At 39.7% G+C, this 283434-nt stretch overlaps 26 protein-coding genes across 49 annotated transcripts in view; 11 read left to right on the top strand and 15 right to left on the bottom strand.

Annotated features, from left to right (window-relative positions):
- LOC117575507 (acyl-CoA Delta-9 desaturase) overlaps window positions 1-8817 on the bottom strand; it is a 12955-nt gene extending 4138 nt beyond the window's left edge. The window contains exons 1-5 of one of the 4 annotated variants that reach the window (XM_034259753.2): window positions 8667-8817; window positions 2801-3126; window positions 1535-1871; window positions 1287-1472; window positions 1-1226 (exon numbers count right to left, since the gene is read on the bottom strand). The exon at window positions 1-1226 is cut by the window's left edge and continues 13 nt beyond it. In XM_034259753.2, coding sequence (XP_034115644.1) covers window positions 908-1226; window positions 1287-1472; window positions 1535-1871; window positions 2801-3113 — 1155 coding nt within the window. In that variant the 5' untranslated portion in view covers window positions 3114-3126; window positions 8667-8817 and the 3' untranslated portion in view covers window positions 1-907. Of the gene's footprint in view, window positions 1227-1286; window positions 1473-1534; window positions 1872-2800; window positions 3127-3931; window positions 4020-6196; window positions 6379-8666 lie in introns of those variants that run through there. The other 3 variants (XM_034259751.2, XM_034259752.2, XM_052007388.1) reach the window with 3 other exon arrangements.
- A 278-nt stretch (window positions 8818-9095) lies between these two features.
- Window positions 9096-10350, top strand: LOC117575519 (uncharacterized). Its single transcript, XM_034259766.2, has 2 exons — window positions 9096-9172; window positions 9376-10350. Exon 2 carries the CDS (start codon window positions 9469-9471, stop codon window positions 9727-9729), a length of 261 nt encoding a protein of 86 aa, XP_034115657.1. The 5' UTR covers window positions 9096-9172; window positions 9376-9468; the 3' UTR covers window positions 9730-10350.
- Window positions 9945-12836, bottom strand: LOC117575508 (acyl-CoA Delta-9 desaturase-like). The gene is made up of 5 exons (XM_034259754.2): window positions 12619-12836; window positions 11101-11403; window positions 10707-11043; window positions 10454-10639; window positions 9945-10391 (listed from the first exon to the last, which is right to left on the bottom strand). Exons 2-5 carry the CDS (start codon window positions 11399-11401, stop codon window positions 10076-10078), a joined length of 1140 nt encoding a protein of 379 aa, XP_034115645.1. The 5' UTR covers window positions 11402-11403; window positions 12619-12836; the 3' UTR covers window positions 9945-10075.
- Window positions 12837-13423: 587 nt separating this feature from the next.
- Window positions 13424-14972, bottom strand: LOC117575506 (probable enoyl-CoA hydratase echA8). 3 transcript variants are annotated; one of them, XM_034259749.2, is made up of 4 exons: window positions 14944-14972; window positions 14728-14855; window positions 13873-14661; window positions 13424-13813 (listed from the first exon to the last, which is right to left on the bottom strand). In XM_034259749.2, the coding sequence occupies exons 2-4, from the start codon at window positions 14825-14827 to the stop codon at window positions 13545-13547; spliced, it is 1158 nt and encodes a 385-aa protein (XP_034115640.1). In that variant the 5' UTR covers window positions 14828-14855; window positions 14944-14972; the 3' UTR covers window positions 13424-13544. The 3 variants fall into 3 exon arrangements, with proteins under 3 accessions (XP_034115640.1, XP_051863347.1, XP_051863346.1); XM_052007387.1 differs by lacking the exon at window positions 14944-14972 and having other exon boundaries at window positions 13873-14658; window positions 14728-14937; XM_052007386.1 differs by lacking the exon at window positions 14944-14972 and having other exon boundaries at window positions 14728-14934.
- Window positions 14973-15296: 324 nt separating this feature from the next.
- LOC117575502 (glutamate dehydrogenase, mitochondrial) lies at window positions 15297-23012 on the top strand. 2 transcript variants are annotated; one of them, XM_034259745.2, is made up of 6 exons: window positions 15297-15837; window positions 20202-20636; window positions 20696-21015; window positions 21078-21282; window positions 21759-21797; window positions 22267-23012. In XM_034259745.2, exons 1-6 carry the CDS (start codon window positions 15435-15437, stop codon window positions 22536-22538), a joined length of 1674 nt encoding a protein of 557 aa, XP_034115636.1. In that variant the 5' UTR covers window positions 15297-15434; the 3' UTR covers window positions 22539-23012. The 2 variants fall into 2 exon arrangements, with proteins under 2 accessions (XP_034115636.1, XP_034115637.1); XM_034259746.2 differs by lacking the exon at window positions 21759-21797 and having other exon boundaries at window positions 15298-15837.
- On the bottom strand, window positions 22533-24970 carry LOC117575509 (uncharacterized). Its single transcript, XM_034259756.2, has 5 exons — window positions 24803-24970; window positions 24562-24735; window positions 24081-24449; window positions 23745-24013; window positions 22533-23672 (listed from the first exon to the last, which is right to left on the bottom strand). The coding sequence occupies exons 1-5, from the start codon at window positions 24834-24836 to the stop codon at window positions 23403-23405; spliced, it is 1116 nt and encodes a 371-aa protein (XP_034115647.2). The 5' UTR covers window positions 24837-24970; the 3' UTR covers window positions 22533-23402.
- Window positions 24971-25137: 167 nt separating this feature from the next.
- Window positions 25138-26284, bottom strand: LOC117575835 (uncharacterized). Of its 2 annotated transcripts, XM_034260241.2 has the most exons (3): window positions 25830-26284; window positions 25394-25775; window positions 25139-25333 (listed from the first exon to the last, which is right to left on the bottom strand). In XM_034260241.2, exons 1-3 carry the CDS (start codon window positions 26097-26099, stop codon window positions 25200-25202), a joined length of 786 nt encoding a protein of 261 aa, XP_034116132.1. In that variant the 5' UTR covers window positions 26100-26284; the 3' UTR covers window positions 25139-25199. The 2 variants fall into 2 exon arrangements, with proteins under 2 accessions (XP_034116130.1, XP_034116132.1); XM_034260239.2 differs by having other exon boundaries at window positions 25138-25775.
- Window positions 26285-26448: 164 nt separating this feature from the next.
- On the bottom strand, window positions 26449-28516 carry LOC117575834 (cytochrome P450 307a1-like). The gene has a single exon (XM_052008254.1). The coding sequence runs from the start codon at window positions 28053-28055 to the stop codon at window positions 26472-26474; it is 1584 nt and encodes a 527-aa protein (XP_051864214.1). The 5' UTR covers window positions 28056-28516; the 3' UTR covers window positions 26449-26471.
- Window positions 28517-28565: 49 nt separating this feature from the next.
- LOC117574913 (26S proteasome regulatory subunit 4) lies at window positions 28566-30164 on the top strand. Its single transcript, XM_034258959.2, has 2 exons — window positions 28566-28686; window positions 28758-30164. The coding sequence occupies exons 1-2, from the start codon at window positions 28684-28686 to the stop codon at window positions 30072-30074; spliced, it is 1320 nt and encodes a 439-aa protein (XP_034114850.1). The 5' UTR covers window positions 28566-28683; the 3' UTR covers window positions 30075-30164.
- On the bottom strand, window positions 29868-30841 carry LOC117574915 (uncharacterized). The gene is made up of 2 exons (XM_034258962.2): window positions 30724-30841; window positions 29868-30519 (listed from the first exon to the last, which is right to left on the bottom strand). The coding sequence occupies exons 1-2, from the start codon at window positions 30811-30813 to the stop codon at window positions 30157-30159; spliced, it is 453 nt and encodes a 150-aa protein (XP_034114853.1). The 5' UTR covers window positions 30814-30841; the 3' UTR covers window positions 29868-30156.
- LOC117575513 (probable DNA-directed RNA polymerase III subunit RPC6) lies at window positions 30690-32003 on the top strand. The gene is made up of 3 exons (XM_034259761.2): window positions 30690-30830; window positions 31016-31414; window positions 31477-32003. The coding sequence occupies exons 2-3, from the start codon at window positions 31022-31024 to the stop codon at window positions 31963-31965; spliced, it is 882 nt and encodes a 293-aa protein (XP_034115652.1). The 5' UTR covers window positions 30690-30830; window positions 31016-31021; the 3' UTR covers window positions 31966-32003.
- A 287-nt stretch (window positions 32004-32290) lies between these two features.
- LOC117575085 (zinc finger protein-like 1 homolog) lies at window positions 32291-33787 on the top strand. Its single transcript, XM_034259182.2, has 5 exons — window positions 32291-32654; window positions 32720-32831; window positions 32885-33078; window positions 33138-33330; window positions 33393-33787. Exons 1-5 carry the CDS (start codon window positions 32553-32555, stop codon window positions 33686-33688), a joined length of 897 nt encoding a protein of 298 aa, XP_034115073.1. The 5' UTR covers window positions 32291-32552; the 3' UTR covers window positions 33689-33787.
- LOC117575086 (transmembrane protein 199) lies at window positions 33760-34725 on the bottom strand. Its single transcript, XM_034259183.2, has 2 exons — window positions 34137-34725; window positions 33760-34074 (listed from the first exon to the last, which is right to left on the bottom strand). Exons 1-2 carry the CDS (start codon window positions 34723-34725, stop codon window positions 33785-33787), a joined length of 879 nt encoding a protein of 292 aa, XP_034115074.1. The 3' UTR covers window positions 33760-33784.
- A 27-nt stretch (window positions 34726-34752) lies between these two features.
- On the bottom strand, window positions 34753-35684 carry LOC117574400 (biogenesis of lysosome-related organelles complex 1 subunit 5). Its single transcript, XM_034258239.2, has 4 exons — window positions 35640-35684; window positions 35317-35458; window positions 34984-35255; window positions 34753-34923 (listed from the first exon to the last, which is right to left on the bottom strand). Exons 1-4 carry the CDS (start codon window positions 35682-35684, stop codon window positions 34753-34755), a joined length of 630 nt encoding a protein of 209 aa, XP_034114130.1.
- On the top strand, window positions 35684-37481 carry LOC117575525 (bifunctional arginine demethylase and lysyl-hydroxylase PSR). The gene has a single exon (XM_034259771.2). The coding sequence runs from the start codon at window positions 35810-35812 to the stop codon at window positions 37061-37063; it is 1254 nt and encodes a 417-aa protein (XP_034115662.1). The 5' UTR covers window positions 35684-35809; the 3' UTR covers window positions 37064-37481.
- A 296-nt stretch (window positions 37482-37777) lies between these two features.
- On the bottom strand, window positions 37778-41637 carry LOC117574747 (GTP-binding protein SAR1b). 2 transcript variants are annotated; one of them, XM_034258684.2, is made up of 6 exons: window positions 41528-41637; window positions 40452-40601; window positions 39982-40101; window positions 39858-39923; window positions 38490-38725; window positions 37778-38424 (listed from the first exon to the last, which is right to left on the bottom strand). In XM_034258684.2, exons 2-6 carry the CDS (start codon window positions 40492-40494, stop codon window positions 38308-38310), a joined length of 582 nt encoding a protein of 193 aa, XP_034114575.1. In that variant the 5' UTR covers window positions 40495-40601; window positions 41528-41637; the 3' UTR covers window positions 37778-38307. The 2 variants fall into 2 exon arrangements, with proteins under 2 accessions (XP_034114575.1, XP_034114576.1); XM_034258685.2 differs by lacking the exon at window positions 41528-41637 and adding an exon at window positions 41369-41496.
- Window positions 41638-42217: 580 nt separating this feature from the next.
- On the bottom strand, window positions 42218-47129 carry LOC117574746 (farnesol dehydrogenase). The gene is made up of 5 exons (XM_034258683.2): window positions 46884-47129; window positions 46654-46819; window positions 46458-46584; window positions 42575-42710; window positions 42218-42448 (listed from the first exon to the last, which is right to left on the bottom strand). Exons 1-5 carry the CDS (start codon window positions 47019-47021, stop codon window positions 42275-42277), a joined length of 741 nt encoding a protein of 246 aa, XP_034114574.1. The 5' UTR covers window positions 47022-47129; the 3' UTR covers window positions 42218-42274.
- Window positions 47130-60834: 13705 nt separating this feature from the next.
- On the top strand, window positions 60835-61841 carry LOC117575418 (cytoplasmic polyadenylation element-binding protein). Its single transcript, XM_034259602.2, has 3 exons — window positions 60835-60937; window positions 61030-61560; window positions 61650-61841. The coding sequence occupies exons 1-3, from the start codon at window positions 60855-60857 to the stop codon at window positions 61795-61797; spliced, it is 762 nt and encodes a 253-aa protein (XP_034115493.1). The 5' UTR covers window positions 60835-60854; the 3' UTR covers window positions 61798-61841.
- An 8147-nt stretch (window positions 61842-69988) lies between these two features.
- On the top strand, window positions 69989-70836 carry LOC117574932 (uncharacterized). The gene is made up of 2 exons (XM_034258981.2): window positions 69989-70138; window positions 70200-70836. Exons 1-2 carry the CDS (start codon window positions 70112-70114, stop codon window positions 70716-70718), a joined length of 546 nt encoding a protein of 181 aa, XP_034114872.1. The 5' UTR covers window positions 69989-70111; the 3' UTR covers window positions 70719-70836.
- A 1250-nt stretch (window positions 70837-72086) lies between these two features.
- Window positions 72087-73472, bottom strand: LOC117574399 (protein enabled). The gene is made up of 2 exons (XM_052006701.1): window positions 73373-73472; window positions 72087-73306 (listed from the first exon to the last, which is right to left on the bottom strand). The coding sequence occupies exons 1-2, from the start codon at window positions 73391-73393 to the stop codon at window positions 72221-72223; spliced, it is 1107 nt and encodes a 368-aa protein (XP_051862661.1). The 5' UTR covers window positions 73394-73472; the 3' UTR covers window positions 72087-72220.
- A 6798-nt stretch (window positions 73473-80270) lies between these two features.
- LOC117576301 (uncharacterized) lies at window positions 80271-94877 on the top strand. Of its 2 annotated transcripts, none has more exons than XM_052007125.1 (7): window positions 80271-80556; window positions 86245-86809; window positions 89883-90164; window positions 90285-90462; window positions 90762-90868; window positions 93577-93654; window positions 93747-94877. In XM_052007125.1, exons 2-7 carry the CDS (start codon window positions 86438-86440, stop codon window positions 93879-93881), a joined length of 1152 nt encoding a protein of 383 aa, XP_051863085.1. In that variant the 5' UTR covers window positions 80271-80556; window positions 86245-86437; the 3' UTR covers window positions 93882-94877. The 2 variants fall into 2 exon arrangements, with proteins under 2 accessions (XP_051863085.1, XP_034116846.1); XM_034260955.2 differs by having other exon boundaries at window positions 80271-80588.
- A 16118-nt stretch (window positions 94878-110995) lies between these two features.
- LOC117575549 (carcinine transporter) lies at window positions 110996-114861 on the bottom strand. 4 transcript variants are annotated; one of them, XM_034259809.2, is made up of 10 exons: window positions 114510-114861; window positions 113393-113733; window positions 113212-113330; window positions 112942-113104; window positions 112697-112873; window positions 112472-112621; window positions 112157-112381; window positions 111873-112000; window positions 111353-111774; window positions 110996-111247 (listed from the first exon to the last, which is right to left on the bottom strand). In XM_034259809.2, the coding sequence occupies exons 2-10, from the start codon at window positions 113698-113700 to the stop codon at window positions 111149-111151; spliced, it is 1791 nt and encodes a 596-aa protein (XP_034115700.1). In that variant the 5' UTR covers window positions 113701-113733; window positions 114510-114861; the 3' UTR covers window positions 110996-111148. The 4 variants fall into 4 exon arrangements, with proteins under 4 accessions (XP_034115700.1, XP_034115701.1, XP_034115697.1 ...); XM_034259810.2 differs by having other exon boundaries at window positions 113393-113719; XM_034259806.2 differs by having other exon boundaries at window positions 110997-111247; window positions 114480-114861.
- Window positions 114862-117887: 3026 nt separating this feature from the next.
- LOC117574355 (sterile alpha motif domain-containing protein 5) lies at window positions 117888-277721 on the bottom strand. Of its 7 annotated transcripts, none has more exons than XM_034258184.2 (18): window positions 276748-277721; window positions 233961-234561; window positions 136620-136943; window positions 136006-136322; window positions 135881-135930; window positions 135693-135799; window positions 133807-133893; window positions 132927-132983; window positions 129714-129771; window positions 129021-129247; window positions 126774-126937; window positions 124975-125056; window positions 124252-124458; window positions 122459-122651; window positions 121309-121451; window positions 120971-121230; window positions 120774-120895; window positions 117888-120676 (listed from the first exon to the last, which is right to left on the bottom strand). In XM_034258184.2, the coding sequence occupies exons 2-18, from the start codon at window positions 234318-234320 to the stop codon at window positions 120219-120221; spliced, it is 3216 nt and encodes a 1071-aa protein (XP_034114075.1). In that variant the 5' UTR covers window positions 234321-234561; window positions 276748-277721; the 3' UTR covers window positions 117888-120218. The 7 variants fall into 7 exon arrangements, with proteins under 7 accessions (XP_034114075.1, XP_034114077.1, XP_034114076.1 ...); XM_034258186.2 differs by having other exon boundaries at window positions 117888-120655; XM_034258185.2 differs by having other exon boundaries at window positions 129021-129232.
- Window positions 123262-123800, top strand: LOC117576761 (acylphosphatase-1-like). Its single transcript, XM_034261807.2, has one exon. It carries the CDS (start codon window positions 123362-123364, stop codon window positions 123740-123742), a length of 381 nt encoding a protein of 126 aa, XP_034117698.2. The 5' UTR covers window positions 123262-123361; the 3' UTR covers window positions 123743-123800.
- Window positions 190442-194773, bottom strand: LOC117574354 (poly(A) RNA polymerase gld-2 homolog A). 6 transcript variants are annotated; one of them, XM_052007444.1, is made up of 3 exons: window positions 194279-194773; window positions 191843-194230; window positions 190442-191791 (listed from the first exon to the last, which is right to left on the bottom strand). In XM_052007444.1, the coding sequence occupies exons 1-3, from the start codon at window positions 194519-194521 to the stop codon at window positions 190658-190660; spliced, it is 3765 nt and encodes a 1254-aa protein (XP_051863404.1). In that variant the 5' UTR covers window positions 194522-194773; the 3' UTR covers window positions 190442-190657. The 6 variants fall into 6 exon arrangements, with proteins under 6 accessions (XP_051863404.1, XP_051863405.1, XP_051863406.1 ...); XM_052007445.1 differs by having other exon boundaries at window positions 191843-194221; XM_052007446.1 differs by having other exon boundaries at window positions 191843-194218.
- An 855-nt stretch (window positions 277722-278576) lies between the features above and the next one.
- LOC117574398 (uncharacterized) lies at window positions 278577-280214 on the top strand. The gene has a single exon (XM_034258237.1). It carries the CDS (start codon window positions 278577-278579, stop codon window positions 280212-280214), a length of 1638 nt encoding a protein of 545 aa, XP_034114128.1.
- Window positions 280215-283434: the final 3220 nt, after the last annotated feature.

Genomic DNA, 283434 nt, shown 5'->3' with positions numbered 1-283434 from the left:
CTAAAACGAAGAGTTTTTCGATTTTATTTGTAACAATTTTCTTTGTTTTTTTTTGGCGCGAAGCTTTTAGTAGGGTGTTAGTAGTTCGCTTATATTTTGTTTGTGTGTTTTTAATTATATCGTAAACGTATAATATATATTTGTATATATAATGATTTCTTTCGTATTCCTCTTTAGTTTTTGGCTTAATATAATTACTAAAATCTTTCGTAAAAGTGTTGCAGGTATATTATGTTTTCTGTGTGTGTATGTGTGTGTGTAAACTCATAAATTTTCTTTTTTTGTATTATTTCAGATTCATTGAATTCAACTAAATTTCGGATTTCTTTCTGATTGTGCGGAGCTATTAGTGTTCGTGGTGGAGGGCTGCAAAACATAATCGATTGATTGTATCGTGAATACAACTTATGATTAGAGTATAGAGTAATCTGGGGATAAATATAAAGATAAATTTTTAAGCCGTCGACAGTGTTTGTGTTGGTTGCCCCAAGTACTCTGTACTTGTGTGTTGGCTTCCATATCCATATGTTCAAATCGACGGCTTATATGTGTCTCCAAATAGCAATTACGGAGCGATAAAACATTCCAGAGCTGGTTTAACACAGACGGTATACAGTTATTGATAAACAACAGATATTTATCATCAACATTATTACTTAAAATTATTTAAAGGGGTTTTTTGTCTTAGCTTTTCCATTTCCTTTTGCGTTTAGGTTGCTATCTTAAACATCTTTCACATACGGACATAATTTTTTAATGAAAATCTTCTTTCCATCTGTTTTTACTCTCTTTTCTCACATTACTTCCTTTCTGTTTTGACTTCATATGCTTAATTTCTTCCCTTTATCGTTTTGATTCAATTTCAGTGAATGTTGGCTAAAAACGCGTATTACGCAATTCCATCCGTTTATTCGCTCTTCTTGTGGGTGATCAACGCATCCTCCATCTCCTCCTTGGGCTGATCCTTGTCACCCCAGCCCCAAGTGGCATGGGAGCCATCGCCAGTGCGCTTCACGCGCTTCTTGATGATGTCTACGGACACGCTCTTCAGATCGTAGGCCAAGCCAATGCGAGCAAAGAAATCGATGAACGCTGTGGTCAAGTTCAGAGAGTAATTGCCAAACTCAGCGGTCTTGTAATCCCAGGGGAACACATGATGATAGTTGTGCCATCCCTCACCGAAAGCGAGCACTGCAACCGAAACATTCTGAGCAGGGTTGATGTCTCTGTAATAAGAAAAATCAGTTAGCCAACTCGCTAAAGAAATCGCAAAGCTCATCACTCACTTGTCATAGGGACGGTTGCCGAATTTGTGGGCAGCACTGTTCACTAGCCAGGTGACATTCAGAATAAAGCACCAACGGAACATGGTGGCCACGAACCAAGCGTTCATCAACGATTCGTTCCAGAAATACATGGGAGCCAAAGTGGGCAGAATGAAGCAAGCCAGAGGCATCAGAATCATGTAGTGTCTGAAATTAAAGATAGAAACGTGAGTCAGTTGAACAATGCAATAGATGAAGAGATCACTTACTTCTTCTGGAACATCAGGATGGGATCAGCACGCAGATCAGATAGATCAACACCCTTGCCCTTGGCCTTAACCTCGGGGTGCTTCTTGCACAGCAGCCAGCCGATGTGCGAGAAGAAGAAACCACGTGTGGCATTATGGGGATCAGCATCGGTTTCCGAGTACTTGTGGTGCACACGATGATCGCGGGCCCAGTGGTAGGCGGCATCCTGGAAAGCAATCGTGTTGAAGATGACCAGCAGCAGACGCAGTGGCCACTTGGCCTTGTAGGAACGATGGGCCCACAGACGATGGGCTCCAGCCGTGATGCCAAGTCCAGAGGCGACATAAAGACCGAAAGCTTTAAGAGATACAAATTGAAACGCAATTAGTTGAATTACTTTTATACATTTATTTCTATACTACAATTATACAAATTTAATAAATTTTATAAAAAGGGCCTCGTTTATGACTCTAATTGATTCTTGTCTAGTACATAGCTAACATCCTGAATTCCATACGCAGTTCCGTCTTCGTTAACAGACAGAATGTCCAAGAAGTTCATGCTTATTAGCGAAGATCGAACCAATTCCTTCAAATTGGAAACAGGATTCGTATTACGTATGGTAAAGCGCACTTCATTTAGTACTTCATCAAATGGTGCATATTCAATATTTTCTGTATTGGTTATATAACTAACTGCCTTGAACACATGTCGATTTACTTTGCGCGGAACGTCGAAATTATCCATTTAAAAAACAAATAAACAATACAAAATATGTAAATACTTGGAAATAAAATAAACTATAGAATTTCTTATGACTGCTTAGCTCGTTTCTATTATAGCACAACGAATTTAAATAGAAATCTGAAGTTTAAACACATGTCGATTTACTTCACGCTAAACGTCTAAACTATTCATTAAAATAAACAAAATATGCGACCACTTGACTAAACTCTTTAATAGTTAAGCTAATGTGGAAATATTTACGATATCTGTTTTTGGGATCATAACGGAAATGAATGGAAAGTACTATAGAGTCTGAAGTTCTTTAGGGGCACCGAGGGCGCATGATTTCGTTGGCTATTTGCCATTTGTCTGTCTAGCCGACATTGTTCAATGTTATCAGCGCCAAATTTGGACAAAAAAACAACGCTGATAACCTCGGAAAATATTGATATGCACGTCGGCACACGCCAATCAAGGATGGCAACACTATGGACACACGTACACACAACAGTTAAGCTACGTAGGGTTGTCAAGCCATCTACAATCGAATAGTTTCTTACCGAGTAAGCCTGTCTGCCATTTGGCAGAGGTGATCATCAGCCAGGCACCGTAAACAGCAGCCACATGGAGATATCCAAAAAGTATAATATTACGCCAGACAAGTTTAAGTTTTCGTTTATCCGCCTTTTTCATAGAAATGATATCCTTGACCAGCCCGCCATCGATGGTCTCAGCATCCTGCTCGAAGAGCACACCAGTTGAATCAGCCTGCAACTTGGTCGGATTCTGTTCCGATTCAGCTGCAGCTGCGGCAGCGGCAGAGATAAGCGAATCGGTGATCGCTTGTCCACCAGCAGTTGCGTTGGGCGGCATAATTAAGCAGTTGCTGTAATCAAAAAAAAAAAAAAACACGCACATTAAAGTATTTTTGAATGCATTAAGGCAATGGTAATTAACTATGCTAAGCTAATGTGTTAATTTGAACTTGACACGCTTTGAACTGCAGTCGAGACGAGCACCTTTATTTTTTATTGCAGTTGTGTGGTCACACTTGCAACTCTACAAGTGTCTACACACAATTGCTTTAACTAGCTAATAAATAATTGCCAAACAATGTGTGCATTATTCAAACACTTTCACGCTAAAATTTTTGACAAGCGGCTTTGGCACAGGTCGGGAAAATCAATAAATTCGTGAATGTCCTTGTCGAAGGATATCTGCAAACGCTACTCACACAAACAAACACGTAGGTAGATTGGCACAATTAAAATGCCGGCATAAGGGAAAGAGAGACAGAGAGAGAGAGCAATAACACCTACTGACAAAAGCGAGGGGCGGCACTTTTAGTTTTTGGCACTCTTCGCTCACGCACACAGCCTCGCGCTTGTATTTGTAATGCTTGTTAGTGTGTAGACAATTGCACATTGTGGGTCACTGGGCGCACAACACAGTGTGAAGGCCAAGCATTAAGCATTAACCTCTCCGTGTATGTGTGTTCGCAGGGTCATGGAAAATTTTCAACTAAACTGTTATACACACACACACACATCCGCAAACAAACATAAACAGTGAAGTTTAGCTTGCGGTAGACTTTAATTTGAACTGACAGTCAAAAGAAACAACCATTAATTGCGATATGCATTGCAGCTGTCACAATTAATTTATGACCATACACGGCATCTTTAATTTACCTTCTTTAATGTCTCACTAACAAGTCAAATTTTGTATTTCTGACTACCGAGCGAACAACAACCGGCCAATCGAGCGTTAAGTTTTAAACTGTTGAGGGGAATGCGAAAAACAGTTGTCGACAAGAAGCTTTCGCTCTTTCGCAAGCTTCGCGCAAAGTCAAATGGTCTTTTTCGTGTGTCGAAAGCTTTTTAAAGTGTGCGATAGTGGCAAATATATATACAGACATATGTATGTTTTATAACATTGCGATGTCTGCAACTTTTCTATAATGCTAAATATGAATCCTAAATATTTATACATTATTCAGGGTCAGGGTTTTATAAACAGCAAACACGTTGCCATTTAATGTCCAATAGTCAATAGATTGGTAGCTTATCGCTTGGTCTACGTGATTTAAGGTAGCAAAATGCCGGTTCTTAAAAAGATGACGAAATCCAATGAGTCTATGTACCTTCAATAAAATGAAGACAACAACCAAATACAAATTTAATTACACGTTGGCTAAAAAACAAGTCAACACAATGCTAATTTGCACGACGTATGCAAGTCTTGCAAATGTATGTGTTTATAAGTCTTAAAGGTGTAAATTGCTGCAGCAGCGAGTACAGCACCCGCACACACACAAATATACATATTCATGTAGTATGTAGGTGCATACATACATAAATAATTCATATTATTGAAACTTGAACCACGTGAATACGTGTACAAAAAATCATACGATGTCCCTCCCTACTACGAAAGTCAAGTATAAACAACAATAATGGCGCGCCATTGGAAAGCACACGAAAAATAACATGAACAAGAAATCTAGTTAGATTTTTACTCATACAAACACACACACATGCAAGCACATTCCCTCATACATACATTTAAAACAAACAGCAGATCGCCAACGCCAAGCCAAGTTTCAACGAATATGGCGCACAAGTGAGAGCCAGCGCCCAGAGAAAGAGCGAGAGAGTGTAAACAGCTGATTGGTCTGGCTCTCAAAATGTGTCTAAGAACCGGTAAGGGATTGTCTGTCTGCCTGTCTGTCTCTTACAGCCTATGCCGGCTAAATAAACTTTTTTGGTCGCGTTTCCATGAAATTTCACGACCGGGGTACGCATCTGATAAAAGCCATATGCTTTGATGCTTTGATATTGAACTTGAAAAAAGACCATGACGTTGTGTGCCAACGACAAAATGCTTTCAGCGGCGTGTAACCAAGAGAGCAAAGCACACAAACGAAGAGAGATGGCAAACGGCAAAGAGAGAAAAGTCATTTACCCGGCATAATCACACTGCAGATGCGTGATACGAACGAGACGGGCGGATGAATATTGCGACTCTCACTCGACTCAACTCGGTCAAATTCTATTGATGTTTGTCTAATCTATTTGGCAAAATTGTTGAATGCATCAATTTGCAAAAAGCAAATTCAATTTGCTGAATTCTACTCAAAGACACACAACGAACGACATTTGTGTCAAAACACACGTGAACATTTGTACGATTCCTATGGAAATGTATGTGCATATGTTATACAACTAGTACACGATTAATTTTGTTTAAAAAAAAAAACAAACAAAGGTGGCTCCCAACTAATTTGATTACAACGCAGCGATGGGGTTCGACGAACCCGAATAAATAATGAAGTTGCGAATAATTTTTAATTTAATTGCGAAACCCAATTTTAAAGAATCGATATTATATAAAACACACATTTTTAGAATAGTTTGAATAAACAGCTTGAGTATATGAATGTGTTTTTTTTGTTGTATGTTTTTTATTAATGCGCAGCGCCCCAAGCTAACGTTAATGGAGGCTTTTATCTGAATATATTTAACCTTCGTCTACTCACAATGCGAGCCCTGACCGTTAAAGTACAGCCTTCAGAAAAGTTCGAGAGATCGAGAGTAGAGGAGCTTATAAAAAGCTACTTAAAACATCGTTTAAGAGGTTCAATGCTTTTCATGTGCAGATTTCAAAGCACCATCATCACTGACTTTTTGCTTGCGAAAGCATCTCGCAAACAGACCAAAGAGCCAGCATAACACAAGAACTACCTAAATGCGTAAATACACAACGCACACATATGCAGGCAGACAGACAGTTGCATGTGTATGTGTGGGTAGTAGAGGTGCTTTTTTTTCGACTACTTTATTTGATCACAAATTGACGTTAGTGGCTGCTTGCTCTTGCTGGCTGCTTTTACGTAAACTCTTGCAAATCCTGTCGTGTAACCAATCAACTGTCGCATGCACAAAATAAACACCAACCTGTTTTTCTTTTAAATTTTGCAACGATTCCAAACAAAAAACTTTGTTTTTTTCGCGGTTTTTCTTGTTTCAGAGGGACACGCGGTAGTAGATTTTCAAATATGAATTTCACACACAAGAAACGCGAGACAACACGTCAACACGTCCACACGCTTTACGCGCTCAAGTCAAACTGAGAGCACTTGTGGAACGGTTGCGAAAATTTAAACGTTTTTTCAGTCGCGCGATTGACGCGAGACGCGACGCCAGAAAACATTACGCAGCCCCTTTCTTTGCAATTTGTTGATATCGCCGACAATGTATGTCCATATGTATTGGTTGTATGTAAGACGTAGGTTTCAATTTGTGATTAAATGTCATTAGAATGCACTCATTATTTGTGCTTAGATAGTGCGCAAAATTCAAAACATGCATATGAATGGATTTTAAGGATGGCTCAAACTTTCGCTCAATTTTGTTCAATTAAAATGATCTTTATTGACATTATCTAATTTTTTTTCCATTAAGTCTCGACCACTTGACATTCAAGTACTTAGTATTCGAAAAGTACCATAAATGAGATTATACTAACTGCTTCTAATCACACAAATACTAGGGGTCAGAGTACAAGTCTGCTACCAATAATCTGGTTTTGTTTGCCTTTTAACCAATTTATTAACCTTTTCGATATTGTACTTTGGATTGATACAAGTTAGTCAGCGAGTTAGTAAATTGTCAATAACTCAGTCACTATTAACCGATCGAAGGCGTAGCACATGGATGAATGGATCTGCATACGTGTATCATTAACGGCAATACTGAACTTTGTGCACTTCGATTCACTTTAAATCTGCATATTTGATAATTTACATTAGCGCGTCGCTGTTTGTACAATGTAATTGTTTAAATAATTAACGATCTGAACAATTTGTTCTTTAATATTATTTTCCATATACAATTGAATTTATATCGAAAAAATATATTTGTTTATTAGAATAGATCCAATGATCTGAAATCTTATATTCATATTCTTAACTTACTCAAATATGTTAAATATTTAAATTTATTATAAATAAAGTCGTTCATATATGTTATTGAAGGGTATTGAGCGTGCGCATATTAAAAGTAAATTTGATAGTTTGTTGTCAATATTCAAACTCGACAAGCTTGGTTAAAAGTTTAACAAAAGAATAAGATTTGCATTGATAATAAGCGCGGAAACATGTTCTTTTAGCTAAATCAAAGACCTCTCTTTCATTTAAATTAGTATAGTATTTGTATTGGAAATGTGTGTCTGCGTATAAACAGGGTATCAAAAGATTGTAAGCAATTTACTTTGGTATTCTTGATAAATTATAGAACTTGTGCTCGAGCAGCTGCATTCGGCATAATATACAAATGTATTTCCATGTATCTATCGTATGTAGTTGCTGTACATTGCATATGTGCATATAGATTTCATTTAATCATCACAACTGCAAATTCAATTGCGCATTGATCATCAGCGTGGAAAAAATAGAAGGGAGATGAACTCTAAGATCTGATAACGACAACATGACCTCTAATAATTTGCCTGTCAATTGAATAAAAACCCTCTATAACTAGCTGCATATATGTTAGAAACCCATTACCTCAGAGAGGCAATTAAATAGACGACTTCTACAAAATCACATTAGCCAAAACAATAACTGAAACATTAATTTTAATTACTAGTGAAGATTAAAAAAATAAAAAGACTTATATTATACGATTATTATACTGACACTGTCCTATAGCCTTGAAATTAAATATACTTAAATACAAAAGAAATTTATTATAATTTATTTGATTGTTAGAGAAATCTGGACTATAAACAAAAATGTATTAACTTACACTTCTTGTAAGGATTCGAAGATTTCTATAAACCTATACACATACGTACATTTTAATGATTAAAGAAAATCAAATCTTTATATCACTTTATTTATTTATGATTGTGGGTGCTTTGAACATACACAATTATATTTTCAATTTCACCATAAAATACCACATGCGTCCATCTTAACAATGAATATTAACAACAACAAGAGCTTTGGCAGATTGTTATAGGGTATTCTGAAGTCAAGGTTATTCTAGTATGTAACCTGGAAATGCTGCGCGTCATTCAAACAATGTAAAAGGGAATGAAATAGAAATCCTAGCCTTGCGTCATTTGCAATTGAAATGATGTCACTGAAGGAGTGTGCTGCGCACACAGAATATATAGAAATATTATGGACGACAACATTCTAATCTTTTAAAATTTTATATATTCAAATAAAAACAAATCGGAAAAAAACAAAAAAAAGTAACTATCTGATTTGATAATATGGCATGTTCTTTTAATCAGAGCAAACAGAGCGCGTGCTGCTTTCGATGCGGTGATTCAAAAATTGCATGTTCTTCGAAGATGTTCCAGCTGATGGCATTGCACAATGTCACCAGAAAAGTAATTAACGAATTGTGCACTTACTTGTTTCACTTTTGTTCCAATGAGATTTTTTCCTTTTCTTTTTGCAATAAATTTCCAGGGAACTTTTAATGAAATAATTAATCAGCAATGTTTTTACATCGATAACAAAATTGATGCATTAATCAATGAATATTATAGCATCTAAATAATATTGTATATTATAATTATAATTCCAAAAAATGTTTCTCTGGCAATTTAGTTTTTGTTGTGTGTGTGTTTCGTTCCTTCCGTGTCAAAGCTGTTTTCTTTGCCGGCGTGTGACCAAAAGCAAGATATCTAAAAATATTCATTTTATCACAGATGGATATATACCAAAGTGCAGAAATCCCGAAAATTGTCACTTTAATCAGTTTATTGTTTACGTGTTTTTAAAAGCAATCTAGTCATTTTGTAGAACATTTTATCCGCATTTGAATAAATTCTTTCCCCCGCTATTTAGTTTACCTTAAAATTAAAATTTTCTGGTATTTTTATACTAAAAGGATGCTGTTTACGATCTCTTCACGGTAATACATCGAATAAATTATTCGATAACTATTTTAATAGCGTCACTCAGCTGGTTTTGTAGCAGTAAATGTTAGTTTTATAAACAAAGTAACTGCTTCCGTTTGAAAGTCTTTGCTTAACTCTATTAGAACTAATAAATTTTTACGGCTCATAAAAATAATCTTCAACGTTTGCCCGCTACATTTGACCTATTGGGAGGCAGCCACATCGATTGCAAAGATCTCTGGAAACTTTTGATGCTGGCGGCGTTCTTATCGCAATCATCATCAGCGGAACAGACGATAACAGCAACAACATGACACAACAGAGTGATCGGGACGGGAATAATTCCGCTGTGGAGGGAAATAACGATTTAAAACAATTCGTTAATAATTCGCCAGTGCTGCGCATTGCGGTTTATGGCATGTCGGAGCTAATCAACACGCGACTATCTGCTAAGGCCCTCGACATATGCTTGGAACTACTTGGAGCAGGTGTCCATCCAAAGGCGCTTGCCGACGTTATATTACACACCATGGATGCCAAAGAGAAACGTTCCGGCCGTCCATTCGTTTAACTTAACTGGATTTCACTAACTAATATGCGTGTTATCGAATGAAAAACACACTCACGTATAATGCGAAACTTGAGATTAGGTGAACAACAATCAGCGGATGGGCCACCTGCAAACGTCTAGACAATTATACCTTCCATAAAAACAAACAAACCTGATAGCAAGCACAAAACGTTGTTAATCTGTTGTTAAGTGTTATAAAAAAAGAAATGGTTATATTTAGTATTTATCAATTTTATTAATATAGTATCCTTTCCCCTAACTCGAACTTAGCGTGCATAAATAAAAAAAAGTATATATAATATAGAATAGTATAGTATAATATATAATTTAAGTACTATTTCTCTCTCTACTTCGTCTTGTCAACGAACAGCACATGCTTAACATCCTCTTCGGTGAGATCCTTGTCCCCCCAACCCCACAGTTCATGGCTGCCATCGCCAGTGCGTCGCACACGACGCTCAATTGTCTCGGGTGCCACCGATTTCAGATCGTAGGCCCAGCCGATCTTGGCAAAGAAATCAATGAACGCGGTGGTCATGTTGAGCGTATATCTGCCCCATTCGGCGGTCTTGTAATCCCAGGGGAAGACATGATGATAGTTGTGCCAGCCTTCGCCGAAGGTGAATGCGGACACGTAAGGACTCTGGGATGGATTGATGTGCCTGCAAAGATATACAAGATTAGTTAAGGTAAACTAGAGTAACAGCAGGATAAAGCCACATACTTGTCATAGGGACGTCCACCAAATTTGTGGGCAGCACTGTTCACCAGCCAGGTCATGTTGAGCTGGAAGCACCAACGGAACATGGTGGCCACAAACCACGAGTTCATCAGCGTCTCATTCCACAGGTACATGGGTGCCAAAGTGGGCAGAATAAAGCAAGCCAGTGGCATGAGAATCAAATAGTATCTGCAAGATATTTACAAACACATTAGCAAACAAGTAAATTTGGAACTCAAATGAAGTTGACACTCACTTCAGCTGGAACATGAGAATGCGATCGGCACGCAGATCGGACAGATCCAAGCCTTTGCCCTTGGCCACCACATCGGGATGCTTCTTGCACAGCAGCCAACCGACATGCGAGAAGAAAAAACCACGTGTGGCATTATGAGGATCAGCATCGGTTTCCGAGTACTTGTGATGCACGCGATGATCGCGTGCCCAGTGGAAGGCGGCATCTTGGAAGGCGATCGTATTGAATGTGATCAGTATCAGGCGGAGTGGCCACTTGGCCTTGTAGGAACGATGCGCCCACAGGCGATGGGCACCTCCAGTAATGCCGATCATGCCCATCGTATAAAGTACAATAGCTGCAATTTAAATCATCAAGTTAATTTGAAATGTAAAATGTAAATGTTTTAACATACAGAATGCAACCGTTGCCCATTTGGCTTTAAAGAGGAATAAGTATCCACCGTATAGAGCAGCCAAATGCAAATAACCGAATAGAATAATATTACGCCAGACCCATTTTAATTTGCGTTTATCGGCCTTCTTCAATTGCGTTATGTCACCAGCCAGGGCGCAGTCATTAGTTTCCGCATCGGCCTCGAAGAGCACTCCGGTTTGCTTGGATGCATTTGGGTTCTCTTTGGATTGCAGCAGCTCCTGCTCGTTGCCACAGGCTGGTAACGAGTCCGCTGGTCTAGAGACGGCGTTTGGCGGCATCGCTGCAAGTGCAAGAAATGTATTAGATCATTTATCTATATAAGAGAGATTTGTAGGTTATATTGAAGAGATTTCTTTATTATTCTACTTCTTAAATATGATCTTCACACACTTTCAGAAATTTGTGTTATATCTAATAACTCACGAGAATTTTATTATTTTATAGTGATTACTAAATTGTAATATCACAGTTTTAAAACAAATGTTATTTAATAATACATTTGTAGGTATCTTATATTGAAGGGATTTCTTTATTATTCTACATCTTGAATATGATCTTCACACACTTTCAGAAATTTATGTTATATCTAATAACTCTCTAGTATTTAATTATTTTAAAGTGATTGCTAAATTGTAATATCACAGTTTTAAAACAAATTTTATTTAATAATATGGTAGAGATTAATTGAAACCTATTTTTGTATCACTAAATATGTATGTATATAGTATAATGAATTTCTTGAGAATCATTAAAATTATTATTTTGCTACTTTATACTTTATAGTTTATTAGATGCATTTTAAAAGGATTTCCTTATTATTTTTTCTTTAGTAATGATTTAAAGAATTTCATTATTATTTTTCTATTTCATTTAGAATTTGTAGTTTATGGCTTTATTGAAAATGTAAACCATTTATTACTGTTTTATAGTCTAACTGAAAAATATGCATAATTATTATAGTGTAGTGTCACTTTCAAAATAATGAAATATTTTTAATAAAATTTAAATTTGGAGTATGCAACTTTACTTTAAATGCAATTTATATTCTTCATTGTTAAAATGCTGTTCAATACCTTTTACTACGAAAGTTCTTATATAATTTGCATAATTTCAGTTACAATGTTGTCTGCACTTAATAGATTCGTTTGAATACCAAACAAAGAAAAAGAAAATCCAATAGCAATGTTAATTCACCTTAAACTTGTAAAAATTCCGCCTTTAATTGATCATGAATTTCTAATCTCAATCTAATTAGTCGTACAAATTCCACGTTTAATTCCGTTGTTTACCAAACTTTGTTAATGGGGGGTCTAAATGCTTAATTAAGATATCTTCTTGGCAGATTCAAGGTCCAACAAGGTTAAAAATAATGGTTTAAAGTTTGCCTGACATCCGCCGTGTTTAACTAATCAACAGGATATTTGCACTTGGGATAATTTTGCACAAACACTTTTGTTATCTCTCATTGATGTATTTTTCTCACTAATCGACTTACCAAAATTCTTGTCGCGATTTTAAAATAGGTTTCTTGTGGTAGTAGAATATATTCCAAAAGTTTGAACCACAACCGTTCCCGATGGTGGCTGAGTGTCCACTGTGAAGCTTAGAGGCGATCGTGCCTTCTTTTGAATCAATTATAGTGCACTCAAGTCGATTGTTGATGAGAGTTTAGTTAAAGGTGCGTCTATAACACTTGACGATTTCGAATTCTAAGCTTCGGAATTGCGCGACACGTCGTATTTAAGTGAAATAATGATCTTCTAATCTAACTATGACCTGATGGTTTATTATTGATGTAGATTATTTTTATTTTTGGGTTAGATGATCTTCTGATGAATGACAGACATAGATCGCATGAGAATGGGTGCGGATATTATATCATTTATTGTTAATTTCCGTTACTACGATGCCGTTATCAAGCCACTATCAAGGCGTATATACCTTAATTTGCCGCCACTTCACATTATAAGAAGGTTATTAATCTGATTTTTATTTAATTACTAAGGCAATAAGACTTTGGACGTGCACCATCGAACACATGTTCAATAAAGAAGAGCACAGTTCAAGTATTGCATCGCTGTCTGGGGATGATCATTTAATCGAATGCATCTCATCGGCAGTTCGGTCTGAGTCACAGCCGGCAAAAAACCGCCTGTTCGTTCACGTATGCGATTGTTTTGCTTATCATTATCTGCGGTAAAACCGAAAGCTCTGTCCTTCAAATGTTTAGCTTGATAATGAAAGCGCCATCTACATGCGGTAGTCGCCGTTAGCGCGCGCCATCTAGTGTTCACAATACGTTTTGTGTTTATGGTTATTATGTATTTAAATAATTTAACAAATTCAAATCGGTCAGTTCTGAACTGCTTGTGAGGATGTTCTTATACATTATATATACACAGCGTTATCTATTATGTCATCTTATTTCTTTGGGTCCTCTTCTGACTTTGGTTTCTCGCTGGTTTGTTCGCCTTCCTTGACCGCCGCTTTTTCCTCAACCTTTTCGGTCTTTTTCGACTTCTTTTGCGCCTTCTCTGCTTGTTTTTGCTTTTCAGCCTCCACTGCAGCGGCTTCCTCCTGTTGTTTCTTCGTTTCTTTCTCTGCAGCTGCCTCTGCCACTTCCTCATCATCCCAATCGGCCATTGAGCGATCCCGCTTCAGCCAGGAGTGTGTTGTGTCGGCTTTGAAGGCTGCAAGGGGAGAATAAGTAAGGAGAGTTTTTTTTAATAAACATTAGTTGTCTACTTACTTTGATTGAACCACTTGATGCCGTTCTGCATGTCCTCAATTATTTCGCGAGATGTGTACATCACCTCATTCTGCACTGCCTGATGGAACGTCGACGTTTCGAAGGCAGCCGAATAAACGGAGTTGCGATCGTGATTCAAAGCACGCTGTGGAAACTTGGCTAGACAACTGGCCAACTCCAGCGCATTGCCCAGAGCAGTACCCGTGGGCACAATGCGATTGACTAGTCCAATATCATGTGCCTCCTGTGAGCCTACCGGCCGCCCAGTCAGTATCAAATCCAACGCACGCGACAATCCAATCATGGCGGGCAATCGAACGGTGCCACCATCCAGCATGGGCACTCCAAAGCGTCTGTTGAAGAATCCCAGCACGGCTGACTCCTCCATGACACGAAGATCACACATCAGGGCCAGCTCCAAGCCATTGGCTATGCAGTAACCGTTGATGCCACACACTACAGGTTTTTTTATTTGACGCCTTGTGGGACCCACAGATCCCTCAGGTCGCATTAGTATATCCACGCTTATTTCCTCTTTTTCGTCTGTGCTCATTTCTAGAATGTCGAAACCAGAGCAGAATGAGCCACCAACGCCATAGAGTACAGCCACTGGGGATGTGTCATCAGCCTCAAAGGCAGAGAACGCATCGCAAAGTTGAGCGGCGGTAATCGAGTCGATTGCATTGCGTTGTTGTGGCCTATTAATACCGATTACGGTAATATTTTTGTCCTTTTCAACTAGAATAGACTTGGGCGGCGTTGGCTCCGCTTTAGCATCGGCTGCAGCTTCTGCAAAAATTGCATTTTTATTGATATATTCCGTAGGTAAACATTATGTCACGTTATTTTAACTACCTTTGTGCAGTTGGTTAGTTGTGCTCAGCATGCGGCCGGCTGAAAAGCGCAACTGCCGGCCAACTTGCTGGCCTAGCTGCCGTCCAATTTTGCGCAACATATTTAACGTAGTCCTTTGATGGTAAAACCTTTAATTTTGTATACGTAAATTATCAAAAACTAAAAAAAAAAGTGCAAAGCTATCCTGATTTGCAAAACAATTTATAAATGTCGTACCGGAAAGCGTTGCCACTAATATTGAACTCCACAACGCTGTCAATGCATTCGATTGCTGAAAGGTTAGCTTTAATCGATAGTTAATAGCCGAAATATTCGTGAAGGTAATAACCGTGACATTTTAATTTTTAAATTAAATACCGACAATTGCTCTTTATATAATTTATTACTATTTTCATAAATTGCAGTCCTATCTAACAATATGCTTGGTGAAAAACAAAGTTTTCTTTGAATTGTGGAATATACCACTTTTGTAACGATATGTAGTATATATTGGCCATTGAGCTTACGGCCACACTGAAACTTAGCGCGGTTTCGCTGAGAAGGCTTTCTGCTGAAGAGCGTGCCCCCAATATACTCAGTTTGGAGCGGCGTCGAAAAGCGAGCGGTTGTGCATATTTAGCCCAACAGCCAGTTGAGGAGCAGCAGCACCAAATTTAGAATTTGAATACATTTGTGTGAGGCGATTGTGTGTGTGTTTGCGTCGAAGCATGTATCACCTGAAGAGTTTGGCCCGCCAGGGCGCCATGCGTCAGCAGGAGTTGACCGCATTGGCCAAAGCTTTGCCCACAGCTGTGCTCCAGACGCGCAACTACCAGATTCCCGATCGCCTAAAGGATGTGCCCACTGCCAAGGATCCCCGTTTCTTTGACATGGTTGAGTACTTCTTCCACCGTGGTTGCCAAATCTCCGAGGACCGCCTCATCGAAGACATGAAGGGCAAGATGTCTCTGGACGAGAAGAAGAAGAAGGTTAAGGGTATTCTCATGCTTATGCAACCCTGCGACCACATCATCGAGATTGCATTCCCATTGCGTCGCGATGCTGGCAACTACGAGATGATTACCGGCTACCGTGCCCAGCACAGCACACACAGGATTCCCACCAAAGGAGGTAAATAATACTATCTTTTATAATTTCAATATTACATACTGTTTTTTAACCGGCATCGAACGAAAACTTTGCCAACTGTTGGTGTAAAATCGATTTTTCTATACACAAACTATTTTGCTTGCCTTTCTCCCAATTATGTAACTGTGTGACCAACATCCTCCCCCAAGACCCGCCCCCAGTATTTTTATTTTTTCGCGCATACTCCACATTCATTATTTGGTTGTTTACATTGTATTTTTCTTTCTGCCCGGGACACAAACAAACGAAGCAAACATGAGATATTTATTCTGTCTATGCTTTCGGACTAGTATCTAAATTGCATAAGCAGAGAGCGAGAAGGCGTCCGTTACACGTGTTGCCATCTGATTTCCAAGCCCTTCAAGTGTTGCCACACTTCACCAAGCTAATCTGCCTAAAAGAATTCTCACAATTATTTTCAACGCTTATCGCGACGTTGCCGTTGGCGAATTTTTGAGCAATTTCTTTTTTCATCGTAGCCATTTCATTTGAGTTCTATTTTTAATAACACACCGAGTACACAGCTTTCGCTATGTATTGTTTTGTTTTGTTTCTTATTGGAACTAGAACAGTGTACCCACATCACATCTCACAGTGTGACAAAATGTACAAGTCAGCTGTTGTTCTCGCTTCTCACATCACATGGGGTACATCCCCATAAAAGATCCAAATATTGCTTAGTTCCGTTAACTTGTTAGATTGTCTAATTATAGTAACTGAAAATCTTAATGTTTTTATCAATCAGACAAACTGGTGCGCCACTGTACTTATCTGACCTTGGTTAGCGACGCGTTCCAAAAAAATATAAAATAAAACACGTCGTATCATTCGTACATGTGGTTGTTGCTGTTGCTTATTGTTATTGACTCTGGGTTCTGTTGTTGATAAAGCTGACGCTCACGAGCCTAGAGCATAAATAGACGATTCATATTGTTTTTGTTTTTTTTTTTATGAATTTATTATTGTTATTTCAAAATCGTGTGGAACCTCGTTCAAATTTTGATAGTAAACAAGTTCGACAATCTGTTGCTAACCGATAGTGCTTGTGCTTGTTAATTATACCTCTAAATATTATGATGATATTTTAGCAAAACAACGTTTGCTTACTCATTTCGGGGTGCTAAATTGATTTTAGTCATTTGCTAAATGGGATATGCCTTTTAGTGGCCATATTAAATAGCACATATTCTACACTGTGTACACAACATTAAACCGTGCCTGTCTTCAACATATTATACTACTGCTCTAATTAATGTTAATTGCTCTACAGAGCAGCAGTCTCTCTGTCTGTCTGTTTGCATTTGATCGCACATTTATTGACACAAATGACTTCATAGCTGGGCTTTTGAATTCGGTAAAATAATAAAATTTCGCAGCTTATTTTCAATTCAACTTCGACGCGTTGGTTGTGCAAAAAAAAAAAGGTGAAGAAGAGAACAAAATGCGCCAAAGGCAAATATTAAAACCGGTTTTTCAGCGTAGCACTTTGAATGTACATTCGTATAACTACCTAAATGTCAATCAACGAACTTTATTTTCTTGGTGCTCACGTGATGGTCACGTTGCGCCAAAAAAAAATGTGACGCGGCACACTGTGCAGCGCTTTGTGTTTTGTTGTTTCGTTTTCGGTACAGCTTTCTATGTCGTTGAACTGTTTCTCACTTAGGTTCGCAAATTGTTTGCACTTGTGTATGCGCGTGTCTTGAAGTTTAGTTGGCATCTTAAAAGCTTAAGTTGAAGTAAAAGCTCAATGCAGCTGATAATGCAAATGTTATCAGCTGGTGCAATACCGGTTCAGCTGATTCTAACGCACAGTATGTGAAGAAACTATTTGCTAAACACAAAAACATGAAATTTCAGTTTCAATCAAGTATCTACTCTTTTAGAATTCGATTTCAATATATTGTTTTGCAATATAATTATAAATACAACTATTAATATTTATAAGACATTATATACACATATGTACATATATGCATTGTTTATTTACTACTACAAACCGCCAAGTTGCAGTTTGTATGCAAATAAGTTGTGTCAACATTCAGCACCAAATGCTTTGTTTGCATTCTCGTGTCTTGCTCAAGTGGCAAACACTTCAGATAAGGAACAATTCGCTACGCCCCTGATACTCCCTGCAAATACAGAGATATGAGAATTACATATGTACATTTATTATTATATAATTATCACTTCATATAGTCTAAAAAAGTTACCCTGAATCTGTTAAAGTTGTTCACAAAAATCTAGTTTGTTTTCTTCCAAGTTCATGCGTCATTTCCTGCGGTAGGTGCGACGTGTATATCTTATCCATTCTGTAGTATATGTTAAATATATGTATACCTACATATGTTAGCACAATAGCAAAACATAAGATGCCGTCAGCCCACGCTAGAAATATTCTTTATCATATGGCCAAAATGCTAGTCAGCTGACGCTCACTAGGGGGGAGCAACCAACCGGTTTTTTTCGGTCTATCTCGAAAGATTGCGGTTTGCTGTTGCCAATGGCGTATAATGTGCTCTTAGACGTGGCAATATATACACACAAACATATACATATATGATATTCTATACTATATTCGCATACATACACGCCCCATACTCGATCGAGCCCCCAAAAAAGCGAAAAAACTTATCGCACTGATTGTATAAGGTACACTAATACATATATACGGTCATAGACAAAAACAAATACATTGACAAGTTATACACAAATAGATTTTCGCACGTAGAGCTAAGCGACTTGTTGAGGGGGATTGTATTTGCTATATGCCAAATACAAAAAGTCACGCGTTTTCTTGTTTTTTTTTACCGAGTAATTTACTACAAAACACAAAAACAAGTTAATTGGTACCCCGTTAGTTTTTTTGGTTGATAAAGCCGGTTGTTAGCAACATCTTTTCAAGAATTTTATAATCGGTTTTGATACGCAAGCTATTGAAGTACAGTACAATCGTATGAGTAATATTCTGCGATAAAATGAAATTTTATTTAAATGTTCTTTGATAAAATTGGGTTTACTTTGTGGGAAATTAATAATAAATATATATTTTCAATAAAAACTTTTAACAATGTGATTTATACATTAGATTTGTTAAATTATTTAATATTAATGACGTCGACTCTTTAAATCCACTTGATTAAATGCAACATTTGTTTTTTTTTTCGAATTTTTGTACAGTAAGCATTTAATATATAAAGTCGTCTAAACTCATTTCAGTTTTAACCGGAAATAAGCTTGAAATCTATCTGCATATTCATGAACAACAACTTTGTCTTATCTACCGCTCTCGTTCGCAAAGTTCACATTAGCTAGCTAACACTGTAGTCAAAAAACAGGGACAGAAAAACAAAATGCTTTGGCGCTGTTGTTATGCGCTCACACAGACACACGCATGTGTATTGCACAAGAAAGCAAACAAAACCAATAGCAGACGAAAGAAGGGAAAGAACAAAATTGATGGAACGCAAACAACAAAATAAATATATACTGAAGAAAAAAAAAACAATTGAGGCAACAGGCAGTTGGTTGGGAATGCGAATCGAATATGCAGCAAATTAATTCCAAGAAGATCATTAAGCTTAAAAGCTTTGACGTCTAAGCTTGCGATGCAGTTGACAATCGATAAGGGCAAGCTTTAGTGACTTGTTGCAGGAAAGGCAAAGTTCAGGCGACCTCATTAAAGATCAATGCTTGACAACCGCAATGAAATTTTTGTGGGGGCCTGTCGATAACTTGAAAATGATAATAAATTTGATATTTATCGCAGGCGCACTTTGTGCCTGTCAGATAATTGTAGCTGTTGGTTGATTGGTCGCATTTATTGTATTTCGATTACATCGTAAAGTTTAGAAATAAACTTCTCGGTGCAATTGAAAAAAACAAAAAAGTTAGCGATAAGCGAGCGAGGAAGTAGCTTTATCTAATCAGATTTCTCAAAAGATATCAAGATATCAAAGGTGTGTGTGCAAACAAACAACATAAAATATAAAACGTATCATAAAGATACGAGAATACGGGCTCTCCAAGTGTTACGACATTACAAGTACCCTCGCTGACCCACTTTGGCACCAGCCGAAACAAAAAATGCACGTGAAACCCAACAGAGAATCGACAAGCAACTTTTGCTTTCAAAATGTAAATTCTTTCGTCTGTTTCAATTGGATTGAGTCCAAAAAAAAACAAAAAAAAAATTAAACACAGACTGCATGGGAAACATAAATAGAAATGTACTTAGTTTTTAAGTCTTTCAAGGTTTCGCTGTTGTTCTGCGGACAGCACACCTGTCGTATACGTAATATGCCTTAACTTATTTGATTGATTATGCAATTCTCGTTGATTTGCAGGCATCCGTTTCTCGTTGGATGTATCACGCGATGAGGTGAAAGCCCTGTCCGCTTTGATGACCTTCAAGTGCGCCTGCGTCGATGTGCCATTCGGCGGTGCCAAGGCCGGTCTGAAGATCAACCCCAAGGAGTACTCCGAGCATGAGTTGGAGAAGATCACCCGTCGCTTCACCCTTGAATTGGCCAAGAAGGGCTTCATCGGCCCCGGCGTCGATGTGCCCGCCCCCGATATGGGTACTGGCGAGCGTGAAATGTCCTGGATCGCTGATACCTATGCCAAGACCATCGGCCATTTGGACATCAATGCCCATGCCTGTGTCACCGGCAAACCCATCAACCAGGGCGGTATTCACGGTCGTGTCTCGGCCACCGGTCGCGGTGTCTTCCACGGTCTGGAGAACTTCATCAACGAGGCCAACTACATGAGCATGATTGGTAAGCTTAACTTTTCCACTTGCTAGTTAGACATCTTTAACTTGTCCTTCTCTCGACAGGCACCACTCCCGGCTGGGGCGGCAAGACCTTCATTGTGCAGGGCTTCGGTAACGTTGGTCTGCACACCACCCGCTATCTGACTCGTGCTGGAGCCACCTGCATTGGTGTGATTGAGCACGATGGCACCCTCTTCAACCCCGAGGGTATTGACCCCAAGCAGCTGGAGGACTACAAGAACGAGCACGGCACCGTTGTCGGCTATCCCAATGCCAAGCCTTATGAGGGCGAGAACCTTATGTTCGAGCAGTGCGATATCTTCATTCCTGCCGCCATTGAGAAGGTCATCAACAGCGAGAATGCCCACAGAATTCAAGCTAAAGTGAGTGGCGATTGAGTTGTATTTGTATCATCAATATATTTATTCATTATGTATTTAATTAGATCATTGCCGAGGCCGCCAACGGTCCCACAACACCCGCTGCCGACAAGATTCTGATTGATCGCAACATTTTGGTCATTCCCGATCTGTACATCAATGCTGGTGGTGTCACCGTTTCGTTCTTCGAGTGGCTCAAGAACCTCAACCACGTTTCATACGGTCGTCTGACCTTCAAGTATGAGCGCGAGTCCAACTATCATCTGCTCGGTAAGTTGATCTTGACATCTCTCTACATTATCTTGCCTTACACTATCTCTATAAACATTTATTTTATCGCTGGCTTGTACTATCGAATCATGCCATACCATTATTTATCTAGTAATTCATTTAAATAAAATCAGGGTATATGGTTTCAAAATTCCTATAATTATTATTATTCTTATTAATTTCATTAATTAATTTGCGTTAAGTTAACGACAAATAAAAACCCTTACAGAAAAGCGGCTGCTCTTGTAGCATTTGCTCTTCCAGTAGGTTAAAAAAAGTAAATCTATCGAAATTCATAGAATTATTAGTGTTTCTTATTTCTCACAAGTTCGTAGTATGTGTATTACCCATATTCAATAACGTAATTTGAATACGTGTAATATGTATACAAATTGATAATATTGCCAACAATCATAGTAATTCGTTGTTTATTCTATTTCTTCTTTTTTTTCCGTTTCTCTCTATCACCAATGTAGACTCAGTCCAACAGTCAATTGAAAGAATTATTAACGACGGTACATTATTATTAATTCTTCTTTTCTATTACTTCTATTATCTCCTCCACCACCCACCACCTCTCTTGCTATTTTACCATCCTCCCAAAAAAAAGAAACACAAATCGCCTGCATTGGTTCTTGTTTTAACTTCCTGGTTCTTTTTTTTTAATGCTGTGTAAAAGTTGTTACAACATTATTTGTTACTTGTAGTCCGTAGAAATGATCCTTTTGTGTTAAGCAAATCCTAAACTATATATTCCATTTTGGTTGAGCTTATTGTGATCAGATCATGCCTGACTTATTGATTATCGCATACACACCACGTATACACATCCCAAATGTATCTTAACAGTGCTGCCATCGATCTTCTAACAAACAATTTCTATATGTAGTTTACGTTTCCAAATTTGCAATACTTGTTTCTCCAGCATGCGGCATATATTAACTATCTCTTTCCATCTCTCTCTCTGCCTGCCTCATCATTTAGAATCCGTGCAAGAATCCTTGGAGCGTCGCTTTGGCCGCGTTGGTGGACGCATTCCCGTTACACCCTCGGAATCGTTCCAGAAGCGCATCTCTGGCGCCTCCGAGAAGGACATCGTGCACTCCGGTCTGGACTACACCATGGAGCGTTCGGCTCGTGCCATCATGAAGACAGCCATGAAATACAACTTGGGTCTGGATCTGAGAACCGCTGCCTATGTGAACTCCATTGAGAAGATCTTCACCACATACCGTGACGCTGGTTTGGCCTTCTAAGCGCAGCTAATGCTGAAACAACTTAACTAGTTTATTAAACCACAAAATCGAACTCAAAAAGCAAACGCAAACGCAAATAAGCATTATTGCATCCCACACACGCGCACCTCCGGTTTTTTAGAGAGTCACAAACAAACATAACTAAAAATGAGATGAATTTTAATTTATATATGTCCACACAACAATTTGTTCAACTTTTTAACTTTACTTTCTTGTGTGTGTCTTTTTCATTGTATTAAGTGAAATGAGCGAGCTTGAATTGCTTTCGCAATGATTATTTTTTGTTGATTTTCTCTAAGTTTTAAGTTAAAAATGAAAAAAGAATAATTAATGAGCGTAAAAGTGAAGCAATTGCATTTTTTCAATTATGTATCGTAATTATACGAAACGCTCCGTTGCCGCAACTTTTAAATGAAACTAAATATCAAATATACACATTAAAAATAACAATAAAAAAAACAATTAAAACATAAACGTTTGATGTAAATGCATTTTTAATTGTCAATTATCGTTCGTTGGCCACTAAAATGATCACAATACAATCGTTGATACAATGTTTTTTAGTCTCAAAAATTTACGTATACATTTTGTTGTATATAAATTGGAATGGAATGTATGCATATAATAGTCAGTTGTATAAAATATATAGTTTACTCTATATATATATATATTGGGTCTACACATAATACTATAAGTACACTTTTTCGCAAAAAACAAAAAGAATGTTTGAGGGAGGACAAATACCAGGTATAAATTGGAAGATTTTTTTGTTGGAATATCAAAAAATGTTTCGCTTAAACTAATTAAAATCTTTGCTGAGTGCATATTAACGTAGTGCATTATTCCCTGTCGATTTATAGCGATTCAGAGTGCCAAGGATTTGGGAAATAACTGCTGTTTCACATAATCATCGATCATTTCGGTTAAAACGTCGCGTGTAATGCGCGGCACTTGCAGCACGTAGCCAAAGTCTTTCAGTTTCGTATTGTCCAAATTGAGATGCTTATGATGCAGTTGCTCCTCATCCAAATACGGAGTTAGCGGTGTATTCTCGATGCCATTGCGTTGACAAATCTCGGCCCAGGGCGCCATGTGCTTGTCGTTGATTTCACCCACTGTATCGCTTGGATAGAGCTGAAAAACAATGCATATGTAAGTTTTTTATGATTATGACTCATACAACGAATGACGAGATTAATGACAGACCTTAGTTAAATTGGACATAACAATGCCAAAATATTCAACATTGATTTCGAATATGTCCACAAGCAAATCACTAATACTGCCCTGCGTCGACGCTGAGTCATCCACAATGTTGTAGACCTGTCCAGCGGCTTTGGGATTTTGGGCTAATTGCCAAATCGCAGCACACACATCGATCACATGCACCGTATTGAGACGCATCGCATCGTTCCACAGCAGTTTCATTGTCTCACCGAGGTATTTGTATATGGCCGCAATAATAATGCGAGGCACTGCAAAAAGTTTTCATTTACATTATTTAAATAATTATAAAGATTACAGAGTGAGAGCGATACTCACTTAAGTAGCGCTTATCGCCAATGCCATAAACAACGGGCAATCGCACCACCGTATAGCTAAGACTGTTGATTTGCGCCAGCTCCTTCTCCACCTTGAGCTTTTGCTTGGCCACACCCGTCCATGGCTCCAGCTTGCAGTCCTCCTTCAGTGGGTTCTTCTCACTGCTGTTCACACAGCCCGAGCTCAGCTCCACATAGCGTTTGACCTGACGATTGGCTGCCTCGTTGGCGCAGTTGAGGCTCAGCTTTTGGATGCCCTCTTTGTAGACGGCATCGTCCTGATTGGCACGCGTTTCAGCTGCACAATTGATGACCACATCCCAGCCACGATGTGTTGTTGGGTGTGGTGCAAATGCCGCCTTGCATGAGGCTGTATGTGCATAGAAAAGGACAAAGTCAAAAACAAACAAAAACCTGTTCCGCTCGCACCAACAAAGGAAGTGTGTGTGAGTGGGTTGTATATGTGCGTGTGTGTGACATACCGGCATTAATTAAATTGGCGCTGCAAAACTCCACTTTATCGCTAGCAAAGTCATCGGTTTGTTGCTCATTCAACCAGGCCATTTGTGGTGGCGTCTTATCAACAATGCGTATTTCCTGTGTCAAGTCATTCTTCAGCAAGTAATTCAGCAAGTTGCGTCCAATGAATCCGCAGCCTGCAGTTGAATAATTTAAGAGATAAAAGTCTGAAGCGATATCGCTGCGGCTTACTCTTGAACTTACCACCCAAAATTAAAACAGTCGGTTTCTCGGACATGCTTGCAATGACAATTGACTAGAGACTGCAGGCCGTTGTATTTACTTAAACAAATCTTTGCGTTTTTCTTTGTGTATGTAAAAAATAAACGGAGCCGCTCCGTACGACGCTCCACACTCAAGAATGCACGATAAACACACAACAAGACTTTACATGACGCTGTTATTATATTAACAGAGTAATTGCATTTTCTTAACAGTGCCATATCGAGCAGAAAACCATGTTGTACCAAATCGAGCACAACAATGATAGCATTTATCGTTATCGATTTTTAATAAAACCCAAAGAAAATTTAAATTTAAATTGAAAGTAAATCTTTGCAGTTTATTAAATAAAATTGAATAAAAAGAATTTAAAATTGGATTAGCTAGACCATAAGTCGTATTTGGGCGCCCTAAAGCCACGAACTATTATATCAGATTGCCACCAGCCACTTACGTGCTCACGTTGCTTGCAACACACTTCCTCCTCATCTTTCGCTTCTTCCTGGATTGTATCTGTATTTAAATTATCTAAATCTTGAAAAATAACTAGCTGCTTACAACAAGTCAACTCACGGCCATTTTCATTGACATGTGACAGATGCAAATGCACATTCTTACAACTACGCGGTAATTGACTGACAACTTCCTTAGGATACAATTTCAATGTCTCGCACTGAGGCTCATCATCGTTGGTCAGCAGCTCTAGCTCCAGATAGACATTGGTAGCCTTGAGTTCCGTGGACCAGAGAGTATAGAGCTCCTCGCAAGTGAGCAAACGCAGCAGTGTTTGATTCATGGGACCCTCTGGCATGACATGAATATCCCCGTGGTTTTTTGAGATGGATGCATGCGGTATATGGATAGTATAGGATTCGCTGGGCATAAACGTGTTGTTGCCGAATAGAAATCGTAAACTTTTGACCCCTTTACTGCTTCTAAACGCTTGTCGTATCATCTGAAAATAATGTCTAATTTAGTTTTACTCCTAACATGTACAATTTAAATTTACCTCTCGCATATTGCTGATCGACTCCTTGGTTGCCTTGGCCAGGAAGCGTTGCTGTTTAACTTGATAGTTTTCAAAAGTTTCACTCTGCATTTCTTCGTTTTCATCCCATTTTTCTACATAGTATTTGTAGGTTTTATATACAAATGGAATTTGACTACGATGGAATAGAAGGAAATCTAGTATGCCGTTTACAAGCTCCGCCAGGATACCTGTGGTCAAAACGTCCACATCTTGCAGCTTTACGTCAACATTTTTAAGATTATGTGCCATTTAAAATAATTGAATGCAAACAATACGCGGGTTTACAATTTTCAACAAACAAACAAGCTACAGTTGTTTTCGATAACCAACGTGAGCGTCTGCGTGACGGCAGGTAAAAGAAGAAGCATCGATAAGACTATCGATGCATAGATAGATTTTAACATTTGTGAAAGCATCGATTCTTTTCAGCTTGCTTAAATCGTTAATCGGAATTCGATAACATAAATCCAAAATATTGATCAAGAGAAATATAAAATATAATAAATCGATATTGCTATATTCGATTTGTTCGCAGCAAATAAATTCAAAAAATGACTTAAAATTCGAATGAACACAATTATTTTATTTAACATACAATAATGAAAATACTTAATAAACGTTTTATTCCTTAGGTCTTGGAGTCAATTGGAGAGGAAAACAGTTAGCGGGCAAAGCCAAGCTAGCTGGATTAATCTTGATCATCGTTAAGTCGGGACACTTTATATCGTAGCGCAATAAAATGTTAGTTAACAAAATAAAACCAAAGGCACGAACCAAATTTTGTCCAATGCAAGTACGTTTTCCAATGCTAAATGGCAAAAAATGTGAAACGTTCTTCCTGAGTTGAAATTGCACTCGATCGTCAAGAGTTTCCTCTGAATTGTTTAATTTAATTTCCAGAAATCGTTCAGGTTCAAATTTTTCCGGATTCTTCCAATATTCGTTACTCATATTCAGTACATAGTTATTGATGAATACAATCGTTCCTTTAGTCACACCAAATCCCGCAATAACGGAATCTTCGGTAGCAACATGGGGAACAATTGGCGAAGATGAATACCGCAATACTTCGTATATGGTAGCCATAGTATAGGGCATATCGTCTATATCATGTAGGCCAATGTTCCGTACTCCATTATGCGTTGCTTGATCCGCTTCACGTTGAATTCTTGCTGCAATAGTCGGATCTTTAGCAATATAGGTTAGGGTGAGCATAACTAAATTGCCAACAGCTGAATGGCCGCCTAGAAAGTCTTCCAGCATAAAAATAATCGTATTGCGAGACATATTTTTATCTTCATTTAAACTTTTGAGCAGCACATCTGTAAAATCATTGTCTGGGGCATCAGGATCAATATTTAATTCCCTCTCATTGACAATACGTTCCAGAATAAACTGACGTATAGCTTGAGACCAATAACGAAGGCGTCTCATGTGATGTCCATAGAAGGGCAGGAGCCAGGGCAGAAAATCTAGTGGATGACCTTGGTTCACCTCCCAGAAGATCTCGTCGAAGAAATGCACAAACTGTTTGAACTCTTCATCATCATAATCGTGGCGCTTGGAACACATGTATTGGCTAAACATATTTGCACAGGCAGCGTGAAGTATCGGCTTGATATCGATGGATTTGCCAGGCACAATATCATGCCTTAACTTGGCCATCAGTTCATCGATCTCATGGCAGCCTACAGTTGACATTTTGGTGTAAAACGCGGACGACTCCCTGGGAGAGCAATGTCGCCGTGCCAAGTTCCTACGTTTCTTCTGTAACTGTGACCAATTGCAGAGAGCAAGCGAATTATTTCGATCACCACCAAATAGTTTGTCATAGCGCAGAAAGTCTGGACGACCGCCAAAGAATTTGCCATTCTTATTGAGCACCTCTCGTATGAGCTCCAAGTTGTTGACGATCAGGCAGCGAGTGTGACCAAGTGTCAGTGAATAAATGTCTCCATATTGTTGCGCCAATGCTCCGAATCCTTCGAAAGGGTTGTCAAATCGTCCAATTATATCCAGATTGCCAATAATTGGCCAGGGATGTGGTCCAGGTGCTTGCATAAATTTCTGCTTGATTTCTCCGCCATTTTTCAATGTGTTTTTAACAATTACCTTGCATTTGCAATTATAAATTATGTGAATGTACGATGCTAAAGTCAAGATTGATATAATTCCAGCGATCGCGAGAAAACATTCATATATCATTTTTAACACAATTTACAATAATAACCAATAACAAAGGAATTGAAGACGTCTGCTAAGTTTGGATATAGTTTCAGGACTGTGCTGTTGCTATGTTTGGCAGGATTATTTAAAGAAAAAATTGCATCTTAAAATTTAATTTCTGCCAAGTTTACAATCGGTAATTAACATGTCATTATTGTTTATTATTTTATTACACTGCACATGTTGTCGTCTTTCTGCCATGTTGCACGAATTTCGTACCTGTGCGTAGTTAAGAAAGGGCAATTTTAGGGTATCCTTACAATTGTCCATAGTTTATTTGCAGTGTACAAGGCACTGAGAAGTAACGACTTTTAGTATTTTTAATATTTTAAATCGGAACAAATAATAAAATAAATTATAATTTTGTACTCAACAAAATAATATAACATTTTTATCAAAGATCGATATGAAATTTATTTGATGTTAACTTTTTTATTAATTGTATTTTTGTGCGGCCGCTCATTTATCGAATAAATCAATATTTATGTGTGTACACACTGACAACACAGCCGCAGCCAACTTCACGTTGGTTATGACTAGTAGAAATCTGTTTGTGTTGCCGACAAAATAAAATTCGTTTAGTCTGAAAATATAAAAGAAACGCAAAATGGTAAAACGCACAGCCGTTAAATTTGCTTTATAGTTAGTTAAATGTAATTTATTTTGTTTCGCGAATTGCAGGGCCAAAACCAATCGGCACAGGGAGGAGCAGGTGACAAGAAAGATGACAAAGACAAAAAGAAGAAATACGAGCCACCAATTCCAACTCGCGTTGGCAAAAAGAAGCGTCGCGCCAAGGGTCCTGATGCGGCCATGAAGCTGCCCCAGGTGACGCCTCACACGCGCTGTCGTCTAAAACTGCTAAAACTGGAGCGCATTAAGGATTACCTGATGATGGAGGACGAGTTCATACGCAATCAGGAGCGCCTTAAGCCACAAGATGAGAAGAATGAGGAGGAGCGGTCCAAGGTTGATGATCTGCGCGGCACACCAATGTCGGTGGGTAATCTGGAGGAGATTATCGATGATAATCATGCCATCGTGTCCACTTCAGTGGGTTCGGAGCATTATGTTAGCATTTTGTCCTTTGTCGATAAGGACCAACTAGAGCCTGGTTGCTCTGTGCTGCTCAATCACAAGGTCCACGCTGTTGTCGGTGTGCTGAGCGACGACACAGATCCCATGGTCACAGTGATGAAACTAGAGAAGGCGCCACAAGAAACCTATGCCGATATTGGTGGTTTGGATACGCAAATTCAGGAAATCAAAGAATCTGTTGAGCTGCCTTTGACGCATCCCGAATACTATGAAGAAATGGGCATTAAACCACCCAAGGGTGTCATTCTCTATGGTCCACCAGGCACTGGAAAAACGCTGCTGGCAAAGGCGGTAGCTAATCAGACTTCGGCCACTTTCTTGCGTGTTGTGGGCTCCGAGCTGATACAAAAGTACTTGGGCGATGGCCCAAAGTTGGTGCGTGAGCTCTTCCGTGTGGCCGAGGAGCATGCGCCCTCCATTGTGTTCATCGATGAAATCGATGCTGTGGGCACGAAGCGTTACGACTCCAATTCTGGTGGCGAGCGTGAAATTCAACGTACTATGTTGGAGCTACTCAATCAATTGGACGGTTTCGATTCGCGGGGCGATGTGAAAGTCATCATGGCAACTAATCGTATTGAGACACTCGATCCGGCGCTTATACGTCCGGGACGTATTGATCGTAAGATAGAATTTCCACTGCCTGATGAGAAGACCAAACGTCGCATTTTCACCATACACACTTCCCGCATGACGCTGGCCGAGGATGTCAATTTGAGTGAACTGATTATGGCTAAGGATGATCTGTCTGGTGCGGACATTAAGGCGATTTGTACAGAAGCTGGATTGATGGCATTGCGCGAGCGTCGTATGAAGGTGACCAATGAGGACTTTAAGAAATCCAAGGAGAGCGTTTTGTACCGCAAGAAGGAAGGCACACCCGAGGGATTGTATTTATAAGCCAATTTTTACATAATTTTCAGTTAATCTACAATATAATTCCTAATCAACCACAACACGAAACATTAAACCAGGTTAATACTTAAATTACATTTTGGCTTTCGTTTTGCAATAAACTTGTTGTAACTGGCAGGTCTTTGGAACAGCGCTCCGAAAATTCGTCTACATAAGCCTTTTGTTTTTCGGACACAACGCTGAGTGACTCAGTTTGATGCTCCAAATACTTGAAGTGACTTTTATCCGTCGCCTTTGTCAGCTTCATTTCTTTGTATATCTCGCATTCCTTTGTTAATTTTTCATTTAATTCTTCTGGCTTCAGTGTCTCGTAGAACGATTGGAGCTTAGACAATTCAATGCCAGTTCTTAGACCATCTACATAACCCTGATCAAAGCTGATCTGGAAAACTTGCTCTCGTCCATCGGCAATTCCATCCGCATAGCTGATCTGTATAAAAATTGAAGTTTCAAATTATATTGAGTGGCGCCACAAAAAGACTACAATTGCTGTGACTGTCAAATGTTAATGCGTTAAATAGCAGCTGTTTAGAAACGAACTGTAGTCCTCTAACAGCTTGCTGTTAAATTAACACGCTGTCCGCGCTAGCATGCAGGTAACTCGGTACTGTTTTTAAAGCACGCTTTGTCTTACCTTTGCTACTTTTTGCTGGACTCGCTCGTAATTAGCTGTATTGACGGCTTTAAAGTCGCTTTCGTCGTCGGAACTGTTGGCTTGTGACATTGTTGTCGCTTAAGAACGTAAGTTTATACTATAATTGCACTAGCAAATTCAACTTCAACTACTGACAACAAAAACATTCACGTGTCTACGTTGTCTGCAGCTTAACATGCGCAAAACAGAATTGCTCCACACGTATCAATGTACTCCACACTATTCTTAAACAAATTTGGTAAATTAATTTCAATCGATTATTTTTGAACAGCTTACGATGGCTGCCGAAGTCGCTCAACTGCTGCTTTCTGTAATCCAGGGGATTCCCGGTGGCGCTACAAACGATGATCTGACTAAAGCTCTGTCTGACATGCCTGCTGCAACGCGAGTTGAGGGTCTCAATATATTGTTGCAGCAAGGCGGCATAGAAGTGCTGAAAAAGGGCGAAAAACTAATATATCGAGCCAAGGATCCACAAAAAAAGAGCGCATTGCCCAAAGATGCTGACAACGAGGAAAAGATCGTCTACAGCATTGTTGAAGAGGGCGGCAACAAAGGTATATGGATACGAGATATTCGAATCAAGTCAAATTTAAACATGACACAGTTGAACAAGATCCTTAAGAACTTGGAAACAAAGAAGCTCATTAAGGCCGTCAAATCTGTGAATGTAAGCAAATGAAATGTGCATATATATATTTAAAAGGCTTTAACCGTCATTATTCATTGTAGGCTAGCAAAAAGAAAGTTTATATGCTGTACAACTTGGAGGCTGATCGATCTGTAACGGGCGGCGCTTGGTATCAGGATCAGGACTTTGAGGTGGAGTTTGTTGATGTGCTGAATCAACAATGTTTGCGGTTTCTGCAGATGAAACGTGAAACAGCCGAGAAGAAACGGGATGGTCCATTGGCCTTTAAGCAAATGTCTTGTTGCTCAGTAAAAGATGTGCACAAATTCATTTCAGACTTGGGTATTAGCAAAGTTAATTTGGATGAAGACGATTTGGAGACCATACTGAAAACCGTCGTCTATGATGGTAATGCAGAGCGTATATTGCAATCCGATGGTGCTTATGTATATCGCGCTGTAAATATGCCGCTGCCAGCGCCGGGCTTGGTGCAGATGCCTTGTGGCATCTGTCCTGTGATCAAGAACTGTTCCGATTGCGGTGATGTTACTGCAATTAATTGTCAATATATGAAGGATTGGTTGGATTAAAATAAATTATTTATAGCTACACAAATTAGTTAACTTTAAATATCGTATATAGAGTAGTGCAACGGTTGTCAACTCCAGTTTGAAATTGGCGCTCTCCACAATTTACCCTATCGATATATTTTTATCGAGTAATTAATTATATAAAACTTATATATCAAATATTGCTAGAAAATAAATAAAAAGCTTACATTTTTCTATTTAATTTAATACATTATTTATTAATTCAAGTTATTTATGCAGTGATGTATGATATTTTAACGGCTTTTATTAACAGCAGCTAAAAATAGGCCGTATCGATTAATCGCCATTTCGATAACAAAACACTTGCTATGGAGACGAGACAGTGGAAATACGTGGCTGACAATTCTGTGATTGACCAGACGAAAATTCCAACAAAAGCCAACTAAAATCAATTTAAGTACATTTTAATTAACATTAAATATGCGATAACGCTATTTGGTCCGGAAGTGCGCTTCTAATACACTCTCAAGTGCAATAATACGAACCCAAACAATAAAGTAATCGAACGACAATAAGCTCACAGCACCCGCCACCGCCCCCGAGCAGCAACAGTAACAAAAACCGCAATGGGTCTCTGCAAATGTCCAAAACGTTTGGTGACCAATCAATTCTGCTTTGAGCATCGCGTCAATGTTTGCGAGCACTGCATGGTCCAGAGTCATCCCAAGGTAAGAGAGAAAGAGATAAAATGGTTGATAGATCCAGTAATCGATGTTGCTCCCTTCCTGCTTAGTGCATCGTGCAATCCTATTTGCAATGGCTGCGGGATAGCGACTATATATCCAATTGCACGTTGTGCGGCACCACGCTAGAGCAGGGCGAATGTGTGCGTCTCGTCTGCTATCGTAAGTAGCTATATAATCTATTTTGAATCCCAACTAACTGTTTCTCTTTTTAGATGTTTATCATTGGGACTGCTTGAATGCGCGACAAGCCGGTTTGCCTGCCAACACAACTCCTAGTGGCCACAAGTGTCCCAGCTGTCGTGTGGAGATCTTTCCCACATCGAACCTTGTTTCGCCGGTCGCAGATGCACTAAAAACGTATCTGTCCCAAGTCAACTGGGGTCGCAATGGACTAGGACTTGCTTTGGTAAAGCGACAGGAATTCCATTTGTTTGCTCAGCATCAGCTCAATAGCTTCTTTTGCAGCTTTCAGATGACCAGAGCAATGCTCTAAAGGCAAAAGCAATTCAGGCTGTTAGCAATATCACCAAAGTGCATCATCATCAACATTCCGCTGGAGAACGTGAGCGTGTGAAACCGAACGGCGCCGATGCCTCCAGTCCACATTCCGTGCTCTTAATGGATGCTTTCAATCCGCCCAGCTCTGGCGATATGCATGGTTTGTTTAAACAACTGGTCATTAGTTTTTATTTGTGCTTATTTGCATTTTGGTTTTTATAGCGACAAGTAGCCGACGTCCGTTGTTGCCACGTCAATCGCCAATTGGCGGCACCGATCGCGATGATAACAAATATCAGCGCCGCACACCAGCCGAGCTTTTCTCACGCTGGACACGTCGCTTCTATGCGCCATCTTCGCGACCACCTTGGCGACGCACCTGGTTCCTGGTGCTCAGTGGCATTTTGGCATTCATTATGTTTGTGTATTTGATGGCGCTGCTGGGACGCGGCAGTGGCAACGATGGCTTGGACGACAGCTGGAACAATCCAAATCCCAATCCGAATCATTATGAATAAGTTGTGCTCGTTCTCCCTCCCTCCCTACACACTTATTTATGTAATCCAGATATACGAAATCTATTGATAGCTTTTCAAAGAAAACAAAATAATAATTTATTCAATATGCGGTTTGACTTTCTGCACACCGCTCGACTTGACCGATTCTTCGGCTTGTTTGCGTTTGGGTGCATCAAACACCTCGTCGTATTCATGCAGCTTCTTGGCCAGGAAATACATCTCCGCCAGCGCAATAACGAGGGCCACAATCACGCCCAGTAGAATGCGAAAACCAAAGGGCAATGGTCCCACCATCAAGTTGACGCCAAAGAAACCAAATGTGAAGCCAGCGGCAACCGAAAAGATGAATTGGGCCACCGCAATGATCTGCTTATTAATGCTTTTAACTGTAAATATAAAGTAAACTTTGGTGATTTAGAAATTAAACGTCTATAAAACTTAAACATACGTTGATAGGCTATGGTGTCTTCGGGATAATGCTGCAGTGTTGCATCCACATTCTTGGTCATTTTCTGGTATTCGCGATTCTGTTGCTGTTCGCGGAGGCGCTGGCAACGTGCCTCCAGCTCCGGATTACGCGGCTTGAACTCATTCTCAGGCAAGATGAGCTCACAGCTTTCAATCAGTTCATGTAGAAATACATTTGTGATGTCCTTAGCGCGGAGCTTAATCATAACATCGTGCAGCCAATGCAGATCAGTCAGATACAAGTAAGAGCCATCTACAGGTTGTGGTTTCTCATCCTCCAACTCCTCCTGCTCTTCCTCCTGTTCAGATTCTTCTGTTGCAGTCAAATCAGACACATTGGAAGTTAATTTCGCCAACAGCTTTGTGTCTATAGCAGGCCGCTTTGTGCTTATCTCACTATCCTTTAAGATGGTTGTCTTTTCGAGCAGTTTGTAGCCATTCTTTTTAAGTATTTGGGCCAAATTAGCTGGCGCATCGTCAAAATGCTCTTTGTGTTTAGCCAGGAATTCTAATACTTTTTTCGAGGGACGCAAGCGGACGCGGGTATCGACAATGGTTGATTTCAGCATGTTGATTAGGTACTGTTTATAATTTTCTTATTTGGTAATGTTAAGCTTCAGCTGTAGATCCGAATAGAGTTCGGCGATTTCTTCCTCCTTTTCCTCAAATGAGTTATCGATGCGTTGATAGCCGTGCTGTAAATTATTCAGAAATTCCGCTTTGCGTTGCTCACGAGCACGTCGAGCTTCTTGTAGCCTTGTGCTAGGCTGCGAATTAATACTTCATTATTTTAGTTTACACTAATTGAAACTTTATTTTCTACTTACGACACGTTCAACTTTGGCCTTTTCTAGCAAAGTTTCGACACTGGCCAGCAGTGTGTTGACTTCTGTGGAGAGCTGGCTGAGATTTTGATTACCCAATGCAATGCAACGGTCGGATAAATCGTATTTAAGGGAGCCCACAGTTTCGGTGACCTGAAAAAGCGTCTCTACTTCGCTATCGTTGCGTTGCACTTCGAAATTGTCGAGAAATGCTTCGATTTCGCCGTTAACAAATACGCGATGGTCTAAAATGCGATGCGGCACTTTGTACAACTCTATTGAGAAATATATAAAGTCAATAAATCATGCAGGTGTGACTTTTCAAAACACACGTACCTCGTCCAACCTGGCTTATCATTATTTTTCCCCAAAACACCCTATTTTCTTTACCGTCATGTGAGTGGGTCAACGATATTAATACGTTGTGTGACCACAAATGGTACGCCAAATTATCGAAAATGTTCAGAATATACCGAATCTATCTACACTTTTGATTAAATTATCGATAATTTAAAAAAGTTAATAAAATAAAAAAAGGAACTAGAAATAGCTTTTAAGATATTTTTTATTAGTTATTATTTATAACTTTCAACTGAAATAATTTAACAATAATGTGTAAGTTAAAATAGAAACTTCTAGACACTCTGTCGTTGAATCACCATAATCGTATTTTGTGGAAAATATTTCAACCAAAAATAGTACATTTTGGAATGCATTCTGCGGTCACGTTGATGTGAAGCTCCCGAATGCGACGTGCGAAAGTCAGCGATTCTACATTAGTTTAATTGAAATTACCTATTGCAACCCAATTTACTTAATTTTGACTACAATGAGCGAAGAATTCAAGCTGCCTAAGCGCTCACGCAAGCGTACCCGCGATGTGAAGCGCAAGGCGCGCCCCGAACTCGATGGCGATAACGCATGGATCGCAATGCGGTATTATGAGAAGTTTGAGCCATTTTGGGACTTTGTGGATAACCTGGAACGCATCGAGAACGCAACCGTAACATGTGATGAATTCATTGAGCGCTTCGAGCGACCCTATCTGCCCGTCATTATCACTGGATGTGCCGACGGTTGGCTGGCGCAAGAGAAATGGACGCTCTCGCGCCTAGCCAAAAAGTATCGCAACCAGAAATTCAAGTGCGGTGAAGACAACGAAGGTTATAGCGTCAAGATGAAGATGAAATATTATGTGGAGTATATGCAGGGCACACGGGACGACAGTCCGCTCTACATATTCGACAGCAGTTTTGGCGAGCATCATCGCCGCCGCAAACTGCTGGAGGATTATGCCGTGCCCAAGTATTTTCGCGATGATCTCTTCAAGTACTGTGGCGAGGATCGTCGTCCCCCATATCGATGGTTTGTGATGGGTCCTGCTCGCTCCGGCACGGGGATACATATCGATCCGCTGGGCACGAGTGCGTGGAACACTTTGATACGTGGCCACAAGCGTTGGTGTCTGTTTCCTACGCATACGCCCAAGGATCTGCTAAAGGTGACGAGTGCTATGGGTGGCAAGCAACGTGACGAGGCCATAACCTGGTTCAGTACCGTCTATCCGCGCACTCAACTCCCCTCGTGGCCGCAGGAATACAAACCCATCGAGGTGCTACAACGTGCAGGTGAAACTGTTTTCGTGCCCGGCGGCTGGTGGCATGTGGTGCTCAATTTGGACGACACGATCGCCATCACTCAGAACTTCTGTAGTTTCACCAATTTCCCTTGTGTGTGGCACAAGACGGTGCGCGGTCGGCCCAAATTGTCGCGCAAGTGGCTGCGTGTGTTGCGGGATCAGCGACCGGAGTTAGGTCAAATTGCCGACAGTATTAATATTAATGAAAGCACTGGCTTTGCCTCAGATAGCTCCAGCAATTCCAGCTCCTCATCGTCCTCGAGCAGTTCATCGTCGTCGGAGAGCGAAGCGGATGCCGATTCCAATACGGATAGCGGCCAAGAAAGTTTGACTGCCAAAAAGAAGAAAAAACGACGCATGGCTGGCAATGCGACTGATGATGATGGTGGAAACGGTGGCGATGATAAGAATGCGACATCATCTTCATCTGCGACAAGACCTTGATGTCGGCACAAAAAGACGAAAAGAAATGGTCTGCTGCTGCGACTGTTTCATCGCCAGCTGTTGTTCTGTCGCCGTGTGCCGCGCTTTCAACGTCCATGTCGCAGTCGCAGAGCCTCCTGCCACAGTTAACAAAATGCAGATACAGATGCAGATCCTGATCCTAATCCATGTTGCATGTTTAGTAATATTTTTATACAATTAGTAAAGTAACTAAAAAACAAAACGAAAATAATAATGCTGCTGTAAAAAATAATGATATTTGAATTGAATTATCGTCGGCTGAGCCAAAAACACAGTCCGCTTAAACATTAGCCTAAAGAACGGAAACAGTTGATGATTATTTCTATTTAACTTGAACTATAATTAGCCAACGACTTAAATGCAACATAAATAAACTGAGTATATTTGTAAAAAACAAATCAACTGCATTTTTAATTAATTTACCCAACTAATCTTTATAAACAAAAATAAAACTTACATTCTTTATTCAATGTCCCAACTATTGCCTCCTTTTTGCATAATCAAATACTTGACGCTTTTGTTTTTATACAAATTAATTATATTTTCTTTTATTTTCAATCTTTATACAAATTGTTTTCGAATCAACTTAAAAGAAAATCATGTTCAAAATTATATAACTAGCCTTGAGAAGGATTGGAAACTAAAATTGGAAAGTGTAATATTTTTGACATAAACAATTGGACAAAAACGAAATATTTAAATAATAAAATTTATTTACGGAACATATAAGTAAGCACATGTTCGCTTTTTAAAAAAATCACCTTTAATTTGCTACAATTTGTTATTCATATATAATTATTTAAAAAGTTGTATTCCCACGCACTTTTCAATTTCAATTTGCCCGCATTGTGTTTTTTGTGTTCTGTTGTTGTTTTTTTTTTTTTTTTTTTTGCGAATTGGTTAGAGAAGAGAATTGTTTGCATTTTGTTTTGTTTGTTGGTAGTTTTCTTTTTTAAAAAATATTTTTGTTTTTATTTTTAATTTAGTTGCATCTGTTTTTTTTGTGTTTTTTCTTTTTCATTTATTAATTATTGTTTATAATTGTGTATAAATTAGAAATTGCGCTCCCAGCATCATTTTGCTTTCGATCGGGTTCTGTGTGGGGTTTTTCTCTTTTTTTGTCTGAACTGAATTTTTGTGTTTTTTTTGCTGTTGCTGCTGTTGATTTCTGTTTGTTATTTTCCTTTTTTTTTTTTGTTTGTTTTGTTATGGTTAATCTTGACTTAATCAATATACTGCGCTAACCAACGGAAACCCTCGCCATAACCCTGTCGCTTCAGTACTGAGCACATGAACAATTCTAACGGGCGACCGGGCAAATCGGAGCGTGCAACTTTGCCCTGCAAGCAAAGAAGTTATCGTCAATAAAATAGTTTTGAATAAATTAATGTGTTTTAGCATTTACCTTGCCGGTCGTTAACTGATACAGTCCAAACACATTCCTCAGCTCATCCTCGCTGGCCGCACCGGGCTTATCAATTTTGTTGCCCAATATGAGCACGGGGCAATTGGACAGCGCCTCATCCGTGAGCAGCGAATCCAGCTCGTTTTTGCTCTCCTGGAAGCGGCCACGATCCCAGGCGTCTATCAAGAACACGATGGCATCCACAGCGGGGAAGTAATCCTTCCACACACGACGTGCTGCAAAGATAATTCAAATTCAATTATTACTAACACAACTCTGATAATTAGCTTATCTAAATATTGTTCAACAACATGCAGGCTAATAGAGTAAGACAACAAAAACTTGTTCCTATCAGTCTTTCGACGTCATCGAATAGACACTGCAACACTATCCACAAAAAAATCAAGCGTAACGCTGACAACAACTATAGCATCTATATAGAGTCGTATATGTGTTTGTTATACGTGATCTACGTCTTGCTATCGTTTCGTTTGCTTCGTTTTTGCTTATCAATGCGATGGCAATGTGTTTGTAAATTCTACATATAACATATACATATATAGTATACATTCTCAGCAGTTGTTTGCGCCATGTCATGCTTAGAGGAGAACCTGAATAAGTATTAATTTGCTTATAAGCTATTACTTGAGGTTTTCCTTATACAGTTTAACAAAGTGCCATTGTTATTGTTATTATCTCTATACTACGTGTTTGATATAACGCCATTTATTACATATACACAATGGTTATCAGAAAAAAATATGCAGCAAATTGCTTAAGAGTCGCATTTTGCGTTTTGTTAATTCTCTGACAATGTTTTCTTACATGACCTCCCAAAATTGTACTGAATTCTGTGATTATTATATTCAATTTGCTGTTCTTATGTTTTATGTATGCATTGAGTTATATTTAGATGTGAGCACGTTTCATGGGCATTATTTATGATTTAATAAGAGCACTTAGTGACGAAATAAAAGATTACCAAACTATTTCGACGTAATCATTATAAGTTATATTCTAAAAAGTACATCGTAATGATTGTATTTTAATTTTCGGTTCTTTTGCAACGAATTAATGAAAATTACATTTTTAAATCTATGTATGCTCAGCAATAATGAATATTTTTGATAACTCAAGTGGCAATTTTCTATAATAATAATTTCTTATTGCTTTTTAATATTTTCATAGAAATATTAATTTTTATAAGAACTCATTATTATATTTGCTTTGCAATAAGCATTAATTCTGACTTAAGAGTGATTCATTTTCTTTCGAAGTCTATTCCAAAATTGATGTTTTTTATAAAGAAAACTTATCATTATTTCCGATAACTGCTACATATATAGCTTTGAAGAGTCTTTAACTTACCCTGAGTGTGGCCACCCAAATCGAATGTAGTGAAACGCATATTGCCAATGGACAGCTCCTCGGATGCTGGGGAAAGATCAGCACTATTAATGAATGCGCGTAATTAATGGCAATTGAAACTTACTTGGATGCAGTGTAGGCACATGCTGCGCAAGCTTGTCATCTTTGAGCATATGCAATAATGTGGTTTTACCAGCATTATCCAAGCCAAGGAACAACAGTTTGCCGGACTTTTTCCATAGACCTTATGAACGAAAGATTTTCAATGTTACTCATTGAATTTTGTATATGTTGAGCTTGAGCATTGAGCGCTTGCCTCACTAAGCGTGTGTTAAGGTCACACTGTTAACGTCGACGTCGTCATTAATTAATACAGTGACCACAGCAGTAGCAGCAGCAGCTTCACTAATACATGCACGTCAAGTAGTCGTCGATACGTTTTCATTTTCTTTTTGTACGCAATTTGTTTTTGTCGCGTCTGCTGCTGCTTTGTTGGCAAACGCTCAAGAAATTCGCCCATGTCGCAATGTCAAATTCCAAATTTGTATCTTATTTTATTTAGTTATTTTTTTTTGATGTTTCGTACACACTTACCTAAGTATCCCAGAACACCCGTGAACCAGTCCCAAATGAACATCTTGGCTAGCTGTTGTGTGCTTTTGGTTTGCTTGCGGGAGTGAGAGTCTCAGCAGTAGAGCGAGCGAGAGTGTTGTAGGTGTTATAGGGGGGAAGTGCGGTGCTATACTGAAAACCAAAGCAGACACAATGGAGAACAAAAACAAAACGAAACGTAGACAAGGAAATTAATTTTTTTTTTGTTATGGTTGAGTGACAAGTTCAATGTTCAGCATGCAGTTTGAGGCGGCTCACTACACAGGTTCCCCGCTTAGCCCCTTTGTGAGTAACTCTTGTTGATTATTGATAATCGAGTACTATTTTCATGTCCGTAACCTAATTTGTTGTCGCCTGATCGAGAGCGAGGCGCAGCCTTGACATAAATTATTCTAGACGACGACGACGACTATGCCGCCGTAGCAGTTGGTTATTTGCGTTCGTCAAACTAAAACATCTAAGCGATTATAATTAGGTTAAAAACCTGTTTCGGTTCTTTGTCAAGCGAGCTCTTCGCTGGGCAACACTTTCTTTCTACGGGCAAGTGTATGCCTATCTGTGAGTGTATGTGTGAGCGACTGCGACTATAACTTTGTATGTATGAGTGTGTCTGTGTGTTTTGTCTTTGTATGTGTGCACGCTGAACTATGTACGTGGTACACGCATATAAAAACTTTTTTGTAATTTCCTTAAAATTTTGTCAAGTTTCGTAATCTCGCACTTTGGAGCCAGGCATACTATGTACATATGTATGTACAATGGGATGCCACACTATCACATTAATGTCGCCGCACCCTTAGCGCTCGCGCCATACCACTTATTGGACTGCGTTTTTTTCATATAAAAAAGGCACCGAGCCAGTAGACATGACATTCGGATTTTGCACTACGTGGACACACATTTCTAGTTTGACCGTTTCAGTGTTTTGGCTGCGCGTTTGTTAACCCGCTATTGACACTTCGGTTCCCTGGAATGTCTAGTTTGAGCCGCCGTTATTTGTGTAACACTATGCGTATGCAATAAATGCATTTTTCGTTTATTTATTAGCGAGTTATTACTTTTTCTGCACACGTTGTATTGAATCCAGCGTGACCGCAAACTAGTTTCCAAATATACCACTTGTCTGCGTGGAAAATATACCAGTTCCTAAAGGTAGCGAATCATCGAAGACGCTATCGATGTTTTACGGAACTGTTTGATGTTGCTTATCGTTTTTTCCGTGATATAAATTAATTTTTATTTAATAAATTATAGCTTACCAGGAGTTCACAATCATTTTTAATAATGTTTTTTATTAACAACTGTGTCCGAGTCTGATGGCATGACAAAATTACGTTTTAAATTACACTTCGATAGTTATAATATTAAAAAGGTATATTTCCAAAAGCCAAAGAAGGCGCGCTTATTTAAACTGCTTTTGATTTAGGTTATTTGAAATCATTTAGATGTTTTGAACATTTTTCGTACTTTATAACATAATTTACGATCTATTTGCTATTTTTTTTATTGCTTTGCAATAAAAATGTAAATTTAATTATTTTTGATATATTATTCGATTACGATATATCGATGATCGAATAACTTTTTAGACGTTAAGTTGGCTGTGGTTCATATTCTGAACCAGCTGAACTAACAAAATGTTCCGAGTAGCGCGGGATTTCAAATGTGTCGAAAGCCTTCCATTTTCAAACAACTGAAAGAATATAATGTCTGCTTTGAACACCGCTCATTGAAGAATAGACTAAATAGTTGTGGATTAGTTAAGAAAAGTTTTATTAATATTCATGGTTAATTCGATAGCTTTATTAAACTTTTCGCATTTTCTGCAGAATAATGTCCTCCACCTGGACACCGTCGGGCGTGTCGAGGGCATAGAGGACTGCCTTGGCTACATCCAACGGCTGCAGTTTGGGCAATTCATCCACAGCCTGTGAGTAAACATTGAGAAAATCGGTGTCCACCATGCCAGGGCAGATGCTCTGCGTGTGTGTGTGTGCGGGCGGGAGAAAAGAAAGACGCGTCACGCTTGTTTGTCTGGCATATGCGGGGTTGCCACGCCCCCTACCAACTGCATGGGTGCAATGTATGCAGTGCATTTAACTTACCGTTAATTTAATATTTAATTTGAGAAAATGTATTTCCTGGCGGATCGTCTGGCAAAGTGCTGTAATTGCATGCTTCGTGGCCGGATAAACGCTGAATAAGGGCACCGGCACTTCCGGTATGCGATGTCCGAGCACGCTGTCCCCAAAAAACAAAAAGCAGACAGACAGGGGGGTGAGAGTGAAATGGGGGGTAAATAAATAAAGTCAACGTTGCTACGCAATGTAATCACTTGAAACAACAACAACAACAGTAAAAGAAATGATGGCCAACAGCTGTCGTTGCTTTTTGCGTGTGAAAAAAATTTGCGATAGGTTCACCAGGTGAGCCGAGGGTTGAGGGGTAAGGAAGTGAAGGACTCTTTTGGGCCCGGGATGTCGCTGTGCATTTTATGCAAACATTGCGTAAACTTCTTTTAATTTAACAGTGACTGAGGCATTAAGTGCAAACAGCGGTTGTTCGGCGACGTTCCATGAACTGCTTCGAGCTTCCGAGCATTCAGTCTGCAGTTGCTGCAGTTTCAATTAATTAAGTCTTAATATTATTGCATTGACATTAAGCGAAATGCATATTGACGGACATGACCAAAAAAAACAAAAACAAAAAACAAGGAAATAAATCGACGCCTTAATACATTTCTCCCACCTTTTGAACCCCCCGACAAACTCATTAGCAACGCATCATCTCCTTTGCTCTCCACTTCTGTGCGCTTCTCTTTGTTTTTTTTTTTTTTTACATCAATTTTCTCATTAATTAACGTGGAAACTCTTGTCTTTCTTTTGTCGCACGCCACATACGCATTTTGCTCAATTGTATTTGATTACAGTTGGCATTCAATATGCGCTCGCTCCTTTTGCTCATTAAACTGCAAATTATGCAACACGCCTGTGGACAACAATTTCAATTCACATGCAAACAAAGCGAACGGTCATCCAAAAAGCCCCATAAAAATATATGTATATTGATAATTGTGGTGCGTACGACAATTAAAAGCGCTTTACGTAGTATAGTAAATTGATGTAAAGGTTGTGTTTGCATCTTTTTTTTAAGTAATGCAGAATAGTGCAGAATTTAAGAAAAGAGTGAGTTGGGAATAAAGATTGTGAACTTCATAAGTAACAAAGCGAAATATGTTTAAGTAATTGTAAAGCTAAATACATTTAGTTACTAGGCGATTTTTAGATGAAAAACTTAGGAAAAGAATGGAAAGTTATGAAAAAATACTTAAAGCTCAATTAATTTTCATGATAATGAAGTTTCCTATTAAAAAACTGAGAAGAAAGGATTTCGTGAGCTATGATTAAAGTTATTCCTAAGTAAACTCTGATTTTAGCAAGTAAAAAATTACTTCGCAATTCTCAAATTTTAACTAAATTTAAGACTGTAAATTAAGACGTTGAATTCTGAAGGAAGATTGAACAATTTTTAAGAAGTCTTATATCTTAATACACTCAATGCCTACTTTATTTTACCTTTGTAAATTGAAGAAGAGATATTTGAGAGTGTCTTATGTTAGTTTTGATTTCTTTAAGTAAGAATCAAATAAATAAATAAAAACATTAAATAAATTATCAATACTTATTTCCTTTCCGTTGGCAGTAGCAACGCGTATTACTTAATTCCGATACTTATTGGTCTTCGATTGTTCGAAAATGAATATTTAGTTCACACATACACTGCGTATGCGCAATTTTTATTGAAATTTGCATTTAATCGCATGCTACACTAATTGGTGAATGCATGGACACGCCGCGGCGTGTGTGCGTGGCAGAGGCCAGAGATTCAAGTAAATTGCATTAAAATGAAATCAATGCAATTTTAAATTAAAGCCAAAACGCGTATCAAACGATGCGGCTTAATGCGCAACATTTTGATTTTAAATGCATTGCGCATTGAAATTCATGAAATAAAAATCAGAATACAAACACACACACACACACACTGCTGTTTAATGCAAAATACTTAATTATGTTGAATAATTGAGTTGTTGTTGATGTTGCCGATGCAGTTGATGCTGCTGTTGTTGGTTTGCTGTTGCTGTTGCTGCTGTTTGCGCAAACACTTTGGGCCATTTCGATGCAAATGCAAAGCTTTTAATGCACAGAGCAACCACAAAGCAGCAGTAACAACAACAACAACAATAACAAATGAATTTCAGCATTTAAATATCAATAAATGTTTTTGTATTGTGCTGTTTGTTTGTCGTCAGGCTTTTAATTTAATTTAAATAACGCAGCACACAACAATCTGCTGCGATTCTCATGAAAAATGCAGAATGCTGCAGCACAGCAACACTGACAGCTGACAACACTGCAGCACGGCAACACTGCACTACTCTGCACACACACACACACATACATATTTGCACTTTCATTAGGCACACACACACACAAACACATACACATGGTTAGGCTTGGGCAAATGTTTTGGCACTCAAGACAACTTTGGGCCAAAGAGCTAAGTATATAAAACAAATACATACACAGATTACACACACTTTGCAAGTTTGTGAGTGTTGTGTGTGTGTAAGTGCATTGTGATGGTGCTTAGCCTAAATTCGGCTATTTTAGCTACACAAACATCATTTACAAAATGTGATAACAAACTCAAACTCTCTTTCTCTCTCTCTCTCATATGTCGTCCGTCTCTGACGGGCGATAATTGTGCTAATGTTGTGGTGCAGTCAGCCAATTTGAAGGCAAATTTGTGCTCAACATTCGTATTTGGTAGTTACCCAGTTTATTGGTTTTAGCCGCTTATTGCAAATGCCACCCAATTCGTTTGTCCTCCCCAAATTATATTGCATTAAGCTAACAAACTGATCACGTTGGCAGTTTCAATTCAATTGCAGGCTAAATCAACATTAAATGTCAGCATGCGAAATGAGTGCGAAATGGTAAGTGGGAAAGGCGGCGATTTACGATATGAATGTGAACATAAAAACAAAAAACTGGGTTATAATAGATAGATAAATATATATAGGTAAAAACAGTTAATTATTGTGGAATTTATACGAGAGAAACGTCTTTAACGAAATTCAAATATGAACAGAACAATTAAGTAAATTATTAATGGCGAAATGGGAAATCAGAACATGCATTAGCAATAAACCAAATAAAATGAAAAGAAAATGTCGAAAAACGTAAGATATTCGTTAATAATAAAGCAGAAAGCTAAACGTTGTATTGTAGAATTTAATTCGAGAAACTTAAGCGAAAACAGTTAATACATTATTTAAGTGGTGAAATGGGAAATCAGAACATGCATTAACAAGAGAACAATTAAAATGAAATGCAATTAAGAGAAAATAAGATAATGATTAATAATAAAACATAAAAAATAAACTGTGTATTATAAAATTAAATTCTAGAAACTAAAGCAAAATCAGTTAATAAATTTTTTTAAGTGGTGAAATAGGTAAACAGAACATGAATTAAAATGGGAATTATTATAATCTATAGAAGAATTGATGGGAATATTTTTAGAGCTTGCTGCTTAAAAAAAGCTATAATATTAATTGGTAGTATTGGTTTGAAAAAAAAAATAATAAATAATGATAATAAAATTGATTTTGAAGTAAATAAAATCTTCAATGTAATAATAAAAGAAGAGTTGAATTAGTGCCCTAAGTTCTTAGTTCAGACTTTGTACTGAGGCCTTGAATTCTAATGAATAATAATAATTGATTTATTTAAGATTTTAACTGGAATGAGTTGAAACATTTGCCTAAAAGAATATTGCTAAGGCAATCATCAAATTTTATACTAGTTGATGAAACTCATCTTTATAACTAATTTTACCTCAATCAAATTGACTTGCATTCTCTCAACTCTCTTCTCAAAATATCCCAGCCTGATAAATGTTTGTGGTTAGAGATTTACCCACCTGTTGATGACCACAATGTGGCATGGCACTCTGATCTTAGCCATGTGTTTCAGCGTCTCCCGCAAGCAACTCGCAGTGGCGACCACATTCACATCGAACAGCTCCTTAATGTCCTTGGTGGGCGATTCTAATGGTTTTGTTGAAGAGAAGGCAATGCTTAAGCTGAGCCAACTGCAGTTAAATAATTTCAATTTACCACTCAGAAAATTGGCTTTCAATATGCCTGCATTGCAGACAACCACATGGATGCAATGGAACTTCTCCTGAATCCAATTGAAGCTGTTGATCAGCTGCTCATCATTGCTCAGATCACATTTCCGGCCAATAATTTTGCCCTCGCCCGTCACTTGTGAATTCAAGGCCTATAAATAACTGTCACTTACAGAACTATTTCTTCAGCTTGTGCCAAGCACAAAAGTCAATCACCTCGACGAGTTCCTGGCGTCTGGCCAGACCAACAACCACCATTCCGGCATTGGCCAAGGCAACTGCGGTGCTGGCTCCAATGCCCACGGAAGCGCCCGTGATGACGGCCACTTTATTGCGCCACTGGAAGTTCTCCATGTTGATAGTTAGCTAGTTTTATAGAGTAGACAGCGTTAAACATCCAAATCCAAACAGTTTCGCGTTCTGCGTGCAACTGATTCTGCAGCTTCTTTCTTCCAGTTGCAATTCTGAGTTCTGAGTTCTGAGCTCTGAGTTCGCAGTCACCGGCTTTTGCTTATTGAGTGCGGTTCATAGGCCGAGCTCTCTTCGATTGAGCTTTGCCGGTTTAGCTTCTTCTTTTTTTGTTGCATTTAATTATTTTCAATTTACTGCAGTCGCATTGTGATGCACTTTAAATGCCGCTTTTTGCATCGTCTGTCGCATTTTGCCTCATGCTACGCGTCTCGCTGGCAGCTGCTTAGCTCAATACCCTGTAGAGATGGTGAATAGGCATAGCTGTCTTAGTGACTAGGCTAGAAATGCTCTCTAAGTCTGTAAGAAACTTTAAGATTCAGTTGTCAAACAATAAACATAACTATAACAAAGTTATTAAAGAAAACTTGTTACTACAATATTTAGATTAAATATTACTGCAAATATTAAATGTAGAATTCATTATTTAAATTAAATGATTATTGCAATATTAAATGTATTATTCAAACCACTTAATTACAGGTTGTCAGAAAGAAAGAATTGAAATGAAATATATTAAAGACATAAAATAAATATTACTTTTAAAATACCCACGCCAATATTTAAAGTAAATTATATTTGGCTATATTCAAACTTCTGTATTTTAAAATTATGAACAAAGTCTTACTACTTTTTGCCCACAGTAGTACATATTCAATGCACTGAGATTTCTGATGACAAATTTTAATAACCTAATTATTATAAGTTACTATAATTTAAGAATGCATTTTCAATGATTTTACTAAAAAAATTGAAATTTTTACCAAGATATTGTCTTCATATTTACATTCACTTTATTCTTTTTTTTAACTACACCATATCTTCTAGTCGATCAATCTTCACATTTCCAACTGCACTCGTTGAGCACTTTCTGGTTGAAATTCGATACAAAATGCAATACTCAGTTCATTTTGCGGCTTTGGTTTAGCTCTATCATTTTTGTCACTAATCCCCTTGCGGTTGCTGACAGAGCACAGTAAACACTCGCTAAGCGCGCACCCAGAGAGAGAGAGTTCATTATGTCACAGGTCAGACTGTGACTTCTGACAATTGTTATTTGGCTATCGTCTTTTGTTCAGTCAAGCTTAAGCTCTCTATTAGCAATTGATAATGTCAACAGCCAGAAACGTCTCGAAACGTTCTCAATGAAGCGTTAAGACCTTATCATATTTTTGTTATTACTTAAGAGCAGCTGTAAAAGTGGCAGCAGCGGCAGGAGGCTGAAGGAGGGGGGAAGTAGAAAGCAGCTGAAACCGTAGCTGCTGCCTACCGCATTCTTATGGCTTCCTGGCAACAAAACAAAGCCAACAAAATAGAACCTGCCACGCCCGACTGACTGCAGAAGAGCACGACGCAACAGCAACAACAACAACTACAGCAGCAACAACAACAACAACAACAACAGCAACAACAGCAGCAGAACTTCTGTCAGGCAAATCAAAAATGAAATTTATCAGCATGCACAAAATGTTGCACTAACTTGTATACTTTTATTACGTGGATTACACTTTAAGTTATGCTGGAAAAGTGGATTTCTTATATAGAATTAAATAATTGCTTTATTAATTAATATATATATATATATATGAATATTTTTTATTTAAAAATTAAAATTCAATTAGAATTCCTATTCCTTTTACAAAATACAGAGAAATACATTTTAAGTAAAGCTTGTTGTAAAATTAAAATATTGAATTAACACATTTTTTTATATAAAGTTTTTATATTTAGGTTAATTGCTTCTAAGCATAATATTTGACAGACCAATTTAAATTTTTTTTTATAATCTTTGATATTATTCTCCAGCCTGAAGGCCTAAGTTGCTCTGGCTACATATTGTTCTGTAGAATGAATTCTAAGTTAAAATTAATATTAAAAATCATTATTCCCATCTGAAATTTCATGAGCTTCTGGTTTTAATTTAAAGTAATCTAAAAATAAAGTTTCTTAAGTTTTACTCAAAAGTTTCACTTTCTTTAATGCTGCACCACACTTTCAATAATATTCTTTTCAATTAATCACAAAATAAATAAAACTTTACGATTGCACTATTCAAATTTTGCATATTTAGCTAATTGACAATTTAATTATTATTAATTTGGAAAAATTATTTTGAGAAAATATGCCTATCTAATATTTTGTATATTCTGAAATTTGGTATATGAATTGTTTTAGCTTGAAGTCCTTAGTCAACAAAGAATTATATTCGTTATTTCAATAAAAAAATAAATAAATGAATATTTATTGCAAATGATATTTCTGACAATGTGTATAAAAAATATTCTTATATTCTTTTGTTGATTGTAAATTAAATTTCTAGAAATATTACTGATTTTACAATTCTACACTAAACTTATTTTAAACAGTCTAAAAGACTCAATCTTAAACCGTTTTACAGGGCATTTTTGTATGCTTGCCATATAAACTGCAACGGCAATTGTAAAATGCAAAATGCAAAATTCAAAAATGCATCTAAAAATGCACTCAACTTGGATTGTCACTGCAACTGGATTCAGGATTCAGGATTCCATATTCCGTATTCCGTACTCCGTTTTGCGTATTCAGTATTCAGATTCGGGGAGTGTGTGCAATGTTGCAGATGACAGCAATAAAATGCAGGTGCTGCAACTCAATGCAATGGCAGCTGAGACAAGTGGACTTCTATGGCATGTCTGTCTGTCATTTTTCCCTCACTTTAGTCCCACATGATATTGCATGATATCATCTGACAAAAGTGCAGTTCATATTGAAGTAGATTACAAATAAATGGTACAGTTGCGTCAAGCTGTTAATTGACCTAATGTTTAATGGCATTTAAAGTGAGGTGTTGTCAATATACAATATTTAATTCTTTTTTCAAATATCATAAATGGGTAATTAGCACATTATGAAAATTGAGTTAAATAATAAATAATTAAAAATGAAAGCCAGTTGGTTAATCTTTTTTGTATTGATTGTCTTTCTATTAACTTTCAGTGTTTCAATTTATTTTGGAATTATACAATTTATTCTTGATTAAATTTGTAGACTGCCACCAACTACCAATGAGCTATATATTGTAGTATACAAATTAGACAATATACTAATTGACTGATGATGTATAGATCGAAGCTCTTGTTGTTTAATTTATTACAGGTTATAATGCACATTTAAAATTCTCTCAAGAATTATGCAGTATCAGCCTGACTATCATATTAAATTTAGAATAAAAAAAAATGAAATAATAATATAAACAGTTCAGAAAGCTACACTGCAAAAGTGTAAGCAAAACAGTGCGATATTAATTTTAAAATATACCAAAACAATACTCCGCAAAAATATTGCAAATATACAAAAGGCAACATTTGATATAATGATTTAGTAGTAACATAGATTCAAAATATACTATAAAGTGAAAGAAGTGCAGTGGATCAACTTAGACCTAAACAAAATTATTTATTTAATAACTTTAATTCTTCAATTTCAATTTTTCAGAGGCCAAAATTAGGAATCTAACTAGTCTAAAAATACAAATAAAAATTTTAAAAATGTTTTATATAATCTAATACGAGGGTTTCTATTTATATTTCTGGCCTAATAATGATAATGCGAATATTTATAAAAAAAATGGATTTTTTTATTTTTTATAGTATTCGCCAGCAAGTTTTAAACACTTTTGAATGTGCTCAAACCAATTGTCGAAGCACTTTCCCCCCTCTGATTGAGGTACCTCCAAATGTATTCTATTCTTAAAAAACAAAATTAAATTATAAAAAATGTTATTTTGAATACCATATACAGGTTGTTAGTTAGTCTCTTAGCGTGCTCGTTACAAAAGCTTCGCTTACGCAATTAATCTAACCGAACGCAGGCTTGCACTAAGCCTATTTCGCATCAGCTTGTGGTTCGCACTAAGTGACATCACAGCACCACAGCACCACAGCACACCCGCAAAATGGCAGCCTTTTAAGCTACACAAAAGCGCAATTGCAAACATTTTGCGCAATGCCGCTGCCCCCGCCCCGCCCCCCTTTGATGGAAATTGATAGAAAATTGGCAGGCAAAGTGTTTTTAGTTTTGCAACAATTTATTTGCTTTTCTTTTAATACATTTTTTGCTATCGTGAGTGTGTGTGTGTGTTGGAGGGTGAAGCAAAACAAATAAATGGCAAAAGAGCGCATCGCCGCGAAATTTATTGTTGCATACTTTTCGGCTCAGCGCGTTGGCATGCAACGTAAAATGTGGAGGCAACCAACAGCAACAACAACATCAACAGCTACGAAAAAAACACACATATAAAAGAGAAATTGTGTTGCCACATGCCGGGGCAAGTTGTTGGCCTTGTTTATTTTTCGGTTAAACTCAAATATGTATTTTTCATGGGCTCGATGTGCCGTTTTTTTTATTTTTTAGTTTTTTCGGTAGTTTTTTTTTGTTATTTGCAGCTCAGCGTCGCGACGTCGCGCTGCCGTTGCTCTGCTTCTTTTAATTGTAATAACATTTGTTGGGCACAGGATTTAAATTGCATTTATGTTTGCCAATTGCTGTTGCGCCCTGTTGCTTGGCCGCTCAATAAATAGACAGCGCACAATGCTATATACGTGAATGTATTTATTACTCATACGTCACGTTGCCGTTTGTCGTTATTCAGTGGGATTCTCGCTTTCGAAATCTAATAAAAACGCGCGCCAGTTCGCAATGCTGTCGCAAATAAATTGAAACAATGGAAGTAGCAGCAACAAAAACACACAACGCAACACAACACAACAAAATACAAAACTAACTGCTCGTCGTCGTCGTGTGTCGAAACGAGGCCAAATTAAATTACAAACTTTTCTTTTAAGCAAGCAATTTAATTGAATTGCTCCATTCACACTGCACACAACACACACACATACACATAAAAATGTATACGAGCATTGTGTGTTAATTGCAATTGAACTGTAGACAAAATAAAGGATATCAACTACTAAAAATACTTTACGATATGGCAGATGTATCTAGCTAGCTTCAATTTGTTATTTTAAAACAGCTGCTGGCTAAATGGTTTCTATTCAACAATCAGATAAAAATAATGGCAAATATTGTGAAACATGTTGAGGCTCTAAATTAGACTTTTAATGTTGCTTCAATTTAATAAATATTTATATGCTCTTTAACAGTCTGCAAACTGGGTTAAATAAATTGCAATAAAAAAAGGCTTTTTCATTTGTGCTTAAGCCAAAGAACTTTGTAGTCAGTGCCTTACAAATAAGTTAATATTTATTTTAATTATATTTAAACTTTTTACATAAACAAATTTGGTCTTAAATTAACTTTACTACACATCTGTGTTAGAATAGCATTTTAGCAAAAACATTAAAACACATATCTAAGTAAGTTTATATTTATATTTTAGTCTAATAATATATTACAAAATAATAAAGAATGTCTAAAGAATTGTATAAAAAAGTGATACAATTTGTTGATCGTTAAAAAATGACAGATTTAAATGGTTTTGATTTCAAAAATAAAAATAATTTTAAAAAATATATGAAGCAATATAATAGAAGAGTATTATTAAAGAAATACTTTTGTATAAGCAAAACACCAAATTAATTAGTTTTTATTTTATTTTAAATATTCTTAACAACATAAAGTTTTATCACATAGATATACGATAAGAGTTTAAAGATTATAGTTTTATTTAATTTGAAAAGTTGTTGTCAATACATATATCAAACATCTCAAGTTAATACAATTTCCTTATCTAATCTAATGATTTATGTTTATTCTATGATAGCATTAAGTTGACGTTCATTATGTAATGAATACATTTGCTCTCCAAAAAGTACTTGGAAATAACAATTAATCAAATGTGCGCTACACAAGTTTAATAGAGTGCCACGCCCACTTTGACACCTGCATGCCACACACAACAGTGCGAACGAAGCGTGAGACAAAGAACAGCTATTAAACAATTAGGCAAGGCAAGGCACGCATGCCACAACAAACAGACACACACACATACATACATACATACATATATACTTATATATATAGAATATAGAAAAGGTTCTGTGGGAATGTGCAGCTCGCTTGGCAGTGGACAGTGGAGTCAAAACCGAAAACTATGCCAACAATTTTAATGTTAAATGCCAACCGGTGTTAGTGGTAATTGTTGTTGTTGTTGCTGTTGCTGCTGATGTTGCAGAGAGAACTTTTTGATTAAATTAAAATTTATTTTAATTAAACAAGCGTCGCAAATGTCTCATTTACGCTTCAATGAGGTGACAGTCGAGACGACAGGGACGCGTCAAGCAAACGGAGAGGAAAAGAGAGAGAGTGTGCGTGTGTGTGTGTGTGCAACAAAGTTACTTTATTGTTTGCATGTTTTGCGGTCTGTTGACAATTTGTGCCACGCCCACGCCCACGCCGCCCGTCGACTGTCTGACCGAAAAAATGTGTTGAGCATTTTTTTTGGTTGTTACTGTTGTTGTTGCTCTGCATGTGGAATGTGTGGCACAGCAACACGAAGCACAAACAATAATGGTAGCAACAAATGCAATTACATACGCAGAGATGCCCCAAAACTATGCTAACCATTTGTGGCAGCAACAAAAGAAGAGAATTACACACCCACACACACTCACACACATAACAACACGCCATTAAGTGGCGCATAAGCCGCGCTTAAGTGCAACTAATTAGCCTAGATTTTTGGCCATGTTCACATCCACCTGCTAAATCCTTGCAATAACAATGCGAGTGAGCTTCTTCTGTTGCAACACTTTATTAGCCACCGCGGCTGCTGCGGCTTGGCTATTATTTGATGTTATTTATGGCCAGCAGACGACTCACAATGTTTATGCCACCTACACACACACTTTGTGCTCATAAAGTGTCTGCCATATTATTTTCATTAGAGAAAATGCACGCAAAACTTTCGAGTTGCATTTGGCAATTAAAAGCTTGGGCGAAGAAACTATGCGAGTGTGTGTATGTGTGTGTGTCTGCTAGCCAACATTGTTTATTTTTGGGGTGTTACTGTGTTGCTGTTCTCTGGACTTGGCAACTTATTTTTATACTAGGTGCCCATAGGGTAGATGGGTATTACAATTATGTGCCTTAAGGAAATGTATGTAACGTATGTATGTATATAAATTCCTGATCAGTGTCAACAGCAAGCCGATATAGCCATGTCCGTCCGTCCGTCTGTCTGTCTGTCTTTCCGTGTGAAACACTAAATCTCAGAGACTATAAGAAATAGAGCTGTAATTTTTTTTTGACAGCTTTTGTTATGTTTGCACGCACATGAAGTGTGTTTTTAATTTTTGCCACGACCCCTTCCGCCTCCGCAAATCGATAAGGATCAAAGAACAAGCGTAATTTGGAAGCTAGACTCACGATTGTTGGAAAATTATAGTATAAAGAAACCTATAGTCTTTATGATTCCTGAAAATGTGGTTGTGATCAGATTAAAATTGTTGAAGGTATTTAAGAAATACATACTTTTATACGGAAAAACGACTATTTACTATGAGTCTTAGTTGTTTTGACTAACAATCTGGTATAAATTTCACTCTATGATAGATTTTCAGCATATTTTGGTACATATTTAGTATTTTTATGGTACATCAATTTGGTGTATTTTAAAATTCTATTGTGCACTCTATTGTTTGGTTTGAATGTTGTAGTATCAATATACCAAAGATAACCTTCGGTATATATTTAGTAGTTTCAGTACATTAATTTGGTATATTTCAAAATTACGTTTTCTATTCGGTATATTTCGAATGTTGTATACTTCGGTATATATTTAGTATTTTTCAGTACATCGATTTGGTATATTTTAATATTACGTTATGTATTCGGTATATTTCGAATGTGGTATACTTCGGTATATATTTAGTATTTTTCAGTACATTGATTTGGTATATTTTAATATTACGTTTTCTATTCGGTATATTTCGAATGTGGTATACTTTTACGATATACCAAATATGGTATTCGGTATATTTTAGTATATTTGTTGTATATTATTTAGTATATTTTTTTAGAATAATACCTCACTGTTTTGCTTTTATTCACAATGGGTAGCGGGTATCTCACAGTCGAGCACACTCGACTGTAGCTTTTTCACTTGTTTTTTTTTACTGCTGGCAGCACTCGTGCATGTCGTCGTTGCTTGGCGGCGTCTTGCGACTGCTTGAAGTCTGCAGGCATAAATCACGTGCGCTGCGCGCTCACAAGAAACTTTTGATTTGTGAAATCAAAAGCTATTTACTGCACTGTGCAATCAGCACAAACATTGTATACTATATGTATATGCAAGTATATGCTGCTGCGTCCAGTTGCAACATCAGCAGCAGCCCAAGGAAAAACTTTTGCTTTTTGGCATTCGTCAGATATGGATGCTCAAGCAGTGGAAGCAACATCAGCCAAATCCAAATCCGACTCCAAATCTGAGTCCAAGTCCATGTCCAAATGTTAGTCTGTTTGGCAAAGTTTTTCTCTTCTTGTAAAGTTTTTAATAGTTTGTTGGCGCTTTCGCTGATTTGCTGTAGCAAAGTTTGACTCTTTGTTATGGATGCCCTATAACAATGAAAGTGGTGAGAGAGGATGTTCGAAATGAAAAATTCAGAATACAGCAGAGATTAATATCAATATAATTATAACAAATATTTACTTATTTAAACGAAACCAAACTCAATTGTTGCTTAGCTTTATTCATATTTTAATTACAAACTAATTTTCTTCAATGTTTTTCTTTATTCTTAAATCTTACAGGGTATTTCCATAGTCTGTTCTTTTCACGTTCTCCCTTCTTACTTGCCTTTGTTATTTATTTGCTAGTTTTCGCCAGATTTGTTTGCCCAGGCAGCAGCTGACTTAAAGCAAAAGCACAGGCAGCCAAAAAGTATGCAATGCTAAATTTCTATGGCGTTCGCTAATGAAGCGACTTCAAGTGGACAACATTAAGCTAGTCACATTTAACTTATGCTAAGCAGCAACATTTATTCTGTCTCGCTTCTTTCTCTGTCACTCACAGCACTCGCACGTGTCCACAATTATTTGGCTTTAGCTGCACTGCGTTGTGCCCCAAAAGAGTATGGTAAAAAGTAGACAAAAACATCCAGATGGAAAGTGTGTCAGTCGCCAGAGCGTGGCCAACAGCATTTAGCATAAGAGAGAAGCCAGCACAACTAAAAATTTGTCACATTTCGTAGGCACACAAAAACAAAAAAAAAGAAATGGCGAAAATGAAACACACACACAGAGAGAGAGAAAATAGAGTAGAAAATAATCAACTAAACTAAGTGCAGCGACAACTGCGACAAAGTCTGCACACCAAATGAAGAAAGTTCGCCCTCTGTCTCCCTCTCTGTCGCTCATGTGTTTTTTACTTATGCTCTGTCGCATTACGAAAAACTCGTAGAAAAGTAGTTAAACTTAAACTTTTAGCTTCTTTGCCTGACATAATTTCAGTGTGCACCCCGTTGAATGATATATACAAGTTGCACTAATAAATTTGCACTGCAGGCTACCAAAAGTGTGCGAAAAGTTCACTATTTTTTTTTGCCATTTTACATTTCTCATACCTCGAATACATGTGCAGGAAACGCTGCGACAAAATGAGTTTTCTGCTGGCTAATGTGGCGTATACGTATTAAAGTTGCAATCATATTCAACTGAGATTGCGATTGCCGTTAACTTGTCTTGCAAAATGGCAAAAGCTTAATGTGTAATCCCTGAAGACAGTTGAAATTGAAAAGCCACAGAGACAGACAGCACACACCAGACTACATAATAATAATAATAATAATAATCAAAAGAAAATGTTCTTACATTTGCACATTTGTAGAGCATATAGTGCTTTCAGGCTCATTTGAAATTAATTGAAAGCGAGATAAAAGTAAATTCGAAAATAAAGCTAATGCCAGTTGAGCTGAATATTTAATTGTCCACTTAGAAGAGACTTGACTAACTGCAACTAAAGTGGTTGTAACATTAAAGTAATATTTTTGTTTGCTCCAAAAAGCATGCTATATAATTTTACTACTTATCCTTTAGCCTTGCTTTTTAAATTGAAATGCCACAGCTATAACTAATTATTAAGTATAGAATATAATTGTTAAAAATTAAATTGGTCAAAACTACGAAGTAATAAAAAGCAATTGTATGATTAGCTAGCTGTACCAATAAATTATTGTATTGCGCTTAAAAGCAGGCAACATAATTTTACACTTATTACTCTTTAGGCTTTGCTTAAACATTTTGTACTTTTTAATGCCTAAACTGTACCTAATTGTTAAATGTAGATATTATCTACTAGATAAATATTTGTTCACTTTAGATTTGCACCAACATAATTTAAATTTAACTAAAGAATAATTAAGTTGCATGGTTGCCAAGGTGTAACAATAAAATATTATTTTGTATTGCGCTAAAAAGCATGCTACATAATTTGTACCTCTACTATCCTTTAGCAACAACTTTAATTTCTAATTGCCTAAACAGCAACTAACTTTTAATCATAAATATTTAAAAATATTAAATTTGTGGCATAAACTTTAAACAGACATGAAATAATAAAAAATAATTGTATGATTACCGAGCTTACTCGCAAAACTTCAATAGCCATTTTGCCAGCTGTTGTTGCTTGGCCATGTTGGCATTCGTCCTGGCTGACCTTCAACGCAGCACATTAAGCAAGTGCACACACACATTCAAACACGCACATATTTTTCCATTTTATGCGTAGTTCCATGCTTATATTTACTTGCATTTAAGCCACAAATTGCACTGGCATTGTTTGATGCCTTCCTACAGCTACACTACTTGGACTTTTGTGCTTTGCCAGCCAACCAGCCAGGCAGCCAGTCAGTCAGTCAGACGACGTCATGTCGTACCCCTAGTTGGCCAAGTTCAAGCCATGGCTGGCTGACTGGCTCAGAGCAGAGCACGTGCTGCCCAGATTCATCTCAGTCAGCGGCAGCAGCAGCACAATTTCTCCATTTAAATGAGAAAAAATTGTGGAAAATTTGTAACCGAGGCGTTTTGTTAGCTCTCTTTTTCTCTCTCCCCCCGCTTTTGCCGGTCACAAGTTGTTGTTTTCTTTTTTTTCTTCTTTTATTTTTCCCATTTTGGTTGCTCTTCTGCGATTGTTGTTGTTATTGCTCAGAGGTTGGCCCGAGCTTTGCTAGTCAAGTCAAGTAAACATGACGTGCGATGTCTAATTTTTTTTTATTTTTTATATACGGGTTTTGTTGTTTTCTTTTGCGACTCTCTCGCCAGTCGTTGACTCCATGCATGTGCTGCTGCAGTCGTCACTCGCTCTCACTCTCAAGCAAAAATATTTTACATTTTCATGCATGACGCGTTTAATCACGTGATGCATATGATTTTCAGCCGTTGAGGGCAGACGAAAAGGAGACGCACTCAGCCTCATCCTCATCCTCATGATGCCATATGCATACAATTCCATCAGCATGAATTATGCCTTGCATACTTTTAGGCTGTCGCTGCCTCACTCACTCTCTGTCTCTGTCTCCGTTTGTGGTTGTTGTGCTTCTGAGCTTAGCTCTTTGGTCGCTGTCTGGGGAGCTTGTTGTGTGTTTAATGGCGAGGGGCCCTTGGCGCCTTTGCGATATGTCGCCTTTTATGTTTTCTACTTACAGGTTACAGCTTCAAGGGGGGACGAGGAAAAGGTATTTTGTTTTTTTTTTTTATTTCGCAAAAGTTGTGGATTAGAGCGTGTAATTTAACTAAAAAGAGCACTTCACATATGCACGACTGTTGCCAGCGGTTGCCATATTCCAAGTGTTTCGTATACGTATTTGCGTTTGGCTTTCGGTTTTTCGGCTTTTTGTCGCAATGTGCTTTTAATTTCCCACCCAGAAACGGGCACGAAATTTTTACCATGTTATTTATGTGCTTAACTTTCACAGTCCGCTGGACAGCAGCAACAGCTACAGCTACAGCAACAAGAGCTCGACGGAAAATGCGAAAAATAGTCATAAAAATGCTCGACATTTTCACACTTTTGCGCCTTTCGAACGCAAAAACTGAAAATGAAAGCGAAATGAAAGCAGCCAGCCAGCCAGCCAACAACAACAACTTGGTCGAAAATATATTCAAGTGAATATTTATGAGCGACAAAAGTAGCATTTGTGCTTTGCATTTTGGCGAGTTGTTGTTGCTGTTGTTGTTCTAGTTGTTGTTGTTGCTATGACTCGCCATAGCTGTAAGCAACAGTCGGCTTTGGCTTTTAGTTTTGTCGGCCAGCTTTGTTCTTGTGCTCGTTGTCAACATTTCCGACGCTGATGAGTTTATGCTTTTGGGCCATATTACTTTATTCGCATGCGTGTTGTTGCTGACTACAACTCTGTGGTTTTACGCCTCACACACATACACATAGAGAGAGAGAAACAGAGAGAGAGATAGACACACACAGACACAAGCACGCCCATTCATGACTGTCATGAGTTTTCCGCAATTGATGGTCTAATTATGCCGCCAACACTAAATTTCATGACTCTGGCGGTTGAGCCAGCAGCATATGGATGAGGTTGAGTGTTTTTACCCATAGTGCTGTTTGGACGTATGTAATCTAATGGAAAAACATTTGCCACACATACATACACATATAGTACACACTCTGTCTGTGTCTGTGTCAGTGGGAAGTGTGAAAGATGTCCGTCAGCGATTGCCCTTTGGCAGATTGACAGGCAAACGGCCGATGACCAGTTCCTGATATGACTAAGCTTTTGGCTTAAGCACAATTATTATCGCTGTAGTATAATTGACAGCTTGACAGCCATTGAATTGAAGCATTTTGTGTTTTGCGTGGGGAATACTTTGTAAATGGAATAAACTTCCTCATGTTGAATGAGCATTTTAGCAAGAGGATATAATTTCATTAAAATGTCGCTGGGTTATTAAAAATTTACCCTATCGGATTGTTATTTAAACGATTTACATGATTTCATTTAAAAATAAACATTCTTGTTTTATTTTTAATCGATTGGTGAATTATTAATATTAAAAGATGAACAAGTGAAAATAATAAAATGTATCAAAGGAATTATTAAGGAATCTTTTATTTGAATGACTGACGAATTTTTTAGGAAAACTTTGATTTATTACAACTAGAATAAAAAGTTTATGAATACTTACTCAAAACACAAAATATTCCCATTCAATATTTACCAAACAAAATATATATAAAAAATCATCATCATCATCACATCTAAACAGCATTCATTTCTATTCATCAAAGTGCTCTAAAAATTCTTTTAACATCCGCAAACTACAGAAAATGCCGTGTCAAATTGTCATTAACCTAGGCTAAATATTTACAAACATTTTTTGTTTAATTATATTAAAGATTATTAAGCAATTTGAGCTACGTAACTTTAATCAGGTTTCTTGCGGCACAAAAAATATGCAAATAAGTTTGTTCGCACTTAATAATTATTATTTGCATATTTATGAGCAAAAACAAAAAAATACATACTATATCAAATTAACTACAATGACTCTATAAGCTATTTATTTATACAAATTAATGCTGAAAGATAAACAAAAAAAAAGACAGAATACCCAATTAATTAATCGACATCAACAAGTTTGCCTGTTTTTTTATTTAGTGCCTAGAGAGAGAACGATTTGCTGTGAGGGCCGCAGCTGGTTTCAAATTTAATAAATACAATTTAGTTGATATTTTAGTTAGCAAGCAGAAGGTTCTATCCAACCCGAATGTCTTTCAATTGGCCAACATTTGTGCTGACTCTGCTCTTCGTAAGTGGCTGCGAGGCTCAGCTGTTTGCACAGCCGTCAAAGTAGGTCGTCGATAGGTTTAGACCCAAAAAAAAAGAAAAAGAAAAGCAGGTCAAACTATTGAGCTGCAATTTGCTTATGTATACGTTTTTAGCGTGGTTTACACAACCTATTTACAAAGAGTGGGAGGCGGAAGTGGCGCCACTCAGCTGCCAAATCATGTGACCGTTCAACGTGGCCAAACACAAATTATTAAGCCGGCTCAGTTACATGAAATCATGGATGGCGAGGCGCTGGAGCTGGCGCCATTGTTGCAGCAATTGTTAAGCCAAACTGTGCCAAATTGGCAGCAATCTCAGCAGCAGGAGTTACAGCAACAACAGCAGCAACAACAACAACAAACACAGCAGCAGCAGCCGCTACACTTTTTTGTTTATGAAAACTCGCAGCCTGTGCGGCTGACAAGTCAACAACCTCAAATATTGCCAGGGTTCAATGGCGTCAACGTACAGCAACAGCAGCAGCCACAATCGACATCGATGCCAATTCAGCTGCAACAACAACAACCACAGCAACAGCAATATATAGAAACAGCGCCAAAAAGTGTTGCGGCAATTCGGCCGATTGCAGGAGGCGTTTTTGTGGCGCCAACAGCAACTTTGGCTCACGGCATTCAACCTACGATGTAAGTGCAACAGCAACAACGAACACAACAACTAACTTTACTTATAATAATCGGCATTTTTTGTTGATTGAACAATGCATTTTAATTAGCTCAAGCCAAGCGCAAAATGCGCCGGAAGCAACCTCATGCAAACGCTGCTGTCCGGAGGATGTGGAGGCGGCTGCCACGCCCTGTCCCTGCTGCCAAGTAAGCATTCCCTTGCTGAGTGCAGCTGCGCTCAAGGCGACAGTTGGTTAATAGCATTTAATTAAATAAACAATAGCTGGAGAGAGTCTTAAGCTTATTAATAAACAACGCAAGCGGAAGTTGGCTGGCGAAAAAAGTGTTGCATATTTTGGGGCGCAAGTGGTAAAGCAAAGAATGAGGAAGAAGCAAAGTGTGTGTGTGTGTGTGTGAAAGCTGTTTGCAATAAGTGAGCGTGTGTGTGCTGTGTGTACGTTATCTGTCATCAACTTGCTGTTGCACTCGGCCACGCCTTCGACTGCAGACGCCTCTGTTGTCCAACTTGAACACGAAGCAATACACGATGAATATACACACAAACTCTCACACACAGAGACACATATGCACTTGCACACAAAAGGCGACAATGTGTTGCAACTAAAAACAATCTCTAAAAATATAAAACATGCCACAAAAACCGCAGCACTTCATGTTGAGTGCCACGCTGCAAATTGTGTCTGCTTTCCTCTCTTTCTCTCTCTGCTTCTTTTTCTATCTGTCTGTTGCTTGTGGAAAATAATAAATAAAAAATCTGTAAAAACTATATTGCAATGTCTCTTTCTGTTTTGAAAAATGAAAGTGCTGAAGTGTTTCTATTGTTTTGCGTCAACGCTAAGCGCAATTGCCAGACGACAACAACAACAACACCAGCAACAACAACAACAGCGACGACGACAACCAAAACTGAGAATGAGAAGCGAATGAGTTTGTGAGCATCAGAATCGGGCAGGGATAACGATAGCGACTCGACCATGATGATGACATCAGAAAGGTGGCAACATCTGTCCGTGTGCAACATTCTTGTATTTGGCGATGAAATGATTTTGGTCTTCAACTGATTTATCAAGCAAATGCTGCAAAATAGCTTTCGTTGCTTTTGGGGTTTGTCTTTTTAAACAATTTCACTCTCATGTGAAATATTTCACTGAATGTTAATTCGGTTAGAATTTAAAAATTACGTATTTGCTATTTCGGACTTTATTTATTAGTCTTATTAACTTGTCTGCTGCATTTGTTTTTGTTTACGCTGTCAATAATTAAAGCTGTTTAGCGCAGATTCTAGTATATAACTGAACTTATATCATTAGCACTTATTCGCTCTTCACACACATTTCTTTAGCTATTTGTAATATTGATTTATATTAATCATTAATCTGCGTTTCACATTAGGAACTTAATGTATTATTTCATGTGCCATTTTCAATAATCTCTTATTAATAAATTCAGCAGCATTTTTCTTCATCTTGTTAAATTATTTAATAGGATTTCTATTTTTAAATTTTGGGTTTATAAAATACACAAACCAATTACTTCAGTTGCGTTGACTTAAAATGTTAATGGTTACTAAATGTTAAAAGCTATATTTTAAATTGATAATAATTTTAAACCACATTTGCTGTTGATTCTAGGAGAACACTTGCTTTCTAAAAATTATTTTAATTATTATTATTTTTATTTTATTATTTGTATAACGAGAAAGTAGAAAAAGAAGACGTTTATTCTTATATATATAATCATATTCTTTCTCTACTAATTCTAATTAAAATTTAGAAATGATTTCTACTAATTAGCTACTATTGAAGGATATAGAGATTTTTGGAAATTGTTTTGTATGGAAAAAAACGCCTACTTTTTTCAGTATATTGGTATGGAATGGTATATTTTGCACTAAACAGTATATTTTAAATGTAGAACTATATCATTATAGCAAGTATATCCATTGGTATATTTTAGTATTTTGCGATATATTTTATTTTTATTTTATTCTATTAAATCTAGTATTTAATACTACATTTAATAGAGAAGAGAGTTCTGGCTGCTGGGGCCTTCGACTCGAATGCGGTATATATATTCGGTATATTTTAAGAGTAATACCGCACTGTTTTATTATTATTCAAAATGTGTAGCGGGTATCTCACAGTCGAACATACTCGACTGTAGCTTTCTTACTTATTTTTAATAGAATTACTAATTGTATATCAACAAAGTAAACAGCCTTTTTTATTTACAGTGACTGGCCAAACAAATAAAAACAGTAAGCTCTAGGTTTCATCTGGGTCATTAATTTAATTGCAACTAAGCGAAAGTGTTGTATAAAATGAAATACAAATTATGTAAACTAATAAAAATCAAACTTGAACTTTACAGTTCCACTTACACAGCCGAAGTATCAATGCGATGCGAGAAAGAGTGGAAGGAAGAGGTAAGCGTAAGAACTGCTTCTTGTCATTGCTGTTTAAACTGTTTTTTCCGCTGATGTTGGCCAAAATGGGAGAAACAGTAATTTCATGCTCGCTGCTTGAAATGGTCCATAATCCGACAGCGTTTGCTAATTAAATTCTAAGCAGTAGCGACAGTAGCAACGACAAGCAGCAGCTTAAAAAGTAGAAAACAAAACGACAACGAAACGAAACGAAACACTAAAAAATGTTTTATACGGCAAACAAAGTAGATGCCAAGCTAGAGAGTTAGAATAGAGTATAGACTTCATGGAAATCCTCGACAGCAATTTCAATTGCAGAGAAGGAGAAGAAGAAGGAGGAGAGAGAGATGGAAAGAGAGAGAGAGAGAGAGAGAGACCCACACACGCCCCTATGCAAATGCCTGGGCTCATTCTCAGTTTTAGCCCGAGCTTTGTGATGACAGCTTTTGAACTGTCTTCCACTGTATTGTTGTTGTTGCTGTTTGCTGTTGTCGTTGTCGTCGTTGTCATTGCCGTCTAAATTAACCGTTTCGTTACATCAGCGCAGAGCAGAGCAGCGCACTCCTTTGGCAGTCTTTGTGCGTTGCCAGTTGCTGCCCGGAGATGCTGCTGTTGCGGAGCTGCGGCCATGTCAACGACAAGCTCTTGTTTAGTTTCAAGTTTGTATGAGGCAGTCGTGCGTGCCACGGCTCTCTCTGGCAATTGGTGGCAATCAGGCTGCCAGTCGACTTTAGACAACGACGCCGCACACTCAACTCTCGACAGCGACTCTAACTCCGACTCCGACTCCGACTGCGACTCTGACTCTGAATTGCGAGTCGACAGTTGGCTTTGTCTATGCAAGTTTCGCTTTTCGGTTTGGATATAGGGGAGAGGAGGAGGAGGAGGAGGAGATCTGAACGCCCTGATTGGCATTTACAATTAGCGCGCGGGTAAACAGAGAAATCGCATGGCCTTAGCAGCGACCTAATGAACGCCTTTGCCTTGCCTTGCCTTGCCTTGTCTTCCCTTGTCCTGCCACGCCCATCTTCCCAGCCTCCTTTGCAATCTCCCTCCCACTCCTGAGCTTACTTGCTCTAAATGAAATTCGAATAATGTACTTGTAATTGGATATGTGATTAATGAGCCATGTTCGCGTTTGCTTTGACTCATCACACGTGCTGATTTATCGCTGTCAATGGCTACACACACACACACTTGTACACCCCCTCACACACACCCACGCACACCTATACAACTACAAACTTTCGCTTAATCATTTGACAATTAGTTGTTGCACTGGCCAAGCGCATTACATTAGCCCATTGATTTTGATTATGATTTATTCAGTTTGGTCATTCGTGTTAACAGCAGCTGTCAACAGCAGCAACTAATATCGCGCTCGCTGTTGCATGCTGCCAAATGTTGCAAGTCGTTGTGAAAATTTGCAGTTAATTATGCCTTAAATTGTTGCTTCTGCTTCTTCTTTAGCTGCTGCACCTTTTTGTATGTCACGTTGCACGTTGCAGGGCACGTTGCAGCCATGCTGAGATTAAGTAAGAGGCATCGATAAAATATACGTAATTAATGACAATTAAGTGGGCGTGGCTGCAACAGCTGCTTCAAGTAGCCCACTCAGCGCTAATGACCCATTTTATGGCTCCATCCATGTGTGTATCTGTGTGTGTGTGTGTGCACTTTTTTCTTGTATTGTTAAGTTATTGCGAAAGCTTTAAGTTGTCAATGGAAGCTGCCGTTCAATTGCTGAGCTGTTGCAGCAACACAGCAGCAGCAACACACAGCAGCAGCAACAACACCTCATAAATCTTGTGATTGGTTGAACGCTTTTCTTGCCATCGTCTTCTTCTCATGACTCAATCATTAATTATGTCAATGAGCTCAAGTAGCCAACAATAGTTGTGTGAAGCACTGAAAGCCTTTTGCTTCACCTGAGAGATGAAAATGTTTAAATGATAGCAGGAGAGTAAAAGCATTAACAGAAAAATTGGAGCAGATCTTGTGTCATTATTGAGTGTATATTTAAATGAAAAAGGTTTTCATTAGAATACAAATTTTTCATTACACTCGATATTGACACAAAATCTTTAGCTAAAATTATCTTAAGAACGTGAATATTCAAAAAAATATGATTAAAAAAACAGGTTTTAAATACATTTCATAATTATAAAAGAAATATAATTAAATAACTATATTTATATTTCAAATAATTATATTTTAATAAATTAAAAAACCAAAATATTCAGTATTAAAAACATAAATTAAATAGGAAACAAAAATTTTTTTATGGCTTGTCCTTTAATGAATCTCTCGATGTCTTTTCTTCAGAATGGTTTTCAATATAAATTGAACTGAAGAAAAAACATCGAAAGATTCATAGATGGTAAATGTAAATACATTAAAAAGTGAGATTAAAATAAATAAGTAAATTACAAAATAATATAAAAAAGGAAAATTTTTGTTATAAGAACAAATTATTTAAGTGAGTCTTTAGCTGATTTTATATAGACAACAATTGAAGCATACGATTTAAATTATTTTTAATCCGAAAAAAGTAGATGCAAATATTTTTTTATTAATATAAAATATAAGTACGAAGTAAACTTTTGCTACAGACTACTTTTTGTTAATACTTCGAGAAGTAACTTATCCTTGGTTAAATTTAAATTCATAAAAGAAAAATTAAACATAATATTGCAACTTTAAATACAAGAAATTAAACAAAATATATATTATTAAAAACAAAAAGTTTTTCTATAATTTTACTTCATTTTTAATGAATATTAAAATAATTAACTTTCAATCAAAATTGATTAGTTTAAGTGATGCCAAATAGTTTCTTTGTGATTAAAGCTTCACACTCACACTTAACCAAGGTCAAATTCAATTCATAATTCTGTAAATTGCGTAATCTGTGAAAACCTCAGCCATACTACTGATAAATACACATTTGAATTATATTAAAATTGTGTTTATTATTTAAGCGGTTTGTACATTAAATGTAGCATACAAATTTATTAAAGAGACAGCATTGATTGCAGCATCCGACGATTGGCGAATTCGATTTAGTGCAAATGATGAGGCTTTCTGGTCAAAGTCTGTGATTAAACCGAGACTCAAGGGAAGAGAAGGATTTGAGCAGTTTGTTGTGGTTGCAATGCATATTAAATCTAATTCGATTTGCATTTGCCGACAATGGATAACGATGATGATGATGATGGGGAGCAGCGTTCTCTCTTTGGATTGAGGTTGCAGTTAAGAGTTGAATATTGAGGGTTGCAATTGGGGAATCGAAGTTGGGAGTTGGGATATGGGAGTTGGGAGAACCGCAGAACGCCTTGCAGCTGGGCGTTGATGCGTCTGGCAAGTTGATGTAATTTTGTGGTTAAGTTTTGAGGCACGTTGCTTTGAGGCTTTTCGCTTGCTGAAGCTGAGCAAATACCTAGACATATATATCAGACAACTGCCAGTTATAGGGGCGCTTTAAAACTTCTACTACAGTGGACTCTGTGAGATAACAAAAAACTGGCATTGGAAAAACAATTGTGAAATTCTTGTTGTTTGTCTTGGTTTTTGCTGTTTTTTCCGTTTTTTGCTTTTCGTTTTTGGTTGTCCGGCGTATTTTGTTCAGACTCAAATTCCCAACAATTCTCAAATATTTGTGAATATTTTTTTGTTCGCTTCCAAAAACATGTCTTTGATCTCAAACATGTGCCAGGCACAGGCACAGAGGAGAACTGAGTTAAGCTGAGCTGAGCTGCCAGCGAGAACAACAAACAAGCGGCCAACCAATTTACATACACGCATGCAAAATATAATTTACAAAAATACAACAAAATAATAAACCAAAAAAAAAAAAGGAACGGAAAATAAAATTCAACAAATACGCGAATAATGTAAGTGCTTAAAACAATGCAAAATGAGCCTCAGAGTTTGCTGCTGCTGGAATTATATTTATTTACGTTATTTCTGCCAATGTAAATAAAGTTATCACCGAGCAAAAGTTTGTGCAACTGCGGAGGGGGAAGCGGGAGAGGGCAGGAGGCTGGCGAAGGGGTGGCTCAACTGTTGTGTGGGTTTTCCAAAACATAAAACTTATTGATGCCTGTTCTTACAGCGACAGTATAAACAACAAAAACACATTCTGTTATTTTCACATAAATTTGTGTAAAGCGGTTTTGATTGACAGTCAACTTGGGGGCATTTTTGGCCACTTATCCATACAAATGAGCTGACATTTATAACCACCTCGATTGGGTATATCCCAAAAGCATAATCGATTTGTTTGCGGCAGTGTAACTGCTAGTCGAGTTGATCTATTAACTGTCGATTGAGTTAATTTGTTTTTGGTCGAAATTCGTGGGCTTTCTTTTAGGTTCAGTTGAGGTTGAATGGATTGAACTATTTATAACTATTTTTAAGAGTATTCGCCATAAAGTGAGCTAAATGAAGTGTATTTATTTAGGCTTTTGTTTGGCTAAAAATAAATGATTAAATTACTCTTGCTTTCCCAGTTTCTTATACACTAGCTACTGTAAATAACATGTTAGTTTGATAATATGGAACAGCATTTAATATTTTCTTCTACTGTTCATGAAAATAATATTTATAAAGAATATAATAATTTCATAATATTGAATAGAATTTCAGCCTTTCTTCTACTGCTCTTAAAAAAAATACTTATAAAGCGCTTTAAACAGAATTTAAGCAATGCTAATTAAAAGTTGCTTTTCATTTACTTATAATGGAACTAATATTTATAGTACTTTTTACTTGAATATTATTTAATTTCTTATTTCTTACCTTTGTAATAATCATATTTAATTAATATTCGTATTTTAAATAAAATTATTATTTTAAAAATTATGGAATAGTAAAATCTTTGTATCATAACTTTATAGTATTTTAACTTTAATAGAAACTTGAATTCACATCTTACTATTACTATGATTATTTGATAGTATTTAACTACATCTATTATATGGGGTCATATATCGTATATATATAGAGTATCTTAATAACGATCATTCATTACTCGTAGAACCTTTCTCTTGTGTGTTTAAAAATAAACTCAAGAGTAAATCAGTTTCCTCTTTCATGGCCACTTCAATAGGTTAATTAATTGAAATCGCAGTGAATTTTATAGGCTTTTGTCTGGCAATTTAAGAACTAGGCTGAAAGCGTATGCGAATACGGCTTAATGACACCCTTTAATTGCCGTTTTGCTTGCGGATCAAAATGTGTGAGTGTGTGTGTGTGTGTGTGTTTCACTGTTTTTGTCCAGCAGGGAAATCAGCAAAAATCCCCAATTAACTGACAAATATGAAAATGTCAAGTAATAAAACCTTTTGATTGATGTGACAAATTTGTAATGAGCATGTGTGTGTGTGTGTGTGTTGTGGGTGGTGTATAAGTGTGTAATATATATGTATGTATGTACCATATTATATATGGTCATTCAAATCGATGCAAAAGTTCAGTGGTACAAGGCGCGTGTAATTAATATTTAATATATATTCAGGGATTAAAGTAATTGCAATAAACGAGCCAGTAGACAGGCGGGGATAAAAACAAAACAAAACAAAAGCGAATCAAAATGCATTCAAAATTGAAATGAATCATTCAGACAAAATGTGTGCCACATAGTCCACAGCGGCAATTAAACAAAATTTCGTCATTTGCATTTGCATTTCTTTTGATTTTGAACTTTAACGCAATTGAACTTGACATGCGACTTGCAAGGGATTCCTCTTCATTTGACTGACCTGCACTGACGTTTGCTGCGTGTGTCAGTCACTCCGCTTGTCAGGCACAGGCAACAACAGGCAGCAAGCTGAGCCAAGCAGAGAAGCAGCAGCGTCAACGCACAGTTGGAAATTGGAGATTGGAAACCGGATTTTGCAAACGTATTTTTTTCGTTTTGTCTTTCTTTCGCTTTTATTGTTTTTATTTGTATTTTGACTCGATGCTCGCCTTAAATATAAGAACACACAACGTTCAGAACATTAGAAGTGTTTAAGAGCTCGTATTAAACGTATTGCAGAGCAGCATCCCCAAAAGGAATATTCCCTCCACACACACACACACACAAACACACGCACACAGTATTAACTCAAGTGAAATATAAAAATGGCTGCTAAGAATTTTACACAAATGGTAAGAAATACAGTTTGTAAAAAGTTTCTTACTTTTACTAAAATTCAACTTTCTTCCATAGTTGCTGTTGAGCTGCTGCTTTGGTTTATTGCTGAGTCACAGTGAAGCTGCGCCGCGCTACAGTTCAAACTCGCTAAAGCGGCCATTCGACCTGAAGGCTTCAGGCAGTGAAACATATTTGGCCTACACAGGCAGTCCACAACAGCCAATGCAACTGACAGGCAACTACAATATGATCTTGCCCGATTACTACGACAATCATCCAGCTGAATCGATGCAACTGCAGAACTTTGCCAACTTCTACGATGCGGAGACGGGCAACAATGATCTGGGCATGGATGAATCGCAGTTCCTTTCGAGCACTCCAGTTCGTAATCCTCAACCCATCAATGCCGAGGAGCAGCGAGTGCGACAACATTTGCCAACCATCGATGTTGCTGTGGAGAAACGAGCGCTCAAGAATTTGAAGAAGGGCAGCACAAAACCGCGAGGTGCCGAGTATCCGGAATGGGATCAGTTTGATTATGATCTCTATGGTGTGAATCCCGGCGACAGCAAAAAGTACAATCACGATTTCTGAACAAAAACTGATAATTGATAGCAACTATGAGCTGGGAATTGTTGTTGTTGACTTTACTCGTCTGTGTTTATTATTTGTTGTGTTAAGTAATGAAATAAATTATTTATTTATTGTAAAATGCATTCTCGTTCCTTACTTTGTTTTTTTGGGTTTTTGCCTAAATGGCAATTTGACAAATTAAGCTGAAAGCTTTTTGCGACTCCCATTGCGACTTTTCTCCATCTCTCTTCGCATCTGTCTGGATCGAGTTTTTTTTTGTGTGCTGCTTGTATTATTTAGCTAATTTGTTTAATTGCGCATTTAGTGAGCCGGTCACAGAATTTAATTAACAACAAGATTCTATCCGAGCAGTCAACAAACGAAAGCAACGAAACAAAATTAGAGATTGGAATTTCTTAGTCGGGGTGAGAGATGTCTGCTAACCTGTCTGATGGATCATTACGGCGAAAAATTCCTTACACTGTTTGTCGATGAGTTCGATGAGTTGTTTGGCTGCTGTTGCTGTTGCTCACTTGACACTTCCGCAAACTCGAAGAGAGGAAGCCAGCCACCTGTCCAGTGCAGCAAACAGCAACGGAAGCTGCATCATAATCATGCCCCTTGTACGTTGACACCTTTGTAGCGTGAGTTTTGGCCCTGAACAACCTGAGTTATCAGACTGAAAACAACAACAACAACAGCTGTTGTCTTGGCATTTTACACATTTGACGTCATGGCTTAGAACGTGTTTCTTTGCAGTTTGGTAACAAAAATAATAGTATGAAGCTATTTCGCGGCATCACTTGACACTTGGATTCTAAACAAAAATGACTAAGCCAAAAAGATGGCAAGCTGGTTTTGTTGTGAACTGATTTTTGAAGTATTTCCCAATTAAGTGGGGAATTTTGTTATGCGAATAGAAAGTATAATCAAACGTGTTAGAATACCCGCGACGCACTGAACAACAACAAGCTGGTTTAAGAGCTTCTTAAGTCTTTTTCAAACGCTGGCTAATCAACTCCCACAGAAATATGCGTTGCTTTATTGCTCGTAGCTGTCGACACTTGAGCTATAACAAGTTGAGCAATATGTTAATTTATGCTGCCCCATCAAAAATGTGTTTAAAGAGCTAAGCAACAATGTTGCTAGGAAATGTTGCGAGCGAGCCAAAAAAAGTGTTGCATACTTTTGGGCATGCAAAAAATAAACCTGTCTTGAAGTGGGTGTAAATCAAGTGAACAGTTTGATAACTATTCAAAGGGCATCTGATAGTCTTGAACAACTTGCGCAACATTAAATGATTTATTCATCAAATGGTGAAATGACAAATTACAAACATAAATCAACCCGAAAGGCATTCGAGCCCAAGAGAATTTCAAATCAGGTTATTGCGTTGATGCCCAAAAGCGGGGGAAATCTTACAAATGTATTTCATACTATATCGGGGAGGGAACTACATATAAAAAACAGGTACTAATAAATTCGAAATGAGTGAACTATATATAGTAGCTTGAACTATTACGTTAATTGTAGGGATATTTGACCAGCTGCTCTTGCACATGAGTGTAGGTGCGTCTGCCACGTGGTCGCAGTTGTCCCTGGGCATTGTGCTCGGCACCTGGTGGCACATTGTGACTCTTCTTGCAACCAGTTGCTGCGGGCAGCGTTTGCGAACGGGCCGCCTGCAACAGCTGCTGATGGCCGCCATCAATCTGTCCGGGACTGAGAGTCAACTGCTGGCACTGTCCGTTCGCCTGACATTGGGTCACAAAGCGTTGATAGCTGCGTGCATCGCCTGCCACCGATTGCTTGTAGTCGTATGTGTCCAGTGTGGCACTCTGCGATTGGGCGCTGTAATCACCAATGCGTGGGGGCTGCTGTCCGCCACTGTGATGGTCGCCCCTTGGCGGCGGCCCAGAGCCGTGACCTGCATCCAGCACCCGTTGACCGTTTGGCAATGTGACAATGGCATACGGTTGTGGATTGCTGTTGTAATGCGGTTGCTGTCCGTGTTCCTGTTGCAACTGCACCTGAGCTGGCTGACCATACTGGGCCGCGGGCTGTGCCTGAGTTGCGGTGGCAACTGTCAAAGCCTGCGGCGCATTATAGTAGTTAGCTCCGACCGATTGTTGAGCCTGTCCCTGTGCCTGACTTTGGCTGTAGGCGTAGCCAAGGGATGGCGCAGGACCTGCGGGCGGCGGCGGTGGCGGTGGCAGTGCTGCGGTTATGCTAGCGGACGTCTGTTGGTAGTTGGTGTTGACCAGCAGCGGATTCTTAAAGGCTGACGTATGCAATTGTTGCAGCGGTTGCTGCACATGAAGCTGCTGTGGCAGCTGCTGTTGATACTGTTGATGTTGTTGCTGTGGATGATGATATTGCTGCTGTTGTTGCTGCTGTGGCACTTGCACCGTTTGATGTGCCACATAAATCGCTGGCGCTTTATGCGTCTGCAGCTCATAGGTGCGTCCATGTGGCCCCAATGTCTGCACAACGAAACGCGTCGGCGGCGGTTGCTCGCGCACAGGTCGCTGCGGTGTCAGGTGGAATGGGATCTGCGGGCGCGGATAATGATACTCGTGTTGGGCCAGCCCGCAGCTTAGCAGCGTTAACTAATTGTGTGGTAGTTAAATGATAAGACAAATTAACGAAATGCGGCTCAGCACACACAAACTTACCGTGCAGACCAGAAGCAACATGTTGGTCAGCGATGAAAAAACGAATTAATAAATTAACAAAGTGTATTGAGAGCAAAGTCGATGGCGATGTTCACGCTTCGCTGGCTGGCAAATGATTGAGGCTGAGGCCGTTGAGATCATTTGGTTGGACTTCTTCAAAAGCATAAAAAAGAAGAGTCACACGAGCAGCAGAAGCAGCGGCGGCGGCATCAACATCGTCGGCGTTGATCGCCGGAAACTTGTTTCTCGTTTAACTGTTGACTTGTAATCGTTGTTATTGTTATTTTGTTTTTGTTGTTTGCTGGCTTGATTTGTTGTAACACTGTGAAATTTCATAATTTCTTTTTGTTTATATTTATAATTTTTTTTTTGATTTTTTTGTTGTTTTTTTTTCACTTTTATAATATGTTCGCTTGCCACTTGAACGTTCGTTTGCTTGTGGCATAATTTGGCTATCATTCACGTACCATTTTGTCATAGTTAAGGAGTCGCAACTTTGCTTTGCTTCATTTGCTTTTTTACCTTTACCTTTTGCCTTCACACGCATCTTTCTCTCTCTCCATATATAATTTCATATCATCATTTTGAGGGCCGTGAAAATGTTTTCTGCTCGTTTTCGCTACACAGACTTCACCTTGTCGCTTGCTTTTGCTGCTTTTGGCCACTTCAATTTTGATGTTGAACATTTCTGCGGAATTGACTTATGTGTTTTTGTCCGTAAAAAGTAAAAGTGCGATTCCGTTGGATGTGTGTAAATAAATTTGCATTAATTGTAGCTTTTTCGATGAGGGGATTTCGTGTTTATTTTTTAATTTCGTACGCAATGATTGAAGTCTACTAAGTGGATTTGCATTGTAAATTCGTAAATTGGTAAGATATGTTAACAAACTGCGTTTTAACTGCAGGTGTGGCATAGCATTTGATTAATGTCTATGTTCGTTCAAATGATATACACATTCAAAAACGGCAACGAAATTAAATTGATATGCATATAGTTATATTACATTTGAATTTTTCGGTTTCCAAATCAAGCCATGCGTTGGTTTTGCATTTCTTTGTGGCCATTATACAGCCAATTTAGTAATAGATAATCACTTTTATGTGCAGTTTTATCGCGGAACCAAATAAAAGCACAATAACGACAAATCAGCATCGAAAATTTATAAACTATGGCTTTTTAATCAATCCAATGCCATGTTTTTTATTGTTATAATGGATTGTTACTCGTTTCTTTTGCATAAATAAATAGTTTGTGAACTATAAAAGCCATAAATGACATCCAAATGATTTATATAAATTTAGCTAAATTCTCATTTCGATAATTATTTAGTTCTCTGTTTTGTGGTTTATTACATAACAAATGATTAGCTAAATGTTTGTGTTTATTTTTAAATGCTCTTACGTTAATGATTAATTGGCTTACCAAAAGGCAATTAAATAAATATCTTTATAATGTTATTATGATTAATTATGGAAAGCGAAGTTTGTCGTAATTCTAAAGAGCTAATTTTGTAATAATTTCGCATGATATATACATTATTCATTTATTATTTTGTCGTTTACTTTTTGAGGTCTCGTGCAGTTAAAACTGAATTAACACTCTTCAAAAGCTATGTACTTTTGCATGACAAGCACTTTTTGTTGTGTGTTAACTGTTTGTAGTCATAACTCTGATTGTTTGAAGATCACAATGAGCTAGAGTTGAGCTTTCATTTGAGACTTTCTTTCTTTCTTTCACACACACACACACACTTCGAAAAGTGGCTGGCATTAGATTGGAGCTATACGCAATATGCAAGGCATCAATCACTGAGTGTGTGTGTGTGTGTGTGCATGTAAAATGCACTTGAATGCCACTTGACACAGACGCAAACGGCAATGTTAACGGATCCGGTATCCAAGCACGTGCATACGCAATGCCAACGTCGTTGTTGCTGTCGTGTGTTTGGGGCGTCTAACAAAGCGTCTTCTTGGCAAGCAACTGCCAACACTTGACATTCACAATGAATATGCAAGGCACACACACATGCACACACACACACGCATCTACACAGACAATTACCAGTGCAGACGCATTCGCGGCACAGCTTATCACAGCGCTCGAGTAGCGCTTAATAATGCAAGTGGCCAATGCTGCGTATACGCAATCTGACTGTCTTGACAGCCAAGAGGAGATGCTGTTCTCACCCTCCCCCCCTCCTTAGACTGGTGTGAGCTTGTCTATGCGTTGTCTGCCTGCCTGCCTGCCTGCTTGCCTGCTGCATTCATTCAAATGCATTCAGGGTTAAAAGCCGCGTTGTGCCACGCCACGCCACGTTGTATGCAACGTTACGATGAGATAGCGCACGTGATGCGCTTGCTATAGAAATGCAGTTGCATGCAGACAACCGACAGCCGACAGAGTTTGCTTTTGCCCTTTTTCCACATGAAGCGTCACTTTAGACACCTTTCAGTGTTCTCGATTCGCAGCTTTTCAGCGCCTTTCGCCTTTAGTTTTCTGTGCGGCGCCTAATTAGGCACACCTGCCTGTGCCTCGTCTAACTGGCCGAGGCTTCGTGGCAAGCTTGCAACCGGGTTGCAACGCTAAATTAGTCAGCCGCAAAGGTTGAATGACCCTTTTGCCCCCTTTGGCTGAACTCGTAATCCCACCAACAACAACAACACCAGCAAAAACGAAAAAAAAAACACAGAAAACAAAAATGAATATATAGAAATAGTAGTAGAAGAAGACGTAAAGCCTTTAACCAGCTTCAGCTGCAACAATGCAAAAAACGATGGCAAAAAAAAGTGTGCGAGAAGTATGGCGAAAAAAAAGCAAGAAAATCAATTGCATAATGGCGCATGTGTTGCGATCTGCAAATAACACAAAAACAGCAGTAAATTGCAACTCTTTTTTTTCTATACACTTTTGCAGCACGTTTGCCAGAAGTAGAGAAAAACAACAACAACAACAACAGCAATGAGAAGATGTTGCAGTAGAAGAAGCACAAAATTCAACCACCAGGCGACGCCACTCGACTTGCAGTCGAAAGCCAGAGATTTTTGTTGCTGCTGCCATATTTTTTTGTTGCTGTCGGAGACAAATACACCCACACACACACATGTACACACACTCTCGCACACACACACTTAGGCAGACACATGTGTGTGCCCGGCTGGCTGGCAGCTTTTGTTTGCACTCGCACAGGAAGCCATTTAAGTGCGGCTTCTTGAGAAAATTGCCGACGCGACGGGGGCGAGAACGAGCCAGATAAGCGTTGGCCAGAAAGAAAGAGAAACACAGATAACGAGACAGTTTGCAAGAGAAGGAGACAGAACATGAAAGGGATAGAAAAAGAGGTAAAAGGATGTTTCTAACGAGCGCGTCGCGTTGGCTTAATTATTAACAGCAGCAGCAAACTTAGAGTCAGCCAGAGTTGCAGTAAGAGTCAGAGCTGGAGTTGGACCAGGACCAGGAACCGGAGCCGGAGCCGGAGAGAGCTTAACTTTGTGTGAGTGTGTGTGTGTGTTGGGGGCCTATCATTTACGGGGACTTGGAAACCCGCTCAGTGCTAAGCCGCTCAATTGTTGAGCGACTCAAGCGCCTTAATAGGCTTAGCATCGAGTCAACTATCAAAACAAGTCCGATAAAAGCTGCTGCCCTGCATACAGACCGTTTATACTCTATGTGCATACACACACACACACACACACTCACACTCATACATATACTATATAATTTGCTTGTGCTCCAATTGCCACGCAAACAGCTTTGTCAACGCAGCCCAATTGCTCTCTATGTGTGTGTTCCCATTCTGTCTTCGTTTTGTCTGCCTACATATGAGTATGCATATATACATACCAAATGTATGTGCACACACATGTGTGTATGTGTGTGTATTCAACTGTCTGCAATGGCGCCTTCAAGTATGCAATGCTTTCGGTTTGCTGCGCTTCTTGTCAAGCCTCAAGTTGGACTCGTCGACGTCGTCGTCGCCCTCCATTGGCTTTTGTTGTGTCATTTTCTTTTGATTAATTTTTTGTATTTTTATTTTTGGTCACATGCACTAAACAATGTCCATAAGCAACGACTGGCTGCAACGTTACAGGGTGCGCAATTTTTTACACAAATTGGTTGATGTTTAAAAATATTCGTTTAACAGCAGTTTCAAGCTATATGAATTTACAATAAAAAGTAAAAATAGATTACAAAATAAAATAATTAAAAAAATAAGTGTTCGTTTTGACATATAAGTTAAAAATAAAAATAACTTTATTTATTGAGAAAATAGAGCACAGAACAATTATAAAAGGTAATACAAGGATTCGATCTAGTAAATGAAATATAAAAATAGAATTATTTCTATAGAATATAAAGTTATGAAAAAAGTATGGAAGTATGATTTAATAAGGAATATATTACGTTTTACAATATACAACTAAAATTCGGATTTCGCATTTAGTTTATTTAAAATTGCGATTTAAATTTATTTTAAAATATTTATAATTTCTACAGATTATGACTTTGAAAATGAGATTTAAAAAAGAATACCTTGTGTTTGGCGATAATATAATATTAAAATGATATTTTTTGGATTTTACATTTAGTTTATTTAAAATTACGATTTATAGGCAAATAAGAAATGAAAAATGCAACTCTATATGTAATTTATTATATTGCTCAATAAATTGGAAACAAATACAAACTAGTTTTCATTTACATTACATTTAAAATTGAAGTAATTGTATTAGTTATTAAATAAGGTAAATTATTTGCGTTGTTTTATGATAATTTTTGGCGTTAGTGCACAGTGCCAAATAACTAAATAAAAAATAATAAATATTTATTTTTGTAAAGTGAGCATACAACAAATGAACTTATAAATGTGTATACATTTGATTAATAATAAGTTTCCCTTAATAATTGACTATAAATATTTGTTTAAATGAAATATTTGTTTAACATTTAAAAGAGTTGAAGTAAGACCCTATAAAAGTGTGCGTTGTTTATTTATAATGAACGCTGTCTGTCTTAACTTGGCTGCAGCCGGAAGGTTCCACAGGCGGCGCAGTCACAACGAACTGCTGATTATTGCAACAATATCAAGAGCAGCAACAGTGGCAACAGTAGCAGTGGCAACAATAACAACAGCAACAACAACTGGCTGCGGACTCCTCTGACATTTATTTGCAGTCAGTCGCATGTGTCGCCATCAGCGTCAGTCGAGAGATGCTGACGATGAAGCTGACTCTGATGATGAAGATGATGATGAGGCACAAAATATGCCCAAGCGTAGTCCAAACTAAACTGCCAGCTTCTCTCGTCAGTCTGTCTGCCAGCAACCACTACAACAACAACAACAACAGCAGTAGCAGTAAACAAAAAAAAAAACAGAAAATTAAAATAAAACATAAAAAAAAGATGCAGAAGCAGCAGCAGAAGATCGAAACAAACAGACAAATGAGGACGGCGGTGACATGATAGCAGCCGCCTGGGAGCCTGAACGAAGCTTCAACGTCTGCTGCGCGTTGGTCGCAGTTGCTGTTGCTGCTGGCAGCGCAGTTGGCTGTGTCGTCATTGCTGCTGCATGCGTTGCATTTTTACGCCACGTTTTTATGTGTGTTTTTTTTTTCTATATTTAAATACGCTGCGGGTTGCGAAGAGAGCGAGCGAGACTCAGCTGAAGCACTTCATTTGCTTCACAGCTCATTCATGTTTTGTGTCGAGCCTACGACGAGTTGCTGCTGCTGTTGCTGTTGTTGCTGTTGTTGCTGCTGCAGTCAGACAGAGCGTCTGGTCTAAGCCGAGGTAAACACTCCTCGACAGAGTCTCGCTTGTCTCGCTTTGCCTCATGTTTTGCCTCACCTACTTTCTGCACTTAGACATGCGGCTGCCACTGCCGTTGCTGTTGCTGTTGCTGCTGCGGTGGTGGCTGCCTCGACATACAACAGCAGAAAAAAAAGCACAGGCTGAAATAAACCTCCCCAAACTGCGGCGTCGTTGTTTGCTGCTCCCTCGCGGCCTATGTCTGCGCCTCTGGTTTGCTGCCGGGTTCTGGGGTATCGCTTACAACAAACACTTGCAACGTTTGCAAAGCTTCTGCTCCGCCGCACGGTCGTTGCCGCCGCCGTTGCATTCGCTCTCTCTCTCTCCCTGGCTTGGTGCGGAGGCGACGTTAACGTTAACGCTAACGTTAACAGCTACGTCGACTACGTTAACGGCGGCCTTCCTTTTTTTTCTGTGCTTTTTTTTTTGCTGGTTTTTTGCTCGAGCAGGCTTCGCCGAGCTTGCTCTGCTCTCAGTGTCTGCTCTCTCTTTCTACACAAATCGCGTTGGCTGCATGTGCGGCATAAGTTGCATGCAACGCCGTTGCCAGTTGCCAGTACGTTCGCGTGCTTTGCATACTTTGGTTGCGTTTCATTTTTTTACGGCTGTTGCTGCTGCTGAGCGCGCGCGAAAAACAAAAAAAAAACAAAAAACTCTCAACGAAAACACTCACGTGCACATTTTCCAAGTTTTTGGTTGCTTTATTTTCGATTTACGATTTTCCATTTGCCAATTTCGATTTTCCATTTCGGGCATTTCGGGCATTTGTGCAATTTTCAATTGTCGCGACCTTTTGCTGCATTTTCGTTCGCTTCGTGTGGCAATCAACGCACACGACACAAGTTGCGACCGGCTTTTTGGCAAATTGCGTGATTTGTGCGCCATTTTGTGGCGCCACGTTGTTTTCCGCCGGTGTTTTTCGCCACTTTTTCGCGCCATTTTTGTTGCAGCTATCTAAGCTATCAGCCACGAAAATTACATGGCATAATTGTGTCAAGTGGAGCGGACTATCATTGTGTGGCATGTGTGGCATGTTTAGCCTGCAGCTTGACTTTTAGTACAACAACAATTACAATTACAACTACTACTACAACGACAACTACAACGACAACAAGTGGCACACCCGATTATGTCTTAATGGGCGCTCTAAGCTCCGCATGAACTCATACAAATTTAGTGGCGAAACATTTGGCTATTCTGTTTACGACTGAAGCAAAAGCTGCGTTTAACTGCCGCAAGGATTAAGTGGCACTTCAACAACGAACGCTACAAACGCTCTACAACACTCCAACACTCCAACACTATAGCACTACACAACACAACACAACACTCCACCATAGTGCGGCATTGCAGCTGTTGCAACTGGGATAAAGTTAAAGTTAGTTGGCCAATTATCTCCTAACTTAAATTGTAAGTAACAAAAATTGTTGGCAACTTGTTTATATTTTAACGGGTGAAGGTCGAAAGAATTAATATAGAAATTTTAAATGTTTGTTTCAAATTAATTTAGGAATTTTCGAATTTGATTGTGGCCTGGAATTAGATTAAACTGTTTATTTTTCTTTCGATTATTTGATGGTCGTAAAAAGAAATGCAGAAATTTAAAATTCATATTTTTATTTAGCTTAGGCATATTTGAATATTTTTGTTTATTTTCTATATTATAAATTGATGACATAAAATGTCTTACATTTAACATGCAATTTAATTATAATTAGATCTCTGGTTCTAGGAAAAAAGTTGTATTGGAAAATATTGTATGAAATATAAAATATTCAGATGAAAAAAATAAAAATTGTTAATCTTCAATAATATTACGCTAATTTTTATTTAAATTTAGAGTAATAATATACCAAATCGTTTATTTTTTTATTTTGTATTAGTATAAATTAGCACTTTAATTGTTTGATAATTTTTGGAGCTGTTGTCGATTTTTGGGTTATACAATAATAACTACAATCTTAATGAATTCTGAAAATTTGGGTTTGATCAGATAAAAATTGTGGAAGTTATTCAAGAAATTCGGATTTTAGTTGGCTTGGCTGCCAATCTGGTTTATTTTACACTCTATGGTATATTTTGAATGTTGTAAAATCGCAATATACCAAATATAGCCTTTGGTATATTTTTCTCGGGCAATAGTCTCGCGGGTGACAATAACCCATTTGAATTTTTAAAGCAATTTAAATTTAAATTTATTTTAGCTATATAGATTATTGAGTTTAGCAATAAAGTGCCGAAATAGTACAATCAAACTTATTAAAAAAACTATATAAGGAAACTAGTTAATAAATTGCTTCAGATATTTATTTTCACTTTCATAGTGCACCACTAAAAACCGAGTTGCATACAGCATTTAATTGAAGTGCTCTGCATTTTCAAATCTTTACTTACACCAAAAAATATGAATAGCTACAAATGAATGCCCAATTTTTTTTTTCCTGCGCAGACTTTTGTAGACATTGAACAAGACTCCTTTCAAGTTGCGAAGAAGAAAGAGATATTTGTATTCGTATATATAAATATGAAGAGTGAACGGAAACCGCAGAAATGTCGGTCCTTGACAACTCGTCTTAAATTTGCATAACAAGCGACAAACGAGTCCTGCTCTCAGTGTTCGCTTCTCGGTTAAAATCCTCAAGTTGTAATTATGTGCAAACAAACGCAGCAAATGCAATTTCAATTAAGCAACAGCAAAGTCGCTGATGGAAGGCAAGGGAGGGGAGCGGAATGCAAGGGAAGAAGAGAGAAAAAAAAAGTGAAATCGAATCCGTTAACATCACACGCTTTGTTAAGCAGACCCTCGCATAAGAAAGATGCCACTCCAGCTCTCTCCATGGGGGCTCTTGTGAGGCTTCTCCTCCTTTCCAGGGCCAACCGCAAGTGCGTAGACTGTCAGAGGCTGGAATGCAACGAATACGAATACGACTACGAATTTGAGTGTGAGTACGGGTACTCGTTGTGGCCTCCACCTTCCTTTACTTACGTGTCTGGCTGGAGTGCTGAGTGCCGTGTACCAAGTGCCAAGTGCAGCGTCAGGTGCACTGACATTGACGCACACAGCAATCCAGTAACAGCAACAGCAACAGCCACGGCAACAGCAACTGCGTTGGCAACTGTGACGATGACGATGACGGCGACGACGACGACGACGACAAATGCGACAGCAATGTTAGGGGAGCCGCCACAGCCAGCTGTTGCAAGTGCGCCCAGCAGCAGCAGCCAAAGCAGTGTCTGCTTCAAATTTTTGTTGCAAAAACCTTGAGCCCAAAAACAAACCCGCTCTTTGCTCGTGCTGGGCGCCTGTTAGCAAGCAGCCCCGTCTGCAAGCGCTTTCCAGTCGAGCATTGCATTTCGCCTGCAGTCGTCTACTTTTCATTATTCGCATACCCTGTAAAGACACGAAAGTATGAGTATGTGCTGTGTTAGTAAAAGTAAATTCAACTAAAAGCTTAAAACTTAGATACATTATTTAATAATTTTCACATTTTATCTATATAGTAGGAGAGTATTTAGTATTTACTTAAATTGAGTAAAGAAGATCAAAAGTTAATAAACCCATTCATATTTTCATTAATTTTCAAAATTTCAAAATGAAAATCAGTCAAATTTGGTGAAACACTATAAAGTGCAAATCAGTAATTAATAATTATTATTGTATTATTGAATATTGTTCAATGCATTTTTTTTAATTAATCAGGAAAGGAAATATTTTTTTTTATTAAGCACATGTTCTTTTCTGAAATTTCATTTCATATTATCTTCAAAAAGTGTTTATATTATAAAGCTAAGTTATTATTATGCCTTATTATTTTAGGATATAGCCTAAAAGCTTCCTAGCTTTACAATAGTTGTGTCTGCTAATTAATAAAATCTATCTATTATAAACCAAATTATACATTTTTACATGATTTTTGGTTTTGTATTCGTTGAACATTTTACTATTTTAGAGAGCATCTTATAGTCGATCATTCGAGGGCTTTTGTTTTTTCTGCATGCGCTGCACGCTGTGTGTTTTGTCAACATGGCTAGCCCGGCAAATTCAGTTTGAGTTCCAACTCCCAACTTGCAGCAACAGTTACAATACTCCAGCTCCAGCTCCAGCTCCAGCTCTAGCTCCAACTCTATCGCCAGCTTCATTTCTAGGCTCCCGCTCTTCAGCTTTTGAGCTTTCAGCTCCCAACTGCAGCATTGTGTGCCTTTTTGTGTGCATTGTTGTTAACTGAAGGTTGGAGGTTGGCAAGCAGAGAGCAGAGCAGTGAGCAGAGTAGAGAGCAGAGGAGTCGTCGTTGCAGTTAATTGAAAATACTAAATTTCCACTGTCTAGACGGCAAATTATATGACAATTGTTAGCGAGCATGTTTGACTTTCATATTAAAATTAATTACTTAGGCTGCTCTGCATAACAAAAAAAAAAAGAAAAAACTGGACACTGAATAAACATTAGAGCGCAATCTATTAAACTAGTAAATTACAATAATGCAAATGCATAATTCGGCTTATTAAATTGTCGAGTCTAGGGATAATTAGAAAACGCTTTTAACTTAAAAGATAATATTGCAAGCTGCAATTTGCAGTTAACATAATGCTAATGCAATTAATATCGAATATGAATATGTTTGTTGGGCATATTATTAGCCGAGTCGATGATGATAAACCATCGCAAAATGTGTGCATAAAATTTAATTAGTCAATAATTCAGTTTAGTGAGTTGATTATTCGAATATAATTCACAGATTTGTGCAATTTTCGCACATTGCAAACGAATTCACAAACGCAATCGCAATCGAAATGGAAATCGAATTCGTATATAATTAATGCCATAATTGCAAATGCATTAAAGTTAAAGGAAATCTCATAAACAGGAAATTGAACAAAATTTGCACAATATGCAATTACTAACGGAAATCGTGCGAAAGCAAAACACCTTTGACAATTGCAATTGCTCCACATATATCCACATATATACACAAACAGAAGAGATTGTAATTTGGCACTTAATAAACAATGAAATTGAAAATTTAAGACGCTTATCTTATCTGGGGAGTCGAAGGCGTATGAATTGTTCAAGTATGTAAATTTTGACATTACAGTCATGCAAGTAATTACACTGACCGCCTGAATGCACCAAAGATTTTATGCATTTCTCAGTTGCAGCTGATCACATGCATGAGAGTGCATAAATATATATAGTATATATATATATATATATATATATATATATTTGTTATCTGACAGTGCAGCAGCAGATTCATTAACTGTCTTGGAAAATCAACTTTGCCTTTTGCCTCAACAAAAACATCTTCTGCTGCCAAAATTGACTTTACTGATTTTGCCTTTTGCATTTTATTACGTGTTTATTATGCTAACAATGCGAGAAAAGTTCAAGTGAAAATGTGTGTCTGTCTATGTGTGTGTGTGTGTGCGTGTGTAGTTGCAACAGTGGCAAGTGTAAACAGTGGCGCAGCATGCGTAAGTGGACAAGTTGTTGGCTTTGCACAAACTACAAGAAATCAACTTTAAAACATGAGAAACTCTTAATGAAATTCTGGCATTAATGAAACTTTTCAAACTCTCAAACTCAACGGAACATCTTAACTATTTAGGCAGCACAACTTTCTAAATAAACCAAAGTGTATAATAGGCAATCCATTTGAGCTGAGTGAGAGGATTTCTTATATTTGTTGATTTTTGTAAATACTTTTTTATTAAATGTGGAATTCGGAATTGACAAATTTGTTAAAACAACACACAACAGCTTTAAAAACGCCAGCAATCTGTGTATTCTCTTTGCAATTTGCAAAAACACATATCGTAGTCATATTTTTCGAGAATGAAACAACTTTATTGGCAAACAGACTCTGTGTGTGTGTGTGTGTGGCAATAATCAATTCGTAGTGGCTTTTGGCAAATGCATACTTGATATTGTGTTTTCATGCTAGAAATGTTTAGCCATGGAATGTATTTCTCTTTCTCTGTCTCTCTTTGCACTCAAGGCTTAAAATCAATATAATTTATTAGTCTGCAGTTTCATCTGCTAACAGTTTGAGCTGAGCTGAGCTGCAGCAGCTTGGCTCCTTTCTCTCATTAACATTTTGGGGGCCCCTTTTGAAATATGTATGTCATATGAAATGCTGTTGATTTTGGTATTTGGCACCACAAACATGTATTTGATCAATTGCAAAAGGCAGCCAAGCAGGCTCGGGCTCGTTCTCTGGGCTCAACTTGAACTCAATTCACAAATGAAATATCTTATAAATATGTATGTATCCAAAGAGTGTGTGTTAATAAATCAACGCACAGACGATGTCGCCTTGGACTCCACTCCACTTAATGACAGCTGCAGCCTGGCCATAAACTGTAACCACATAACATATTTTCATTAGGGTGTTTCTTTAAATTCGTTGGCATGTGCCTTCGCACGAGTGGGCACCTGGTCTAAAGCCAGACGAATGTGTTAAGGAAATGGCAGCAGATATATGTATGTATGTATATACATATTCGTCTAGTGACAGCAGCCATTTGCATTTCATTTTTCGACAAGCAAAATATTTTTCAGGCACAAAACAGACACAGAGAATGGGACAACTTGTCTGTGAGTATAAATAGTTAGATGACTTCCTTTTGTCTTTTGTCCAAGACCAAAGAGGCTGTGTCTGTGATTCTCTCTGTCTCTGTGTGTGTGTGTGTGTGTGTGCTTATAGTCCATCTGTCATTTTAAGTGGCTTATTCATATGCAAGTGGCTTCCGGGGCTAAACATATTCAAGTGTTTTAGTGGCCCGTGTACATGACCGAGCATTCTCATTAAGTGCTTATAGGCTGCCAGCACGCAGTATGGAGTTGAACAATGACGAGCTATTAACACAAATTGATATACCTTGCCCTTGTCGCTCGCTCTTGACTTCTCTCACACTCTCTCACAACGGAGAAGTATTGCATACTTTTGTGGGCAAACGGAAGTGACAGTTCATATTAAGCATACGCACAGTTGTGTAACATAAGTTTGCTTTCACTTTTCGGACTACAATTATTCTTTCTCTCTTTCTCTCTCTCTCTCTCTTGCAGTCTCCGCGTTGCTATGAAGGCAACGGCCAACAGCAGCAGCAGCAGCAGCGCCGCCAGCAGCAGCAACCACTTGGAGCCACTGGCGGCTGGCAGCAGCAGCAGCGGCAGCTGTAGCACAAAACCACGACTGCCCAAGGTCTCGTTCGCACCGCTGGACGTTGGAGGCCCCTCGGCAGCCACGTGATACGCGAACATGCCGCAGCACAACATCGTTTGCGAGTGGCTGCGCACCATCGGCCTTACGCAATACGGCGAAAGTTTCCTCGAGAACGGTTACGATGAGCTGGAGATATGCAAGCAAATTGGTGAAATCGATCTCGATGCCATCGGCGTCGACAATCCCTCGCATCGCGGCAAACTGCTGAAGAGTGTGCGCACGTTGCGTGAAAAGGGCGCAGCGATTGTGTATGTGCTCATCAATGATCCGAAGGCGATTAGCAATAGCAACGAGATTCTAGCCTCCGACTGTGATACGCCCGTTACAATGAAGGAACTGGAGGCGGTCATGAAGCGGCATCTCGAGGCCGATGGCATTCGGTTGACAGCGCATCCCTATTCGACGCCGGTAAGTATGTTAATATATTCGTACGTAGTTGTAAGCTTATCTTATCTTTCGGCCATTTTGTTTACCGCTTGCAATTTGCATGCTCACTAAACTCCACAGGGGGCATATCATAGTTGTTATTGTCGCTGTGTCGGTGTGTTGTTGTTGTGGCTGCAGCGTGTCACAGTCGCCGCCACGTTTTGCTAGTTTCATTTTTTTTTTTTTTTTTTGGGGTAATGGTCAACAACGTTTGGGGACACCGCCCGGCGAGCTGTGTGCGCTCTAATGTGAAATTAACACGATTTTAATTTAGTTAAACCGAGTGGCCAACCGCACGCGTCTGACGCTCCGCTCCCCCCGCCCCTTCGCCACACAAAACATGGACCGCCCATTGTGCGGCTCTCGCTGTTGCATTGCTCCTCCGTTAACGCTGTAAAGTTTATTTTATAATATGTCGGTTGGGGTTTTTGCCTTTGCCCCAGCGTGTTGGGAAATGTTTTTGTGGGTGTTTTTCCGCTTCTCGTAATTGCCGGCTGGCGTAAACAAATTGGGACACAGTAACGGCAACGGCAACGGCAACGCCAACGACAGCAACCACACTCGGCAGCAACAATTTAATGATTTGCCGATGCAAACATTTTGTGCAACACTTGCAACATTGCCCAAAATGTTGGCACTAGACACGCACGATAAAGCGGCACAGCGGCGCAACAATGTAGTCATAATGCAAATGCTGCAACATGTCGATGATAAAAAAAAAAATAGAAAACAAACAGCAATTGTTCTTGACAGTGAAGAGAGTTGAACGACTAAAAGATATGCTGTACAGTAAATTATTTTCAGCAGGTATTGTTATCACAGGGAATAGTTTATGATATAATTTGAGACTTTTACATTTTGATAATAGTTAGAGGTTTATTTATGATGAATTTGAAAATTTAATTTACTTGCAGTTAAAAATTTAACAAGACTTTAGCTTACCATTCCTTAAATACTAAGCTTCAGACAATTGTAAATTCTAGTATTCATTTTTATATACTTTTTTTTAACCTTTTTGATTGTATTAGGAAATTTATTTGTTACTTCGATTTACCTACTAATGTTTGCAACACAATAGTGAAGGAACTATTCAGATTTTAGCCAAATTTTCCTAAAGTTCCAAACCTTAGAAGGAATTGCAATTTGATTTTATTTATATCATTTTAATATTTTTAGAATATGGAGAACTTTTTTCATTTAAGAGTTTAATCCACTATTTATGTGCAACATTGTAGCTTAATAATATATTTCGAATTTATTCAACTTTATTTCTCTAACTCTAAATTAAAATGATTAGAAATTTCGAGTTTTATTTTATATTTAATTTGTTTTTTTGGAACTTTTTATCATAAACAAATCATATCATAATGTATCAGCCCTTGTGCTATCTTCAATCACCACAGAGTATTGCAAATATAGAGCACATTGCAGCTGAGGATGCACTTCAGACTCTGTAATTCTGCAAACTGTGTCGCAACTGAAGCGATTTCAATGCGAAATAGTCTTATCGAACAAGACTTGACATCAAAATTTGTTGCAGCAATGCAATTTTAATCAGTTGACAAAATATGATTTGTTCAGCTTGCGTTGCTTACTTCGACTATCTTGGGATATGTGTTGATATATATTTCTTTTGGAAGCGTGTCAAGCGTTGTCCGTGATTTGCATGAATCCACAGTGTGTCCAAAAGTACGCTCTCAGTCAGCTTGTGGCAGCAATGGGAACACGGGCTCAAAACATGTCACTGGTTCAGGGCCGCTTTGCATTTGCTCGCAGTTGAGGAATGAAATAATAAATGCAAAGTGTGTGTGTGTCTGCTGCTTTTATTTAAAGTTGCATATTTGTGGCAAAGCGAGTGTGGCAAGTTTGTGTGGAAGTGGAAGTGTGGGAAGCGTATTCAGACAGGCGACAAGCGACTCTGTCGGCCTATTGAGCACGCATAGTGCTGACACTTTGCCAGCCACTCAGCTGATGTTTATTATGCAGGCGAGCGCGGTGGCATTTCCGCTCAACGTTCGCCATCACTTGCCAAAGTGCCAATGTGGCAATGTGGCAAAGTGGCAAAATGTTGCAGTTTGATGATGAGGCACGCAGCAAAGTGTCAGACTCGTTCTCGTTCTCCATCTCACTCGCCCGCTGGCTTTGTGTGTTTTTGTGGAAACTTTCGACATAGGCTGCAAACTGCAGCTGCCTTGCATTTTAATTAGCAATTGTTATTCTTTTTTATGGGGAGTGAGGGTGGAAAGCAAGGGGAGGAAGGTGGGGAATCGAGAGGAAGTGCTACTTAACATAGTTTGCCTTGGCAAATGTAGCCAAATATTTACAGTTGTTTTGGCAACATTTTCGTTTGCCACGTGTCGTATGCGCAATATCACGTTCCGGACACAAATTGAAATGCAACTTAAATGCGGTAATAAAATTATATGAAATGGAAATGCAGTCAAGTGAAAATGTATGTTTGTCTCTCTGTCTCTCCATCTGTCTGTCTTTCTGTCTGCCTCGACAGGTGTCTGCAGTCGTGCGGGACTACAAAGATATCACTAGAGGGTAGCTAAAATAAGAGAAGAGGGGAGAGAAGTCTGACGCTCTGTGCTCAGACTTGTTAGCTTCTGGGTGCTTGCCGCTGTCTGGGGCATGTTGATGCGCGCAACTTCAACTAATTGCACTTTGCGCTGATGAGGCAGACATGAGTGTGCAAGCGTTGAAAGTATGTGCATGTGTGTGTGTGAGTGTGTGTGTGTATTGTTGTCACTGTCTGACTGACAGTTGCAGACAAGTTGCATTTCAGCACAAATGTTTGCATGGTTGCGACTCTAAATGAATTTGCCCAGCGGCAGCAGCAGCAACAGCAGCCACAAGAGAAAGCAGACACAGAGAAAAGGAGACAAACTGAAGCAATAGAGAGGGGAGTCTAAAGTCTTTTGGTCGCTTTGAATGTCAAGCAGGACAACATTTAAGTGGCAGTCTTACGCTAATTACCGGAAGATATTAACACTTGTCTCACTGACCCTGAAGTTGTGCACGTCTTCAACTTTGATTTTGATCTGCTTCGCAGGAGGGAAAACGCGGTTATCTGGAAGGACTTGCAGCGCACTACAGCAAACAGATCAATATGCCGTATGAGGATGTGTTGGATGCCATCGAGCAGGTGCGTCTGTCCAAGTGGAAGGAGCGACATGTTCGCATCTCCACAGGACACACGCTCACCCGGCGTGGCGGCGTCTCATCGAGTGGAGCGAGCAGCAGCGGTTGCAGCAGCGGGGGAAGTCGACTCGTTGGCTCCTCGGTGCTGCCGACGAGCCACAGTCAGCCACTTTATGTGCCTGGCAAGTATTTGGTAAGCAGAAAGAGAAGTGCACATTGACTTTTTATGTGCGATTCACTTTACGACCTAAGGCAAAAAGGTAATCAGGCCGTGGTTCTAATTCATTTCGTTTATTATGCATGGTGCCATCAGCCATCGAGTTGCCTGTCAAATCGCGAGGAGAACGAGATCTATAGCTACACACAGAACGATTTGGCCAATCGGATGGCCCGCAATGCCATCGACTCGAAGTCGGCGCTCAATTTGAATGGCATGCAACACAGTTATCCCGGCGCGCGCACCAATTTCTTTTACGATTTTTCGGCAACAGGTAAGAATGAGCCGGAGACTGAGTGAGTGAGTGAGTTAAGGGACACACACGCGAGAGATGCTGCCACAAATGAGCATGTATTGCATGTGGTTACCCAGTTTGTCGGCTGTTTGGTTTTTATGGCTTTTAATTCAATTAAATTGGTTTTGCGCTTCTCTCACTTCTCCCACTCCCTCACTCACTCACTTTCTGACTTCTCAAATCAATCTATCTGTTTATCGGACTGACTGTTTGATTGTGGCTTTTATTATTGGCTTGATTTCTTTACTCGCTCTTTCTCACTCTTTCGAACATTGCAGAAGGCCGCAACAAACACAAGCAACGACGCACGGTCTTTGCACGCTTTCTGCAGGGTCTGAGGCAAAGTGGAGACGAGCTCAACGCCACCGAGGGAATGCAATTAAAGGTGAGCTCAAACCTCCCACTTGTCTTGGAGAAAAGAGATTTGTATGTTTCTGCCAAAGTTTAATGTGTCTTCTTTTTTTATAATATTACCGATTTGATTAGTCAAAGTTTATTGACTATATAAAGTGAGGAAGAATTTGCAGCTTAGTTAGGTGTAAAAGCTGTTCAATTTTATACGATATACATTTGAAATAATAAATGTATCAAAAGAATTATTTAGTTACCTAAAATCAAACTTAATAAATACCAGAAAAGTAATAGTAATAGTCTTTTTTTTAATTCAAGAAATTCATTAATATTCCATGATTTCCTTAGCAGCTTCGTATACTTGATTTATTTAATTTTTTGCATAATCTGACAAATTTTATTCAAAATAAAGTTAAAAAAATAAATGTATCAAAAGCATTATTATATTATATATGAAAACAACTTTCAAAATTTCTTAAAATAAAATATTAAAGGTTACTTTAAAATATATTAAATGCTTTTCTTATAAGTTACGTATACTTAATATAAATTATTTTTTTTTTATCAATAAAAATTGTTCATTTTATATCAAAGTCAGCTTAAGAAGTACTTAAAATGAAACATTGACATCCTTAACGACTTTCAAAAGCCGCGCTTTACTAAGAATTTAGGTATACTTGATTTTTGTAGAGCTTGCTAATATTGTCACCCCTGCGTATACTTAATATATTGTTGGAAATGTCATTAATGTGAATAATACGCATACTTAATTTATTTTAGAATTTTTGAATATTATTACTTATTTGTATTTAATATATTATTTTTAACTTCGATTAACTTTTGATTATTCGCCATTTCCCAAAAGTAAATTGCCAAAAAATGATTTTGAAATTACAAATAAAACGAAGTGAATGTTTGTGGTTATCTTTAGCATTTGATGTTCCCTCATTATGTTTTTCGCATTATTTTGTGTGTTGTCCATATTATCAACTTTAAAGCATTTTCGCCCACAATGTTCAAAAAGTTTTTCGAATGTTTTGTCGAATTTTTGCAATGGCAAACTTTTGACCTCAGGCGCCATTCCCTCAACTTGTAAAATTAAATTAAAATATAAAAACCGCGTAAACCTACAAATAACAACAAGAGACAAAGCGAGAGCGAGAGAGAGTGTGAGTGTGAGTGAGAGGGAGAGTGTTAGTGCGAGTGAGAGGACAGAAGTTGGCAGCTGGGCAGCAGGAATGAAGTAAAGAAAGAAAGAAAAAAGTTATCAAGACTAAGCCGATAAAAGGCAATTACCGTTAATTGCGTTGCCTCGTTGTGCGACGGGGGGCGTTGCACGAAATGACAAAACAGAATTGCAAGAGGCCAGCAGGAAGGATTGATAAGCGGGTGGGCAGGAAGAGTAAGAGGAGACTGCATGCAAATGGCGGAACAACAGAGATGGAGATGGAGATGGAGACGGAGACGCAGACCGACAATGACAGCGACAACGAGAGTGAGTCAGAGATGCAGCTGCAGTGGCAAGTGGCAGATAGGATGTAGCAAGTGGCAAGTTGGCAAGTGGCATTGCCAGGTGGATGGCATGTCCGCTAGGACTTTCACGGATTGCAGCACGTTCGAGAGATGCGAAAGACTGACTGGATGGGCTGGCCTAAGGGCTCCGCACTCATTTGCACCTTTGCGCGTTTGCTTTTTGCGGTTGCCATCACCGGATGCTGATTCCCTCTACACACGATTGTCCTTTTTTTCGGCAACAAAAACCCAAACAAGAACAACGATAGTGACAACAACAACAACAATAACAACAACAATAGCAGAAGCAACAACGACAACGACAACATCGCATTTGTTTTTATTATTTCAGGCGTGGCAAAAGTGTTTTGTTTTTTGTGTGTCTCTTCTTTTTTTTATTTTTGTTGTCGAGTCCTGTTCTCGCTCTCTCAGGAGTTTATAACTTTTCGTGTTTTACGGTTGTTGTCCGGCGCTTCCTTTTCGCCCAGCGACAACGGTCTTCTGTCTGTCTGTCTGTGTGTGTGTGTGTTCCCCATTTCTTTTGTTGTCGTCCTTTTTTGTTGCTGTTCATTTAATATTTAAGCGCAATTTGCTGTTGCCGGGCGCAACAGACTCCCCAAGTCTTTGTGTATATAGTATTTTGTGTACTGTGTTGGAGTTCTGTGGTCAATTTTCAAAATGACTTGGGCTAAGCACTGGCGACAATTGTGGTTCCGTTGCGTTCTTTTTTGGACTGCCATCGCACCACCTTCAGCTTCAGCTTCAAACTTCAGCTTCAGCAACAGCGGCTACGTTTGTCCTCTGGCACTCATTACGCTTTTTACCATGCTGTAGAAGATTCTGGAGCTGGGGGGTGAAACAGACCACACCAAACCATTTGCGTTCCACCCCGCCACCAAAAGGTCAGAGACGCGTATGTATAATTCTAAACTTGGCTCTCTCTCATTATGCGGTCTGTTGCGGAAATGTTGCTTTAGGGAAATTTCTCTGTTGCTCTTTCATTATATTTGCCTTGGCCAGCGAGCGCTTTTCATTTGACATTTTCATTTGACATTTTCATTTTCATTTCATTTTCATTTACTTTTGTTCTTTTATTGTGGTTTGTCCAGAGGTGTCGATTTGTTTTATGCCCTGGTCAAGCACTAGCTGCTTACGTTAATGAAGTAATCATGAGGCCAGAGCACAATGCTAACTTATTCCATGCATTTATCTTTATCACTATATTCTCAGACCAACGAACGCTTGAGAAGCTGCGGCACCATGAAGCGACCGGAACCACCACAGGACTTTGAGAAGACTATACAGCGAGTAAATATAACTGACCTCACCTGACCCTCTTCCACGTCTCTCTCTCTTTTTCGTTTGCTAAAACAGTTTCCATTTAATATCTACACTCGCAGCTAAAGACGCAGAAGGCGGCCCAAAAGAAGGCGGCAAGTGCGCCGCGGGACATTGCGTTGCACGAACGGAACAAGGAGGTGGCCCACAGTCTGGCCAACGAGATGCCATTGAACAATTATACAAAGCATCCCTAGGACACGGCCATCAGCATAGATGCTGCATAAGATTTACACATTTAACATTTAAGCATCAAGTGGGATTTAAATTAGTTGGGATCAGGTGATAGACACACACACACACACTTTAAGAGAACAAACAAAACAGAGAGAGCTATACGTGTTTAAGCAATAATCGAGCAGTGTAATATGGTGATATTGAACAGTGTAAGATTTAGTTTAACAACAGAGATTAACAAGTATAAAAGACAAGTACAGAAAACAGAAGTAAAGTAAAAAAAGTAAATTAAATTAAAGTAAAGTAAAGTGAAAAGAAGTAAATGAAAATTAAGTAAATTAATTTAAAGTAAAGAGAAGAAAAACATAATAAAGTATAGTAAAGTTAAGTATAATAAAGTAATGTAATGAATAATAAATTAACGTAAAGTAAACTGAAGTAAAGTAAAGTAAAGACAGGCTCAACAGCTACAGCAAGCATCTATATCTATACTCGTATAACATCGTTGATCAAAAACTTATATTTTTATTTCATTCATTCAATCCATTTTCAAATCAATCAAAACTTCTCCAAAATTCACACAAAGATACACACACACACATATACTGGAAACCAAACTCAATGCGATTCGCCAATTCGCCCAAAATTCAGCTTCAATTATTTAGACATCGCAATAACAAGCGGCAAGTGCATTAGAAACTCTCTGCAAGGAATGTTGACAGAACGCGAAATTCCAACAAGCTTAACGCTGAATCAACACGAGCACAAACACACCCGATTATACACACACACAAACACAGACACACACACACACATACATAGATAGATATACTGAGAGCAGAGCACTCAAAATGGCGCAAAGTTGCAGCAACCGCAGACGCTGCACAGACAATCTGGCAAAATGCAGCAGCAATGGGTGAGGTTTGGTTCGCCAGGGTTTTCGGCATTTCGAGTGCATCGATTTTGGTCTTTGGTTTTTCATGCAGGCTGCAAGGAAGCTGAGGGGGAGTGACGATGAGAGAGCAGGAGGAAGAGGAGAGTAGAAGGTTCAAATGCTGCCGTTGGCTTTTTTGCATTTTAATTGCATGTCGCGCAGAAAAGTATGCAACGAAGTTGACACTGGTCCAGCTGAAGCAAAATCCATCTCTCTGTCTCCTTCTCCTCCACATCCACCTCCTTCTCTATCTGTTTTTGTGCGCCAGCAAATGCGATTTGCATTTTGCAGCATTGGAAAATTCGCTTCTAATTTTGTTTGCTTTTTGGCCAAAAGGCACAAAAATACTCGATAAATGCACTCGCGGTTGTCTTTGGCGCGTCTCACCTCACTCACACTCCACTCCGTGAAAAACATTTTGGTCCGACTGCATTTATTATTAAATGTCTGCGGCACCTTATGGAGCTGCCAAAATTGAAACATTTAGCGGATACGTGAGTGCGAAACAGCAAACTCTCGCACTCTCGCTCTCTCTCAACTAAGGCTATTAAATGGCGGAATGCGTGTTGCTGCCATTGCCAAAGCTATTTCCGTTTCCGCATCAGGTTATTTTTTTTTTTGTAGTAGGGTTTGGCTGCTCTGGTCGTGATTAGCCAAAGTACTTTGTTGGCAGCGACAGAATGAAAGTGTGTTGTTGTGTTCTGCCAATCGAATTCGCCTGAATACCGTTCAACAATTCCCAATTTAGCCGATCTGCAGCAGCAGCAGCAGCAGCAGCTGAATGCATTTCATTTACAAATGAAATTTAGCGTAAAGTGATGTCTATAACGTGCTCAATTATCCCGGATTTAAGTTTGATTGCAAAAATTTTATGTTTTACGCCGCTTTTCATTTGTGTTAACATGCAATTAAGCTTTTGCTTTTGCCTCCTTCTTTTTTTTGTGCCATCGTTTTTCAACGTTTTTATCATCATCGTTTCATTTCAATTTAATTAAATGCAATGAAAACTCATTCGTAAAATCAACCAGCCATAGTGAAATAGTATAGAGACAAACAAAATGCAAACAGTGAAAAAAAGGTGAAATTAAATATAGGCAATATAGGCAGTCATGTGTAAAATTGTGCGCCGGCTTAATACAATACATACAAAAACATACTCGTAAACACACGCAGTACATACATACATACATACATAATTGTTTAACTACATATATAATTGAAAGAAAATACAATATATGCCAATTTACAGACAGTCAGACAGACAGAAAGCAGCATTATTACAATAATAGCAATAAAATTGAAGCACATTTTAACAAACTAGAAATCTAAATGTACTATAGCATTCTGAAGTTATGCGAGGCTTGTTTATAATTTCTAAATAGCACATAATCTAAGTGTGTTCGACCAGCAGATACCCTGTAAACTCTCACGGGCGTAATTCCAAATTCTAATTCAAGACAGTTTTCACAGTCTTTCTACAGGGTATTAAACAAAAATTTAAAAACTTGTACAAAACTACAAAAAACTTTGAATTTTAAATATCTAAAAGTTTCGAAGAATTTTACTTTTAAGAATGGAATAAAAGAGACAATTCTTAGCAATTCTACAATAAATTTTAATAATAATATTTTAATGTTACGTTTAGCATAGTAAAAAAATCTGTCATTTATTTAAATGAAAGGTGAAACAATGAAAATAAATTTAAGTGTCGTATGTTAAATGAATTGTTCATAGTTATAAGCGGAAGGAAAGAAGAAAGAGCATAAAGTTAAACATAAGTTAATTGATATGCATATTTATTGACATATTTACGATTAGTTCATAGTTACAGCAAATTGAAGCCACATCGAATACCAGTTGAATTATATTTGTAATTATGAAAATGGCAATCATAAATTGCTCAAGCAAATGACTGAATTCACATGGCCAACTGCACAACAATTGGCCAACACAAAAAAAAAGAAAAACAAATAAAATAGCTCTGAAAGAGCCCCCCACAAAAATATTACGAGTTCATAAACGAAAAATAGAATGCCGATGAGAGAAATGTGAATTTCCCAAAAAGGCTATCAAAGTGTGTTCAGCAATTTAACAAAAGATCGATACGGCAAACATAACGAGAATGCATGTGAATGTATTTATTGGTTAGACATAAATATTGATGAGATATGAAATATTTATATTTACAATTAAAAGTACGAGTTCTAGTGCAAAAATGTATACAAACCAAACAAAACGAAAAACATATTTCAATTTACATTTTTAAGTGTTTAAGCAAAATCCCCCGAAATGCATTTCAAATGCGTGGATCCAAAAAACAAAAAAAAAGGAAATCAAACTGGAAAAAAACGAATAACAAATCACAATTCATGAATGTAGGCGAATAAATCAGAATGCCTTTGTTTAAAGAGCGTGTTGAATATATATGAAATATGATTATATCTATTTATAGATTTGCCAATATATATATACACATACACACACTTATATATATACATTCGATTACCAATATGTATTTTGAATTTAACAATTAGGAAACATCTGACAAATACTTGTATTTAATATTGCCATTTGGCGGCTGCAGTTTATAAGCAAAAAAAAAAAAAAAAAACAAATCAAAAAGCAATAAAAACAATTGAAAATTTTTGCATTTGCATATGGCACTTTTGCAGCAACTCGAATCAAAATTATATTTAAATGCGTATAAAATTCAATAAAGTGTTTCAAACTGTGCAAACATTTCATTTATAATCTATCTAACATAGCTTAAATATATGCGTACAACTTTCTGATTTAATACTTTGCAGTTCATTTAGCTATTAGGTGGATTTTCCTTTTATACCCACTACCGTTAGAGTAGAAGGGTATTAAATGTTTGTGCCGGCAGGAAATGTATGTATGTAACAGGCAGAAGGATCCATCTCCGATCGTGGAAGGCATATTTATATATAATAGATCAGTGTCAACAGCCAAGACGACATAGCTATGTCCATCTGTCGGTCTGTCCATCTGTTCGTATGAACACCTAGATCTCAGAGAGTTTAACTGATAGAGCTATAATTTGTTTAACAGAATTTTTAAAGTTTTCACGCAGATGAAGTAAGCCTCAAATGGTTTATTTTGAATATAGTACTTTATTAATATACCAAATATAGCATTCGGTAAATTATTAGTATCTTTGCGGTATATTTTGCACTCTATATTATATTTTAAATACGTATATATATATATATTATTGGTATCTTTGCGGTATATTAATTTGGTATATATTTTAAAATTAATATCGTTTTCATTACAAATGGGTTGCGGGTATCTTACAGTCGAGCACAATCGACTGTAGCTTTGTCACTTGTTGAATATGAGCACGAAGTGTTTAAGTATTGTTAAGGGAAGCAGCAAATTTATTCTTATTTCTTAGAGCTGCTAAGAAGCAGATGATTTTTAGCTGTTAAAGAAATTTCTCAAACTAAGCAAATTATATTTAATTTATCTGACATTTTATGTGTATTTTCAATATACAGATAACATATCTTTTCTGCTTATTTAAATTTAAATTTTGCTGCTAGAAATGTGTGCAAATTTAAAAGTTGTCGTCGAAGCTGGCGATGAAGTTGATATTATGCATTCTGGTTTTGGGCATAAGATGATTTGTGTAAATATCGAAATGCTTATAAATGCAAAAATAACCAGACCATCGACAAATATCACCTAACAGGCAACTCCATTAAAACTAATGAAAGCAATTTGCAGAAAACTGCAGGCAAAATGGTAAAATAAATGGAATGCACACCTGAACACAACACATGTGTTGTACTACACATATGTATAGACTATATAGTATTGGCAAAAGCAAATATGCAGAGCGTGAGAGAGAGGGAAGAAGAGAGGAGAGCTCACAGTTCGAAGTTCGAACATGTCATTGTAAGTTCAAGTGTAGCCAGAACAGGAACAGGAACAAGAGCAGCTGGTAAGAGGAGTGTTTATGTTTGGGATTGCGATGGCTGGGCTTTCGATGATGATGATGATTGTGATGGGCACAAAAGCCAACACCTCATGAAAAATGCATGGACTCTCTCTCTCTCTCTCTTACTCGCTCGCCCGTCTCATATGTTTTATGGCTTGTTGAATTTCGTTGCTGTTGTAGTTCAAGTTGTAGTCAAAGGCGCAGTGGCAGCCTGTTAAATTAATAAAGGACATCAGCTCGGCCGATCTCCCATATCCCCCAAAAAAAAAACTTGCAATTCCATTGCCCAGGAACACGACAGAGGAGAAAATTTGTATGTGACCAAAAGTTAAGGTTTGTTTTTCAACAGCTGTGCAGGAGACAACCAGCAGTTTGAGTCCTCAGGCCTGTCGCAAAAATGTTTTGGGTCCATTGCTGCCGCTGCTGCTGGTCGGGGATAATATATTAAATTTTCTTCAATTTTTTTTGGGGCTGGGATTTGTTTTGTTTGATTTTATATGCAACCCAAACCAAACGCGTATTTGTCTAACGAACTGTGAACTTTGCCTTGGCTTAGCTGTTATTATTTGTATGTGTGTGTGGCAAAAGGATTTTGATTTTTTTTTGTGTGTAATAGATTTTAATTTCCGTTTGCATTTTGCACGTTTTTCATAATTCATGCTCTCAAGTAGCGAGATTGATGAGGGCTTTTACAGTAGGTTGTGCGATAGCTGGCTTAGCTCAGCAGCAAGAGCAGACTCACACACACATACATATATACACTGACTGACTTACACACATGCATAATCGTGCGGAAATGCCAGGCGGACTAAGCTGACCTGGGCCAGTCGCTGGGTCTGAGTATTACTTATATGTATGTTATGTATGTGTATATGTTGTGTATGTGTCTATAAGTAAATCACAATGAGTGCAACAGTGGCAACCACCCAGCCACCAGTCAACCCCCCCCTTCCATTCCCCCTCCCCAAAGCAGACAGCTCAACCCTTTGCCGACATTGTCGAACAGCTGCCGTGACTAGCGCGCGCTCTGCCTGCGTTGCATCCCCAAAGGGCCATTGACTAATAGGATTTGAAGAGCGTAAAATTGGTTCGTTGTGAACATGAAATATGCAGTAAATCCTTCTGCCAGCATCCAGAACAATCTCTCGCTCGCTATCTGTCTCACTCACTCCCGCACACTCGTGCACATTGCATTTTCGTCTTCTTATTTTCCACATGTTTTTCTTTAATATTTGCTGCAACGTCGCAGCTTAAATATTCTTTTGCAGTTTGCCATATTTTGCGCCTGCACAAAACCCTGCAACCCGGATTCGCTGTTCGCCTTCGCGTACTCGCTCACATCCGGCTTGGCATCCGGACTCTGGCGCGTCCGGGTCGGGTTTGAGTTTGGGAGAAGAGTTCGGGAGTTCTCTTGTTGTGCTCCCGGTACTTGGGTCTGGGTCCTGACTTTTGCTATTACCGCTGCCATGGAGGCCAATGTACGCGCAGTTTGTTACAATTTCGCGGTTCGATTTCGCCAAAGTCGCCATCGTTCCTCTCTCTCTCTCTCGTTTCACCCCTCTCGTGCTCATGCTGCTTGTCGCTGTCGTTCTGGGCGCGATGGTGTGTTTTATTATCGCAAATAAAGCGCAATCATTGTTGTTGCACCCGCAGCAAGGCAAACGTTGAACTTGCAACGTGCAACGTTCAACTCTGCCTTCGACTGGATTTCGTTGCTGTTTGCATGAAATATTGCAAATAGTTTTCATTCATTCCCAATTGAGTGAAATATGGAACAAGAACAACATGAATATGAAAAATTAAACTAATTATATTAATTCTAAATAATAAATAAATAATACTAAATAAAAACAAAAACCAAAATGAACAAAAAACGTATGTAAAATAATTGCATAAATAATTTCAAATATATTCGCCGATTGCCTTCAACTAGAGGAATTTTGATTACAAAATTAATGATGGATATTAAAAATGAGAATTATTAAATATTGCATTAACGAAAAAGTATTTATACAATGAATGGCAAACAACTTATAAAGATAACAGATAACAGAAACAGACAAGACGACAGCAAAAACAGGAAAACAGGACGAACAACTGGAAGAAGAAGCAGCCGAAATGACAAAACAGGAATAAAAGTCGACGCAAAGCAGAAACAAAATGAGAAGCAACAGCAACAACAACAACAAATCTACACAGACAAAAACAAAAACAAAAAAACCCAAAAACCAAAAAAAAAAACAAACAAAACAAAACAAAAAAAAAAACAAATACAAAAAAGAAATGTAATTCAAAAAGAACTGAAGTAAAAACAAAGATTTTAAAAGCAGTAACAAAAACAAAGAAAATAATTACAATACAAAAACGAAAACGAAAACGAAAACAAAGAAAAGAAATAACACCATAATACCACAATTATACACATTTAAATAGGTTATACATAACAACAACAACAACTATTATATAGTACACACACACACACACACACACACACACACACACACACATCCATACATTGCATTCTCGGTTATCAACTATTCCACAAAATAAAATTAAACGAATTCTATTCTATTGAGAATCCGAGCGAATATCTCGACTATTTCAAATCTCATTTCATTTCGATTCGAACCAGAGAAATCTTCAATAAAGTATATATTAAAAAAACAAAGCGAGTAAATACAAAAACAAAAAAACAAAAAAAAACACACACACATATCCAACAAATCTTTTCGTCAACAAATCCTTCGATCATAATAAGAAATCGAATTAAATCTAAACTTGACCATCTCTCAGAGAATTTCTCTGGTTGTGTATATTTCTCTCTCCCTCTCGTTCTAGTTCTCGTTCTAGTTCTCTTTCTCTTTTTCATTCGTATTCGCATTCTCTCCTTCACATTCTGATAAAGTGAACATCCCTTCACTATATCTATTTCGCTCTCTCACTCACTCTCTCCCTGTTTCTTTCATACACAACTCGTACTTAATGCCGCCATAACAAAAAAAAAACAACAGCAGCAAAAGCAACAACAACAACAACAACCACAACCAAAAACAACAAAACAAGAAAACAAGAAAACAGCAAAATAGAATGAGAAGAAGAAAACGAAAAAGAAAGAACATACATAAGTAAAAAATATGTAATAATAATACTAAAATAGTTCGTATTTACAATTTAGATACTAAGCGTATCTCTAATTTGTATTAAACTTCTTATAGGCATATACAAACAAAAATATTGAAATTAAAATATATTATACTTAAACAAATACCGTATACATAAAACTAGTTCAAATTGCGTGCTACACAAAAAAAAGTTGGCAGCTCGGATTAGTGAATATTGTAATGTATTTTTTTTTTTTTTTTTTGTCATCAACTTTAACTAGTTATAGCAAAACTAATTATAATAATACAATATAAAATAATAATACAACAAATACACAAACACACACACACAACTATGGATTCATAAAAATTTATGTAACTCTTGTGTACGATTATTATGAAAAACGTTTAATTTTGTTAATACGAAAACAAAACGCGAGCATGGTTAATAAAGCTTTAATTTGAAGCTATATATTTGTATGTATATACATATATATGTATTTATATGTATCTATGTATTTGCAATACAATATATGGTATGTATACATATATACGCATAAATATATACATATGTATGTATATAAATGGAGCAGCAAGAAACGTCCTCAGTTTATAAATTTTTAATGAGTGACACGAAAAAAGAAAACAAAAACCAAAAAACAAAAAATCGAGAACGTAAAGTACTTAAACTTAAGGCCCATACACGTATATATTACGATTAAAATTATTTAAACCAAACGAGAAAATCAATTTATTACTTATAAGCAAATGGAATGCAAAAGAAAGATGCAAGCAAGCAAGCAAAAAATGAGAATGATCCCATAAGCGAAAACAAAAATCGAAAACGAAAATCGAAAACAAGTTATTTAACACAAATACTTAGCAGAATAGTAAAAGGCATCCGTGGAGGGCATATCGGGAGCAGAGTAATAATACTATACATGGTATACATGTCGTATGCGTAACATCTTGTTATGATGTATGTATCTACAATATAACGACGAGATTTTTAGTCTATACTAATTATGAAGCAAGCCCCCAAAAACCAAAAAACCAAAAACGAATATGCAAAACAAAATCTATACAATATACATGGCAGTAAACACATATATGAAGCCCCTATATTGAGGATATAAACGTGAATTTTTAGCAGTGTAAGTAATAAATTATACACAAAAACAGCTACACACAAGTTAAAGAACATAAAACGAAACAAAAATATACCATAAAACAAGTCTATGAACTAGTGGAAAAGCAAAGCTAATGCAGAATGAAGATGAAGATGAGATGAGATGAGATGGGAAGAAAGAAGAAAGAAGAAAGAAGAAAACTGGAAAACTGATTGACAACCGTACAGCATACATCATTTTCAGGATCACAAAACATATTCTTATATATATAGGCGAGTGTGCAGCATACAACACATACATATATACATAGAGTATATGCATATAATACTACACAATAATACAAATAATAATATGATAATATGATAATATTATACAATAAATCGAGGAGAAATGCAGAGATCCAATAGTAAAATTTAACTCTAAGCATCCTTACACACACAAACACACACACACACACACATCGACACTGAACATTGACACACAGATACAAACACACTTTGACTTGTAAATAACATTCACAAACTCACACACATGGCATTCAGTTGCTCACACTACTTTACACTCACACAGACACAGACACACACTCACTCACTCACACACACACGCATACAGACATAAACAGATACATATATTTTACAATTAGTTAATTTTACTTGCTAAAAATATTGCAGAAAGCGTATGTCGCATTACACATAACAAGTAAATGGCAAAAGAAAAGAAAATCAATTGAAAATGAAAATGAAAATGCAAAATAAATGAACGAAAATCGTATGCATCAAAGTAAAGTACATAAAAAGCAATTAAGTGCTGAAATGCACGCATTGATATAGGCACGGTAAATGGTAAATGGTAAATGGTAAAAGTAAAAGTAAATGGTAAAAGATATATGGTAAAAAAACAAAAACAAAAACAAAAACAAAAGGTTAAAGGGGTCATTCGGGGTGAAATCAGCGTGTGAGGCCGATTTATGCCTGGTAATGCCAGTAAGAAAGAGAGAGAGAGGGTGGAGCATAATGAGAATTAATAAATTACCAAGTAATATTATACAAATATTATTATATAAATTATTATAATTATAAATTACTATTAAAGAAACAAAACAAAAAAGAAAACAAACAAGAAACCAAACAACAAAACAGATAAAGAAACACATTATTATAATGCGATAAAAACAAAAAAAACAAGTAAGAAAGCTACAGTCGAGTGCACTCGACTGTGAGATACCCGCTACCTATTTTGAATAAAAGCAATATATTTTGCGGCATTATTCTCAAAATATACTAAATATACTGCAAAAATACTAAAAATATACCAAATGGTATATGTGGTATATCGATATAGTACCGCATTCAAAATATACCATAGACGGCACAATATACCAGATTGTCAGCCAAAGCAACTAAGACGCCTAGTAAGTAGGCGTTTTTGCCCATATAAAAGTATTTCTTTAATAACTTCGACAATTTTTATCAACCAAATTTTCAGGAATCATAACTACTGTAGTTATTATTATATATACCAAAATTTGCAACTCTAGCTTTAAAATTACGCTTGTTATTCGATTTTTTTGATTTGCGGGGACGGAAGTGGGCGTGGCAAAAATTTGAAACAAACTTGATCTGCGTGCAAACATAACAAATGCTGTCGAAAAAAAATTATAGCTCTATCTCTTATAGTCTCTGAGATCTAGGTGTTCATACGGACGGACGGACAGACGGACAGACAGACAGACAGACACACAGACGGACAGACGGACATGGCTAGATCGTCTCGGCTGTTGACGCTGATCAAGAATATATATACTTTATAGGGTCGGAGATGTCTCCTTCTACCTGTTACATACATTTCCTGTCGGCACAAAGTTATAATACCCTTCTACCCTATGGGTAGCGGGTATAAAAAGAAGAAATATATCGAATTTGTTAACACGGGACTGGAAAAGGATGCGGCACAAACCACGATTCCGTTTCTGGATATGCAGGAAGTTGCGTCAAATCCGCCAGTTCCGCTGTCCAGCATTGGTCTCTACCTTAAAAGTAGTCCTAGTTATGGTGGCTTTATCGCTCCTAGAATTATCAGCTATGATATCGCAGATTACGTTCGGTTGCCGTCTCCCGAGCTATAATATTTTGACAGAAATTTAAACAACTAGAAATTTAAACTACGAATCTTAACATTACAATTGAACTAACAGATATACCATAGACAAACATTGCTATACCAATCGAACATATATACCAAATTAATATACCGCAAAAAATACAAAAATATACCAAATTCTACATATGGTATATTAATATAGTACTAAATGGCAAATAAAGCATTGAATAAAAAATATATCAAATTCATAGTCAAAGCTTCTAAGACCCGTAGTAAGTGTCTGTTCTTCCCATATTTTTTTATTTAAGCGCAAGCACGTTTATAGGAATCACAAACACGGTATTATTATATATATATAAATTCGAGACCCTATCTACAAAATTACGCCTATTATTTGATTTTTGCTGATTTGCGTAGGCAGATGTGGGCATGTAAAAAATTTGAAATGAACTTGATCTACGTGAAAACATAGTAGTTTCTGAGATGTGGGGATTCATCCAGACGAACGTTGATCATAGACTTTATAGGGTCGGAGATGCCTCCTTCTGCCTGTTACATACATTTCCTGGAGGCACAAAGTTATAATACCCTTATATTCCATGAATTTTGTACATACATTTTAAGAACTTAATGTAATAATCCGCCTTTCTTTTTCTCGATCTATACACATTTGTTAATATGAATCATTTGAGAATTTATTGACAGCGCTCTATAGGAAAAAAGTCAATTTTTTTGGCATAAAATAAAATTATTTTACAAATTATTTTTAAAAATAAAATATATTTTTTGAATTTACATACCCTAATTAGCCAAGAACCGTTATTTAAGATTTTTTACTAACAACACCATAGTGTTGATAAACGAACAAAGTCAGCTGTTCAATTGACTTTGTAGTGTGCTTAAATTAGTGAAAAATCTTTGCAAACTTTCACTGTTTATTTTGTGGTGCAACAAATTGATTTATTATTTCTGATCTGATCACAAGCAAGCGGATCGCAGGCGGATCACACGCGTATCGCAGGCGGATCGCACGCGGATCACACGCGGATCACACGCGGATCGCAAGCGGATCGCAGGCGGATCGAAGGCGGATCGCACGCGGATCGCAAGCGGATCGCACGCGGATCACACGCGGATCACATGCGGATCGCAGGCGGATCGCAGGCGGATCCGAGTGTGATCGCGAGTGAATCGCGCGCGAATCGCGGGTGAATCGCAGGCGAATAAATCGCGGGGCGAGAAAATGTGTGAAAACACATCTTATGTTATATTTTAAAAATATTTGAATATTATAATTGAAGTATTATTAAATAACTAATAATCGCGGGGCGAGAAAATTTAATAATCGCACGCGGATCGCAAGCGGATCGCAGGCGGATCACACGCGGATCGCACGCGGATCACACGCGGATCACACGCGGATCGCAAGCGGATCGCAGGCGGATCGCAGTCGGATCGCAAGCGGATCACACGCGGATCGCAAGCGGATCGCACGCGGATCGCAGGCGGATCGCAGGCGGATCGCAGGCGGATCGCACGCGGATCGCAAGCGGATCGCAGGCGGATCGCACGCGGATCGCAAGCGGATCGCACGCGGATCGCAAGCGGATCGCACGCGGATCGCAAGCGGATCGCAGGCGGAAGTGGGCGTTTATTTTACAAATTATTGTTACAATGTGTGAAAAAACAAATGTGTGAAAACACATCTTATGTTATATTTTAAAAATATTTGAATATTATAATTGAAGTATTATTAAATAACTAATAATCGCGGGGCGAGAAAATTTAATAATCGCACGCGGATCGCAAGCGGATCGCAGGCGGATCACACGCGGATCGCACGCGGATCACACGCGGATCACACGCGGATCGCAAGCGGATCGCAAGCGGATCGCAAGCGGATCGCAGGCGGATCGCAGGCGGATCGCAAGCGGATCACACGCAAGCGGATCGCAAGCGGATCGCAGGCGGATCGCACGCGGATCGCAAGCGGATCGCACGCGGATCACACGCGGATCACACGCGGATCGCAAGCGGATCGCAAGCGGATCGCAAGCGGATCGCAGGCGGATCGCAGGCGGATCGCAAGCGGATCACACGCAAGCGGATCGCAAGCGGATCGCAGGCGGAAGTGGGCGTTTATTTTACAAATTATTTTTAAAAATAAAATATATTTTTTGAATTTACATACCCTAATTAGCCAAGAACCGTTATTTAAAATTTTTTAATAACAACACCATAGTGTTGATAAACGAACAAAGTAAGCTGTTCAATTGACTTTGTAGTGTGCTTAAATTAGTGAAAAATCTTTGCAAACTTTCACTGTTTATTTTGTGGTGCAACAAATTGATTTATTATTTCTGATCTGATCACAAGCGGATCGCAGGCGGATCACACGCGGATCACACGCGGATCGCAAGCGGATCGCAGGCGGATCGCAGGCGGATCGAAGGCGGATCACACGCGGATCACACGCGGATCGCAGGCGGATCGAAGGCGGATCGCACGCGGATCGCAAGCGGATCGCACGCGGATCACACGCGGATCACATGCGGATCGCAGGCGGATCGCAGGCGGATCCGAGTGTGATCGCGAGTGAATCGCGCGCGAATCGCGGGTGAATCGCAGGCGAATAAATCGCGGGGCGAGAAAATGTGTGAAAACACAACTTATGTTATATTTTAAAAATATTTGAATATTATAATTGAAGTATTATTAAATAACTAATAATCGCGGGGCGAGAAAATTTAATCGCACGCGGATCGCAAGCGGATCGCACGCGGATCGCAGGCGGATCGCAGGCGGATCGCACGCGGATCGCAAGCGGATCGCAAGCGGATCGCAGGCGGATCGCAAGCGGATCGCAGGCGGATCACACGCGGATCGCAAGCGGATCGCAAGCGGATCGCAAGCGGATCGCAGGCGGATCGCAAGCGGATCACACGCGGATCGCGCGCGAATCGCGGGTGAATCGCAGGCGAATAAATCGCGGGGCGAGAAAATGTGTGAAAACACAACTTATGTTATATTTTAAAAATATTTGAATATTATAATTGAAGTATTATTAAATAACTAATAATCGCGGGGCGAGAAAATTTAATCGCACGCGGATCGCAAGCGGATCGCACGCGGATCGCAGGCGGATCGCAGGCGGATCGCACGCGGATCGCAAGCGGATCGCAAGCGGATCGCAGGCGGATCACACGCGGATCGCAAGCGGATCGCAAGCGGATCGCAAGCGGATCGCAAGCGGATCGCAGGCGGATCGCAGGCGGATCACACGCGGATCGCAAGCGGATCGCACGCGGATCGCGGGCGGATCACACGCGGATCGCACGCGGATCACACGCGGATCACACGCGGATCGCAAGCGGATCGCAAGCGGATCGCAGGCGGATCGCAGGCGGATCGAAGGCGGATCGCAAGCGGATCACACGCGGATCACACGCGGATCGCAAGCGGATCCGAGTGTGATCGCGAGTGAATCGCGCGCGAATCGCGGGTGAATCGCAGGCGAATAAATCGCGGGGCGAGAAAATGTGTGAAAACACAACTTATGTTATATTTTAAAAATATTTGAATATTATAATTGAAGTATTATTAAATAACTAATAATCGCGGGGCGAGAAAATTTAATCGCACGCGGATCGCAAGCGGATCGCGGGCGGATCACACGCGGATCGCACGCGGATCACACGCGGATCACACGCGGATCGCAGGCGGATCGAAGGCGGATCGCAAGCGGATCACACGCGGATCGCAAGCGGATCGCACGCGGATCGCAGGCGGATCGCAGGCGGATCGCAAGCGCATCGTATGCGGATCGCACGCGGATCGCAAGCGGATCGCACGCGGATCGCACGCGGATCGCACGCGGATCGCACGCGGATCGCACGCGGATCGCAGGCGGATCGCAGGTGGATCGTAGGCGGATCGCAAGCGGATCGCACGTGGATCGCAAGCGGATCGCAGGCGGATCGCAAGCGGATCGCAGGCGAAAGTGGGCGTGGCAAAAATTTGAAACAAACTTGATCTGCGTGCAAACATAACAAATGCTGTCGAAAAAAAATTATAGCTCTATCTCTTATAGTCTCTGAGATCTAGGTGTTCATACGGACGGACGGACAGACGGACAGACAGACAGACACACAGACGGACAGACGGACATGGCTAGATCGTCTCGGCTGTTGACGCTGATCAAGAATATATATACTTTATAGGGTCGGAGATGTCTCCTTCTACCTGTTACATACATTTCCTGTCGGCACAAAGTTATAATACCCTTCTACCCTATGGGTAGCGGGTATAAAAACCGCTTGGCAACTCCAAAGAAATTCACAAGTGCTGCTCGATGAAAAAAGGCGTTGCATACTTTCAGCCGCGCGCTAATATTAACTATAAATACAATTTAATTTACATTTCATTTGGCCTTAATTGTTGTTCAACCGTTCTCACTATCTCCTACTCTGTCTCTCTCGCTTTCTTTCCCTCTCTATCTCGCTGCTGCACTCATTTGTATTCATTATTGCTGCACTGCTTGCCTTGGCTTGGCTTGACTTGGCTTTGAGCTCATTTTTAAAAATGGCATTTGGCTGGCAGCCAGACACTGATAATTGTGCATAATATTTATGCAGTTGCTGTTCGACCCTTTTTAAAGTGGCCTCGAGTCAAACATCAAATGCCTGAAAATCCCATTGTAAATCTATGGAGTCTCAGTGCCAAGGACTTTGGCATCATCGTCGTGGACGTTTTCTTAAGGCCTTAAGCCGGCTCAAGACATTCTCGCCTGTCGTTCATTCAACTGCAACTTGGCTGACTTCCGGCGTTGCCTTTTATGATAAATTGAAACAAATAGCCACCAACACTAGCAAACACCCACACACACACACACACAACACACACACACACACACACACACATACGTATCCATAGAAGTGCAGTGAGGACTTGGCTTATCAGAAAATTGCGCTCAGCTGTTTATGAAAGCATAACAATGTTAGCTGCTGCCAGAGCCATTATGGAGCACAGAGCTCGAAGAACATCAACATGATCATCAAGCTGGATGCCTGCTACTAAAGCTATGGCTGGCTGGCCGTCGCAGCACATAATTCACAAGTAGGATAAACAATTTACTTATCGCTGCTGCAGGCCAACACTGAAAGCTGAAAGCCTTCGACTGAGTCTCAGTCTCAGTCTCAGTCTCAGCAGACGCTGCCACATCAGCGTGCCACATTGGCAAATAAATCATAATAAATAACTTGAAAAACGAAACACCTTGCCACATAAAAGTTGCACGTTGTTGCCTGCTTGCCTTGGCACAAACAAGTTTGCCACTAACTTGCAAGCTTAGAATGTGTTTTTTTGGGGTATTGCGACTAGCAGATGGCGTTTGTCAGCGTCAAAGAAGAGTACCTTAAAGAAAGGGTATCACAAAAGAAGAGTATGTAAATTATGCTGCTGGTGTTAGTGTCTGCTTACAGTTTAACACTTTGCCAACTCCTTGGAGGGAAGAGAGCTAGAGGGCGGCTCATTTTTGCAACTGGTGATAAAAATTGATACATAACTGGCATAAATCAGACGAGTGCTGCGCATTACGTATACGACGCGTGTGTATACGATGCCATTTATTAAATTAGCCACAGTAGCATCAGCATCAGCATAAGCAGCATCAGCAACAGCAACAGCAACACAAGCTGAAGCCGGAGTTGGAACTCTCCCCCTCCCACGCTCATCCCTTATGCATGCCAAGGGCAATGGTATCACAGGTAATTTGTAAATATCTGACAGATGCGCTGATAAACTCATTGCAGAGATTTCATTCATTCATTCTACACGACAACAACGACAACGACGACGCTGTGATTTATATAGGGCTTATTACAGCTACCTCACATGCTTATAAGTATAATAACAACAGTTTATTCGTAATACTTGGGGCGTACTTAATGTAACATCACAAAACGGGAAAAAACGAAATTTATATATATATTATAATAATAAAATAAGAACGGAGAACGGTGGCGGTGGCAAATCAATTGCCATTGCCATTGGTTTGGCTTCATGGTGCAAATGCCGGCTGATTCAGCTTGGTTAACTCCGGCTCCGATGGCAGCTTCTTGTCCTGTGCCAGCGGCGCTTTTGGCAGACTGAAGAATTTCTGTAAATTAAATTTGTGAAAAATGAAATTAGACTACGGCTGCTTTGCATAATTTAAATTATAAATTAGATGCCGTCGATGATGACGGTGATATACTTTGCTTACATCGTGCCTGCCAAAGTTGGTCGCCTCCTCGATGGTGTCTGGCAGCTTCTTGTGCAGCGTTTCGGGCAGGAAGAGCACACCGATTCCGCCCAGCAGAAACAGGGTGCCCAATATATAGTACGGTGCACAAATATCGACCGTTGTGCCCAGATAAACCAAATACGGCGCCAGCACTCCAATTGCATTGGCCAGAATTGTGCCCAAAGCCAAACCGGTTTGTCGCATGCAAGTCGGATAGATTTCGAGGCACTGCAGATTGACCGTAAAGAACGTTAACGCATTGAGGAACTTGATAAAGGTGGCCAGATAGATCATCAGCATCTCAAAACGTTCATCCGTGGCATACATAACGATGGGAATGCAGGTGACAAAGGCAATGAGAAAGGACACCGAATTGGTAAAGCGACGTCCCAATGTGTCGCCTAAAGCGTAAAGAGATGGACGGGAGAGAAGAGAAAAGAGTGAAGAAGTTAGTAGGCTGCCAATCAGTGGTACAATCGTCCAGTTTCTTTGCACTCACCAAGGTATCTGCCCATGATGTAGGCGGGAATTTCAACAACGCTCTGGTACAAAAAGTTCAAAAACGGATTTCCCGCCATGCGCGACGCAAACAGCACCAATGTGAAGTACGAAACGGCCACGACGCACCTGCAATTGAAGAAAAAAAAAATGTTGGAAAAGAACAAATGGCGAAACGAAGGGAAAAGGCCAGCAAAATAGCCAGCAGTTAGAAATGCAAATTGCTTTTCGGTATGCGAAAAAGAGAAGAGAAGCGAAGAGCGTGTGGAATGCGTGAATGCCTACCAGCTAAAGCCCATGATGATGGTGTTCCTCGCCAAGCGCCATCCGCTAAATAGCGAGGCAATGCCAAAGGTAACTTCATGATTGTCTTTACTGTAGATTTCGGTCAGTTCTTTCTCGGTCACATCGAAGGTACGTCCATTAATTTTGGCAATCTTATTGAACTGGACAATGGCTTCACGGAAGCGACGTTTGCTAATCAACCAACGCGGCGATTCGATGACATATCTGTCGAAAGAGAAGAGAATCGAGGAGAAATTGGAAATTCAATACGAAATCCCGATTGGTCTCAATTGAATTGACTTCTGCGTGACTTACTTGGAGAAAATTAAAACCATCGCTGTGGGCAGCGATGTCAGCCACATAAAGGAATCCCAATGGCGCAGCCACCAGAACATCATTGGCATCAATGTGGTGCCCACTGACCAGCCGACACTCTGAAAGAACGCAATGCGACTGCGATCCTCCCTTTTGAGTTCGCAGTAAAAGTTAGTTAGTTAACGAACGAGAAAAAGTTTTATTTTGCGTGTGCTCGAAACTTACTCCCGTGAGATTTCCATGCCAATAATTTGGGGCGATTGAAAGAGACTGTTGACCGTGAGGCCAACGAGGCCGGACATGATGAGAAACCACGTATACGACCCGGTGCACAAAATCGAAGCAAGGCGGCCCACCGAACAAAAGACAACGCTAATGTAGTAGACGAAACTGCGACCAAGCCTAAACAGAAAAAGAACAGAAATTCAATTACAAATTGCACTCTTGAAACATAATTTAGTTACGCTTACGAGTCGCCCATTTGTCCAAATATAAATGAACCAACAACCTCTGTCACACGACCCACAACGAACACATTTGTTACAAACAAATCCTTGGCGCATATCCAGTTCTCGTCCATGGGTATTGTGCTGTCGAACCAAGTCGTATCGTAGCTCCAGCCATTCTGGCAAACTATCGCCAAAAAAAAAGCCAATGACCATAAAAAAGTATTAAGGCAAAGTTATACAAACTTCAGCTGTGATGTATATAGATGACTTTCTTTCTCTACTCGTGCTCACCTGTGGTTTGATTCGTTCTCTGGCTAATGTTCCAGCTGGACCAATCGTTGATTTGTGTAAAGTTCATATCATACATTTCACAGTGACTATGCGTCGCCTTGCCACGATTATCCGGCTCCCTGCAATTGAAAATTCTCCTTAGCAAAGCTTCTTTCATTTCCTTTTCGCAATGGAAACTTACTTGGGCAGCGTTAAATCGCGCCATTGTTCGATTGTGAATTGTGTTTGTTCTCTTCCTGGCACTGTGCACCAATGATCGGGTATATTGAGTGCCAAGATAATGTTCATATAGGTCATGGCACCGGCAAAAGCCAAACCCGCTACAAACACATAATTGTACAAAGTCTGATAGCGTCCATGATTGCCGGCCTTTTCCATTAGTGCTTGGAACGGATCATTCAGTTCGGATTCATCTATATCCATTTGATGAACACTCGCTGACGCCGATGGCTTTCGGTCATTGTTTAGCTCCTCCAGTTTATCTTTCATTGTGCTTTGTTTATGTTAGCTGCAACGTAGATGCTAAATGAGTATATAAAACATCTCTTATAAATCTGTGCAAACAATTGTGGAATTTATCTTTATGAAAGACCTGAGGTCTGGCTGATCCACATAAAATCCCCTTAGAAATTGCATTTGAATCTTTGACGTGGTTTTCTTTTTTGTTAGTTACTTATCAAGCAAAGACCTTTGCGTCGATATCTCAAGCATATTTAATTTCTACCAATTAAAGCTGTTTATTGAAATCTCTTTATGGTGGCCTAATAAAAGAGCCCAAATAGTGGATTGAGGTAAACAGATAGAGCCATGATATGGGGTGGGTTTATGGTGGCGGCGAGAATCGGAAGCAATAATGATGGAGTTATCTTTATGATGGGTCTCATGTTTGTTATGATGAAATTTACTACAAAGTTGTGTTTAGGTTCTTTTTTTGTGTGTTATTATTAGCTCAATAATGTGGTTTAGGGTATCCAAGCTAATGTTATTAAATAGGTGATTTATATCTATATCAGTACATATTGATTGAAAGTCATGCTGATATTTACGAAATGCTTTCACCTTTGATTTCTATTATTAGGCAAACGTTTCTAATCATTTCCAATTATGAGAGAAGTTCAAATATTGGCAAAATTGGAAAGCAAAACAAATTAATCATTGCTCATTGATTCTAAATGAAAATATTGTTTATTTAACTTTATTGACATTTATTAATTATATATTTAATTCTTATCGATTATATTATTTGCTATTTCATTGATTAAACTTACATAATGCTGAATTGGATGCAGTCAACTCACCCAAACAATGGTGATTTGGAGGGTATCACAATCAATAGGAATATTTCACAACACTTTTGAAGTAGTACTTAATAGTTTGTTGTACGAAATTTGCGATAAGAGCCGGTATTGCGTTTTTAATACACACACTTGCTTTCTAAATTTGCGATAGAAATTTTATGATTCAACTTTTTTTTGTTATTGCTTTGCGCGTTTCTGCTCAGCCCAATCTTAGAGAAACTTGAAAGAATTTGATTGAATGAACTTTCGTGTTGCACTTTTCACATTTCGCATGCGAATAATATTTGAGAAAATCGAGATGCCCGGTTACGCAGATCATCAACCGTCGCCAACACTCGATGGTGTTGTTATAAGAGCAGCTATGCCTAAATGCCGGTTTTAAAAGCTGGACGCTCTGGGAGCAACCGTCTTATCAGCGAGCTGACAGAGTGCATAATCATTATAAAAGAATTGCTGATAACAGAAGGTCTTTAGTTTGTAATAAAACTAAGAACGCTCCAATTAAACATTGTTCGGCTACAATATACCTTTTGGAAAGGTGGTTGAACAGGTATTTAAACTTTTTCTTGTTTCACTTTATGAGATTAGCAGGAGAATCACAAAAAATGTTGTGCAAATACAGTTTAAAGTCGTAGATAAATTTTGGCTATTTGAGAAACCTCACAATTTAAAAGAAATACTTTAATATAAGGTATGTATTAGTCGCACACTTTTTAATAGAGATAAAGATTTTTAATTGCCGAGAATTGGATGAAGTATGAGTAACTTGTGTAATTTGTGTTTATGACAGGCATTAGATATTTTTTTTGTGTTTCTATAACGCTAAAAGTCTAGGCGCCAAGCGGCGTGATAAGATAGGTTTATATTCCTGAATAAATACGTTCACAAAATATCAGAATATTAAACTGCGACGAAGCTGTATTAAGCTGCCAAATGAATAAGTCTCGATGTGATTAAGATAAGTTAGAATTTCGAAAAACGCTTTAAGCAAAAATTTCCATTGCACGTTGTGTTACGTTTACTCAGTTTATCCACAGTCAAAATATTTACCTATATACCATATATCTATTTTATTTTTTTGTAAATTTGATTATTAAATTATTGCGTGAATTTATTATTTATGCGCTTTTGTTCTGACTGTGGCGCGGATCGCGCAACAACTGAAACTGAAACTAAGCACAAAAATGTAGCAGAAAATGAGATAAAGTCCACGTAGTTTGTGCAAATGCAATAATATCAATTTTCATATTTTCATTTACTTATTCGTTGAATGAAAGACAAAAGCAATTTAACAATTTACTAAAGCACTTAAGCGCAAATTCAGTTCTGTTCTCGGTTCTCGGTTCTCTGTTTGGTTCCCTAGTTCCCGGTTGTGCGACAGGCAGAAGAAGAACGAGAAGTAAAACAGATAAACACAATTGCAGCATAGATAGATACAGATACAGATAGATAGATACAGAGATACAGTTACAGCAGATACGGGTAGAGATACAACGATAGAGCGATACTCGCTCATCAAGTAGAACAGTAATTCATTTTTTTTTGTTTCTTGTTTATTTTTTTCTTTAAGCTAAGCTCAGTTACAACTACTGCTGGTGACAAGTGTCACTGCTTTGCTACACTCGTATGAATAAACATTACTACGCCTTCGCCACAGATCTATTTCACGAGTGTCGTAAATTTAATCAGCACCAGGCCAGATTATCAAGACGCCGCTTCGCTCCAATGGCAACAGAGGCCGACGGCATCATCTGTTGACGCAGCCAAACCACTCTGCTGCATCCCTCTCTATTCTGTTCTCATGCCCATTCCCATTCCCATCTCTTATAATTTGTTTACATTATTATTATTTTTTTTTTATATACTACACTCTTTTTTTTTACCCGCAACACCTTCGACATACACATATAAATCCACACGATTAGATTATACATCGCGATGTGTGTCCGTGTATTGTTCTATTCATACTATCTTTCACGTGTAGCTATTTGAATTGATGGACGCTTAGAGAGTCTTCGCTCAATGTCAGCGAAATTATAGCCCTAAGTACAACGCAAGTACTGTTAAGTTGGCAAATGAAGTCATTTAGGCGGTCTTCTTTGTGTGATCAGACAGAGCTTTGGCAATTTATTGGAGGCCTCAATTGCGAGTGATGCTATATTTAGAAAATCAACAGATTCTTCCTGATTATCAGCAGTATGTGTCAAGCAGAGACACGTGTTACTATCCATTAGTAATATGAAATGTAAGCTGAGGTGAACAAAGTTATACATAACTTATGAAATGAATGCTTGATGTTTCCTTTTTACCATGCCAGTTCTTAATTTTGATTGTATCTATTCGATTTATTCAATTATATGTTAGGCTTAAAATGAGGATAGCATGTCAATCAGTTTGTGTTAATTAGAGACAGCTGGCTAAAATCTAAAATAAATAAATAAATAATAAAATCTTATTCGAAAACCAGCTGTTTCTCGGTCATATCCTTAAACACTTTAAAATAACTCGGAAACTCAAGGTCGATGTAAATGTCCTTTGGCAGGATAATAGTCCTTAAGAATGCTTTTCGTCTGACATAGGTCTTACAAGGATCGTGCAGGATATAGCCGAGATATACCCAATTTTCTTTTCAAAGAAATGTCCCATAGTTTATCGAAAACACGTCATAAATCAGTCATATCCTGTTCGATTCTTAAGGGACTTGTTTTGCCAGGATCACAGGGACATACTCTATTGACTGGCATCAAAAAAACCTGGTATTATCTACGGATACAATAGTTGTAATTTTTCAGTCCGGGGTTCTAAATTGTTTATTCTATGATAACTCGGGAACTGCAAGAACGATTGTGATGAATCGGATCGGACAGGATACTGCCGATATATACGTTTTTTTCTGTAAAAAATCCTTTTAATTGTGTTGCTTACAGGAGTCCAATTGGTGTGTATCGGTTAGTGCTATCCTTGTGCCCAAAGTCATCCCGATCGTCCTTCAATTGTCCGATTTTTATATGTACCCGTTGAAAAAGTTTAAAATTCATATTTTTGAAAAATCCTTGAAATCTCTGAGTGCTAATTCTAGTTTCAGTCACTTTGAAAGTACGTGCAAGATCCTTAAAGATTTGACTACTATATGTTATATCCGTCTTAAAATAAATCCAGCTGTAAAAAAATCCCATCCCCAAATATTTAAAATTCCATATTGTTAATTTTTAGATATGTTCATTTTTATTTAAGACTTTTACTTGATTTATGCATAAACTTTCATTAGCTGTTGTTTTTCTCTCTTCGTTTTTGTTTGTTCTATGCTGAAAATTTCGTCTAAAATGTAAGTGAGCTCTTTTCGGAGAGTTTAAAGTGCGATGACGCCATTGCATTGCATTTGTTATTGTTTTTGTTTTAGTTTTTCTTTTTGGTGTTCTAATGAAATTTATAATAATTTACTTTGTTGCCTGAAACTGCAGTGTGATGCCATAGGTATTTTGTTTTGGTTTTTGTTTTTTTTGTTTCGTAATATTTAAACTTTAATATTGCTTACATATTCGATTTAATTACATAATTTTACAGTGATAAATGGAAACTGTTGGCACATGCTGCAGGCTGCATGCCACATGTCGCATGCTGCCATGTTGCATGTTTGTTGTGCATTGTATTTCTGCATTGTGTGTTAAATTGCTATTATAATTTACAGTTGAAACACTTAATCGTAGTTTTTAGATAAATAAAAATTCAAAATGCCTACATTAGAATAAATTTACCCTCTGGTTTTTAACACGTGCGCATTAATTTCTTGACTAACTGTTTAATTTTATTTAAATTTCTTTCTCTTTGCGTTTTTTCGTCGATTAAATTTAATTGTAATTATATATGAATATTTGTAATATGTGTCTGATGTCTTATTAATGAGAAAAAAGCATTTTGGAATTATTTCTCGGCTTTCTACTTCTCCTCTTCAGAAAAATGTACACTAACTTGTCAATTGGTATTTCCTTGTCTGATATTTCTATATATATATATATATATGAATTATACAATATATATTATATATTTTTTGTGCTTGCTCTTGATTAAAGTAGTTATTTATTTAACTAATTGTTCAACTGATTAATGTGAAATCAATAAAAAAAACTTTCATTGTGATGCCGCCGTTTCTGACTAATTTCATTGTCCTTCTTTTTGTTTTGATTATTGCTAAATAGTTAAATAAATATATACTATTTATATAAATATATTTATGCATATACTTAGGTGTATTTTGTTTTAAAATAATTATCGTTAATTATATGGCATAAATACACATACTCCAGTGTCAAATAGTTTCTAGTTATTTACAATTCGTTTGCACGGAGTCTACGATTTCAAATATATTGCTTAGCATACAATTTTCATTCTTTAAGCTGATTTTGCAAATTTACAATTTTGACGGATTTCCTTGCTTCATTTTTTGTTTTATAATGTTTTTATGTATTTGTTTTTTTTTTTTGTATTTTTAACAATAGTTTAAAAGTTGAACACAATGTGAAATGATTCGAGATAAGTATAAATAGTTAAAAATTGTAATTTAATTGGCAATTTGTGTGTAAATATTTTGTTGTGTTAAAATTGTAATTGGTCTATTGCTTGCACTGTTTGTGCTATTTAATATAGGAATCAACTTGAGTTCTCTTCGTTAAGTTTGTAATATTTGTTCAGTTTACATTTAAATTATTTTAAAAACTGCAATTCAAGTTGGACGTCTGACAATATCACGTTGCGAAATACACATACATATATATAGCAATAAAAATAATAGGCAAATGGCAAATAATAGTTGAGGCTAACTAAAAATAGTTAAACGATTTGATTAAGTATACATATATATAGCTCTCTCTCTCTATCTCTCTCTCTCTCTCTCTCTCTCTCTCTCTTTATCTCTTTCTTTCTGTTCTTTGTCATCAACTCTATAAATATATATAAGTGTAGATATAGGTATATATAAATGCCAACATTATCGGAGGAAGGATTGACTGACTATCTCTGACTGCACTTCTCTATCTTGTCCCACATTATCTCTACTTCTCTCTCTCTTTCTCTTTCTAATCTCACTGTCTGTCGGTTGTCTATCTATTCTGTCTCTATACACACTATACATTTGAACTGAAAGACGCGACTTGGCCTTTTTTTTCACTATCGAATCACAGCAATTGAAATACATACAATCTAACGCAAATATATTGTATAGTATTATCATTATTATTATTATAATAGTTAAACTAAGATCTGTATGTAATAAATGGGTTGTTATTGATCCTTGTTGTTGTCGTCGTGCAACATTTGGCTGGCATTGCCGCTGGTATTTTTGCGCAAGTGATTGCGCAACATGACCATATTACGATTGAGCGGCACATGATTGTTGGCTAAACCGAGCGCTGAGCTACTTCCACTTCCGCTTCCGCTTCCGCTTCCGCTGCTGTTGCTGCCTGATGCTGAGCACGGGGCATGCGGCAGTGTGTTGCAAATGTTGCCAAGCGGTGCATTGGCATTTATGCCGCTGCTGCTGCTGCTGCTCGAATGGCTGCCAACGCCAACAGCAATGCTGGCGGAGGCAACCGAGGTGGTTGGGGAGGTGGCGCCTCCACCCACGACGCTGCCGCTGCCGCCGACGCCGCCGCTGCCAGCGAACTGGCCGCCAACGCCAAGCAACAGCTCGTGGGCGAGTATGGTTGGCAAATGTTAAGTGCTGCTCTTCAGCGGACCCGACGATAGCGAACTGCTGCTGACCCCCGAATCGCTCGACTTCTCACTGAGTCCGCCACGTGTGAGCGTATCGTCGCCCATAAGTCCGCCGCCGCCAAGAAAGGACTTCTTGCCCACACGCGCCGGCAACGTGGCCTTAAATGGATTGTCCTTGCATCGTCTTGCACTCTCCACACGCTTCATTATCTCACTCGAGCACTTGGACACCACATCGTCCAGGCTATTCGATTCGTCCGTGGAGTTCACCGCCTGCGTTGGAGTCTGTGAGCTGGGCAATGGAGAGCCTTCATAGCAGCCAGAGTCGCGAGGGAAATGCCGACGGCCAAAGGGTGAAGCGCCGTGCTTCTTGTTGATATTATTGAGTCGTGCTTCATCGTTCTCTGAGCTGGAGCCGGCAATGTCCACATCGGAGCCTGTGCGTGCGAAATTTGTAGCTGTGTTAGGTGTGTGTTTTGTGTTGGGTGATTGTGGATTAGCTAAGAAGTGAGGTGACAATGCTAAGGTTAAGGTTAAGGTTGAGATGCAACTTACATTCAATGTCATGCAACAGCTGCACTGCGGTCAACAGCTTGGCGCGATGCTCCTGACTCAAGATGCCCAAATAATCCAAATCGGCCGGTTCGAGTTCCTTGAACAGTTCGAGATCCTCGTAGCTGCAAATGGAACGATAGGTGAAACAATCCAACAAAAAAATTTGTTGTGAAATTTGTTTCATCTACACCACTTACCCGTTGAGCACAAACACCGACGTGTACTCCTTAAGTCCAATACGCATCAGCAGATCCTCCACCGAACTCGGTCCGCTATTGACACCACCATTGTTGGCCAGGCGAGAGGCGGGCGCCAACGTTTTGCTGCTGGAGTTCTTCATGCGTTGTTCCGGCAGCACCTCAACGTTGATGAACTTGAAGTGACCCACACGACCGTGACAGCGACCCTTCCAAATGCCCGAGGCATTCATCGACAGCACATCGATGAGTTCGCCCTTCTATAAAGTGGAGAAAAAATAAAGTTGGTGGATTAGTTGAAATGTGGAAAATGAGAGAATGAGAGTCTGCCTGCTTACCTTGAATTTTAGTGCGTCCTTGTCGTAGGGATTGGGCAGGCTGTCGACAAGTGCTTTCGCCTTGCAGATGGTCGCCAGCGAGCTGCGATCCTCTGCCGAAATGGAGCTATGCGGACTTCCCGGACGCACCAGAGCTTGTGTGCCTGTAGATGTTAGACAGTTGATGGTTGATGGTAAGTGGCAAGTGGTAAATGGTTCGTCTCAAGTTTAAATATTTGTCTCAACTCCCGAAAAATTTTTGTTGGAACTTTGCCCAAACAAATTTCCAATTAATGCGCCCACAGCCAATTAGCCAAGGGGCCAAGGCATTTTGGCCAAAAAAGCTCACACACACACACACACACATACAGTCAAACAATTCGTTTGGTTAATTAAAAACTTTTCAAATATTTTTACACACACACACACACACACAGAGCCATAGACACAAAGCCCCGAAAAAGCCCCAAAAAATATTTAAATAAGCACTTGAAGTTTTCTGGCCAAAGCTTTTGGCTAATCCTTGCTTTGTGTCCTAACCACACACACACACACACACACACACACTCTAACATAAAAATAAAGTATTTTTTCTTGCACTTTTCAAAGTTACTCCTGTTCAGCCACGCCCTCGATGCCGCCTTTGCTTGTTGTTGCTGGGTTATTATGGTTTTTTATTTGTTGCAGAGCAAGAGAGACGAGAGAGAGATTTTTGCGCATATAGCTAAAACTTTTGTTCATTAAAAACTGAGCAACAGCAACGTCGACGTCTGCCCTTTTATTTAACCACGCCCCAGACATTGCAGCTGCAGCGTGCCTCTTGCTGCTTGCCACTTGACTGTGCAGCAAGTGCATTAAAAATTCATTAAGTTTGGCTAAATTTGAAGTTATTGTGCAGCGGCAGCAGAAAACCACAGCAGCAACAACAGCAATAGCAACAACAACTGTTAATAGACCAATCTAGTGGCGGCAGTCTGGGAATTTTTATAAACAAACCGCCAGCTGAGGCGAACTTGCAACCAAAGTCGAGAAACGAGCACCGAGAACCGAGAAGCAGAGAAAGCAAAATCAAAACTCTAAATTGTAAGCACATACACATTCATTCATTCACAACACTCACACTCACACTCGCATTCATTCACACTCACTCGCTGTGCGAGAAAATACTTACTTGAACCGGAAGCGCTGGGCAAACTTTCAACGGAACTGGCGGAACATGCAAACGCCTGATCGCTCATGCTGCCACGGTCGGTATTATCTTGGGAATTGCTGAAATCCCTCGATGTATCCTTTGTGGCAACAAAGTTTCGTCCATTCTCATTAAATGCGCCAATTTCCTTTGGCGAGCTACGCATCTCGTTCGACTGCAGTGAAAGTTGTCGTTGTTGTTGTTGTTTTTGTTGCATCGTCATCATCATCATCATCCGTGTTCGTGTTCGTGTCCGTGTCCAGAATTAGGTCCAGGGGCAAGTCCAAGTCCATGTTGTGCAATAAATTGCATGTTGAAGCAGCGCATAGAAATAGTCCAAAAGTTTTGTTAGTTAAATCATTAAAAAGTTTAATGCAACCACACAAATTCCCACACATACACACACACACACATATACACAACCCCTTTTGGCTTTTCTTCTTCTCTTTCTATTTTTTGGGATCTTTGGATTTGGCTGCGGCGCTTCCGCTTTGGCTTTGTCGGGGAGGCAAGTTTGACAGTCGAAATTGAGCTGCTTGCCTTGTGCTGTGGCTACCACACACAAAACTTTGTTCATATCAACCGTTAGTCAACAGGCCTAGGCGCCGATTGCAACTCTCTATCCACTCCCACCCCCTCCCTTGCTCAGCTAGTTGTGCAACTCTTGCAGCAAACAAACATCAAAGTTGTCTGCAACATTTTGCGTTGCAGGCGACGTAAAGTCGACAACATAGCGAAGAGTTTTTCAATGTCAAACTAGACGACTAAAAGATGCTCTGTATAGGAAATTTTCTAGCTGATTTTTAAGTGTCAAATGTTTTATAAAATTATACAAAATTTTCTTTAGAAATTAAGGAATTCGATGAACAGCATGTAAGCTTAGGCATGGCTTCTGTATTTGCCTGTGAATTTGAGGTGTTTGGCAAAGTGCAAGGCGTTTACTTTCGGCGCCATGCGGAGATCAAAGCCAAGACACTCGGACTGCGTGGTTGGTGCATGAACACAGCGAGTGGCACAGTCAGGGGCTACATTGAGGGACCACGCGTTGAGGTAAATCTGATGAAGGAATGGCTCAAAACAACCGGCAGTCCCTCATCGAATGTGCAGAAAGCAGTGTTCAGCACAGATCACGAGAAACGTGACTATGCTTTCAAGAACTTCCAAATACTGCCCGATATGCATAAAGATTCTCATCATCAGCATCATCATCGTAATCAACATCATCATCAACAAACGAGTCACAGAGAGAAAACAAAGAGACACTAAGCAAAGATCTTAAATGGAGCAGATTGCATAGAAGCTTAATAAATGTTTGTGCGGATTCCTTAAAGTTCAATAGTATTTTTTTTAGTAATTACTTTAGATACTTTAAAAGAAATATTTAAAGTGAAATTGTGTTATAGTATCTACTTTGACTCTATTTAACTTTTCATTTGGTTGCCACTGCAAATGGACTTTTACTTTTCATTTACAGGCTGGGTATAAAGGCTTGCAACAACCATGTGCAACAATCTGACCCATCGTCAGCGCGCATAAAAACTCATTTAACTGGCATTTGCATTTAGAGTGCATGTTCAACGCCTCGTTGGCTGAAAGTATTTTCGAGGGTTTTTCGGTTTAGAGTTTGACTTTTGCATAGGCGTAGACCAATTGCAAGGATTAAAGGCTGCTCACGAAAATTCGAATCCCTAGCATATCGTATGTAAATGTCAAGCTAATTACATTTCATTCGAGCACACACACACACACAGAGTTACAGTGATTAATTAACTTACATGATGCACCATGGCCTTCTGGCAAATGGTATTCGCCTTGTGTGGCAGCCCATTCTTTTTGGCCTTCGCGACAAGACTGGGCGGCAATCCATGCCGTGTGGCGCCAATGTCCTCGTAATCGGATGATGGACTCGGCGACAGCGAGGGCGATTCACCGATGCCGCCGCTAAGCGTGCGGTAACGTGCTGTACAATTGTTGGTGCCAATCTACAAGAGAGAGAAAGAGAGAGAGAGAGAGAGACGTCAAGTTAAGAGTGCGTTTCATATTAACCAAGCTCGAGTGGAGACAAGGCAAGTTTGCAAATGAAATGGCCAACAGGCAACCGTCAGAGTCAGAGTCTGAGTTGGAAGCATCGTTTCGCATTTCGACATCGTTTAGCTTGGCTTAAGTGCCGTCGTTTGGCAACAGAACAACAACAGAGACAAAAAAAACGAGAGAGAGAGAGAGAGAGAGAGAGAGTTGGTAGAAAAACTTTGGCTAAAAAGCTTTTCGAGTTTTTATGCTCCGAGTCAGTCTCAGACTACGTGGTGCATTTTGTTATTCTTCTTGCTGGCTAAATGCGAACTTTGTTTGTCACTAAGTGCACTTAATCAATTTAGACGACGCATTGAGTCGCACACACACACACACATACGTAAGGTCGAAGGATGAGATACGAGAGAAATGCCAAACGCAACTTAAATGAGCTCTGCCAAGAGTCTAATGCGTTTTTGTATACTCACCGAAACAGTGCTGAGCCTGGAGGTAACGCTTTGTAAATCCGAAATGGAGCCCGCATAGTCGCCACTCTCACGATCATGGGATCTGCAAGAGAAGGTCAAGAAGGTCAAGAAGCGTATTAGTTTCGTAATTGTTTCCCAATAATATTTTCAGCTGTGGCAAGTTGTCAGCAGCTGCTTGCCAACTATTTAAAATATATGTATATGTATACTCAATCAAATATTTGTACATCTTCACCTCGAGTGGCCCAAAGAAAAGGGCTTGAAACGTAGACCCAACATCGTTTTGATTTCAAAAATCTTACTTTCTGATGCCAAGTAAATATGTGTGCACAGCAATCGCAACAACATTGGCAAGAGCAACATCAACAAACACAGCAATAATAACACTTGGCACAAAGGTCTTCATTCTTTTTTTTTTCCATCCATTTTGGGTCCACAAGGCAGAGCTCATATAAATAAATATTTTATACCTTTTGCCAAGTTCGTCTTCAATTTTCTTATTCCTATTGCTGTTGTTGTTATTGTTGGCCGTTTGACTTTAACACTGTTGAGATTTTCACTTCCTTTTCGCATGTTGATATTTATTTTTTTTCTGTATATTTATTTTCATTTTTTTTTTTTTTTTGTATGTTGAGAAAAGTTTTTTGTTTTGGGACAGCCCAAAGGAAGGCGGCGCACCGGGCGTATAAGTTATTTCAGCACGTCTTTTGTATAGTTGCCGTCGTGGTGCGTACGTGTGGAAAACGCTTTTCCATCTCACTCGACTGCCAATTGGTAACTGGCAACTGGCAAACAGGCAACTGGCAACTGGCAACCGTCGCGACGGGTCGGCTGACTGATTGATGAGAGAGAGAGAGAGCCGGGCGGCGTGCGATGTTGAAGCTTCATTTGGGAGCCGCGTTGAAGTAGCAATAATGCCATTTCATTCAAGTGTCGATGCTGTCTGCCATCGGTCGAGCAATATTGCAGACGTCGCTCGCCGTGTTGCCGTGTTTCGTCTTCTTATTAGTTTGTCCAGCTGCCTCACACACTGCCTCTCACTCACACACATAGAAAGCTACAACAGTTCCACATCCTTGTTGAATGTTTTATTCTTTGTGGCATGCGTAACAATATGAAATTGATGACTTTCGCTTCAATGCGTTTCGATATGTGGCAAGTCAGTCAGTCAACGAGTCAGCCAAACAGACAGACAGACAGACAGACAATCGGATGGACAGAGAAGAGACTCTTCTTTCATTGGTCGTGTGTGTGTGTGGCTGCTGCAAAATGTTGATAACAGCACTAATGAAGTGAGGCTACCTTTTTTTCTTTTTCTTCTTTTGCCATTGCTTCGGGTCGGGTTCAATCCTTTTGCGCACCTTTTCACATTGACAAATAAATGCGAGGAGAGTTGGGAAGGAGTTTAGCTCATTGATTGCTTTGCTTTGGTTCGTTTTGGTCAACTATTAGTGTTGGCTTGTTTGCCGGGCTAAATGTTTGGCCTTTTCATGCCACACTGCACACATTTGTGGCACATTTTGTAGTTCACTGAGTTTTCACCAGTGTGAGTGGTCAGACAAAAAGGGTTCGCCTGCAATTGCCAAATATCGCCAGATAACCGCCTGACACAGTCATCAATTTATGTATGTTTTGTTGCCTGCCTCTGTTGCTGCTACTGCTCTGCTCTGCTGTAATATTAATGCTTTGCCCTTTGGCCCCGCAGTCATAAACTCAACTGCAAATAATAATGGCAATCAGCCTCTCACCACTTGACCCATCCATCCATCTACCCCCCCAAACTTTGCTTGTACACTCACCTGGCGTGCGTTAAGGGTATTATTGTCGGCGGATTTGGCGGCTGCTGTGGCACGATAAGCCCTCGTCGCGGCGGTCCGCGTTGTGGCAGTGAAATATCTCCGGCGGATCTTAATGAAATTACGCCCGTACTCTCGCGGTTGTTCGAGAACCGTACACGGCCACCCTGCAAAAGAAGAGAGAACAGAGCAGAAAAGATGGTTGACTTGTAGTAGTTGAGCATGAGCTGGTGAATGAGTTTTAAATGTAAGCAAAACATGCGGCATAATGTGTTCAAGTAGCAGTTGTTGTTGCCTGCCCCCTCACAACACAGCAGCAACAAAATTATGAAAAATTAACAAAGTTATAAAAGTTTATGCGCGGCGTGTTGCCAGTTTTGCGAGTTGAGTTTATTTTAGCCTGTTGCGGTACTGCTCTGCTCTGATTTTCCTTGTTTTTTAGCCACCATGTTCAGTTCAAATTTTTGTTTTGTTTCGGTTTTATGGAATTTTAAATTTAGTTTATTCGCATACAGCGGAAATTGCAAAGTTGTTGCTTTCAATTTGAAGGCAACTCAGAGATAGGCGCACACTTCTCTCAATTTAGGTAAACGCGCCACCATTTGTGGCAAGCAACAACATGTAAATTACAAAGTTTTCGCAACACACAAGAATGTTGCATGTTAGCATTGTGGATAACCCGCATAAAATAGCCATGCCTGGGATAATGAATATGCCTCTTTGCTATGCAAAAAACTATAGCATACTTTTCTGCGTCTGATCAAAGCGAGAAGGGCAGCTTTCTATTTGAGGACTTTTTTGGGTCCAGTTCGACAGTCAGTCGATTGCGGTCTGTTGGGCAAATATAACAGCAGCAACAACAACAACAAAAACAACAACAATTGCTAGCTTAACATTATTATCGAGGTCCGCTAAAGTGCTGCGCAAACCGCAAAAACTTTGTGCTAAACAAATTTTTCCTGTGCCTTTCCACTCCTAGTTGTTGTTGTATTGCCACATCAAAGTGAAACATGAAATTGAAAAGGCCGCAAAGGGCGGCCTCAAGGATATCGAATCGCAGCTGAGTGATTTCAATTGACTAAGAAAACAAAATTCTTCAAAATGCTAAGGAGGTAAGCGTTTGCGTTTGCGTTTGCTTTGGGGGTACATCTAATGCGCATCGACAAAAGCGCAACTTCTGTGAATATCATCACAAAGAACCGCAAACAAAAAAATGTATATAGAAAAATATATATTTTGTGCAAAGCCAAAGGCAAGAAAGTCTCAAGACGTCGCCTACGACGAGCGCAACTTGGGCGCAAGTCAACAAGAATTATGCACTTTCTTTTTTTTCCTGTGCGCTGTCAATAAAAATAAAGTGAGTTGAAGTTCAAACTGGCGAAAAGACTTGCACAAGTAGAAGTAGAAAATGCCAAAGGACATACAAATCGAAGTTGGAAATCAATGCGAGAAAGGCAAAAATATATTCAGCGTATAATTTAATAAAGCAAATAAAAAAAAAAAAAATTGAAAGCACAAAGCGAAGACTTCCACGAAATCCGCAGAGAAATCAAAGTAACAGGCACAGCAGCGAGTGGGAGTTGGCCCAAAAGAGGGCGTGGCTGCCAGCAGGATTAACAGCAGAGACGAATGTGCCGCATAAATCCAAAAGTAGAAACTGGAGAACTGATTGCATTGCATTGGCGACATTGTGGAAGCCAAAAGAGAATTGGCTGCGAGTCGTAAAGAAAAAAAAACAAGTAAGAAAGTTTCAGTTGAGTGTGAGTGCTCGAATGTGGAATACCTGTCTTCAATGAGAACATAAAAGTGTGGAACTTTCTTTTAAAAATACCAAATTAATATACCAAAAAAATACTGAAATATATTTTAAATGGCATTTAAAAATAACTTTTTTTATTGAAAGCACAATAGTGAGGTATTATCATTTAAATATACCAAAATCATATACTAAAAATAATAAAAAGAAATATACCGAAAAGGTTTGGTATTATAATTTAAATATATTATATTAAAATACCAAAATATACCGAAATATATACATGGTATGTTGAAATAATACTACATTTATAAAACCCTTCTACCCAAGTGTGTAGCGGGTATAAACAGGAAACTTGAAATCGAAGTCGAAGTCGAATGCGGCAGCTACTTTAAGTGGGCGCAAGTGTTTGGCAAACCGCGCACATAAATCACAAAGCACACACAGACTTGCAGTATTATATATATAGATAGAGAGAGAGGGCGACGACTTACCTGTATTGTTGCCGCTGGTCCACAATTGAGTCCGGCCATGAGAAAATCATCGGGATCGCTTTCGTAGGGCGGTTCATCGTACCAATGACCTTGATGGTGCAGCGCACTAACCGCATAATGTGCGGCGCCACCAACGGGAATGCCACCAGCTCCGACTCCAATACCAACACCAGGTCCATTGCGCAGCGCCTCATCGTACATATAAGTGTCATCTGCAAAGGGATAGACTGTGAGGCGATGTGGCTTAGTTAGAGGGGTGAGTGAGAGAGCAGCAGAGGGAATAGAAAAGGGGATGAAGCATTTTGCAGGCTTTAAACGAAAAATGTGCAGGGGCAACATGATATTATTAAACGCAACGTTGCACACACACACGAAACGAAAAAAAAACTTGAAATGGGGAAAAAGTTGCACAGTTTGTTGCAACCGGAAACGGACATAAGATTTTATGCTCGCTTATGCATGTGACGCTCAGTCAGCCAGCCAGCCATGTGTGGCAAGCAGCAGCAGCAGTAGCAGCAGAGTCTGAAGTCTGCTAGCTGGCTGCAGCTGCAACATATTTGGAGTGCACAATTTTTACTGCATACTTTGGGGAGTCCAAGGCTCATAATTGTGCCGCATTTTAATTGAAATTTGCTTCTTTTTGCTGGGGAATGAGACTCTCACTTTACTTTGTTGCAAAGCTGCACAACTTACCCGTTCGTCCCTCGCCTCGACTCATTTGCAGCAGTCCTTGGCGTATGTCCCGCAAGATCTGCAAGTATCAAAACAAAAAGGATAAAGTAATTAGATGAATGTATGAAAAATGTTTGCAAATAATATTAAAAAAAAAGAAAACTATAAAATGTGTGTCGCCTAAGTGAAGTGCACTTTATGATCTTTGACAAATGTTTTTAGGTGCCGAGTTTTGTGTGCTGCTTCGTTTTTTATGTGGGGCAAGTGTTGTGCCGAAGCAAGACACTTAGTCTATGCTGAACAGACGACGTGACTACTGCGAAGCAAAAAAAAAAAAACTAAACTTGCTCAACTTTGGCAGTCAAGTCGAAGCTTTAGCTTATTTGTCAGCGAATGGCAGCAGCTGCCACATGGCGTGGCATTTAGGGGCATCCCTCTATTTCTCTCCATTTCGCTTGAGTTTTTATACATAGAAGTATTTTTAGAGCTTTGCCTGGGCAAATGGCAAAGGCAAACGGCAAAGGCGTTAAAATTACAAAATTCCATTTGAAAACTAAAACAATTTTCAGTGCACACAAGTGAAATGATGCTGTTGCGAGTTGTTGCCTCTGTCCTGCAACATAATAGCGCAATATGTGTTGAATACTAATTTAAGAACATGCCATGGCCATGTTCTACGAGACATGTGTGTGAGTCACAATAAAAGCAAGAAAAAAACTTAGAGAAAAAAAAAGGATGCCAGGGCCAGTCAGAGATGTAGAAAATGTAGAAAATAACAACAAGAGAAATGCCAGTAAAAGTGGCATAAAAATTAGCTAAAAGCTTTTCGGGGCAGCAACATTAAAAATACATTTAAATGTTTTGCAGCAACAACGACGACGACGACGACAATTGACTCGAAGTGCTGTAAATTTATGCTGCTTCTGCTTCTGCTGTTTGCTGCTGCCTTAAAGCTAATCACATTGCTGCAGAGAGCTGTGCTTAATTGACTGCTCGATATACGTTTTCTCTTTGTCTGTGTGTCGCTTTTTAGTAGTGCTGTGGTTGGACACAGGACACAGGACACAGGACACACAAAGTAACTATTGGCAGCAGGCGCAACATTTCTTCTGCCCCATCGCTTATACTATAAATATTTCATAAGCATGATACATTTTTCTCTCTCTCTCTCTCTCTCTCTCTCTCTCTCTCTGGGCAAATGGAAAATAAGCAGCAGCTGTGCTGGCAACCAAGAAGAGGAAGAAGAGTGGACAGAAAGGGAAACAAGAGGCGGCCTAGTGGCAACAAGAACAGCAATTACAATTAGACAAACAGCAAGTTGTTTGCACAAGTTAAGCAGCAACTACAACAACAATGACAATGGACAGCAACAATGTCGTTGTGTGCACTGTGAGTGTGTGTGTGTGTGTGTAAGAGTGTGTTTTGTATGTGTGTGTGAGAGAGTGAGTGTATGCTTTTCATTTATGCACAAAAATTATTGCCGTTGCTTAGGCGGCACACGTCGTCGACATGCAAACAGACAAATTGTCGTGCAGCAACGCATTTGCTATCTCACTCTCTATCTATCTCTTCCTCCCTCTCTCTCTCTTGCTCTACACTCTTCTATGTTTTTGTGTTTGTGTGCGCTTGGCAACTGCAAGAATTTTGCATTTTCGGTACGAAATTGAAGAGACTATGACTATGACTATGGGGCTTAAGTCTGGAAATGGAAATTGGAATATGACATCGTTGGCCTGATAACTGCTTTGTATAATTAACTGTGAATATTAGTGGAGAATGGTCATCAGCAACATGGCCAAGCAAGTGCATAAGTATGCGCCAGATAAGAGCTGTACCCGGAAATGAACTGAGTTCAGCTTGAAGTATTTTTAAAGCAGGGATTTTAGTCATTGGAAGTTTTATAAAAAAAATTGAAAATTAAGTCAAGAAAGAAAAAACTCAAATCCGATAGTAGCAGACGTTTTAAGCAATATTGCTTAGATAACTTCTATGGCTTTTATACTAATTATTTATTATTATTTTTTTGTTGTTTATATAATTGGCATATGCAAAAATTTGTTGTCCAAGTTTAAAGCACCTGTTTTACCAACATTTTTTGTAATCTGGTGCCCTACTCTAATATGAAATAATTATTGATTAAATATAAGCATTTAGCTTGAATTATTGATTACATTCTAAGCGTATAATGAGCTATTACTATATATTTCACTAATGCTTTCACTTGTCATATTTATAGGGTATTAATGACACATTGCTATAGCTTTAAGCAAACAGTCTAACAAGGACCTTGGCATAAAACATTTACTCAAGTCCAGCCACGCCCTTTCATTTACTGTTTATTTCCATAAACAAGCATTTATATATAAACACACACTTTCGCACACATACTTTTACACACACATTGAGGCAATTAGTGCGGCACCTTTTTGGGCACGTATCCTTTTGCTTGGGTTCTCTGTGGCAAATTTGAAATTTTCTAGAATAATTTTTATGACAGACAAAAAGTTTATCATTTGCCACGTTACACTTTATTGTTTTTGCAGTTGTGTGTGTTCCCTTTACTTATGTATGTGTGTGTGTGTTCTTAGGTGTAAATACACGTGTGTTAGTGTCATGTTTTGTCTGTCTCTGCTTTGCATGTTTTGCCACAACAGAATAATTGCTTTTGCTATGTTAAAAAATAAATTATTTTAATAGCTTTTGCACAGGTTGTAAGCCCTTAAATATGCATGATACGGATATGGATATGTTAGAATATTGCGTATACGTATCGTATACATTACATGCATGCATAACTGATATGATGTGTGATGGAGCAAAAAGTGCAAATTACACAAGCAAAGTCCAAGTAAATGCCAAGCAAAGAATTCCATTTAATCTCTGCATATTTTATCGATGGCAATAAAAATTTCTTTTACAGTCGCCTTGGTCAACCAACTAACTAACTAACTGCTTGTAATTGTTATTGCTGTAAAACGTTTTATGATTGTTTCAATTTCAATTTTGATATCTTTGACAGTTTGCAGAGTATATACTTTAATTATTGTGTCAACAAGTCAGGGTTTAAATTGAAATTATTAAAATAACGTTTTAAGTTGATTTCCTTTAACTCTGAGCTCAAACCTAACTTTTAATAATTTAAAACTTATTTCAACTTTTTTTAAAGTCTGCGCAAAATTCTTAAAGAATTATCAGAATTTATTTCAATTTGAGAAAGTATTTTTTTTCACTTACCTCTTCATGTTCACGTTGAAACTTTTCCTTTTTGCGCATTGCTTCTTGTACTTTTAACTGCATGAAAAGAGATTGGATTAAACAAAATATAGCAATTATGGCATTTGTATTTGTTGCAAGCACTTAGCAGCACAACAAATTTTAATAGACTCATAACTTGCAACAGTTTTGCAAGTTGCAAATCTGCTAAAGTTTCATTGTTTCTATTTTTTTTGTTTCGGTGTGAAAAACATGCGTGCAGCACAATTGGATGTGGAAAGCGGGAGCGAGAACGAGCGAGTGGGCGTGGGCGTGGGCGTTGTTGCATGCATTATGCAGCTCGTTGCAGCTGTTGTGAGATTGCTGATGTTGGTGATGTTGGTGTTGTTGTTGCTGTCTGTTTGTTGTCGCCGTTGATTGCATTTTGTTGCTTGTTTTTGGTTGCCATGCTCCTTGCAACTCGCGCTGTCATTAATAATGAATGTTGACGGCAATGAACTTTTAAATGTTGCATGCATCTACTTTGCACAGTCATGTTGTTGTTGTTATTGTTGTTGTTGTTGCTTCAGCTGCCATTGGAGGTAAACGTGCTCGGAAGCAAGGTGCGCAGCTTTCGTGTTGAAATTGCATTGCAAATGCAACGAGCAACGAGCAACAGCTACCTGCAACACCGTGTGTTGAGGGTGGGTGGGTGGTAGCATGTTATAAGTGCGGTGTGGTATGCAACTTTCTTGTTGTTGTAAACTATTTTGAAGTAATTTTGTTTGCAGTGGCAGCTGTTGCCTCCGCCGCTTGCAACAACGCATTGCTTTGCAGCATAAATATTTATGCTGCCGCTCTGCTCGCTCGTTCGCTAGTTTCGCCATACATATTTATTGCGTATACGCCGCGTACAACTTACCCTATGGATTGTCTCCTCGAAACTCTGTTGTGGCACACCAGCGCCGCCGTTTATCATTTGAAAGTGCCTCAGACGATCGTTGGCTGCCTGCAAAGTGCACACACAAAAAAATAAGAGAAAAAAAAGGTTCACAAATCAATTAAAATTTCAATTTTCAATTTCGAAATTTTCAAGCAATTTCCAATTCAATTGGCGCAAAAGTTTCGCAGCTTATTAACTCGGGCCGACGCGAGGTGAGACTTCAAATATGCACAAAAGGTGAACGAGAAGCCTGCCGCTGGAGAAGAAAGTAGCTTGAGGTTGGGACGCAGCAAAGAGACTCATAAATCAGTTGTGGCTGCCACAGCTGATGGAGAGAAGGAGGTGGGAGAAAGGAGGGAGGAAGGAGTTGAGTGGGGGATCCACGTGCTTTATCGCCATTACGACGCCATTTTTGTATTTCACACCTTTCAGCTGGGGCTTTAATTTTTAATTAATAACGAGTCAGAGTGCACGACGAGGGTCGCGAAACCCTCGCGACCCTATCAGTATTCCCCTTTCCCCCTTTCCCGTTCTTCTTCTGCCTTTTACCAGTGTGTCTTGGCCTCTAATGCGTTTGTTTTCTTATCATAAATAGCAAATCAGCTAAGAGTCAGCTTTGGGGGTCAGGTCGAAATGGGCTAAAACACATGGCCATGGCCATAGTCAGGTGAGTGGCTGTTTAATTATATTTTGAAAGGGAGCTCGCCTTTTATTTCACTTCTCTTCTTTTTTTTTGCTCTTTGGCTCTTTGCTGTATGAGGATGCTGCTACTTAGGCGCATATCCTTAGTCATTTCCTGCGCTTATCTGGTGCCCGAGCACGACTTTCCCATCGACTCCTTTCTGCTCCTTGCTTCATTTTCATTCGCTCATTCGCTTTATTATTTATTTTCGCACAGGGCGCCGCCGTTGCTTCTTTTATTTATTTTTGTTTATTTTGTTGTGTTTCTTTTTTTTTTTTTTTGCACTCGTGCTTTTGAAAAATTTATGCATGTCCTTGCTTATTTATGAGCGTCGACGCCGTCGCAGCGTTATCTTTGGCCACAGTTTCATTGCCAGGCACTGGCTTTTGTCGTTGTCGTTGTGTTGCATGCACAGCAAGCTGCTCGAGTCAAGAATAGTGGCATCTACTTGGCTCTGCCGCCACCCGTTCCCCCCAAAAGGTGGCAGGACTCGACTCGACTCGAGTCGACTCTAATCAAAGGCGCCTCAGCGCTGAATGAATCCTTTGTGAGGAGGCGAGGAGTGCGCACAGATAAACTGGGAAGCAGCTACCAGTTGTGGCAGCTGTGGCAGTGGCAGTTCCACATTATGACAGTAGCAAGAAATGGAGAAAAGAAATGGCAATGTAGACATGGCCGCCAGGCAAAACGACAGAGCAGCTTCTCAACAGCAGCATCGTCGCAAATTTTTAACCTTTTTCATCGGGGGGGATGAAGAGTCAGAAGAGGAGGAGGGGCAACGACACGGGGGAGTAGCTCGCATAAAAATTTACATGTCCCCGGGGCCAAGATTAAGTACAGCAGCCAAGACGCAGCAGCAAGTCATAAAAAAAAACGAAAACAACAACGAAACTGAGGCCAAGAAACGGAATGTAACAAAAACGTGGCGATTGAGTGGGAGCGGGGACTGTCGAGGGGGGAATTACAATTGAAGGAGGGAGGGCGGAGAGGAGGGGCGACTGAAATTCTGCGCAAATAAATTGAAAGAATTACCGCAGTTGATTTAAATGAAAGGCAAAAGGACAAACAATTTGCTTGCGGTCATAAAACCGAAGCTCTTCGACTAAAATGAGTTTCCCCACTTGTAGCCAGAGTTGCCACAGTTCACCAAGAAGAGGATTGCCTCTTTTTTGGGTGTACTTACCCTAGCTTGTGCGCCATTCTGTTGATTGTTGCGATCCCTTCGATTGACAGTTTTTAAGCCTTTCAACAGACGCGCCAACGTTGTGCGCTTCTTTGTCTCGCGACCCTCTATAAAAAGAAGAAGTAGAAAAGGATTTGGGATTAGTCAAGGGACTTTAAGCTGTGCGAGATTTTGTTAATTGCACTCACCTGCTGTCGGTGGGAATTCATAGAAATATGCAGAGCGTGGACTCAGGCAGCTAAAAAGATAGAGAGCGAGAAGAGAATTAATGCAAATTTGTTGCCACAATTCTTTTGGCGTGGACAAAACTCACTTTTGTTGCACAAAATTCAAATGCGCTACATTTGGCGGGAGTGTTTGATGCTGATGTGGTCCAACTCCGGCCTGTCCTGCCGCCTGTTGTCCTGGCACAATTGGTAAATGTTGCTGCTGCTGCTGGTGATGTTGTTGTTGCTGCTGCTGTTGTTGCTGCAGCTGTTGCTGTTGTATGCTCTGCTGCGTCTGCAATGTTTGCTGCTGCAACAGATGCTGCTGCTGTGTCAAACCGCCGCGTGCCACTCGCGGCGCGAATACGCCATAGCCAAAGCCATAGATTTCGTCCTCTTCCTTGTCGGACAAGCAGCTGGAGGGCTGTGAAATTTGAACGAAAACAAAATGAGTTCAAAACTGTAAGGTGGACAAAATGCTAAGCAATGTTGAGAGAGCGTGCAACATGCAACAGAAGCAGTTGGAAACAAAAAAAAATTAAAAATGAAAAAAGCAAAACAACAACACGAATATATATAATTTGAAACAATTGCTTAATTTGAATACGTTTAGAATTTGCCAAATCAACGCCAACATCAATAAATTTTCTTTTGGGGCCTATCTTGTTGTTGTTTTGTGCTGCTGCTTGTTTGTGTATCTGTTTCTGTTTCGAATACATACCGAGTACTTTCCTGGCACATAAATGGGCTGGCTATGACTATTTGGCAGACCGGCGCCGTGCGTCGAATGACCGCGATGGCCATGCTGCAGGCGCTGTTGCATGCCACTGCCGCTGGCAATGCCACAGCCAGCGCTGCCGCTGAGGCCACTGCCACCGCTGCCGCTGGCGCCGCCGCTGCTGCCGCCGGCGGGATGAAGCGGACTGCGTTCCGCCCAAGCTGCTTGTCTAGCATTTTCTAAAGCACTTAAAATATCTCCAAAGGGAGCCATTAACAATTCACAATAGACCGATGCCAGACCCTCTAAATGGCCGCGTTGTCCGTCCTGCAAAACGAGAAGCACAGCAAATATACAGTGTTACTTCGCACTCCTCGAGAGGCAACTATTTTTGTGGTGGGGGAGTGAGTGAGGGATTTTTTGAGAGGTGAGAGGTGCGAGAAGGCCAGAGGGGAAAACTACGATTAACGATTAACGATGAGCGATTAAATGAGGTTATTGATGTTTGGCGTTGCAACTTGGGGTTTAATAATTGATTTAATTCTTGGGTTATGAATGCTTTTTAACGGGCTGGGAAGTTAGCTACAATAAACTACAGTAAGTGTGTGAGTGTGATAGTGTGTGTGTGTGTGTGTGTGTGTGTTTGTATGTGCAATGCGCTTAACTCAAATTAGTTTGCCGCTTGACGCCAATTCGCGCAAATTATTAAGTCGACGCCCCCTTGGGGCACTAAAAGCAACCGCCTAATGCACTTACTACAACACAACTAGAGAGAAATCCAGCAGAGCCTTCGAGCGCACATCGTTTGTCTTCGCATAAATTATGGCTCCAACTTGTGCCACACGTGTGTATGTGTGTGTGTGTTAGTCTCGACACAGCTGTAAAAAGCCCCCTGCTGTCGATGTGTGCAAATATTTACAGCTCAGCCTCATAGACGACATGGCACTTTTGCCTCTTGGCAGTAAATTGCGTCAGTTTGCGCTGCCTCCTCTGCTCCTCTTGCTTCCCTTCCTCGCCTCCCCTCCCCACAAATTGAAGGCGAAAAAATCAAGCAAAGAGCGATAAAATTGTTAAGCAAGAAACGGCGCTAAATTACGCAACATGCACACAATAAACACGAGTAGAGCAGCAGCAAGGCATTCGCAGAGCGAGAGGGAATGCAGGAGAGTAAGAGAGGGAGAGCTAGAGAGAGAGACAGCAGACAGTGAGCAGGAAAGAGAACTCCAACTGCCGCGCAATGACAGGCAAATGATATTTTGCAAGGAACTTGAAATTGGCCCACGCGGAGGAGTGTGAAGCAGCGCACTTTTTCATTGCATACCTGCAGGGGCATGACCCCCCCTCCCCTTATACAGTCTTCCTCTACGCGCCGCCTCTCTCTATTTAAAATCCGGCGTGACACTTGGAAGTGGGCGCTTGGGGCGCATGTTGAACTCTTGACATTGTTTCCAAGCATTGCCAACATGACGCTGGGGCATCAATCAAATATGACACGCATTAAAATTCGCACGCCCCGCGTATCCCTACCGCCTTTCCTCTTTCTCTGCCTCTCTCTCTCTCTACCTTCCTCTTGCTATCACACTGGGAAAATTGACAGCTTTCCAACTGACGAGACGCGTGTTTCGCCTGCCGCCGCTTCTTGCCACCATGTGTCGCCTACTCATTTGTGCGACGCGTGGCGCATTATAAAATGCCTGAGTTGTTGCTATCTCTGTCTCCTCTACCTCTGACTTTTCTCTCCGTCTGTATCCTATATCTTTTTCCTCTTTCTTTGACTCATTTCTTTTGCCACACTTTCCTCAGCTTGCGCCTCAGTATTTTATGCTTTATTTATAGTTGAATTTTATGCTTCTACCTGGCCATATTCCTAGCCAAGTATCAGCTAACACACATACCTATATTATTTTGTGTGTGTGCGTGTAATTTAGCGGGAAATTGCTGCGTTTAGCGTAATTTTTGCTACTTATTGCCTCTCGGCGCTGCCACAGCACAGCAAAGCCTTTTCATTTGTAGCCTTTGGCTAAGGTCCTTTCTCTGTCAGTCCCCTTTCTCTCTCTCTCTTCCTCTTCCTTTCCCCCTTCCCCCCTCTGTGGGTAATTTCACAATGAGCCCTTAAGGCAACGAAGGTGTTGCTTGTTGTTGTTCATATTATTTGCTAGCTGGCTTCTTCTTTTCTTTATTTTGTTGTTGCTTTTCTTTATTAAGGACACTTCGTCGTCGTCTGCCGACGAAAAAGTGTCAAGTTTTGATGGGCTGGCAAAAGTGTTGTTGGCATTTTTATGAACCAATTTACAAGACAACCAAGTATTTCGATACTACACTGTTTTTTGGGGAAACATTTTTAAATTGTGCATTTAGAAATGTATAGAAAATGCTACTTAAAGTGATCTCCGCTTAAAGCAATATCTAGTTTAATGAATTCGCGAATGAATGTAAAAAGTTCATTATGCATTCTGCACAAATTTATTATGCAATTCCAAGTTGATGGCAGCTGGCTGAGGGAGAATCAATTTCATAAGCATGTTGAGTACATAAATAAATACATATAGAAGAGAAGAGAGCAAGAGAGAAAGATGATGATGATGTCCTTTTTGCCAGCTTGTCAAGCGGCAAACTCATAAAGTCATTTGCAATTTGCTGCCAAGCCAAAACCAATGCGAAATGACAGCAGCAAAAGTTTCTATGTAGACGCGACTCATAGCTAAATAACTGTACGAGTGTGTGTGTGAGTGTGTGAGTGAGTACTCGAATAGATTCATAAAAAAAATGGCAACAAAATAACTGTCGCAATAAAATAATTTATTGAAGTTTTGCAATGCCAGCGACAAATGCAATAAACTGCAAAATTGTGCGGCGCTCACATGACGTATGCGTTATAAATTTATTTTCAATAGTTCGACAGCGCGCCCATTGCGCGCCGGCTTTATTGGCAACTCTTGACACACATCCCTAGCAGCAGTAGAAAAAATGTGCGAAAATGTAGCAGAAGGAGCTAAAGAAGCTGCTGCTGGATGGATGTGGATGGAACGACACAGGAGATTGGATAAAGGATAAAGTGATGTATGAGTTTAACGCCCTCACGTAGCTCGACAGCAGCAACTGAAGGAGCAGGACAGCTGCAAAAGTTGTCTGCTTATGAGGCAAGAAGATGTTGCCACCAGCATCGATATTGACAGCGAATCGACCGACGAAGGAGCTCGTGCCAGGATTTGGCAATGACAGCAGCAGAAAAGACCAAAAAATAAAAGTAGAAGGAGAAGGAGAAGCAAAGCAAAACTTTGTTGGCAGCCAAATGCTTGTTATTTGAGGCAACTTTACTCGTAGAGCTCTGGCTAAAATGACTTTGTGTTTATTTGTGTTGTATGTATTTAGTAATCAGCTTTCTGGCACAACAAATTATTTGAGCGCAACGGGGGCTAATAACTTTTGACATGTGTGCTTGTAAGTGCCACATCAACACAGAGAATGAGGGAAGGAAGTAAAGCTGATAGTGGGAGGCGTTGGGGCGTGACATGTAGATTGCCAGAGACAGGCAAAAGATCTCACTCGCTTCACGTTTGCTCATTAAGAGACCGCAAAAATGCCAGCAAAATTCCGCTCAAGCTTGTCAATTTTTTGCGCAAACTTGGCACTCGACTCTTGGCCAAACTCTGCTAATTGATGACATTGCTTGTTATGGGCAAAAGCTTTGCTGTTGTTGTTGCTGTTGTTGACGCTATTTGTTGCCTGCAAGCGTTTAATGAGCAAACAGAACGCACGCAAAATTACAAAGAACAGCCTCGAGTCTCAGTCTCTCTCCTCTGTCTCTGTGTCTGGTCAGCCCGTATTTGCACAAGTCTCCAAAGCCGCATGCAAACACCAATTAGAGTGACCGCAATGCAAACAAAGGTATCAATTAAGGGTCCAGCCATATAGCTCCCACTTCTCTGCTTCCACCTTTTGAATTTACTCTTCCACCTCTTTTTGCCTGCCAGGCTTAGCTCCACTTTAAATGGGCTTAAAGGCACAAAACGTTGCTTCGCTGACTTCTGAGTCGTTTGTCGATGTCGTTGTCGTTGTCGTTGTCAAATGGAATGCAAGTCAATTTGCGTTTCAGTCATAACAAAGATACGACAACTTCACCCCGAAATAGAAGCTGAATTCAAATCCAGTTGCAAAAAGTCACAACAATCAGTGGCATTGCATCCGGTTTCCCCTCGACTGCCTTCGACGCGTAATCAGCTAAAAGAAATCAACTTCAAGTTGGAAGTTATATTCACTGAAATCACGATGTTGATGTTGATGTCCATGATGATGGCAGCCTAAGGCTTTCGCTTTGAGCGAAGGAATGGGGGAGTGATGGCACTTAAGGGTTAATTTCATAAATTGTAGATCAAAGCATTCTGCCAGAGAGAGAGAGAGAGAGAGAGAATTTGTCGACAGGCAACAAACGGGTGACACAACAGCAACAACCGGCAAGAAGAAGAAGAAGAACTCCTGGTATTTTTAGCCCTGCAGTTGACAATTTTTGAAAAAGTCAGTGATTTGTAAATAATCCTTTTATGAGCACAATGGCTGCTCGTTAACGGCAAATGAGTTTTGACATGGCCAGTGGACAAGAGCATGCAGCCTACACGCCACCATGCCGCATGCCACAGCACCCCGTCTCCACCCTCACCCACTCTTTTATATATGTACATTAACTACAACCATGCTAGCGACAACAACAACAACAACCATTGCTTATCCCACTCGACAATCTGAGAACGAGACTTTGAATAATGCGTGGCCATTAGCACGGCCATCAGGTCGTGCTAGCTGTTGGCCTCCCTTTTCCCTTTCCCCTCTAGCCTTTACTACTCTAACTCCTCTCTCCTCGATAGTTTAGCTACTGCGTGTTGTAATTGTAGTTGTGCTGCTTTGCCAACTTGTTAGCTTCGCTCTTCGTTGGCTAAGTTTTGCTTACTGAGTTGCTGCCTTCAGTCAGCAAAGAATTTAGTCAATTTCTCCATTCATTCAATACCCTTTTCTTTAGTTGGCTGTCAAACTAGTTGCCCATAAAATATTTTTTGATCTTTAACTTTCTTTTTATGTATACAACTTGAATTTGGATTCTTCTGCCATAAAAGACTTTTTGGTCAGCTTATTTATGCTCTCTCTATTTACTTAATCTAGATTTCTTTAGTTAAGAATATTTTAAACTTAATAGCTTGCTTTTGGTTTCTTCTGCCTTTTTAAGTCTTTCAAGTCTTCTCCTTACACTATTCCCAGTTTAACAGCCTAAGTTCGGTTTCATTGTAACATTAAAGTCTTTAACATATAGTCACCTCTTCATACTCAACTTAAATTTCTAGAACTTCTTTGTAGCCATCTTTTTCGCATATGTTGTTGAAGAACTCCCATTTCCATCAGCAAATTTCTAGTTCTCTTTTCTCAATTCTAACTCCAGTGTTCAGCTGTTAGTGTTCCACCAAAATTGTTCTTCCCAACTGTGTCTATTAGTTCTCTTCTTCGTTTCAGTTCCTTCTTCTCATTCTATGCTAAATAAACCTTCTAGTGCTATGCCTAAACTTCGCTTCCTGTTGGCATAGTTGCTGTTTTTAGTCCTAGTTCAAGCTTGCTCTTTGTTTTCCTCTGACTCCTTGCTTAGGCTTGTTATTGTGCCTAGTCTCGCTCCTTCACTTGCTCTTGTAGCTGGCAATTTAAGGCAACACATTCGGCGCTGTTCGCAGTTCTCCTGCTCCCTTGTTTTTCGTAGTTTTTCGGTGTTAATATGCGGCATACATGCAAAGTTTTCAGCTGTTGCACGTCGCGTCGCGTCGCGCTTGCATTGCTTGCCACGCTTGCCTCTGCCCATTAAGACCGGCGCAAAAAGGAAAAAGGTATTTTGTACAACAAATGCGAGCAATGTTAAGTTGCTGAAAAGCACAAAACTCTTCGCTGAAATTCATTAGCACGCCTCCTCTCTATGTATCGACAAGGCCAAGCTCAACTGGAAAGGGGGAAGGGGGAAGGAGGAAGGGGCAAGCTGTTAACAGGAAAGGGGCAAACTCGAGTGGAAACTGCGAGTTCTGTTGCCAGTCTGAAAGTATTTTCTAATTAAATACTCATGTTTTACAATATGACGCTGACATTTTGCGGAAATGCCTTTTAATTTTACATTTAAGATGCGAGAGCATTGCCACACACACACACACACCAACACACACTCGCACACACACACATGTGACTGCTTTTAACTCATTTTGTTGGTGGCAACAACGTTGATGCTGATGTTGATGCTGTTGCCACGGCTGGGGCACATTTCAGTTTAATTTGGCAGAAATGAGTTTTAGTTTTCATTTGGCCAGGCGGCAACACATGTGTGTGTGTGCGAGTGTGCCACATGTGTGTGTGCGTGTGTGTTGGTGTGTGTGCGTTCACTTTTTGCTGTATCATTTCCGCTGCGCACTTTGCAACAGCCTTTCGTCGTCGTTGTCGTCGTCGTCGTGCCCCATTCAACTTGCAACCACTTTTCGACTCTTCTAGACATTAGCAGCAAATAATTTAATTTCTCATTTTCATGCTCAAGTGGAATGGGAAAGAACTGTTGCGCTGTTACCCCTCTCGCTTTCTCACTCGCGGGAATGAAAAATTACGCATACGCCACGTTTGACATAAAATTGCGCATGATGCAAAAAGTCAGCCAGAGAGCGAATGGTAAAAATGGCAACAGCAACGTGCAACACGCAGCGTGCAACATGCAACGTCAGCTGGCGACAGACAGCCGCTGGCGCAACACACACACACACACTTTCAAGTACGGGGGCGTGGCACTTTGCATTACATTTCAATTTCAATTTCAATTCTCGTCTCTTCTTTTCTGTGTGTTGTGCTGTGCCATTTAATTTTAATTCATTTGCATTGTCTTTTATGACATTGCTGCAAGGATCTCTTTGTGTGTCTCCTGTTGGAGTCGGAGTCAGAGTCGAAGTCCTTTGTGTGTGTTCGCTGTTCGTCGTGCGTTAAATGAAATGAAATCAGCCATAATTAGCATAATATTTCATGCTTAATGTAATTTAAGTTGGCAAAAAAAAAGAAATGCAAAGAAGAGGAGGGAAAAAAATTAAACGCATGACAAGCTCGCAGAGTGACAGCCATGCAACAGCAGCGGTACACAGGCTGCGTGCAACACCCCGACGCACACTTAGACAATGCCATCGATGCAAGGACATGTTGCAACTGGGGGAGAGTTGTTGCCTGCCCCTTCTACTCACCCCCTTTTTTGCAGCATTTGACATATGCGCATGCAAAGTGCATCGTTTGATTAAACTCCCTATGCTCTCTCTCTCTTTTCGCCTGCTGTTGTTGCTGCTGTCACTGCTCTCGATGGTTGGCCGCATTCTCCACGTGCAACATCCTACATGCCGCATGCCACATGCCACTTGCCGCGGGCTGCTGTCTTTGGCAATTTATGTGCTCGCTGACGCAATTATGCGAAATTTTCGCACAGCATGAAAGCGTTGTGGGCGTGGCTAAGCGTTTTAAGTTTTTGTTGTTTCCAACAGTGCAACACAGCGATGGAGGGGAGAGAAGCGTAAAGTGGAAAGTGGGTTGAGAAAGGTTCTCATCGAGGGTGATTTGTTGTTGGAGGAGTGAGCGCTTTCTGCTTTTCAGCGTAATTTAATTACTTTTCTGTGGCCAGAGGCCGTCGCTTTCGCTTGCCCATTTCTGTCCCTTCCCCCTTCTGCGCCTTCACTTTCTGGCAATTTAAATTTTGTGTGTGACGCCCCCCAAAAAACTGCAAACTGCTTGAGGTCATATTAGCGCAAAATTAATGTTGTTTTAATTGTAAATGAGTTTCCAGCAAATGGCCGCATCGAAATGTTCTTCAAATACATTTTTCATAATTTACAAGCACATTTAATTAAAACGCTGATTTGCACATGCCACAAGGAACAAGAAGTTTCACAACTACTGCCAGAAATTTAACTAGCTTTTGCCTCTGTGTTAAGAGGGCGGCTAATTACAGCTTGTAATTGGCTTTCTCTCTCTGTCTCTGTCTCTATTCGCTGTCGCCTGTCTAATGATTTATTTTTACTGTGTTTTTTTTTTTTGTGTTGGGCCGACAAACATTTGCCTTGTCCCTTTGGCAAATTGACATTAAATGCACAATCGAACTTGAGCCGAGCGACAAGCCGGATGAACACAAAAACGAATCCCTATACTAATCTGCCACACAACAACAAGAATAGTAAGAACATTCGACAGGGCAACAGATAGCAGCAAACAACAACAATAACGAGAAAAAAAAGAAGCTGAAAAAGTAGGCGTTACTCGAAGAGCTGACAGCATGAGAAAGTGCCAAAATGACTAACGCACGAGTTCGTGTTTTAGGGCTATTTCCACTCTTAGAGTTGGAGCTAAAGTTAGAGACGGAGTTTGGATAGACAAGAAAGTGAGAGAGAGAGTGGGGGAGAGAAGAGACCATGACTGGCAGGCAGACAGATTGAGTTTCATTCGCTTGTAACATACACACAATCAAACACAACCAACACACACACTCAGACACACACACTCAGACATTCGCACTCACAACACTGGCGAATACCCCTAGCAAATAGCAAACGAATGCAGTCCGGCAAAAATTTTGCCAAATTACATTTCAACACTGCCTTTTGCTGTTACAGTTACAACGTTTTTACGACCGTTGCCCCAAACACTGTGCGAGTCCGTTGATGTTGTCATGACATGTGTAACAAATTAAGTGAGTGCTGAAATTTGGCAATGAAAACTTGCTTTGTCATCACTCAGACAAGTTATAAATGTTTAAACTGTGAAAATTGTGTACAAGTTTAATGACATTTGCTTCATTAGAAGCTTCAAAAAGTTATATAATTTTAACACTAAATATATACAAATATACATAGATATTTGCTTTATAAAAAGCTTACCTAATTTATATATTTTGAAACTCTAGAAAAATATACAACATGAATGATTTTTTCTTCATTCAAAGTTTTGTTGATTTATGTATTTTTAGACTTCAAAAATTTTATTCAAAATCCATAATAAAATTTACTTGCTTAAAAGCTTTTCCATTTTATATATTTTTATATTTAATTATTTATATACAAGTTTTAATAAAATGGTTTGGCTTTTAGCAATTGCGAATTGAGCTTTAATTAAAGTACTTTAAGGTGAGTTAAGCTAGAAGAAGTTCTAACTTTATTTTTGTAAAGTTTACTGGCTCAAAGTACTTATCTCACTGTATTCTAACTTCTCTTCATTCTTTTATTGTAAACGAAACTTGTATTATGTATTTAACATTTTATCATTGCTTTTTGTTCTATTTTTATGTCAACATTCTTTTTAGCTCGTCTTTCTTTTCTTTCCAACATTTTCTATCTTACATTACATTCAACTCTATTTCCAACACTGCCTTCAGTTTAAGTATTTATTCTTTGTACTACTTTTTGTGCATTCTCTTTTACCACTTTTATATTTTTCAATTCCCCTTTCCTTTCACTGTCTGTCTAAATACCTGCATGCAAAGAGCATTAAGCCGTCGACTTTGTGAAACTAATCTCACTTTCTACTTTCATTATTCTTTGCAGTTTTTGCCTTAGTTGAATGGCCGCTTGGCCAGTTGGTTGGTCCGACGGTCGGTTGTTTGGCCGGTCAGTGAAAGAGAATTTTCACATTTGGCACATCAGTGTCAAATTGAGGCAACGCTCAGGACAGCGACAGCGACAGCAACGGGGAATGCAGACGTAGGCCGAACAAGATGAGATGCCAGGAAATTGCCAAAAATGTGTGTGTGTGCGTGTGTTTGTGTGTGTGTGAGCTACTGTGCGTGGGAGTGTGTCCTTCTGTCTGTCTATTCCCCTCGGCACGTCTGTCTGTCGGTGTCTGCGTTGGTGTCTGTCTGTGTGCTGGCCAAAAGTAGACATAAAATGAAATGAACAAAAAGATTTCTATCGTGGGCAGCAACAAGAAACCAGCTTCATTCTGGGCCGTCCAAAAAGTTGCTTAATATGACAGCCGCTTCAATGGCTGGGGCTCAAAAAACAAATGAGTGTGTAATAAACGTTGCGTTCTCGTCTAAGGGCAAAAGTTTTTCGGGCATAAAGTGCAATTGCCAGCAAACTAAGAAAACGCGCGCGCCTGAAAGTAGGCAACAACTTTTGCCCGGCACGTTAATGCGCGCGTGGTGGAGGGAAGAACTAGGAAGAGAGAGAAAGAGAGAGCGAGGGGCGGGTTTTGCTTGTTAAGCCGCCAACTTATTCTTTGTCATTTTCGGCCAACGGTGCGTGGTGCGTTTGGTCCGCTGTGCGTGGTTCGTGGTGCTTATCAGATTTTACCCCACTCAACGAGAGTTCTCTGTGCTGTGCTCTGCTGTGGTCTGCTGTGTGCTGTGTGGTCTACAGTTCTCTGGTAAGCCGATGCTAATCGCAACGCTCGCTCGGAACGCTTAAAACAATTTCCTTTGATGCGAGAGCGCTCGCAATCAAATTGACTTCATTTGTCCAAACTAAAGAGCAAAAGACTAAATGATAAAGGCGAAACGAACGCTTGCCCCCCTCCCCCATGGCCATTGTCGACCATTGACGTTGGACACAGTCCATTTTCGTAGTTGGCATTTAATGTGCTGTGTGTCTCGCACCCTCGAGTCATATTTGCAGTTAACCGCATACAGAACACAATGGGGCCGCGTTTTGATGAATTCATGTTGGTTGCAAAGGCATATGAATTGATTTGCTGTCAGCGTCTCTAAGTTTAAGCTTGAGTCCAAGTTGACTATCTACACACACACACACACACACACACACATACATAAGTTGCATGCACGACTTGCCCCAGCGACGTCCTCATTATGCCGCACATATGGCCACATGTTCTCTGCCACCACGTGCCACTTAATATGCGCAGGCATGTGTGGCAAGCTTTTGGCTGACTGCCTGACGAGCAAACTCCCTTTTCCCCCCTTCCTCTCTTGCTTTCATTTCCCTTTAGTATTTGTCTTTCTGCTCGGCTTTTTGTGCGCTGCCATTTCCGTTTTGCCTATTTGCCCAATTTAACGCATTTGCCTTTTGTTCTGCTGGGCGAACAATAAGAATTCGTCAAGTTGCAACATCCCAGAATTATGAATAATCATTTGCAACTCCAAATGGCAACAATCAATGAAGATTATCTCATTCAATTAAGGCTTTCCTCCCCAAAGCAAAGTTTTCCCTTTGTTATTTTATGCAACCCCCCGAAAAGAAAAACAAGCTGTCAACATTGTAATAAAAATGACCAAATGCTATTAAAATATTTGTAGAAAATTAAACGAAAGCAAAAACAGTTGCGGCCAATAAAAGTTGCCATCATCATGTCAGGCGGCGCCTAAAACTATGCTTAATTTTTTTTTATCAACTGCAAGTCACGACGTCTTTTGCGCTAACCCAAAGACCAAGTTTGTGCCTGGCATTGGGCCAAATTACAGCGCAAAAAAAAACAAAAAGACGACAAGCTAAAATGTTACTTTGGCCGCTGCTGCGGCGTAGGCAAAACAAAAGCGCGTGCATTGAACTTTTGAGAGAACACAGAAAAACAGACGGCGCAAAAGTTGGCCGCAAGGCGAGGCGGCCAAGTAGGTGGCAAAGTGGGAGTGGCACGGCACACTGCAAAACGTAAATAGTTTGTGCAGCTGCAGCAGCAACAATGACAGAAAGTGCAGCACACTGTTGGCACTTTGGCAGCCAGACAACCGAGACAGAGCAGACAGAGAGACAGTCGACAGTCGACAAGTGCCCCTTCTAATGAAGCCAGCCAAAGGCGCGCCTACTGCACCGTTTTCCCCCCCGTTTTCCTCTCTCTTCTTGCGACAGAATGTCTGCCGAAAAGTGCAGAGGGAGACGCTCAGTTGCATGTCGACAGACAGGCTGTGCAATCTGCCATTTCTCGACTCGCCCTGGCCATCTGTGAGGCGTACACACTTGTCAGCTGCCGCTTTAGACATTGTTGACAGCAGTTGGCAACGCCCACCTCACTCGCTGGCATACCTTCCTTGCCCTTTTCTTTCTCTTTTTTTTGTCAGTGTGACAAACTGATGAGTTGCCCCCATGCCAAGTGACAGCAGTTGCAACGACTGGGGACCTGAACGTATGTGTGTGTTGTTTGCCCGCCATTCAGTCTGTCAGTTGTTTGGCTTTTAGTGCACTTGCCAATTGCCTGACCTAGAAAATAAAAAAAGCGTGTGCAATGCACTCTGCCTATCTTCCCTTTACGTTTACGTTTATCTCTCTCTCACTCTCGCTTCCACTCAATTGTCTGTTTTTAGTGTGTTGCATTTTATTTTTACGTTTGTTACATTTTGATTGCCATCATCGGTATTTATGGCGCGCGGCTTTTGTGCTGTAAATCTGTTAAGCTCTTGAGCTGTTGAGTGCTTCGACCATGCTGCTCCGCAGGGAGAGATAGCTGAAGGGATGGGGGAATAAATTAATAAAATTTTATGAAGCTCTAGCGTTTATTATGCTAATTTCGCTTGCCATGAGTTAAATTGGCGCTTATCAAACGCTCGCCGCCCTATTGCCAGCCATTTTACCATTTGGCCAATTGCAATTTCATTTTCATTTTCTATTGCAGCATTATAAACTCGTGCAAAAAGGTGATTATCTCTTATGGCAACATCACAGAGAGAATGGGTATTTTTTTTTCGATTGTTTGTAGTATAATGGTTTAGCGATTTGCGTTTCCCTTCAGCGAAATGCAAATTGATCTTGGTCAATATAGCATAACTCATAATTAAACTGTGCAAAATGTGCAAATATGCAAAATGTGAGCTGTAGACAATGCAGTTGTTGTGCTTGTGCTTCAAACCGCAGACAGACAAAGCTGTTTTCTACTGCTGCCCGATGCTACATGCCGCCATTCAATGCTCACAATGCAAATTAATATAGCATACTTAACAGCGTCGCGGCCATTTTGCGGTTCGTTCGGCAATGCCATTTTTTCGCCTCCCCCCTCCCACACTTTGACACTTTGCATCAAAGCAAACGCAACACTTGCAACACATTTTTGGCCATTTGTTTTGCCTGCCACCACGCAACCAAACGGATTAGGAGCAAGAGGCGGAGGAGAGCAGCGGAGACGGAGGCGGAGGGATTGTCGCGTCGCTGGCTTTGTTGTTTATCAACGCTGACAAATCTTTATGCGTTCATTTCATTGTGCTCTTGCCTTTTTTCAAATACCCTGGGAAGTAGGGCTTGCAAAGAGGAAGTTTAGTTACCAAGAATTTATTTCTTTATTCAGTTTCCGCTTTAATCCTTTACAGGGTATTGTCAAGTCCAAATCTTTATGCACTTTGCTGCCAAGCTGTTGTTGTTTATATGCGGCACTCTTGCTATTTTTCATTAGAGTGCGCGCGTGTGGTTAGCTGCATTGTTGACATACGGCTTGTGGGCGTGGCAGCGAACGAGAGGGACGCAGAGTGAATGTGAATGGGAATGGGAATGCGAGTGCGTCTGTCTGTGTGTCCCTAAGCCACAATGACTGCCCCAAAGGGAGCAAGGCGTTTGGTCGAGAGACAGAGAGAAAAGGGGTTGGTTTTAATTTATTTAAATGCTTATCACGAAAGGCTTAAATGTTATTTTGCTTGTTGCGGCGGCGGTTTAAAGCGGCTTATAAAATAAAATAGAAACAAACAAACAGTAAAAAAACAAAAAAAAATCTCAAATTATTACATGAAACGCATGACAAACGAGAAAGAGAAGAGGAGGAGGAGGAGGAAAAGGAGTCGATGCATGACACATCTTTACCTTTTGCCTTTTATTTATGCTTTTGATATTCGTTTGGCGTATTTGTTTTTGCAATTTGCCGAATGGACTTCCGTTGGCCTGTCCGAAATGTATTGCTTAATTAAACGTAAGCAGAGGGCGAGACTATGTTGTTGTTGTTGTTGTTTATGCCACAAGACAAGACCAGACACAGACACAGACGCAAGCAACAACCGCTAAAGGGGCAGAAGAGAAAGAGAGAGAGAGAGAGAACTGTTTCAGCTGTCGACCCCAAAATGCCAACCGCAACAAGACAAAATCAACAAGGACATGCGGTCGAGAGAGAAGAGCGGAAGGCAACTGTAGCAAGAATCTGCCAACTGCCCGGTTCAATTAATTATTCAAGTGAAAATTTTCATATCCTGCGATACATACAAAATAAGTCAGGTCGCTTGCCCTCCTCCTCGCCAGCTTCGACAGCTGTTTGACCTTACCTCAAATGAGTGCCCCAAAAATAGCCGAGGCGAGGGCGTCGCCTTGTTTGCTGTGGCAAATTTATGGTTGCAAATTGTTTTGCACCCGGCAACAGGCAACAGAAAAAGGTTAACACGCGGACGGGGCGGATGAGTAACATATTTTGAGGCCTCGTTGAAAAGTCAACATTTGACAGCAGTCAAAACAATCGCTGCTCTTGAGATGGTCAACTGTTTTGCTACTTTGCATGCGCAGCGAGGTTTGGGTTACTCGAGAGAGAGAGAGAGAGGGAGAGATAGAGAGTGGGAAAGCAAGAAAAGGTTCAAGGCTCAACTGGAGTCGACGACTCCGGGTTTTGTTGTTGATGATGATGATTGTAATCCGGTTTGTAAGTTATGTGCTGCTTAATTGAGTTCACATGCACATGACCTGAATTCTTGATTGCCACAGCACAGAGAGCACATAGAGAGCACACAGAGCAGAGTTTGCCAGGGTATAAACGCAATCCAAAGGATGCTTGCTGGCAAAAGCATAGCACTAAAAACCTAAGCTATATGCCGAGCTTAAATGTGCGGCGGGTGCGCGCCAGGTGTGCTGACTGCTGATGAGCTAAACACACACACACACACGTATATGTTATATTGGCACACACTTATACATAGATACACTCACACTCTAACTCTCACACACACTCGGCAGGACGTGCTGGCTGGCAGTTTAGGGCACAGCGGGAAGTGCGCTTAACCTGCAAGTTGATTTCACTTATCCTTCATCTTTTGCCCTGTTTTGCTTTTACTTCTATTATGCAATTTCATAGCTCTCTCTCTACGTGTGTGTGTGTAAAAACAATCTCTTAATTTTCGTAAATCTGCACCTCATAATTTATTTTAATTGCCTCAGTAAGAGCTGCAAGCTTCAAGGCTCAGACAATGCTTTGATGATGCCCACATACGAGTATATGTATATAGAAAAAATGAGCTGGACCCAAAAGCAATTTATGATGGTAGTCGGAGCTATTGTTTATGTTGTCTGTCTGGCGAATTTACGTCGTGAGTTTTTGGGAGAGAAGCAATTCAAACTTTACAAATGCAGCAGTCAGAAGGGTGGCAAAAACTAATGAAACTAATTTAGTGCACAGCTCAAGTCAAAATCTAAATAGGTAACAGAGCAGAGCAGAGTAGAGCAGAGGCGAGGCCACAGGCTTCAAATCATTTACCCGCAGCCTTCAGCCGAGCATCGTGTTGTATGCTGTACAACCGCAGGATACGAGTTAAAAATTGCACAGCTACAGACAGCAAATGGATGTAAGTCTATGTGTGTTGGTAAAAAATATGTAAATATGCACCTGCTGCTTGGCTGCTCGGCTGCTGATCCTGTAAAGTCTGCGGATGCTTGTGGCCTGCCCTTGCTACTAAAATACACTTTAACTTTTGCACACACACACACACATGCCAAGGTAGCAGCGAAGAGCGGGGGGGAGGAAAGTGCGGGCGTGGCCGCAACAATGTTGTAAAACTTTTTGGCCCCGAGAAACTGTTGCTGTTTTGCCAGCCAAGAGAGAGAGAGCTGAAGCCTCGCAACATTTGACAAATGTCGGTTGTAGAACGAAGGGAGGTGGGAGGACAAGGGCAGGGGATGATGCCCTAGAGGCTTTTCTATGAGGCTTTTAATAGTTTGATGTATGAGTCGCATATATATGGCAGCCACACATATGCAAATTTCAACAGCACAGCAGCGAAAGCAGGGGGGAAGAGGCAAAGGAGTTGCCCTTGCTTTTGCCTTTGCCTTGTCACAGCGTCGCCACTAAGCCTTTTTATTACGCATTTCGTTACTTTAGATGTAAGCATGTGTCAGTGTGTGTGTTAGTTGAAATTAACACAAATGTATTTAGTTTTTGCCGGGGCAAAATGTTGAGCAAACTAATAGTCTCTCGCTTCGCATGAACATTTTTTGGGGGAGAGCGAGAGCAACTTTTCAAGGTGCCTCTAATGCTTGCCACAGCCTGCCTAAGTATGTGTGTGTGTGACGGTATATACGTGTGTGTGTGAGTCTGAGTAATAGCTTTAGGGCCACAAACTTTTAAGCTAATTTTTACGAAATGTGCTTTAAGTTTGCTTTTCTCTTTTTTTTGGGCATATGCGGCGTATGCGCTCTATTTACTTTTATCGTTTTTTATTTTTGGGGGGGCTACAAAATACCAGCGTTCTTTAAAAAATTATGCAACAATTCGCATTGTTTGGCAGCTATTCGCGCCGCTGCCTCGTTGTGTCTTGTGTCGCTTGCGCAAATAATGAACACGAAGTTCAAAGCCAACATAAATAAAATTGTTAACATTTTGCGCTTGTGCCACGCCCACACACACACACACACAGCAGTCGCAGTTGCACGCCCCAACAATTGAATTTGCTGGAATGAAAGCAACTTAAATTACAGACTGCAAAGATACTCTATAAACAGTCGAGACTTGAATAAAATTGAGAATTTCACTTGTTTATAGTCGCAGCTAACTTATGGCTAGAATTTTAGAGAGTACAACGCAAAAAAGAAATAAACACATAAAAAAAAGGAACGCGGCAAAGCTAAGCTGAAGCTAAAGCTAAAGCTGAAGCAAAAAGAAACTTTTTCCTTTTCGCTGACGTCGATGCTTCAGCTGCTGTTGCAAATGGAATTCGCCGTTTGATGTGCTCACGTTTTTCGGCTGCCTTTTTCACTGGCTCACACAGAGAGAGAATGAAAGAAAGAAAGGAGAAGGAGAGGTGACTTTCACTTGGGCGTCGCCTTGTGCAATTGTTTGAATACTTTTTGCAGCGCATTAAATTAGTTTCGTTTGAGTTAACGTACCGAATCCCCAGACACACAGAGACGAGCAGCAACAGCAGACAGAATAGAACAGAACAGAACTGAGCTGAACTGAACTGAACCGAAGCGATGCTGAACAGAAACGACATATACAACAAGTTATAATCATGTCAGTCAAAGGCAAAACAGAATTTTCGGCTAACAAGAAAATGTGTAGAGCAACGTGGCTGTCTGTCAAAAGAAACTTTTTGCAGACATTTAAGATTGGGGAAGAAGAAGTTGGGAGAAGAGCAACTGGCTGGGCAATTGACTTTAATGGCAAAGTCGAACCAGCACTTTTTTGGCTCAATAAAACTGTCGGCAAACGCACCTTAAACCATAAATGTCAAATTGTTCAATGATGTCCTGCTGTGGATGTTGCAAGCAGAGCAGCTATTGTCCTGTGGCTGACTGCAACTTCACCACAAAAGAGCTCCACTGTCAATGGCCAATGGTGTTCATAATTGAAAAACGACAGGACAAAGAATGACTGCATTAAAGCTGCGCTGTTGACAGACAATTTTCACAATTTCCTTCGGCATTCTTAAGCTGCCAAAGCTGCTGTGATTTGAGTCAAGTTTGTTCTTCGCAGGTTTTGTCGTTTTGTTTGCTCTCATTTATTTACATTTGTTTTTCCCTTCCTAATAGAAGTGCTATTTGCGCCACCCTTCGAGAAGGGGTTCGAGAAAATTATGCAATTTTCATAATGCGCATCATGATTGAGATCGTTTGTTGTAGATAAGTTTGAGTAGAGCGAAATCAAAAAGGGGTGACTTCATTGCTTGGCATGCGGCACGCGGCATGCCGCATGCGGCAGCCAACGTGAAGCAGTTGTTGTGGTTGCAGGACTAATGTTCATAACTTCATTTGCATTGCGTTCTGCCGGAGATGTGACAATGCAAATAGAAATGGCAAAAAATTGTAAGCGCAATTTCAAAATTTTGACAGAAGTGTAAATGCAGGAGAGGAAGAGAAGGGAGGGGAAGGTGGACAGTCTGTGTTGCAGGTGGCACTGTCAGAAGAGGGAACGACGCATGTCAACATGAAATAAATCACTAAACGCTGTGACAGTGTCAGATGTCAGTGAAGGAGCGAACGGACACAGGACACAGGACAAGCTGTGTTGTTGTTGTTGTCTCTGTCGCACACAGGAGGCACAGGAGGCAGGACAATGACCGTTACCATTGCCATTGCCGTGCTGTGTCACTTCATTGTTGACATTTAACGTGTTCGTGTTTGGCGTGACAAGTGACATGCTGTGCGCGACCTGACGTTGCCGTTGCTGTTGTTGCTGCTGCTGCTGCGACCAACTGTTGAGGTTGAGCAGGGGAACAGTTGCCCAAAAGGGTTGAGCACGAAAAATTTTTGGGGGGTGTGGAGGAAGCGCAAAGTCGGAACAAAAGGTAACGTATAATTGCATAAATATGCAAATTAGTGAATGTGTCTCGTAAATGAAGAGGGAAGGGAAGGAGAGCGTATGTAACAGGCGGGGGTGTGTGTATAAAAAGGGGTGCGCCTGCTTGACGCATTGTCGCCCCAATGTCAACGAGTGTCGCCCCGGTGTCGTTGTCACACACGCAACACACACACACAGGACAAACGACGGGCAACAACTTCACTTCACTTCGAGGTGCTCGAGTAAAAATCTATAGCATACTTTGCAGCGTCGCTGCCACCTGACTGTCACTCTGTCTCTTGTGTGTGTGTGTGTGTGTGTGTGGGAGTGTAGGTGTGTGTGTGTTCGCATTGGCATATCAATGCGCAATGTAAGTCGCTTTGCTGCTGCTGCCGTTGGCATTTTGCATGCACGGAAATGTGTCTAATTTCAATACAAAGTAACTTTGACAACGAGCTGAGCTCGAGACAAACTTGCATTTGTCTTTGTGCAATTGAACTAACAAGCGCACACACATATGTACTTAGAACACACACACATTCTTACAACACACATGTGCTTTTGCAGTTTCCAAGCCAATGCACAAAATGCGCAGCTTGCAAAATTTACATTGAACATTTTACAGCTGCTTTCGCAGACCCTTTGAGGGATTCGCTTTTACCTATTTTCCTGCTTTTCTCGTGTGCATATTTTCATGCACTGTCTATCAGCAAAATACTATGCAACAACAAAATGTTATTTATTGAAAATTGTTATGGACTCGAGCAAAAGAATCTTAATTTGGCTGGAAACTTCTTTTTAGATATTTTTTGTTAGCTCTTTTTATCGCTGTTGTTGTTGTTCGGGAATTCCTTTGGCGTTATGACAAAATGTGCTTTTAAGTGCAGTAACATTTATGTAAAATGTGCGTCTGGCAAGTTTCGACGCTTTAAAATATGCAATACTTGCGCTCGAAGGAATACGACTTTGCCGTAAGCCGAAAAAGGACGCTGAAAAAGCGAGTCAACTTTTTGGTGACGAGCATTTTGTAAACGCCGATTGTTGAAGGCGAAGGCGAAGACGAAGGCAGAGAGAATAAGAGAATGAGAGAATGCCATTTGCTTTCGCCTGACTGCGAAAAAGTTCAGAAATTAAGTTTGCTGACAAACGTTTGTCCGGAGCGCGCCAACGAGGCCAACAAGCTGGGGCGCAACGACAAATGAGGAGTTAGAGTTAAGACTGAAGTCGAAAGATAGAGAGAGAGTGAGAGAGAAGAGGGAGTTGAAGGCTGGCAAGTTTTGCCAAGACATTTCTAAACTTAAATAAGCGCAAGTTTGGCGGACCGAGTTGCCGAGTTGCCAGTTGCCAGTTTTGCCAGGCTCTGGCACATGTGCGACTCTGTGCAACTTTTCTAATGCAATTAATTTCTGCACTCAACAACGAGCGGAGGAGAGCACACGAAGAACAACGAGCTGGAGCTGGAGAGCAACTGGTTTGAGAGGCGGACAAAGTTTGTTGAAGCCTGCAACTTGATGGTGGCGGCGTCGTTTTGTTTTTCGCACCCAACTTGGGAATGCACAAATTAGTGCGGCAGCATGTGGCCAGGAGTCTGACTCCCCTCTCCCCCCTCCCTTTCCCTTCTCTCTCTTAGGCTTTTGGCCATAATGCATGTCATACTCGTAATGGCAGCAAAGCTTCGACCTGCCAGCCACGCCTTTGCCGCCCACTTTTGTCGTCGTAAATTTGTCACACACACACACACAATGAAAACATACAAATTGTTGCTGCCCTTTCTCTCATCTATTCCATTCTCCGCCCACTTATTTGATGTAATTTAAATTTTTAATTAAGCACACAAATTGTTTTCGGCGGTTTTGCAAATCTCTGACAGATTTGTTATGTTTTGTCACAACAAAATGATAATGAAAACGTTTAAATATTTACCGCAAATTTGTAACAACACACACACACACACACATATGCACATGTAGATAAAGACATGGAAACATTGAGAGCTTGATGAGTACAAGACAGAGTTACAGACAGTCAACAAAATTCAGAACACACATACATACATAAGTTAATGTGAATGATGGTGGATGAAAATGGAAATGTGGAAAATGTTGTTAGTTAGTTATGGTTATGTTTGTTAATTAAGTGAAAGAGCATAAATGCGAAAACAACATTAATAAATGATAAACGATTAAAGGATTACGGTTTACAGTTACGCTAACGATGAATATTCTGTGTGTGAGTCTAGGTGCAAAGAGAAATACGATTTTACGATAACCATAACATTGATGAAGTAACATCGATGGACTTTATGGGCAAAGAAAGCGACATACCTGCAAAGAGATAAAAGAAAAAATGATGGTTAGCAAAGCTGTGTAAATTGAGTTTCTTTATATAATTGTGATTGCATTGAGAGTTGTACAGTAAGAGAAAAGAAATAATTATTACTCGAAAAGTTGTATAGATTGAATCTTTTTGATAATATTACAATGATTTTCACACTTTAGACTCATCTTTGATGTAAATATGGTATTACATTAAATTATTTTGGTTAATTTTGTTAAACTTATGTTAATTCCTAAACAAGTTGTATACTCTCTTTTTTATTAAATTATTTTATTAAATATTGAACATTAAAAACATGCCTAAAAGCTATTATGATTTTTAGACAATTTTTAGATTTTATTTTGATTAAACTATTTCATATTTGTTTCTGTTAATAAAGTAATCATGGTTTTTGTCAATCTTTTCGCTCCTCTTTGATTTTAATTTTATACTAAATCCTTTTGCTAAAAATTGCTAAGCTCAACCGAAGATTATTCCAATTTTTAGAGAAATTTTCAGATTACTCTTTAGTTTAAATACTACACTCAATTCCTTTGCTAAATATTGCTAAACTATACTGCATAAGTATGACTGAAAATAATAGTGATTTTTGCCCAATCTTTTCCTCTTTGATATTACTCTAAATTCTCCTGCTGCATATTGCTAAACAAAACTGCGTAAATTGCTCTCTAACGCTTTTAATGGCCATTAAAATCTCTGTTGAAGAGCTTAAAATAATAGATGGCCACACATAATAAATATTACCTCTATGCTTGTCTGTGCGAAATTTCCAAATACGCGATGCGCGATTCATTCGATGCATTTTGCTTTGGCCAACAAATCATATCTTTTGATATTTGCTTAAAATTATGAAACAAAACTTTTCGCATGCCACCAAAATGCGGTTGGCAAATGAAAAACAAGCAAATCACGTCAACAACAAATGCATTTAGCGAGGGGATAGAGCGAGGGGGGAGAGAATGATCCTGGCTAGACAAAAATATTTGCCTTGCATTTCACAGTTTAATTTTAATTTCCTTGTGTTCTTTTTTTTATTTGTTTATTTTTTTTAATGTACGTATATATATAGAAAATTGTTAAAAATGTTGTTGCATGTCTGTGAGTTTAAATGTGTGTGTGTCAATCTGTCTGGTATTTGTTTGGTTTGTGGTTTGTGCGGCGGCATTTATATCATTTTTTGCACTCGACATGCGGGTGTGTGTGTGTATACGGAGTGTGTGTGTGTGTGTGTGTGTGTCGAGTTCAGGAAATGCGCTCGCGGCGATACACAGTTTCAATTCATGAATGTTAATATTTATGTTTTGATTTCAAACAACGCCACCTCTGAAATATTAATGAAATACAAACAAAATGTTAGCGCGCGGGCACAAATACAATCAAACGGTTCACACACACACATGCAGAGGGCTCCAAACACAGACATAGTTGAAATGCAAATAACGTTGAAGGCGAAGCGACGGAGACCAACGAACGTCGAACGTTGAGCGACCACCTGGCCAAAAAGAAGCCTCAAAAAATCAAACAGAACTTTGCATAAGCGCGTGTAGGAGTAAGAGAGAGAGAGAGAGAGAGGGAGTGAAAAGAGAGAGAGAGGGAGGGGAGAAGAATAGCTGACTGAGTAGGCAGCCAAGCAATGTGAAGTTCTTTGTCAATTTGCAAGAGCTTAGAAGTGTGTGGCTAAGTAAAAGATACCCCCAAAAAGATATGGAAGTTTTTTTTTCGCCTGTTGTGTGTTGAGGGGGCGCCAAATTTATGCAAAGTCTATGGAAAGTCGCTTTGCGTCAAAGATAATCAAAATGCCGCAAGAGAGAGCGTAGAGTCTCGGGCTGCGCTCGAAAGTTTGCAACACATTTTGTTGAGGGCGGAACTCAGCTTACTCCCTCTCTGTCTCTCTCTCTATAGCTGTCGCCTAACCTGGCCAAAACAAATACATATTTTATTTCAAGATTAACGCTTGTCAGCGACGTCTAACTGTGTGACTGCCCGACAGACAGAAAGACAGTCAGACAGAGTTTCTCTCTATAGCCAACAGATATAGAGAAAAATGCAAAAACGCAAACTGTTTGAATTCGGTTTGTTGCACTTTGTGGACGTTGTTGGCGCGGCTGAAACAGCTGCCATGTGCCACACCTAAGCTGGCAAAGCGAAACGATTGCTTCATGTGTATCCCACAACACACAAAAAGGAGGCAGACAACTCTAGAGACAGACAGATAGACAGAGAGAGGGAGAATGAGAATGAGAGACAGGCAAATTTAGCTGCAGGCCAAACAAATGACAAAGCGGCGACAAGGACAAGCGAGCGCGGTGGCGGTAGGAAGTCGGCATCGGAAACTGCCTTGTCCTGGCAGCCGTTGCCAGTTGCCAGTTGCCCGTTGCCAGTGTCATCGCATCTTTCGGTTCAGCAAAAAGTAAAAGTGGCGGCAAGAGAAGCGAAAGAGAACGAAAGAGAACGAGAGAGAGAGAGTGAGCAAGGCAAAAAAAAGGGAGCGAAAGAGAGCGATGAATGCGACGCACCCAACACACAGCCTCGCACACGTTTTATTGATTTTCCTTTCAACGTGGACGCGACAGTTGCACATGCGTCGACCCAGGCAAAAACGTGGGGCATGCCCCATGCTCCGATGCTCTTGGTGTTACTTCTGCTACTTCTATTTGGATTTCTTTCTTTATTTTTTTGCTGCTGCTTCTGCTGTTGTTGTTGTTGTTGCCAGCGTATTTCCGGCGATTAAGGCGACCGTTGCGTCGTTTGTTTGTAAATTATTTAATGTTGCGCTTAAATTTTCAGTGTTTTTGGGCAGCGCCCAGTTGAGTTGGTTTGGTTTTGAACTTTTGTCTGTTGGTTGGCCGCTTTCAGTTTCGGTTTCGTTTTTCGCATGTCCTTTTCGCTCGGTGTCCTTTTTACGGCTGCCAGCCCAGTGGCTCGCTTATGTCTTTTGTTGTTACATGGATTTGCTGCTTCCTTTTGGCATTGCTGCCTGCTCTTACGTCCTCGAGTGGTATTTAACATTATCTGCTTGAGTACATGTTGCGGTATTTGCAGCAGACAACAGGCTGCTGCTTCTGTCGCTGCTGCTGCCACAGGACAACGACAAGGACGCGCCGACACTCGCACTTGCACTCCAAGCCAACTCATTTCTCTGTCTCTCTCTTTGTGTGTTATTTCTTTCTTTGGAGCTGCCAGTTTTTTTCCCTTCATGTCTGCGTTTCCGCTTACAACAATATTCTCGTTGTTGTTGCTGTCGTTGTCGCCATCTTTTTTGCTTGAGCTGACGCTGAAGCTGAGGCTGCAAGCCGCTTATCTTTGGTTATGTTTTCCTACATTTTTGTTCATTGTTTGCTTTTGATTTGATTGTTGGCAGTGCTTTGCTCTCCGCTTCCCCCTCCCCCCTACTCAATTCCTGCTAACTTTTAACGAAATGTCTACAAAGGATCAAGCATTATGTCCTTGCACTGACTTCTCTTTCGTTTCCAATTCCAAGCAACTTGTCGTTGTCTGCATTCGGATGTTGCTGTTGCGTGTGTGTACGATTGTCTGGCTGCTTGTCAGAATCACAACTCTCTCTCTCTCTCTCACTCGGTCTGACTAGCTATCTCGACTTATTCCTGGCATTCCTCAGCATCATTTTCCGTTTGACTAAATGCACTCAAACTACTTTCGTCTCTCTTCTACTCTTGTTGCGTATGCTTGTCGTTCAACGAGATGGCAGCATTAAAAGCTAATTAATTATCGTCCTTAGCTCAGTCAGTCAGTCAGTCATTTAGTCAGTTAGTCACTGCGTCGTCTTCCTGTGATTTATGTTCTCATCCAGCAGCAACAGTTTGCAACAGTTTTACTGCTGCTGATTGAAAAGTCTGCGCTCAGATTTTTGCTGTCAAAGTATCAGTTTCAATAAAACATAATTTATACTTCAAGCGCACTTGACACCTTGGCGACGCCTCGGACAAGTAGTAACAAAATATAAAAAAATATAAAAGCGGGGGCGAGAAACGGATATTGGACATACAATAAATCTTCTTCGGTTTCATTTAAAATGCAGACAGATTGCTGGCATATTTGATATCAAAGCAAAGCGCAGCGTAAATCGCACAAGAACAACGCGTTGCACAAAAAAAAAGAAACGAAGAAGAAATGTTTGAAAAATATTGAAAATAAATATATAACGAGTACAAATTGAAACCAGTCTAAGATAGAGTGAGGGGAAAATTATTTGAAGAGATTGCTCAAGAAGATAAATACATTTCATTAATCTTAAAGCTCTAATTTTTTATATTTTCCTTTTATTTATTGAATCTTCCTTTCTCAATTTAAATATGTAAAAGCATTATAAACTTTAATGCTTGCCCTCGCAACTATGAGCCAAATATTTTTGTAAAAAGAACCCTATTATGTTTTGAATGAGCTCATAAAATATTTGGTTTTTGCTGTGTGGCTTATAATGCAAGCAACCGTTTTACGTTTTCCGTTATTTTTTCCCCCAAGCTTAAGCCCCAAGAAGCATGCAACATGAAATGCATTCAAAAGAATTCCATGCGCTTTTTTCTGGCAAATGAGTCACAAATACTAGCGAGAATGTGAGAATGTTAAGGACAGAATGGGAGAAAGGGAGACAGCAAATAAATGTCAATGTTATGTGTCAGCAGCTTAAACAATTTTTAGACATTTTTCCGGGCCAAATATGTTGCTGTTGTTGGTTGTTTTGTTGCTGCAAAAAGCTTTTGGCCTCAGTTGTGTTTTGTTCGCATTTTATTACTTTATTTGCAGTCGCATAACAAAAGCATAAAAACGGCAAGCAACAACATGAATGAAAGTTGCGAGATAGAGAGAGTGTGAGAACATTTTCATGTCAATTGTCAATAAGCTGCAAATGAAATGAAAATATTATTTTCTCTGCTTTGCTTTGCTTTGTTTTAGGTTGTATTCCTGTTTCGCATCGTAACATTTGCAGCACTTCCGTCAAGTCATCGTGAAAAAGTCTTGCGTTTTATGAGCCGTAGAAAAAGAGAGAGAGAGAGTGAGAGGAATGGAATTTATGCATATTTTATGTTTTGGCAAAACAAAACGTAAACGCACGTAACACGCATACGACATGTGTGACGACGACGAACTTGACAAGCGTCTAAATGTCTCAACGAAAGGTGTAACTGCGACGCTGACTGCGACGTCGACTGCGGCGAAGTGCGTGAGCAAATATCAACAATAAATTACTCGAGTGTCATTTTGGATGAAAGTTTTGTTGTTGGTTGTAATTTTTGTAGACTAGTTTAAATAAAAATCAAAACACGCCACACTTGAAGCTCAAGACAAACACACTTCATTTACAAAACCTGCACACAGCCAAGAAGGAGTTATAAAAAACACTTGAAGCACTCAAGTGCCCAGACAGCGAGACAGCCCAGAATATGAGCAGAGAGTGTCTAGTTGTTGTTGATGCTTCATGCGCCATTTGGCAGACAACAAGAGTAAATAGAGTAAGAGGGAGAGAGAGAGTAAAAGACAGACTCAGCTGCTCTTGAGCGGCGCACATGTTCCACACTTTAGCGTCCAAAAGTCGGAATCCAATTCCCAGTTTTTAGACTGGCGTTGAGAACGGCTTTTAGCCATTCATATTGCGTTCTCTGGGTCTCGGCACTAATGAAGTCTCAAAGGCGCGATTAAAAATGTAACTTGTGCACAAGAAGAAAAAACTAAACGCAAAGCGCAGACAAAGATGAGTTTTCTCTCTCTCTCGACACTCTCGACACTGAAGTTTCGCTTCTTTCTCCGCATGCAAAGCGCAGATAAAAAGCAAATATGCCGAGGGACAGCAGCAGAGCAGCGTTGGCGTTGATGCCGCTTGCCAAAGTGCTGCTTCAACACTTTCAAAACTAAGCTAGCAAACTGGACAGCCAAGAGAGAGAAGGAGAGAGAGAGAGAGGGGGAGATAGATACGAGGAGTGAGAAGTGGAGGCTACTTCAATGAAGTAAAGACAAAAAGCTGTAGCACATTTATCACAAAGTCGGCAGCAGTCAGCAGTCAAGTAAAGGAGACTTGGCTTGCCTTGGCTTGGCTTGGGTCTGATTGGAAGTTTGTTTTGCTGTTGGTTGGGTGCTTAGCGGTCGCCAGATTGCCACAGCCGACCGGGGGGAGAAGCGGGAGGTAAACGGGGTGCTCTGCCATGTGCGATTCTACTTTGTAGTTGTTGCTGTTCTTGTTTTTATATAGATTGCGCGCACGAGACGCATGACATTGAAAAATTTATTGCACGCTTGTGAGTTGCAAGCTGAAGCTGAACAGCAAGAGCGGGAGCGGGGTAAGGGCAATGGCTATTGCTGTCAGAGGGTTGCTCTGCTATGGCTGCTCTGCTGTTTGCCCAGGGGTTGTGTCAATGTCACTGTTAGCCCAAAAAAAAAAAATAAACTAAGATAGCAGAAAAAACGATACTTCGCATCTCATCTGCAACTCAACTCTATTTGTCTGGCGCTTTCTCTATCTCTCTTTAAGTTTCATTTAGCACCTCCATTTGGCTGTCATTTGAAATGCAATTAAAAAGCATTTTGAGCATTTGGTCGACTTGACATTCGCGTGATAAATGAAAGCAGCATCCCAATGAGTCGTTGACTTTCTCTGCACTCAAATTAAAATTTATTCATTTTATTATTGTGCGATTTGCAGCTGAGCAGCTGAGTTGCATTGCATTCGCAATCCTTTTTTGTTGGCCACGTAACAAACATACAGATATTTCACGCGCCAACGCAATGCGAAAGCGAAATTCCATTCACTACCTTTACTCCTCCCCTCTTCCTCTCTCTGGGTCTCTGGTTTTTGGTTCCCTTGTCTATTTTGGGCATTTAAATGTTTTACGGTGTCGTTTCAGTTTGTTCTGTTCAGCTCTGTTCTGTTCTGTTGTGTCTGTTGTTTGCGCCTCTTGAGTGTGTTTTAATTGCGTTTGTATTACACGCATACACCCACACACACACCCTTACACACACATAGACAGTCAGACAGACAGCTAGCTATAGATAGCATAGCAATGGAAATTTAAAGCCTTTTCCGCATCCCTTTTTCGCAGCTTGGCAGCTCTTTTTACCTCCCCTTGATGTCTCTCTTCCCCTTCTACACTTTTCTACCCCCTTCACCCTTCACTTTTGCGTCCGTCTCGCTGCAAAGTTTATTATATTTCATTTGCCTGATTTTTCTGCCAGTGTTGCGCTTTTTCCCGTCTGCCTTTTGCTAAATTAACTTAATTGTTTTTGCATGAAATTAATTTCGGCGCATAAATTTCACCTTCGGCCATCCTCCCTTACCTTCCCCTTCCCCCTCCCCCCATTCTCTCTTGCCTGTCAGCTTTAAGTGTGAAATGCGGCGCCCTCTCCGCATAATTTACACATTTTTGCTGCCACTTCTTCGTCTTCACTGGAGGCAACGACGTCGTCGCAGTACACAATTAATTATGTGCCACTGTGTAAATATTTAAATGCTGAAATTAATGAAAAATACTCGTTGGAGTACAATTTCCTTACGATTGCAAATGCCTAAGACTTAGCATAAATATTGTCTTTGGCCACTTTTGGCCAGGCGAGAAAGGAATTTTCAACTATAATAATGAGTTCATTTATATGCCAGCATTTTCATTTGATGTGGCCAGGACAATTCGTATATAATCCCCTTTCCTGAAATCTGCTTTGGACTATAAAATGATTATGGAAAGCATAAGAGTAACTCATAGTCAATCAACGCGAGAGAGAGAGTAACAAATGCTTTGTTATTTTTTCAAGTTAAGCTTAAAGCTTTTGCTAATTTGCATAGCGAGGGAAAGGGAGAGAAAGCTTCCACTGAAAGCGCATTAAATTGCGTGGCAAAAACTGTAAGGGGAGAACAACAACATCTAGATCTAACTAGAGAGCTTTAAGCCGATTATGCCTCACATTCGCATACTCATGCAATTTTTGCACTCAACACGAAAACACACAAAACTGATTTACATTTTCTCATTTGTTTCCGATTCAAAGTCGCGCAATGTACACAACAATCAGCATAATTTCTGGTTAAAAAAAAAGAAGAGGAGAGGAACAAATGAATAAATGAAAGCAACTCGAAATGCTATTCAATTTATTTTCTCCTTAGCTGCTGATGACATAAAGCGCCTACGATGCCAAAAATAAAAATACAAATTTATATATATACTTGCAGTCGCACACACACTCACGGAATATTACGTATACGCATGCATGTAGGTGTACGATACATGGCAATGAATGGGCGCCAAAAACCTGCGCATTTAAACAAGTTAACAAGGATTTAAAAGGTTTTGGCTGTCAAACACACACCTCACACACACACGCACAAACACAGTCGTAAAGTGGAGGAGGAGGAAATAAAAAGGGAAGAGGGAAGAGACACTCATGCACATGAGCATACACCCACTCAACCAAATAAAAACGCGAAGCAATGCGACTGACAATAAAAAACAAAAAAAAATATATATATGCGCTATAAATGCTTCAGCTGTGCGTGTGCTCCACAGGGAAATACCCTGTAAAAGGTAGATATTTTGATGCCTACTTCTTGCCTCAACTTTTCAACAAATTTGTACACAACAAAATTTATTAATATATAAAAAAAGTTATGCTGCCAAGTTATCAACAATTCTACAGCCTATGCAGTTTAGTTAGATGTGCTGTTATCTTTTTTTAAAGCCACTTGTGAAAGCCTTTATAGTCACTTTTCTGCTTTATAGCTGCTCTTTTGACTTGGCAAATAAATATGAAATCTTGCAATACTTATTCTACTTACACAATTTAATTACACCCATTTGGCGTCACTTTATGTGTACAGGGTGTTAAAAAATGCGCCAAAAAAATTGTCAGGCACATGATTAAAATTTAAAGAAAGTGAAGAAAGTAAGCAAAATAAACAGCGAATGCTGCTGTGTATGTCTGCTTATAAAGAAATATGTTTATCACCTAGTCCCCATAGAAAGAAAAGAGAGAGAGAGAGAGAGAGAGAGAGAGAGAGAGAGAGAGAGACGCCTTCCTCACACTCTTGTTTAGCCAGGCAGCTGCTTTTATGCGGCGTTTACTAAATTTTCATTTTCTAAATGAAATTTCAGCGTCAGCACCCCCCCCCCCCCAAAAAAAAAGAAAAACAACAATGTTTTCTAGTTTATCTTCATTTTTTGCCGCTCTTGTTGTTGTTGCTGTTGTTGTTGTCGGCACATGTCCGTGGCAGCTGCTAGACGACAGACAAAGTCACACATACATACATATAGAACATAGAAAAGCAGACGGCAGACAGCTGACAAAGGCAGTTTAATTTCATTTCAATCATGCTAAAAGCAAAACATAATAATTTATACAACTGTCAGTGGCTAAACAAAACAGCAAAACCAAAGAGTGTTAGCAAAGAAAAAAAGTGTAAATTAATAAAGCAACATACATAAATCAGTTGAGATTTGTTGTTCAACTTTAATGCACTTGCTTTGGCCTTTTCTTTTAAGTCTCAGACACACACACTCACATATGCTCTGCCTAGGCTTTAGCTATTGATGAAATACTATATAATAAAAAAAAGATTGGCCAGCGTCTGACTCGTGTTGAATTATTAATGAAGCAGCTCGACAAGCAGCCGCCCTTAGCATATTGTGAAATCAAGCAACAACTTAAATCCCACACACACACGAAAAAGTGTAGCATACTTTGCAGCGACTTTAATACGACCTTGAAGCAAGTGCGGCAATTTTCAATTATGTTAATTTCTCTCTATGTTTTTGTGTGTGTGACTGAAAGCATTTTGAGTTGATTTTTACGGCTGGCAGCCGAAGCCGTCAAATGGCCAACAATTTGGCACTTCATAACAACAATTTCTGTGCGCCCACAAGAGACAAGGACGCTCAGGCTTTAATTAAATTAACACAACAGACCACACACACACTTCGATATACACACACACGCATACACACACACACTTCCTTTGCAAAGTAAGCAATTTTTTTTTTGCGCTGCTTTTTTTCGCCCATCTTTTCTGTCTGATTTTTATATAATTGCATATTGCTCTGAAGGATGTTGTTGCTGTTGCTGTATTGCTGTTATTATTATTGCAGTGGCTGTGTGTGTGTGTGTGTGTGTGTGTGTGTGGCGTAGCCAGAGAACCTGCTGTGTGCATTAAAAAGCCACTTTGCGGCTTCCTGTGAACACCGCCCCTTGACGTGCCTCGCGTCCAGAGAGTGTGTGTAAATTTGTGGGCCACTTTAATCGTTCGTGTTTTTTTTTTTTGAGTTGTGTTGTGGCTTTAAAGTGCAGGTGGTAAAACAGTCTCTGGGTTTGCTACATTTAATGAGCACTACAAGTGCATAGGCATAAAAGCTCTGTGCTTAGCCCGAGCTTATCTAATCCTTTGCAGCAACTCGGTTTCTCTTTCTTACCTTTTTTGGAAAAAGGCAAACGTTGACGTTGACGATGACGACTGGGGCCAGCAGTTGGTTGCCAGGCTCTGGGTTGCTTTTATGGGGCATCGTAAAAACTTTTGTGGCAGCAACAGCAACAGCAACAACAACAACGAGAACAACAAAAACAGCACGTGCGCCTAGAAATATGCTATGCATACAATTTTAATGCCCAGGCACAGGTCCAGCAGCAACAAAACTTGAGGCCGAAAAAGCCAAAGTTAAGTTTATATTGTCGACGTTTTTATTGATATCGTAAAATTGCGACGACCAGCACACGAAACTGTCCCCCACCCTACCCCTCCTATTCCGTTCCCCTCTGCTGGCTGCTCACATGCAAGTCTAAGCTCGTTTTTGTGCCTCCCCGCACACACAATTTGCATAGTAAATTTATGAGACAATTACTGAGCATTTTTGATTTAATGACAATTATTGTCATAATTTTCATAAAATTGCCTGCCGTGCTCAGCTTTTTTTCGTTCGTTCGCTATCTGCGTCTCTCTTTAACTGCCTTTTTGTTTTGGGCTAAGCTAATGCCATGCTTTTTGCCCCGAATAGTGGAAACAGCAACGAATCGACAGACAGACAGAGAGAGAGAGAGAGAGAGAGAGAAAAAAGTTGGATATTTATGCGTTTTCGTGGCTCATGAATTTAGGAGCATGCTTCACTCAGTTGGTGGCGTCTCCTTTACTCAGTTCGCTTCGTTTCGTTCCCTACTTTCCATATTCCGTCTTTTGGGCTTTGCATGTGCTCGTAAAATGTCTGCGCTCGAGTTTTTTTTTTGTTGGGAGAGAGCTGCTTTAAGAGCTTCGCTTTATTAGACACGTTTATTTCGGGGTATATACAGAAGTCGAGAAGTCAATTGGCCTTATTTAGTTACAACTAAACCTAAATATTGTTATTCAAGGAGTATTTTGCTGGTCTATAATGTTGTTATGTGTCTGCGCTTTTCGTCTTTCAATTATTCAGTCACGCAATCGGCTTATAAAGTTGTCTGTGGTGCTCCCGGCGCATAAATCAACCATCAACGCGCCCCCAAATATAATATACAATTTTTTGGACCTTGAACGCGTTAAATAACTATTCAAAGTTGTCTTGTTGGTATTGAAAAGCCCCTAAAAAGGTATTAGGCTTAATTAACGCAGCCGCAAATTGTGCAAATAAGCTAGGGTATTTGTGTTTAGCTAAAGCTTTTCAAACAGAAATTTACTCCGAGTGGCAACAGGATTTAAATTTCCCCTCTCTCTCTCTCTTTCTGGGTCTCTTTCACTCTTTGGTTGTTTACCGTTTTGTGGTTTTTCCGTTTGCTGGCTGTGGCAAGTGAGGGCGTGGTGAAGTGCGCCCTCTTGTCTGGCATCAATAACCCGACGATGCTTATAAAAATGCAAACAAATTTCACTCTACTCACTGACAGACAGGTGTTGTTTGTCCAGGCTTCGGTTGTGTGTGTGTTGGGGGCACTCAATTTGTCACATTTGAAATACGACGACAAACAAAAAACCCGCACAGCCAAACACACAAAACGAAATCAAATTGCATTTTTATTTACAAATGCTTTGCACTTGCAGCTGCACACAACTCGCGTTGTTTTTAGAAATAATACTCTCAGCAGGGAGGGGGAAAGGGAGGAGCTAAAAGCGTTTGATTGCCAACAGGCGAAACGGAAATGCAAATGTGAAAACTCTCAACCCGAGCGTTGCACATTGCAAAACCATTGAAATGTTAAATACAACGAATGCAGCTCAAGTGGCAAGCAGAGGCAGAGAGAGATGTTGCAAGTGCCACAGCAGGGCTGCTGCAGGATCAATGCGATATCAGTTACGCAACGCCCTCGACGTGGTGTGTGTACAAGAAAAGCAACTTAGAAATGATGGCTCCTTGGTGGGCGCAAAGCGAAAATTAAACAGAAAGAGAGAGATTGAGAGACCGAAACGAAAGCGAACACAAAAATCATAAAAAACATAAAATAAATGTAATAAAAACAACAAGCAAAACAACAGCAACAACAAAAAAGCGAGCACAAACAATGCAATTTTCGGGGCGTATGTGTAAGAGGCCACAGAGGTCATAAAACCATATCAACGCCATTAAATGTACAACGGGGGGTAAGCTGCAAAACTCACCAAGTAACACACACACACATGCGCGAGTGTGTGTGTGTGAGGGTAAACACCTCTGCACTGCGGGGAAATTGTGTGAGAGGAGAGAGAGAGTGAGAGCAAAGAAGCTGAAGCTCAACGAAAAACCATAAAAAAGTGCGCAACAAAAAGTTGACTAAGGGATGAGCGAAGGGATGGCGGGGAGCGGGGGCTGCTGCTGATTGAGCCACCTTTTCGACGGGTCCTGGCTGCTCCTGGCTGGCTGCTGCTGCCAAATGAGATACCGTAGACTCTTGTGTTTTGGCCATGCCCGGGCGTTTAGACAATGTAAACGCCGGATAACCGCAAAAAACTAAACAAACTGAGGGCGCCGCAGCTCGACTCGGGGATGCCAACGTTTTGGCTACGACGTGTGTATTAGTATCCATATATGTTCGTATGTGTGTGTGTGTGTGCTTGGCGAAAGGACTCAAGTGTGAGCACAGACGAAATTTTTTACGATGCTGAAACGTTTCACGTGCAAAAGCAGAACGCAAAAAAAAAACAATGCAAACTGTGTTTTTTCTTTTTGTTTGGTCATGTCAGCAAATGTGGGCGCGTCAATAAAAGTGGGTGTGGCAGCAGCAGCAGGCAAGTTGCGACAGTAAACTATGCATGCCAAGCACGTTGCTCAAGTGGTGTGCTCATCTAATGTTTTAATGAATGCTAACAGGTGTTGCACAACAAACCTGAGAGAGAGAGAGCAAAAAGCAGAGTCGATGATCTCGACAGCAAACGGGGGAAAAAGAAAAAAACTGAAACTACACATTAAAAGCCACGCCTGCTCATTTCAAGTGATGGGGCAGCCTTTTAATTTTTTGTGCCAGTTGTTGATGTTTAGTGTTGCGCAACGTAATGAGCATTACGTTACGTTACGTTAAGTTACGTTACACATTACGTGAACCAGCAATGGCCAGCAATTAGGTTTTTATGTCGTTTCGCTTGGCATTTGCAACTCAATTAACAAACGCTGCTGCCAACTAGGAGGCAGGACAATAGCGAATAGTATATGCAATGAGGGGCACAAAGTATGAGGTAGGGTGAGGGGAAGTGGCTGGCAGCAAAGGGTAACAGCTTGTAATGCAGCCAACAAAACAGCCAGCCAAATTAATGAAGCTCACGTGCAGCTAAATGGCAGACACACATACTATTATACTCACATACTAACACATACATACTATCATACTCACACACTCACACACCTAGTTAACACACACACAGAAATATTCATGGAGGTAGTTATGGATATCTTGGGCTATTTATCATGTGATTAAAAGTACTACAAAATGCCATTTCAATGATATTAACTGAAAACTTTGCTAGTAAAATTAATGTAATTTAATGTATGACAACTTATGCATACCCTACAATAAATTACTGCATAAATAAATGCTTTAAAATGAGCTGACAACTTGCAATAAATTTAAAAATATATATAGTAGAACTTTCACACAATAAATATATAAGAAATATAGCATTTTTAACAGGCATATTGCAGACCTTTATGAAAATGTTTAGTGAACTCTTTAAAAAACTAATATTTATAACAATTCAAGCATTTTGAGCTGAAGTTTTCCGCACAATAAAATAAGTAAAGGACACTAAGAAAGCCCACTAAAAAAATAGCTGTTGAACTATTATTAATATTGCCAACATATTAGTAAAATATTGCTCATGAATTTTAATTATTATTGCCAACAAATTATTAAAACACTGCTTGAGAAATCTGTATTAAAAAATTCTTTAAAAAAGCAGCTCAATTATCTAATTTTATCAAGTGCTAATATACCTCTTCTATGACTTTCCAGGGTACAATTAATGCGCTCATATGCTCTCTGCAAAAAGTTACATTCTCTGTCTACGTGTGCGCAGCGGGGGTGTGGCCACAGAGAGAGAGGCGGGGCAGAGGGTGGGCGTCGGAGTTTTGTTGAACAACAAACACCATAATTTATGCTTTATGCCGCAGCAAAAATATTACCAAGTTCCTCTGGACTTAAAGCGCATTAACTGCAGAGGAGGACGGGGGGAAAAGGGAAATGAGGCAATTTCGTTTTGCACTTAATAAAAATTTAATGGCCAAACACAAACACAAAAAAAAAGAAAGAAAAAAACTCTGCACAATGTAGGCCAAAAAGATGAGACTTTGCTGTGAAATAGGGCAAAAGTTGTTGCATTTTCATGAATTTTGTATGGATAAAATCAAAACGCTGTTTGATCGATAAGCAGACAGCAAATATAGTATTTATAGCGCAGAGCGAGAGAAACTTGAATAAAATGCATATAAAAAAAAAACGAGAATGTTGTTGTATGCCGAAGGAGGAGGCAAAAAGGAGCTTGGCACTAAATCAAGAGCAATAAATACGCAGCATGAAGCGAATTTTATGAGCAGCGAACAGAAGGCCTAAACAAGGCGTTGAGTCTCTCTCTCTGCGTTTGTTGGCAATCAGGAAACATAAAAGCAAAGCGTGAAATATGTCAAAATGGCCAACAACTTTGTCGGCCATAAAAAAACAAGAAAGAAACTGTTGCCAACAGGCACAAACCCACAAAATGGAGCAACAGCCGGCAGCAAAAACTAACGCAACATCAAGCGGAAGCAGCGTGGAGAGAGCGAAGCAAAAGATATGAAATGTGGTGTAAAGTTTTAACAAAACAATATGTTAAATCAAAAGTAAGCGCAAAAGCATTTCTCGCCACGTCAGCTGGCCTTAAACGTTTATTAAAGCGACAAAATGACAGATTACAGGTGAGTTTTGCAGAGCTTCAAGTCAAAGTCTTGAGTGGAGGGGCCAACGTGGCGTATGAGCAATAAGCAACATGCATAGAAAGGGAGAGAAAGTGTGAGAGAGAGAGGGCGAGTGAGAGAGCGTTGTCAACAAATTGACACATTAAAACAAATGAGGCCACTGCGACCGACGCGTCGACGACGACGATGACGACGAGAATGTCGCCAGCTGTCGAACTCTGGGGAAACCCAACTAATGGCGCTTGTTAGACTTATGCGTAGTTTTTCTCCGGGGGGCGTGGCGGGTGGTAATACTTCAGTTAAAGTGAGGCAATAGACGACAGCAACAGAGAGGAAATTAACGCCCTGCTCTCTGCTGTTGCTCTAAATGATTGTCGAGTGTGCGAATGAGTTTTTTATGCGACTTATAGTCGGTGTTTTTTTTTGCAGCAGCAACAAACACCTGGCCCCCTTTTGTCAAGTGGGCGTGGCAAGGTACGGTGTGTATAAAGAAGAAGAAGTCTGGAAGTTTGTCGCCACACGCATAAATCAAGTTAATCATTTGGCGCAAAAGTTACACAGACGCTGCGCAAATTGGACATTTATATTTTTCGCTCCCAGCCACGAAGCAGAATGCCAACAAAGTGAAATAATAATAACAACAATTCTGTGTGGCATGTCCTGGCTCTTGTGTTAAATTATGACGCGTCCAAAAGAATTTTCCTTTCACTCTCTTTTTCTCTCTCTCTCTCTCTCTGTGTGTGCTCAAAGATTTATGATCCTTGGCCTTGTACTTGACATTTTCTCCCTTTTTTTGTTGTGCTGTTGTTGCTGCTGCTGATGGGTGAATTAGTGGAAATTACTGGGCAAGTCAACTAGAAAGTTATATCATCATTCTAATATATGCATATTGGGTTTTGAGCAACTTTTTATGATTGATTTTTGATGTCGAAAATTCTCATCTTTTCATTCATCATACCGAAAAAAATATTTGAAAAGCATTTTGTTTGCCAATCAAGTTGTTAAATCAAACCTGTCTGTCTTCTCTATTATTGGTTTTTCGCAATTCTTACCTGCAAAGAGAAAAAGATATATACGAAAATGTTATTAAGTTTAAAATTGCAAACGCAAAAATGTTCATATGCAACAATATGCAAATCGAAGTGAACAAAATATAAAATAGAAACAAGAAGAGCAATCGAAACAAATAAACAATGTCAGCTCATAAGCAATTGATGGGAGAATTTGATTATGCACATAGCTAAACAGAAATTGATTATTTCTCTAGAGTAACCGAAAGCCAAAACTTTTACTCCGGGTATCAAAAGTTTTTTGCCATAAAAATGCGTTGAAGTGCACCACCGACAAGTTTTCTGAGCGTGTGTGTGTGTGGGGAGTATCGAGTCTCATCCATATACAAATAACTGCAAAAAGCCACTACACAAGTCAAATCAATAAAAAGAGCAACAGCAGGTAGAGGAGGATCTTCTGATGCTGGAAGTTGTGTAAACTTTTGGGTAAACTCAAGCAACAAATTCAAATCGAAATGTAAAACAGTTACCTGACTTTATGCAGCAGCAGTAAAACGAGAGAAGGAAGCTGCAGAGCACAGCTGGGGCGTAGGTGCAACTGTCGCATTGATGAGCAAACAAGCTCACAAGTGCGTGACACCGGACGCCAAAGAGGAAGCTTCCTCAGGCAGCCAGACAGCTGGAGGATGTGGATATGGATGTGGATGTGGAGGCAATTGCAGTTGCAGCTGACACTGTGCACTGACTGTGTGACAGAAACAAGCACAAGTCCAGGTAATCCTTTGGGTACAACAAGCGCTCCAGTCACGCCCACACTCACACCGAAGCAATCTCCTCTTACTTTAGCAACGGGCCAAAAGCAAACAAATTCAACAAAATTGCTTGGCTTGGTTGATCAGTCAAAATGCGGACAGGCGCCATGCATATGAGAGTAGTTCATATGTGTGTGTGTGTGTGTGAAAAGGGTTGCCTTCTATTTTTTGGCAGCATTTTATGCAAAACTCTACAGCTGCGTGACTTTGCGCTTATTTTGGCCTGCAGCAGCCCCCAAAGAGAGAGAGGAAAGAGAGGAGAGCACAGACTGGTCACAAGCTTTGGTTATTCTTTGTGGTCAGGTGGGTGTTGATGTGGTTGTTGTTGTTGTGGGTTTGTTTGCTTCGCTTGTTTGCAATTTGCGTGCGTGCGACGTTTTGTTTGTGCGCCTCAAGCTATGCTTCATTATTTTTGCAAACTTTTTACTTAAACGCAGGCAAGTGCCCAACTCTGTGTATGTATATGTGTGTGTTGCATGTGTGTGGCTTTAAATTTTGTGTAGCTGTCGTACAGTTATTGATAAATTAGTCTTGGACACTTGTGGACAGTCTGGTTTTTGGCATATGAAATGCAATTATTGTTAATAAATGTTCTGTGCACAGAATTCAATTAAAATACGCACACACACACACCCACATAGACAATGGCCTGTCAATTGCCAACACAGAGAGAGAGCGAGATAGAGACTGGGACTGCGGGCGAGACTTAATGAAGGGCTTGGACACAATCAATGCACACACACAAAGCGCCACTTAAAGTTGAGGCAGGTATCGCATTGTTGTTGCTCTTGTTGTTCGTATGACATACCTGTCACGCCCACAAAAGCTATAACAACAACACGACAACAATAAATAAATCCGCTTAACTCAGCTTTCCTAGCAATTTTACTAAGTGCCAACGGCGCAAAAGATTTACCACAAAGTGTATGTCGCTCTCTTTCACTCTTTGTCTCTGTCTCTTCTGCTTTTGGGCTGAACTAATTTGGCCCTTGTCCCGTTTGCCTTTAGTTATGTTGGCAGTGTGTTTGCAGCACTTTTCCGAACGATAGAAAAGCAATTCACTTTGAAATTTGCACCTGTAAACATTGTCAAACAAACGAAGACGAAGCAGAAGAAGGGAACGCAGCACACAAAGCACAATGTAAAGACGGACAATGGCATAACAGGCACTTGAGTGCAGCCAGTAGCCGCACCTGATGTGTCTTCCACATTGTTGTCCGTTACTCTGTTGCTCTGTGTTGCTGTGTTGTGCTTTGCAAATCGCCTTAGCCGGTAATTGTGTATATGAACAAACAAGCACAAGACACAAGCTACCAGACAGAGAGACAGACGGACAGACGGACGGAGAGTAAAGCAAAGCAGAAGACGAGCTCTCGAAAGTCCGACAGTGGCATTTGCCATCGACAGACACGCCTCCACCTATACCGCCGCCCCCTATTTTCAGCTGACTCGTTAGCAACGCCTTATGCCACAATTTTGCTGACGCTGGCATTTATTTTTATGCCATCAGCTCGACGTGAGTTTGACCAGCTGCAGGTAAATGCAATCATAAAAATGTATCATTATATTAAATTCACTTTATTGCGAGGTGAATGCATTGAAAAGTATGCAACAGCATTTACTGCTATGGGCGTGCCACACACATACACATACACACAAGCTCGGTTCAATTAAAGTTCAGTTAACTTTGCCACAGTCGCAGACAGAGATAAAAATCAGTAGAGCACATACAAAAAAAAAAGGTGAGCCAAAGCGCGCGTGGCAAAAGTAAATTGAAATTGAAAATCGAAAGTTGTTAAATTTAACGATTGCGTTTCCAGTCGTTTATCTAGCTGTCTATGCCACTTCTTTTCGCTTTCAAGAATACGTTGGAAAATTGTCAACGGAAATCGCCACTGCGGCAGCCCATCATCATCATCATCATCATCACAGTAGCAACAGCAGCGGCAGCAAAGCCATTGACAGCATTTAGCATATTTATTTTTATTTTCTATACATTTTTCTATTACGCTCTCAGTCTTTTACTTCTCTTCTCTTCTCTCTCTTTCTTTGATTGCCCCTCTCTCTTTTTCATCGCCTTCCTCCAGCTTTGCTTTGTAATTGATTTTGAACATTCATTAGCTTTGGTTCGCCTTTGTTTGCACTGACCCCCAAAGCCAAAAGGAAATGGCTTTGCGCTATTGTTTCGCATTTTCATTTTCATTTTCGTTTTCATTTTCCTCACAATGGCAAATATCATCATGCCGCATGTTAAATGTTGCAGAATTTCGCTTTAAATATGTTCCCTTCCATTTCTTCTCTCCCTCTCTTCTTTTTTACTCGTTACATTTTTTTTTTAAGTATTCAACGCGCAACTCGCAGAATTGTTTGAATTTTTACTTTCGCATGTGCGACTTGATTTCCGTTGCAAATGGTTGCAGTTCATGGGTGGCCAAAGGGAGAAGGGAGAGGGCTGACAGGAAAGGGAGCATTATAAGTGATATTGAAAGCGTTGCGTTTATGGGCCATTGTATTGGCAAACGACGGAAGAGAGAGCACACAGGCAATGCCAATGCCAATGCCACCGCTCGACTTTTATTGTTTAATGGTGCGTATGATTTATATTTCATTTTATTTTTTATTTTTATATTCCAATGCCAACCCATTTCAGATTCTTAATGCCCCGCCATTTGCCCCATTTGATGCTCAGCTTGCTTTAAGCCAAACTAAGCACACAAAATGCTTAACAATTAAAGACATACATATTTCAGATTGGCTCGACAACAAGAGATTGAACTACATAAATTATGCCTGAGAGCTGCAATCAAAATATGACAAAAAAGACCGCAGATAATGCACATAAAATATGTCAGAAATGTGCCAAAAAAAGAGAAGCTGTGGGCAACTGTTTGCATGTTTTGGCCAAATAAACTGAATGAATTTAAATAGATGCGGCCTCCACAAAGTAATAAACCCAAAAGGAATGCGTCGACTGATATACAGAAGAATACAAAAGAAAACAAAAGGAAATATAGAAGTAAAAATCAAGGCACAAAAACTGCTCAAAATGTAGCCAAGCAAAAAGGGAACAAATTGTTTTGCAGCGCCATCGACATTGGCATGCCAAGAACAATAACAACAACGACGATGGCAATTGCTACAAGCGGAGACACGGCACAAGAGACAGAAAGAGAGAGAAAGAAAAGCGGAGGCGGAACTGTCGCCGTTGCAAAAATAATAATAAAATCTACAAATAGATTTTAAGCAATTTCACTTGTGAGCGAACGCAATAAAAATCAAGAATATTTGCCATGAATTCTCCCGCAAAAAAGAAGTAAGGAAGGCACCCATAGAAACACACACACACACACACACATACACAGTTGATAGCATGCATGTGCTGCTGTTGGGAAAGCGGAAAGAAAATCGACGGCGATGGCGTCTACTGATAAAAGCTGCAGCCATTGAATGCCACACGAAGGATAACACACAGAGCAGGAGCAGAAAACGATTAAACTCTGCATTTATTTGGCCTCGCTCTCTTTTATGCTCGACTTTCCAATACGTGTAAGTAGATACACACACACACATGCAAAATGTTGTGCAGGATATCTCAATAGAGTCACGATTATTTACACGCGCAAAGCGAATAGAAGGCAACATAGTTGGCCATCCTCTTCTGCCCTCTCTCCCTCTCTCTTTCACACACTTTGTGTGTGTGTGGCAAATGGGAAATTGAATTTCACGCTGAGCGAAAACAAACCCAATCGAACCACCAGGCACAGGCCGAGAAAATAATAAAATCATGCTTAAAGTAAAATTTACGCCGCCGTCCAAAGTTGCCAAGTTTAGTGGAGCATCCTCGCTCTCTTTCTCTCTCCTTCTGACTGTTGCACGTGCCACACGCCGCACCGTCCAAATGAAAATCGAAAGCAATAAAATGAAAGCAGAAAAAAGTGAAATAAAATAAGTGCGGCTGCGGCAGTTGGAGACGGCACCGCGTCTACACTACGTATACGTAATGCGAGACAGGTAGCAGCAACAGCAACAGCAACGGAAAGTTGACAAAACGTTGCATACTTATTGGGGCATGCAATCGCTTGACAACAGGCACTAAAAGCACCAATTTCGTGTTGCCAGCCTGACAGCCAGCCACCGCAGCTACGACCACAAGCTGAATTTATTTTCCATGTTCCATGTTTCATGTTGCTACAACAATGATGATGAGGATGATGATGGTGAAATATCCACATGAAATACAAATCACAAGCCAAGCTGCTGCCAAGCAATTCATCCAAAGAGCTCAACGCTGAAAAGCTGACAAAATAAATATACAATAACCAAAGGCAAAGTATTCGCTGTAAGTCCCTTCACAACTCACAAGTTAAATTATTATTTGAAGAAGCCAAATTTATGTAGAGCAAATCTCTGTCAGACTGCAGTCAGAAGAAAACTGATGAATGTTTGAGCTAAGCATCAAAAATCACTTGATCTCTATGTCAATCGATTTGCCATTTAAGCTTACATATTTATGATAAACATTTTTGACTTAACAAATTCTATGGGACTTTAGACTATTTCTTTTCTATTTTCATGATAATGAATTCTTGTCTTTGGTTTTTGACTGGAAAAGAATAAAATAAGAATGGCTGGATCTTCATGTCAATCGGTTAGGCTTAATTATTTTTGATATTCACTGCATTTTTAATTTACTTTAGATCATTAATTCCTCTTTTTTTAATAAACAAATTTACTGGATCTACATTTCAATCTATTTCTTATTTGTGTTGCAATTTTTTAAATTTTGCACAATTTAAAATTTTCATTAGAGAAATTTGAAAATGTTAGACTTATCTGGTTTTTTGATACATGCTGCATTTTAAAATGAAATGTTTGATTAAATAAATATGTACTTTAAAAATAAAAAAAAAACAATTCATTTTTATCATATCTTTCCCATTCAATTTTATACCATTTGCTGCATTTCGAATTTAAATTTAGACTAATTAAATTCGATTTTACTTTTCGACTATTTTCCAAAATGTTGTGCAACATTTTCAGTGACTGATGTCGAATTGAAAAAATTATCATAATAAAATGTGTTTTGATTTGGGCTTGATAAGAATTGTAGCCTAAATGTGGTTGGGGGGTTTGGGCTGGGCTGGCAAATGCCATTGAAATGGCTCATAGAATTTGCATTTTTAATTCGCCTTTTTGCCAGTTTTGCATAATGCCACCGACGTGTGTCAGTTGTTGTTGTTGTTACTCTTGTTGCTGTTGCTGCTGTGGCTGTCAGCTGCCAGTTGGCTGTGCCCCGTTGTTAGTTGCCTTCCATGTTTGCCAGCTGGAAAGGGTCCGCACGTTACAAGTTTGCCAAGAGAGAGGGAGAACAAGAGCGAGAGCGAGAGAAAGAGTCGCAGCATAGCGAAATTGGCTTGTCAGTTAGCATTTGTCGCTGTCGCTGTCTCAGTCGCCGTCTTAGCTCTCAACTTTGGCCGCAGGAGCCAAAACCCAAGTTAAGTTCGTGTCGTCCAAGTTGCGACTGAATTAATATACAATTGCATAGCTGAAGGCGCATTTAAATAAACAAACTAAACACGTCACACAAACGAATGCGAAATGTTGACTGCGAGGGGATGATGATGACGATGAGAAGCGGGCAATAGGGAATGTGAAATGGAAAGGGAAAAGGGGCAGGAACAAATCTCGTTGGGGTTGCAAACTTTTGTCGCATTCATAAATATTCATAAATAAGCAAGTAAGTAAAACATATTTTCTGTTTGATTGCCTGGGCCAAGTTTTTGCTTTAACGCTCGCGGCCCCGGCAACAAATGGCAGTCAATTTTTGTCAAACTGTCGCGCTGATAAAACTCATTAAAGCGAAACTTTCCAAGCTCCTCCGATATGAGTGTAAAAAACAAGACAACCAGCGAGAGAGAGAGAGAGAGAGAGAGAGAGGGAAGGAGAGCAATGAAAAAAAGAAATGTGAAGCAAAATGCTTTGCGCTTCATTACAAGTCACTTCCGTTTTCCATCTGTTAGCTGTTGTTGTTGTTTTGTAATGAAGGCGAAATCCGCAACGCTGATCTCTATCGAAAGTTTTTGGCTTTGATGATGGCGCCCCCCCACCCGTCAACACCACGCCCCCTTCTCTGCCCTTACCGCCTACGAGTGAACCCAGCTGTGTGCGGCAGCAACAACTAAATTAAAATTTACAGCACTTAAAATGAGAACGTGCCTGTTTTATTAAATAAATTTTATGGGGCCAACATAGAACACAGGACACAGAACAGAGAACAGAGAGCGAAAATAGATAGAGAAAATGCGAAATGGAAAATCTTATTGTAATAACGAATTTTCTCGCTTGCTCAACTTGTTGTTGTTGCTGTTGTTTTTGGAAATAAATTAGACATTTAATGATGACCGCAGGCTGTTTGCTGATTGCTCTGCAACGGACATTGTGGATATCTCTCTGTCTATATTCTATATATAGAATACCGAAAAGGAAACTTGCGCATTTTTGCTGAGATTTATTTAATTTAATTGAAGTTTTATTGAACGCAACGTTGCGGAACTAAGTGTTAAAGCACAGCACAGACAAAGCACGCAGCTGCTCTTGAAAGCTTTAACAACATTTATCGTAAGAGAAAAATACCCTTAAGTTTGTTATTGCGTACGTAACTAAATAAATTATGCCTCCCAAGTGTGTGTATAGGAATCTGTTGTTGTATTTTTATTGCCAAACTGAGGACAAAGATTGCCAAAGTGGTCAACAAAAATGTTGAATCCTTGGGGTACACAAAAAATAAGCATTGCTTCAATTTAATATTTTAAATATATCCAAAAAACAGTAGAAAAGTTGCCAACTTACTTAATTTGTTAAGCAATAAATTGCGTATTTAATCAAAACTCTAAACTCATTTTTCTTCTTTGATAAACACACACGAGCAAAGCTTACGAAATCCCCTCTGCACTTTTATATATATTATTTTTATAGATGCGCCAGGGGCATATATTTCAAGGGCTTAAAACTTTTACTTACTCAACTGTCTAGCAATACAAATTCGCCTCTCGCTTCTTCGTTCTCAGCCACCTTGCAGCGAAGGCAAGTGCATTGCTTTACATTTTGGTAATTGAATTAGACAACAGGCGAAGCAGCACAAGAACAAAAAAAAAAAAACAGAGAAAAGAAAAAGAAAACAAAGAAACTTCGTTGTCGTTGGGCTGCGATTACTTTCACTCGAGTGCTTCGAAAGCTTTTGACACTTGGCTGCAAAAATGTCTGCAGCAAAGGATACTCGCATGCAGGATATGCTATGCTATGAAGACGGCCATCAGCTGGGGACATCAAATGGCCGTTGTCGACTAATGAAAATTAGAAGAAAACTGGCGTCCCTAATGCGCAGACAGAGCGAGAAAGCGAGCGAGAGGGAGAAAGCGAGAGCACATTTGAATATGAATTTCAATTTATGCTCGGCGTTCGCACATGTCTAAGAGTCGCACCCCAAGGACACACTCGAAAAACACTCGCACACTTGTTTCCTCTCTCTCACTCTTTTGGTTCGTCTGGCTGGCAGTCAACAACCTTAGAGCAAGTTTAAGGTAATAAGCTGGCTCAACACAAAAAAAAAGAGGAAAAAGTTAACAAGACGCTGGCACAAAACTAAACATTAAGCATGCACACCCACACATGTGCGTGTGTGTGTGTGTGTTTGGGGCATGCAACTCGGCAGGCAGCCAGGCAGTATTTCTTGGGGCCAAGTTGCACATGCATAAGTTATGCTAAGGTAAAGTTCATGCAACTGCCACGCACTGAGACCGAGATCGAGGCACAAGGTAAGTCGTTGGCTTTAATGCGCCCGCTGCTTACTGCTTGCCACTTTAATTATGTGTGCCCCAAACTCAAGCTCAAGGCAAGCTGCTGCTTGCTGTTTGTTGCCACTGCTGCAATGTCTGCTTCAAATCATATTAAAACTTTTTTTTTACTCTAGACAAAGGAAGAGAGAGAAAAAATTAAGAAACTTTCTGCGCCGCAAAATGAACTGTACAATGATGTGTCTGGGTTTGTCTTTGTCTGCAAATGGCGATGGCGATGGCGACCGAGACGAAGTCCTCTCGCATTAACGGCCCAGGACAATCGTGCAGTCTGCAGGACACCCTCTAATTATTATGCTATATGCGTGCGGGATGCTAAACAAACGTACTGCAAAAGAAAATATAATAATAATAATAGTAATAATAGAAGGGAGCTGAGGAAGCAACAGAGCGAAGAACTCTCTATGGGCAGCATAAAGTTTGGATCATTGTTGTGGCCAATCTCTCTATCTCTCTGTCTCTCCCTTAGCCAATCTCCGCATCATCCACTTGCTTAGTATATATCTTTCTATCTATCTGTCTGCTGTATTCCCAAGCTGTCTACGCATTTTCGATGCGTAGAAGAGAGAGTGGAAGATGGGCAGAAAGAAAGCCATAAATTGGCATTGGCAACCGCAAACTAAAGCAACAAGAAAAAAAAAAAGGAGAAAATAATGAAAAAAGCTGAAAAAAACTTTTCCTTTCGGACTGTGTAGACGCAGCACTTAAGACCAACACAACACAGAGCCAGAGCCAGAGAATTCGCCAGAAACAACTTCAAATGCAATTAAGTTTCCGACCAGAGAAATCTCTGCCAGAGAGAGTTAAAGGAAGAGACTGACTGAACCAAAAAGAGTTGCTCCGTCTCGGGCCCCACAACAATTTCACGCGTTGGCCACGGCCAGCTCAATAAAAATAGCAAAGGACTTGAGTTAATGCCATACAGCCACAAATGCCTTTCTTTCCTCTACTCTACTCTATCTATCTATCTATCCCTCATCCCAGTTTCCTCTTCATTTTGACTGCATTGCACAATGTGCGGCATTAAAAATGGCATTAAAAATAACAAAAAAAAGAGAAAAAAGTTAAAAACGAGGAAGAAAAATTATTATTTCACATTTAGCACGTAACGTACATAAATCCTTTTAAATAAACGTTTGGCACGTTTTTTGTAATATTTTTCACTGCTGCTCTCCTCCAGCAACTATGACGACGCGATAGAGCATGAGAATGAGAATGAGGGCGAGGACGACGCAGTCCATCGTTGTCCATGTTCACGGTTTACCTGGCAACTCTGGCAGCAGCAGCAGCAAACTTAAGTCTTATCCCTGCCAACAGGCGACGAGCTCACGCTTTTTTAATTTCTTTGGTTTTCTTAAAAAATTACTTGCAACAGCAGTGGAAAGATGGGCAGGACAACGAGCTGCGGATTATCCTGTCGCTCGCAACTCTTGAGCGCATGCAAATGGGTTACAACAAGAACAACAAAAACCATTTGGCTGGGCGTTCAAATTAATCATGCTGCATTATGGCCGGGGCGTGGCAAGTTCGTCGTCACGCTGGGCAACGCTTTGGGCTTCGGTTGGTCGGTCTTTTAATTGATCGAAGTTATCGCAGCATTTAAGCATAGCATACTTTTCAGCGCACTTGACAACACTTGCACAATCTCTCTACTAATTGCAGCATTGTCTTGCCATCAAAAAAAAAAAAAAGGAAATGCAAATATTATGCAAGACGTTGCCAAGTTGCAGCTGCAGCTGCATTGCAGATAGAGCCACAGCCTAACGACTGACACGTGAAGAAGTTTTGCAACACGTACCAGCACACACACACACACATACAGAGGGGGACAAATTTACGAGTACAAATACACTTATTTATCATTATTCAGTCTGCCACCCGCTTGCCACCTCTTCTGACTTCTTTTTCTTGTGGGCTGTGATTTATTTGGCGAGGCAGCTTGGCAGCGTGGTTTAATTCTGGTTTTGGCCAAAATCACTTGGCTGCCACAGCCACTGTCTGAAGGTGCCACACAACGTGGCACGCGATAAGACGACGACGACGACGCCGCTGCCACACTCAAGGGGTCGCCGCCCAACTGCAGCCGCAAAAAGAAGAGAAGCAGCAGCAAAAGAAGGCAAATGAAAGCGCTGCACAAGCAAATGCAAAAAATGACACGAAATCGTTAAGAGACTTCGTTGCTTGCCTCCTCCAAGCTCTCTCTCTCTCTCTCTCTCTGTCGCTGTGAGTTCTAACAACAAGCGCGTGCCCAGGCAACGGAAATGCTTTGGTTGCGCCCCCGAAACGCAAGTAGTAGGCGACTTTGAATGCGGCGCGGCGCAAGTGTCGCAAGCGATAAGCAGCAACAGCCACGCCCCCTTGTGGCACGACTGTCTCTTGCCCACACTCTCTCCTTCTCTCTGCTTCGTTCAGTCTGTGCAAATGATATGCAAATGTGTGAAAAGCCAAAGGACAACTACGTGGGAGTGTGAGTTCCTTCGCAGTTCCTGGACTTGACTGGTAAGCGATATGGCGCGTCTGCAATACTTTTTTTTTGCTGTTGCTGCTGTTGTTGCAACCCTTCTTCTTGAGTGTGTGTGTGTGTGTGTGTGTGCAACACAGGTAGCGACGACACAGCCAAGTGCTGTGGCAAGTACAAGTATGTAAACAAACGAAAGCTACGACGGCGAGTGAGTTGCATGATTTATGCCTTCGCTTTTTTTTCGGGGCTTCTTCAAGTGGCATGTGAAGCGGCCATTTAAATTTATGAATTTGTCTGGGCTGGAAAATCAATAAAGCAACGTTTATCGATAGACTGAAGTATCTGCTAAAGATGACAGCGATATGGCATGCCACAGGGATCAGCCTTTTGCCATATATCCACGTATCAACCAACTGGCACGCTCACTCTTGCTCCATCTTTTTTTTTTTTTTTTTGTTGCTGTGCGGTGGGAATGTTGCGTTTGGCCGCAGCGCATAAATTTCAATTTTCAATAAAAATGCTTGTAAAAAATGCGGGTAATTTACGTTTTTTATATTTGCAGCTACAGAGAGTGAAAGAGAGAGAAGCTTACACACACAGACAGAGACAGCTATGCAGCAACTTCACTCATGTGTAGACATAAAGGATGCGTTGGTATTTTCCATGTGTGCGTGCGTGTGTGTGTGTGTTGAGCTTAACGCAATGCGATGCTTTTTATGCGGTCGATTTTAAATGGTCTACTTGGGAAGTGCTGCACACAAAAAATAAAATTGTCATATGAAAAATGCATAATAAATGTGCTTGATTGCCGTACGAAGCGAAACTCTCTCTCTCTCTCTCTCTCTCTCATTTTATAACACGCTGTGTGAGAGCGTGCTATGTGGCATGTTCACATGCCTTAGAGCGTGCCACACACATTGCACAATTTTTTTGGCAGGGATGAGAACCGTTTTTATTGACAACGACATTGGCTGATTGATTTTTGGTGCTATTGCTGGGGCGTTATCCCCACGTTATTCCTCCCCTCCAAAAAAAAAAAAAAATACAAGAGTACTTTGCTATCGAGGAGACTGAGTTAGATGAATAGTGTTGAAATAGTGACAGCAACTGAAATAAAATTGTTGGCGAAAAAAAGTTTGGTCGTTTTTTTTTTGGGCGAAACGAGTCATAAAATTAAAATACGACTCTCTATGCATATATCATAGGACGGATCATAAAAGAACAAAACGACTTTCGGGTGTGTCATCAGAACAGTTATATGACGGCTATACAAACAACAGCTTTAGGGGCTGCCTGTTCTGAATTCCAATTTCGACTGTGTGTCAAACTTCCCTCGAAAAGTTGAAATGAAACGAAAATACTAAACAAATGATTACATCTATAATTCAAAGCTGTGCCCTAAAAGTGGGCCTTAAATTTGTGTATATTAAATGCAAATATTTTAGAGTATATACCAAAAAATACTGAAAAAATACTTATATATGTTGTGAAAATAAATTGAACTTGAATTCAAAGCTCTGCACACGAATTAGGATAGTACGTTTTGGTATATTTAATGCATACTAAAAAAATACTAGAAAAATACTAAATAGTATTTTTGCAAATGAGTTCATCTATAATTTGAATCTGCGAAAATGAATTGGACTAGAAAATTTGGTATACTTAATGTAGATGTTTTATAATATATACTGCAAAAATACTAGAAAAAATACTAATCAACATTTTTCCAAATGATTTTATGTCTCATTTGAATGGTGCCCCCAAAAAAGTATTTAAAGCAAATATTTCAAAGTGTATACCAAAAAAATACTAGACAAATTTACAATAAATATTTTATTAAATATTGAAAATATTGTCGGAATTAATTGCAGCCATTGCAATGCATTGTATCTCTGTAATGTAAATTGCTTTTGCTTTGCTAGCAAATAACGCTTAATTGTCATAAAAAAAAAAACAATTATTTGAAATTTCTAAATGAGCTGCAATTGTTTAAATGGCAAGCAACAAAAAAATAAAAACAAAAATCGGCAGTCAAAATCAATGAAAATATAAAATGGTTGCACGACTCAACTTGACGTGTTTACACATTTAATTAATTTGATGTAAGCTGTTGTTTATTTTCGGCCATGTTTGATCTATGTTAAAGTGTTGTGTGATGCGTTAATCAGGAATTTAGGGAGAGAATCGATAGAGAGAAAGAGAGGAAGAGAGTGAAAACAACGAGAGCCTAAGGCAAACAGCAAAAATGTTTGCTTAAAGCGCCTACAACAATGTTTATATTTCATGTGCCAGCGTTTTAAATATTTAATGTGTTTCTAATTGTGCGGCAACGTACACACACATACGCACACACACAAATAGAGAGAGAAACACATACTAACACACACGTGGAGTAAAGTGGACAATATGTATGCGTAAATTATGCAAACAGCATTTGGCATAGCATATTTATTATTACGGCTACTACTTCCATTGGCCAGGAATGATTTATTGTTTTGCAAAAATTAAAATTGCATTTGCTGTTTTTGGATAATTTAAATAGTGCTAAGTGCACAGCTGTGCCTAGGAGTGAGGGAGCAAAAAGGGGGGGGTGGTGAAAAACCAGAAAACATGACTTAAAACACATGCATTTAATTGCGTTTCAAACTAATTAAAATTGTTCGAGTGCCACTTACGCCAACAGCTGTTGTTATTCGTGTTGTTGAGGTTGGTATTGTGTAATAAGCTTACCTGCAATTAGAAGAACAAATAGAGAAAAAGAATTAAATGATTTGTTTAGTTTGTGATTCATCAAAGTACAGCACAAAAAAAAAACCATAAAAAAGAAACTGTCTCCTCACTTCAGTTGATGGCGTCTCCCTTGGGAGGCAACGCACAGTTTGTGGCACAGAGCTGTCAACGCTTCTGCTTAGCGCACAGCGTAGTTGACTGCAGTTTTTCACATGCCGCAGGTAATTTGTTGCACATGGATTGCGGCACAATTGGTACGAGATTGGACGAGTTCTTTGGACTTTGTCCAGTCTAGAAAAATGCTCGCATAACAAACGACTGACGACAACGATGACGACGACGATGACGATGAGGACAAACAAACAACAATCTCATGGCACGTCAACAAAAGCCCCAAAGGCAACACACACACACACACATACACAGAGAAAGAGGCACGCATACAGATACAAAGCAAGCAACCCAAGCCAAAAATGGACAGAGACATGAGCAATTGTTGTTGTTGTTGTTGTTGCTGCTGCTGCATCTTTCAATTTGAACCCTTTTTTCCGTTCGATTCATTTTCGTTTGCGTCTATAAAAACTGAAGGCAGGAAAATTGAAATGACATAAAATGAAAATTCCAATACGTGCGCACAATATAACCCAACGTCCATTGGGGATCATCTGCGTATGCCACACACTACAGTCTACTATACTATATATGCTATATACCATGCACCATTGGATCTCTCTCTTGTCTAAGGGATAGCCAGAGAATTCCCTCAACACATGTGTGTGTGTGTGTGTGTGTGAGTACATAATGAAAAAGTATCCCCGACAATAAGTAATCGAGCAGCAAAAAGGGCCAAAAACTCAGGCAGGCAGCAGCATTGTTGATGTTGTTGCTTGCCCCTTTTTCCTTTCCTCCTCGATTCTATTCTGCTTACTCATCGTCATTCCGGGTGCACAAATAATCAAGTTAGTACCCAAAGCGAAAATATCACAAGTTGTCAAAGTCGCACCTCCACAACTCCACACTCCAATCTCAATTCTCAATCCCGGGGCTGGAAAGTATTTAGCGCCCGCACGCCAATTACAATGACAATGAGTAATTATTTGTGCAAAGAGAACCCAAAAACGTTGCGGCGACCCTCGCCTAAGAATTCAAATGATGGCTGCAGCTGTTGCTCTTCCATTTGAAAGAGAGAGAGAGAGAGAGAAAAAAAAGTTAGCTCGAGGCTTGAGCCGCAAATTGCTGGCAAATTAATTTTTACTTGAAATTTTAATGAATGCATAAAGACTATTTCCAGTCTTTTGTTCCGTTTTGAGAAGGACAAGGGAGAAAGGAATTTCCATTATGGCTTTTTGTCTAGGTGTCAAATGGCCTTTGATTTGATCGTTTAAGAAATTATGCAAAAAATGCAAATGCAAATGGATGCAGCAGCAGCGATTGCAAATGAAAAATGATGCGACTTGGTTTAATTGCCAAAAATTTGCACATATGCGCCAAATTAATGTGACAATTGTGAGCAACGAATAACGCTCTGATAATTATAATGATGATGATTGCCATTCACAATGGCGATGCTAATTTGAATGCGAATGCTTCGATATGGGTATTAGAGCACGTTCTGATAAATCGACAATGTGTCTCCCCCTTATCAACCATCCACCTTCCACCTTCCTCGCTCCTCCCATCCCTTGTCCAGTTGTCGCTCTGTTGGTCACTAATCTCGTTGACAATTTGGACATTAAGTGGGCGACACAACGCAGAGCAACGCGTGTGCTGACATTATATCAATTACTCAACACCAACCACCAATGCACTCGTCGCTAGCTTCAAACAGTAATTGCTGCAACTGCCACAGCAACAGCAGCAACGTTGCAACTAGACAACTGAAATTGAGCATTGCAATTGATGTAATAATTTGACGGAGTCGCAAATTTTTGGCTTTCAACCATTGTTGTCGATGAGAGGAGTTCGACACACACGCAGATGTGGCATGCCACGCCCTGTTGTCCACCCAACTAATGGCAGCTGCTGCGAGCTCGTGATTTAATTTGCTGCAACATGTGCGTCAATTTTAACATCCACACTTCATTAATCTCCCCAGAGAACAAATGATGCGAAGTAGTTTTGTTCAACCTAAATAAAGACTAATAAAACTAGTTGCGAAATAAATTCACAATATTTAAATTGCCAAAGTCTCTCACTCAGTTTGAAACTAATTCGATTATAAAAGTTGAAGCAATCCTTTTTTTCCGTGAGTGTTTTTCTTTATTTATTTTTTGATACATTTTTTTTTGGGGCAGCTCAGTCAAATTAACATTTGAATTTTTGGTGGCGAATGGTTGCGAATTTGTGATTCGAAACCTTTTGCCAATTGATATTTTTTAGACGTGAGTGCATTTTTTACATTTTTCGATATTTTATACAAAAAAGTGTGAATAAGATATATGTGTGTGTATGTGTGTTGAGTGTGTGTTTGAAAAACAAGTGTTGGGTTTCGATAGAAAGATGTGGAATGTGTGCAGCATTTCTATAATGTGCAATCTCTATAGTTCCCTCTCTACATATCACATATATATATATATAAACATATCGATGTGAGTTTTGTAAATATATATTGGTGTTTTTTTGTCTATACTCCTATTTCTTTTTTTTCTTTTTTTAGGGGGCATTTTTAAATTTTTTTTGGCAAGTTTTTAATGCATTTTTTTTTCATGATGACCTCTATTTTCATTATTTTTTTTGGGTCAAGGAATTGTTGGTGTAAATGGTGCAGTGAATGTCAAGTGTCCAACGTAAAATTTAAAGGTGTTAATCCAGTGCAAGGCTGAGCAGTGTTTTCTGTTCTGTTGTTTTATTATTTGTGGACTATCGATTAGGATTTAGAGCTCAACTAAACTAAAACTAAAAATACTGCATCTAAATTCTATCTGTCTAAATGTTTTTTTTTTCTTTCTCTACCTTTCCAGCTTTTTCGTCTATCTTTTTTGAATGTTTCTCTGATAAAACTATTGCTAAATTCTTCTGATCTAAACTACAACAAAGCTGATGATTGTGTCTGCTGCTTTCCTTTTCTCTTTTTTTTTGACTGTTGAGTGTTTGCAATTGGTTTATTTGTTGAGACGCGAACTCTTGCTCTTGGCCAACTGCAACTGCAACTCTTGCTGCTGCTGTTCCTCCTCGGCAATCACCTCCACCTTCTGATTGATATCACTCCAAATGGCCGTCGTGGCCTTGTCCACCATACGCCTAGGCGATGGCTGTGCACTCTCTGACTTCGAGGAGGCGCCACTCGCCGCCTTGCCACCGCCTAGCTCTAAGTCCGAGTTCTCAGTCAGCTGCATTGTCTGTATGGCGGGTCCTTCGTAACCCTCGAAAATCGAATGCAAATTGCGCGTTGACTCCAGGCGACGATACGAGGTCATAAAGATCGAACGTATGCGATCGAAGGTCTCGGGATCGTAAACCGAACGCGCTGTATTGGTGAGATCGAAGGGCTCCTCGATGCACAGTTCGTTCCACTGATGGATATCATTCTTCACCGCCTTCGAGGCGCGACAAGTTTCCACGGGCAACACGCCGCCCACACGTATCGAGATGGCAAACTTACCATACTCAAAGATGCTGTAATAATGCAGAAAATTGAGCAACAGCTCACCCAGCGATTGTGTGTTCTCCGATTGATATGGCGGCATTATCTCATTCATGTCCACATATCCAAAATCCGTGGGCTGCAGTATGCTAAACTTTTCCGGGTACATTTTATGCAGACACGGCAACACGGGAGGATTGACACCTGCTTGAAGAAAGTGTATAACCATCAACATCAAAGAGTAGCTGGAAATTGTCATATTCTTGGCATTGTTGATGTTATGATGCTGAGCCCACTGTTTGATAGTCAAAGCCATGGGACGCAATCGCCACTCCAGCTGCGAATAACAATACAACAAGTGAGTGTTGCGTATTCCCACCGAATTGTTGAAATTGATATCGACCTCGACACGATGGCGACGATCTGTGAAGCGTAAGATGGGCACACGAGCCTCGATCAAATTGAATTCCTGAAACTGTTCGGTGGCATTCAACATTTCACGCATCAACTGCAAATGATAGACGGCCTCCATGCGTGGATCAATGTTCGGATTCGTGCAGGCCAACATGCAAATGTCCATGTCCGAGCACTTGGAACCAAAGTACGAGATGGACGAACCCACCAAGTAGAGACCATAGCGTGGATACACAGCCTGCGAAATGTTATCAGTCAGTTAATTTGTGCTGCGCACTCACAAACTTACCATCGTCACCTTATAAATGAAACGCCAGAGACGCATCTTTGTCTTGTAGATTTGTTTCGTCTGCTGGGCAGCGAGAAATTTCTGCCAAATCGATTGCGTTAGAGAATCCCATTTGCTGCGACTGGCCACCGAGATGGGCGGACGCTTCATCTCCACTAGCTTGGCTCGAGTGAGAAAGCGATCCGCTGGCGTGTAGCCAAAGAACTCATGCAAATAACGATTCTGCAGCGAAAGCGGTTGATTGTCATCGAGGAATTCCTCCTGCCAGAGGAAGTTTAGATGTGGTAAAGTTGTGGCACGCTTTGAGCCATTATCTGTTACCTTAATAATGCCACCTCTGCTGGCCAAAGCGGCAGCTTCATTCTCTTCGCCTTCTGCGTGTTGGGGCTTCAACTCTCCCAGCATATCGCCACAACAGTGCGATGTGCACTTCAAGCCATTCTTCAGTCCTTGACTAGATTTACGTTCCGCTTCCTTCAGGTAATGCATATCTCCAAAAGGCACAAGATTTGGACCCTTCAAGTCCGGCAGCTGCGCACTTGTTGCCATTGCCACACAGCTCATTGTAATCTTCGAAACCATCGACTCCAACGAAGCATCGCTCTGCTCGCTCTCTGCGCTGTCGCTGGGCGAACTGGGCGCCAAGCTGACATAGGACAAACCATCAAAGTCACCCGAAATGGAGCCCGTGTGCTGCGAATGTCCATGTGGATCGGCCTCGGAGGAATAGTCACCTGCTGTTACTGATGTTGAGATGCCCACAGCGCCAGCCACAAAGTCCGAATCTTGCGGCAGATCCGCATCCGAGGTGCCGCTGCTTGCTGCAGCTGCCAAGACCAAAGCATCCTGCTCGGATAGTTCCGTCTCATACAACGTTCCATTGGTGGCATAATCCACATGCTCCAGCTGCGTGGAGTTGTAGCAACGTGAGTGTTGCTGTTGTCGCAACTCTTGCGCCTTGCTCAAGCGACGCACTCCTGGCTGATAGTTGCCCATGTGTTGCTGTTGTTGCTGCTGCTGCAACTGTTGCTGGCTGGCAGCTGCATACCGCTGACGATTGCGATAGCTACGCTGCGGATTGTGATAAATGGGCGTCACATTGTTGTTGTTCTCTGGCTGCTCCACTTTGGCAGAGTTCAGAGATTCCGAACCGGAGGAGTTGGAACTATTCGTGTTCACCAGTTGACTCTTGGAGCGCTTCAAATGCCTTCCAGCTGAAGTTGATTGCGCGGCGCTGCCACTTGGCTGATTGCTGCCACGTCGTTGCATATTCATGTTCAGCTGTTCGAGTGCCACAGTTTGGGGCACATTGGGATTGCCACGCTGCAGTCCGCTGCGTGGATCGAATGGATGGCGTATCCTTGTGCCCGGTGCACCAACAGTCACATTCCCTGTGCTGCTGTTGTAGAACGTTTTGGTTTCGCGGGGAAACGTCATCGCTGCATTTGCATGGCGTGCGGGTCCAAAGCGTTCCCTGACTTGAGCTGCAGTGGCGCCGCGTGCAAAACGCGGATCCAAATTCGCGTAGTCAGCGAAGGCCTCCGGATGTGGATGCTGCTCGGCATTCGGCGACTGTTGTTGCTGCTGCTGCTCGGCTACGACTGGCAAATTAGGCGCCACATGACGATAGCTGGCACCGCCTCCACTTGCACCTCCTCCTCCTCCACCCCCGCGTGGCACTGCCTGATTGTAGTAGCTGGAGTACATGAAACGCTGTGCGCCATACGGATGCTGCTCAAAGCCCAGCGGCACCATCGGTATGCCATAGGATGAGGCATAGCCTTGGTTGTACGGATAGTTGCGGTCGAATTGCCAGACCGCATTCTCGGCATGCCACAGACGTCGCTGCGTGCTGCTGCCGTAGCCCGCCGGACAGAGGAATTGCTGCGGCGATAGATTCGCATTGCCCGTTGCTGCCGCTGCGGCGGCTGCAGCTGCCGCCGCTGCTGCTGCTGCTGCCGCAGCGGCCACAGCAGCGCCCCCGAAACGATGTGTTTGATTAGCATTACCTGGCGATTGAACGCCCGAACGTACCACATTCGCCACGCCCGATGGCATTAGCGGCAACTGCGATGGAGGCGGCGGCGGTGGCGGCAACGTGCGCAACATGCGCGGCATTATCGATGTGGGCGTCGGTATGTCGAGCGTGATGCCAGCCATGTGGCTGCCGATGCTGTAGAGGAAACCCATCGAGTACTTGTAGCCACCGGGCGGACGTGGATACGTTTGGGTGATCGTCTTGTGCACCAGTTTCTTCTTGTGGCGTCGTGTGCCCGGCAGCGGAAACTCATTGGGATCGAGATACTCGATGCCGTCATCCGAGTCGAGTTCCTGCTGCTCTTGTTCCTGTTGCTGCTGCTGTTGCTGCTGTGAAGGCTGCTGCGAAGGCTGTGTTGACATTTCAGCTGGCAGTTTAGCATTAAGGTTGCTGCTTACATTGTTTTCCTCGCTGTCAACCAACTCGGCCAGCTGCTCCATCGATGTGGATTGCTCCATGTGCTGTGGCAATGCTAAAGGTTCTAGCAACATGGTTGCTGCCGCTACTGTTGCTGTTACTGTTGGTGGCGTCTGCTGTTGCTGTTCCTCTTCGGCGGGCGTTGTTGTTGTTGTTGCTGCTGTTTGTGTTGTTGTGGTCGCCGTGCTAGTTGCACTTGCTGCCGTTGCCAGCGCCGTTGACATTGCTACCAATGCGGCACAATTCCAATTACAAATACATATAGGTTGCCAAATGCCAAAAACAAAAGTCAAAATGCTATAGAGAATCTAATGCGCGATCGTGTGCTTAACCAAATTGCTCTAGGCTTGTGTGTTCTTTATGTTCATCAAAAAAATGAGCAAATACCGTGACAGCAAACGTAACGCCTAGCCTGGAGCCCTACGACTCAAATGTCACACGATTCTATATACGTATATAAAGAAGTACGCACTTTGCTTCACTTTCTCACACGCACACTGAATTTCACCGAATAAAACATACAAAAAAATGCAAATATAAAAGAACATTTAATTCAAGTTGTGTATTTATTTGTTGACATTTGCTTTGAGCATCGCATTGTTTAAAACACTTGGTACACTTTTTTAATAGTTTTTTTTTTAATTTACAGATTTGCACTGCAATCACACGCGAAGGGAAAATTTTTTAATTGACATTTGTCAAACGTAATGACAAAGGTATTTATTTGACAGCTTAAAGATGAGTGTTGGAAAATTCCCGTTAAACTTTATCGATAACACATAAAGCACGTCTGCAGAGAATTCTAGACTTTCCACTGCTTGCATTCCCTTCTCCTTTACCTTTATTTCTGTAATATTTTTCTAAAGCAAAGTAAAGCATCTCTTGAGCCAAATTCTTTGGTGCAACAACAAAAGACATACAAAGCAAGCACACATAACGTACAACAAAAGTGTAGCTAAAGCTGACACAATTTGTGGCATGAAAGCAAAGTGCGAAAGCGAATGGTAAATCTACGTCAAACACTCAACATAGTTCCATTTCTCCCCATGAAAGCCAGCTTCTTCAGCAATGGAGCTCCACACACACACACACACACACACACGCACATGCACACTCGCTCACAAATTCCATTTACAATTTGATTTGCTTATGTAAATTATGAAAATTGCCCGCAGAGAGTAACCACAAGTAAGATTCGATTTGGCGGCTTAACAAAATGCAGCCAAAGCAACACAAAAAAACTGAAAATAAAATTGTTCATTGCTTTTTGGCTGTAATTTGAAACAAATCAAATTTATTGCCCAGACGCACAGGCGCCCGTCTCGCACACAGCAGCAGCCATTGGCAATTTTCAGTGTTCTCTTTGGTCCTGGTCCTGGTCTAAGGATGCGGCCAGATGCGTTGAGCATATGAAATGAGCAACCTCGAGAATTAAGTACAATTTCGCATAGAGATTGAGAGATACGAGAGAGAGAGAGAGAGTACTCGATAGACGTGCATATATTCAGATACGGGTCGCACATATTCTAATTAGATTTCAAAACATTTCGGTTTTTTTTTTGTATTTTATATTTTTGAATTATGTTCAAAGGGGTGGCTGCAAAAATCTCATGAGTCATGGCAGATTAGTGGGCATGGCTTTTGGTCCTTTCCTCCACCTCAATTTCAGCTGCTGCAATGCGTGACGCGTGTTTCAGATTTTCGATTTGCCACACTGAGAGGAAAAGACTGTAACTGTGACTCATTGGGTTAAACTAAAAATTAGCCAAGTAAAAGTTTCATATTACACATGCCAAAGCAATTTGCCAAATAAACTGTCAGCAGTAAGCAGAAAAGATGCCATTGGTTTTTGTGTTGGGCAACAACCTTATCGATTCTGCACTGAATAATTCAGGCAGAGAGACACAACAAAACACAACGCTGTGCAAATGGCAAAATATGTGCACAGCTTTTCCTCCACACAGTTGGCATTTCCCCAGAGCACGCACAATAAATAAGTAAGAGGAGAACACTGAGGGCAAAAGTAGAATGTAGCTAGAGCAGGGCAACCACAGGGTTGTTCTATACTTTCTGTCGATCTACCTAGCAATCTTTGCCCATGGGCCCCTTGGGGGTGCAACCAACAAAAAAAAAAAAACTGAAAGAAAAATCGAGGCAGCTGAATTCGAAATTTTCGTATTTTGATCTAAGAAGCGAGAGAGACTGTCTGAAATAATGTGTGACAGGTAATTAGATTAAGCTAATTTCGCTTTTATTAGCAATCAGCAGCACGAGCTTTGAGCTAACATTTCTGCGCATTTTGGTTAATAATTTCATTAGGGAAAATGTTTCGTTTGTTCTTCTTTCTTTTCCTTTTTTTTTTTTTTTTTGTTTTTCGTACATGTCAAAATGAGGCCTGTCAAAATTGGCGTCAACTGACAGCCAACTGACCATTTGCCGCAATGCAACACTGCAGCAGCAAAAAAGAGAGCGAGAGAGGAAAGCGTATGTGATTGTGTTTGTATTTGTGTGTGTGTGAAAAATCAAATAATTAATAATTCATGCCACACGATTGACAGTGCGCCCAGCTGAAGCAACTCCAGTTCCAGAACTCTTTGCTGGACCAGTCCATATACATTTTGTTTTCTTTTTTTTTCTCTGCTGTGCTGTGAGCCGCCTCATAAATTTACAATTACAGATGCGAATGCTGACTGCGAATGGCAGTGAGTTTTCCACTCGCTGCTGCTGCTGTCGTCGTTGTGCCTTTTGAGCGAGTTTTGTTTTTTTAATTTAATAAATTAATAAAACAGCAACGTGACAACACTGGCAACACAAGGCAGAGAGGCCATCAAAGTGGCAAAGTGTTGCCATTTGCATTTTTAATGCACTTGCTGCGTCGCGTAAAAATAATTATCAACTGAATTGATGATGAGCCCAGGCCTCGCACCTCTCTCTCACTCTCTATCTTTCCCTCTCTCGTATGGAAACACAAAATGCCTGAGAGATGAGAGTTGATGTTGGCACGTGTGTTGGTGTGTGTGTCGTGTCAACACAGCCACGCCTCCACCTTTTATTCAACAGCATTTTCCACTTTTGTGGGTGGCAAAAGTGAATGAAAGAGCACAGAAACAAAAAAAAAAGTTTTTTAAATTGAATTTCTCAATTTGCGTGTCAACTTTTTGAATATGAAAATTGTTTTAGGCTCAACTGCAATTTTCACTTTTCAATTCCCTCGCGTTAATTGCACGCTGCGAAGTCTAGCCAAAAGAAACGAGAGCGATATCATTATAGTGGTAGTAGTGGTAATAATAATAATGAAAGCACAACTTTAGACCCGACAATTTATAAGTGCGGCAAAAATTTTTTACTTTTCCTTTTTAGCACACTTTGGGCCGCACACACAATGGACGGCATCATGCCAGGCGCTTCCTGGCCAAAAGAGTACGAAGAATCAGGAGTCCGGAATTGGGTCCGGGGCATAACTGCACCGTCGACGTCGTCGTCGGCGTCGTCATCGTCATCGCACCTGGCCGTAGTTAACCCCAATTATGCGCACAAAGCCCAGAGAATACACACAGACACACTCCACAACAGCAACAACAACAACGAGAACAAGAACATTGTGAACTAGTAGAGACTACGTGAGGTAGTTGAAAATATTTAAGCAACACACAGGCGCATGGAAAATGCCATGGAAATTGCTACAAAAAAAAAGAAGCAGAACGAAAGAAAGCAAGAAAGTTGGGCAACAAAAAAAAAAAGAAAGAAGTAAGTAAGATGAAATGCTGCCGCAGGCATTAAAATAATAAGGATAAGGAAGCGCTTGTTAACCACGAAACCGCTCAAAAATGAATGAAAGCCAGTCAGAGTCGTAACCGTAGTCGTAGTCAGAGTCAGAGTCAGAGTTGGAGTCGCAGTCGCAGAAGCGTTTACAATTTTTGGCCGGAGTGAGTCAGTGTGCCGCCGCAGCTAAAGCCGGACTGTGTGCCGCGTGTTCATTATGCATTTCCTGTTTGCATAAGCTCAGCTCCTCCCAACTTCCATTTCCACTTCTCAGCTCAACTCAGGTCAGCTGCTGCCCGAGGAGTCGCTAGTTGTAATTGTTCTGCTGTTTGTTGTAACTACGACTTGCAGAAAAAGGAAAAAAAAAACAACATAACAGAATGGAAGCCAAAAGGAAAATGCTTAACCAAACCTAAGACCCATTGTGCAGAGCGTTAAATTTGGAAAGTTTTCCCTTCGCAATGCCCGGCGGCCTATTGACAGAATATGAGTTGAGAGCGAGTCAAACACAGGAGCAGCAGAAGCCCCAGCAGCAGTAGCAGCAGCTGTAACTGCGCATAAAGCCAGCAAAAAAAGGAGAAAAAAATAGAAAAGGAAAGAAAGTGAAATTGCCAAGACTAGCATGAAATATAGCATGAATTTTAATTATGCAAAACAAATAGCGAGGCAGCTGAATAGCGAATATCGAGCATAGTTTTGCCAACGAGTTTTTGCCGCTAGTTCAGCGAAACAGTAGCGAGTAAATGCGGTATATTGATTAGCAGTCGAAAGATAAACAATGGAAGGGAATTGCAGTTGCATGAGGGCGAATATTATTTGCATTTCCAAATAGAATGAGCTATGAGGAGATAACAAAGCTTTTGGCTGCGAGTAAAACAATAAAGCGAGTTAATGTAGCGAGTAGTTATGAGTAACGAGTGATTGGAGTGAAGGTGAAAAAATATCTATGTAGCGAGTAATTTGGTAGAGTAGCGAGTAGTTTTATGAGAAACGAGTAGTTGGAGTGAAAGCTAAGAGATATCTATGTAGCGAGTAATTTAGTAGAGTAGCGAATAGTTAGAGCGAGAGCGAACGGTGATCTATTTAGCGAGTAATTAATCCACGTGTATTAAGAGCGAGAGTGAACGGCGAACTACTCATATATAGCGAGTAATTAATAGGAGCAACGAGAGCGAGAGCGATTAGGTATCTTTGTAACGAGTTTTTAAAAAGAATAACAAGTCAGAGCGAATTATTTCTTAAGAAAAACATGAAGTTAGATTAAGAGCGAATAGCTGCTACCTATATTAGGAACAGTTCAAGTAACTATAACGAGTAGTTAGAGGTAAACGATTAGTTGTTTGTGTAGTGAGTAATTGAAAAGATTAATAAGTAGTTGTAGTAGTAGTAAGCTCTTGTTCTTGCGAATAGTTCTATAATAAAGAACTCTTCATTAATACCATACATTACTATATTGAAGAATAAACAAATACCTTTAATTACAACTTGTAGTTAATTAGATAGTAATAGTAGTTGTAGTTTTTCTGAAATGATGCTAGTCTAATTTCGTCATAGCGACTAACTCTCAAGAGTTGCCTAGGCAAATTGCGACCTGTACAATCGCATAATTATGACTTCAATGGTTACAGTCTGGCAAATTTTCCATATGAATGAATTTCGCACAATTAACTGTAAGACAGCACGTGGGGTGGCCTCAACCTCCCCTCCCCTCAACCGGGGCTGCGTCACATGTCAGCACATGAAAATAAGAAAAGAAAAACACAGCACAGAAAACATCTCCCGCTCCGATCTTCATTCACAATTAAGCTAAAAATACCAACAAAGACAGCCAAGCGTCGTCGTCGACGTCGTTGTCGCTGTGCGTAGACGCTACAATAAAATTTATTGTCAAGTGCAGTCACACACAGTGGCTCAAGAAAAGTAGCGGACGGAAGGGGGCGTGGTGGTAGGGCGCCTAGGTGTGCACAACAACAACAGAAGCAGCGGAAAGGTAGGGAAGAGGGTAACGGATGGAAATCACGCTGTCGCTCATGTTGCGACTGCCAGCAGCCTGTGACGAGAGAAGTATTAAAAAAAAAAAAACAACAACAACAACAAATACAAGAAAGAAGCCAAGAAGAAGGAAGAAATCAACAACGCAATCTTAATGAAGGCAATAATTCAAACAAAATGCAAAATTCCCTTAACAAACTGAAGGAAGTCAGCCGAGTCAGGCAAGTCAGTCACTCAGTCAGTCAGCCAGCCAGCCAGCCAGGCAGTCATTCATTCATTCACTCACTCACTCACTCAGTGGCTCATCGCTGAGCTGAGGCTCATTCATTTCATTTTCTTCGCCGACACAACATTGAGAAATTGCCGCCTAGTGTTGATGTTGCTCCTTGCTGCCGCTTCTGTTGCTGTTTTGCTGTCAAGAATTCCTTGTCGAAATTAAATTTTTACAAAATCAAATAAAATTCAATGCGTGCCAAAGCGACGGCCCATGTGGCAACATGGTGTTGTGGTAACATCGACAACAACAAACGTCCCTCGACGTCTCTCATATTAATTAGTTTGTATTTTTGGCATACAAAATAACAGAAAATTGTTTAACATTTGCCCTCTGTAGCACATTAAGTGGCCACATTTGTCAATTTGCCGTTTTTGTGTTGGGTCAACATTTTCGGCCCTAAAACTCAAACTCAAACTCAAACTGAAACTCTGAAGCTCAAACTCTCCCCCTTAGAGAGTGGGCAACGCACTGTAGTTAATGGCTGCACATTTGCCTAAATAATGAGGCACCGGTGTATTGCCTTGAATTCGATTTGGCTTGATTAAAAATATATTTCATTGTTGGGCTTCACCATCCCACTCTCTCGATTCTAAGTGGCTGTGGGGCCATCGGACAGAAGACCGATTGCATTGCCAGCTGAGAAGCTAATCAGCAAAATGTGGCACAGGGGCACAAACAAATATACTTACTACACTGAGTGACTAGCTATTGATTAGTCGTAATAGCAAATAGCAACTGAAGTGATGATGGGAATAGGAAGTAATCGAAATAGGGATTTGAATATGGGAAGAAAGCTGATCTGCCAAAAAGAGCTCTTAACATGCATTAATATGAAGTGCGAAGGAAGTTTAAGCTACTTTTAGTATTATAAGTTAAATTACTTGATTTGTAGGTAGTACTAAAAAGTTTTGAATATATTTCTATATGCTCTCTTACAATCACTCAATTCGCTCTCATCTTTAATTTGTATTGAGTAAAAACTTTGTTTTAGCCACTTAAATTTGCTTTATTATTGAAATATTTGTATAAATTCATATATATTAAGAAGAAATTATATAAAAGTCTTGCCATTATATGTAACTTTATAACATCCATATATAACAGAAAAGAAAAAGTTATAAAATGATATTAAAAAGTATCACCAAATTTGAGCAATATATTTATCTAAACTCCACTCCTACTTTTCTCTAAAGTGTAAACAAATTTCAGCAGAATGTTTAAATTCCAGCAAAATGTCTTCATCCATTCTCATTTCCTTACACAAATGGCAGTTAGATTCAATAATGTTTGTACTTGCTAAAACCAAACTTTCGACATTCATTGTCCAGTTTCCTTAACTGCTTAAGCAGCTTACAGATTACAGAATCCATCGTAAATTTCAAACAAAAAAATAGTGCAGTCGAGAAATGCAACAAAGTGGGAGAGAAGTAAAAGTAAAGTGAAATGAGTACAAAGTGCTGTCATTTAGCTACTCATAACCTAAATTTTGTTGCAACTTACAGACAGAAGGAGGGGGAGAAGGATGAGGCAAGCTGGCTGCTGTTGGACGGCACTTATGTCAAATGCGTTTGCGATTTGTGTCAATAAATGGAAGCAGATGCGGCAGCAGCAAGTAGAGGAAAGAAAGAAAGAAATTTCTATTATCTGTGCAAAGTGTGCGCGAAATTGAAAATTGCAGCCTTGTCGCAAGCGTCTGCCAGTTGCTGCAACTTGCTTTCCCCCCTCCTCTCTCTCACTCTCTCTCTCTTTCTCGTAGTTGCCTCTAAATTTTCATAGCTCTGCCAGTTGATAAACTCTAATATGACATTGTGGAGCAGCAGCAGCAGGCGATGCGCCTTGGCTTATGCAAGCATTTTGTGAAATTGCATTTCGAGTTGCCTTTTGCTGATGCCAGCGCATTATTGCACATCAGGGACCCATACCACCGCATACAAGCTTGCATATGGACATAGATATAGATAGAGATATATATAGAGACATGGCAACAAGTTTACCAACACATTGCGGTTACGCGAAAAAGTCAATTACCATTTTAAACTGAAGTTGAAGCTGCAAGTTGCGAACACCATTTCTCTTCCTCTTCCCCTTCAATATCATCATCATCATCATCATAGGAACATACAGTCAATCAGTTGGTAATCGATTTTGTCTGGCGGCTTTTGGAGTTTGGGTTACGGTTTGCTTTGCTTTCGATTCTCGGTTCTCCGGTTCTCCGGCTCTGCGTTCTGTGTTGCTTGAGGTTAACAAATATGCCAACGCTTTTTACGCACAATTTTCCTTTGCGCGCAGTTTTGCCAAATGGAATGTAAATATTTATTTTTATTTGCAGCCAGGCAACATGACGGGCGCAAAATTTGTTTGCAACTTTGCTCGACATAATTAGACGTCTGTGCGAATGCTTTCGCACTCACACTCACACTCAGAACACACTCGAATGCAAATGATAGTCTCGTTCGAATAGATTTGCAATATTTGCACATGCAAATTGCCTTAAGCCACAGACTTGGCTTACACCAGTCGTTGATTTTCATACGTGGCAAATAGTGGACGCAACACAAGACACAGAACATAACGAAAGGAGGGAGTGAGTGAAGGGGTGGAAGGGAGGGGAGTGAAGGGTGACCGGGTGCTTTAACCTTCTAAGTATTCATAATTGAATTTCCATGTTTGTTTGCTGCATTTATGAGCACTTTCTCACTCTCTTCGCTGCTGTGCTGTGTTTGTGTATTTTCCGATAAACCGAAATGCTTAAAACATTTAAACACGCAATGTTGCCACAGTCGAGTTGCCGCTTGCTACTGTTGGTGGCAAGTGCGGCGCCTTGTTTTAATAACATAATTGAAAAATGACTGAGTGTGTGTGTTGTGTTGTGTTGTATATGTATGAAAAGGGAATGCAAACCGCATGTCCAGCTGCTTACTTGCATTGTGTGGATTCAGATTACAAAATACCGAGCGAGGGTTGCACGTGATGATCGCGTGCAACTTTCGTTTCGCTGCTCACCTTGTTAAGCAGCGTTTGTCCAGCATTTATGAAGCGCGTAAATCAATATGCGCCAGGCGTTTTCAATTGAAAATTGTTCACTGATAATTAACTGCAATTTCCTCAACAGCGAATGACCATCATCGATTCAGATTCGACTCGCTTTGAATGTCTTTATTTCGATAGCTGCATATTTCGCTTTATCTTTTATCTTTTATATTTCTTCTTTTTTTTGTTTTTGTTGTGTAATTTTTCACCTCGCTACCAAAGTTCTTTCCCTCCCCATTTCCTCCTCTTACTGATGAGTAATGAGCATTCCGCGTTGGCACAAAATTGAAACTATTTTTGCATAGCATTCGAAGCATTTTAATTTGAATTTCTTTCTCGCAAATGATCAACGTTGAATTGGTTGTTGGAAGCTGTTGGCAGGACGTTGTTGGCACACAGCTGGACAGCATCGATGGAGAGGAGGAATGGAGGGTAAAGGAGAATCGCCCCTAATGGCGTTCATAGTTGCTGGCAACATTAAGGATAATTGTTGTAGTTAGCATGTACTTTTGCATTTATAATGTGCCTCATTTATTTCATTCTCGCATTGCGTTTCTCTCTCTTTTTTTTTTGCATATCTATTGCCAGCCATAAAAAATGGGAGGAAAAAAAAAGATATGCTGATTATGCATTTTATTGCTTTGGGGGCTGATTGCGTTAAGAGACTCTGTCTGTATTTCACAGTTGTCTGTGAATTGTAGCAAATATCTGGGATTAGATGATAGCACATCGCGTCTACCTTTGACCACAATTCATTACTCAAGCACCAGGTTTTCGACAATCAGCATAGTGCAGCAGCATTTGGACATAGATTCGTGTTCTGTTCGTGTCTGTCTGTCCACTAATTGCCAGAAATGAACTCATACTGTGGCGCACACTTATTAGCCACAATCCATTCGAACCCGCACCATTCGCTGCACATATCATAATTTCAAACTCAAAGAGAGAGAAGGAGAGTTGAGAGCAGACAGCCAGACAAACAAATTGACGTGCCGACACTTCTGCCATGGCCACAGGGGATGCTGTTGCTCCTCTCTCTCTCTTTCTCTCTCTCCTGGTTGCATTGCATTTCAGCACAGTCAGACAGACAAACAAATTGTTAGCCAGTGCCAAAATGATAGACAAATGCCAATGGCAGAGAGAGGAGAGAGCAAAAGGAGAGTTTATGCTAAAAATTGCATAAATAAATCATGTTCTAATATTGCACTTGCCCTTGCAGACAATCTGTCAAAATGTGAGCCACCGTTTTTGGCTCTACAATGGCGTGAATGAGTTGCGCTGGCTCGCTGGCAAAATGGCGTTAAAGGCCGTTAGAAAAACGGGTGAACAATGGCCAAACACAGAGAGATAGAGATAGAGAGAGTGAGAGAAAAGCAATCGATGACTGGTCATAGATAGCGGAGCAGAGAGTTTTGTTCGTTTTGTTCGCCATGTTGCAATTGGGTTTTCATGCCTCCTGCACTTGACAATGCGCCAGGGCCAAGGCCCACAGCTCTCGATGGTTGCTGGTTGTTGGTTGCTGGCTGGTTGGTTGGTCTGGCACTCGTCTCGTCCATGTTGCTTGTCTGACATACTGAATCGCCTGTCTGTTTTGGCGCTTAATTCGTCACTAAATGAGATTTTTGGGGGCTATACTCGAGACTCGCCAAACGTTTTGTTCGCTGCCCCATTGTGTTTTTTCGCCCAAAAATTGCCAAATTTTTAGAGAGAGAGATAGAGACAGAGAGAGTTTTGGCCATTTTGCAGAGGCCACTTTGCAATAACACAGCGTGAAATTGCAACGCCAAATCGAATCAGTCCGCACGGGAAATTCGATTTTTTCACTCTACTCTTTTTTTTTTTTTTTGGTTGTTTGTTGGCGCTGCCTTTTGCGGGCAATCAGACAGCAACACAAATGCCAGCGCAAAAGGTAGAATTTAGGAAAAAAGAGTGAGACACTTGAAAAAAAAGAGTAACAGCAGCAACAGGGATAAATTAAGGAGGAACAGCGACGTGCTGATCACTAACAGCAGCCAAGTGCCAAGTCAACCAGTCAGTCAGCCATTCGTCCATCCATCCATCCATCTATCCATCAACAACAGAACAGCTCGACTTTTTGGTGGCATAATGAAATGAAATTACAAAATGTGTGCTCAACACTTTTGTGGCATTTTAGCATTTTTGCCCCCCTTCCAGCGCTTTTGTTGCACAAATTGCTTATTTATTGTTTAATAGTGTGATTGCTAACAACATTTGCAATGCAGCAAAAGCAACCACCATCGAGAAGCAACAGCAGCAACCAACCAACCAACTATTGTTCTAGCATTTGAATTTTCGTGATTGAAAACAGGTGGAAAAACTGTCGAAAACTCTCCCCCAACAACAACAACAATTGTTATTCACATTCAGAATCGTATCTACTACTATATTTGATGCAACTCTTGGGGCTCTTTTTTGGCAGTCGTCGTCGTTGTCGTTGTTGTTGTTCGATTTCTGTCTGAATGGGTTCTTAATTTTCGGCGACTGCCTTTTCATGCCCAAACAACCACGAATGCGAATTTCGAATTTGTGAATTGTTTGTGCGAAATCAAATTGCAAAATGTACAATTCAGTTACATAATTGAATAATCTGCACAGAGTGGGAAATGCAATTACATGTAATACAATACAGTAGACATTCGCTAGAAGAGAAAATATTTCAAAAATATTTCACAGACATTTTTCTGATCCTTATCTGTTTCACTGTCGAATGTAATATGCAAAAAAGGTTGCTTTAAATTTGCATTATATTCAATTAAATAATGACAATGCCAATCGTTTGGGCCATCAGCGAAAAGTGTCCCACGCAGTTGGAGTTTGACAGTCGACAGCTCGATTTGTGTGGCAGTGTGTGTGTGTGTGTGTGTGTGGAGAGTTCCAAATTTGGTCATTGTCGTTGACAACATCGCACACATTTGGCGTCCATCAGTCAGTCAGTCAGTCAGTCAGTCAGTCAGTCAGTCAGTGAGTTACTCGGCCCCCATTCTACATTGGGGAATGGCAATCAAAGAAGAAACGACAATCGACAACAACAATAACAACAACAACAACTGCAACTCGCATAACGATATGCAAAATATGCAACAGCTGCCAACGGTGAGCTCCTGTGGCATGCAGCAACAACAACAAACGGCAACAGCCTCCTCCTTCAACAGCCTTCTGCTGGTTGAAGCTGTCGCTTTGCGCCCAATTACGCCTTCAAATTGAGTGATAAATGTCTTGAGGATGGCACATAAATAAACTTGAGTTAAATTTATTACACAACCCACACAAAGACTTCATAAAAATGCAAACTAAATGAACTATTAAGAGGCGGCAGCGGCAAACATGAGAAACAAACAAAACAAACAAACGAAACGAATACAAAAAAGAAAAAAAAAACCCTCCAATAAACAAAACAGAACAGACAAAAAAAAGTAAAGCAGACAATTGAATTGCATTGCGCTTAAAAGAAAAGCAAACAAGTTAAGCCAAAAGAGAAGACAGCGACTGCCGTGTGAGAAAATATGCAAATAAATGCGCAAATAAAATGTGCAATCAACTGAAGATGGCGCACTGAGATGGCAGCGGCTAGCAGCTTGCAACTTGTGGCTGCTGCAGAAAGGCAAAGTGTGAATGTTGCGCATGCGCAGCACCGAGCAGAGCAGCGCGGAGTTGAACACAGCGCATCAATTAGGCCGCCAGGCGAGCAGCGAACAGCAGCCACGAATTGTGCCCACAGAGAGTGAAAGATAAGGCCAAGGTAGGACACGAAGCCAGCAGGCAGAAGCCACACAGACAGATGGACAGACAGACAGACAGACGGAGTGAGAGAGCGACAGAGCGAGAAATGAATAAAACGTTTAGATAAACAAATACAGAAGAATGCTGAAATGCTGTTAAAAGCTACAAAATGAAGTGGCCGTTGGCGGGATTTTGGAATTGTAGAAACAAGTCGGAAGAGTGAGGAGCGAGAGGAGGGAGTGAGGGGCGTGACTTAATACGGATTTGTATTGGATAGCGTTGAGCCACAGCAAACGGCAATGGCAACGGCAACAAATTCAATGAACATGCGCGCGCACAGTTGAAGAGCAAACAAATTTATTACGCGCCGTTTGAACAGCGCATAAATTTAAGCAGCTGCTCGAGGTGGGGCAAGTGTGGCAAGCTTTGGCTGCATCCGACTTAGTCAGGCGTACCAAGATTAACATACTTGGCCAAAGCGACTGACACAAGCTGAAGCTGCAGCTGTCTCCCTCTCTCACTCCCCGTCTGTCTGTCTGTCTGAGTTGGCCAATCGATCGACGCATCGCTGCAGCAGCAACTGAGGTTGCGTGCAACGTGCAGCGTGCGTGATTTACAAACAGCGCCACATTTGGCGAACATTTACCGTGGACTTGTCTCGAAAACTACGTAAAACGATTTAAAGGCTGAACACGAGCAATTTGTGGATAGGCCCAATGCAATCTTCAGAACTGGATTCTGAGTCAAGTCTCTCTGCTGTTGCTGCTGCTGTGGTTGCCCACCCGCTGGTCATGGCCACAATATGTGGCAACAGCAAGCGGCAGCCACACGATTCCACTTCTTTTTTTTTCTTTTCTTTCTTTCCTGCTGTCGCTGCTGCTGTGTCACATTTCTCATTTCGAAAATGTATGCGCACATTCAATTGATTGTTGATTTTCGAATCTCCCCGCTCTCTGTTTCTGAATCGTGCTCAAGTGATATTTTTGATATTTCTTTCGCCTTTTGCGGCTCAACCTTATGTAATTCAATATCTTAAAGCCGCGTAATTTCGTGTGCTACGAAATTAATATGCAAAACACACTGACAGAAATGCATAATAAATCATTCGATAGCCAAAAGATTACATCTTTACTACTGATTTGACCGATATGAGCATTAAAGTGTCAAATATTATAATGATGAAGGTGTCTAAAATAATTTGTATATTTATGAAAATGATGAAAGATTTTTATTTTTTTATATAAATAATAAATATTTATAAAAAACAGTTTTATGACTACTGAAAATTTGGTTGCCATCACTTAAAAATTGTAGAAGCTAATTAAGAATTCATTTTATATGGCAAAAAACCGTCTTTGATTGACATTTTGGTATATTTCGGACTATATGGTATATTTTTAATATAACTGTATATTAATATACCAACAACCGCATTCGGCATATTTTAGGCATATTTTATGATTTTCTTAAAAATACCTATAAAACAGTCGAGTTGAGTTTTTTTTTTAATTTTTTGAGGCATTTTTGAATTTGTTTCATTTGATTTTCTTTTAATCAGTGTAGCCAATGTTTTAAATTTCTTTAGAAACTTTCAAATTATCTGTCATAATTCGATTTAATAATTTGAAAGAACTTTTTATTAATTCTTATATATTTGAAGCATTTCATTTTAGAACATAATTTGATTTTGTTCAGTGTAGTCTAGTATTTAACTTTATTGCTCGTATGTTAATTCTTCCAGCGAGTTCCAATGAAATTTTCTATAGTACAAAACCCGAAAACTGTCCACAATGTCATTTACAGTTTTCGTGTTGTTTTTGTTATTTTCCGTTTGTATCTCATATGCTACTTTCGATGGGGATGTGGAGCTGCGGGACCCCACACTTATTACCAAAAACATGCAGCGCCTTTGACATTTCGATTTATTTTTATTGATTCTGGAGAGCAAACGTTGTTGAGACGCGTCTGAAATGCAAGTCAGGCGCCGCTGGCACGCAAGTGATCATCACACCTTGATAAGGAGGTGCCCCAAACTCAACTGAAGCGATCCGAAACTAAGAGGGAGACCCCATGCCCATGCTGCTGCTGCGGTTGCTGTTGCTGTTCGATTCGATTCCAATCCCGATCCCAATGGCCCAGGCCATGCCCCAAAACGTATCGAATTTTATTGAAATGCAGCGCTGCATATTGTATATCATTCTCAGTCTGAGTGTGTGTGTGAGAGTGTGGCATGTGTGTGTGTGTGCGTTATCGTGAGTGTTGGCTGTGCATTTGTTACTTTTATGCTTGATTTATTGACTTTATTTTATGGCCGCTTGATTGGACACTAAATGAGTTTTTAAACTGCATACGAAGCCGGGGCGGGCCCTTATCAATTTTTTTGTTGTTTTTGTTTGCTTGTTGTTGCAGTTGCAGTTGAACATTTGAACAGTTAATGACACTTACTGCTTGATACAGACACAAATACATAAATACAAAATACATACGTTTAAATGTTGAACCCACGTCAGAGACAAAACGTTTCGATTTTTATGGCGGATATGAACTTGTTTGTGAGCCAGACAACTTACCTGAAATGAGAATAAGGCATACAAGAATAATGTTAATTAAATGGTAAATCAAATGAGGTTCTCTCTGTTAATTTTATTGCAATTTAATGGCATTACAAAGAGGGCAATTAAATTCAGTTTAGTTTAAAGTTTCAACTCAATTTCAGTTCATAATTGTAATCAATGCGGTAAAACTTTTCTAATACCACAAATTATGTAAATTTATAATCGCAATTTCCTGCCTTTGGCTTATGGGCTTATGATAATTCAATGTGTCAGAGCGCTGATCATCTTCGCGCCTGAACAACTCTCTCTCTCTCTCTTTCTCCCTCTCCTCTACCTGTGTTTCCCCCCTTGAGGCAGTATCGCATGTCTAACAAGAGGCAATTCAATCTTTTGGAAACTGCAACTCATGTCAAACTGATTTGAATATTGCCCACGCAGCGAGCGAACAACATCAAAGTCGTGCACAGGCAACTTGAGAAATCATGTTAACTATTATTAAATATAAATAAGACACAGCACAAAAAAAAAAAAATGCCCATCAAGGCGGAATTCTTTTTAATTAAACATAAAATTACTTTGGCAATGCCAGACGGACAGACAGTGTGCGACTGACAGGCTAGACACAACACTAAAGAACACAACACTGCACTCTCAGTGCACAGCTGGCAATAAATCATGAAATCTACTTTGCAAACAACTCTCAAGAAGGAGGGGAGGGAGAGGCAGAGGGGAGTTAGTCGGCACGTAATAATCATTTACATGAACACTCGCATAAATGTCACGTTGCTGCGTTTATAAAAATAACTTGAAACTCCAAACTGAACTCCAACTAATGGACCTGATGGCAACAACTAAAGTTGTAGACTGCAAAGAGGAGAGGAGAAGTCGACTGCGGTTGGTGATGCTGTGTTGCTGTGGTTCTGTGTGTGTGTGTGTGTGTGTGTGTCTTGGCAGCCGCTGGCAATCATAAATTAATGAAATTTTATTTGCTTATGCAATGGGGAAAATTACATCGTCGACTGCCGACGCTGCCGCTGCCACATCGCATTGCTATCGTATCTATAATAATGAAAGCATATCCTGCTTAAAAGCGCGCCTCGCGTATACCAGGTGGAAAAATTCAATTTCCAGGCCATACGCCGCCATACGCCGTGGCCACTCCTCGCCGAGAGTTTTGGCTCGGGAGGTTGGAAAACAAGTTGCATCCGCAATTAAGTCATCAAGTTGCAATTATTGCCATAAAAACGAACAAAACGCAGCCAAGGCACAAAAAAATGTGGACACGCATGAACGTGATGCTGCTGCTGCCTCGACTGCTGCAGAGGCAACTCTGTGCTGTGTGGCACTGCTGAGTAGTGGGACCCATAACCGAGCGGCGACTGTGACTGTGTGGCTGGGGTGTTGACGCTCAGCGGGGCAGCCACAGCAGCAACAACAGCAGCGAGTCGTGAGAGACTTTAAAGCAAATACAAGGCGAGCGAGCAGATACATATTGCAAGTTACAGATACAGATACAGCTAGAGATACAGATACAGATACAGGCAGAGATACAGATACACTTGCGGCTTACGCGCAGATAAATTATTTTTGTTTTTCCTTTTTGTTGTTGTTGTATTTTTTGCTCATTTCATTCGCTGCAGTGTCCATTCTTCCATTGGCAACCAGTTGCTCTTTGGCTTAATTAAAAGCTGCAGCGAGCTGAATTGTTACACGGATTGGGATCAGTTCGTTGGAACGTTTCGCTTCGTTTTGGATTGGTTTGGTTTTTGGTTTTCGGTTTTGGCCGCCGTTGCCGCCGCTCATCATCTCATGTAGCTTTTTTCTTTTTGTGTTGTTGTCTTCTTCGTTTTTATTTGCTTTTCATGCTGCGGTCGGCTGGACAAGTCGTTGCTGAAATGACACTACAATGTCTTCAAAATGAAAATAAATACGAGCAACGACGGTGACGACGACAGCGACAACATGAGGCAGCAACAGCTCTCTGGCTACATGTTACACATTAAAGTTGCCACAGCAGAGTGCTGAGCTATGCCGCATTCTGTGGAACCTTTTGTTTTGTTTGCTTTTCTGATTTCGCAGCCAAGCGCAACGCTGACAATGACTTTGCGCTTTTTTTTCCTCATTCTCTCCTTTATTTCTCTGATTTTGTTGCTGTTGTTGGTGTATTTTTTATGCTGCGTCTGCTCAGTGTTTTATAAATCTCATTTCAAGAGGATTTGTGTGCCTGTCAAAATGTTGATGTTTCACAAAACACTCGGCATTGCCGCAATGGGGCACTCACACTCACACTCACAGTTGTTGTTGTTGTGGCCTCTGCTCGATTTCAATCATGATCGATTTCAGTTTGTTTTACTTTAGTTCACTTTTGATCTGCGGCAACCGCAACAACAACGATGGCGACTTCACTTCAAGACCTGAGACCTGGGAATTAAAGTGCAAGATTTATACGATTTCTCCCAAGCGCATTGAATTACTCGGCAACAACAACAATAAGAACAACGAAAGCAACAACAATTTGTTTGCCTTATAAAGATAATGCCACAACAAAAGGCAGAACAATCATCATTATCGAAATGTCATAAAAGCAAATGGGCGTTCATTATTCAATTTTAAAACTGCACACAAAGCAGCAACAGCAGCAACAGCAGCAGCCACAACAGCAGCCACAGCAACAGCAGCTGCCAAAACAACTTAATACAAAGAACGAAGAACTTTTGCTGATCTTCAGAGTTGAGAGCAAATAAAAATAAATGTTTCAACTGCGAAAAGCGCGCGCGTTTGCAAAAACGAAACGAAAACCAAACAGCCCAAAAATTAAGCATAATTACTGACAGCAATTCGTTGCGGGGCAGCCAAAGCCAGAGCCAAAGTCAGTCCAGCAGCCACACAGGGAGATGCTAAAGGTACCAAGAGCACTACGTGCTGGCAGCCAGCTTGAATCATCCACATCCTCCCTCTACTTCTTTTGTCTGTCTCGACGACTGACAACGATTTCATTAAAATTGCCGGCCCCAATCTTCGTGTTTTTTGTGTTGTTGTTGCCCCAAACTGCAATTTGGCCGAGTGAGACAATTATAAGCATGACAAATGAATTTCGCATTTAAAGCGGAGTCGAAACGCAGGCAAAACTGTCAGTCAATTGCAATCTGCTCTGCTCAACTCCTTGCCTCGCCTCCTTCTACACTTGCACCCCAGCTGTTGCCGCCTGTCGTTGCATGCACCTTCACCTTAGCTGCGAGTACACATACACATATGTATGTATATATAGTATGAATAATTGCATCAAGATTTCTCGTTGTTATTTTCATTTTCTTTCTACTTCCTTCTCTCTTTGCGTTTTTTTCGACTGCGGTTTTTTTGGCCACAGCATCAGCTGGCTGGCTCTTGGCTTCGCTGACTGACTGACTGTGCATTCAAGGTGAATTTGCAACAGCAGCATAAACCGCACTCGACGTGACATGCGGCGACCACCGTGAGTGCAACAACTGCCACTGCCACACACAGCAAACTCATTTAACTTTAATTTTTAATAACAGCGACCGCCTCGCTTTAAAGACCTTGCTCCTTTTCTTTCATTTAAATGCAATTTGCAGCAACCAAACACGTGCTGCTGCCGTCGGTGTTGCGTTTGCGTTTATGGAATTTCAACAAATATGCGCTGCTATCATGCAACAAATAGCCTTGACACCACACACCACATTTGTCTGATGCTGCGTATACTTGATTTTTTCCCTGTGTGCTGCGGCTTCTCTTTGTAACTTTGCGTTTCTTTTGCATCTTTTACAAGTTGATTTTATGTCAGATATTTTACTGTTGTTGTTGTTGTTTTTCTTTGCAGCGCATGACGAAACATTCTTTTCTTCTGGTGAGAAACCAAATTTGTACATATTTTTGGCATTGAATTGCGGCCAAGTTACGCAAACAGACAGGAGCGCAACGGGCTCACAAAAAAGGATGTAAACGCATATTAACCCCTGTTTTGCGTATGCTCAACTTTACATTGGGGTGTGTCAGTTATGTTGCATGCAATATTTTCGGTGATGTAATGATTGAAAAAGAAATTCAGTTATTTTCAAGCTTTGACAAAATAATTAGCAAATTCTTTGCCAAATTTTTTATATCAAATTCGCTTTAGTATGCAAAATATATATTTTTTATACTTTGCTATGCTTTTTGTGTTGAATATATTTTCTTTTTTGCTTTACTGAGTCACCCCTATGCTGATATATATTTTACAACACACGCATATTCGAGTCAGCCACAAAATTTTACGCTATTACCAACAACAACAGCAGGGCAAGCAAATAGTAAAAGTGCGAAAGTGTGCTCAACTTAAAGGCACTTGATAATTGGTAAAACTATTTTAAATTAAAGCTTTAATACTGCTCAAATACAAAAAAGTTTTTAACTATCTGTTAAGTGCAACTTCAACACTTAAAATGTTTTCTAATTCTTTCAACTAGCTTTGATTACACCCTCTTGAAGCTTTTTATGCTTACAGGGTATACCAAAAAGGGCACTGTATATGAAATTGTTTTCTGCATAACGTCCTGCAACAAAACAAACACAGCAGCAGCAACGGCGACAGCAGAAAAAAAGGGAGTGAGCAAGCGTAGAAAAGTACAAAAATAAAGGCACAGACTCGCAAAAAAAAAAAAAAAAAAACAAAAAATGGCGCACAATTTCAGTTATGCTGAAGCAAGAGAGAGGCAAACAAAAGCAACATAAAATCCACATAGATGTAAACACCAGATATGTGAACTTCCCCTTTCGCCTATTTCACATTTTTTGCATATTTTTTTTTATTTTTTTTGAAGCAACCATATCCAAACCCTTTTTAGCCGTTTTTCTCTTTCGGTTGGCCAAACAAAAGTAAAAGCTAAATTGCAGCGAGGCCTTTACAATTTTTTGGTAACCAAATTTACAGTAATGTAATGAAAACGCGGCGTTAAAAGGATTAAACTCGCATTGCATTTATATGCGACAACAAGTAAGAAGCGACGGTTGGCTAGCTGAGAGTATATACGACTTGAAGGTACTCTATTATTTCGAATTTGTAAAGTTTAAAATTGGTTTCAAAGTGAAGTTAGATTAGCAGAGTTATAAGAAATATTTTCAGTTTTAATTCTCATTTTTGTTTATTTTTGACAACTTCAACATCTAGCATACCTTTCTCTCAAAGGTGCAAAGGGTATTCCCCAAAAGAAAAAAGAAGAGAAATATCAAATGGTGTCGTGAAAATGTTGCTACTGATTTCATTGCCACGTTGGCAAGTGACGCGCTTTCTCGTCTCTTCGTCGCAGCAAAGGCGAAAATTGTGTTAAATTTTTTATTCGCTTTGCACGTGTTTGTGTTTTAATTAACAAAAGGCAAAAGGCAGCGCAAGCACAACAATAAAAATGGCATATTAAATTGGGCTATTTCTATGCGTGTGTGTGCGTGCGATTGTGTGTATATGCAAGTGTGTGTGTGTGTAGCGATTTCTGTGAAGTGCTTCACCTTGGCGCACATAAAAATGTAACAAAATGTTTACCAATTAAGTAAACAAAAAGTACAGAGCGAGCGAGCAAACGTTGAATTAATTGCGTGGGAACATTTTAGTGCGTTTTTATGCATTACTGCCAATGAGACGCCCAGATAAGAGGGCGTGGCAGCCGCTGCTGCTGCTGTTTCTGTTGCTGCTACTGGTGCACATTAAATGTTAGTTTATGACTGCGCATATAAAAAGCCAGCGGGTATGAGAAACTTTATTCCGCTGCAGATTTGACAGGCCATGTGTGATTGTGTGTGTGTGTGTTTGTGTTGTGTGTGGCTCATAAATCAAGCCGCGTAGGTGTTGTGCTGTAGACAACTTAACGGTTTGCGCCACAGCTAGCCTGCTGCGTCAGTGTGCGTGTCGAGTCGTGTGTGTTTGCTGAAGGCAAATTAAAATTCACACAAAGTGTTGCCTACTTTTCGGCTGCCATCGTTAAAGCTCATTAGCAAAGCCAAGGGGGTGTCATGAGGGGGAGCAGTGGAAAGTAGTGTACAGCAGGCTAGTTAGTTAGCCCTTATCCCTTTTGTCAATGCGCCCCATTGATGGATGGTCTAGATACCCTATATAAGCAGCTAATCATCAATTGGCTCAACAGCTGCTGCGGCTCATCGAGTGTCATAAGTGCTATGCGAAGGAAATGTTGTTTGTGCTGCGAAAACCATTTATCTTCTAGCCGAAATCCGTAACACGAGTAATTAACGCCCCAAAAACAAAAACAAAATCAATAAAATTAATTATTTATTGCTAAAGGAAATCGAGAAACCGAGAAACGGGCATTATCATAATCAATTCAAAAGCTGGCACCAGCAGCTAACTTATTTTTCGATTGTGCATCAATAATTTTAGTGTTTTTTGTTTTTTTTTTGTCCAGCTGAACACCGCAATAATTTTGCCATTTCAATTATTTATTTAATGCTTAAATTATGAAGCTATCGAGAAGGCGAGCAACAGAAACAAAAAAAAAATATCAATGCACTAAGCCTACGAGCGATTTTCACATTTTCATTAATCAGCTTACAGCGTTCAGCACCTAAATGAGTAATGGTTAGTATGTGTTTTTTTTTTGTTTGCTGCTAATAACGCTCGCAATTTTAATGCAAATTTTGTGGTCATGCATGCTTAATTACAAAACTATTTTCAGTAATTATAATTGTTCTGTAATATTTGGTAATAACGAGGGGAAAAAAAACGGACCACATATAAATAAAAAAAAACCAATCGATAGTTAATTAGCGTTTTTTTGCTGCTTTCATTGCAATTAAAAACGTTTGCAACATAGTTAGATGAGTGGCTCTAATCAGTAAATTCAACAAATACTAAAAAAGAGTAAAATAAATTCCCAGCTTAGCTAAAGATGAATAATGAACCGACTAAATGTTGTGTGCACAATCGAGATTAATGTCAGGCATATATAAAAAAAAACACTCTCTCGACTACTGTCATATCTGTGGCATTAAATTTATGCATTATTTAATGACTGCAATTAAAAAAATGTCTACAACACACATCGCAATCATGAAGTGACCTTGCTCAAAGCGAATTAAATTGTTAAATTAATAAAGTACTCGTGTTTTAAACTCTTCTTCGTCCAATTAAATATCTTTTGCTTGCGGCCAATTCATTCGTTTTTCCCACATATTAAGCGAACACAATTTTTGCTCACAGCTAGTTTTTTGCCTCAACTCGTTTTTCGATTTCATGTTTTATTTCATTTTATTTGGATTTTTTGACAGCTTTATTTAACCGCTGGCGCTTCATTTGTGGATGGCAAAGTGAAAGCATTTTCAATTAAGTCAAATACTTCAACTAAAATTACACTAAAATGCAACACACAAAGCTGCCTCTGCGTTGCACTCGAAATCTATCTATTTAAATTGATGTAAAGTAGTTGCCAACTAAATGCAACCAACTGTATTACATTTAGCCATCTTCTTCTGCTCTTGCCACTTGATTGCAAATTGATTTGTGGTTTTCATTTGACGAATATTTTATCTCAAGTTTTTGGGCAAAATATTTTTGTGTAGCTTGTGTAGCATGCTTCACTGTACCGCAATACACAGCTGGCAAATTCGCACACCCTTCTTCGCATAAAACTTCCCTTTCAAACATTTCGCCACTCGCTTCATTGACGCTCATCATTTTGTTTGTTTAGGCCATTGACTGTGTAAATCGATATGAAATTTGCGCCTTTACTTGCAATTCTCTCCTCTCTTGCTCTTGTTTTTATTATTATTATTATTATTCTCGTTTTTTGTGTGATGTGCGAGAGTTTTTTGCGGCTGCCACTCATAATGAAAATGGTTTTCACAAGTGGCCGCTGTCAAGTGGCCGAAAATAAATCACAAAAAATTGGCTTAAAATTGAAATAAAATGTTGATATTTGCACACGTAATATGCGCGCCTTAACGCTCAAATACGCTCTCAATTGTCCAAATTTTTATTTATATAAAAAAGAGAGTGCGTGTGTGTGGGGGACGATAGAAGAAGCGAGGCACTCAAGTGGCTGACGTGCAAATAAAAATTGTTCTACAATATAAATAGAAAATACAATTTGCGCGCTGCACAAAATTTCAAGTTGTCTGCACAAGTTCGCCAATTTCATAAATTTTTTGTGTTTTTTTTATTCTGCCTGGCCATTGTTATGTTGTGCCCCAACCAAAAAGGAAGTGCAACTCAACTCAACTGCCTTTGAGCTGTGCCGCAAAAACGTTGCGGCTGCTGCTGCTGCTGTTGTCTGATGTCGACGACGACGATGTTGCTGATGTTGCAGTGTGGGAGTTTCTTTATGCGCCATAATTATGTCATTTAAATGCAACAAGCTATGCTGGAGTCAGTTAGTCATTCAGTCAGCCTGTCAGCCAACCAGTCAGTCAGTCAGGCAGTCAGTCAGTCAGTCGGTGCACAGCGCCCAAAGAGGACAACGATAATTCATAATTAAAAACATGCAAGTTTGCCGGAGATGAGCCCAGCGAAACAAAGCCAAAAAGCGAATGCAAAATATGCCCAGCAAATAAAAAAAATTGATATGTGATTTAGAGCGCAGCACAAATACTCTAAAGAACAAATTTTTTAATTTATTTTTTGTATACTTTTAAAAAATATGCAGTGCTTATGGTCAAAAAAATAATACTGATTGGTCCTTTAAATATATTAATTGTAATTTGCATTTTTAGTTCGATTTTATGGCTCAGAGTGGCTTGTTTAAAAGAGTTGCATATTTTATTTATAATGGTGCTAGATTCTAGAAGTTTAATACAAATTTGAATATTAATTGAATAAAAAAATGTGTACAGATAATTACAAGTTTAAAAAGAAGAATAAAAAGAGTTCATCAGGCCAATTTAATTTTTACACTTAAACAGATTACCTCAGCAAAAAAGCTATTTAAGGTATTTAATATACAATTTTTCGAGGAAAGCAAAATTTGATTTCCAACAACGCATAATTGTGATGTTCAAATATTTAATTTGGGTAACAATCTTTTACAATTTTAATTTTAATATTTCTTGGTATTATTTCTCAGACTGCTCAAGCAAAAGTCCATCGAAATTCGCTTTTGTTTATTAAAGAATTTACTGCTTTTATTTATATAATAATTTAAGAGTGATTTTTACTGTTTTAAACTGAATGAATTGAATGGACATTTCTTAGTCTTAAATATGATATTCTTTTTGACTATTCTTTTAACTTTTTAAAGACATCTTTCTTCAACATCAGCTTTACATATTTAGCGACATATTCATAACACACTCAGTTAGTGTATGAGCAGCAACAAAAAAAAATTGCTTTCCGCGCCCGCCCAAAGATGCAGCACGCCTTCTTGTCTCTGCCTCCGACAGAGTCAAAGGCACCAGCAGCAGAGTCAGAGTCAGAGTCAGAGTTGGAGTCGGAGTTGCAGTCAGAGCTTCCCGCATCAGTCTGAAGCTGCAGATCTCTTTCAGCTTCTTCTTGGTCTCGACCTGGGCTGTCGCTGACTCTGCTCTGAGTCTGGTTGGCTGGCGTGGCGCGCGACTGTTAATTAAATGAGCGCGCAGGCAAACGAGCAAACGACTGATGGACGTATCGCATGGCCTCATGGCAAAGGCATTTCAAGAGAGGAGGAGGAGGCGGAGGAAGAGCAGCAAAGCGAAGGCAGTGAGTGGGTGTGCGGCTAAATTGCTAAATGGATACGACCATGCCAGGACTGAGGACACCCGCAAAAAGCACATGAACACACACACACACACTCAGTGGAGATGCAGGGGAAGAATTTCGGAGGGAAGCAAAAGAGGGACAGGGGGAGGGAGTAATGTGAGCTGAAGCAGGCGCAATAAAGGGTTAATAGTGCAAACTGCATAGTGCCACTGTGCGAGTGGCAACTTGTCTGGGGCGTCTAACTAACTTAAGCTTCTAATTAAGCCAGTCGACTCAGTTGGAGTCGTCGCACAGTTGTGTTGCACAGTCGTTGCATGTGGCAAGTGTGAATGTCTGTCTCTGCCTCTATATGTGTGTATGTGTATTTGTGTCTGCTTTTTGCATTTTGTCGCTCATTAGTTTATTGCCAAAAAAACAAAAAAAAGAGAGGCAGACAAAAGCCAGGATAAAAGTCAGCATGCGAGTTCGAGTTGGAGTTCAAGCACCCGTGCCAGGATGAGCCACAGAGACTTTGAACTGGGCCTCGCTGTGGGATTGTGGTTGCCAATGGAACTGGAAGTGGACAAAAGAGGCGCACATGCAATGAGCAGCAGCTCAACTGCTGTTGTTCTGCTGGAGGTTAATTGCGTGCACCTTTTGCAATGCTCAGCCAATTAGTTGCACGCGGAAGTTGGCACTTGGTTGTCGCTTTGGCCATTTTTAAATTGAGTTTCCACTTAAAGAGAACTTGTCAAATTACGCATACGACGTGATGCCGTTGTGTTGTCTACGCATTGCCATTTGCCAATCAAACGACATCGCGTCAGCATAAATCTACCCAAAAGCAGCAACAAACAACACAAAAAAAAAGAAGCTGAAAGCACGTTGTGGCATGCCACAACACAACGCAACACAACAGCTTGAAGTGTCTTTGGCATGCTGCTGACAGCGCCACAGCCAAAACAAACATGGGGCGTTGATGCACATATGTCACATGATAACAACATGGGGCACACACACACACACACACACACACTTACTCACACACAACGAAACAAAGACCCAAGAGTCGCAAAACTTGTCTCGCAAGTAATATAAATTTTGCAAAAATCAGCAAACTGTGTAGGCGGTCGCAAGACACTGAATGATCATCATGATGATGATCATCATCACCATCATCATCATGATGAAGGTGGGGCAAAACATTGCCCAATAACCACAAAACGATGGACGCCACAAAACTGACTTGACTTGGACTTGACTGAATGACTGAGAGCTCTCGTCGGACTGAAAGGTGTTGCAAATGTTGCCATGTAATGCGGCAAAGCCTTGGCCAACAACAATGACTGAGACTGCAGAGAGACCAAGTAAGAAAGATACAGTTGAGTGTGTTTGACTGTGAGATACCCGCTACCTATTTTTAATGAAACCATACTGCAAAATATATACCACAAAGATACTGAAAAATACCAAAAGATATATTTGGTATATCGATATAACCATATAAAAAATATACTACAAAAATACTGTAATACATTCGGTATATTGATAAAATCATATTTAAAAATATACCACAAAGGTACTAAAATATACCGAAGGATATATTTGTTACATCGTTATAACCATATTGCAAAATATACCACAAAAATACTGAAATATACCAAAAGAATTATTTGCTATATCGGAAATATAGCAAATATGTCTGCTACATAAATTTGCTAGAGACACTAAGATATAATACTCTTCAATTCCTACACACAAATACTAAAAATATACCACAAAAATACTGAATTATACCGAAGGCCATATTTGGTAAATCGATATTAAAAAAATATTTAAAAATATATCCCAAAAGTACTTAAATATACTATAGACTATATTTGGTATATTGAAAATATACCACAATGTGTCCCCTTCATAAGTTTGCTGAAGTCATAAAGTTATAATACCCCTCTACCATATGAATAGCGGGTATCAAAAAAAGCTGCCTCTCTGCTAGTTGACCGTTGCCTGTTTTGGCATGTGTCAAGGCTTGCAACAAGCTGCGTTGCCATTGCGTTGCCCGCCAGTCAGCCGCATGTCCATCAATTGAACGACGTCTGTGGCGCCGTTGTCCTTCGTTCGCTGTCTGCTCTCTCGCTGCGTGTGTGTGTGTGTGTGTGTTGGGTATTTTTGGTTTTTGCAATTATTTTCTAATTAAAGACGTGCTCGGCAAACTGAAGCCACAATTCGCACACACAGTCCACTCAGACTTCTTTGGTATTTAGGGCCAAGCAATTGTAGTGAAATGGGTCAATGAGGCATGCCCCACAACTGAAAATGAAAATCCAAAACCCAAAAAAAACAGTTACATGCCGCTGCTTGCGGCATGATTAGCCAGAGACAGCAGCAGCCACAGCAGCGGCAACTGCAACACAGCACTTCATTAAATATTTAAATGAGCATCCTGTACTTGTTTTTTTTGTTATGTTGTGTGTGCAGCACCTACACAACAAGACACGAACAGGGAGTTGAGGGTGTGGCAAGCAGCTACAACAGAGACGATTGCATATGCAGATTCATAAGCAGTTAATTAAGGCCAAGCTGGGGTCGCTGTTGCTGCTGCTGCTGGGGCAACAACTATGCAACATCAGCTACAAATTCATGCAACAAGCCAGGCAAGCAAGACAGCAAAGGAAAAAAAAAAGTGAAAACCCATATAAAAATGCCAGAGCACAAAACTGGCCACAGCCAACAGCAAACTGTGTCTCAGCCTCTGCTCAGACTACAAGGCGAGTCCATGCAACATATTTTACACATTTCATTTTCGTTGCTGCACGAATTTATTTGGCAATAAGAGACAGCAACAGAGAGTCAGAGACGGAGACAGAGCCAGACAGACAGACAGCAGAGAAATAGGCTGGCTACAGCAAAAAAAAAGGGGGCAATGAATACGAATGGTTATATTCGTGTCTGCCACACAGTCTGTCTGTCTGTCCGCCCTCCTTCCATCCGTCTGTCTTCCTTCTTGTTCATGTGTGTGTGCGTGGGGCATGTTGGTAATTTCGTACAAGTGGAATTATTATTTATAATTTTTAGCGACGTCAGTTGGGTGGGCGGCAACGGGCGCTCTGCGCTATGCCGTAAATTATGTCATTTAAGACAAGTGCCGAGCACTCTCTGCGGATGCGAATCCCCAATCGACATAAATACATACATAACTTCCACTATATAGTACTCTATATATATGTATGTATGTACATGCATATGGAATTGGGTTGAGCAGCTTCGTCGTCGTCGCGCACTTGTGCTCGACTTCGAGTCTGAGTTTGCTTTTCAGCTGCAGCAATGTTTTTTGGTGTGAAGTTTTCCATATGCATTTTATGTCCACCCCACAAAAAAAAATAAAAAGAAAACGAGAACTCAAGTGGCCCAAGCATGCGAAATTAGTTAGCGTTGAGTGCTGAGAATGTTTGATGAGACACAAAATGTGAAGAGAGGAGTGAAAGAGTTGGCAGGGGAAAAAGAGGCGGAAACTGTGTCGACCCACTGCTGAAAATTGATATAAATTGTTTTGAGCTGCAGATCAGACATTGGCTTGACAGGGTCAGACAACTGCAGCTCAAGCTCGTTAATGGGAATTCTTTTGTCGCTCTTTAAGAAAATTTCCATTTTATATGAGAGGAATTTTGCAAAAACATATTTTGCAGTTTTTGCATTGAACAAGTTTCCGCATTCAAGCGAAATAATAAATTGCTGCTCCAAATAATCGAATTAAAAGCAATTAAATGCAAGTTGTTGAGTTAGAAATATTTTTGCGTTTTGTTGCAGTGAAATTATTTCATTTTTTCTTCAAATTTAACTCTTAGTAAATAATTCTCACATTTGTATGTATTTATAGCTTTAATATTTTCAAAATAACTAGATTTAAATTGAGCTTTATGCATTGCTAGCAGCTGCTTAAATTGCTTTAAATAATATTTTGAAAATCTTCTTTGAAATCTTATTTATTATTAATTTTGCATGCGCTTTTAGTTTTTTCAATTTGATTGAATAGCTTTAATTTATATTTTAAAATACTTAGATATGCATGAAATTGTTAACATTATATTAAAATTGTTTTGATTGCAGCTAAGTTTTATCTCAGATTCTTTAGACGCTTCGTTTTTAGCCAATTTTAAATTTATCACTTTATTTAAGTTGTTTTGTTATCAATCAAATTTAAGTGTTTCGTTTTCTTATCTACTTTTGGATTTGACATTTCATTAAAACTGTTGGGATATCTATATATTTTAAATGCTTATTTTCATTTAAAATTTTGTATACGCTGTATGTTTAGCAGCTTTTCAAATTACCATTTCATTTCTATATTTGAAATTGAAATTTGAATTGAAATTTTTTCTACTTTGCATTCTTAAATGCTTTCAGATTTACCATTTTATTAAAATTGTTTTAATATTTCTCGCAAACCTGGCATTTCTCTCTAATTGCATGTATTATTTCGCTTCATTTGCGTTGGGCTTCATTTTCATTACTTCCACTCAATTTGGCAGCGCAAGAAACATTTCTATCTTATTTTGCATAACAATCCGACATCTATACTGCCATTAAGGGCAGCTCAGCTGCAGCTGTTGTCTCCAATCCTCACACCTTGGACAGAGCAAACAACATGCTGCAGTTGCATATACAATTTCAGTTGCCGTCTAGGCATATAAACAACAACAACATGAGAGGCTGTAGAAGTAACAACAACTAATGTCAACCAATTCATTTCATTGAGTGCAATGCGTTGGCTGGACAACGCCGCTCGCTCCATAGAGCCAAGACTCGTGTCTGTCTGTCTGTCTGTGTGTCTGTGAAGTCTCTGTGGCATTTAAGGCGCATGTTCAACGCCTGCCTTAGCCCCAGGGTCAAGTTCAGCAGCCAACGAGAGATGCTGCTGCTGCTTGTGTCTGAGGCTGAGTCTCCGAGTCTGAGCTTGAGTCTGAGTCTCGTCGGGTCTCGAGTCTGGGAGTCACAGCAGACACTGTGGCAAGAAGAAGCTGGCGAGGTTTGCATATCGCATATCTAAATGAGGTGATGATGCTGCAACATGCGAGTATCAGTCGGAGATACAACAAACAGCAAGAGAGAAACAGAAACACATATATAAATATATATATATGTATATGCATGTGTATACTACATTGCAATGGCAATGGCTTAAATATAAAGAGCAAGGCTCAAATGTCCACTCGAGTGGGCAGCATGAACATGAAGTGTTTGCCCAGCAACAACAACAACAACAAGCAGAAGGATGCGAGAGCTTGCTGCCAATGCCAATTATGAAAACTGATATGCCTTGTGCAAAACCCGTTGATGTGCGCGCTTCAAAGCGCTGACCAGCTTCACAACACACAGAGAGACACGCCGAGAGAGATAAGGAAGTGCTGCTACTCCATCCATTCATTTATCCATCCATCCATCCATCCGTCTTTCCATCTGTCCGTCTGTCTCTTCGACTGGCGCTTAAGCACATTGTGGTTGCAGTTTTGATTGCATACGGATATTGGACACTCACACGTGGCACTCGGAAATTAATTAAGCAGGCAATGGCAATGACTTGACTCTGCCTCTGCGTTGCATGCAACTAACTGGAGCACACACACACACATACTCACAGAGAGTCAGTCACTCTGGCTAATGAAAATGTAAGTCTCCACGACACAGCCAACACACATTGAGGCTTATTTGCAAGTAATTAGATTGAAACAGAATCTCAATCTCAGACGATGATGCATCATCATCACTTGTGGATTAGTTGAACTCGAAACATGCAATTTTCGGTAGCAGGGGAGGGAGGAGGTAATTAAGAACCACACACAAAAACATATGTATACAACAGATGTATACACAATATAGAGTTTATATATATTTTGCAGCTGCTTGCTGCGCATAAAGAAATGCCGAAATGTCGCCGTGCCGCAAAATTTATGACCCAAAAGAGTCAGCGTAATGGGGGATGCAATGCGGTGGCTTGCCACAATGTCAATGCAACAAGCAAGTTGTAAACTGCAAAACTGCAAAAGTGCAAAAACTGCAGGTACACGTCGAGAGAGAGAGAGAGAAAGAGAGTTGCAATTGCAACTGCAACACAAAACTGCGACAGCAATTTATGCACAGAAATATTGTTGGAAATTGTTTGACTTTAACAACTAAATTTGCAGTTGTCGTTGAAGCAAAGCTGTTTGTGTGGGTGTAAGTGTGTGTGTGTGTGAGTGTGAGTGTTGTGGAGGTGGCAGAAAGCGCTCCAAATTGGTTTTTACTCTCTGCCAAAGTGATAAACTGTTCAGCTGCTGCTTTGGCTGCTGCCGAGTCGGATGATTTGTGTGCTTCTAATGGCCACAGGTATTTAGTGGCAAGGTGTGGTTGCAACTGTTTTGTCGGAGAAGTCTCTCTCTCTCGGGGCATGATTAGCTGAAGCTACGCTATTGTTATTGGCTGGCTTTATGACTTGGTCTAGACCGCAGAGACCCAAGCATCATTAAGTAAAACGGGACAGAAAACGGGACAAGCACATTATGCAAATTTAGTTATGGCATGCCACGACCAACTCAATCACTCTCTCAGCAGCAGCATCTCCATCTCTTTCGCCATCTCCATCTGCACTCAACATTTATATCAAATGTCATACGCCTTAAATTGCCAAATGAATCATAAGAAGCGACGAGGACCACCATCAAACAGGAAATAAATACACAAATGCGATGGCTACACCTACCCTAAAAATGAAAGAAAAAAAAGATAGAGAGAGAGAGAGACGCTCTACGCCTACGAATCCCAGAGGACAGACTGACTGACTGGATAGATAGACGACAGAGCAATGTGTCTGCACATGCAAAAATCAACGTGGAAAGAGCACCCACACCATGCCACAGAGTGGCCAAATCTGGAGAATAGCGAAGCAAAAGCGGTTGACCAACATAAATGGCGCAAAGTTGAAATGCTGACAGGCGCACATTCGTTATGAGGCATGAGCTATGTATGTGGCATGGGGCATTTCGTATGGGGCATGGGGCATCGTGCCATGAGCTATGCATGTGGCAGGCTGTGTGGCTGTGTGTAGCATGAAGCATGCAGCAGTGAGTAAATCAAGTTGTAGGTAAGTGAGATTTATGCTTATGTCGTTTAGTGTAAGCCAACAACATCGTCGACTTTCAACTCTCCCGCTCTCCCCTACTCTCTTATTATTTCAACAGCAACTCCGACTACGACTTCAACTCCATCTTCGTCTCGTTGTGGTTGTCGTGCAGCGCATGCAAAATATGACAACATGACCTGGACGAATCAAAGCAGCAGCAGCAGACCCCAAAAAAAGTAAACTAAACTAAAGTAAAGAGTTTTATCCCCTCCTAAAAAAGACAAAAAAAAAGGGAAATCAAAATTATGGCCAAATGCAACTCAATGCAGGCAGCTTGAACTTTTTGACAGCCTGGGGACTCGGATCTCGTTTGCACCATTTTCCATGTCTATTTGCATGGCAGTTGAATCAAGTTTGACTACTCTCACTATCTCTCTTACTCACACACTCCCTCCCTCTCTGTTTCTCTATCACTATCTCTATCTCCTGCAGAGTATTAGCCTTTTGAAGCAGAGAAAGCCTCGCCTGACAGCTTTGCAAAATAGTTATCCAGCCATTTCCTATATACATTATAATATGACTTTTATCTAAAATATCAAGAGAAGGCTTTACATTATTTTCATGTAATATTTTTAATAAAGTTAAGTCATCTTTAATCACTTTAAAATGTTTTGTTTTATTCAGAAAGTGTCCCAAAAATACATATATTAAATTAAAGTTACCAGCTTTTGCATTTTTTTGCAAATTATTTATCTAATTTACGACCTTTATTACCTAGTTGTGTTTGCCTATTTTAATAGAATATTTTCTAACCAAAAAAAAGTTTATAACGTTCAAAAAATATATTTAGGCAAAATATACTTATGCCTTAAGAATGTTGATGTAATGGCAAAATATATTCTTCATACTTTTAAAAAAAAAAAAAATTTTGAGCATATCCTTAAACTAAAGTTTGTCTTCAATACTTTTTCTCATATGAAAATATTTAGACAAAAATATATTTTCATTCCTAGCTATAGCCTCTTACACTTGGAAATCCATAATTTAAAGCTGAACTTTTCAGCTCGCCATTAACCCGCTTAAAGAGCATCATCCTAGTCGATTAGCCTCAATGCCCTTTTTCTTTTGGGCAACTTCTTTCTAATCGCCGCTGCAGCTGCATGTTAATTACAGCAAACAAGCTGCATCCTAATTCCATTCCTCATTCCTCATTCCCTTCCTCTGTTGCTTTTGCTGCTGCTTCTGCTTCTGCTGATGATGATGATGATGATGATGATGATGCACTTGTGCAATGTTTGATCTATGGACGTCGTTCACTTGGCTGATGATGATGATGATGTTGCTCTCTCTTTCTCTATCTGTGTTCTAATTAGCTGGATTGCTGGGATGGCTATGGCTATGGCTAAAATGGTAAACGGGGCTAAAACTAGCACGGGCCACGGAGCATTTGTTAAGGCTTCAATGGTTGGCTAAATGTGTCAGCAGCAGCATTTGCCACGAGCCAATGCAAACAACTTTCACTGGTCGTTGATCTACAAAACAACAACATCAACAAAATAGAATAGCAAAGGAACAGAAAAAAACAGAGAGTATAGAGTCCAAGAATCCATTTAACTGTGGCAGAGCCTCAACTTCTGCTGCTGTTGCTGCTGTGGCAGAGTCAAGAGCATGCTGCTGCTGCTGCTGCCACCCACGCCCACAAATAATATAAAGTAAAGTGGGCTGGCATAGAAGAAGTTTTGTGAGGCAACAGCAGCAGCAGCAACAGCAGCGGCGATGGGATGCCAATTAAAAGCGAAAACGTTGCAAAAATAGTTGATGACATTAATTGACATTTAGCAGCGACGGGGCATATCAATGTGCGCCTGGACAGCACAATCACCCCAAAGGCGAACGAAGGGGGGCAAGGCAACGTTGCATGGAATGGAAATGAATGGGAGAGAAGAGGCAAGGCGAAACGAGCTGAGCTGTAATAGGCAGGACGACTGACTAGGCCCGCCTTTCACTGCCACTGCCAATCCACGCAATTGTACAATTGGCAAAATGTCACAAAATCCAAAGGCAGTTGTCAGAGGTTGTTGTTGTTGCTGGACGTGGGGACTCCCATCATTAGCGTGGCACAATTGTGAGATGTGTAATTGCTACAACAACAACTGGTATGAGACATGCAGACGACACATTGACAGCGAGTTATGTCAAGTCGAGCGCGATTTGTTTAGCTGCTGCCGCTGCTGTTACCGCTGCCAATGAGAATGTTGCAACATAAATAAATGCTGAGCAACAAATTGAATGAGGGAAGAAGCTTGCAGGCAAAGAGTTCGACTCTCTTACTCTTTATTTTTTTATTTTACTCTTTGTAATTGGTTACACAAAACGCACAAGTTAACCTGGAAGCAACAGCAACAGCAGCAAGGAGTCAACCAACTGCAACTGCAACTGCAACTCGAACTCAAGTCGCGAGTCGCGAGTGCGCGACAAGATTTATAAGCGGCTGTCAACGAGCTGCAAGTCGACGACGCTGCTGTGGCCATTTTTTGATTTATAAGCAAAATGTTGCAGCAGCCGCGAAAAATACGAGTGCAACGTCGGAGCGAGCTGCTGCAACGAGTATTTATGAAACATTTCAAGGCAGCGGCTACTTGTGTAGGCAGTTGACATAGCCAAGAAAGTGTGGTGGTGTTGCACAGTCCACAGTCGACAGTGCACTCCAGTGCTGTTGTGTGTTGCAGCTGGGCAGTAAGTAGCCGCTGTGGCGGCAGTAATTGCGGCGGCATGTGAAATATGAGATAAACTCCAAGTAGGGCTCTCGGCGGCATCCACAATGCGACAGGCCGAGATGTCCGAGGAGGAGCCACCACAGCGCGGAAACTTGCAAGCCATGTGGCAAGTTGTTTAGAATCCCAACTAGTCGACAACGAGCCGACGACGAAGACAGAGTCGACACAGGCGACAGGCGACATTCGAAACGTTTTTCCACCGAGTTTTAGGAGACAGGCGAGACGACAGCATTTTGGTGCCACTTTTGCGGCATGCGAAATAACTTCGCACAATTGAGCATGCCGCAAAGGCTCTAAAAGAGTGGCAAGCTAGATAGAAAGAGAGAGAGAGAGAGAGAGGGGAAGTCACACACCAAACTTGGACATTCTATTAAATTAATCGTCAATTATCAACGCGGCACAGGGAATAGCAGCTATAAATTCTAGCCTCTGTTTGAATTACTGCCTTGTTTGCTTTGCCAATGTATTGGCTAGAGGACTGCCGCCTAACGGCAAAATCAATTTAACTGCATGTCTAATTAAGCCACAATTGCCGAAACTACACCGAACAAACCGAGTACTTCCAATTTGTCTACCTCTCTACTCTACCACTCTCTTTGTGTTGATTTTGTTTCGAATGGTGGCCGGAAAAACTTTGCATGCAATTTGCACGAACGCCTCCTTCAGTTGCCAATGTGTTTAATTAAATAGCAAGCGTAATTAAATTGCAATTAAATTAATTAAAAAGCACGCAGCTCGCCACCAACTTCTCCCCCTCCACCCCACGACTCGATGATGATGATGATGAGGGTTGCTGCTTGTCGATATGCCTTTTGCCCAAAAAACTTTAGCGTTTAGTTTAGGGTCCCGCAAGTAAAACAAAAACCTGACTGCCACACACAAAGGCACATGGAGCATAGAAGCGCGATAGCTACAGAATGTGACACACAGCTATTGCTATCGCTTTTGCCTTTGCCACTTTTCCCCATTTCCCTTTTTGTTCACTCGCTGCTGCTGCTGCTGGTTCTTTGTCTACAATTAGACTTTAATTTTTTATGAGCAATGAATGGTTTCGCAGTTTTACATTTTTGGTGTTAAATGCTTGATTAAGTTTCATGGCCCTGGCTCCTTTTCCTCCTTCCTTGCTATGCAAATTTTCCCATTGGCCAGCTGGTTAAATTGGCTTTCATGTCGTTCATGGGGGCGTGTATAATGCTTATGCTTTAATTTATGCAATAATAATGGGCAAATCCAGCTACGAAATGCTGGCTAATTATATTACACTGTTCTATGTGAATACATATAAGGTAATTATAAATTACAATAGCCAGTTGCTAAAGGAGTTTTCTTCAAGTTTTTGTTCAGACTTTCAATTACATAAATCAGTGGAAGAAATTTGGGTTTTGGCCTAATAAAGCAAGGGAATAAACTTTGCAAGAGGAAAAGAAACTGTTTAATCAATGAATCTAGTTTCTTTTATTTTTAAACAAACCTTTAATAAGTATTTATTTAAACTATTTTTAACCACTCATTATTTATATATTTATGTTGCAAGTGTGCCAATATTATATATATAATAATTAGTTTAAGAAACGTGACCGTATTTAGTGGTAAATATTCTTCACTTTATTGTATGGTTACATATGTTCTTAAATCACATAATTTATGAATTTTCCTAAAACTGAATTTACCAAAAAATATCCAATAAATTTGCTCTCTTTTGCTTTGCTAACTAAGATTGTAAATATTGCTTATAAAAAGTTAATTTCGGTAGTTTCTTATATTTTTCATTTATTTTTAACAACTCACTCTTTAATTATTTATGTATTTTCTTCTAACTAAATTTAATAATTAATCTCTAATAAATTTGTTCTCTTTTGATTTGCTAATTAAGATTGCAAATGTTAATTATAAAAAGTAAATTTCACTGGCTTCATTCGTTATTCAATCACGAACATATTTGTAATGCCTTTGCTCTGGGTAAAAGGTTATTGGCTAATTTATGGTCATGAATAATAAAGCCACGCTGCACGTAGGCAAAATGAACAAATTGAATTGCGGCAATTACTTGCCACGATACGCAGAAAATGGCCAAAAGGCATAGTCGGGCACAAAAGAGCACAAGGAAGAAACGAAACGCAACGCAACAGAAAACAGTGCACATAACATACAACAAAAAGTCAAGTTCATAAAAATGAAATCATGCCACAGCTCAGGCAGAAGATCAAAGAGGACAAATCAATAAAGCCAAGCGCTGAAATAACTTAAAGTCAGCCAAGAACAACAACAACAACAACAACAACAACATCAACGTGAAACTCAAACTCAAATCAAAAGCAAAGCACAGACACAAGACCAGTTGAGTTGGAGTTGAGTTCAGAGTGTGGTTCAACAACGACGTCTAGGCAAGCTTCGCTGCTTCGTCGACCCCAAAAACAACTTGACCTGGTCAAGGCTACAGGCACATAAAATAAAATTATACAACAAACGGCATAGAACACAGGGAAAAACAGAGAGAGATGGAAAGGAAAACTAAAGCAAAACTGTCTTTTGATCTATGGCAAAAGTCAGCGACGATGCCGCTGACCAAACACGATGATGATAATAATAATGATGATGATGATGAGCAGAAGACAGAGTCAGCGCGCTGCGGCTGATGATGATAGGTCTGAGGTCTGTGACTTGGATTCGGACTCGGACTCGAGACTGAGGCAACCTCAATATGGAGCACAGACCCGGGAATGGTCGAGAGTAAATTGGCATAAGAAATCAGAAATCACAGAAGGTTGCTATCCACGTCGTATACTCCGAGATAAATGGACATACAGCCCGGACAGAGACAGCCACAGAGAGAAAGACAGAGAGAGATACACACATACATGCAGAGAGACCATTGCAATATTAAGTAAATATACAAAACGTTGTCGGCGCGGCGCACAAAACTAATGATGTCGATGCTGCTGCTGCCGCTGCTCGAAAAGTAGCAGTAGGAGTAGAGGGAGGTAGGGAGGAGGAGTATCTGAGTGCTGCTGCTGCTGGACGACGACGACGAGGCTGATAATGATGCGGCAGCAAAAGTTTAGGACGTTGTCTGCTGTCTGTTGCCTTGGCACTGGCTGTGGCAAACGGGCAACTGGCAACTGGCACTGGCGATATACACACGCCAGGTAATAAATTTCATTTCTCAGCTGATATGGGCAATTAAGGAACAATTTTGCAGCTGAATGAGTAATAAATAAAAATTGTATGCCAGCGATACGCAGATACAAAACTGCAAGAAGTCGTCAGGCAGCCAGATAGTTTTCGGATAAAAATACACAAAACGAACCAACGAACGAACGAACGAACGACAGCGAAAAAGACAGTCTGGACAGACGATGAGGCAAGTGAATGAATGAGAATGGGCAGCACAACTTGCAACCTCCAACTCACAACTTGCAACAGCAACGATGAAACCTTAAGACTCATCAACAAAACTGAGAAACTGAGAGGAGAGCTAGTAGATGTGTGCTTGCCCTTTTGATGAAAACAACTCAATGACGTGATTTGTGTGGCAAGCAACGCCGCCAACGAAGCTGATATTGGGTCAGCTTATAGCATATGTTGTACGTTTCTGTGGCAGCTTCCTTCCTTCTTCTTCGAGTTCTTCTTGTTGAACTTGGACACATACATGCGATATTTGTATATATAAATCACATCTTGCTGAGATTGACGTGCAAAATTCCTTGAGCGAAGAAGCTTGAGGTTATAATTTCAGTTTGTGAAATGCTTTTGCATAATAAATCATGATGAGCTTAAGTTTTACGTTTTTTTTTTCGGGGTCTGCTGATTCATTCTGGGCATTACTTTAATTACACCGACAAAACTTAAATCCACGAAGGGAGAAAAAGGTATTTTTTAAATGCTGGTCAAAAACGAAAAACGAAACACAAAAAAAAGAGTATAAAACTGTTCCAAGAACACAATTGCGTTGCAATGCAATGCGTCGGTGCCTCTTTGGTATATATATATAGTATATATAATGGCACATGATATGTCGCCTACCTGCAAACAGAGCGCAAAGAGTTCCCAAAAACGAGTCGCCAGACAGCCGGCCAAGCCAGACCAGGAACTGGACGAGTCGAGTCGAGTGTCCATGCAGCACACACAGAGAGGGAAGCGCAAACACAGACACAGAGACTGGGACTGGGCACTGAGAGTGGAACAATGGAGCGAAGCAACATCATGACACTCGAGACGGCATCAAAGCCAAAAGCTGCATACAAAAGCCATTTGGGGGCAACATTGGCCAGGCAATGAGGCAACCACCGGAGCTGCTGCTGCTGCCGTTTAAATGTACTCCATTTTACTGTCAAGTGTAGACCAGGTTGACATTTGAAAACGGTGCCATGCACTGTGTACCCCCAACTCTCTTTCTCTCTCTCTCTATCTCTATCTCTTTGGCTCTTGTCGGGGAATTTTAATTTAAGTATGTAAACTGACATTGAATAGTTTTCGAGCTTTGCTTTTGGGGGCTTTGAATTCAGCTTTTGTTGTGGGTGTCTAGCAAACTCAACGGAATTAAACTAAAACTCAACCGAGCAGCAGCAGGTGAAGGGATTCAACTGAGCGCAGTTTAAAGCAATTTCAACTTTTTTTTGTGTCTTGCAATCGGATGCTGTTGCTGTAATAAAAATCCTAAAGTCTAAACAGAGTTTCTCACAGCGTTGTGTTGTTGGAGTTGACAGCCACACACAGCGGGGAGCCAGACAACTAACTAATCAAGAGCAACCCTCAATGAATTTAGATTTCGTCGCACTTACCGGTGTTGAATATGGATGCGCTGTCAGACGCACTCCGTCCGTCTCCAGCTGCTCGGCTAGCACCAGTTCCAGTTCATGGCTGGGCGGCGTCTCACACAATATCTCCATGCTGCCCGACAACGAGTTCGGATCGTTTAGCATGAAGTAAACGGATGCAGCGCCCTTTTCACGCAACGAGCGAATGCTCTTTAGGAGCTTATGACGATGCGAGGGATTGTCGACGCCAATTGCATCGAGATCTGGATCACCGACTTGCTTGCATATCTCCAGATCGTCGTAGCCATTGTCGAGAAAGCTTTCCGCATATTGAGCGAGGCCAAGGGCGCGAAGCCATTCGCAAACAATATTGCTAACGGCCATTTTGAATGTGTGAATCCGTCTGTGAGTATCTGTGTGTGTGTGTGTCAATTACTGTTACAAAATGGCGTCGCGTCACGTGCTAAATGCGTTTTCACAAGCTGTGTTGAAACGTTTGCAATTTCCTTGCGTATTGTTTTAAATGCTTTGTCGTTAGTTTTCAATGTTATGCGCATTCACATTTATTTCCCTCCTGCTTCGAGGCAGCTCCTTTGCCCTTGCTTAGCATGTTGTCCTGGCCACACTGCAAAAGAGAGAGAGAAATAGAAAAAAATAAGTAAAATATTAGTGATCGCCCGCATGAATCAGTTCAGACAAAATCAATAGTTGCTTGAGTTGAGATTCAAATCAAATTCTGAATTCTGGAAAATTAATTAAACCAATGGCAAGCAGTCGATGCGGTTGCCTTTTACACCCCATTTTCCCTACCCCCCCTCGTACTACAGTCAGTCAATAATTCTCAGGCATTCTCTGAGAGAGCGTCTTATCAGCCATTCAGGCAGCAAACTGAGGCACACCACAGCGTATAATGCGTGTGTGTGCCCCACACACATGCAAGCATATATCACTTTATCATAGACACACTGACGTCTCCCATGTGGGCCGCGCCCCCCTTCCCCGCCTTTGCCGCTTCCTTTCGCTTTAGAGAATCTATGAGGCGTTAAACGCAAACTAAAAGCTTAGAGCAACCAATCAACAGCAGCAACAGCAACAGCAGCAACAACAGCAGCAGCAACAACTGTGGACTGCAGTTTTCGGGGCGTGTGCCGTCGCTTATTGATAAATGATTGATTATCAGCGTGTGGGTGCGCTGCGGTTTCTTTGCTTTAGCCTTAGCACAAGAGTTTAGTGTTTGCTTTTAGTTTATCTTTAATGGATTATTTTAGCGGTTGGCAGCAGCAGAAATTCAGAGGCAGCACAACTCTAGGAATTACAAAAATCATTGCCATAATCCACAACGACTTGCCACACCTCCTCCTCCTCCTCTGCCTCCTCACTTCCTCCTCCCTTCTCAGGCTGTCAGCCGTAAGCAAGCCATCATATAAATTACTTAGACGTATGTATTTATGTGTCTCTCTCTTGCTGCCGTGTGACTAAGCTGTCCTGTTTTTTCTTCTTTTTTTTATTGTTTTTGCTTTTGTTGTGACTGTTGTTGCTGTTCTTGCTTGGCAGCTGCTTTATTTCATTTTCATTTTCATTGGCATCGAGTAGATCAATCATGATAGGTCGACAGGCCATACAAATGGTTTAATGATACGCAATTATTCACCAATAAAACTGTCGGGCAAATGTCAAGGGTTTTTAGCTATTTAAACCAGAAACCAAGCAGAAGTAAGCACAGCTCATTATGGCGAACATTCTTTTAAAGAAAAAACTAACAAAATGATGTGAGGAAACTAAAGAAAATGATATGTGAAATACAACTAATAAATAAAGTAAAAAAGAATATAAAAAAATGTAATAAATAAATCAAATAGAAAAAGGAACAAAATATATATTAAATTAATATACCACAAAAATACTAAAATTTTCCAATGGCTTTATTTGGTATATGTTGTTATGGTACTATATTCAAAATATTCCATAAATGAAATAAAATAAAATAATATAAACCAAAATCATATCCAATCAAATAAGAGACTTTCCGTCTAATTAAAATATAACAAAAATTAACAATGAAGAATGTTGTAATGAGGTTAATTTTGTACACATTCTTAATAGTCACATAATTTCTCAAAATAATAAAAAGAAATATGACAAAACTAAATTTTCCATGCATTAAAGTTCCGTCATCACTTCAATTATGAAATTTGTATACCGCTTTCATAATTATTGACTTGACAAGCAATTGACGCACATTGTCAAATGTATCTCATAATAAATCCCATTTTAAAATCACAATTTTGTTGTATTTATACAATAAATGTTTAGCTTGAAATCATTTCAACTCGCATTGCATTCAATTTCCCATTGAAATTTCAAATCAAAGCGAAGTTTTCATATCACGAATTCTTCAGACCATTTAAATTTATAATGCGGCACGTTTTTGAAATGATCTTCAAATCTATTTAAATAAATAATCATTTTTCTGGGGCGCGCCTCTTGTGTAAAATTTAAATGCCACAAATAGTGGCCGCTGTCAGCGGCAAACACGAAGCGCAACCAGTCAAGAATCTAAAACCCTTTCACTTCCGACCTATTACCTAGGAGTATTTTTTCTCAATTTTTGGGTCAAAGTTTGTCAGTTGTTGTGGTTGGTGTTGCTGCAAATGCTGTTCGAGAAAAGATTCAACGGCAACGCCAACGCGAAGGGAGCAAAACACAGCAGGGGCAGCAATTTAATGCAACATCATCGACTTCGACCACAAAACAGGCAACAACAATAAATTGTTGACTTGTTGCCATTGTTGTTGTTCTTGTTGTTGTTGTTGTCTCTGTTTCGTTGCAGTTGTTGCCTTCATTCACAATGAATTCGATTTCAATTCGTGGGCGTCGTTGGCACGCATTAAACAAATTTATTTTTTTCATTGCTGTTGCTGTTGTTGTTTTGTGTGGCAAGTTTAATTTGTTTATGGCGCGTCCATTTGTTTTAAACGCTGAGCAATTGGAAAAGTTTAACACAAGAGCTGAGCTCCGAGTCGTCGATCGTGTTGACTTTTGGCCTAAACGCAAAACAATTGTGAGAGAGCCCTGGACAAGCGCGACAGCAAATCGAATTGAGCGTCAATAAAGCTGGCAAAGTAAATTCATTTTATCGCTGTTGTTGTTGTTGCTGGTGTTGCTGTTGCAGTAATGATTGTTGCAACACGCGGCGTCGCCAAACAGCTGTCAGCTGGCACCTTTCGTATCGGCTTTATCTGCCATCTGCAGCGTACACGCGGCGTATGCGCAATTGCCGTTTAATTAAAATTGTTTGCACAGCATCGCCATCGACATTTTTTTTGCTATTATTATTTAATTTTTTTTTTTTCGTCTGCCTTGCCTCGCAGGTGCGCAACAACAAGAAAACATTTTCACACGCTACTCGCGCCTAATTAATATGCATAACTCAGACTCAAACAACAAACGCACTTGAGCATTTAATTATTGTCATTAGCTGAACAAACACAGAAAGCGTTTTCTTGTTTTTATTTCGGCTCAAAGGAAGCGGCCAACTGGGGCAGCAATAAAAATTAAATAAGCAAATCAAATTAAACAGCGCTAAGGCAGAGCAGAGGCAGAGCAGATGAAAAGGAAGAGCGGGCGAAGGCGTCTTCATTAATGATAGGAAGTAGGCTGAGACGATGTCCGCTTTGCTTTGGCCAATGGTCAGCAAGCAGCAGCAGCTAAAATAAGAAACGTAAAACACATTTGACAACGTGAAATTTTTGTTTCAGCCAACTGTTCGGGGACCGCATTAATACCAACGGCTAATTAACTTGTTGTCGAGCTCGTAAAATAGTTTGGTCGCTCATCAAGATAATAAAGGCCAAGTCTCTGTTTTTTTTTCTGTTTTTTTGCTTTTTTTTCATTCTTTCTTTGTCGCTCTCTACGTTCTTGGGCCACTTTAAAGGCTGGCTAAAAACGCTGTCAGCTGGCAAGGCAAGCAGGTCACACACAGTCACTTTTGGTAATTAGATTTTCGAATTCAGATAGTGAACGACAACATTAAAATTTTACAACCTCCGACTAAACTTAAACTGATTGCACACATTCGTATTCGTAAACTGAAATTGAAAGCAATTTGAACGCTTATTCAATAAATTAATTACAGGTCGAAATGAAGCCAAGCCAAGAAATGAAATGACAAGACACTCTTCCAAATTTTTGGGGCGTGTTCGTGTCTCAAACAATTTGACAGCACATGAAAATGCTACAAGTACAGAAGTATATATATCTGACTATCTGTCTGTCTGTCTTTCTGTCCATCTATCTGACTGCCTGACTGCCTTCTTTGTGTCAGTTCATTGAAGCATTTATCGGTTGAGTTCCCTTCGTTTGACTCTAATTAAAGTCACAATTGTATTTGGCTTTTATAATTGGCTGCCACGAATTATCTGCATGCATCTGAGGTCCAAGTTAAATTCCAGCCAAGTTAATTGCGATTTAAGTTCATTTCCACAATTTGGCCCAACAGCTCGAAAACATAAAATACGAAACACACAAACACACAACTCACATTGGATGAGTGTGAAATACTTATTTATGATTAAATTGGAAATTCTGTTGCATTTTGATTATTTCATTTGCTCAAGCAGAAATTCTTGCAACAACTATTCAATTATAATTTGGCATTAATTATAATTTCATTTTAATACTTTGAGAGTTTACATTTTAATCGCCATTCGAAATCTAATTATAAAAAAAAATGAAGATTGCAATTTGAATTTATTAAAAATGCTTTATTTAACACCGTTTTTTTGCATTCAATTAAAAATAGGAAAAATTAAATATGCTTTATCAAATATCATGAAAAAAATGTGCATTAATTTCAATAAAGCTGCTTAACAGCAAAAAAAAGAAGGCAATTATATGAAGGCTTCAGAAATTGTTAATAATAAATTTTTGTTTTTCTCTAAAAGCGAATTCAGTGTAACTATTATTTATTGATTTTATTTACAAGCACACACAAAAGGTCAAATTGGTAACAAAGAGTTGAAGAAATTAATTAATTTAATGCTTGAATTGGAACCAATTACAGTCACGTCTCCGCTCACGTTGTTTGTAGTTAATCCATAACCAGGTGTATAGACCATGTAAGCAACAGTTTTTTGGGTGTGTGCTGAAAAGTGTTGCAATTTCGAACGCCTTCCCAGAGTCGCCACAAAAGTTTCACGCTGCGCAACGACGACGACGACGACGACGATGACGACAACGACCTTTTGCCATTTTGCATTTCCAGCTAACAAACTCACACACTCATATGATTATTGGCAATGCCTGGGGGGCTGTGCTCAAAAGTCAAGTTTTCGAAAATTTATAAATTTATATCATTTGTTTTTAAGAGACAGCAAGACGCGAGATAGCGCGAAAGAGAGAGAGGAAGAGAGCAGCGGGTGGTCGACAAAGCGCAGGTGGCTTCATTGCCTTCTTTGTAGTTGTTTTTTTTTTTGTTTTAAGTTTTTGTTTTTTTGGCTTTGGCTTTAAGCGTGTTTTCTGCTTAATGTTTAATGCCTGATAATTTATATTTTTGTTTTGTTTTGTTCGTTTTTCTACAATTTGTTATGCAAACAAACGGGGCCACAGTTTACTTAACAGTCGCTTATAAATCATCATCATCATCATCGTCGTCGTCGGGAGGCAACTGCGGATTGGACACAGAACCAAACCAAACTGAACCGAACCCATCGATATTATCGCCATTGTTTAAACAATGAAATATGTGCGATATGCCCTCATAATATTTATTTGGCCAGCCTACAACTACACACATCGTTATCATCACCATCATCATCATCAGCATTATTATGGTTCTTCATCAAGCAAATGTGGGCATTGATTTTCAACAGATTTCCGACTCGAGTCTCAAGATTTTGCCTTGACTTCTCTTTTTTTTTTTTGGGTCTTTTCATCATTTTTATTGATTTGTTGTTCTCCCCAAATTTCTTATTTGAGACTCATTACGAAGCTCTGCGTGCCCGCCACGTTGCCCGTTGCCCGCTGACTGGCTGGCTGGCAGTTGGATGATGTTGGGAGTGAAATGCAATAAATTCACATTAAGCCGCTCACATAAAACGCCTGATTGCACACAGAGCGCGTTGTAAAGCTCTTGCTCTGGGAGCGCGCTGAAGCCAACATCCTGTTGACAGTCGGACCAGGCGGGCGTTGGTTGCATCAGTGGCAGCTACAGCAGCAACCGACAGCAGCAGCAGCAGCTATCAATATTAAAAGCGCTTATTTGACAGAAATATGACAAATGCCTGACAGCAAAGCTGAAAATAAGCGGAGCGCACACAGGTTGTGTTTGCTTCTTTGCTCTGCCCCGCCCTGCAGTTGTCCTCGCCCTCAACCGTCGTCCTGTGGAGCTGTGCAAAGTGCCAAGTCATTAGTAACAGGCGAGAGCAAATGTCAGAAATGCTTTTTGGATTAGTCAATTCAAATTGCGTGTGAGTATTGAACTGTTGCCAGTTGCAAGTGTCAAATGATTTCGTTGCCTCCGTTGCTGCTGCTCTGCTGCTGCTGTCGCCTTTGGCTGTATTAACTTGGCCCTCAATGCTCGTACAACATTGCCACATGCTGTGCAAGGCATTCAATTCGCGGTGTCGCAAAACGTTGCCACATTTTGCTGCTGCTGCTGCTGCCGTTGACAACGGCACACACGACACGTGCAACACTCACGCAATTTCAAGCCAACTCTCCCTCTCTTCCGGATGTGTGTGTGTGTGTGCTCAATGAAATAAGTAAGCATTGAAAATGCGTTCAACTGTCAAAGTGCTGCACCACCGACATTCGAATATGTGTCTGCGTGGGGGTAACTTTACCTTTATGGTGGCATGCAACGAAGCGTGCCGCGGTTACAATCCAATCACAGCCAAAATGGGCATACCCAAATTGTCGGATAGCTTATCAACTTCCCATTCTACCTCCCTTCCCCTCTTCACCGCTTTGCCATTCTAAAGCGCAGCTTTCTGGCTTTTTCAATTGGAAATTGAATTGTGCCCCGCGCTAATCAAAGGCGAGTGCATTGCATACACAGTTCCGTGGCAGGCAAAATGAACTTTTACAAAAGACAGGAGATGGCAGCAGACACACAGACACAATTCCAGCTAATGGAATGCCTTTGAAACCGCATCTCTAGTGGCATGTGTAATTATGTGCTCTAGTCCAAGTTTAACATTCCACCCAAAAAATTAATCAAAAACGCAAAAGTTTTAAGCTGAAATTCCTGAGCAATTGCCAACTTTTAACATCTTTTAATTATTTTTATTATTGGTGGAATTTTAAGAATTCTTTTAACTTTTCTATATGCTTTGATCTTTTTATTATGATTTGTGTAATTTTAAAAGGTTGTATTTTCCATGCACGACTGCACATGAAATAAATCTTGGCTTTGTGTACTCATTATATTGTTTTCCCAGTTACCTTTCACATTAAAGCCAAGGCAACTTTACGCTTAGCATAGTCGCACAGCTGCTCTCAAGTCGTGCAATTATAAGCATGCATTTTGTTAAGTATTCCAAGAAGCCGTTAAACAATTACAACCGCTTTTTTAAAACGTTTGCGGCCGCCTGTAAGCAATTTGCAAAAGTTAAACAAATCAAATGCACATAAAAATCAACAGTTAGTGCAACAGCATCAGGTTATTTGCATTATCAGTTGCGAGCTGTGAGTATTTCGCATAATTTTCGCGTTATTTTTTGCGAAATGCACAAACAGCGCAAATAAACACGCTGCTTTGCGCCAATTTCATAAATATTTTTATGGCGTTTAATAAAATTTTATTGGCAAGGGGCTGCATGTTTTATGAGCCGTCTGCTTCACATGCCTCTTGTTGGAGCTACTCCAATTTGTCGCCGCCGCCGCTGCTGATGCTGCTGTAGTTGATCAACTGTTTGTCCCAAACCCTGTTTGTGATGCCACGGCAACTGTTGGCTGCTGTTGTATGCAATTTGTATACCTTGCTACCCATAGGGTAGAAGGGTATTATAACTTTGTGACAACAGGAAACAGTTAAACAGGTAGAGGGAGACATCTCCGAATCTATAAAGTATACATATATATGGTATATTTTGAATAGTATATCAATATACCAAATATTGTCTTTGGTATATTTTCGCATTTGTCGGTATATTAATTTGTAATACAAAATTTGGCTATTTTAGTATTATTTAAGAATACGTTTTATATTATGGTATATCAATATACTAAATATTGTATTTGGTATATTTTCGTATTCGTCGGTATATAAGTTTGTAATAGTGTATCGATACACAAAATTAGACTTCGGTATATTTTAGTATTTTTTGTATATTAATCTCGAACCCCTTAAAGCACATATATAGTATATTTTCAGTACAATAGTATATCGATATACAAAATTTACGTTTTGTATATTTTAGTATTTTGTCGGTATAATAATATCAAACTGCCTAAAGTAAATATATAGTATATTTAAGATGCAGTATTATATTGATAAACGAAATTTACCTTTGGTATATTTTAGTATTATTTCGGTATATTAATATCGAACTCGTTAAAGTAAATATATAGTATATATGAGATGCAGTAGTATATTGATATACAAAATTTAAGTTTGGCATATTTTAGTATTATTTTGGTATATTTAAAAGAATACCGTACTGTTTAGCTTTCATTGAGAACGTATTGCGGGTATCGAACAGTCGAGCACACTCAACTGTAACTTTCTTACTTGTTTTTTTCTGTCACTGTTGTTGTTGCGTATTTTTTAACGCTTCATTGTCAATGCAACTGACAGGCACTTGGCACTGCCATTCGAGATGGCGATGGCGATGCGACGCGTTGCGTTGCGTTGCGACGTTGCAACGTTGTCATCAGTTGCAACAATTACTTAAATGCAGCTATAATTTTTATGCAGACGGGTGGGCAATTTACTGAACTGTGTGTGTGTGTGTGTGTGTGTGTGTGTGTGTGTGTGTGTGTGTGTGTGTGTGTGTGTGTGTGTGTGTGTGTGTGTGTGTGTGTGTGTGTGTGTGTGTGTGTGTGTGTGTGTGTGTGTGTGTGTGTGTGTGTGTGTGTGTGTGTGTGTGTGTGTGTGTGTGTGTGTGTGTGTGTGTGTGTGTGTGTGTGTGTGTGTGTGTGTGTGTGTGTGTGTGTGTGTGTGTGTGTGTGTGGACTGCAAAGACTGACTGACAGACATGGGCAGCTCCTCTTCTTTCGAATGGCTATTTTCACAATTTTCACAATTTTATTGTTATTATTACGAGTCCAACTATTATTACTACGCCATTGATGATAATGCTGCAAATGTCCCGCATGCTTTAAAATGTAAAATACCTTTAGCGTATATACGTATGTACGTATGCATATGGCTCTGTGTCTCTCTCTGTGTATAACATATTAAAAATACCAAATGCCTGTGATAAAATAATTGCATTATTGCTTTTCATGCCGTTGTCATCGTCGTCGCTTTTGCTGCTGCCAACCCATTAACATCGATGGCGGCGATTTAAAAAATATTTGTGGTCCATTAACTTGTGGCATTGTTATAATTCTACCCGCTGCGCATACTCAATATTCACTTGTATATATAAATCGTATTTAATTAAAGTGAAAAAAGTAAATTTACGTTTGACATTTATGCCAAGTGATAAGGCTCAACGAGGCATCATAGTTATTCACTGGGGAGCATAAACCTTTATTCAGCTGTAGGGTATACAAAAAGTCAGGCAAAAAGTCGCCTCGCTTTGCCCTTTCATTAATTAAGCTTCAGCAAACAATTTGCCCATAAATATTAATTTGGCATTCAATTAAGCGCGTCACAATTCACAGCGGCAACTAGTTAAAAAACGTGACGGTCTGCTCGAATCTAAATGCTCTACGTATAAACGTATAAAATTTAGTATATGCTTTATACTAAATTAATATATACTTTATACTAAATTAGTGTATACTTTATACTGAATTTTATTTTATATATGCACTTTATTTCGCATTTCAAGATATAAATCCATTGACATAAAAACCTGAGTGCATGACATTAAAATCCTCATGGTGTTGCATGTGTTGTCACATTGGCAACATGCCTCGCTGTTGTCTGTTGGCCTGACATTGAAATGAGTCAGTGACAAACTTTCATTGATCAATTTAGCATTTAGCTTTTTAGCATTTTGTCAATGTGTCATTCACATTGGCAGCCCTCCACTTAGTTGGGTTTTGTGGTGGATTGATGTTGCACGTTATGATGTTGCCCTTTCAATTTGCCGCGCCACATAAATCACAGAGGCAAATAAAGCATTTTTACAGCATCTTCTTCGTTTTTATTTTTGGCATCGAAGGGGGACGAAATGCGACTGTGATTGTCGAACAATGGCAATTAACCCATAAAATGGAAATGCCCACATTTAACTCGTAACTCTCTCGACTGCTGCTCTTCGGTTTAGTCCCAATTAATTGAAATTCAAAGCTTCGAATTTGCCTCTCACAGTTTTATGAGCGTTACTTTTTTTTTTTGCGCTGGTTTTCTGTTTAATTTTTCACTGCTCAACATCATCATCGTCTCCATCTCCATCATCATCATCATCATCATCATCAGCGTCAGCATCGTCATTGACTTGTGTTTCCAATGAATAATAAAGTAGAGTGAAGTACATTGAGCCGCCGACACTGCCACAGATATAAATCAATTCCAGAGAAGCGACAAAAATTTACATTCCGTTTTGCCCCCTGAAAGAAAAAACTGGAGTTGAAAACTGAAGAGAGTTGGCGTTGACTCTCGGAATGGGGATCAAAGCCATTTGGCTTATTGAGATTTCATCGGAAGTTTTGTGCGCATTGTGTCACAGGCGCATGCGTATAGAAAATTTATGGGAACGGTAAAGCCAAATGGCATTGTATTAATAAAAAAAAAAAAAACAAGAGGAGAGGAAAAAACGAACAAACTGAAAACGACTTAACAAATACATAAAAGCTGAAATCGAAAACGAATCGAAATCGTTATCGTTGAAAATCGTGCGAGGCGATACAATTCGTAAGCGTTTAACTTTAAGTGGGCCTTGATTAATGACTTTGAAGTGCGTTGCGGTCGCCGACGCACCACAGGAGGCTGTGCTGCCTCCAAAGCCAAGCCTTTTGCTAAAAAAAAAAAAAACAATCTTACAGCAGGGGGCAAACCAACGAACCAGGCCTAACAAACTATGTGTTAGCTTTTTGCCATATGCAAATGACTTCAAGCTGCGATCGCGGACTGATCTACATACGCTCTTCACACCAAAAACAAAACAAAAAAAAATCAAATATACAATATTTGTGTAGATCACTCGATATCAAAACACTTAACGGACTGTCTGTCACAACTTTTCAGACGCATCCAATCAATGTCATACCCATTTACCTTTAAGAAAAGAAAACCATCAACACAATGCCCAAAGTAGCTCAAATTTCAGACACATTAGGCAAACCCGAAAATAAAATAAAATACAACACAACAAAAAACAAAATCTATATTCTCATAAATTGAAATTTCATCATTCTGATTAGCCTGTCGCCAACAGCGTCGCGTCTAGAATGTTGTGTGCCATAAAAACAAAAAAAAACTTGAGCAAACCATTAATGAAAATTACAGACCATCATCTTTCACATTGGCCACACGGCGCATAAAAATTTTCCAACTGACTGCAAACGACGCACGATCAGATAAAAACCTGAACAAAAAAAAATACGAACCAACTAAAACTTGAGAATGTCATGTCAAAATGTGGCGCTCCTCGCTACAACAATATGACAGCAAAGATCGTAGAGGGAATGAAAGAGAGAAGCAAGAGAGAGAGAGAGAGAGGGAAGCACAGGGCAGATTCCTTTAGGACTGGACTGTTGTCCAGCTCAGTTCAGACTGGCTGTAAGTTGATCCTCCCCACGCGGGCACAATCAAATTTCAGTTGAAATGAAAAATTGAAAGGAAAGTGAAGCCGGTCGGTGCCCGAAAAGACATGGGATAAGGACGACGACAACAATTACACAAAATAAAATGCACAATATTAAACGAAATTATACTCTACACAAGTGTGTGTGTGTGTGTGTGTGTGTGTACTTCCCCTTACGGCTCAGCTGGCAGACAAACGACACAACAAAGGCCAACGGCGGCATAAAACAAAAGGGCCCAAAGGCAAAAGGCTGACAAGGCAGCTGCCCTCAGTCCCTACAACCTTTGCTATCTCTCTCTGACTTGCTGTCGCTGTCCTTGTCACTGTCGCGCAGAGCCTGCAGCGCGTTTTATGTATCATTTTTCATGACAGGCAGCTACTCAAACACACACACAGAGACACACACACTTGCACACACTCAGAGTTGATATGTCCGTTGGTTTGACAGTCGCACAGTTGGCAGGCCACTTCAAAGTGCAATTGCTCTGCAGCTAATTAGCCCTAAATATGCCTCACTCTCCATCTCGCTTCCGCACTGCATCTGTCTGTCTTCTATCTGCTGCTATATCTATGTACTTATCTGTTTGAAAACCCATTTCAAAAAATGTTGTACAGCATTCTCGCATAGCACTTAGACAGACATTAATCAACACGTGGCCAATGCTAATGAAGACACAATGAACTTCTTGTCTCGCTCTTGGAATTTTGATTTAACACAGCCACCCAAAAATATACATAACTCATTATTTTTTGGGGAGTTCATATTGTTAGCAAGTAAGGAATGCTGCGTGCTACATGAAAGAAGACTTCATCATTTAACGATTATTTCTAGCAATTTCAATGCACTCACTCCGACTCCGAGTCTCGTTCTCTCTCTTTGCAACATTGCTGAAAATTTACGATGCCTGTGACACAGTTAACTCATGCTCGACACCAAAACATATATCAAATGTGTGGCACGACTTGCAATGGGCAGGCAGAGCAGCAGCAACAGTCAGCCAGCCAGCCAGCCAAGTCTGCGTTACCTGCTAGCTTCTGTCTCTCTACTCGCCTCTCTACTCCCCCCTTTTGCACCAGCGACATCGCCAGTTCCAGTTTCAGGCGGGCAAACAATAACGTGAAATATGTGCGGCGTTTTGCAATTCATACGCAAAAATGGATGAGCGGCGCATTTGAATCGCAATGCGGATGATCCGGGGGGATGGGGACAGCGATGGTCGACGTCCAATCGGTAGCCATATAGCTACATATATATATGTGTGTAGCTATGTGTGGGTTGCGTTGTGGCACCCAAGGACACCATATTGTGAAACGGCAACACACAATAACACATTGTACTGGCAATGGCAAAAACATAAAATTAAAGTGTCGTCGTCTCGTCGAAAAGAGTGTCTGGACAACAGAGGAGTGAGGAGTGAGGAGGAGTTGGAGCAGCAGCCGGATCGAGCCTTTGCATTTAATCTTCCAATTGAGTGCGTGGCTGTGGTGCGTTGACATAGATAAACTAGCATCCCCATATCCTAGAGTTTCTTTTTTTGTGATTGCATTGCCAACATTTTTGCTTTTAAAAAACAATTAATCTTTATTAGCCCCGAACGGAACGTTAGCAACTTTGTCGCTCTGCTCAAAAGCCAATTAAAAGTGTTTTGCCTGTGCAACAACAGGCAAGCCCACAAAAAAAAAACAGAAAAAATAAAGTACACAGAGAAAATACTAGTCAAAAAAGTGAAGAGCGCTCACCTCACGCCCTTTTGCAAACACCAAAAATCCTGGATAATTAATCATTTTTGTCCTCTGATTTTATATTCCTTTCCCTGCACATTAGACTCTCCCTCTCTCTCTTTCTAGTTACTTCGTGGTGTCTGTCGTCTCTCTTTCATGTACCGCGTTAGCATTAAAAGTCAACGCTTTCTGCCCTTGTGGGCCAAAAGGAATTGTGCAATATCCGTAAAATGCGCAAAAGTTGCCATCAATATGCTACGCTCGGATACGTCCATCAGAAATGCATTCAAGCGTAGATCCTTTCGTGTTGCCTGGGCTCTTGTTGTTGTTGATGTTGTTGTTGCTGTTGCCGCTTCGACAAAGGATTCGTTACGGATTTATTGGCAACTTGATGCCGCATTGGCCCTTCGGCTTTCATACTCCTTCTTCTTCCACCTTTTTATTTTATTTCTTTTTTTTTTTTTTGCGTTGTGGGCTCGTGCTATAAATTGACTTTTTTAGTTCTGATTTGTTCGGCCGACTTAAACCAAAAAATTTTCCCATTTGACTTTCATTTCTTTTGGTTCGAAATTAGAAAATATTTGAAAACTGTCGTAAAAGTTACTTTTTGTGGTCAATTTGATCACATAAATAAAGGTATCTTCAAAAAGTTTCATGTTGCCAAAAATTAAGCCATAGACAAATCATTAAGGGTCTGCCAAAGGACTTGGAAGGGATTAGATGACGTTGTTGAACTGAAACAATGGCATGCCGATTGAAGTAGAACAGAAAGAATAAAAGAGAGCATAGAAAAATGAGACGAAATAAAATTGAAACGAATTGGAAACACTCTACGTAAAAAGAGTCGATTAAAAAAAGTGGATAAAAATGAAAGTAAATACACAAGATAATAAGAAAGTATGTTATTTAAATTGATTATTCAAATATTTTAAAAATCTTAAAGTATTTAAATATATGAAAAAAACTTTTAACTTCAGAAATTTCTTGTAGATTGTAGAATAATATTTAAAATATTTTTTAAACAAGAACTTTCAGAAAATTAAAAAGTATTTGAATAACTTTTTTATAATATCCTCAATTTTTATTTTTACAAATATCTTAAAAATATTTCTACAATTATTCTCTTTACGTTGTGTTCAGATTTCTGAATTTAATACTTTCCATTTTATTTGTTTATTTAATATACATACAAATATTAATAAATATCACCCCAATGCAAACCAGACACGATTATAATCAAGCCAATAAGCATGTCTCAATTTTTGCGCCAGCCATGACAAACGCGTTTATCGATGTCTAATGCCTTAAAATGGGTGAGGGCATTAACACTGCCAGACGCACAATAAATTGTTAATCATCCCCTCTCTATCCCCTTCTCTCAACCGCTCTTGTTGGTTGTACAAACGTGTCGTTTGTAGAAATTTTCGGGGTGTGCAAAACTGGAATCGAGCAATATAATACAATGCATGAAAATCCCTAAATGCTGTTAAACAGAAAATAAATGAAGTCGACGCGGAACGCGCGGGGTGCAAAGGATTTGTGCATTAGAGACGGCGACAAGTATTGATGGCTGGACAAGGCTACACACACAGCTGTGTCTGTGGCGACTAACAAGAGACAGAAATAGAGAAAGAGACAGAGACAGAATCAGACAGATAGAGCAAAAACATATAGCAAAATCAGTTGAATGCATATTTATTGTTAGGGTTAGTTCGACAAGAGAAAGAGGAAGGTCAACAAATTTTACTTTGGTGGTTGCAATATGCGCCCAAAAAGTGTAAAAGAAACAACTTTTGTTTGTTGTCAACATTTGCAGTTGTTGTTTATTTACATGCATACACACATTGTAGTTGTCGTTGTTGCTGTTGTTGTTGTTGCTGAAAATTAGCAGCACCCCGTGTACGTGTCTTGAAATCAGTTTATCAAAAATATTTACACAAATGCTTAGTCTCCAACATATATTCAGAACTGTTGACACTTTCCACAATTGTTTGTTTAGGTCGGCATATTAGATTGAGTTTGTAAGCTGTGAGTTATTAATTTGCAGCGCTGCATTTCGAATGTTTGACAAACTCACACAAAGCATATTAAATGTCGACCAAAAATAGAAGAAACAAAAAACGCAATCTTTCATCACAGTAGGGAATCAGGTCAAATGGACATGTGCAAAAAAAAGAGCTTGTACAAACTATTGTACAACATGCGGCGCAACAATGCGCACAACTTGTTAAACAAAAAAAAAACGAAGAACAAAAAATCTTTTTTAATATATCGCTGCAACAAGAGTAGAACACAACCAAAGTACAACACGCAGGCTGCCAGCCAGCGAAACATGGCAATGGTCAAAAGGCGGCACAAACCAAAAGCAGCGCCAAGTGCAGCTTGCAACGTTCAGCGTGCAACGTGCAGCGTGCGGTGGCGGCTGGCCAAGACAATGCCACCAAAAACGAGACACCGCGAACCAGTTGCCAGCCCACCAAAGAGATCGTCGAGGCAGCGGCAGCTGCTGCTGCATCTCCTATCCAACTATGACTTTGGCTTCATATTTCTGCTCTTTTGCCGTATTTGCATCCCGAAAGCAGGCATAACGATTTAGTAGGCAATTTTGCAATGCTCTTGCCCATGCACATTTCAGTTTTATTGGCCTTAATCACAAGGCCTAAAACGTGGCCCAATCGACAAGGTCGTAATATTAAAGCGTAACAACAAATGGTGCAATTATTCTGTTCCCCAAAACGATTTCCTGGAAGAACTCGAGTTTAATAAATAAATAATTTGTTGTTTGCTTGATTGGAAGAGCTTTAACTTAATGTAACTTTATGCTTCACTGAGCTGCTAAATAATATTTATAGAGCATTTGCAGAAAGTACCTCTCACAGTTATTGGCACAGTATCGATTGAATTCTTTGCCAGTAATCCTAATGTTTATGTAATATGTGTGCTTGCGAAATTCTGGGAACATTCACTAAATTTACATTTCTTTCAAATGCCAAGAGAATCTCAATTGAATTCTAAGAAATGAAAGCACTTATTATTTTAAGGAAATTTCATAATATGCATAATGCGAAGAGCTATCGTTTCTTAAAGTTTCGAATTTCAAATTTTGTCGGGATTAAATAAAATATACTATACACTTTAGAATATACTATAATGGGAAGAACTAGAATTTCTTAGTTTCGAATGTGTCTTTCGTTGATAGGATTAAATAACATATACTATACACTCAAGAATGTACTATAAATTGAAAAATATACTATTTCTACAAATGGTATATTCAACAAAATATACAAATGTTTGTTATTTACTCTTTACTTTTTAGAATATACTCAATAAAATATACTATTGTTTGTTCTCTTTTGTACTCTTTAGAATATACTATACTATACAAAATATACTATTGTTACATTTGGTAAATACCATAAAATATACTGTACTCCTTAGAATATACTATACTCTATAAGATATACTATTGTTACATATGGTAAATACCATAAAATATACTATTGCTTGTTCTAAATAAAATAAACTACTCTTTAGAATATACTATACGATACAAAATATACTGTAATTTTATATGGTATACACCATAAGATACTATATACTATATACTATATACTATATACTATATACTATATACCATATACTATAATATAGTATATACTATATATACTATATACAATATACAATAAACTATAAAATATACCAGAGTATAACATTGAACCAACTATTTCTAATGTTTAAGCATCTTAAGCTTCATAAAAATACGCTTCGTTCACCTTATTTATTCTTCGACAACTTGAAGCAACTGTCGAGTTGTTTGGCCGATAAATTCGATAGATAAGTGTAAATTGCAGCCTTTGCCAGTGCATCCGAATTTCGACTAGGCTTAGTTTATGGTAGCTGGCACAATTTTTTCGCTATACTTTTTTGGCACCACCTCCGCTGCCGGGAATTTTTTGGCGAATGTATACAACACAAAACAAAGTTGATTCAACAAACATTTTTTGTGTACAGTTCTCGTTGTTGTTGTTGTTGCACGTTTACATTTGCTGTAAGCCTTTTTTCGATTTCGAGAGTGCAGCATGCATAAAAACCAGTTGCAATGGCAAGTTGCAAGGTTGCAAATGCTCCCCATTTCAACAACAACAATAACAAATAGTTGGCATTTCTCTATTTCACAGTGCAAAGTGCATTGAGGCATAAGGCTGAGGCTGCAAGGGATGCGATGCTGCCTCTCGATGGTTATGTTTACGAACGGCGAACTCTGTGTGTTAGATGCATAATACATAACTATGTATAACGACGATTTCATCCTCCTTTTTTTTTGTTGTTTTTGTTTAGACCATCTACAACTACTGCGATTATTTTTATTTTTCTAGCCCGGCCCGCCCAACTGTGAAATTGTGTCAAAATCGGATGCTGCAGGGTGTGTTCTCCACCGAACTGCAACAGAGAGTGGGGAGTGTGGAGAGGTGGAATGGGGAAGGAAAACTGTTCGATGGGAGTTACAAAATTTATGGACTACCTGTGCAATTTTCTAACGTACCTGGCAATTTAACGGTATATTGTAAATTTCGTTTAATTTGATAGCAAATGCAAGGCTCTTAATAAACTTCTGCTGCAGTTCTTCACCCAAGTCAACAAAGTAATTAGATGCGCCCCAGATCAGCCGAGAAACTTACCTAAAAAGAGAGAGAGAGAGAAGGAAAGAGTAAAGAAAATGAGTAAGAAATATGATTTAATAAGCAATTAAATTATTTTAATAACGTCGTCTTCGACGTTGGCAGCAGCAGCGGCCAAACAAACTGCACATAAAATTGCAATTTTCCAGCAAATTCATAACAAAAAATTATACAAAAACAGGCCTCAGGCCGTTTGGCAACACAAACTGGCATTAAACAAAAATTAAGAACGGCAGCAGCAACAAAAAAATAAAGGGGTAAAAAGTTGTAGCCAAGAAAAACGAAGAGAGGCAAATGGATAAGAAGAGGGAGAAGATGAGCTAGAGCTACTGCCCAAGAGATTCAACAGCTGCCAGGGCCAAGTCGTCGTCGTCGTCGTCATCAGTTGAGATAGCAACAACTCAAGTGGCAAGCAGAGGTTGCAAGCGGCAGTAGCAAGGGGCATGCAGCAGGCAGGCAGCCGGCAGCAGAATCCCAACTAATGCCATCAAGCTGATGCATATAGTGATTAGAGTGGACGTACTACTGACTCTCTTCGGCTGCAGATGACGATGACGATAAGTGCAGTTTGCAGTGTAATAGAAAAGTTGCCATCACACACACACACACACACACAGATACACACGCATTGTGTGTGTGTGTACGTTACTGATGATAATGATAGATAAGTGTGCGCCAAGTGTACTAACGTAACTTTACTCTAACTTCAAAAGCTATCAGCAGTTAAATCGAAAAGCTGTAAGCAAGTCGACTCTCCGAGTCGAGGTGGTTGTGGCAAGTTGAGCCAACGGGCAAGAACTGTAAATGTGGCGCAGCTTAATGACAAGAGCGCCAAGGAAGCTGTTGCAAATACACACACACACACACTGACAGAGTCCAGCTGCTGTCGAGGGACAGGCAACTCGGCAACTGCAACTGCAACTGCATCATTAGCAATTGTGGGCTGGTCTCGAGGCGGGCGTGGGCTTCAGCTACAGCTTCAGCTTCAGCTTCAGCTTGAAGCTTGAGCTTGGGTGAGCATGGGAAATATTTGCTATAAATGCATGCAACATTAAGTAGAACGCATTTTTGCCGCAACAACAGCAACCTGACGATGACGTTGCTGCTGCTGTTGTTGCTGTTGCTGCCGCCAACGCCACACGCCACTTCACTTGACTGCAGCTCCTTGTCGTTCGTTGCTTCGTCGTTGTTGTTGTTGTTGTCGTTGTTGTTGTTACTTTTCTTATTGTTATTGTTGTTGCGCCTTTTCACAGCTCAACGCTTGCGCGCTTTTGCAGCCATAACCAGACCGAAGGAGAGTTCAGCTTCAGTTTCTGAGCCTGGCGCAACCAACAACAACAAAAATAAAGGGTTTCATATATATATTTCTCTCTTTATTTTTTTTTTGGTTTTTTCTTTTCTTTTGCCCCGCCGCCGCGTGCTTTATATTTTTTCCAAGAATCTTGACGGCTATTAAGAAAAAGCAGCCAAGCCAAGCTGAAAGCCAGCATAGACTCTGCACTGGACTTGGACTTGGACTCTTCCTCTCTGCTCTGCAGTAAAATAAAATTATTATTTTCTTTTCGTGCTCATAATTTCAGCTTTTCTTAACTGTTTTTCTTTTTTGTGTTTTTTTTTTCGCATTGCCCCCAATTAGTAAGCGTCACTTTTCCTTATTATATTTCTTCTTTTGCAGCATTTAAATTGAAAAACCAAGGCAAAAAACTAAAGATGGATTTGCAGTTTAATATTTTTAGCGCATCCCACAGACAGTTCATACATCGCCTTTTCCGGTTGTCAACAAAAATGATTCATGCAGTTGAAAGTCATCGTTTCTTAAGCGTTTTAATCGAATGCGTCGTACTTTTAGTTGGCTTTAATGTCGCAGCTAGCAATTCGCATAACGCCCACTTGGAATGCGTTTATTTATTGACAATTTATTTTATTTAACTGCACGAAAAATCAACCGCCATTTAGTTGCGATAAAAATCCAAATTTATGACGAGTGGAAATGGCCAGCACAAAACAGAAGAAAAATAATAAAAATGTGGTGCAGAAAGAAAGAAAAAAAAACAAATTCTATTTTCTGGGGCAATAAAAATGTCAACAGCTCGCGGACAGCGCCAAAGCCAATTGGCTGCAACTTTAACTGTGGGTCGAGTTCTCTACTTGATTTATGCATTCCGCATGCAAAACGCTAATCAGTGTGTGTTTGCCATTCCCATTCCCATGCCACATCCCGTTGCCCGCTGCCCGCAGCCCACATGTTGCAACAACCCAAGACGAGCCAATAAAAAAACGAAGGCAACGTTTAGCCAAAGATGACTAATGGCGAGCGACGTTTCAAGTATATAACTAAGTATTGGTCCAGGCACTTAAATGAATGTTAACCAGCAACAGAAGAAACAATAACTTGCTGCATTTCATAAATTTGCATGCAGATTGACATGCAACATGCCACGCATCAACTACAACCATTTACAATGTGTGTGAGTGTGTGTAATGTTTGCTTGTAGTGGTGCTCAATTAATTTTGCTTTTTACGCATTGACTGATGGACACACAGAGTGAACCCGAGTTGTATATTTTGCGCTTCAATAAGTTTTAACCCCAATTGAAAACATCGTATTCCGGGTCAACCTAAATGGGGGTGATGTTGCCTCCCCTCCTCCCTTCCCTCTCTCCCCTCACTAGCATATTGAAAAGCTGTTGAAAATACGCGCATATGCCTTGCATAATTATAACATTTTAAGCACGAAATATTGTTAAATTTTTGTAACTTTTCAAGTGTTTTAATAAATAATGAGAGAGCCTTTAGCTTATAGCTTTCCTCTGGCGCCTCAAGTGAGCTTAACAACATTTTGCCCTCATTTTTGCATCCTGCCCTGCAAAAAAAAGGGTTGCATAACTTATCGATAGCGAAAAGAGGCAACAAAAAACAGCATTGAATTCAGTAATGTAAAAAACAACATACAAAAAAACAAAGTTGGAAAAAGAATTTCACTTTTCCATTTCATTTGCATATTTTTCAGCCACGCGTATTGTTTAGATATCCGCTTTGAAGTGAAAGCTTACTGACTGAATTCTATATATTCGGGGTAGCTTTTAATTGAGTTTTTGCATAAAAGCTGATGAAGGTCGCTCGGAAAACGCAATCAGTGCAGTATTTATTAAAAATATTGAAAACTAAACTAATTTCATTTATGTATAAATTTGATTTTTCCTTAAAATCAATCAGTCAACTCTTTTCTTTCTATGAAATCTGTTCAATTCAAATGTAAAGCAAGGCATTAAAGTCAAGAAAAGTTATGTCGAGAGGGATTTTCTACAACATTTGATACTGTAACCTGATCCACAACACAACACAATACAATACAAACAAACTGTCAAGAGTGTAACATGAAAACCAAAACAACTAATTTACATGAAAATGAGCCAAGAAGTAGGCAAACACTTTACAGATTTTAAGGTGTAATATATTGAAATTAATTTGTAAGACGTTCAAATCGAAAAATCAAATTAAACTTTGGCAAGTCAAACACAATAAAATTAATATCAATGCTGATCAAATATTTAAGTTGAGTGTGTTCTCAATGCTCAGTGCTTTGGGAATTTAATCAAAATGCAGCGCTGAAAATTGCATATCACTTGTCAATCAGAAGGCCAATCAAAGTCATAACAGCAACAGAGTGAGTAGGGAATTGACCACAAAATTAATTAACTTAAATAGTTACATATATATACATATATTTGCACAATATATGCGAAATTCGAGTGGCCAACAACACAGAGTGAGAGGCAGAAAGATGGTCACTTAAACAGAAATATCAGAGACCGAGAAATATGAGTCGCAAATGTGTTTGGGTCTATGGGGAGTCAGAGGAGTCGGAAGGGGAGCAGGAAGAGGACACAACAACTGCGGCAAATGTCACTTAAGCGGTCATGTCCTGTACTCTACAAACTAGCGACTATTTGTAATACATGTGTGTGTGCAAGTGTGTGTAGTACAACATATGGGCTTAGTTATTGTGCATAGGCAATTCTCATGTCCTGCTGCCACAATTAACTAAAAGCGCGCATCAAATTACAAACAAACAGACAGACACACAGCAAGGATCTCTGGCAAGGCTCCCCAAAATGCAGACAGACAAAGTGACAACGACATGAAGCGGAAGTAACAACTGTATAAGTGTGTGTGTGTGTGTGACTACTGTCTATGTGTATGTATTATTGTTATTTCAGTCGAACGCTTGTAGAATTGTCGCCAACAGCTGTGCAGCTTTTGTTTGTTGCCTTCGCCTCCCTCGCCACCAATTTTCATGCCCGACGGCCATTTTGTCAATGCGCTTTAACTGTATATCTATATGCATAACTCTGTGTGTGTGTGTGTGTGTGTGTGTGTGTATCTACATATGTATTGCACGCCTGCAATTTATGTATCTCTTGGCTTACAAGCATAGGCTGAGGCTGACCAACTCGCAACGACCTCAATCATGGCCCAAAGGCAAAGCCACAACAACTGAGAGAACGTTCCTCATTGTAAGCTACTTAAGATTTTGCAACAGATTGTATTATATATGCTAAAATAGACGCGCAAATTGAGTGTGAGTTTTGCCATAGATAATCTTTACAAGCAATTTAAAGCTAGACAAGTGCTAATATAACAGGCCAACGGCAACAGCAACAGCAGCAACAACGAATGCAGGTAGAGATCTCAGACAACAACAACAATGGACAGCAGCAGCAGAGCAAATTAAAGGCTTAAAGAACAGCCTAGACTGAGGCTAAGGGGTCGAATGCCAGTCCGTATCACGTGCGATCAACTAATTAAAGCAAAAACCGTAAAAACAGGAAGCCGCACATTAGGCAACAACAAAGGCCGAAAGGCCGTCGAGTTGTAAGAGTTTTGTTGAGTTTTAGTTGTTGAATGATTGCCCCGGTCTCAAGTTGAGTTCTCCCGCTCTCTCTCTGTCGTTCTATGCAACATTAATGAGGTGGAGCTGTGGCAGCTTCCTGGCCGCACTTGCCATATTCAATTATGAATGAGTGCCTCAAATTACAGTTACTGTGTGTGCAGCAGCAGCAGAAGCGGTGGCAGCTTGTTAACAATGCTGTAAAGTTAAGCCTATTGACTGAGAGTTCTCTGCCACAAGCAGCGTGCAACGTGCGAGGTGAAAGAGCAAATACAAAATCCAAATCGAAATCCAAAAGATGCTCTAGCTACAAAGTTGACAAGCAGCAGCCGAAAGGAAACTGAGACTCTTCCTTCGCCTGGCTTTGCGTAGATAAATTCAATTGAATGGAGGCTCACTGATTGGGCGCTGCCTTTTCAATGGATGTCGTCGTTGTCGTCGTCGTTGTCGTTGTCGCCTGTCAGTTTGCCTTTAGTCGAAGCCGCTTTCACATTTTCAATTATGGTTAATCATGCAAATGTTTGTCGCCTGTGAAAATGTTTTACATAATGCAAAGTGAAATGATGCTGATGTTGGCACTCCTCTCTCTTCTCTCTGCGTCTGTCTCATTGCAACCTTGCTGCATATATGAATAATTGTGTCTGTCGCTTTCAGTGGCCTTTCCAGCTGGTACTCACAGGTAACACACACTCGCACACACAATTTTTGCTGCTTCATTTCACACAAACACAGAGACTGGACTCTACCTAACAACTAGTTGTGTGTATCTTTTGCTACGTTTTGGGATTAGAAACAACCCCGAAACGTGTCGCATTATGCGTGTGCGTACACAAAAGAGTCGAAAAAGAATCCTTCGCACTGCCAATTCGTTTCCTTCCAAATGCAAAATACCTGCGGGCCAAGGGACTATGGCCCAGCGGAAATACCTATAAATTGTTCGGCTTGCGAAGTGCTCATGAAAATTGACCAAAACTCGAGCTGAGATTATGCCAGAGAAAACGAGGCAATTTGCGAATGAATGCGCAGTAGAATGAGCCACAGATAATGTATCTTAAGTTGCTCAAAGTATCTGTTATACAATACCATATTTGGAACTAAGTAATCAGGATAGAAAATCTTTTTCTATTTAAGTAGCTGCAATTTGATATTTTGTATTATATAATCCGGGACAACATCAGCGTTTATTTCCCAAAATACATACAAACTAAACTTTAAGAAGTATTTTCTTTAGTGGCGAAAACTTTTATTCCGATTATCCAACTCTATTCTTTTTATTTCTATGCTGCTAATCAGTTTATTTGGTGATTATTTCAGCTGCATTACCACAAAACTAAATTCAGATTTTTATTTTATGCGGGGTAGCATTCTTAAAGTTGATTATTCATTGTATTCGGCATAAGTTGTATTCATTTACGCTCTGCTCTATTTCTATTAGTTCAGTCATGCAAAAACTGAGCAATTCATCAAAGTTTTTCCCCGAGATGTTGGCTATAATAATATATGGTACATTCTCATGACATAACCCAACAGTGTGTGTAAGTGTGTGTGTATGTGTGTGTGTGCGTGTCTGCAATGCCCACATAATTCCAATTCGGTTACGCACCCTGCTCTATAGCTTTGCTCATTCCCGCAGCAAAGCAATTCCCATGCGTAAACCAGACTATTTATGTCTGTGTAGCTCTGTGTGTGTGTGTGAGTGTACGTGTGTGTTTGTGTGTGTATGCCATTTGGTCATAAATTCAAAAAGCTGTCCAGCTTAAATTTTGGTTTTTCAATTTTTGAATGTGTGTTAGACCTCTGGCAATATAACCCCAACCCTTAGCTACACCCTCGAACTCCTTCCTTCTCCTCTTCTCATCGTCTCCCTCTCTCTCTCTTCAGGGCAGGCAGATGAGGTCCTCGCATAGTTGTGCGTGTAACTGTAAAACGTGTAACAAGGAGTCAACGTTCGGTCTCTCTCGGTCTGGCGTCACAAAAACCATGAGATTTCATTTAATTAAAGCCACTTCTGGGGGTTTTAAAGGAGGAGAAGAGTGCGAAGGGAAATCCTATTGCTCGCATGCATGTTGAATTTTTGACGCCATATGTGCGTGGAATATATTAAATATATACACATATACATATATAGAAATACAGGCCTTTAAAAGGATCAGAAATATTTGTAGTTCTATTTATTTTTTTTATATATTTTGCATTTTGGCCTAAACAAATATGCGAATGTATGCGGTGTGTTGGCCGCCACAAAAATGGTTTGCTCTCGGTATTATGTGTGATTAGCTGGGGCCAGAGCCACTTTTGGCATGCAAAATATGAAATTGATGTTTAGGTTAGAGAGAACCAAAAAAAAAAGGTTAAACAAAGGTTAAGCCAACGCGGTGGACGACAAAAAAGGCAAAGGCCGAAAAGAGAGAATGAGGATTAGGTAGTCATCAGAGTTATTTAGTTAAAATTAGTGCTGTCGAGGATGTCTTTTCAATAAAGCAAAGCAAACAGGCGACAAGACACCCAAGACACCCAAGAGAAAATGTGCTGCAGGGCGTTTGAGGGCTTTGGCAAAAGCAAAAGGATAACAGGCAATAAGCAGGGGATAGCAAAATAGAGGATGTTCTCTCTGTGTGGCTGACAACTGGGAGTGCGACGACGTCAAAGAGCCAAATAGCTTAAAGGCATCTTGCGGGTAACGAAGACGCTCAGCTGGAAAATCAAGTTGGCCACCCATCAACAGCAGCAACAGCAGCAGCAGCAAAATGGAAACGGACTCCAGCGACGAGAGGAGCCGCAAATCATGAAATAAACTCTTTAATTACGCCTCACGACTTGCACGCAAAACAGAGCTAAATGGAAAATTATGCAAAATGCTGCAGCAGCAGCAGCCAGGAACAGCAGCAGCAGCAACCAGCAACAACGGTGGCAGTGGCAGCTACCGAAAATGTAAGTAAAAATTATAAAATCTTTGGCACGACGTCGACGTTGGGCAACGACAAAACTGCAAATTACCAAATTATAAACAAAAAGCAATGATGATGACGACGACGACGACGCCGATGAGGAGTTGAAGGAGAAGGAGAAGGAGGAGGAGGAAGAGGAGTCTGAGGCAGAGCCATAAAACCCTGAGGATGCAGCAGAGCGCTGAGAGAGTTGCAGCGAGGCACAGACCGCACACAGCATGGTGCCCCCAGACGTGGCATGCCTCACTCGTTGCCCCTCTCTTTCTCTTTCTTTCGTTTGCGCCCCCCTGTTGCTGCAAGCGCATTTAAACAACCTGATTGCTCGACCAACGAACAAGCCAAGTCCAAACAGCCGACAGTTGAAACTCGCTTCACTTCTCCCTCCTCCCTCCACCCCTCCTGCAACTCGGTCTCGCTTGGCACCCACTCGATTATCACCGAAAAACGATTGACCTCACGAATTCGTAATTAATTTTCACAAAAGTTTTCCATTCGAAGACAAACTTCAAACAAAAGGCTCTCCACACACACACACATAAACACACACAGACACACGTTTCGGGTTTGGTTTTTGGTTCAGTTTGCTTTGCTTTTTGGGATTGCTTTTGCTGCTGCCATCTCTATCTATATACGTATGCACATGCACATGTGAGTATTCGTGAGTATGCACTGGGTACCCACAATGTTTAAACATTTGAACATTGGCGCTGTGGGGGGCAGCAAGCAGGCATGCAAGTGACTCCGATCCTCCTTCAATCTTTCTCCGTTCCGTTCGTTTGCTCATTCGCTAGTTGTGCGCATGATGTCGCTTAAGTGCTGAAACAATGTTCCAAGTTGTAAGAGCAACAACGACCAAGCAACTGCAACCCAAAAATAAAGTGTGTAAAAATGAGCAACTTTTTTCAAGTGAGAAGCAACTATGTGCGCTGTGCCACAAACACAAACACGCACACACACACACACAGATGTGGCAGGCAGGCGACGAAGAGACAACAACAACAACAGAAGAGTTGCAACCTCGTTGGCAACGGTGACTAGCAGATACTTGCACTCATGCTCATGCCTGAGCAAAAGATACAATTTCACTGCCGCACTATAAGAATGTCAGAGAGTGCTCTATGTGTGTGTCAGTCTGTGTGTGTCAGTGTGTGTGTGCGTAAAGTGCACAAATTGCAATTTCAGCTGAGCGCGGGAATCAGGACAAGAGCACAGACAGAGACAGAGACAGAGAGCTGAGCATCCCCTCTTCACTCTTCACTCACAAGAGGCGGCAACAAAAACCATTCAATCTGTGCCTCACACTCCTCTGACTATAGGCCGAGTTCTAAGTAAGCAACCCGCAAAGGGGAACTAAGTGAATCTTGATCGAAATCAGCAGATAGGAAAACTGCATCAGATAATGATGAAACTGCAAGAGACTTGACAAGCAAAAATATTAATGATTAAATGCCCAACCGATGGGCAGGTTTCTTTTTTGTAGTTGCTTATCTTGCAGAGCATAAATACCAAAATTATAGTTGAGTACTGAATTTTGTTGTGAATAAATGTATAATCACTTTTACTATACTAATTTTCTAGTTAATTTGGATATTATTGATATTTTAAGTAGCATTTTTTATTGTTAAGTTCTCTTAATTTCATTAGTGCTCATTATTACCGCTATTATATAGTATATTTTGAATGTAGTACTATATCAATATACCAAATGTAGTCCGTAGTATATTTTAGTATAATTGTGGTATATTATTTCGGTATATTTTAAAATTAATTATTATTATATTATATTATTATATAGTATGTAGTACTCATTACTACCGCTATTATATAGTATATTTTGAATGTAGTACTATATCAATATACCAAATGTGGTCCTTAGTATATTTTAGTATAAATGTGGTATATTTTTTGGCATATTTTAAAATTAATTATTATTATATTATAGTAGTACTATATCAATATACTAAATGTAGTCCTTAGTATATTTTAGTATATTTGTGGTATATTTTGTTGGCATATTTTAAAATTAATACCGCACTGTTTCGCTTTTATTCACAATGGTATATATCCGATGGTTGCTCCTAATGTTCTATGATATTTTAAAAATCATTATACTAAATATATATTTTCCAGTTATCATTTCTCCTATTTATACAATTTTTTTAATCATGTTGTTTCTTTTCTTTGCAATATTACCCTGTCTTTCGCTTTTGGACATATCATCTCATCTTTCCCCACATTTTGTGCTTTATCTTTGGCTGCAACCACATCTGGTTGTGCTTATCAAGCGTTTACTGTAAGTGTTCCGGCTTAGATTAACAGCATCTTTGGCTGTCAACGAGATAGGAGATATCCGTACACATGTTGCCCCACACACACACACAGATGGCATTTTAATGCAACCCATTTCCATCTTTTCTTCCCCCTTCAGCTTGGCAAAATGCAAAGTGCAACACTAGAATGCAGCAACTCGGACAAAGAGTGTCCAAAGAGATGACCACAAAAACACAACCTGCCAGTTGATAGTTTTGGCATGAAGCATATCCCATACTCTGAGAGGATGGATGGATGTCTCTGCTGGCTGGTTGCATCCTTTTGGCACGCACATTGACACTTTGATATGATTTCAGGCTACATGCCAGAACAGTCTGATCTGCGGTCTCTCCCATGACAGAAGAGAGAGAGTCTTGTATTCTGGCCAACTTCTGGGGACAGCATCAGCAGCAGCCACTGCCAAACTTTAATTTCAGCCTCCTTTGTGTGGCATTTTTAGCATGATTGCACCACTCTCTCACTCCCTCCCTCTCTCTCTGTCTCTCTCTCTCTCTCTCTCTTCCCTACTTTTGTGGTTTTGTCATGACAGTCAGCAGACCACCCCACAGTCGGTGGTTGTATCGAACAAGGCTTGAGGTCGACCCTATATCAATTTTGTGAAGGCTCAAAAACTTGTGTCAGAATGCGTGTTCGTGTGTATGTGTGTGTAAATAAAATTGCTCCACAAGAAAGATGCAAAACTTAAATTGAGGCACAAAACTTGCACATAGTGCAGCAAAAAAAAAAAAGGAAAAAGTGTTGAACGCTCTGGCTCAATTTTCCTCCATAGTTTTTCCCAATGAAAATTTGCTGGGCAAAAAAGAGTGAGAGAGAGCAAGTTGCCTTGGCTTGTTTCTTGTGATATTGAAATTAATTTTTGGCCTGTTGGCGACAACGACACACAAAACATTGCCACGCCCCACACCGCTCCGCCCCGCCACCTTGCCCCTTGGGGCGATCGCTTTGTCGTGTGACTTGTAACTTTCTGAAGCATTTTGCGCTCAAGTTTAATTTCAACGCTTGACTTGGGAAAGTTTTGCCAAGGCGTCCGCGCGAGTGACAGTCACCAGTTGTTGTTGTTGTTGCTGACGTTGTTGTTGTTGTTACTGTTGTCGTCGTCGTCGTCTTAGTGTTTGAGCAAAAGTTGCAGCGGCCTTTTAAACGTCGCCAAATTGCTTCAAGTTGCTTTTTACTTTTTGGCATTCAAGTGCTTAAATGTCTCACGAGTCGCTCGTCGCTCGTTGCTCGTCTCGTTTCATCTCGTCTTTCGTCTCTTGGCATTTTACACGTCATTTGAGTGCGCACTCGACAAAACTAAAGCCATGAATTAATCAGAAAACAGCAGCAGCGGCAGCAACAGCTGCAGCCATAGCTTTTGGCATTAAGTATCTTATCCCTCTTTACACAGACACACAAAAACCACAAAAGCGCGGCACAAACTGCAAGCAAGCAACAACAACGATGACGACAACGACGACGACGCTAGACAAGTTCAACTTAATCAATTTAAAGTGCTTACCGCAAAGTCAACAGTTCAAACTAACCGCAAGGCGGTAAACACACCCACATAAGCCACATGCCACGCCTCCTCCTCCACCACCACCTCCACCTTCTGGGTTATTAGGCAAATTGCCGCACTCTAGACTCTGACGCTCAGCAGGTTGTCGTTTCCACTGACCAACAAGTGTCCAACACTGTCCACTGTCCATTGTCCACACTGTCCACAGTGTCTCTTGTATCCAGTGTTGAGTTTCCTACCCCACACACACACACACACACAGACAAAGTATCCTTTTCACTGCTTCGCCTTTTGTTTTTATTTTCACTTTTATTTTCCCCCTGCTGCGTCGTCGTCGTCGTCGCTTGTCAATGTTTTCTTTCTCTAGCTTGTTGTTTGCTTATGTGTATTTCATATTTACTTCGGAAAATTATGAAAATTAATATGAAAATTGTAGCTATTATGTGTGGTCCCTTTCTCTCTCTCTGTCTCTCTCTCTCTTCCTTACTTGAGTCAGTCAATTGTTAGTTTTAGATTTAATTACTCGCATCAACTTCAACATTAATTTGATTGAGTATTATGTGACACAAAAGCCTTGGGGGTAAAGTTCGCCACTTAACCCATTTCCTTACAGCAACAGCAACTGAAAAAAGGGTCTGCAGTTTTCCCAGCCTCGACCTCGGTTGCGGCATTTGTCAAAAGAAAACCCCCCATGTGAAGTTCGCCTGGGCAAATCAATTGCTCGACTGCTCTTCACCCTCGATATTTGCATCGTTGTTCCTCCCAGCTGTCGGCCTGCATCTACTTCCCTCTCTCTCTCTCCCTCTCTTTCGTTGTTGTTGTTATTGCTCTATTTGCATTGGCATTATGCAATCAACTTGCATAAAATATGCACACACACACACAGAAACACACATATGCAAATAAAAAGGGGTCTGCAAGGATATGCAAAATAAGGCAATCAGACTCTGAGAGCAGCAAGCGGCATTAAAAAGACAGTTCAATCGGAGAATTGAATGCACTTGCCATAAGACCAAATAAGTCTGATAAATTGCACAGATAAGTTGGTTTTAGTGATAGCCATGCATAATCTATAACATACTTATGCAAACTCTTCAGAAACTAATCATAATAAGCTGCAAAATGGTCCTAGAAATGACAGCAAAAATAATTTAGTATTTTAATATACTATTGATAACAGTCGCCAAGAAAATTCGATATTCCTTTGAGTCGTTCTTTACTATATATAAGCTGCTAAACTGAGTTTAGAAAATGCAACGCTTCAAAATATTTTGTATAAAAGTTAACCAAGTTGTGGTATTATATTGTATTTTCAATTCTTATGTCGAGTCGATCTAATAAGCTGTTAAGCTGCTGCTAAAATATACCATAAAAACAATTCAGTAGTTAAAAATACCAATAAATAAATGTATATTATTTTTAACTTTTCAATTCTAACTATTCAATTTTTTATTGTGATAACTGTGTCAACTTGAAAAGCTGATAAAATGCTTCCACTAAAACGCAGTCGAAATAATTTAGTATTTTAAAATACTAATACCAAGAAAAATCTAAATTTTACTAATCTATTCTTATGCATTTTTATTGTGTTAGTTATGCCGACTAAAAATACTGCTAAGCTGCTTCAAAAAAAGCTGCAGAGTAATTGAATTGTTCAAAATATTTTAGATTAAAGTTAGTCACGCAATTCTAAATTATTTTTTGAGCTTATTTAGCATATTTTTATTTATGAAATTTGTTATTGACTCAACTCCACTTCCCTTTGATTACACAATTTTCGTTTTCAATTACTGCTTGTCAAATAATGTCAATATTTAGCACACTAATGGAGTTAACTGCATAACCCAAAAATATCACTTTTAATCAATTAGACAGCACTTAAAAAGGCTGCCACATTAAACTACAGTTTGGCTATGGCCAATGAAAATGCCATAAAACGCTCAATTATAGCGAATGTCTAGCCGTTGAATGAAAATCGACAGAGGCCATAAAAACAAATAATAAAAAAAGGAGGGAAATATAAAACAAAAAATTGAAATTGCCCAAAAATTAACCAGCTGCAAGTGAGTTGAACCTCCCCAGCTTGATCTGCATATACAGATACAGATATATATATCCGCCATAATTCATACGCAGAGAAAGAGAGACAGAGAGAGAGGGGGAAATTGCGATGCGGCAGCCATGACAGTTTTTATGACACTTTTTTATTTCCTGTAGGCAGCAGCCAACAAACTTCAACTTCATTATCATGATTGGCTGCAGTAAATGCTTTTTGTTTATTATTATTATTATTTACTTTTATTTACAAATGCATTAAACACCATATTTAATTGCATCATAAAAGAGTCAGAAACCCGTCGACAATCTATGAAATTGTACTCGAATGTATCTGCACATATCGATGTAGCTAAAGATACAAACGACGCTCGCTGCTGTCTCTGTAGCTATTTATTTAGTTGCATTGCTTATCGCAAATGCTTGTTTTTTTCCCTCCCCTTCCCCCTCTACCGAATGCGTGTGATATTTTTATGGGCACACACACACACATTTAGTCAATATACTGATAGACAAGTTACATTTTTGGACTGTTGTTGCTGCTGTTTGTTATTTGCTGTTCACAGTTCTTTCGTTATTATTTACACAATTGACCCTTTCACACCAAAAACTCATTGAACTTCGGCAGCAACAACAACAGCAACAGCCACAGCAGCGGCAACAGCAATTCACGTTCAGTTCTTAGTGCTTAGCCGAGTGTGTGAGTGTGTGTGTGAGAGTGTGTCGTATCTATGTGAATGTGTGTTTGTTGTGTGCACCTCCGCTCAACTGTAAATAGTCATAAATGTTTTGTTTATGTTTACAATTTAGCTGCTGTGTTGTAGTTGCTGTTGCTGTTGCAGTTCGTGACTTCTCTAATGTTGTCGACGTGGTTGTTGCAGCATGTTCCACAGTTCTTGTTGTTGTTGTTGTTGCTAGCTGGCTGCTGCTGTTGGAGCCAAGATTTCTGAATTGGTAATGGAGCATGTGCAGTTCAAAGAGGTGAGCGAGCTGCATTTTATTGCTATCTAAATCGCTGTCCAACCATTTACGTATGCACCGCAGCTTGTCGTCTTGGCTTTTATTTGCTTTTAATTTGACTTCACAAAACCGCTGCCTAAATGTCAGTCTCTAATCTACATACGAGTTCCCCCCTCTCCACTGAATTAATAAATCATTTGGCATTTGTATTATTAATGCATTCAATTAAGTAGCCATAACAATTAACAATTAAACTCATTATGTAGGCATAGGCCACAAAAAAACAACAACTACAACTAAATTGCCCCAAAGCTATATGCAAATCGCTTTTGTAATTATTGTTTATTGTTGTTGTTGCTGCTTGGTATAATAATAAAAATAATAATAATAATAATAATGCCGAAACTAGACGCATTAAGAGCATCATTAAATAATTTACAATTCAACAGCAATAAAAACAACAATTTCATATAATTGTAAACAAAGCCAAACATCATTATATTTATTAGAGTGCTGTAGTTTTTAGTGCTTTTTACTGCCTAATGAAGAGCCTTCCATAATTAACAAATGCTCCTCTCAAATGGCTGAACACATTGCATTAATTGCTGCAACAATTTTAGTGTCATTGATTATGCACAAAAATTGTATGAAAATTGCGCGTTTGATAATCGATTTTTGCCAGCTAAATATTCCCAGAGTATTTAATGATATTTGATTAATCGTAACGAATAGCTCAACTACCGTAAACCATTCATCAGATGATCTAATGGCCAAGAATTTAAGCCTAAGCGACAAGTTCTCATTAATTGTCATTAATAATGTCGAAAACTTCATCGAACACAGTTCAAATACGGATTTTGTTTCTCTAAAAAACCGGTCTTCAAACAGACGACAGATGCTCCAACTTCTTCAGTTTCAAACTCCAACAAAAAAAGAGAAGAAAAAAACTGACTTCAAGCTAATCAGATGAACACAATAACTAAATTAGATTAGGGCAAATTAATTTGTCTGGAAGTCAGGCCTGAGATCGCCTCGCTTTAAACATATACAAATCTCTTGAAATGTGTTCAACATTAATAATACCAAACGAACAGTAAAAAAAAAACAATAAAACAACCGATAGACTTAACTAAATCATTCAGTTGTCTTTTCGAGTCGAGCATTTTAAAGGTAATTTATCATTGGAACTGATGAGCTGAGAGCGCATAGATAAAACCATATGAGAAATGCCGACAAATAAATAACATAAAACACAGTTTAGCATAAATTAAATTATGCAAAAGCTCAAATTAAATAATCATAAAAATCGCTGTAAAATGCATTCGACCAAAATGAACGTGAATGCCAAAAATACCGACTGCGAAATTTACTTAATTATTTAATTTATGTCTGTCCCCCGACAAACAAAAAAACAACCCGAAAAACAAAAGCCAAGTGATTTTGTGCTGCAATTTAAAATGCACATAAATTACAATTATAAAACAATCGCCACACGACGACAATATTAGTTTTTAATTGCAATATAAATTATAAATAAATAAATGCGAGCACATTACATTTGCAAATAGTTTCGCATAAATTATCAAATACTCTCAACACAACCATTTGTACTAGTTTAACAATTAAGCATCTCAAGAGAAGTGGGCACGGAAAAACACAATGAAAGTTAATTAAAATATTCATAAGTCAAGTTGCTGCTCGCTGCTCGTCAAAGCGACGATTAAATGTCAAATGCACGCACCACAAAACAGAAGCAGAGCCAAAGAAAACAACAACATTGAAGTTGGAGAACAAACTGAAGAACTTTTGCAATAACTAATGAAGTTTAACTACGCTTTTATGATGGGCAAATTACTATACTTAAGTTTTTAGTAGCTAATACTTAAACAACTTTTGTTGGTTTTATAGTAAAATAAAGTTTCTGACGACGGTCTTCAAAAGACGTGTTTGGCATATTACTTATAAAGTCGTGATTGAAGTTGTTTGGATATAAAGAAAATACATTTCAGGTGACTTAAGAGCGGAGATTTATGATATTTTAGGTAATTTGATGGAAAAATTTCTTATTCATATGCAGCTGAACAACAAAGACATTAAAGGTGACTTAAGAGCGGTTTAAGAATATTGTTACTTGAAGTAATATATCTTCAGAAAGAATTACATATTTGCAGCTGAAAGTTGTTTTGGAAACATAGCAAATACATTAAAGGTGATTTAGTGACAAATAATGAAATTATTTAAAGTAGTTAAATAGAAAATAATTTCAGAAAATTTTAAGATATTTGAGATTAATGATATTTGAAATAATTTGATGGAAAATTTCTTCAGAAAGAATTATTTTTATGCAGTTTAAGTTGAATAGAGAGCAAATATATTAAAGGAAATTATTGATATTTGAATTATTATGAAGGAAAGTATCTTCTGCTAAAGGTTTTTAGAAACATTGAAAATACTTTAAAGGATAGTTCCAAATAATAAAGAATTGTTTATGTGCAGTTGAGTACAGAGCAAATACATTAAAGGTGACTTAAGAAGTTGGAGATGAATGATATTAGAAGAAAATTAAAGGAAAGTATCTTCTGCTCAAGTTTTTTAAGAGTAGTTCCAAATAATAAAGTAATTAAATGGAGAGTATCTTCAGAAAAAATTATTTATGTGCAGTTCCAGATAAGAAGTGAACTCATTATCTAACTAATTGTAGGAAAATGCATAAATATTGATAAGAAAAGTAATACAGAAACAGTTCTTCCACACATGTCAAACAAAAAATAGATGGACAATTCCAACCCCTTTATGAGGTGCATTAGAGTAGGGTTAGATAAGTTATAGGACACATGTAAGGTGTGGGCTCAGAGTGTGAAATGAGTTTCAGTTAATTTTCTCATTAATATTGCAGTCGATGAACTGAAGAAAAGCCGCCAAAAAATACCTTTGTTGGTGTTACAATTTTGTGTTGTTCTTGTTGTCGTTGTTTGTGTTGTTGTTGTTGATGTTGGTGTTTGGCATTTCCTGTAATTTGTCGAGCTGGGAAAATTGCTAGCTAGTTGGCAGGCAGGCAGGCAGGCAGGCAGACTGTGGCTGTTGTTTGGGTTGCCTTGCATATTAATTTAAATATAATTATGATAATTTTTATTGTCAAGGCAGCAACAGCAGCAGCAACAGCAGCGCAACGTAACGTTGTTGCTGCCACATGTTGATGTTTTTGGCCCTTTTTGGCCTCGAGCAAACAAGCAGCAGCAACCCTTTCAGAGGAGCAGAAGCCGGAGCATCGTCCTTTGCCATCCGAATGGATTAGTTATTGAGTTATTTTAAAACTAAAAGCAACAACGATCCAACAACTGACGCGCCTCGATCCAAACATCTTGTGACTGACATTTGTGCGTCAAATTAAGTGAACTCTTTTTCCTTTTTTTTTTACAGCAAGGCAGTGGCACATGGTCAACCCAGAGTTGCTGCTGCTTCCTGCCTGCCTGCCTGCTTGAGACTGACTGACTGACTTTGTTGTCTTCGGCCTGTCCCATGGATTGCGTAAACTATAATTAATAACAAAACATGTTATGGTTATGGCTGCTGCCGTCTCTGAAAATTGTTTCTTGTGCCCGCGCCGGAGGCATTTTGCCTTTGCTTTTGATTCTCTTTCCTCATTCTTTATGTTCTGTGACTCTCTCTCTCAGTCTGAGTCGAAGTCTGAGTTGAGGTCTGATTCTTGGGCAACTGTGCAACATATGTTATGCATTTTTTAGCTGTCTTCGGCATTCGAAAAATTATGTAGCATTTAATTAGCGCATAATTACAGCAGGCCTGTGACTACTCGTTAGGCTCAAGACAAAGCTACAACTTAATCCCTTAGCTCAGCTCAAAGAAATGTCTGCCCCCCCTCTCTCTCTAAGGATGCAACACCCAACAACAAGTTCAAAAGCAGTCAACATTCTTGGTCTACATCTCCGACTCCATCAGTGTCTCGTCTCGTCTCGGTTCGTGTTGCTTTCTTTCTTTCTTCTTCATCGTCGTCCTCTAAGCAACGTCATCGAGGCAAAGCGACTATTTCTCCTGTTGCCAGTTGGCAGTTGCCTTGTGGTTTGGCAAATACTCAACAAACCATGAAAGTAAATAAATGTTTTGCAACGTTGCAGAAATAAAATGCAATTTAAGTCCCACCAAAATGGCTAACACAACCCAACCAACAACAACAACAACAACAACAGCAACAGCATCGCAATGCAAATAAAAGTTAAAAAACAAAATTGTAGTGCAAAAAAATGAAATATCTAGAACGTTGCAACGCGCGACCCCACAAAAACCCACAGCATGCCTGTCTGCGCTGCATGCTGCATGTTGCACAAACACACACACACACACACATATTTCCCGACTTTGTTTTTCATATATTTCTTCTTTCTTTTTTTATTTTGTTAGAATTTTTGCTCCCCGTTTTTTGTTGTTGTTGATTTCCTTTTTTTTGTGCAACGGCTGTTAAAGTAACCGGCGGAGTGTTTTTGGGGGCTTCGAACTTTGCATTCGGCACAAAAGAAAGTGAAATGCAAAATGGGCGGGTTTTTTTTTTTTTTTTTTTGCTTTTAGCATCATCGTGGAAAGGGCAACAGAGACTGCAAGTGGAAGAGTGGCAGAGAGTGAAGAGCAAAGGAGAGATTTGGGAAATAGGCTCGGCAATTGCCAAAGCATAAAAACCAAACAAATTAGAACCAAAAAAAAGAGGTTTACAATAATTATATAAAGCATTTCCAGATATACACAAAAAAAAAAAAAAGAAATGCAAATGAATTGATATCTTTGAATTAAGGGAGTTTATGCTGTGCCTTGAAATATATTAAAAGTGAAGTTGATGGAAACTCATTTATACAGCTTTTAATCATAAAAATGTTAAAAATGATTATGAACATCAAGAAAAAGATACTTAAATAAGATACAGTATCTCAACTGATATTTTAATGAGTTAGATCAAAAATCCAGTTTTTGAACTGGATTCTTAGGCACATTAAGTAAGAGATACAAATATGAGATACCGTATCTTAAATGTTGCTTTGAGTAAGTCATGTATAATATAAAATTAATTTTCTTTTATTTATTTTTATATTTATAATTCCAAGCCTTCTTAAAGCTAAATTTAAAGGCTAGATACATTCATGAGATACAATTTCAGCTGAAATTTTAATTCTTTGGATTCAAAAATCCAGTTAGTGAATAAATATTTATCAAACTTCTAATTGAATGACAATTTTAGAAATTATCAGTTAAAGATACAATTATGAGATGCAGTATCTTAAATGCTGTTTTGAGTAAGTCATGTATAATACAAAATTAATTTTCTTTTATTTATTTTTATATTTATTATTCCAAGCCTTCTTGAAGCTAACTTTATAGGCTAGTTATTCGTTACTAGGTACATCAGGTAAAATATACATTTATGAGATACAATATCTCAGCTGCGATTTTGATTCCTTGAGTGCAGAAATCCAGTTAATGAGTAAATATTTATCTAAGCTCTAATTGATTGACAATTTTAGAAATTATCATTTTGACTACTTAAACCTTCGATTCTTGCTATTTCATATATTTTCACTAGCCATCGCCAAAGATACAATTGTAAGATACAGTATCTTAACTGCCATTTTGACTAGTTAAAAGATTGATTCTTGCTATTTCATAAATTTTTGTTAGCCATCGCGTATCCTTATTTATAGCTTCCATTAACTTTTTCAACTCGACTGAATTTTCACAGCATTTTTGCTGTGAATGATTTCACAGATTTGTGCGGCCGCCTGTGGTAAGTGCATTTTGAATGTCTCTCCCCTTAAAAAAGAAAACGAATTGAAAATCGAAATACAAAAAAAAAGGAAATAACAAACATCAGCAACAACAACAATAACAAGGCAAAAGTGCAGTAACTGCCAGACGAAACGGAACAATAATTAAAGCAAAGTCAACAGCAGCAGCAACAACAACAGCAACAACAATAACAACAACAATAATAAAACGAGGACACAACGTGAAGGAAATCATTGCGAGCGGGAGAAGAAAAAAAAAACAAAAAACAACGCTGCAGAAATCTGCTCAAAACTTTTTGAATGGCTGTGATGATGTGCGCCTGGTGCATGCCCCCTCGCTCAGTGCTTGCCACAAAATGTTGTCGTTGGCTCTTGTTGAACGGTTGTCGGTGCTGCTTGCTGCTTGCTACTCGGCCTGTCATTGATGCCGCTGTGGATTTGTTGCCTTTGCTGATGAGCCAGCCAAGGCAACAAAAAAATCCAAGGCAAAAGGAGTTCAGGCTGCATGCAACTCAGCTGGTTTGATACTTGAGAGAATGGGAGACGACAAGTCGAAGGCATGAGGGAGCAAAGCAATTCTCTTCAAATCTCTTTCTCTCTCTCTCTCTGTCTCTCGCTCTTCGTCAGTTGACAGTCACGTCATTTTAGTCAGGCGGAACACACACGCAGATTTTCCGCAGACAAGCAGGTGGCAACTAGTACTTGCAACGCAATTGATATGCCCCGCAGTAGCTGCGGTAATTGCTCTACGAATCTCTCTCTCTCTCTCTCTCTTCTCAGCCATGCAAATTTTCGTTTTGCATTTGCGTGTCTAAGCGTTGCATCTACAATTTGCCTCAACTGGTTGTGGAATTTACTTGGCCGCTTCGACTTTTCAATTAGTCGTAAATCAGCAAAAGCGAAATAAAATAGAGTTATTAAGATTAAGCGGGCGAATTATGGCATTAATAAATTTATTTATAACACAAATTAAATAATCCAATCCAAACACTGTTTGGGGGCAACGAAATGCAATTTGCGGATTTACTAAAAAAACAAGAAAACAAAATCCAAAAGCTGACGGCCTGACGAGCTAAGCTCGGACTTGCTTCTCCCTTGCCTCTTTGGGTTGTGGCTGCTGCTGCTGCTGTGGCTTTGGCCAAATTGCAATTGCAATTACCAATGGCCGGCGCAACGAAGTATAAAACAACTAAACAACGCCAAAGCCGACGACAGTTTGACTTGCAATTTTAGCAGCGGCGGTGGCATCATCACGAGGCAAGGCGCGCGCGCTCGCTCGCGTATCCATTACTTTAACGTTGCCACAACAACGATGACGACTACGATGACGGTCAGCTTTGTTGGAGGCGAATGTAGAAGAAGAAAAAAAAAGCAGGCCGAAAATGCGCGCGTTTCAAGCCCTGCGGCCGGCCAGGCTTTTGGGATGATTCTGGCCAAGTTTGCGAGAAAATCGATTTCAGTTGCTACGCTTGGGCCAGGCCCAGTCTACCTCCCTTTCCCTCTCCTGCTTGCAATTGCCAGTTGGGTCCTGATGCTGTGCAATCCTGGGTCTTGTAGGCAGGCCTCAGTAGGCCTCGACTCGATGTTGCTGCGTCCGTTTGTTTGTTTGTTTGTTTGTCGCTTTTAATGTGCGCAATGCTCTGGCTCTGGCTATGGCTCTGACTCTGGCTGACTGCCTGGCGGAGGCGACTCTTGACTGATTTTTACTGCTTTTGGCCCAATTGCCCCGCAGTAGCCCAGCGCTCTGGTCGAAAGAGAGGGAGAGAGAGACTGGTTTGGGGCCAGCGTTGATCTCGCTGGCTGTGCGCGTCAACAGCATCAGCATCAGCATCGGCACCGGGGCAAGCTACGTGGGGACCCTTTTGCCTCATGCACCACCTCATGCCGCATGCTTCATGCCGCCCCTCCCTTCGCGTCCCATTAGCGGCTCTTTGTTTGCCTTGCAGTTTTGCAATGTATAAGGTCATTCCCTTTGCTCTTGTTGTAGTTGTTGTGGCTGTTGCATTTGTTGCTCTTGTCGCTGTTCCTGTTGTTGTTGTTGTTGTTGCTGTTGTTGTTGCTGTTGTTGTTGCTGTTGTTGTTGATGCCGCGCCTGCACGCTTTTCGTTTCGTTTGATGGCCGCGCGCACGCGGCCTTTTGTTAGTTTTTCCAGGCGCATTTTCATTATTATTGCCCTGTGCATACCCTAACCACAAATCTGGCCTAATTACTATCACATCACTTTTGGCTTATCAACAAAATTTGTGAATTGAGACATTAAATTTAAGCTTCACTTCAAGCGAAAGTAATTTACAAGGTTGTTGATTATTTTAACGAAACTTGAAAGTTCTTTAAGAATACACTTAATATTAAGTAATTTTTTTTTAATCAATTTCTTTAAAAAATATTTTATGAGATAGTAAAAATCTTATAATATTTCATTGTAATTATTAAAATTCTTCAACTTTAATAACTTTAATTTTAAACATTAAATTATAAGCTTTTTCTTGTATTGAACTTAACAAGTTTTATAAAGCTTTTTATCTATTTTAAAAACATAGAAATCTCTAACTTTTAAAGTTTCAAGAATCTTAAGTTTTTAGACAACAATTTCAAAACTTTAACACTAACACTAACTTTACAAATTTAATTAAAATAAAAGTATTTTCAGCTTTTGAAGAGACAGTAAAATTTGTTTATAGTATTTTAGTTTTTGAAGAAAAATGTTCTTAAAGTATTATAATTTCGATATTTTTCGCTTCAAAAGAAATCGAAATTTAGTTTACTTTATTTTAGAGTATTTAAATCTGGGTAATCGCAAGACACAAATGCCCTTTCGCTTGAAGCACATAAAAATGCAGGCTACACTCGCCGAGAGAGAAAGAATGAGTATTTGAGTGTGCTATTTTTTTATTCATTGCACTCACAATTTTATGCTCGCTGACTTACGAGTATTTGTTCAGTTCTGGCTTTAAAGCGCTTCTCGTTCAACTTTAAAGTTGCAAGCTGGCCGAAAGGCAGCAACAGCAGCAAGCTGCTTATCGCATAATTGGTAGCAATGTTGACTGCCACTTTTTGTTGCTGCTGCTGTGGCTGTTGCTGTAGCAAGTGCGAGACGAGGACGCATTCCGGACATGCCGGCAAAACACTTGTCAGCGACTTAAATGGCGCGCAGCTGTGCAGCATTAGCTGCTTGCATTGAGGTGGAGCCGCATCCACAGAAGTGGACACACCTCTTGTTGCTGCCACACTGGCAAAGGTGTTGCAACACCGATGTTGCCAGTGAGACATTTGATGTGATTATTGAGTTATGCCCAACGGGGGCAGCTGCTTGGCATATTTCTCTTAATTTTTCGATGATGAAGTTATTTCACACAAAACAACACACAACAAAAAAGTGAAGAGTGTGAAATATGAAGAGAACATTCTCACATAATTTACGATTTCAGACAACAACAATAACAATAACAAGTAAATGAAGCTTTTACAGTTGTTCCAACTTCACCCACGAAAACACGAGAATGACAAAAGTAGGAAAAGCAAAGTCAGCAGAACAGAACACTGAACATAACAGAAACAAGCAAAAGCAGGCAGACACACACACACACACACACACACACACACAACAACAACCCCAAATGAGTAGTGGCCAAAGAAGAAGTAGAAAAAAAAACATATCACAAAAAAGCAACACAGATTCACAGCAATAACAACTATACACATACACAGACACACAATATAAGAGCACTCCAGCTGTGCTGCCTGCAATCAATAAAACGGATTAGGAATATCCTTAAATGCGCCGCTAGCTAGAGGCTGGCAAAGAAACAGAAACAGAGAGAGAGTGAGATTGAGAGTGCGAGAGCCAAGGGAGAGAGTTGTGGAGAGTGGTAGAGAGGTGAGAGTATATTAGGAACGTGTGTAGGCAGCAGCTGAAGTCGAAGGTGACTGCAAATCTTTTACAATAACAACGCCTATTGGACAAAATGCGACTGAGACGAGCGCGAGAGTAAAAGCATAAAAGTAACGGCACTTACCATTCGATTTTAAAGCTGCTGCTCTTCTGCTTCTGCGAAAGTTTTGCTCCTGCTGCTTCTTATCGTTGAATTTACGTTTTAACACTCGCGCATTGAAGATTTATTTGTTGTTGTTGTGCAGCTAACGTTGACTGCGACTGCGACTGTGACTGTGACTGTGACCTTAGCGCCAACGACCTTTTGGGGCGGCGTCGGTCTCTCTGCCGGCAAACACACAAATTCTGCTCGTAGTTGTTGTTATTTATGTATGCAAAACAAAAAATGCCGTGTACATTAATTGCAGGCAAGAGACTGTGTTGCTGCTGTCTACCTTTTATTTAAAACGTCGCTGCTGCTACACATAATTGCAGCAGCCGGCAGCAGCGGCGTCGTCGACGGCGACGCACGAAAATTGCTCGTTTGTTTTTGTTGCTGCTGCTGCTGCTAGCTGCGGATGCTGCTGTTGGAGAACACACACGATGAGCGTGCATACAAGAACAACAACAACAGCAAGGAATATGGAGAAGAAGAAGAAATACTGATGCTTCTGCTCTGCGTTGTGTCTGTGTTTTTATCACGATTTCTTCTTATGCTCTACGCGTGAAGCTCTCACAAGCTTATAAATGCTCTGATTGTCTTTTATTATTATTACTATTATTATTATAACTTGGTATTTGTTATTACTTTTGTTTTTACCGCACACGCGCACCGTTATAATTTGCTTAACATATTTTCTTTTGTATATTTGTAGATATTTATTAAAAAACACGCGCGCACTTTAAAATTTGACTCTTCACAAGTATTATGCTTTTTATTCACCTGAGCAACAAATTACGTAGAAAATCTATTGCATTGAATGTACTTTGTATTTCTTTTTCTGCCGAATTTACCGATTTATCGTTTTGTTTTTTTTTTCTATTGGTAAGTTCTCGTTGGGCGCTCGCAGTAATTTTTTTGCCGCAGCGAAGAAATACACGTCCGTTCACTTCAAGAGTTGCTCGGCAACAGCAACGAAACAGAGAAACGAAACGATACCGCGGACGAAAACGAAACGAATGAAAGAAACGTGAAACGCAACATTGTGGACATGGTACACGCGCGAAACGGAACAGTAAACGAAACAGAAACAAAACAAAGAGCGACAACACCTTGGCAAAGAGAGCGCAAATGGTGAGAGTGGCATCGCCGCATGGACATGCGATTCTAGTATAAGAAATGGTGTGAAACGGAATTAAGAGAAAGCAGAATGCAAGAAGATATATGCGACTAACAGATGCGCTATAAGAAGTGAAAGTTTTTACTGATTAATAACTAATTTTGTATGTGTCAAAAAATTAACTACAATAAAAATAAATATTGTAGTTTATCATCCTTTCCAGCGTATTTGAAGATTTTTGCTATTTAGATTGTAAAACTTTGGTGTTAAATACAGAAATATGTCAAAAACAAAAGTAAACCTTCTTTACAAGTCACCTGTATCATTGTCTATTTGCCGATTAGTTATGGAAAGTATTATCTTACCTCCCTTCAACGGACAATCAGTGTCCGGTCAAGAGAGCTATCAGTATTTTATAAATATGGAAAACATGTAACATATAAAAGAGTTCTGTAACCATTGTCAACCAATTCATTATTTATTGAATGCTCGTCAATCTGATAATGTCAGTCAGCTTCGTATCGTCAGAATCATTCATGCAATAATTTACTTAAGACTGTAAAATGGTAATGCCGCTGTTCAGTTGCTCATCAATACTTCGCTTACAATGTTGGCAATAAGTTTCCCGAAGCGCGGTTTTATTCTATTGCAAATTCTGCTGATTTGTCCTCGGCAAGTGTTAAATAATTCCTTAATGCTGGAAACTGGAACTTTGCAGATCAATTTTCCTAAGAATGTCATAGAAAATGTGCTCAAGGAAAGAAGTGCTGATACTTTGGTGCTCCTACAACGTCAACATGACTTCAAAAGTCCCTTAAAAGATGTTAATGTTCAAGGATTGCCTCTTCTACGACTGGATGAAACAACTGTAGTTCCTGTTAAATTTGTCTATAATAGCCAAGTAATTGTTGTTGTTAGCATGTCTGAATTAGCGGACTCCATGCTCCTTACTGTTCTGGCCAAGGATCTGAATCATATGAGGGAGGCACGGATTATTATCTGGGTGCAAAGTGACGAATCTACAGCGATGTCATTCTTTGATGTCATTAGAGATCAAGCCAGTAAACATGGCTTTTTAAATCTAATGGTGCTATACTTAGATCCATTAAAAGCTCAGCAAGGGATTGTGGGATATCGCCTGGAGCCATTTCCCTCTTCAATTTTAGTGCCTATCAGAGACCTTACAAATGGAGAAATGTTTCCCGATTTCCACCGTAACTTTCACAACAAGACAGCAAATTTTATACCAAGGCTATATACTCCAGACAGTTATGTGAGCCAAGATAGAAAATCGGGAAAGTTAAAGCTAAGTGGACACACGGATATGCTGATGTCAGAGTTCGCAAGAAAGCGCAACATAAATCTAAAAATGATACGACCTATTGCGGAATTAAATAGAGTTACTTCAACGGAATTATTACAATTGATCTCGAACGGTGGTGCAGATTTAACGACCTTTACTTCGGTTTGTGATTCGATACAATGCACGGATTCTGTAGAGTTTATGCAGGTTTTTATTGTGATACCCTGTGGACAAGAAGTTGGCATTGGAGATGTCTATAAGAGTTTAAAGAACTTTCTGGCGATGATACTCCTTGTATATTTGATTATTTCAATTGTTACGACGCTAATCGAGGCAGCATCATGTCGGATATATAGCAGAAGATATAGATTCAGCTATAGAGATCTCATTGTCAATCTGAACGCTTTCCGATGGGTTCTTGGATTATCCAGCGATGTGCAAATCAATCGCAGGAATCGCTCTCTTCATCAGATCATTATGGTAATGAGTATTTTCAGTATGATTGTCGTCTGCTTCTTCGATGCCAATCTCAGCACTTTTCTGACTAAACGACAGCAGATTGACAACATTAAGACCTTCAAAGAGCTAAAGGAATCGGGGATACGAATTATATTCGACAACGTACGCCAAGAACATGTCTTAACAGATATCCGAAAATCGTTTTTAAGGATATCCGAAAATCAAATTGATTTCGTATCAACAGAAGAATTTATGCGCATGTTGATGGGACTTAACACCAGCAATGCCTATCAAGTATTCGATAAATTGTGGGATGTTGTTAACAAATACCAATCGGATTACAAGATTGTAGTTCTATGTCGAAGTTCCGGTCTTAATATCTTCGGACTTCTTCCAAATCGCTTGGCTTTGCCGAATAACTCAATCTATCTGCGTGCATTGAATGATTTCATTCATATGACTCACGATTTTGGTCTCACGAATTACTGGAGAAGGACTTCTATTAACAACCTAATTGCTTTTTCAAATAGCCCTGCAGTTCTGAGCGCTAGTTCGTTGCTGGTGAAATAAGCGCTTACCAGGAGCCACTCACTACTTACAAAGTGGCGTCTAGCCATGCGTTTCTTAATTTCCGTATTTGTATGAAATGTCCGCAAATAGGGTCAATCGCCACCGCCTCGATTACCACGAACTAGTGAAATAGTGCAACATATTAGGGTCAGTAAAATAAGTGCTTACATTAGACCCCATGGAACGGCCGGTAAAATAAGTGCTTACATGGGACCCCATGGAACGGCCGGTAAAATAAGTGCTTACATGGGACCCCATGGAAGGGTCAGTAAAATAAGTGCTTACATCGGACCCCATGGAGGGGTCGGCCATTATAAATTAAAAAAAATTTACAATTACAATTACAGTTTTTATTTAATTTTAATTTTTCTTTATTTTAATAAGACGGATACTTTTATTACTTTAAGGCAACTTGAGTTTTAAAATATCGTTTTTTTTTTGGAGCTGCAAGGCCTTTTTCAACTGGTCCTCAGTTATTGAATCTGGAAATAAAGGATTAAAAAGTCTTAATAGATTAAAGTGGATAATGATTTTTAATTAATTATCTTTTAAAATACTCACCGATCATAACACCAAAGAAATTGTCTTCTTTTTTAGGCCGCATTCCCCTGTCATTATTTCCATAACGTAGATTTTCTGTCATAATTTCCACTTCATCTTCTTTAGGCACATTGTCGCTTTCCACTATAGAACTATGCATTATACTAACTGCTTGATATTCTTTTATTATCTGTTTATTTAATATTTTACACATTAAACATATAATGCAAACATAAATTATTTTTTAAGTAACTCACCTAATAATTGATCGCGGATCCGCTTTGCACTTCTCAACTCAAATGCTTGCAATAATTTTTTGCTTTGCCTTATATTTATTGATTACTATATACTTATATTTAAAACTAAAAAGATGATCGGGAGATGAAAGCGGCAAAGACTCTGCAGTGGCGGCGGACGAAGCTGACGAAAACTTATTGAGGGGAGAGTGTGTCTCCTGGAGATGTACTCCCGTAATATCGATACTCGCGTGAGTTATCGAGTTTTGTTGATCACGAGAACTGAAAAGGGTTGCCACAGTACCCCCCTCCTAGAGTTCCAGTTGGGAAAGATACTTTGCTGGGAATCTGATTTGTCGTCCTGATCTTGACACTTTCTCGAGTGTCTGAGCAGTTGGCGCTGTCGTCTGCTCCTGTGTTGGAGGCGGTACGTCTTTGAAGATGTAAGCTGGTTTAAGTCGATCGATGGAAACCTTGTTTTCCTTTGTGTGGCCCTTGAGTGTAAAATATTTGTCGTGTTTTGTTACCACTTTGAAAGGACCCTCGTAGTTTGCTTCCAACGGGGTTTTCACTCGATCCACTCGAACGAAGACGTGGGTACAATGGTTTAGGTCCGGGTGGACAAATTCTTGCGGTGTATGATGGTGCACTGGCTTAGTGGTTGGCAGTTGAGACATGGTTTTTTGAAGAGCCTCGGTGAACTCGGACTCAGTGTGTTTTTGTGTGCTCGGTACAAAAAATCCGCCTGGCACCCGTAGTGTGGTGCCATAAACCATTTCCGCAGGGCTCAGCCCGATGTCGCTTTTGATTGTTGTGCGTAGGCCGAGTAGGATTAGATGCAGGGAACTACTCCAGTTGATTGGATCGACGCATTTTAAAGCAGCTTTTAACGTTCTGTGCCAGCGTTCGATCATACCATTGGCTTGTGGGTGGTACGCCGTCGTCCGCAGGTGCTTAAAACCACAAATTTTGGAAAGCTCTTGGAATAATGTAGACTCGAATTGTCGACCCAGATCGGTTGTGATGTGAAGAGGAATACCGTACTGAGCGAACCAGCCCGATATCAGTGCGTTGGCTACAGATTTTGCTGTGATGTCTACTAAAGGAATTGCTGCGGGCCATCGTGAGAATCGATCGATACACGTGAGGCAGTATCGGTATCCGTTCGATGAAGGCAGCGGGCCGACTATGTCGATATTTATGTGTTCGAAACGGGTGTCGCTGGCGGTGTACTCTCCTAGTGGCGATTTGGTGTGACGTTGGATTTTGGCCTTCTGGCACGGGATACAAGAGCGTACGATTTTAGCGACATCCTTCGCCATGCGGGGCCAAACGTAGTGTTTTCCGACCAACTTGTTTGTTGCCTTAACTCCCGGATGGCTCAGCGAATGTAGGGCCTCAACCACGGTTTGGCGTAGGCATTTGGGCACAAACGGACGTGTATGGTTATTGGCGACGTGGCAGTACAATTGTTTGTTTGAGCCTGCAAGAGACAATTTTGTTAGTGAGATGGGTTTTTCGGCGTCAGACTTGAGTAGCGATTGTAGTTCCGCATCGTTTTCCTGTTCCAGTGCCATCTCGTCGAAGTTTATGTGTTTGATGGCATCGATGCGTGAGAGAAGATCAGCCACGTTGTTTTCTTCTCCAGAGATGTGCCGGATATCGGTGCTGAATTGGCTGATAAAATCCAGTTGCCGAGCGCGTCGAGGTGATGCTTTCTCGCTGTTTTGACTGAAGGCGTACATAAGCGGCTTGTGGTCGGTGAAAATAACGAAATTCCTGCCCTCCAGTGCGTACTTGAAGTGCAAAACGGCCTGATAGATGGCAGTCAGTTCTCTATCGTAGGTGCTGTACTTCTTTTGCGTCGATGTGAATTTCCTGGAGAAGAATCCCAGTGGTTGTGTCTGCCCGTTGATGACCTGATGTACTACGGCTCCCATAGCGTCGTCGGACGCGTCGGTGGTTAGAGTTAATTGTGAGTTTGGTGCCATGTAATTCAACAACGTAGCGTTTGCAAGCTCGTTCTTGCAGGCGGTGAATGCGTAGTCGGCTTCTGTAGACCAAAGTATCGGGGTTTTGTCGTTCTTTTTATTGCCTTGGATCAGCGTCTGGAGTATGTGCTGGTTCTCGGCTGCTCGTGGGATAAACGGCCTATAGAAATTAATCATACCCAGAAACTTTTTTAGGTCTTTAGCGATAAGCGGTTTTTTAAAATGCCGTATGGCTTCCACTTTGGCTTCGGATGGTTTTAAGCCGTGCTGACTGATGTCGTGTCCCAGGAATGTAAGTTGTGTCTTACCGAATTGGCACTTCTCAAAGTTTACGGTGAGATGTGCCTTCCGAAGGCGGTCGAGGATTGTGCGGAGGTGCGTCTCGTGCTGCGCCTCGGATTCTGAAGCGATCAAAATGTCGTCGATGTAAGCAAAAACGAAGTCGAGGCCTTG

This window comes from Drosophila albomicans, chromosome 2R (assembly GCF_009650485.2).
Source record: "Drosophila albomicans strain 15112-1751.03 chromosome 2R, ASM965048v2, whole genome shotgun sequence".
NCBI classification, from domain to species: Eukaryota; Metazoa; Arthropoda; class Insecta; order Diptera; family Drosophilidae; genus Drosophila; species Drosophila albomicans.
The sequence above is the reverse complement of the archived record's forward strand: the minus strand, read 5'-3'. Positions and strand labels throughout refer to the sequence as shown.

Excerpts from the sequence above, each read along its gene's own strand:
- LOC117576301 (XM_052007125.1), top strand. The coding sequence starts at position 86,438 with ATGCCGCAGCACAACATCGTTTGCGAGTGGCTGCGCACCATCGGCCTT. Across the intron at positions 90,165-90,284 it reads ATGTGCCTGGCAAGTATTTG|CCATCGAGTTGCCTGTCAAA; the intron begins GTAAGCAGAAAG and ends TGGTGCCATCAG. Across the intron at positions 90,869-93,576 it reads CCGAGGGAATGCAATTAAAG|ACCAACGAACGCTTGAGAAG; the intron begins GTGAGCTCAAAC and ends CTATATTCTCAG.
- LOC117575549 (XM_034259809.2), bottom strand. The coding sequence starts at position 113,700 with ATGAAAGATAAACTGGAGGAGCTAAACAATGACCGAAAGCCATCGGCG. Across the intron at positions 112,382-112,471 it reads ATGGTTTTAATTTTCTCCAA|ATATGTCATCGAATCGCCGC; the intron begins GTAAGTCACGCA and ends CTCTTTCGACAG. Across the intron at positions 111,775-111,872 it reads CATCATGGGCAGATACCTTG|GCGACACATTGGGACGTCGC; the intron begins GTGAGTGCAAAG and ends TTTACGCTTTAG.
- LOC117574746 (XM_034258683.2), bottom strand. The coding sequence starts at position 47,021 with ATGGAGAACTTCCAGTGGCGCAATAAAGTGGCCGTCATCACGGGCGCT. Across the intron at positions 46,585-46,653 it reads GAAAGCCAATTTTCTGAGTG|AATCGCCCACCAAGGACATT; the intron begins GTAAATTGAAAT and ends CAAAACCATTAG. Across the intron at positions 42,711-46,457 it reads CACATTGTGGTCATCAACAG|CGTGCTCGGACATCGCATAC; the intron begins GTGGGTAAATCT and ends TTTTGGGGACAG.
- LOC117574932 (XM_034258981.2), top strand. The coding sequence starts at position 70,112 with ATGGCTGCTAAGAATTTTACACAAATG. Across the intron at positions 70,139-70,199 it reads CTAAGAATTTTACACAAATG|TTGCTGTTGAGCTGCTGCTT; the intron begins GTAAGAAATACA and ends TTTCTTCCATAG.
- LOC117574354 (XM_052007442.1), bottom strand. The coding sequence starts at position 194,521 with ATGTCAACGGCGCTGGCAACGGCAGCAAGTGCAACTAGCACGGCGACC. Across the intron at positions 191,792-191,842 it reads TCATTTATAAGGTGACGATG|GCTGTGTATCCACGCTATGG; the intron begins GTAAGTTTGTGA and ends AACATTTCGCAG.
- LOC117575502 (XM_034259745.2), top strand. The coding sequence starts at position 15,435 with ATGTATCACCTGAAGAGTTTGGCCCGCCAGGGCGCCATGCGTCAGCAG. Across the intron at positions 20,637-20,695 it reads CAACTACATGAGCATGATTG|GCACCACTCCCGGCTGGGGC; the intron begins GTAAGCTTAACT and ends TTCTCTCGACAG. Across the intron at positions 21,016-21,077 it reads CCCACAGAATTCAAGCTAAA|ATCATTGCCGAGGCCGCCAA; the intron begins GTGAGTGGCGAT and ends GTATTTAATTAG.
- LOC117574915 (XM_034258962.2), bottom strand. The coding sequence starts at position 30,813 with ATGTCACAAGCCAACAGTTCCGACGACGAAAGCGACTTTAAAGCCGTC. Across the intron at positions 30,520-30,723 it reads TCCAGCAAAAAGTAGCAAAG|ATCAGCTATGCGGATGGAAT; the intron begins GTAAGACAAAGC and ends ATTTTTATACAG.
- LOC117575835 (XM_034260239.2), bottom strand. The coding sequence starts at position 26,099 with ATGGCACATAATCTTAAAAATGTTGACGTAAAGCTGCAAGATGTGGAC. Across the intron at positions 25,776-25,829 it reads CGATCAGCAATATGCGAGAG|ATGATACGACAAGCGTTTAG; the intron begins GTAAATTTAAAT and ends CATTATTTTCAG.
- LOC117574747 (XM_034258684.2), bottom strand. The coding sequence starts at position 40,494 with ATGTTCATTTGGGACTGGTTCACGGGTGTTCTGGGATACTTAG. Across the intron at positions 40,102-40,451 it reads GGGTGTTCTGGGATACTTAG|GTCTATGGAAAAAGTCCGGC; the intron begins GTAAGTGTGTAC and ends TTCGTTCATAAG. Across the intron at positions 39,924-39,981 it reads TGTGCCTACACTGCATCCAA|CATCCGAGGAGCTGTCCATT; the intron begins GTAAGTTTCAAT and ends ATCTTTCCCCAG.
- LOC117575519 (XM_034259766.2), top strand. The coding sequence starts at position 9,469 with ATGACACAACAGAGTGATCGGGACGGGAATAATTCCGCTGTGGAGGGA.
- LOC117574398 (XM_034258237.1), top strand. The coding sequence starts at position 278,577 with ATGCTGGAAACTGGAACTTTGCAGATCAATTTTCCTAAGAATGTCATA.
- LOC117574399 (XM_052006701.1), bottom strand. The coding sequence starts at position 73,393 with ATGTTGCTTCTGGTCTGCACG. Across the intron at positions 73,307-73,372 it reads TGTTGCTTCTGGTCTGCACG|TTAACGCTGCTAAGCTGCGG; the intron begins GTAAGTTTGTGT and ends CCACACAATTAG.
- LOC117575418 (XM_034259602.2), top strand. The coding sequence starts at position 60,855 with ATGTCTTTCAATTGGCCAACATTTGTGCTGACTCTGCTCTTCGTAAGT. Across the intron at positions 60,938-61,029 it reads CTGTTTGCACAGCCGTCAAA|CGTGGTTTACACAACCTATT; the intron begins GTAGGTCGTCGA and ends ATACGTTTTTAG. Across the intron at positions 61,561-61,649 it reads CACGGCATTCAACCTACGAT|CTCAAGCCAAGCGCAAAATG; the intron begins GTAAGTGCAACA and ends CATTTTAATTAG.
- LOC117574355 (XM_034258184.2), bottom strand. The coding sequence starts at position 234,320 with ATGGCCGTTAGCAATATTGTTTGCGAATGGCTTCGCGCCCTTGGCCTC. Across the intron at positions 136,944-233,960 it reads CGCATCCATATTCAACACCG|GACGGACAACGCGGCCATTT; the intron begins GTAAGTGCGACG and ends CTCGTTTTGCAG. Across the intron at positions 125,057-126,773 it reads ATACCCTTAACGCACGCCAG|ATCCCATGATCGTGAGAGTG; the intron begins GTGAGTGTACAA and ends CTTCTCTTGCAG.
- LOC117575525 (XM_034259771.2), top strand. The coding sequence starts at position 35,810 with ATGAGCGAAGAATTCAAGCTGCCTAAGCGCTCACGCAAGCGTACCCGC.
- LOC117575513 (XM_034259761.2), top strand. The coding sequence starts at position 31,022 with ATGGCTGCCGAAGTCGCTCAACTGCTGCTTTCTGTAATCCAGGGGATT. Across the intron at positions 31,415-31,476 it reads AGGCCGTCAAATCTGTGAAT|GCTAGCAAAAAGAAAGTTTA; the intron begins GTAAGCAAATGA and ends TATTCATTGTAG.
- LOC117576761 (XM_034261807.2), top strand. The coding sequence starts at position 123,362 with ATGGCTTCTGTATTTGCCTGTGAATTTGAGGTGTTTGGCAAAGTGCAA.
- LOC117574400 (XM_034258239.2), bottom strand. The coding sequence starts at position 35,684 with ATGTACTATTTTTGGTTGAAATATTTTCCACAAAATACGATTATG. Across the intron at positions 35,459-35,639 it reads TTCCACAAAATACGATTATG|ATTCGGTATATTCTGAACAT; the intron begins GTGATTCAACGA and ends AAGTGTAGATAG. Across the intron at positions 34,924-34,983 it reads AGGCCAAAGTTGAACGTGTC|CCTAGCACAAGGCTACAAGA; the intron begins GTAAGTAGAAAA and ends ATTAATTCGCAG.
- LOC117575834 (XM_052008254.1), bottom strand. The coding sequence starts at position 28,055 with ATGATATATGAATGTTTTCTCGCGATCGCTGGAATTATATCAATCTTG.
- LOC117575506 (XM_034259749.2), bottom strand. The coding sequence starts at position 14,827 with ATGTTGCGCAAAATTGGACGGCAGCTAGGCCAGCAAGTTGGCCGGCAG. Across the intron at positions 14,662-14,727 it reads AACTAACCAACTGCACAAAG|AAGCTGCAGCCGATGCTAAA; the intron begins GTAGTTAAAATA and ends CAATTTTTGCAG. Across the intron at positions 13,814-13,872 it reads CATCAAGTGGTTCAATCAAA|CCTTCAAAGCCGACACAACA; the intron begins GTAAGTAGACAA and ends CTCCCCTTGCAG.
- LOC117575508 (XM_034259754.2), bottom strand. The coding sequence starts at position 11,401 with ATGCCGCCAAACGCCGTCTCTAGACCAGCGGACTCGTTACCAGCCTGT. Across the intron at positions 11,044-11,100 it reads ATGGGCAACGGTTGCATTCT|CTATTGTACTTTATACGATG; the intron begins GTATGTTAAAAC and ends TTTAAATTGCAG. Across the intron at positions 10,640-10,706 it reads ATTCTCATGTTCCAGCTGAA|ATACTATTTGATTCTCATGC; the intron begins GTGAGTGTCAAC and ends AATATCTTGCAG.
- LOC117575509 (XM_034259756.2), bottom strand. The coding sequence starts at position 24,836 with ATGTCCGAGAAACCGACTGTTTTAATTTTGGGTG. Across the intron at positions 24,736-24,802 it reads GACTGTTTTAATTTTGGGTG|GCTGCGGATTCATTGGACGC; the intron begins GTAAGTTCAAGA and ends ATTCAACTGCAG. Across the intron at positions 23,673-23,744 it reads TTATGTCCAATTTAACTAAG|CTCTATCCAAGCGATACAGT; the intron begins GTCTGTCATTAA and ends ATTGTTTTTCAG.
- LOC117575085 (XM_034259182.2), top strand. The coding sequence starts at position 32,553 with ATGGGTCTCTGCAAATGTCCAAAACGTTTGGTGACCAATCAATTCTGC. Across the intron at positions 32,655-32,719 it reads TGGTCCAGAGTCATCCCAAG|TGCATCGTGCAATCCTATTT; the intron begins GTAAGAGAGAAA and ends CTTCCTGCTTAG. Across the intron at positions 33,079-33,137 it reads ATGGACTAGGACTTGCTTTG|CTTTCAGATGACCAGAGCAA; the intron begins GTAAAGCGACAG and ends CTTCTTTTGCAG.
- LOC117575086 (XM_034259183.2), bottom strand. The coding sequence starts at position 34,725 with ATGCTGAAATCAACCATTGTCGATACCCGCGTCCGCTTGCGTCCCTCG. Across the intron at positions 34,075-34,136 it reads AGACACCATAGCCTATCAAC|TTAAAAGCATTAATAAGCAG; the intron begins GTATGTTTAAGT and ends TTATATTTACAG.